Source organism: Hyperolius riggenbachi, chromosome 7, assembly GCF_040937935.1.
Source record: "Hyperolius riggenbachi isolate aHypRig1 chromosome 7, aHypRig1.pri, whole genome shotgun sequence".
NCBI classification, from domain to species: Eukaryota; Metazoa; Chordata; class Amphibia; order Anura; family Hyperoliidae; genus Hyperolius; species Hyperolius riggenbachi.
The window spans coordinates 287,524,425-287,812,782 of record NC_090652.1 but is presented as its reverse complement, the minus strand read 5'-3'; the positions used below and the strand labels follow the sequence as shown (position 1 = coordinate 287,812,782).

At 46.7% G+C, this 288,358-nt stretch overlaps 2 protein-coding genes across 4 annotated transcripts; both read left to right on the top strand.

Annotated features, from left to right (window-relative positions):
* Positions 1-59,897: 59,897 nt before the first annotated feature.
* On the top strand, positions 59,898-100,569 carry LOC137525088 (histamine N-methyltransferase-like). Its single transcript, XM_068245883.1, has 6 exons — positions 59,898-60,109; positions 73,660-73,712; positions 75,330-75,437; positions 80,848-80,978; positions 95,487-95,580; positions 100,036-100,569. The coding sequence occupies exons 1-6, from the start codon at positions 59,916-59,918 to the stop codon at positions 100,383-100,385; spliced, it is 930 nt and encodes a 309-aa protein (XP_068101984.1). The 5' UTR covers positions 59,898-59,915; the 3' UTR covers positions 100,386-100,569.
* A 14,711-nt stretch (positions 100,570-115,280) lies between these two features.
* Positions 115,281-204,359, top strand: LOC137525089 (histamine N-methyltransferase B-like). 3 transcript variants are annotated; one of them, XM_068245885.1, is made up of 7 exons: positions 115,281-115,299; positions 178,510-178,716; positions 188,594-188,646; positions 189,521-189,628; positions 189,766-189,896; positions 193,442-193,535; positions 195,856-204,359. In XM_068245885.1, exons 2-7 carry the CDS (start codon positions 178,580-178,582, stop codon positions 196,218-196,220), a joined length of 888 nt encoding a protein of 295 aa, XP_068101986.1. In that variant the 5' UTR covers positions 115,281-115,299; positions 178,510-178,579; the 3' UTR covers positions 196,221-204,359. The 3 variants fall into 3 exon arrangements, with proteins under 3 accessions (XP_068101986.1, XP_068101985.1, XP_068101987.1); XM_068245884.1 differs by lacking the exon at positions 115,281-115,299 and adding an exon at positions 166,775-166,847; XM_068245886.1 differs by lacking the exon at positions 115,281-115,299 and adding an exon at positions 178,414-178,432.
* The last annotated feature ends 83,999 nt before the right edge of the window (positions 204,360-288,358 follow it).

The window sequence follows — 288,358 nt, the reverse complement described above, 5'->3', positions numbered from 1 at the left end:
TGGCACGCCACGTCTGACTCCTTTATGGCCGGGGGAGCCGAGATTTGGAGTGATGGTGCTGAGGGATGGGGTGAAGTGAGGGGACCATGTAGCTTCAGGAGCCCCGCCGGGGCCTCCTTCTCCTCGAACCTGCAGTAGAAGCCGCTGAGGTTTTCCGCCAGCTCAGTGCTGGGAGTTGCGTTTTGGGGAGGGAGCTTGTAGTTGGTAGCAGCTTTGAGCCCACGCCAAACAGCTTGCGAGTCATTTGAGGAGAGGTCCTCCTTCAGCTTATCTGCGTATCCCTTTTTTGCTATCCTCAGTTCCCTGTCAAGCAAGTTTCTTGCCCTCCTGTACTCCTCCTGGTTCCCAGACTTGTGTGCGGCTTCCTTGCTTCTGCGCAGTTGTCGAAGTTTCTTGGAGAACCATGGTTTGTCATTTGGGTAGAGTTTGTGAGTTTTTGTTGGTATACAGGAGTCCTCGCAGAACCTGATGTACGAGCTCACGTTGCCTGCCCACTCATCCAGGTTTGGTGATTCCAGGGCCTGCCAGTCTGTGCAGTCAAAGCAGGCTTGAAGTTGTAGCTTGGCCTCGCTTGACCACACTTTGGTTGTTTTAAGGACTGGTTTTGCAGCTTCCAGGCGCCTCCTGTAGGTGGGAATTAGGTGGATGAGGCAGTGGTCGGATGCGCCTAGTGCTGCCCATGAGGTGGCTTTGTAGGCGTCCCTCAAGACCGTGTAGCAGTGGTCGAGAGTGTTCGCGTTCCTAGTGGGGCAGGTGATGTGCTGATAAAACCGTGGAAGCTCTTGGCGAAGGTTGGTCCTGTTAAAGTCCCCTAGAATGATGAACAGTGAGTCTGGCAGGGACGACTCCCATTGAGTGACAGTGTCGCTGAGGTCGCGCAGGACGGTTTTGACATCGGCATCGGGTGGAATGTACACACCGACAAGCGCATAGGAAGAGAACTCTCTGGGAGAGTAGAACGGCCGGCAGTTAACCAGAAGGAGTTCAAGGTCTGGTGAGCATTTTTTGGCAAGGACAGAGGTGTTGGAGCACCAAGCAGGGCTGATGTAGAAACAGGACACCGCCACCCTTCTTTTTCCCGGAGAGGGTGCTGTCGCGATCTGCTCGGATGAGGTTGTAGCCTGGAAGGTGAAGGGCATTGTCCGGGATGCTGTCGTGGAGCCACGTTTCTGTGAAACAGAAGACTGGTGTGTTGCTGCCAAGTCCCCTCTTTGCCTCCAGGAGCCGCAGCTCCTCTAGCTTGTTGGGGAGGGAGCGGACGTTTGCCAGGAGAATTGCTGGTATAGCTGGCCTCAAGCCTTTCCTCTGCAACCTCACACGGGCACCTGCCTGGCATCCCCTCCGGCGCTTGCGTGCGTGTGTCTTTGTCGGGGAGGCCATTGCATATACATAGGTTAGGATTTAGTTAGTGTTAGGCCCCTCCCATGGAGGATTCACTTCTTCGCAGTGGGAGGGATGAGTACTTAATAGGTTGCATGCAAGCTGTTAATGGAAACCAACATCCTCCTCTAGTGGTAGACAGGTCATGTGTATGCTCGGTGTGTATTCGACCCCACAAGTGGGGCTTACACTCTTTTGCAGGTAGGCACTAGTCTGTTTTTAAGTAGCGCTGCTCATTTCCTTGCTATGTACTAATGTAATTCGTTTCTGGTCAGCTGCTCCCACTTAACAGCCATGCTTTTGGTGTATATGCAGAGCTTCTGTTTGGGTTCAAGGTGCGTTTGCAGTTCCTGGGGGGGCTCAGCGCATCTCTGATGGAGGCCAATCGGAGGCGGCCTGGTGTTGCGCTGATCCACCTTTTGCGCAATTTTCAATTTTCGATTTTATTTGATTAGCCGCACCCAGGCTATGCATATACATAGGTTAGGATTTAGTTAGTGTTAGGCCCCTCCCATGGAGGATTGACTTCTTCGCAGTGGGAGGGACGAGTACTTAATAGGTTGCATGCAAGCTGTTAATGGAAACCAACATCCTCCTCTAGTGGTAGACAGGTCATGTGTATGCTCGGTGTGTATTCGACCCCACAAGTGGGGCTTACACTCTTTTGCAGGTAGGCACTAGTCTGTTTTTAAGTAGCGCTGCTCATTTCCTTGCTATGTACTAATGTAATTCGTTTCTGGTCAGCTGCTCCCACTTAACAGCCATGCTTTTGGTGTATATGCAGAGCTTCTGTTTGGGTTCAAGGTGCGTTTGCAGTTCCTGGGGGGGCTCAGCGCATCTCTGATGGAGGCCAATCGGAGGCGGCCTGGTGTTGCGCTGATCCACCTTTTGCGCAATTTTCAATTTTCGATTTTATTTGATTAGCCGCACCCAGGCTATGCATATACATAGGTTAGGATTTAGTTAGTGTTAGGCCCCTCCCATGGAGGATTGACTTCTTCGCAGTGGGAGGGACGAGTACTTAATAGGTTGCATGCAAGCTGTTAATGGAAACCAACATCCTCCTCTAGTGGTAGACAGGTCATGTGTATGCTCGGTGTGTATTCGACCCCACAAGTGGGGCTTACACTCTTTTGCAGGTAGGCACTAGTCTGTTTTTAAGTAGCGCTGCTCATTTCCTTGCTATGTACTAATGTAATTCGTTTCTGGTCAGCTGCTCCCACTTAACAGCCATGCTTTTGGTGTATATGCAGAGCTTCTGTTTGGGTTCAAGGTGCGTTTGTAGTTCCTGGGGGGGCTCAGCGCATCTCTGATGGAGGCCAATCGGAGGCGGCCTGGTGTTGCGCTGATCCACCTTTTGCGCAATTTTCAATTTTCGATTTTATTTGATTAGCCGCACCCAGGCTATGCATAAACATAGGTTAGGATTTAGTTAGTGTTAGGCCCCTCCCATGGAGGATTGACTTCTTCGCAGTGGGAGGGACGAGTACTTAATAGGTTGCATGCAAGCTGTTAATGGAAACCAACATCCTCCTCTAGTGGTAAACAGGTCATGTGTATGCTCGGTGTGTATTCGACCCCACAAGTGGGGCTTACACTCTTTTGCAGGTAGGCACTAGTCTGTTTTTAAGTAGCGCTGCTCATTTCCTTGCTATGTACTAATGTAATTCGTTTCTGGTCAGCTGCTCCCACTTAACAGCCATGCTTTTGGTGTATATGCAGAGCTTCTGTTTGGGTTCAAGGTGCGTTTGCAGTTCCTGGGGGGGCTCAGCGCATCTCTGATGGAGGCCAATCGGAGGCGGCCTGGTGTTGCGCTGATCCACCTTTTGCGCAATTTTCAATTTTCGATTTTATTTGATTAGCCGCACCCAGGCTATGCATATACATAGGTTAGGATTTAGTTAGTGTTAGGCCCCTCCCATGGAGGATTGACTTCTTCGCAGTGGGAGGGACGAGTACTTAATAGGTTGCATGCAAGCTGTTAATGGAAACCAACATCCTCCTCTAGTGGTAGACAGGTCATGTGTATGCTCGGTGTGTATTCGACCCCACAAGTGGGGCTTACACTCTTTTGCAGGTAGGCACTAGTCTGTTTTTAAGTAGCGCTGCTCATTTCCTTGCTATGTACTAATGTAATTCGTTTCTGGTCAGCTGCTCCCACTTAACAGCCATGCTTTTGGTGTATATGCAGAGCTTCTGTTTGGGTTCAAGGTGCGTTTGCAGTTCCTGGGGGGGCTCAGCGCATCTCTGATGGAGGCCAATCGGAGGCGGCCTGGTGTTGCGCTGATCCACCTTTTGCGCAATTTTCAATTTTCGATTTTATTTGATTAGCCGCACCCAGGCTATGCATATACATAGGTTAGGATTTAGTTAGTGTTAGGCCCCTCCCATGGAGGATTGACTTCTTCGCAGTGGGAGGGACGAGTACTTAATAGGTTGCATGCAAGCTGTTAATGGAAACCAACATCCTCCTCTAGTGGTAGACAGGTCATGTGTATGCTCGGTGTGTATTCGACCCCACAAGTGGGGCTTACACTCTTTTGCAGGTAGGCACTAGTCTGTTTTTAAGTAGCGCTGCTCATTTCCTTGCTATGTACTAATGTAATTCGTTTCTGGTCAGCTGCTCCCACTTAACAGCCATGCTTTTGGTGTATATGCAGAGCTTCTGTTTGGGTTCAAGGTGCGTTTGCAGTTCCTGGGGGGGCTCAGCGCATCTCTGATGGAGGCCAATCGGAGGCGGCCTGGTGTTGCGCTGATCCACCTTTTGCGCAATTTTTGAATTTTCGATTTTATTTGATTAGCCGCACCCAGGCTATGCATATACATAGGTTAGGATTTAGTTAGTGTTAGGCCCCTCCCATGGAGGATTGACTTCTTCGCAGTGGGAGGGACGAGTACTTAATAGGTTGCATGCAAGCTGTTAATGGAAACCAACATCCTCCTCTAGTGGTAGACAGGTCATGTGTATGCTCGGTGTGTATTCGACCCCACAAGTGGGGCTTACACTCTTTTGCAGGTAGGCACTAGTCTGTTTTTAAGTAGCGCTGCTCATTTCCTTGCTATGTACTAATGTAATTTGTTTCTGGTCAGCTGCTCCCACTTAACAGCCATGCTTTTGGTGTATATGCAGAGCTTCTGTTTGGGTTCAAGGTGCGTTTGTAGTTCCTGGGGGGGCTCAGCGCATCTCTGATGGAGGCCAATCGGAGGCGGCCTGGTGTTGCGCTGATCCACCTTTTGCGCAATTTTCAATTTTCGATTTTATTTGATTAGCCGCACCCAGGCTATGCATATACATAGGTTAGGATTTAGTTAGTGTTAGGCCCCTCCCATGGAGGATTGACTTCTTCGCAGTGGGAGGGACGAGTACTTAATAGGTTGCATGCAAGCTGTTAATGGAAACCAACATCCTCCTCTAGTGGTAGACAGGTCATGTGTATGCTCGGTGTGTATTCGACCCCACAAGTGGGGCTTACACTCTTTTGCAGGTAGGCACTAGTCTGTTTTTAAGTAGCGCTGCTCATTTCCTTGCTATGTACTAATGTAATTCGTTTCTGGTCAGCTGCTCCCACTTAACAGCCATGCTTTTGGTGTATATGCAGAGCTTCTGTTTGGGTTCAAGGTGCGTTTGTAGTTCCTGGGGGGGCTCAGCGCATCTCTGATGGAGGCCAATCGGAGGCGGCCTGGTGTTGCGCTGATCCACCTTTTGCGCAATTTTCAATTTTCGATTTTATTTGATTAGCCGCACCCAGGCTATGCATATACATAGGTTAGGATTTAGTTAGTGTTAGGCCCCTCCCATGGAGGATTGACTTCTTCGCAGTGGGAGGGATGAGTACTTAATAGGTTGCATGCAAGCTGTTAATGGAAACCAACATCCTCCTCTAGTGGTAGACAGATCATGTGTATGCTCGGTGTGTATTCGACCCCACAAGTGGGGCTTACACTCTTTTGCAGGTAGGCACTAGTCTGTTTTTAAGTGGCGCTGCTCATTTCCTTGCTATGTACTAATGTAATTCGTTTCTGGTCAGCTGCTCCCACTTAACAGCCATGCTTTTGGTGTATATGCAGAGCTTCTGTTTGGGTTCAAGGTGCGTTTGTAGTTCCTGGGGGGGCTCAGCGCATCTCTGATGGAGGCCAATCGGAGGCGGCCTGGTGTTGCGCTGATCCACCTTTTGCGCAATTTTCAATTTTCGATTTTATTTGATTAGCCGCACCCAGGCTATGCATATACATAGGTTAGGATTTAGTTAGTGTTAGGCCCCTCCCATGGAGGATTGACTTCTTCGCAGTGGGAGGGACGAGTACTTAATAGGTTGCATGCAAGCTGTTAATGGAAACCAACATCCTCCTCTAGTGGTAGACAGGTCATGTGTATCCTCGGTGTGTATTCGACCCCACAAGTGGGGCTTACACTCTTTTGCAGGTAGGCACTAGTCTGTTTTTAAGTAGCGCTGCTCATTTCCTTGCTATGTACTAATGTAATTCGTTTCTGGTCAGCTGCTCCCACTTAACAGCCATGCTTTTGGTGTATATGCAGAGCTTCTGTTTGGGTTCAAGGTGCGTTTGTAGTTCCTGGGGGGGCTCAGCGCATCTCTGATGGAGGCCAATCGGAGGCGGCCTGGTGTTGTGCTGATCCACCTTTTGCGCAATTTTCAATTTTCGATTTTATTTGATTAGCCGCACCCAGGCTATACATATACATAGGTTAGGATTTAGTTAGTGTTAGGCCCCTCCCATGGAGCATTGACTTCTTCGCAGTGGGAGGGACGAGTACTTAATAGGTTGCATGCAAGCTGTTAATGGAAACCAACATCCTCCTCTAGTGGTAAACAGGTCATGTGTATGCTCGGTGTGTATTCGACCCCACAAGTGGGGCTTACACTCTTTTGCAGGTAGGCACTAGTCTGTTTTTAAGTAGCGCTGCTCATTTCCTTGCTATGTACTAATGTAATTCGTTTCTGGTCAGCTGCTCCCACTTAACAGCCATGCTTTTGGTGTATATGCAGAGCTTCTGTTTGGGTTCAAGGTGCGTTTGCAGTTCCTGGGGGGGCTCAGCGCATCTCTGATGGAGGCCAATCGGAGGCGGCCTGGTGTTGCGCTGATCCACCTTTTGCGCAATTTTCAATTTTCGATTTTATTTGATTAGCCGCACCCAGGCTATGCATATACATAGGTTAGGATTTAGTTAGTGTTAGGCCCCTCCCATGGAGGATTGACTTCTTCGCAGTGGGAGGGACGAGTACTTAATAGGTTGCATGCAAGCTGTTAATGGAAACCAACATCCTCCTCTAGTGGTAGACAGGTCATGTGTATGCTCGGTGTGTATTCGACCCCACAAGTGGGGCTTACACTCTTTTGCAGGTAGGCACTAGTCTGTTTTTAAGTAGCGCTGCTCATTTCCTTGCTATGTACTAATGTAATTCGTTTCTGGTCAGCTGCTCCCACTTAACAGCCATGCTTTTGGTGTATATGCAGAGCTTCTGTTTGGGTTCAAGGTGCGTTTGCAGTTCCTGGGGGGGCTCAGCGCATCTCTGATGGAGGCCAATCGGAGGCGGCCTGGTGTTGCGCTGATCCACCTTTTGCGCAATTTTCAATTTTCGATTTTATTTGATTAGCCGCACCCAGGCTATGCATATACATAGGTTAGGATTTAGTTAGTGTTAGGCCCCTCCCATGGAGGATTGACTTCTTCGCAGTGGGAGGGACGAGTACTTAATAGGTTGCATGCAAGCTGTTAATGGAAACCAACATCCTCCTCTAGTGGTAGACAGGTCATGTGTATGCTCGGTGTGTATTCGACCCCACAAGTGGGGCTTACACTCTTTTGCAGGTAGGCACTAGTCTGTTTTTAAGTAGCGCTGCTCATTTCCTTGCTATGTACTAATGTAATTCGTTTCTGGTCAGCTGCTCCCACTTAACAGCCATGCTTTTGGTGTATATGCAGAGCTTCTGTTTGGGTTCAAGGTGCGTTTGCAGTTCCTGGGGGGGCTCAGCGCATCTCTGATGGAGGCCAATCGGAGGCGGCCTGGTGTTGCGCTGATCCACCTTTTGCGCAATTTTTGAATTTTCGATTTTATTTGATTAGCCGCACCCAGGCTATGCATATACATAGGTTAGGATTTAGTTAGTGTTAGGCCCCTCCCATGGAGGATTGACTTCTTCGCAGTGGGAGGGACGAGTACTTAATAGGTTGCATGCAAGCTGTTAATGGAAACCAACATCCTCCTCTAGTGGTAGACAGGTCATGTGTATGCTCGGTGTGTATTCGACCCCACAAGTGGGGCTTACACTCTTTTGCAGGTAGGCACTAGTCTGTTTTTAAGTAGCGCTGCTCATTTCCTTGCTATGTACTAATGTAATTTGTTTCTGGTCAGCTGCTCCCACTTAACAGCCATGCTTTTGGTGTATATGCAGAGCTTCTGTTTGGGTTCAAGGTGCGTTTGTAGTTCCTGGGGGGGCTCAGCGCATCTCTGATGGAGGCCAATCGGAGGCGGCCTGGTGTTGCGCTGATCCACCTTTTGCGCAATTTTCAATTTTCGATTTTATTTGATTAGCCGCACCCAGGCTATGCATATACATAGGTTAGGATTTAGTTAGTGTTAGGCCCCTCCCATGGAGGATTGACTTCTTCGCAGTGGGAGGGACGAGTACTTAATAGGTTGCATGCAAGCTGTTAATGGAAACCAACATCCTCCTCTAGTGGTAGACAGGTCATGTGTATGCTCGGTGTGTATTCGACCCCACAAGTGGGGCTTACACTCTTTTGCAGGTAGGCACTAGTCTGTTTTTAAGTAGCGCTGCTCATTTCCTTGCTATGTACTAATGTAATTCGTTTCTGGTCAGCTGCTCCCACTTAACAGCCATGCTTTTGGTGTATATGCAGAGCTTCTGTTTGGGTTCAAGGTGCGTTTGTAGTTCCTGGGGGGGCTCAGCGCATCTCTGATGGAGGCCAATCGGAGGCGGCCTGGTGTTGCGCTGATCCACCTTTTGCGCAATTTTCAATTTTCGATTTTATTTGATTAGCCGCACCCAGGCTATGCATATACATAGGTTAGGATTTAGTTAGTGTTAGGCCCCTCCCATGGAGGATTGACTTCTTCGCAGTGGGAGGGATGAGTACTTAATAGGTTGCATGCAAGCTGTTAATGGAAACCAACATCCTCCTCTAGTGGTAGACAGATCATGTGTATGCTCGGTGTGTATTCGACCCCACAAGTGGGGCTTACACTCTTTTGCAGGTAGGCACTAGTCTGTTTTTAAGTGGCGCTGCTCATTTCCTTGCTATGTACTAATGTAATTCGTTTCTGGTCAGCTGCTCCCACTTAACAGCCATGCTTTTGGTGTATATGCAGAGCTTCTGTTTGGGTTCAAGGTGCGTTTGTAGTTCCTGGGGGGGCTCAGCGCATCTCTGATGGAGGCCAATCGGAGGCGGCCTGGTGTTGCGCTGATCCACCTTTTGCGCAATTTTCAATTTTCGATTTTATTTGATTAGCCGCACCCAGGCTATGCATATACATAGGTTAGGATTTAGTTAGTGTTAGGCCCCTCCCATGGAGGATTGACTTCTTCGCAGTGGGAGGGACGAGTACTTAATAGGTTGCATGCAAGCTGTTAATGGAAACCAACATCCTCCTCTAGTGGTAGACAGGTCATGTGTATCCTCGGTGTGTATTCGACCCCACAAGTGGGGCTTACACTCTTTTGCAGGTAGGCACTAGTCTGTTTTTAAGTAGCGCTGCTCATTTCCTTGCTATGTACTAATGTAATTCGTTTCTGGTCAGCTGCTCCCACTTAACAGCCATGCTTTTGGTGTATATGCAGAGCTTCTGTTTGGGTTCAAGGTGCGTTTGTAGTTCCTGGGGGGGCTCAGCGCATCTCTGATGGAGGCCAATCGGAGGCGGCCTGGTGTTGTGCTGATCCACCTTTTGCGCAATTTTCAATTTTCGATTTTATTTGATTAGCCGCACCCAGGCTATACATATACATAGGTTAGGATTTAGTTAGTGTTAGGCCCCTCCCATGGAGCATTGACTTCTTCGCAGTGGGAGGGACGAGTACTTAATAGGTTGCATGCAAGCTGTTAATGGAAACCAACATCCTCCTCTAGTGGTAGACAGGTCATGTGTATGCTCGGTGTGTATTCGACCCCACAAGTGGGGCTTACACTCTTTTGCAGGTAGGCACTAGTCTGTTTTTAAGTAGCGCTGCTCATTTCCTTGCTATGTACTAATGTAATTCGTTTCTGGTCAGCTGCTCCCACTTAACAGCCATGCTTTTGGTGTATATGCAGAGCTTCTGTTTGGGTTCAAGGTGCGTTTGTAGTTCCTGGGGGGGCTCAGCGCATCTCTGATGGAGGCCAATCGGAGGCGGCCTGGTGTTGCGCTGATCCACCTTTTGCGCAATTTTCGATTTTATTTGATTAGCCGCACCCAGGCTATGCATATACATAGTTTAGGATTTAGTTAGTGTTAGGCCCCTCCCATGGAGGATTGACTTCTTCGCAGTGGGAGGGACGAGTACTTAATAGGTTGCATGCAAGCTGTTAATGGAAACCAACATCCTCCTCTAGTGGTAGACAGGTCATGTGTATGCTCGGTGTGTATTCGACCCCACAAGTGGGGCTTACACTCTTTTGCAGGTAGGCACTAGTCTGTTTTTAAGTAGCGCTGCTCATTTCCTTGCTATGTACTAATGTAATTCGTTTCTGGTCAGCTGCTCCCACTTAACAGCCATGCTTTTGGTGTATATGCAGAGCTTCTGTTTGGGTTCAAGGTGCGTTTGTAGTTCCTGGGGGGGCTCAGCGCATCTCTGATGGAGGCCAATCGGAGGCGGCCTGGTGTTGCGCTGATCCACCTTTTGCGCAATTTTCAATTTTCGATTTTATTTGATTAGCCGCACCCAGGCTATGCATATACATAGGTTAGGATTTAGTTAGTGTTAGGCCCCTCCCATGGAGGATTGACTTCTTCGCAGTGGGAGGGACGAGTACTTAATAGGTTGCATGCAAGCTGTTAATGGAAACCAACATCCTCCTCTAGTGGTAGACAGGTCATGTGTATGCTCGGTGTGTATTCGACCCCACAAGTGGGGCTTACACTCTTTTGCAGGTAGGCACTAGTCTGTTTTTAAGTAGCGCTGCTCATTTCCTTGCTATGTACTAATGTAATTCGTTTCTGGTCAGCTGCTCCCACTTAACAGCCATGCTTTTGGTGTATATGCAGAGCTTCTGTTTGGGTTCAAGGTGCGTTTGTAGTTCCTGGGGGGGCTCAGCGCATCTCTGATGGAGGCCAATCGGAGGCGGCCTGGTGTTGCGCTGATCCACCTTTTGCGCAATTTTCAATTTTCGATTTTATTTGATTAGCCGCACCCAGGCTATGCATATACATAGGTTAGGATTTAGTTAGTGTTAGGCCCCTCCCATGGAGGATTGACTTCTTCGCAGTGGGAGGGACGAGTACTTAATAGGTTGCATGCAAGCTGTTAATGGAAACCAACATCCTCCTCTAGTGGTAGACAGGTCATGTGTATGCTCGGTGTGTATTCGACCCCACAAGTGGGGCTTACACTCTTTTGCAGGTAGGCACTAGTCTGTTTTTAAGTAGCGCTGCTCATTTCCTTGCTATGTACTAATGTAATTCGTTTCTGGTCAGCTGCTCCCACTTAACAGCCATGCTTTTGGTGTATATGCAGAGCTTCTGTTTGGGTTCAAGGTGCGTTTGTAGTTCCTGGGGGGGCTCAGCGCATCTCTGATGGAGGCCAATCGGAGGCGGCCTGGTGTTGCGCTGATCCACCTTTTGCGCAATTTTCAATTTTCGATTTTATTTGATTAGCCGCACCCAGGCTATGCATATACATAGGTTAGGGTTTAGTTAGTGTTAGGCCCCTCCCATGGAGGATTGACTTATTCGCAGTGGGAGGGACGAGTACTTAATAGGTTGCATGCAAGCTGTTAATGGAAACCAACATCCTCCTCTAGTGGTAGACAGGTCATGTGTATGCTCGGTGTGTATTCGACCCCACAAGTGGGGCTTACACTCTTTTGCAGGTAGGCACTAGTCTGTTTTTAAGTAGCGCTGCTCATTTCCTTGCTATGTACTAATGTAATTCGTTTCTGGTCAGCTGCTCCCACTTAACAGCCATGCTTTTGGTGTATATGCAGAGCTTCTGTTTGGGTTCAAGGTGCGTTTGTAGTTCCTGGGGGGGCTCAGCGCATCTCTGATGGAGGCCAATCGGAGGCGGCCTGGTGTTGCGCTGATCCACCTTTTGGCAATTTTCAATTTTCGATTTTATTTGATTAGCCGCACCCAGGCTATGCATATACATAGGTTAGGATTTAGTTAGTGTTAGGCCCCTCCCATGGAGGATTGACTTCTTCGCAGTGGGAGGGACGAGTACTTAATAGGTTGCATGCAAGCTGTTAATGGAAACCAACATCCTCCTCTAGTGGTAGACAGGTCATGTGTATGCTCGGTGTGTATTCGACCCCACAAGTGGGGCTTACACTCTTTTGCAGGTAGGCACTAGTCTGTTTTTAAGTAGCGCTGCTCATTTCCTTGCTATGTACTAATGTAATTCGTTTCTGGTCAGCTGCTCCCACTTAACAGCCATGCTTTTGGTGTATATGCAGAGCTTCTGTTTGGGTTCAAGGTGCGTTTGTAGTTCCTGGGGGGGCTCAGCGCATCTCTGATGGAGGCCAATCGGAGGCGGCCTGGTGTTGCGCTGATCCACCTTTTGCGCAATTTTCAATTTTCGATTTTATTTGATTAGCCGCACCCAGGCTATACATATACATAGGTTAGGATTTAGTTAGTGTTAGGCCCCTCCCATGGAGGATTGACTTCTTCGCAGTGGGAGGGACGAGTACTTAATAGGTTGCATGCAAGCTGTTAATGGAAACCAACATCCTCCTCTAGTGGTAGACAGGTCATGTGTATGCTCGGTGTGTATTCGACCCCACAAGTGGGGCTTACACTCTTTTGCAGGTAGGCACTAGTCTGTTTTTAAGTAGCGCTGCTCATTTCCTTGCTATGTACTAATGTAATTCGTTTCTGGTCAGCTGCTCCCACTTAACAGCCATGCTTTTGGTGTATATGCAGAGCTTCTGTTTGGGTTCAAGGTGCGTTTGTAGTTCCTGGGGGGGCTCAGCGCATCTCTGATGGAGGCCAATCGGAGGCGGCCTGGTGTTGCGCTGATCCACCTTTTGCGCAATTTTCAATTTTCGATTTTATTTGATTAGCCGCACCCAGGCTATGCATATACATAGGTTAGGATTTAGTTAGTGTTAGGCCCCTCCCATGGAGGATTGACTTCTTCGCAGTGGGAGGGACGAGTACTTAATAGGTTGCATGCAAGCTGTTAATGGAAACCAACATCCTCCTCTAGTGGTAGACAGGTCATGTGTATGCTCGGTGTGTATTCGACCCCACAAGTGGGGCTTACACTCTTTTGCAGGTAGGCACTAGTCTGTTTTTAAGTAGCGCTGCTCATTTCCTTGCTATGTACTAATGTAATTCGTTTCTGGTCAGCTGCTCCCACTTAACAGCCATGCTTTTGGTGTATATGCAGAGCTTCTGTTTGGGTTCAAGGTGCGTTTGTAGTTCCTGGGGGGGCTCAGCGCATCTCTGATGGAGGCCAATCGGAGGCGGCCTGGTGTTGCGCTGATCCACCTTTTGCGCAATTTTCGATTTTATTTGATTAGCCGCACCCAGGCTATGCATATACATAGTTTAGGATTTAGTTAGTGTTAGGCCCCTCCCATGGAGGATTGACTTCTTCGCAGTGGGAGGGACGAGTACTTAATAGGTTGCATGCAAGCTGTTAATGGAAACCAACATCCTCCTCTAGTGGTAGACAGGTCATGTGTATGCTCGGTGTGTATTCGACCCCACAAGTGGGGCTTACACTCTTTTGCAGGTAGGCACTAGTCTGTTTTTAAGTAGCGCTGCTCATTTCCTTGCTATGTACTAATGTAATTCGTTTCTGGTCAGCTGCTCCCACTTAACAGCCATGCTTTTGGTGTATATGCAGAGCTTCTGTTTGGGTTCAAGGTGCGTTTGTAGTTCCTGGGGGGGCTCAGCGCATCTCTGATGGAGGCCAATCGGAGGCGGCCTGGTGTTGCGCTGATCCACCTTTTGCGCAATTTTCAATTTTCGATTTTATTTGATTAGCCGCACCCAGGCTATGCATATACATAGGTTAGGATTTAGTTAGTGTTAGGCCCCTCCCATGGAGGATTGACTTCTTCGCAGTGGGAGGGACGAGTACTTAATAGGTTGCATGCAAGCTGTTAATGGAAACCAACATCCTCCTCTAGTGGTAGACAGGTCATGTGTATGCTCGGTGTGTATTCGACCCCACAAGTGGGGCTTACACTCTTTTGCAGGTAGGCACTAGTCTGTTTTTAAGTAGCGCTGCTCATTTCCTTGCTATGTACTAATGTAATTCGTTTCTGGTCAGCTGCTCCCACTTAACAGCCATGCTTTTGGTGTATATACAGAGCTTCTGTTTGGGTTCAAGGTGCGTTTGTAGTTCCTGGGGGGGCTCAGCGCATCTCTGATGGAGGCCAATCGGAGGCGGCCTGGTGTTGCGCTGATCCACCTTTTGCGCAATTTTCAATTTTCGATTTTATTTGATTAGCCGCACCCAGGCTATGCATATACATAGGTTAGGATTTAGTTAGTGTTAGGCCCCTCCCATGGAGGATTGACTTCTTCGCAGTGGGAGGGACGAGTACTTAATAGGTTGCATGCAAGCTGTTAATGGAAACCAACATCCTCCTCTAGTGGTAGACAGGTCATGTGTATGCTCGGTGTGTATTCGACCCCACAAGTGGGGCTTACACTCTTTTGCAGGTAGGCACTAGTCTGTTTTTAAGTAGCGCTGCTCATTTCCTTGCTATGTACTAATGTAATTCGTTTCTGGTCAGCTGCTCCCACTTAACAGCCATGCTTTTGGTGTATATGCAGAGCTTCTGTTTGGGTTCAAGGTGCGTTTGTAGTTCCTGGGGGGGCTCAGCGCATCTCTGATGGAGGCCAATCGGAGGCGGCCTGGTGTTGCGCTGATCCACCTTTTGCGCAATTTTCAATTTTCGATTTTATTTGATTAGCCGCACCCAGGCTATGCATATACATAGGTTAGGGTTTAGTTAGTGTTAGGCCCCTCCCATGGAGGATTGACTTCTTCGCAGTGGGAGGGACGAGTACTTAATAGGTTGCATGCAAGCTGTTAATGGAAACCAACCTCCTCCTCTAGTGGTAGACAGGTCATGTGTATGCTCGGTGTGTATTCGACCCCACAAGTGGGGCTTACACTCTTTTGCAGGTAGGCACTAGTCTGTTTTTAAGTAGCGCTGCTCATTTCCTTGCTATGTACTAATGTAATTCGTTTCTGGTCAGCTGCTCCCACTTAACAGCCATGCTTTTGGTGTATATGCAGAGCTTCTGTTTGGGTTCAAGGTGCGTTTGTAGTTCCTGGGGGGGCTCAGCGCATCTCTGATGGAGGCCAATCGGAGGCGGCCTGGTGTTGCGCTGATCCACCTTTTGGCAATTTTCAATTTTCGATTTTATTTGATTAGCCGCACCCAGGCTATGCATATACATAGGTTAGGATTTAGTTAGTGTTAGGCCCCTCCCATGGAGGATTGACTTCTTCGCAGTGGGAGGGACGAGTACTTAATAGGTTGCATGCAAGCTGTTAATGGAAACCAACATCCTCCTCTAGTGGTAGACAGGTCATGTGTATGCTCGGTGTGTATTCGACCCCACAAGTGGGGCTTACACTCTTTTGCAGGTAGGCACTAGTCTGTTTTTAAGTAGCGCTGCTCATTTCCTTGCTATGTACTAATGTAATTCGTTTCTGGTCAGCTGCTCCCACTTAACAGCCATGCTTTTGGTGTATATGCAGAGCTTCTGTTTGGGTTCAAGGTGCGTTTGTAGTTCCTGGGGGGGCTCAGCGCATCTCTGATGGAGGCCAATCGGAGGCGGCCTGGTGTTGCGCTGATCCACCTTTTGCGCAATTTTCAATTTTCGATTTTATTTGATTAGCCGCACCCAGGCTATACATATACATAGGTTAGGATTTAGTTAGTGTTAGGCCCCTCCCATGGAGGATTGACTTCTTCGCAGTGGGAGGGACGAGTACTTAATAGGTTGCATGCAAGCTGTTAATGGAAACCAACATCCTCCTCTAGTGGTAGACAGGTCATGTGTATGCTCGGTGTGTATTCGACCCCACAAGTGGGGCTTACACTCTTTTGCAGGTAGGCACTAGTCTGTTTTTAAGTAGCGCTGCTCATTTCCTTGCTATGTACTAATGTAATTCGTTTCTGGTCAGCTGCTCCCACTTAACAGCCATGCTTTTGGTGTATATGCAGAGCTTCTGTTTGGGTTCAAGGTGCGTTTGTAGTTCCTGGGGGGGCTCAGCGCATCTCTGATGGAGGCCAATCGGAGGCGGCCTGGTGTTGCGCTGATCCACCTTTTGCGCAATTTTCAATTTTCGATTTTATTTGATTAGCCGCACCCAGGCTATGCATATACATAGGTTAGGATTTAGTTAGTGTTAGGCCCCTCCCATGGAGGATTGACTTCTTCGCAGTGGGAGGGACGAGTACTTAATAGGTTGCATGCAAGCTGTTAATGGAAACCAACATCCTCCTCTAGTGGTAGACAGGTCATGTGTATGCTCGGTGTGTATTCGACCCCACAAGTGGGGCTTACACTCTTTTGCAGGTAGGCACTAGTCTGTTTTTAAGTAGCGCTGCTCATTTCCTTGCTATGTACTAATGTAATTCGTTTCTGGTCAGCTGCTCCCACTTAACAGCCATGCTTTTGGTGTATATGCAGAGCTTCTGTTTGGGTTCAAGGTGCGTTTGTAGTTCCTGGGGGGGCTCAGCGCATCTCTGATGGAGGCCAATCGGAGGCGGCCTGGTGTTGCGCTGATCCACCTTTTGCGCAATTTTCGATTTTATTTGATTAGCCGCACCCAGGCTATGCATATACATAGTTTAGGATTTAGTTAGTGTTAGGCCCCTCCCATGGAGGATTGACTTCTTCGCAGTGGGAGGGACGAGTACTTAATAGGTTGCATGCAAGCTGTTAATGGAAACCAACATCCTCCTCTAGTGGTAGACAGGTCATGTGTATGCTCGGTGTGTATTCGACCCCACAAGTGGGGCTTACACTCTTTTGCAGGTAGGCACTAGTCTGTTTTTAAGTAGCGCTGCTCATTTCCTTGCTATGTACTAATGTAATTCGTTTCTGGTCAGCTGCTCCCACTTAACAGCCATGCTTTTGGTGTATATGCAGAGCTTCTGTTTGGGTTCAAGGTGCGTTTGTAGTTCCTGGGGGGGCTCAGCGCATCTCTGATGGAGGCCAATCGGAGGCGGCCTGGTGTTGCGCTGATCCACCTTTTGTGCAATTTTCAATTTTCGATTTTATTTGATTAGCCGCACCCAGGCTATGCATATACATAGGTTAGGATTTAGTTAGTGTTAGGCCCCTCCCATGGAGGATTGACTTCTTCGCAGTGGGAGGGACGAGTACTTAATAGGTTGCATGCAAGCTGTTAATGGAAACCAACATCCTCCTCTAGTGGTAGACAGGTCATGTGTATGCTCGGTGTGTATTCGACCCCACAAGTGGGGCTTACACTCTTTTGCAGGTAGGCACTAGTCTGTTTTTAAGTAGCGCTGCTCATTTCCTTGCTATGTACTAATGTAATTCGTTTCTGGTCAGCTGCTCCCACTTAACAGCCATGCTTTTGGTGTATATGCAGAGCTTCTGTTTGGGTTCAAGGTGCGTTTGTAGTTCCTGGGGGGGCTCAGCGCATCTCTGATGGAGGCCAATCGGAGGCGGCCTGGTGTTGCGCTGATCCACCTTTTGCGCAATTTTCAATTTTCGATTTTATTTGATTAGCCGCACCCAGGCTATACATATACATAGGTTAGGATTTAGTTAGTGTTAGGCCCCTCCCATGGAGGATTGACTTCTTCGCAGTGGGAGGGACGAGTACTTAATAGGTTGCATGCAAGCTGTTAATGGAAACCAACATCCTCCTCTAGTGGTAGACAGGTCATGTGTATGCTCGGTGTGTATTCGACCCCACAAGTGGGGCTTACACTCTTTTGCAGGTAGGCACTAGTCTGTTTTTAAGTAGCGCTGCTCATTTCCTTGCTATGTACTAATGTAATTCGTTTCTGGTCAGCTGCTCCCACTTAACAGCCATGCTTTTGGTGTATATGCAGAGCTTCTGTTTGGGTTCAAGGTGCGTTTGTAGTTCCTGGGGGGGCTCAGCGCATCTCTGATGGAGGCCAATCGGAGGCGGCCTGGTGTTGCGCTGATCCACCTTTTGCGCAATTTTCAATTTTCGATTTTATTTGATTAGCCGCACCCAGGCTATGCATATACATAGGTTAGGATTTAGTTAGTGTTAGGCCCCTCCCATGGAGGATTGACTTCTTCGCAGTGGGAGGGACGAGTACTTAATAGGTTGCATGCAAGCTGTTAATGGAAACCAACATCCTCCTCTAGTGGTAGACAGGTCATGTGTATGCTCGGTGTGTATTCGACCCCACAAGTGGGGCTTACACTCTTTTGCAGGTAGGCACTAGTCTGTTTTTAAGTAGCGCTGCTCATTTCCTTGCTATGTACTAATGTAATTCGTTTCTGGTCAGCTGCTCCCACTTAACAGCCATGCTTTTGGTGTATATGCAGAGCTTCTGTTTGGGTTCAAGGTGCGTTTGTAGTTCCTGGGGGGGCTCAGCGCATCTCTGATGGAGGCCAATCGGAGGCGGCCTGGTGTTGCGCTGATCCACCTTTTGCGCAATTTTCAATTTTCGATTTTATTTGATTAGCCGCACCCAGGCTATACATATACATAGGTTAGGATTTAGTTAGTGTTAGGCCCCTCCCATGGAGGATTGACTTCTTCGCAGTGGGAGGGACGAGTACTTAATAGGTTGCATGCAAGCTGTTAATGGAAACCAACATCCTCCTCTAGTGGTAGACAGGTCATGTGTATGCTCGGTGTGTATTCGACCCCACAAGTGGGGCTTACACTCTTTTGCAGGTAGGCACTAGTCTGTTTTTAAGTAGCGCTGCTCATTTCCTTGCTATGTACTAATGTAATTCGTTTCTGGTCAGCTGCTCCCACTTAACAGCCATGCTTTTGGTGTATATGCAGAGCTTCTGTTTGGGTTCAAGGTGCGTTTGTAGTTCCTGGGGGGGCTCAGCGCATCTCTGATGGAGGCCAATCGGAGGCGGCCTGGTGTTGCGCTGATCCACCTTTTGCGCAATTTTCGATTTTCGATTTTATTTGATTAGCCGCACCCAGGCTATGCATATACATAGGTTAGGATTTAGTTAGTGTTAGGCCCCTCCCATGGAGGATTGACTTCTTCGCAGTGGGAGGGACGAGTACTTAATAGGTTGCATGCAAGCTGTTAATGGAAACCAACATCCTCCTCTAGTGGTAGACAGGTCATGTGTATGCTCGGTGTGTATTCGACCCCACAAGTGGGGCTTACACTCTTTTGCAGGTAGGCACTAGTCTGTTTTTAAGTAGCGCTGCTCATTTCCTTGCTATGTACTAATGTAATTCGTTTCTGGTCAGCTGCTCCCACTTAACAGCCATGCTTTTGGTGTATATACAGAGCTTCTGTTTGGGTTCAAGGTGCGTTTGTAGTTCCTGGGGGGGCTCAGCGCATCTCTGATGGAGGCCAATCGGAGGCGGCCTGGTGTTGCGCTGATCCACCTTTTGCGCAATTTTCAATTTTCGATTTTATTTGATTAGCCGCACCCAGGCTATGCATATACATAGGTTAGGATTTAGTTAGTGTTAGGCCCCTCCCATGGAGGATTGACTTCTTCGCAGTGGGAGGGACGAGTACTTAATAGGTTGCATGCAAGCTGTTAATGGAAACCAACATCCTCCTCTAGTGGTAGACAGGTCATGTGTATGCTCGGTGTGTATTCGACCCCACAAGTGGGGCTTACACTCTTTTGCAGGTAGGCACTAGTCTGTTTTTAAGTAGCGCTGCTCATTTCCTTGCTATGTACTAATGTAATTCGTTTCTGGTCAGCTGCTCCCACTTAACAGCCATGCTTTTGGTGTATATGCAGAGCTTCTGTTTGGGTTCAAGGTGCGTTTGTAGTTCCTGGGGGGGCTCAGCGCATCTCTGATGGAGGCCAATCGGAGGCGGCCTGGTGTTGCGCTGATCCACCTTTTGCGCAATTTTCAATTTTCGATTTTATTTGATTAGCCGCACCCAGGCTATGCATATACATAGGTTAGGGTTTAGTTAGTGTTAGGCCCCTCCCATGGAGGATTGACTTCTTCGCAGTGGGAGGGACGAGTACTTAATAGGTTGCATGCAAGCTGTTAATGGAAACCAACATCCTCCTCTAGTGGTAGACAGGTCATGTGTATGCTCGGTGTGTATTCGACCCCACAAGTGGGGCTTACACTCTTTTGCAGGTAGGCACTAGTCTGTTTTTAAGTAGCGCTGCTCATTTCCTTGCTATGTACTAATGTAATTCGTTTCTGGTCAGCTGCTCCCACTTAACAGCCATGCTTTTGGTGTATATGCAGAGCTTCTGTTTGGGTTCAAGGTGCGTTTGTAGTTCCTGGGGGGGCTCAGCGCATCTCTGATGGAGGCCAATCGGAGGCGGCCTGGTGTTGCGCTGATCCACCTTTTGGCAATTTTCAATTTTCGATTTTATTTGATTAGCCGCACCCAGGCTATGCATATACATAGGTTAGGATTTAGTTAGTGTTAGGCCCCTCCCATGGAGGATTGACTTCTTCGCAGTGGGAGGGACGAGTACTTAATAGGTTGCATGCAAGCTGTTAATGGAAACCAACATCCTCCTCTAGTGGTAGACAGGTCATGTGTATGCTCGGTGTGTATTCGACCCCACAAGTGGGGCTTACACTCTTTTGCAGGTAGGCACTAGTCTGTTTTTAAGTAGCGCTGCTCATTTCCTTGCTATGTACTAATGTAATTCGTTTCTGGTCAGCTGCTCCCACTTAACAGCCATGCTTTTGGTGTATATGCAGAGCTTCTGTTTGGGTTCAAGGTGCGTTTGTAGTTCCTGGGGGGGCTCAGCGCATCTCTGATGGAGGCCAATCGGAGGCGGCCTGGTGTTGCGCTGATCCACCTTTTGCGCAATTTTCAATTTTCGATTTTATTTGATTAGCCGCACCCAGGCTATACATATACATAGGTTAGGATTTAGTTAGTGTTAGGCCCCTCCCATGGAGGATTGACTTCTTCGCAGTGGGAGGGACGAGTACTTAATAGGTTGCATGCAAGCTGTTAATGGAAACCAACATCCTCCTCTAGTGGTAGACAGGTCATGTGTATGCTCGGTGTGTATTCGACCCCACAAGTGGGGCTTACACTCTTTTGCAGGTAGGCACTAGTCTGTTTTTAAGTAGCGCTGCTCATTTCCTTGCTATGTACTAATGTAATTCGTTTCTGGTCAGCTGCTCCCACTTAACAGCCATGCTTTTGGTGTATATGCAGAGCTTCTGTTTGGGTTCAAGGTGCGTTTGTAGTTCCTGGGGGGGCTCAGCGCATCTCTGATGGAGGCCAATCGGAGGCGGCCTGGTGTTGCGCTGATCCACCTTTTGCGCAATTTTCAATTTTCGATTTTATTTGATTAGCCGCACCCAGGCTATGCATATACATAGGTTAGGATTTAGTTAGTGTTAGGCCCCTCCCATGGAGGATTGACTTCTTCGCAGTGGGAGGGACGAGTACTTAATAGGTTGCATGCAAGCTGTTAATGGAAACCAACATCCTCCTCTAGTGGTAGACAGGTCATGTGTATGCTCGGTGTGTATTCGACCCCACAAGTGGGGCTTACACTCTTTTGCAGGTAGGCACTAGTCTGTTTTTAAGTAGCGCTGCTCATTTCCTTGCTATGTACTAATGTAATTCGTTTCTGGTCAGCTGCTCCCACTTAACAGCCATGCTTTTGGTGTATATGCAGAGCTTCTGTTTGGGTTCAAGGTGCGTTTGTAGTTCCTGGGGGGGCTCAGCGCATCTCTGATGGAGGCCAATCGGAGGCGGCCTGGTGTTGCGCTGATCCACCTTTTGCGCAATTTTCAATTTTCGATTTTATTTGATTAGCCGCACCCAGGCTATGCATATACATAGGTTAGGATTTAGTTAGTGTTAGGCCCCTCCCATGGAGGATTGACTTCTTCGCAGTGGGAGGGACGAGTACTTAATAGGTTGCATGCAAGCAGTTAATGGAAACCAACATCCTCCTCTAGTGGTAGACAAGTCATGTGTATGCTCGGTGTGTATTCGACCCCACAAGTGGGGCTTACACTCTTTTGCAGGTAGGCACTAGTCTGTTTTTAAGTAGCGCTGCTCATTTCCTTGCTATGTACTAATGTAATTCGTTTCTGGTCAGCTGCTCCCACTTAACAGCCATGCTTTTGGTGTATAAGCAGAGCTTCTGTTTGGGTTCAAGGTGCGTTTGTAGTTCCTGGGGGGGCTCAGCGCATCTCTGATGGAGGCCAATCGGAGGCGGCCTGGTGTTGCGCTGATCCACCTTTTGCACAGAGGGGAACCCTGGCCAGCCCCTCCAATATATAAGGCGGGCGCCATGATGAGAATCTCGTCCTTGCTTGTCACTGTTTACTGAGAGACATATCCAGTGCTGTTGGCTAAGAAAATGCTGTATTACTGAGTTAAACCTAGCGTTTTTGCTCCTAAACACCTGTACTACACCAGTATTTTATTGTTTTTTAGTTAGCTAGCTTGTATTTTGATTTTAGTCAGTGTGACAGTCAGACTCAGGCTAGGCTAGGCCTGCTGCCAGCCTTAGCTACAGTATAGCTTGTAGGTTATTAGGGATTAGATTACTGTACTACTACTAGTCGTATATTGTGTTGTTAGTTGTTAGAGAGAGTACTACTACTGTGTTAGCTTCATTTACTACAGATAGTTACTGCAGTGCTGCTGTTAGAGTCAGTCAGTGTGTGACAGATAGACAGTTAGTGTGTGCTCCTGTCACTCCGTCAGTTGAAGTTCTACTATTACTACTACATCTAGTCTACTACTGCCAGTTATATATAGTTAAATTGGTATCGAGTTATCTTACTTTAATTGCAGTGCTGTTACAGTGTGACAGATAGACAGACAGTTAGTGTGTCAGGGTGTGCTACTCTGCTGTCACTCCATTAGTTGAAGTTCTACTACTGCTACTATCTACTAGTGTTGGGCGAACAGTGTTCGCCACTGTTCGGGTTCTGCAGAACATCACCCTGTTCGGGTGATGTTCGAGTTCGGCCGAACACCTGACGGTGCTCGGCCAAACCGTTCGGCCACATGGCCGAACTAAGAGCGCATGGCCGAACGTTCCCCGAACGTTCGGCTAGCGCTGTGATTGGCCTAACGGGTCACGTGGTTCGGGCCCGAACGCGCTCTGATTGGCCGAACGGTCACGTGGTTCGGGTAAATAAATACCCGAACCACGTCATATCTCCGCCATTTGTCTGTGGGTTTAGCTTTGGGTAGGCAGGCAGGGTAGTTCGCTCTCCAGCCACGCTAGCCAGGGTCCCCCCCAGTCATTGTGTGTCGCTGCTGGGAACAGTAGTACGCCGCTCGCTCAGCCACACTATATATAGCATTGTTTACTGCCACTGTGTACCTCGCTCAGCTACGCTATATATATAGCATTGTGTTTTCTGACACTCTGTGTACACGGCTTAGCCTGACTAGTATAGCATTGTGTGTACTGCCACTGTGCACCTCGCTCAGCCACGCTATATATAGCATTGTGTGTACTGCCACTGTGCACCTCGCTCAGCCACGCTATATATAGCATTGTGTGTACTGCCACTGTGCACCTCGCTCAGCCACGCTATATATATAGCATTGTGTTTTCTGACACTCTGTGTACACGGCTTAGCCTGACTAATATAGCATTGTGTGTACTGCCACTGTGCACCTCGCTCAGCCACGCTATATATAGCATTGTGTGTACTGCCACTGTGCACCTCGCTCAGCCACGCTATATATAGCATTGTGTGTACTGCCACTGTGCACCTCGCTCAGCCACGCTATATATAGCATTGTGTGTACTGCCACTGTGCACCTCGCTCAGCCACGCTATATATATAGCATTGTGTTTTCTGACACTCTGTGTACACAGCTTAGCCTGACTAATATAGCATTGTGTGTACTGCCACTGTGCACCTCGCTCAGCCACGCTATATATAGCATTGTGTGTACTGCCACTGTGCACCTCGCTCAGCCACGCTATATATAGCATTGTGTGTACTGCCACTGTGCACCTCGCTCAGCCACGCTATATATAGCATTGTGTGTACTGCCACTGTGCACCTCGCTCAGCCACGCTATATATAGCATTGTGTGTACTGCCACTGTGCACCTCGCTCAGCCACGCTATATATATAGCATTGTGTTTTCTGACACTCTGTGTACACGGCTAAGCCTGACTAATATAGCATTGTGTGTACTGCCACTGTGCACCTCGCTCAGCCACGCTATATATAGCATTGTGTGTACTGCCACTGTGCACCTCGCTCAGCCACGCTATATATAGCATTGTGTGTACTGCCACTGTGCACCTCGCTCAGCCACGCTATATATAGCATTGTGTGTACTGCCACTGTGCACCTCGCTCAGCCACGCTATATATAGCATTGTGTTTTCTGACACTCTGTGTACACGGCTTAGCCTGACTAATATAGCATTGTGTGTACTGCCACTGTGCACCTCGCTCAGCCACGCTATATATAGCATTGTGTTTTCTGACACTCTGTGTACACGGCTTAGCCTGGCTCTATAGCATTGTGTGTACTGCCACTGTGCACCTCGCTCAGCCACGCTATATATAGCATTGTGTTTACTGCCACTCTGTGTACACCGCTCAGCCAGACTATATACCGTTGTTTACTGACACTCTGTGTACACCGCTCAGCCAGACTATATACCATTGTTTACTGACACTCTGTGTACACGGCTCAGCCTGACTATAAAGCATTGTGTGTACTGCCACTGTGCACCTCGCTCAGCCACGCTATATATAGCATTGTGTTTTCTGACACTCTGTGTACACGGCTTAGCCTGAATATATAGCATTGTGTGTACTGCCACTGTGCACCTCGCTCAGCCACGCTATATATAGCATTGTGTTTTCTGACACTCTGTGTACACGGCTTAGCCTGACTATATAGCATTGTGTGTACTGCCACTGTGCACCTCGCTCAGCCACGCTATATATAGCATTGTGTTTACTGCCACTCTGTGTACACCGCTCAGCCAGACTATATACCGTTGTTTACTGACACTCTGTGTACACCGCTCAGCCAGACTATATACCATTGTTTACTGATACTCTGTGTACATGGCTTAGCCTGACTAATATAGCATTGTGTGTACTGCCACTGTGCACCTCGCTCAGCCACGCTATATATAGCACTGTGTTTTCTGACACTCTGTGTACACGGCTTAGCCATACTATATAGCATTGTGTGTACTGCCACTCTGTGTACACCGCTCAGCCAGACTATATAGCATTGTGTTTACTTCCACTCTGTGTCTGCTGGGCCTGGGAACAGTAGTACACCGCTCACCCGCCACTGTATAGCATTGTGCTCTGTGTCGCTGCTGGGAATAGTGGTACTGTATAGCATTTCTGTACTGCCACTGTACTGCTGCCAGTCAGCGTGTACTGTAAGGATAAGTGAAATGAGGAAGAAATCCGGTGAAAGAGGAAGGGGCAAGGGAAGAGGTGTTTCCCCTGACGGTTCACGTACAGGCCACAGGGGAGCACCCAAGAAAACCCACTCAATACCGCCCATGTTGTCCAGGACAACAACCCTCACAAATCCAAAAGAACAGGACCAGATAATTACTTGGATGACCTCTCAAGCGTCCAGCAGTGGGTTAAGCAGCACCAGCACATCACGCACGAGGTCCGAGTCCTCAGCCAGTTACAAGGAGCCAGTGGGCACAAAGCTGACACAACCGGCAGCGACACCACGCACACAACTGCCAGATAACCAGTCCTATGAATTACCTCAGGACACAATGGGGTATTCGCAGGAGCTATTCCCAGCCCAACAAACTTCCACCTATGAAAGGTCAATGGAGGAACAGCCAGAAATGTTGTGCCCGGATTCACAACCATTAACTGTGGGAAATGCACCGCGCACTGAAATACAAGGCGAGTCCGAGGAGGACTCGGAAACCCAAATCCCAGAGCAAGTTGGGCAGGAGGGGTTGCAATTGCAGGAGGTCGGCCGACAAGATCTGGAAGACGACGTTGGAGTGAGCTGCGCAGAGGTTGTTCTGGGGAGCTCTACTCCACGGCGGCGGCCCTCCACAATGACATATGACGAGTTTGAGGAGATGGAAGAGGAGGGTATGGACAATGTGGACAGAGACCCAGATTTTATTTGTGAACGAGAACATCGCCGTCGTAGCAGCAGCACAGATGAGTCTGTTGAAGAACCCACTGCTGCACGAGTTCGCCTTGTGCCACAAGGTAGGCGGCGCGCAATTTCAGGCACCACAAGCGTGGAAGTTAGAGTGAGAGGCAAAAGAGGAGGAAACAGAAATCGCCAGCAAGGAGGCAGGTGCTCCAAAGTCTGGGCTTTCTTTGAAGACTGCACTGAGGATGTTACCATGGCGATTTGCAAGGTGTGCAAGACTCGCCTGAGCAGGGGGAAAAGTATTAACAACCTCTCCACCACCAGCATGAGCCGCCACATGCTATCCAAACATCCCACTCTGTGGGCAAACGCGGCAGGACAGGGTACCAGCAACACTGCCTCCCTTGGGTTCACCAGACTCACCACCAGACCCGCCTCAGCAGCAGCAGTAGCCCAGCCATTGCGTGGTTCACAACATTCACAAACATCAGACGACGCTGACACTGTCACTTTCCGGAGTAGTGCTCTTGAGGTCTCCCAGTGTTCATCAAACACAACAACCAACAGCCCTTCCGTGTGCAGCGCTACGGTTCAGTTGTCTGTGTCGGAGATGTTTGAGCGCAAGAGGAAATTGCCAGCAAATGACCCCCGGGCCGTGGCAGTAACAGCCAGCATAGCCAAGCTTCTGGCCTGCGAAATGCTGCCATATCGAGTGGTGGAGACAAACAGCTTCAAGGGCATGATGTCAGTGGCCATCCCACGTCACGTGGTTCCCAGCCGCTACCACTTTGCGCGCTCTGCAGTGCCTGAGTTGCATGAGCACGTGGTCAGCAAAATAACCCGAAGCTTGAAGAATGCCGTTGCCTGCAAGGTTCACCTCACCACTGACACTTGGACGAGTGCGTTCGGCCAGGGTCGATACATCTCCCTTACCGCGCACTGGGTGAACCTTGTGGAGCCTGGCAGCGATTCCTCACCTGCTACGGCGCGGGTGTTGCCCACGCCGCAAACAGCTGCACCGCCGTCCCTCCCACTGGATAACAACAGCAGCACCTACCTCTCTGACTCCTTCTCCTCCAACGCATCTCAAAGCTGTACCTCATCCGGAAACGCTAACCCAGCAGCAGTAGGATCGTGGAAGCAGTGCAGCACAGCTGTTGGCATGCGTCAGCAAGCGTTGCTGAAGCTGATCTGCCTTGGGGATAAGCAGCACACAGGGGAGGAAATTTGGAAGGGAATAAAGGAACAGACGGATTTGTGGCTGGCACCGCTGGACTTGAAACCGGGCATGGTTGTGTGTGATAATGGGAGTAATCTCATTCGCGCTTTAAGGTTGGCTAAGCTGACACACATCCCTTGCCTGGCGCACGTGATGAACCTAGTAGTTCAGCGGTTCCTGAGGACATACCCAGGCGTGGCCGATCTTCTGTTGAAGGTGCGTCGAGTGGCCAAACATTGTAGAAATTCCAGTACTGCTTCGGGGGCACTCGCCAAGATGCAGGAGCGCTTCAATCTCCCCCACCATCGCTTGCTGTGTGATGTCCCTACGCGCTGGAATTCTACGCTGCACATGCTAGCACGCTTTTGTGAGCAGAAGAGTGCAGTGGTCCAGTACATGACGGCGCAGTACCGAGGCGCATCCGGACAGCTGCCAAGCTTCTGTGGATCCGATTGGGCCAACATGTTGGACCTCTGCAAAGTCCTCCAAAATTTTGAGCAATCCACGTTGCTTGTGAGCAGTGACAACTCTTCAGTCAGCATTACCATACCACTGCTGTGTTTACTGAAGAGGTCAATGTTGAAAATCAAGGAAACAGCTGTCATGATGCAACTGGGGGAATCTGAAGGAGAAAACGATCAGCGTGATGGTACCAACATCAGGCCATCCGCCTCAGGGAACGCTGGCCCCAGCAGCTATGACGAAGAAGAGGAGGAGGAACAGCTGGAGTTGGAGCAGGAATTTCATGCCACCACTGACGAGGGCCAGAGCGGTGCACGTTGGACTTCCACAATTCAACGCGAATGGTCAGCAGAAGCAGACCAGGAGGAAGGTGACGACTATGATGCATCACAACAACTATCACAACGCTCACAAGAGGATGATGAGGATTCTGGTAGGACTCTGGCACACATGGCTCAATTCATGCTAGACTGCATTGAACGTGACCCACGCATTGTGCGCATTCTGGACAACACCAATTACTGGGTTTATACCCTTCTGGATCCACGGTACAAACACAATGTTCCAAAACTGCTTGAAGAAAGAGTCAGACAGGTCAAAATGGAAGAATACCAGCAGGCCCTTGTGGAGACTTTAGAGAGGAGATTGACATCCTCCCCCTCCTCTAGCCAGTTGTACGCAGACAGACTGACTTCCGCAAACCCAGGACGACCAGGAGGGCAGCAAACAACGCAAGCCGCAGCTAGTGCCCAAAAGGGAACGGTATCGGCAGTGTCCTTGGAGTGGGAAAATTTTCTGACACCCATGCAGCAGCAGCCCACTGAACAGCAAGCGTGCAGATCCACCTCCAACACCGATCACCTGGAGAAGATGGTCAAGGACTACATGTCAGATGACGTAGCTGTGTCGAACAATCCATCTGCACCCTTCAACTATTGGGTATCGAAGCTAGACACCTGGCACGAACTGGCAATGTACGCAATAGAGGTGCTGGCTTGCCCGGCAGCCAGCGTTATGTCGGAACGTTGTTTCAGTGCTGCCGGAGGCATCATCACAGATCGGCGTATCCGCCTCTCCACAGAAAATGCAGACCGTCTGACTCAAATTAAAATGAATCAATCCTGGATTGGAAATGACTACGCAACACTCCAGGACCCCAACCAAGTAACATGACCAATGAACATCTGGGATGGTGTAGCATTTCCGGTCCCTGTTTATTGAACCTCTCATCTGTATTACATTTATGACTGCATGGCGGCAAAAAGCATTGCTGCTATATCCGCACGCTTTTTGTCCTCATGCAAGGCCTAGGTTGTTGTGTCTCAAAAACCGTGGCCTTCTCCTCCTGCGCCTGCTCCTGTTCCATCACGTCTGCTGCTGCTGGGTTAGCGTTGCCGCGTGGTCCCTGTTTATTGAACCACTTATCTTTATTACATTTATGACTGCATGGCGGTACAAAGCATGCTATCCGCACGCTTCTTGCCCTCATGCAAGGCCTGGGTTGTTGTGTCTCACAAAGCGTGGCCTTCTCCTCCTGTGCCTCCTCCTGTTCCATCACGTGTGCTGCTGCTGGGTTAGCGTTACCGGTCCCTTTTCCTGGAACCTCTTATATGTATTACATTTATGACTGCATGCCGACAAAAAACATGTTACCTGTGCAAAGAAAACAGACATTTCCCGCATTTAAAAGACAGTTTTCCCTTTGAAACTTTAAAATCGATTTTCTCAAAAACTATAAGCTCTTTTTGCTAATTTTTTTTTCCTCTTGTACCCACTCCCAAGGTGCACATACCCTGTAAATTTGGGGTATGTAGCATGTAAGGAGGCTTTATAAACCACAAAAGTTCGGGTCCCCATTGACTTCCATTATGTTCGGAGTTCGGGTCGAACACCCGAACATCGCGGCCATGTTCGGCCTGTTCGGCCCGAACCCGAACATCTAGATGTTCGCCCAACACTACTATCTACTAGTACTACTGATTTGAAAAAAGTACCCCACTTCATTTGGACACATATAAGTTGGACTATGTCTGCTGGCACTGGCAGCCGGGTGAGGGGCAGCATAAAAAGCAAGGGCAAGAGGAGAGGGTGCAGCATTGCCACCACCGTCGGCAGTTCTGCTGCGTCAGTGTCCATTCCGCCACTAGCCACTGGCGGTGGACGCACTGGACACCCAGCTGTTAGGGGGAGTCGCACTGCAGAGGTGCAGCAGCGTGTAGCGGCCATTTCCATCAGGGTCCTCGGGGCACATTGGAGGAGAAAGACGCCAAGCCTGTGATGGAGCTGATGGTGGAAGAGCAGGCCACCACCAGCTCTACAACAGAGCTCTCTACCCACCACACAGAACAAATCTTCTGCTGCCAGTCTGCTACTGTCACCAGGTATTACACCACTACAATAGCTGTATTTTGTTGAAAAAAAAAACACAATGTGGGTAGTGTTGAGCCGAAATTTTCGAAATTTCGCGTTACTATAATTACGCATGCAAAATTTGCTATTACGATGCAAAATTATGGTAGCGTAATTGCCATTGAAATCGCAATTGAAAATACCGTAAGCGTAATTTTCAACGCGTAATTTCGCGTTTCGTTCAAAACGTAATTTCGTGTTAAACCATAACGTAATTTCGCGTTAAACCATAACGTAATTTCGCATTTCTTCATAATTTCGCGGATTTCGTAATTACTTGTTAGCAGGGTTGCTCGCGAATTTTCGACAAAGGCATTTTCGTCTGCATGGCAAATTTTGATGCGAAATATCACTACATGGCGAATTTTATATGTGGAATAGCATTCCATAACGTGAAAACGCCGCGAAAATTAACGCTTACGCAGTAATATGAACTATCGCGAAATTACGTTATGTAACTACGCTTACAAACGGTTGCATGCAAGGCAAACGTAATTTCGCGATACCCACTGTAATGCGAAAATTACGCTTACGCGAAATTTCGCGAAATCCTTCTTCATTACGATTATGTACTTACGGCCATAATCGTAATTACACTAATTACGTGAAATTTCGCGAAATCGTAATTAAGTCTTTACGCTCATCTCTAAATGTGGGCTACACGACCACTGTCTGGAACCTCCTGATGTTAATTTACAGCCATTTTGGATTTATCCAGATTTTTTACTATGTGGATCCGGAACAACACAAATATCAAATAGAGGTATCCAGATACCTCTCTGTGCTTGTGAAAGAAGCCATCCTTAAGCTGCAAAAACAGAAAAAAGTTATCTTAGGAATTGCTACAATATTACGAGTGGCTAAATCTACAGTTAGGAACATCATGAGAAAGAAAGCAAGTACTGGTGAACTCAGCAATGCAAAAAGACCTGGATGTCCAGTCCACAGAAAACAACTGTGATGGATGATCACTGAATAAATTCCATGGTGAAGAGAAACCCCTTCACAACAGCCAACCAAGCAAATAACACTCTGCAGGGAGAAGGCGTATCGATATCCAAGTCAACCTTAAATAGAATAGTGCATGAAAGTAAATGTAGATGGTGCAAGAGCCTCAAGAATAGAAGACTAGATTGGAGTTTGCTGAAGAACATCTAAAAAAGCCGGCACAGTTCTGTAAAAACATTCTTTGGATAGAGTAAACCGAGATCAACCTCTACGAGAATGATGGCAAGAAAAAAAAGAATGGAAAAGGAGTGGACCATCTCATTATCTAAACTATACCACATCAACCGTAAAACACGGTGGAGGCAGTGTGATGGCTTGGCCATGCATGGCTGTCAGAGGCACTGGAACATTAGTGTTTATTGATGATGTGACACAGAACAGAAGCAGACAAATGAATTCTGAGGTGTTCAGAGACATACTGTCTGCTCAAAGCCAGCTAAATGCAGTCAAATTGATGGTCAGTGTTTCATGATACAGATGGACAATGACCCAAAACATACAGCCAAAGCCATCTAGGAGTTTATTAAAGCAAAGAAGTGAACAATTATTGAATGGCCAAGTCATTCACCTGATCTTAACCCAATTGAGCATGTAGTTCACCTGATGAAGACTAAAGTTCAGACAGAAAGGCCCACAAACAGAGAACAACTGCAGAAAAGGCCTGGCAGAGCATTAAAAAGGAGGAAACCCAGCATCTAGTGATGTCTATGAGTTCAAGACTTCAGGCTGTCGTTGCCAGCAAAGGGTTTTCAACCAAGTATAAGAAATCAGCATTTTATTTCCAGTAATTTAATTTGTCCTATTACTTTTCAGCCACTGAAATGGAAAAAAAAATGCTTTAGTTGCTTTACATTTTTCTGCAATCGTTTTTTTTCACCCCACTGAGTTGAAGTTAAAAGTCTGCACTTCAACAGCTTCTCAGATGTTTCATTTAAAATTTATTGTGGTCAAGTGCAGAATCAAAATTAGAAAAAAAAAAGTTGTCTCGGTGTAAATATTTATGGACCTAACTGTAAGTGTGAACTCCACTTTGTGTGTTAAAATGTGTGCTAAATGTAATACTTTTGTTATTGGGGTATATTCCCTAAACTGCAAGGATAAGAATAACGTGTATAAAGTCTTTCCATGTGTAGAGCCTAAATCAATACATTACATACAAAGCACTAAATTCAACTTATTGCAATTCCATATTAAGAACTGGTGTGTCGCCTCATCTGTAGTGATCGTCATGTTTAGGAGAACTCATGGAGAAATGTGATTAGTTTGATCAGCTGATTTGCAAAGCTCTGATTTGTCGTGATCACAACCTTCTTTAGCACATGATCGTGATTAGCAAATCAGAGACTTACATATCTATCACCTGACCAAACTGATCACATGTTTCTCCATGAGTTCTCCTAGCAGGGCCGGTTTAAGGGGCTCTAGTGCCCTGGGGCAAACCTAAGAGTGGGGGCCCCCTGCCTGAGATTCCACCCCTCCCCCGTGCGATCACCCCACTGCTCTGCAGGTCCCTGCGAGTGTGCTTCAATTAATTACCTATCTGATCGGCAGCGGCTGCACAGCCCGTGCACTCTGAGGCTGGGCACGCTGAGAGGCGCGCGGGGCCTCTGCAGAGGTCGGGGCCCCGGGGCAATTGCTCCCTTTTCCTCTATGGCAGCACCGGCCCTGTATCCTAGACATGACCATCACTGTACATGTATGTACAACTGAAGCTGTTGCTCTGAACCTAAACTGATGGTAAACTAACTACAGAGTTACCCATAGCTCACAACTGTCCCTTTTTTAGATGGACAGTCCCTTTTTTGGGAACCAAATACCTCCTCCTAATGTTTTCCCTCTATCTGTATTGAGTTATATATATTTTCCCTGTGACTGTATGGGTTTCCACCCACATCCCCAAAACACAGGTAAGTTAATTGGCTTACAACTAAATTGTCCATAGACTTCAATGCATACAGTATATGACTATGGTAGTGGGCTGTTAGTGGCATAACTATGTACTCTGTAAAGTGCTGCAGAAGATGTCAGTGCTATATAAATACATAATAATAATATGGTAGGACATTAGACTATGGCTATGGTAGGATTAGATTGTGAGCTCCTCTGATCAGGACCGGGCCGACACATAGGCAGGAGAGGCTCCGGCCTCTGAGCGCCAGGTCATCAGGTCAGGAGGCTGCGCTTTCAAAGGCATTTCATTCCACAGGCAGTTGTTAAGCTTGGAGGTGTATTCTCCACAGTCAGCATGCAACACCTAAGCTGACGTGGAGGAGGTACACACACTAGCACAAGGAATCAGGATATCCCTAGTGTAGTGGAGGGGAGGACTGACTCCAATAGGAGATTGTGGTGCACAGAGCCGGTGCAGATCCGACAGCCACAAACAATACTTTCACGATAACGTCTCAGCGCAAGGTAGCGCTGAGCGCATAAACCAGAACTGAGGAGATTAGGACAGGTAGACAGAATGAACGCTTGCTAGCTAGCCGCTACTTAGTGAAAGCAAGCGTTCACAACAAGACAGACTGGAATGAGGCAGCCAATGCGTTGCAGCGATGGCGTGCCTCACAAAGACAGGACAGGATAGTCAGGAAATAACAGGATCAAGATAGATGAACGTAACACAGACAAATATACAATAAGTATGTTTTCCTAGCGTATTACAATTACAGCTATCAATGAAACTATTTGTAACGTCTGACTAACATATGTATATATCGGCAATGAACCGATATATGACATAAGCAGGAATACTGACTAGGACTGGAGTAATACAGGGAACAGGACTCAGAAGGATTCGCTATCTCTTCGCAGAGATGAACGCAATCCACAAACGGTAACAGAACAGGATTCAGAAGGATTCGTTATCTCTTCGCAGAGATGAACGCAATCCACAAACAGTAACAGAACAGGATTCAGAAGGATTCGTTATCTCTTCGCAGAGATGAACGCAATCCACAAACAGAACCAGGAGCAGGATACTAACTCAGCACGGGTGATCACGATACGCGCAACCTACCAAAACGTGCTGGAAGGCTGACTAACTGAACACAGGATATAAACAGTTTGTGTACGTATATATCAGCGACACTGATGTATCAACGTAACACGAATACAAGAAAAATAACAAAATGTGCAAGTATGCGAATATATTGGCGATGCACCAATATATGACACAAGACAAGCAGAGTAAACAACTTCTAGAACAAGAGCAGAACTAGGAGGACTCGCTGACCCCTTCGCAGGAGTCAACGCAGTCCACACGGACTAGGAACGAGGTGGGGCACGAGCAGAGTAACAGACAGAATCTGAGACTATGGTAGCCCATGAAGCATTGCAGGAAGCAGTTCTTTATACTGAGGTCATCCAATGGGAGCAGACCTACAGATTCCCACACAAGTGAATGGTAATTAATCACAGGCTGACAGCAGGAAAAGGCAGACAATGATATGCAGCCTGCAGGAAAGGGATTGCCACCCCATTGCAGCAGACAATGTTTGTTTACACAAAAGCATATTAAACTGTCATTAACTTCAGAGCGACTGCAGATAGAGTCAGCAACTAGTTTGAGTGCAAACCAAACTATGCAAGCAAATGCATGTAATGACATTAAAAACTGCTTGTCTTCAGTCAAACTGCAGCCAACAATACATGCTGCAGACATGATCATAACATTACCCCCCCCCCCCCCTTAAAAACGGATACCAGACGCTTTTCAAAACTGAAATTCCCAACAAAACAATCTGACTGGTAATTCATGATGACCGGGACAGCCCGGCAAGACCAAATTCCAGAATCAGTCCCCACAAGACCGGACCCATCAGAACCAGAACCTACAGAACCATGCCCGTCAGCACTACAAGCCTCAGTGTGATACCCATCAGAACCACGACTTCCAGAAAAAAGCCCCCAGAAACTCTCTGAGCGATACCCACCGCCTTCCAGGGACTGTCCAAAAACGCCAAAGCCTTTGCAATGCCCACCGGAACTGTCCTTACCAACACAAAACCCACTGTTGAACCAGTCCAAGGCACCAGGACAAGTTTCCTCAGAGATCTCCCAGAACACCTGGAAGCTCCAAAGAGATCCCCACAGGTCAGAACGCCCCTTAGGCTCACATGGAGAACCATCAAGAACCCCCATGGAACCCAGGGCAACTCCAGAGTCAGGGTCACAAGGACAAACATCAAGATCAGGGCTTTTAGGGACCAGAATCATCTCCGGGCATGCAGGCCAACCAGCAACATCAGAACATATCTCCACTAGGGAAGCATGTGAGCACGCTAACACAGACACACCTGGGCACTCTGGCATACGAAGCACATCTGGGCACATGGGCACAAGAGAGACTTCTGGGCATGTCAAGGAACTGCGAACCTCAAAGTCAGTCAAGATAGGGCCGAGACCAGGACTGGGCAAAAAAAAATCATCATGACTAGACTTCACAGTTACTGGATTCTCACTAAAAAATGTAGGATCAGACTTAGATGTCTCTGATTCCAGCAAGGTTATTAACAAATCATGTTCAGGGGCATTTACAAGACAGGACAAATCTTCTGATGTATGCACCGAACTAGACAGGGTTCCCATAACTTCTTCTGGACTAGACAGAGACTCATCAAATACACTGGATTGGAGCTCATGAAGGGCTGCAAAACAAGTCAGTATTGCAGCAATCCCCACTGAACTAGGCAAAACTGAGGAACTCACTGGACAGGAAGGGGACTCTGGAACTTCTGCCACACCGGCCAGAGAACCAGAATTTTCCAGGATACAGGGCTGGGTTTTAGAAACACTCATTAACCCGGACTGAAATTCTGAGATTTCTATTACTTTTTCCAGCGAGTCAGAATTATCCATGTTACAGGGCAATACTTCTGAAACATTCAGAGGACAGGGCTGAAGTTCCCTGACTACTGTGATATCAGAGAGGGACTCAACATCTTTAACTAAATCAGACTGTGTACAGGGCAAGGTATCAAAAACGCTTGCTGACAAAGACAATGTTTCAATAGCTTCTGCTTCACTGGGCAGAGATTCATCAAGTTTTATTAGAGCAGACTGTAATTCCAAAACAGCTGCTAAACAAGTGAATACTACTGCAACACCCACTGAAGTAAGCAGTGTCTCAGACTAGACTCCTCTACTAGAGGATCTGAAATATCCAAAGTACTGGGTGAAGCATAAGACTCTGCGACCACAGCTTCACTGGACAGGATCACTGAACAGGCCATATCGCAGGGCAAAACCATGGAAGCACCTGCTGGACAGCATAATGATTCTGTGACCTGAGCTTCATTGGGAAGATCTACTGCACAATTCATGGTACAGGGCAAATTTACTGGAACATTTTCTGAACAAGGTAATAATTCTACGATTTCAGGTTCAAATAGCAGATGCTCTGAGCTATTCACGAAACTAGAGCGAGGTGTAGAGACAGGAAGATCAAGACACAATGTTTGTGCATCTGAATCACTATTCAATTGTAAAATTGGGAAATTCAGATGCTGGGGTTCTGAGGTTTCTAGACAGGATTGCTGGGACTCAGAAACTAATGTAGTGCATATATTGGCATCTGCTGGATCAGACAGGAGTTGAACTTTATTAACACAGGTAAATTCTACAGAAGTGTTTGCAGAGGCAGGCAAATATTTTCTAATGTCTGTTTCACTGAACAAAGACTCATGAGTACTGGCTAGGCTGGACTCAGAAGTCAGCAGGACCTCTGGGTCCTCTGCTGAGAAATTTGTGCAGGGCAAGGTTAAGGAAGTATTAGTAATTTCTGTCTTACTGGGAAGTAACACTGAGTTATCCATGGTACAGGGTGGAATTACAGGAACTTCAATTTCACACAACAGGAGCTCTAAATCACTCGCTGAATCAGCCAAAGGTGCTGAAGCAGGCGAGTCCTCAGGAACTGAGGAAGTGGAACAATCTCCAATTGACAGTGTGTCTTCCCTGGTATCAACTGATTGAATCGCATAAAAATCGTCCAAAATCATTCTCCACACATCGATCAATGGAGCCACAAAGTCATACCCACACACACCAGTCTTTATTAGGTTATACGCCGACTTAATGCATGCATTCAATACTAATTCACCTTTTGCACTGTAAAACTGACAAAATGAACTTGCATCTTTCTTCCATTCATAGACCAGGGCTTCCATCTCTCCTTTCTCAAATGGAGGATCCCATGCATATTTAACAGCTGAGCATTCAGACTGATCACAGTTTGCAAATGTGTTTGTGGCAGAAACATACATTGGGTTATTTAGCAGGCGATTGGCCGATTTCTTATTCCTAAGGATCTCCAATACCTGTAGCAAGTGTTGAACTGTAGTGTATGCAAATTTCCCTTGCTGCACGAATAAATTGATCTGTTCAATACTCTGTAATATATCTTCATAATCATATTCAGATAATTCATTTAAACAAGAACTTTTATTTTCCCTGGCTAGCAATGAAAGTTCATTAGTAGTTTCATAGGTCCATTTGACTCCCCTGAATGGTGACTGAATTTCATTATCTGCTAATGGCGGAGTCTCATTACAGATCTGATGCGCAGTCGCTAAGGGCAACGACTCCGCTGATCGTAACGCTTTTCTTTTGGAGCGCTTACGTTTGGCTTTAGACCCTGCTGCCTTAGGTGATTTATTCAAAGCAGAAGAAAAGTTATCAGAACAATTATCTGCTTGCTGATTATTTTTGTAAGCAGTAGAAGGAGCAGCTGATTGACAAGCTGCCAGGAGCTTATCAAAAGTGCTAGGCAAATCAGTTTTGCACAGCCAATTATGGATCACAAACGCTAGAAATTCCAGCGGTCTCTCTTTTAAATTGGTATGATCCAAGACATCGTAGGCCCACTGGAACAATCTTCCCTTAAACAAAACATAAACTAGCTGGGGGGCCCACGTTGAAACAGGAGTAGCCTGGAGCTCGGGATTGGCCAGGAACCTGGTACATTCAGAAAAACTCATTTTCTGTTTCAGAATTAAGCTTCTCAAATTTCTTAAAGGAACAGGAACCATAACAAACAGTGTCATTTTTGCTGGGAACCCCCCCCCCCCCCACAATGGGGATTGGTAAAGGGGCTACCATAATGTTAAGCTTGGAGGTGTATTCTCCACAGTCAGCATGCAACACCTAAGCTGACGTGGAGGAGGTACACACACTAGCACAAGGAATCAGGATATCCCTAGTGTAGTGGAGGGGAGGACTGACTCCAATAGGAGATTGTGGTGCACAGAGCCGGTAGAGATCCGACAGCCACAAACAATACTTTCACGATAACGTCTCAGCGCAAGGTAGCGCTGAGCGCATAAACCAGAACTGAGGAGATTAGGACAGGTAGACAGAATGAACGCTTGCTAGCTAGCCGCTACTTAGTGACAGCAAGCGTCCACAACAAGACAGACTGGAATGAGGCAGCCAATGCGTTGCAGCGATGGCGTGCCTCACAAACAGGGCCGGGCCGAGGCATAGGCTGGAGAGGTTTCAGCCTCAGGGTGCAGTGTAGGAGGGGGCGCACAATTCATTCAGCTGTCATTCCTAATTGTGTATGAAGCAGAAAGAAATAAGAAAAGGGGATACATAGCAGTGACTGCAAGCCAGATAACTAGATATTAAGGTGTTGGGGAGGTTGTGGGCCCTGTGGCACCTCTTAGTCTAATAGCAATCAGTGTGTGACGGCTGGGGTGGAAGGGATGGAGGGGCGCACTTTGGTGTCTCAGCCTTGGGTGCTGGAGGACCTTGTCCCTGCTCTGCTCACAAAGACAGGACAGGATAGTCAGGAAATAACAGGCTCAAGATAGATGAACGTAACACAGACAAATATACAATAAGTATGTTTTCCTAGCGTATTACAATTACAGCTATCAATGAAACTATTTGTAACGTCTGACTAACATATGTATATATCGGCAATGAACCGATATATGACATAAGCAGGAATACTGACTAGGACTGGAGTAATACAGGGAACAGGACTCCGAAGGATTCGCTATCTCTTCGCAGAGATGAACGCAATCCACAAACAGTAACAGAACAGGATTCAGAAGGATTCGTTATCCCTTCGCAGAGATGAACGCAATCCACAAACAGAACCAGGAGCAGGATACTAACTCAGCACGGGTGATCACGATACGCGCAACCTACCAAAACGTGCTGGAAGGCTGACTAACTGAACACAGGATATAAACAGTTTGTGTACGTATATATCAGCGACACTGATGTATCAACGTAACACGAATACAAGAAAAATAACAAAATGTGCAAGTATGCGTATATATTGGCGATGCACCAATATATGACACAAGACAAGCAGAGTAAACAACTTCTAGAACAAGAGCAGAACTAGGAGGACTCGCTGACCCCTTCGCAGGAGTCAGCGCAGTCCACACGGACTAGGAACGAGGTGGGGCACGAGCAGAGTAACAGACAGAATCTGAGACTATGGTAGCCCATGAAGCATTGCAGGAAGCAGTTCTTTATACTGAGGTCATCCAATGGGAGCAGACCTACAGATTCCCATACAAGTGAATGGTAATTAATCACAGGCTGACAGCAGGAAAAGGCAGACAATGATATGCAGCCTGCAGGAAAGGGATTGCCACCCCATTGCAGCAGACAATGTTTGTTTACACAAAAGCATATTAAACTGTCATTAACTTCAGAGCGACTGCAGATAGAGTCAGCAACTAGTTTGAGTGCAAACCAAACTATGCAAGCAAATGCATGTAATGACATTAAAAACTGCTTGTCTTCAGTCAAACTGCAGCCAACAATACATGCTGCAGACATGATCATAACATTACCCCCCCCCCCCCCCTTAAAAACGGATACCAGACGCTTTTCAAAACTGAAATTCCCAACAAAACAATCTGACTGGTAATTCATGATGACCGGGACAGCCCGGCAAGACCAAATTCCAGAATCAGTCCCCACAAGACCGGACCCATCAGAACCAGAACCTACAGAACCATGCCCGTCAGCACTACAAGCCTCAGTGTGATACCCATCAGAACCACGACTTCCAGAAAAAAGCCCCCAGAAACTCTCTGAGCGATACCCACCGCCTTCCAGGGACTGTCCAAAAACGCCAAAGCCTTTGCAATGCCCACCGGAACTGTCCTTACCAACACAAAACCCACTGTTGAACCAGTCCAAGGCACCAGGACAAGTTTCCTCAGAGATCTCCCAGAACACCTGGAAGCTCCAAAGAGATCCCCACAGGTCAGAATGCCCCTTAGGCTCACATGGAGAACCATCAAGAACCCCCATGGAACCCAGGGCAACTCCAGAGTCAGGGTCACAAGGACAAACATCAAGATCAGGGCTTTTAGGGACCAGAATCATCTCCGGGCATGCAGGCCAACCAGCAACATCAGAACATATCTCCACTAGGGAAGCATGTGAGCACGCTAACACAGACACACCTGGGCACTCTGGCATACGAAGCACATCTGGGCACATGGGCACAAGAGAGACTTCTGGGCATGTCAAGGAACTGCGAACCTCAAAGTCAGTCAAGATAGGGCCGAGACCAGGACTGGGCAAAAAAAAATCATCATGACTAGACTTCACAGTTACTGGATTCTCACTAAAAAATGTAGGATCAGACTTAGATGTCTCTGATTCCAGCAAGGTTATTAACAAATCATGTTCAGGGGCATTTACAAGACAGGACAAATCTTCTGATGTATGCACCGAACTAGACAGGGTTCCCATAACTTCTTCTGGACTAGACAGAGACTCATCAAATACACTGGATTGGAGCTCATGAAGGGCTGCAAAACAAGTCAGTATTGCAGCAATCCCCACTGAACTAGGCAAAACTGAGGAACTCACTGGACAGGAAGGGGACTCTGGAACTTCTGCCACACCGGCCAGAGAACCAGAATTTTCCAGGATACAGGGCTGGGTTTTAGAAACACTCATTAACCCGGACTGAAATTCTGAGATTTCTATTACTTTTTCCAGCGAGTCAGAATTATCCATGTTACAGGGCAATACTTCTGAAACATTCAGAGGACAGGGCTGAAGTTCCCTGACTACTGTGATATCAGAGAGGGACTCAACATCTTTAACTAAATCAGACTGTGTACAGGGCAAGGTATCAAAAACGCTTGCTGACAAAGACAATGTTTCAATAGCTTCTGCTTCACTGGGCAGAGATTCATCAAGTTTTATTAGAGCAGACTGTAATTCCAAAACAGCTGCTAAACAAGTGAATACTACTGCAACACCCACTGAAGTAAGCAGTGTCTCAGACTAGACTCCTCTACTAGAGGATCTGAAATATCCAAAGTACTGGGTGAAGCTAGTGTTGGGCGAACATCTAGATGTTCGGGTTCGGGCCGAACAGGCCGAACATGGCCGCGATGTTCGGGTGTTCGACCCGAACTCCGAACATAATGGAAGTCAATGGGGACCCGAACTTTTGTGCTTTGTAAAGCCTCCTTATATGCTACATACCCCAAATTTACAGGGTATGTGCACCTTGGGAGTGGGTACAAGAGGAAAAAAAAATTTAGCAAAAAGAGCTTATAGTTTTTGAGAAAATCGATTTTAAAGTTTCAAAGGGAAAACTGTCTTTTAAATGCGGGAAATGTCTGTTTTCTTTGCACAGGTAACATGCTTTTTGTCGGCATGCAGTCATAAATGTAATACATATAAGAGGTTCCAGGAAAAGGGACCGGTAATGCTAACCCAGCAGCAGCACACGTGATGGAACAGGAGGAGGGTGGCGCAGGAGGAGAAGGCCACGCTTTGAGACACAACAACCCAGGCCTTGCATGAGGACAAGAAGCGTGCGGATAGCATGCTTTGTACCACCATGCAGTCATAAATGTAATAAAGATAAGTGGTTCAATAAACAGGGACCACGCGGCAACGCTAACCCAGCAGCAGCACACGTGATGGAACAGGAGGAGGCGCAGGAGGAGAAGGCCACGCTTTGTGAGACACAACAACCCAGGCCTTGCATGAGGACAAAAAGCGTGCGGATAGCATGCTTTGTACCGCCATGTAGTCATAAATGTAATAAAGATAAGAGGTTCAATAAACAGGGACCACGCGGCAACGGTAACCCAGCAGCAGCAGCAGCACACGTGATGGAACAGGAGGAGGCGCAGGAGGAGAAGGCCACGCTTTGTGAGACACAACAACCCAGGCCTTGCATGAGGACAAAAAGCGTGCGGATATAGCAGCAATGCTTTTTGCCGCCATGCAGTCATAAATGTAATACAGATGAGAGGTTCAATAAACAGGGACCGGAAACGCTAAACCATCCCAGATGTTCATCGGTCATGTTACTTGGTTGGGGTCCAGGAGTGTTGCGTAGTCGTTTCCAATCCAGGATTGATTCATTTTAATTTGAGTCAGACGGTCTGCATTTTCTGTGGAGAGGCGGATACGCCGATCTGTGATGATGCCTCCGGCAGCACTGAAACAGCGTTCCGACATAACGCTGGCTGCCGGGCAAGCCAGCACCTCTATTGCGTACATTGCCAGTTCGTGCCAGGTGTCTAGCTTCATGCCCGGTTTCAGGTCCAGCGGTGCCAGCCACAAATCCGTCTGTTCCTTTATTCCCCTCCAAATTTCCTCCCCTGTGTGCTGCTTATCCCCAAGGCAGATCAGCTTCAGCAACGCTTGCTGACGCATGCCAACAGCTGTGCTGCACTGCTTCCACGATCCTACTGCTGCTGGTGCTGGGTTAGCATTTCCGGATGAGGTACAGCTTTGAGATGCGTTGGAGGAGAAGGAGTCAGAGAGGTAGGTGCTGCTGTTGTTATCCAGCTGTTTGCGGCGTGGGCAACACCCGCGCCGTAGCAGGTGAGGAATCGCTGCCAGGCTCCACAAGGTTCACCCAGTGCGCGGTAAGGGAGATGTATCGACCCTGGCCGAACGCACTCGTCCAGGTGTCAGTGGTGAGGTGAACCTTGCAGGCAACGGCATTCTTCAAGCTTCGGGTTATTTAGCTGACCACGTGCTCATGCAACTCAGGCACTGCAGAGCGCGCAAAGTGGTAGCGGCTGGGAACCACGTAACGTGGGATGGCCACTGACATCATGCCCTTGAAGCTGTTTGTCTCCACCACTCGATATGGCAGCATTTCGCAGGCCAGAAGCTTGGCTATGCTGGCTGGCTGTTACTGCCACGGCCCGGGGGTCATTTGCTGGCAATTTCCTCTTGTGCTCAAACATCTCAGAAACAGACAACTCAACCGTAGCGCTGCACACCGAAGGGCTGTTGGTTGTTGTGTTTGATGAACACTGGGAGACCTCAAGAGCACTAGTCCGGAAAGTGACAGTGTCAGCATCGTCTGATGTTTGTGAATGTTGTGAACCACGCAATGGCTGGGCTACTGCTGCTGCTGAGGCGGGTCTGGTGGTGAGTCTGGTGAACCCAAGGGAGGCAGTGTTGCTGGTGGTACCCTGTCCTGCCGCGTTTGCCCACAGAGTGGGATGTTTGGATAGAATGTGGCGGCTCATGCTGGTGGTGGAGAGGTTGTTAATACTTTTCCCCCTGCTCAGGCGGGTCTTGCACACCTTGCAAATCGCCATGGTAACATCCTCAGTGCAGTCTTCAAAGAAAGCCCAGACTTTAACTGGCTGAGGACTCGGACCTCGTGCGTGATGTGCTGGTGCTGCTTAACCCACTGCTGGACGCTTGAGAGGTCATCCAAGTAATTATCTGGTCCTGTTCTTTTGGATCTGTGAGGGTTGTTGTCCTGGACAACATGGGCAGTATTGAGTGGGTTTTCTTGGGTGCTCCCCTGTGGCCTGTACGTGAACCGTCAGGGGAAACACCTCTTCCCTTGCCCCTCCCTCTTTCACCGGATTTCTTCCTCATTTCACTTATCCTTAAAGTACACGCTGACTGGCAGCAGTACAGTGGCAGTACAGAAATGCTATACAGTGGTGGGTGAGCGGTGTACCACTATTGTCAGCAGTGACACAGAGCACAATGCTATACAGTGGCGGGTGAGCGGTGTACTACTGTTCCCAGCAGACACAGAGTGGAAGTAAACACAATGCTATATAGTGTGGCTGAGCCGTGTACACAGAGTGGCATTAAACACAATGCTATATAGTCTGCTATATAGTCACCCCGAACAGGGTGATGTTCTGCAGAACCCGAACAGTGGCAAACACTGTTCGCCCAACACTACTGGGAGGGAACGCAGATTTTAGTACCTAAACACACGATACAACATGTTTTCCGGGGTCGGACTCTGAGGCACATACAGATGGTCCCGATCATCATCCTCATCATACAACTCTTCTCCTGAGTCTGACCCACCCACCACCTCTGCCACCCCAACATCCCCAGACACAGACCCCTCATCGTCCTCAACATTAACTTGGGATGCTGGCCTGAGCCAGACCTCCTCCTCCACATCAGGCCCCATCATCTCCTCAATGGCAGCCCTCATTAATCGCTCTGGCGACGGACTGATGGACACAACGTTCTCCTCCGGGGAGGGCTGCTGCTGACCACTGGCTGCTGGGGTGGATGTTATAGCTTGCGTGGGGCGTTGGCTGTTGCTGTTGTTGGGAGTGCTGCTCACAGCGGAGGTCTCTGGGGAACTCATGTTGAGCTCATATAGTGGTTGACGGTGAGTGGAGTATTACTGATCCCAGCAATATACACACTGACTGGCAGAGTACGCAATGCTATATAGTGTGGCTGAGCGGTGTACACAGAGTGGCAGTAAACACAATGCTATATAGTCTGGCTGAGCGAGCGGTGTACTACTGTTCCCAGCAGAATCAGAGTGGCAGTAAACAATGGTATATAGTCTGGCTGAGCGGTGTACATAGAGTGTCAGTAAACAATGGTATATAGTCTGGCTGAGCGAGCGGTGTACTACTGTTCCCAGCAGAATCAGAGTGGCAGTAAACAATGGTATATAGTCTGGCTGAGCGGTGTACATAGAGTGTCAGTAAACAATGGTATATAGTCTGGCTGAGCGGTGTACACAGAGTGGCAGTAAACACAATGCTATATACTCTGGCTGAGCGAGCGGTGTACTACTGTTCCCAGCAGACACAGAACAGTAAACAGAATGCTATATAGTGTGGCTGAGCGAGCGGTGTACCACTATTCCCAGCAGACACAGAACAGTGAACAGAATGCTATATAGTGTGGCTGAGCGAGCGGTGTACCACTATTCCCAGCAGACACAGAACAGTAAACAGAATGCTATATAGTGTGGCTGAGCGAGCGGTGTACCACTATTCCAAGCAGACACAGAACAGTGAACAGAATGCTATATAGTGTGGCTGAGCGAGCGGTGTACCACTATTCCCAGCAGACACAGAGTGGCAGTAAACAGAATGCTATATAGTGTGGCTGAGCGAGGTACACAGAGTGGCAGTAAACAGAATGCTATATAGTGTGGCTGAGCGAGCGGTGTACCACTATTCCCAGCAGACACAGAACAGTGAACAGAATGCTATATAGTGTGGCTGAGCGAGCGGTGTACCACTATTCCCAGCAGACACAGAACAGTGAACAGAATGCTATATAGTGTGGATGAGCGAGCGGTGTACCACTATTCCCAGCAGACACAGAACAGTAAACAGAATGCTATATAGTGTGGCTGAGCGAGCGGTGTACCACTATTCCCAGCAGACACAGAACAGTGAACAGAATGCTATATAGTGTGGCTGAGCGAGCGGTGTACCACTATTCCCAGCAGACACAGAACAGTGAACAGAATGCTATATAGTGTGGCTGAGCGAGCGGTGTACTACTGTTCCCAGCAGACACAGAACAGTACACAGAATGCTATATAGTGTGGCTGAACGAGCGGTGTACTACTGTTCCCAGCAGACACAGAACAGTACACAGAATGCTATATAGTGTGGCTGAACGAGCGGTGTACCACTATTCCAAGCAGACACAGAACAGTGAACAGAATGCTATATAGTGTGGCTGAGCGAGCGGTGTACCACTATTCCCAGCAGACACAGAGTGGCAGTAAACAGAATGCTATATAGTGTGGCTGAGCGAGGTACACAGAGTGGCAGTAAACAGAATGCTATATAGTGTGGCTGTGCAAGCGGTGTACTACTATTCCCAGCAGACACAGAGTGGCAGTAAACAGAATGCTATATAGTGTGGCTGAGCGAGGTACACAGAGTGGCAGTAAACAGAATGCTGAGCGAGCGGTGTACTACTATTCCCAGCAGCGACACACAATGACTGGGGGGGACCCTGGCTAGCGTGGCTGGAGCGCGAACTACCCTGCCTGCCTACCCAAAGCTAAACCCACAGACAAATGGCGGAGATATGACGTGGTTCGGGTATTTATTTACCCGAACCACGTGACAGTTCGGCCAATCAGAGCGCGTTCGGGTCCGAACCACGTGACCCGTTCGGCCAATCACAGCGCTAGCCGAACGTTCGGGGAACGTTCGGCCATGCGCTCTTAGTTCGGCCATATGGCCGAACGGTTTGGCCGAGCACCGTCAGGTGTTCGGCCGAACTCGAACATCACCCGAACAGGGTGATGTTCTGCAGAACCCGAACAGTGGCGAACACTGTTCGCCCAACACTAGGTGAAGCATAAGACTCTGCGACCACAGCTTCACTGGACAGGATCACTGAACAGGCCATATCGCAGGGCAAAACCATGGAAGCACCTGCTGGACAGCATAATGATTCTGTGACCTGAGCTTCATTGGGAAGATCTACTGCACAATTCATGGTACAGGGCAAATTTACTGGAACATTTTCTGAACAAGGTAATAATTCTACGATTTCAGGTTCAAATAGCAGATGCTCTGAGCTATTCACGAAACTAGAGCGAGGTGTAGAGACAGGAAGATCAAGACACAATGTTTGTGCATCTGAATCACTATTCAATTGTAAAATTGGGAAATTCAGATGCTGGGGTTCTGAGGTTTCTAGACAGGATTGCTGGGACTCAGAAACTAATGTAGTGCATATATTGGCATCTGCTGGATCAGACAGGAGTTGAACTTTATTAACACAGGTAAATTCTACAGAAGTGTTTGCAGAGGCAGGCAAATATTTTCTAATGTCTGTTTCACTGAACAAAGACTCATGAGTACTGGCTAGGCTGGACTCAGAAGTCAGCAGGACCTCTGGGTCCTCTGCTGAGAAATTTGTGCAGGGCAAGGTTAAGGAAGTATTAGTAATTTCTGTCTTACTGGGAAGTAACACTGAGTTATCCATGGTACAGGGTGGAATTACAGGAACTTCAATTTCACACAACAGGAGCTCTAAATCACTCGCTGAATCAGCCAAAGGTGCTGAAGCAGGCGAGTCCTCAGGAACTGAGGAAGTGGAACAATCTCCAATTGACAGTGTGTCTTCCCTGGTATCAACTGATTGAATCGCATAAAAATCGTCCAAAATCATTCTCCACACATCGATCAATGGAGCCACAAAGTCATACCCACACACACCAGTCTTTATTAGGTTATACGCCGACTTAATGCATGCATTCAATACTAATTCACCTTTTGCACTGTAAAACTGACAAAATGAACTTGCATCTTTCTTCCATTCATAGACCAGGGCTTCCATCTCTCCTTTCTCAAATGGAGGATCCCATGCATATTTAACAGCTGAGCATTCAGACTGATCACAGTTTTCAAATGTGTTTGTGGCAGAAACATACATTGGGTTATTTAGCAGGCGATTGGCCGATTTCTTATTCCTAAGGATCTCCAATACCTGTAGCAAGTGTTGAACTGTAGTGTATGCAAATTTCCCTTGCTGCACGAATAAATTGATCTGTTCAATACTCTGTAATATATCTTCATAATCATATTCAGATAATTCATTTAAACAAGAACTTTTATTTTCCCTGGCTAGCAATGAAAGTTCATTATTAGTTTCATAGGTCCATTTGACTCCCCTGAATGGTGACTGAATTTCATTATCTGCTAATGGCGGAGTCTCATTACAGATCTGATGCGCAGTCGCTAAGGGCAACGACTCCGCTGATCGTAACGCTTTTCTTTTGGAGCGCTTACGTTTGGCTTTAGACCCTGCTGCCTTAGGTGATTTATTCAAAGCAGAAGAAAAGTTATCAGAACAATTATCTGCTTGCTGATTATTTTTGTAAGCAGTAGAAGGAGCAGCTGATTGACAAGCTGCCAGGAGCTTATCAAAAGTGCTAGGCAAATCGGTTTTGCACAGCCAATTATGGATCACAAACGCTAGAAATTCCAGCGGTCTCTCTTTTAAATTGGTATGATCCAAGACATCGTAGGCCCACTGGAACAATCTTCCCTTAAACAAAACATAAACTAGCTGGGGGGCCCACGTTGAAACAGGAGTAGCCTGGAGCTCGGGATTGGCCAGGAACCTGGTACATTCAGAAAAACTCATTTTCTGTTTCAGAATTAAGCTTCTCAAATTTCTTAAAGGAACAGGAACCATAACAAACAGTGTAATTTTTGCTGGGAACCCCCCCCCCCCCCCCACAATGGGGATTGGTAAAGGGGCTACCATAATGTTAAGCTTGGAGGTGTATTCTCCACAGTCAGCATGCAACACCTAAGCTGACGTGGAGGAGGTACACACACTAGCACAAGGAATCAGGATATCCCTAGTGTAGTGGAGGGGAGGACTGACTCCAATAGGAGATTGTGGTGCACAGAGCCGGTGCAGATCCGACAGCCACAAACAATACTTTCACGATAACGTCTCAGCGCAAGGTAGCGCTGAGCGCATAAACCAGAACTGAGGAGATTAGGACAGGTAGACAGAATGAACGCTTGCTAGCTAGCCGCTACTTAGTGACAGCAAGCGTCCACAACAAGACAGACTGGAATGAGGCAGCCAATGCGTTGCAGCGATGGCGTGCCTCACAAACAGGGCCGGGCCGAGGCATAGGCTGGAGAGGTTTCAGCCTCAGGGTGCAGTGTAGGAGGGGGCGCACAATTCATTCAGCTGTCATTCCTAATTGTGTATGAAGCAGAAAGAAATAAGAAAAGGGGATACATAGCAGTGACTGCAAGCCAGATAACTAGATATTAAGGTGTTGGGGAGGTTGTGGGCCCTGTGGCACCTCTTAGTCTAATAGCAATCAGTGTGTGACGGCTGGGGTGGAAGGGATGGAGGGGCGCACTTTGGTGTCTCAGCCTTGGGTGCTGGAGGACCTTGTCCCTGCTCTGCTCACAAAGACAGGACAGGATAGTCAGGAAATAACAGGCTCAAGATAGATGAACGTAACACAGACAAATATACAATAAGTATGTTTTCCTAGCGTATTACAATTACAGCTATCAATGAAACTATTTGTAACGTCTGACTAACATATGTATATATCGGCAATGAACCGATATATGACATAAGCAGGAATACTGACTAGGACTGGAGTAATACAGGGAACAGGACTCCGAAGGATTCGCTATCTCTTCGCAGAGATGAACGCAATCCACAAACAGTAACAGAACAGGATTCAGAAGGATTCGTTATCCCTTCGCAGAGATGAACGTAATCCACAAACAGAACCAGGAGCAGGATACTAACTCAGCACGGGTGATCACGATACGCGCAACCTACCAAAACGTGCTGGAAGGCTGACTAACTGAACACAGGATATAAACAGTTTGTGTACGTATATATCAGCGACACTGATGTATCAACGTAACACGAATACAAGAAAAATAACAAAATGTGCAAGTATGCGTATATATTGGCGATGCACCAATATATGACACAAGACAAGCAGAGTAAACAACTTCTAGAACAAGAGCAGAACTAGGAGGACTCGCTGACCCCTTCGCAGGAGTCAGCGCAGTCCACACGGACTAGGAACGAGGTGGGGCACGAGCAGAGTAACAGACAGAATCTGAGACTATGGTAGCCCATGAAGCATTGCAGGAAGCAGTTCTTTATACTGAGGTCATCCAATGGGAGCAGACCTACAGATTCCCATACAAGTGAATGGTAATTAATCACAGGCTGACAGCAGGAAAAGGCAGACAATGATATGCAGCCTGCAGGAAAGGGATTGCCACCCCATTGCAGCAGACAATGTTTGTTTACACAAAAGCATATTAAACTGTCATTAACTTCAGAGCGACTGCAGATAGAGTCAGCAACTAGTTTGAGTGCAAACCAAACTATGCAAGCAAATGCATGTAATGACATTAAAAACTGCTTGTCTTCAGTCAAACTGCAGCCAACAATACATGCTGCAGACATGATCATAACAGCAGTCCAGGAAAAAAGAGATTGTTTTCCCCTGTCTTGAGAGACACAACTAAGTGTGCGAAGAGAAAAAGCTCTCTGCACAGTTGTTCTAAAGACTGCATCTGATAAGGAGTCATACATAGTTTTTTAGAGTGAGATTTGTAGACAGTTCTTAGCACACCAGTAAGGGCGCTCAGCTGGTCTGCAAGTTTGTTTGTTTTTTTAACTCTTCTTCACTGCCTTCAGTCAGTGATGTCATCCAGCTGCACTCCCAGGATGTAGGAGTAATTCAGGAAGCCAGCCTAGTCAAGCATGGCTGGCTGATGGAGAATGGAATTCTAACTGGAAGGGGAAAGGTATGGGTGGTGTGTGTGTGAGAGAGCAGCAGCCCCCATTCTGCATCCTAAACTGTGCTTTGAAAGTCATGGAGACAGACTGTAAAGCCATTCAGCCTTCTGTACTTCTCCCTACCACCTTCCACTCCCAGTACTAATAAGGACCTGGACTTACAGGAATGACGTTTCTGTTCTAATGCTGCCATGCTAGAGTAAAGGTAGCCATACATCTAGTGATGAAGAGCAGATTCAACCAAGAGACAAATCTCTCTCTAATCGAATCTGATTAGACATTATAACTGTGGTAGGATTAGATTGTGAGCACCTCTGAGGACAGTCAAGGACTGTCCTATGTACTCTGTAACGTGCTGCAGGAGATGTCAGTGCTATGCCAGTACTAAAAATGTTGATAATAATTTGTGCACTGGGTGATTTTAACTTATAATAGGCACACTTCACATTCATAATACACTCATCACATCCCTGTATCATCCCGCGTTATCTTGTACACTAAACGTGCCCATTAATGACACAAGGGGGTTGATTCACTAACTGCCCGCTCTCCCATAACACTGACTGCCCGCTCCCCCATAACGCACGCTACGACGCCCATAGGGCTCATAGCGTGCAATGACAGCCCCTTTAGATACTTAATTTTGGTACCTGGGAGCAGGCATGGGCGCACATTCGGGTTCGGGTGAGTCCAGATAGTTCTATCCGGATCTCACCCAGTAATGCTGTGCGGTGTAGGCGGGGAGGGGAGGTGTCAAGCTTACCTGTCTGACGTCGTCCCTCGGCGCCTCCCACGACGCTCTCCAAGCGGTGGTCACGTGGGTACAAACACTTCCTCTTTCCGGGTTGAAGGAGGAAGTGTTTGTAATCAAGTGATGCGCGTGGACTGCATCATGGGAGGCGCAGAGGGACGACCGAAGAAGACGTCAGACAGGTAAGCTTGACCCCCCCCACCCACACCGCACAGCATTACTGGGTGAGATCCGGATAGAACTATCCGGACTCACCCGAACCCGAATTTGCGCCCATGCCTGCCTGGGAGGTACATGTCTTTTTTGATCTGCAAGCTTGTGGATACTTAATTTTGGTACTGGGTGGGTGGGGAGCACACAGTTAAACCTTGAACACACACGCATTTCGCAAATCGGGGATTGGCACCCAATCCATTGAGAGAAATGGCTGGGCAGAGGCGGGCAGATGCGTTCTATTCCTATGCGGAAGGGGGGTTGGGGGAGTGTGACATCATGCAGCGGGCAGGGTAAGTGGAAGAACAATGCTCCCAGCCGCCAGTCAGGCCTGGGTCATACTGCAAGAGCTTTTTAAGGAGCACTAGTGACTTGAAAAGCTCTTGCTAATGTTATGGTAGGGGTGATTTTTATAAAATCACATCGCTAAAATAATAACACACACATCTCTCACCCGTTCTCAGCAGATTAGTGGTGGGATCACCAGCCTCACGAATAGTCCTGCTTCCTCTCTGACTACAGCGGTGCCTCATGTGACCCGGCAGCACGTAACAGGTCACATGAAGCACCGCTGTAGACATGGATACAAGACGCTGGGTGGCTGGAGATCCCATTGCTGGAACGTTGAGATCAGGTTAGTGAAGCAGCACCGTGCATCTAGGGAGGGGGAGTAGGGAAGTGCAAGAAGGGGGACATTTGGGGAGGGGAGCTGCCCTCTTGCCGCCCTCTAATTGTTGCTGCAGTAGAGCACGTGTTTCCTGTTGCTGCATGGAAGAACCACCGCTGACAAGCTCTTGGAAAAAGCTTTAGCAATGTTGTCCAGCCCTAGGCAGATGATTAGCCCAGAGAGTTTGGGGGCTTTTGTTCCCTGGATTCTCCGAAGAGGCAGTCGATATCGCCCGCTTTCGTCGAGTTTTCTCTAGCATGTGTGCGGGGCTTTAATGTGCCCATGCATCAGACAATGTATGGGCAGATTGACCAAGATGCAGGTCTCTCTCTGATCCAAGAGACATCTGTTGCCCACCCATACACCACAGGACAATTCCTGATTGATTTCAGCATGATCTTGGGAATCAGCCTTGTGACCCCCTATCCGCTGCCTCGCCATCCCCTGTTCTGTCCCCTAATATATAAAATGTTCCTCCCGGTGCAGTATACTTTACTTGCCCATCGCTGGTTCCATGCTCCATCCACATACACGAGTCCGACATGGTTGCCGGTGTAAATGTGGGTGCATGTGTTATGTCACACACATGTCCCGCGTTATGCCGCCAACCACATGGGGCGTGTGTATGTGGAAGGAGCCCAGAGCCAGCGATGAACAGGTAAAGTATACTGCACCAGGCACCGGTAGGGGGACATTTTACATAAGGGGAGACTGGGGCTACCGTCGCGCTTGTGCCGATATCACATGCTGTTACCGCCGTGAAACCGATCAAGCAAGTTGGCCCTACATGTTGCAGCATAACCGATCGATACATGTGACCATTCGCTGCATCGTCGATCGGGCATGATCTTGGTAGCACTGATTTCATCCGATTATGATAATCGAATCGGATGGTCGATTGGCCGCCAAAGCCGCCTTATGTATGTCCACATGGCTGTGCAATGTATTGTAGTCACCCATTACCCACTCAGCTGAGAGCATTCAGGATGCCTGTTGACCCTTTCATGCACACACTGGTAGGGTGGGGGAGGGAAGGTTTACACCTTGGTCGGCCTGGGGCTTTGTCTGCTCTCATTCCAGTCAAAGCAGAAACATGTAATTATTTCTGAGAACGGGCATGGACTCTTCTACTGACACAATGGAAAGTATAGCTCTAGAAGTAGATATATATCCTAAGGGAGGTACAGACAGAACAGAGACCTCCTCGTCACAGAAGCTCATTTTACCTTTGGTGATCCAGCAACTCTGTCTGAACCAGGTAAGGGCTTGTTCACACTATGGTCTTGATTCACTAAACTGTGATAGCTCATATCATGGCCTTTTTCGTGTGTGTTTTCTCTTTTGTGCACGATCGCGATCTTTCACGGTCACTCTCGAATTTGCGCGCGAAAACGGTCACGTTTTCACATGAAAATTTGCGATTGTGCACGCAAATTCGCGATCGCGGCAAAACGCACACGAAAACGGACGTGATATGTATTATCATGGTTTAGTGAATCAAGCCCTATGAGCGTTTGCTGATTTTTGGCGATTTTAGAAATCACCCTAAAAGCGCTTGTGCAATGATTTTCTATGAGAGTGTTCACATCTGAGCATTTCGATTTTCAGCAAATTACAAACGCGCTACATGTACCATTTTCTGAGCGCTTTTGCTATAATGGAAGGGATAGGAAAAGCGCAAAACGCTTGAAAAAGCGATTTGTATAGAGACTTCCCGAGCGCTTTTAAGAATAAATACACTTTTCCAGGTCATTTTCTGACTGACGTCAGGAAGTGAAAATCTCAATCGCTCAGCAAAAGTGCTTAGAAAAGCGTAGAAGGTCAAAGTACAGGAAAAAGCGCTTTGAAAAAAGCTCAATAAATCGCTCAGCACTTGCGATTTATCATGTGAACCTGGCCTAAGACAACTGGCGTAACAATAGGGGATGCGACCCCTGCCGTCACGGGGGGGTCCGGGGCCCCTCTAGGGCCCGCTCAGGGACTTTTGTGGGGCAGGAGGGGTCGCAGCATAAGAGGAGAGTGTGGCAGATCGGTGGGGAGGGGGGACATTCCTCTCCCTCCCTCACATCGGGCTCTCCTCTCAGTGCTCCCCTTCCTGCAATCATTGGTGGCAGCAGGCAGCAGCAGCGGCAGGGGCAGGCTGAACACATTACCTCCTACTCGCTGGAGGTCTTCCGTTCTCTAACAGCTTCATGCAACTTCCTGTGTAAACAGGAAGTTGCTCATAGAGAACGGAAGACCTCCAGCGAGAAGGAGGTAATGTGTTCAGCCTGCCGCCGCTGCTGCTGCTGCCCGCTGCCACCAATGATTGCAGGAGGGGAGCGCTGAGAGGAGAGCCCGATGTGAGGGAAGGGGAGGAATGTCCCCCCTCCCCACCAATCTGCCACACTCTCCTCTTATGCTGCAACCCCTCCTGCCCCCGAAAAGTCCCTGAGCGGGCCCTGGGGGGGGGGGGATTTTTTTTGTTTTTGCAGGAGGGCCTGGGGATTTCTAGGTATGCCCCTGCCTAAGACCCAGCTCCTGTCTATAGAGAGGCAGTACGGTGGCAGGGGCGTACCTACAAATCCCCGGGCCCCCCTGCAAAAAAAAAATCCGCCCCCCCCTCAGGGGCAGGAGGGGTCGCAGCATAAGAGGAGAGGGGGGAGGGGGGAAATTTCCCCCCACCCTCATCTCAGGCTCTCCTCTCAGCGCTCCCCCTCCTGCAAACATTGGTGGCAGCGGGCAAGCAGCAGCAGTGGCGGTGCTGGCAGGATTAATACATTACCTCCTTCTCGCTGGAGGACTTCCGTTCTCAAAGAGCCTCTTGCAACTTCCTGTGTAAACAGGAAGTTGCTCTTTGAGAACGGAAGTCCTCCAGCGAGAAGGAGGTAATGTATTCATCCTGCCGCCACCGCCGCTGCTGCCTGCCCGCTGCCACCAATGTTTGCAGGAGGGGGAGCGCTAAGAGGAGAGCCCGAGGTGAGGGAGGGGGGATTTCCCCCCTCCCCACCGATCTGCCACACTTTCCTCTTATGCTGCGACCCCTCCTGCTCCCCAAAAGTCCCGGAGCGGGGCCCTAGGGGGGCCCTGGGCCCCCCCGCGATTGCAGGGGTCGCATCCCCTATTGGTACGCCAGTGCACGGTGGGCAGCATGGTGGCATAGTGGTTAGCACTCTCGCCTTGCAGCGCTGGGTCCCTGGTTCGAATACCAGCCAGGTCAACATCTGCAAGGAGTTTGTATGTTCTCCCTGTGTCTGCGTGGGTTTCCTCCGGGCACTCTGGTTTCCTCCCACATCCCAAAAACATACTGCTAAGTTAATTGGCTTCCCCCCTAACTTGGTCCTAGACTACATACATTACACAACATGGACATATAACTATGGTAGGGTCGGGATTAGAATGTGATGTGAGCTCCACCGATGGACAGTTAGTGACAAGACTATATATATATATACTCTGTAAAGCGCTGCGGAAGATGTTATAAATACTAAATAATAATAATATAGAGAGTTACAGCGCCACCCAGAGGACAGAGGGAAAATTGCAGCGCTGGAGCCCAGGGAGGTGACTAAGCGCAGGGGCTGCTGCTGGCTTTGTGGGGGCATGATTTTTTTTCCTGGTTTTAGGGTCTGAAATGTTCAGAAGAGACATTAAAATCCGGAAATAATCATACCGCCAGGGAGGTTAAACATTCAATGATTATTCAATAAACTTTAAGGCACACTTAGCAGAAACGCTAGCGTTGCGGAAAACACAGCATTTTTGCCGCTAATGGTAGTCAATGGGCCGCATCAAAAAATGCATATAAAAAAAAACGCATATGCATTGTGAAACATAAGTTTTTAAAAGTTCTGGTTTCGTTGCATAATTTTCAAAAACACATTGAAAACGCACATAATGAAAGTCAACGGTAACAATGTATTGCGTTTTTATTTGCTTTTTTTAAAATTTGTTTTCTGATGTATTTCCGCTTCCTGTTGTCTTCCTAGTGATTTGCATAAATCGCAATCGAAAAACTCATGGAAAACATATACAAAACTAATATGCGAAAACGCGTAAAAATGCACACAAAATGCTAGAAAAACGCATATGTGGGGAAAAACTGCAAACGCACTACAAATGCACACACAAAAAACCCGCACATGACAGAAAACTTGACCTTTCACACACAGCCATGTTTGCACCCAGCCTAATACATTTTATGGAATCACATGGAGATAGAGAGACAGTTGCGGAAGGAAAGCGGCTGTGGGGGAGATAACTAGAGAAGAAAGAAACAAAGAGGAGACGGTGGGGCTCATTTACTAAGGCCACCCACTAACCATAAAATGTGACCATCTTGTCCGGCCTTGTCACATATATGCAGCTTGGGGGACTCACTAAAGTATTTGTTCAAATTATATTCAGTCAGTTTCCTCTAATGCCTGGTACACACAATGCAATTTTCCCTTCAGACCAATGGGAAATATCGCATTGTTCGATCATGACCAACATGCCGAATCTGCTTTCGATCAAAAAATGGATTGATTTTGATATCAGTACTGCACAAAACCGATCTTTTCCTTGATCAGAAGCAGGTCGGCTTGTAGGAAATCATATCACTGGTATCGTAATTTCCTGTCGATCTCACAGGAAAATTGCATCGTGTGTACTCAGCCAAAGTGGTAGAACCCACTAGAGCGGGTTTTTTTTGAGCATTTAGGGATCGCGTTCAATCGGTAGCCCATTTCCCTAAGCGCTCTGAAAATGTAAATGGATGGGACAGATTCCACTAGAGCGATTGCGATTAGGCAAGTCGCAATCGCAGTACATGCAGCATTTTGGGAGCGTTTTCATACTAATCCCATTGTATAGGAGCACGGAAATCGCTCCTGAAATTGGTTGCAAAGCGCTACCACAAATCGCTAGCAATTGGGATAGTGGTTTGCAGTGGACTAAAGGTGGACGAGATTGTACAATCAAGATTTTAGAGGTTGTGTGGACACCTTAAAAGAGAGAAATTAAGTGAGTCTGGGCAGTTTGGCTTATATTCATATAGATATAGTCGCAGTTAATTTCTGTATGTTCGTTCATTTTTACATGTTCTATGATAAGATATTTTTAAGGTCGTAGTGTAACCTTTTTCTGCAGTTTATTTTTTGTTTCTTTGAGATACTTCTGGGGGCCCTCATCAGTTATGGGGCTTATAGTTTTATACTTGAAAATGGGAATAACTACAAGGGCCAAGTTAAATATCCTCACACGTGTAAGGCCTCTTTCACAGTGGGACGTTAAAGTCGCATGTTATAAAAAATATATAACGCAGACTAACGCACAGCAATACAAGGTCTGTGCGACATTCACAGTGCACACGTTGCGTTGTGTGTAACATGTAACAATATTTAGAAAGTGCTGCATGCTGTGCGTTTAGCAATACATTTGCTGCGTTATGTGTGTTGCACATGCTCAGTAATGTTTTTTTGTTTTTTTAAATGTAACGCATGCGCCGTTTTCGTTCCATCAGTATCCAACGAAAACGGCGCACCAAGAGACACATAACGCTATGCAAAATAACGTCCAATTTTATAACCTACATGCGCTGCGTTAGGGGCACGTTGTGCGACTTTAACGTCGCATCAAATGCAACGTCCCACTGTGAAAGAGGCCTTAATTAAACTAACGCAACTTACTGATAGTGGGGGCACGCTACCTGTGCTACTGGCAGCATAGCGAGTGCTCCTTAGCAATGGATGAAACTTATAAATGCCGCACAATGGTGACGTACTGGTACCGCAATACTTCACTACAGCCGCGCTAGTGAAGAATCACGGAAGCGATACACAGGGCAGTTTCTCGGCTAAAATGCACCCAGGACAAGGGTGTAAAAATGGCCCCTCCCTCCGCAGAGCCAGGTATAGGTGCCTGCAGTATAGGTTAGCCAGGTCTAGTTGCACTCAGTATAGGTAGCCAGCTATAGGTCCCCCCAGTATAGGTAGCCAGGCATGGGTACTCCAGTATAGGTAGCCAGCTATAGGTCCCCCCAGTATAGGTAGCCAGGCATAGGTGTCCCAGTATAGTTGCCCCCAGTATAGGTTAGCCAGGTAGGTGCCTCCAGTACAGGATAGCTAGGTGGGTGCCTCTAATATAGGTTGCCAGAATAGTTGCCCCCAGCATAGGTTAGATAGGTAGGTGCCCCAGTATAGATTAGTTAGGTAGGTGCCTCCAATATAGGTAGCCAGTATAGTTGCCACCAGTATAGGCTAACTAGGTAGGTGCCCCCAATACAGGTTAGATAAGTAGGTGCCCCCCTGTATAGGTTAGATAGCTAGGTGCCTCCAGTATAGGTTAGATAGGTAGCTGCCCCCCAGTATAGGTTAGATAGGTAGCTCCCCCCTAGTATAGGTTAGATAGGTAGCTGCCCCCCAGTATAGGTTAGATTGGTAGCTGCCCCCGAGTATAGGTTAGATAGGTAGCTGCCCCCCAATATAGGTTAGATTAAGTAGGTGCCCCCCACTATAGGTTAGATAGGTAGCTGCCCCCAGTATAGGTAAGATAGGTAGCTCCCCCCTAGTATAGGTTAGATAGGTAGCTGCCCCCCAGTATAGGTTTGGTAGCTGCCCCCCAGTATAGGTTAGATAGATAGTTGCCCCCCAGTATAGGTAGGTGCCCCCCTATAATGGAGGGGGAGTCAGCCGCGGGGAGGGCAGCCCGACCTCTCCCTCCCTTCCTCTCCCGGGCCGCCCTCTGTGCAGAGTTACCGCAGGGAAGCGCTGTAAATAGTCAGTAACTCACCTCCCAGGTTCCAATCGCCGCTCGCTAGCTGCTGGTCTCCTTCTCGGCATAGACGCTTATACACACGCTGCTTCCTATGCCGAGGAGGAGTCCAGCGGCTAGTGAGCTGCGATTGACTATTTACAGCGCCTCCCTGCGCTAACTCTGCAGTCGGAGGGGGGAGCAAGGAGGACGGCCAGGGAGGAAGGGAGGGAGAGGTCGGGCTCCCCCCCCCCGCGGCTGACTCCCCCCTCCATTGCAGTGCCCCCCCCCCTCAGCGCTGAGGGCTGCCGCACTGGCTGCACGGCCCTAGAAACGGGCCTGGCAAAACGTCACAGTCGCGTGTCTTTTACAAGTATCGGCTATTGCTAAGTTAGTTTCATTAACGCGCATAAGGATATTTAACACAGCGCGATAATTAATCTGGTCCATTGTTCCTGTTCTAGATTTCTTTGATTGATAAACTGCTTCCATTCTTACATTACTGATGCCAAAGACCCCAAAGCTCACAAACTTGGTCATTGACAGACTGTGTGTCAAAGTTAGAAAAATCAGGCGGAGCCAACAACAATCAAATTTTTCAATGGGAAAATGTAAACTGCAGCTATTCTTACATTCTTAATCACAGGGTTCTCAAACCTGGCATAGTTGGTCACCGGGTGACTGGGATTTATATTCAGGAAAGTGGGTGGAGCCTACAACAGCCAATCAAAAATCACCCATTGATTTTCAAGGTGAATATTTTAATTGCTGCCATTCTTACACTGTTAATGGTAGAGGCCAGTGGTCGTAGCTAAGGAGCTATGGCCCCCAGTTCAAGTTTTACATTGGGCCCCCTAAGCACATAACAATTGCTATGCTGCGCCTAAACCTGACAAGGACAACCACAGCGTCAGAGGTGCAAGAGGGGGATAGGAAACAGTTTGTTAATGATTAATACCATTCAAATCATCTATAGAAGTGACTATTACCAGCACAGGACCAATAGAGAGCTAATACTGTGGTTGAGGAATGGGCCCAAGAGCCCCACTGCGGTCGCAACCTCTGCATATCCTATTGCTGCACCACTGACTGTATCCTCAATTGTTTTGTTGTTACTTCTCCAGGCTTGCACACAGGTCTAAGGAATCATGTCACTGCCTACTAAAGATCATTGCGAAGAAAAAAACGCCCACGATGCAGAGACTTCGAACGGTGGACAAGAACACCCGTTCTACGTGGACACACACTACATAAAAGCACTGCTTTACTGGAATGAAACAGCAAATGAGCACGACAATACAAAAAAGTTTTTTGACGATGTGCTGCCGGAAATCCTCCCAGAGTAAGCAAAATGTATCAAACTTTGTATAGCAGAAGCCTAATTTTCTATGTGATTTTTATTTTTTACCCTACAGGGTGTTTTTGAACAAGGGCATAACTAGAAATCACCGGGTCCCCCCTGTGAAACTTTGGATGGGGCCCCCTCCCGACACCCCATCCCATACATACAAAACAGACAGTAGTGAAGTACTGCATGCATTTCCTCTATCACAGTGATGGCTAACCTTGGCACTCCAGCTGTGACAAAACTACAAATCCCATCTAGGGATGAGCAGAAACTACGCTAGTGCGAATTTACGCATCGTAGTTCGCATCTACGCATCGTAGTTCGTAGGCGAAGTTTCAAAACTACGCTTACAATTTTACGCGTAGCGAAGTACCGTTACGTGTACTTTACGCCCCCACGTGTAGTTCACAAGTGTATTGCGAGGTAAACTACGAATGCGTTATTCGCGGCTATATTTCCGCGTACGATTGTATGCTTACAAAATGACGCATTGGAAAGGGGAATGTACGCATAGAAGAGGTCCTGGCACAAGCTTTCATAGAGGAATTAATGCGTACATTTTTCCGCATGCACTACGTTTTCCACTACGCGTAATTGCGTATTTTAACGCGTAGTTAACGAAATGCATAAGAAGCGATTATTTGTTTTCAAAGCCGTAGTTTGGCTGACTATGACCATCCCTGCCCATCATGCCTCTGCCTCCCTGAGTTAAGAGCAGAGCTGTCAGAGTATTGCAATGCCTTATGGGACTTGTAGTTCCACCACAGCTGGAGTGCCAAGGTTAGCCATCACTGCTCTATCAACTACATTAGCTTCTGTGATAAAATGTGCATGTTTTCACACATACAGACACACATTGGGCTTGATTATAACGCGCGTAATGTTTTTTTGCAGGTAATGTTTTTTGCGCGCAATTGCCAATTGTCGCATGCAAACACAAATTTTTATGTGAAAACGACCGTGTTTTAAATGCGCGCAAAACGCTAGTGCGACCGTGATATCAGTTATCACAGTTTAGTACATAGCTAGTAACAAGACAATGCATACTCTGTACAGCGCTGCGTAATGTGTTGGCGCTACATAAATAAATAGTATAAGTACAGTTTAAGTAGCCAGGTCTATAGGTGTCCCCAGTATAGACATACTATAGGTGTCCCCAGCATAGATAGCCAGGTCTATAGGTATCCCTAGTTTAGTTAGTAGCCAGGGGCCAGGGGCGTAACTAGAAATCACTGGGCCCCCCTGCGAATATTTGGATGCCCCCCCCCCCCATAGGTGCCAAATAATCGTAATGGAGCAGCGTTTCACTGTAAATTAATTGTAAAGTGGGCAGCATTTTACCAGGCAATCGTAATGTGGGCCAGAAAATCGTAATGTGGGCAGAGTTCACCAGAAAATCGTAATGTGGGCCTTTAGAAAATCATAATGTGGGCAGAGTTCACCAGAAAATCGTAATGTGGGCACCAGTCACCAGAAAATTGTAACGTGGACAACATTCACCAGACAATCGTAATGTGGGCAGCGTTCACCAGAATATCGTAATGTGGGACAGAAAATCGTAATGTGGGCAGAGTTCACCAGAAAATCGCCATGTGGGCAGCAGTCACCAGAAAATCGCCATGTGGGCAGCAGTCACCAGAAAATCGCAATGTGGGCATCAGTCACCAGAAAATCCTAATGTGGGCAGCAGTCAGTCACCAGAATATCATAATGTGGGCAGCACACACCAGAAAATCCTAATGTGGGCAGCAGTCACCAGAAAATCCTTATGTGGGCAGCAGTCACCAGAAAATTGCAATGTGGGCAGCAGTCACCAGAAAATCGCAATGTGGGCAACAGTCACCAGAAAATCGCAATGTGGGCAGCAGTCACCAGAAAATCCTAATGTGGGCAGCAGACACCAGAAAATCGTAATGTGGGCAGCAGACACCTGAAAATCGTAATGTAGGCAGCAGACACCAGAAAATCATAATATGGGCAGCAGACACCTGAAAATCGTAATGTGGGCAGCAGACACCTGAAAATCGTAATGTGGGCAGCAGACACCTGAAAATCGTAATGTGGGCAGCAGGCACCTGAAAATCGTAATGTGGGCAGCAGACACCTGAAAATCGCAATGTGGGCATCAGACACCTGAAAATCGTAATGTGGGCAGCAGACACCTGAAAATCGTAATGTGGACAGCAGACACCAGAAAATCGCAATGTGGGCAGCAGTGACCAGAAAATCGTAATGTGGGCAGCAGACACCAGAAAATCCTAATGTGGGCAGCAGTCACCAGAAAATCGCAATGTGGGCAGCAGTGACCAGAAAATCGTAATGTGGGCAGCAGACACCAGAAAATCGCAATGTGGGCAGCAGACACCTAAAAATCGCAATGTGGGCAGCAGACACCTGAAAATCGTAATGTGGGCAGCAGACACCTGAAAATCACAATGTGGGCAGCAGACACCTGAAAATCGTAATGTGGGCAGCAGACACCTGAAAATCGTAATGTGGGCAGCAGACACCTGAAAATCGTAATGTGGGCAGCAGACACCTGAAAATCGCAATGTAGGCAGCAGTGACCAGAAAATCGTAATGTGGGCAGCAGACACCTGAAAATAGCAATGTGGGCAGCAGACACCAGAAAATCGTAATGTGGGCAGCAGACACCAGAAAATCGCAATGTGGGCAGCAGACACCAGAAAATCATAATGTGGGCAGCAGACACCTAAAAATCGTAATGTGGGCAGCAGACACCTGAAAATCCCCATGCAGAATTTCAGAGCGCCCCCCCCCCCCCCCCCCCCCCCGGGGCCCGCTCGTGGCCGGTTTTGGGGGGCTGGAGGGGTGGCAGCATGAGGGGAAAGCCTTGCCCACAGTCGGCGGGGAGAGGGGAAGTTCCCCCCTCTCCCTCACCTCGGGGCTCTCCCCTCTGCGCCCCCTCCAGCTAGTGAATGTGTGTGGGCAGCGGGCAGCAGCAGCGGCGGCGGGATACATACCTTCTTCCTTGCGTTCCATCGCCACCTTCTCGCTCTAGCGGCTGACGTCACTTCCGCTTCCGGAAGTGACGTCAGCCGCTAGAGCGAGAAGGCGGCGATGGAACGCAAGGAAGAAGGTATGTATCCCGCCGCCGCTGCTGCCGACACACATTCACTAGCTGGAGGGGGGCGCAGAGGGGAGAGCCCCGAGGTGAGGGAGAGGGGGGAACTTCCCCTCTCCCCGCCGACTGTGGGCAAGGCTTTCCCCTCATGCTGCCACCCCTCCAGCCCCCAAAAAACGGCCCCGAGCCGGCCCCAGGGGGGGGGGGGGCGCCCCCCCCCCCCCGCGGGCGCAGGCGCTGCAGGGCCTATTGTTACGCCCCTGCCAGGGGCGTAACTAGAAATCACTGGACCCCCCTGCGAAGATTTGGATGCCCCCCCCCCATAGGTGCCAAATAATCGTAATGGGGCAGCGTTTCACTATAAAATAATTGTAATGGGGCAGCGCTTCACCATAAAATAATTGTAATGCAGCAATGTTTCACCAGAAAATAATTGCAATGTGTGCAGCATTTCACCAGAAAATAATCTCAACGTGGGCAGCATTTCAGCAGAAAATAATCTTACAGTGGCCAGCATTTCAGCAGAAAATAAATCACACAGTGGGCAGCATAACACCAGAAAATAATCGCAACATGGGCAGCATTTCAGCACAAAATAATTGTACAGTGGGCAGCATTTCAGCAGAAAATAATCGCAATGTGTGCAGCATTTCAGCAGAAAATAATCGCACCCTGGGCAGCATTTCAGCAGAAAATAATCACAATGTGGGCATCATTTCAGCAGAAAATAATCGCAATGTGGGCATCATTTCACCATAAAATAAACGCAATGTGGGCATCATTTCACCATAAAATAATCGCAATGTGGGTATCATTTCACCATAAAATAATCGCAATGTGGGCATCATTTCACCATAAAATAATCGCAATGTGGGCAGCATTTCAGCACAAAATAATTGTACAGTGGGCAGCATTTCAGCAGAAAATAATTGCAATGTGAGCATCATTTCACCTGAAAATAATTGCAATGTGGGCATAATTTCACCTGAAAATAATTGCAACATGGACAGCATTTCAGCAGAAAAAAATCGCAATGTGGGCATCATTTCACCATAAAATAATCGCAACATGGGCAGCATTTCACCATTAAATAATCGCAACATGGGCAGCATTTCAGCAGAAAATAATCGCAATGTGGGCATCATTTCACTATAAAATAATCACAATGTGGGCATTATTTCACCATAAAATAATCGCAATGTGGGCATCATTTCACCATAAAATAATCGCAATGTGGGCATCATTTCACCATAAAATAATGGCAATGTGTGCAGCATTTCACCATAAAATAATCGCAACGTGGGAAGCATTTCAGCACAAAATAATTGTACAGTGGGCAGCATTTCAGCAGAAAATAATCGCAATATGGGCATCATTTCAGCAGAAAATAATCGCAATGTGAGCATCATTTCACCTGAAAATAATCGCAATGTGGGCATCATTTCACCTGAAAATAATCGCAACATGGACAGCATTTCAGCAGAAAATAATCGCAATGTGGGCATCATTTCACCATAAAATAATTGCAACATGGGCAGCATTTCACCATTAAATAATCGCAACATGGGCAGCATTTCAGCAGAAAATAATCGCAATGTGGGCAGCATTTCAGCAGAAAAAATAATCGCAATGTGGGCATCATTTCACTATAAAATTATTGCAATGTGGGCATCATTTCAGCAGAAAATAATCGCAATGTAAGCATCATTTCACCTGTAAATAATCGCAACATGGGCAGCATTTCAGCAGAAAATAATAGGCGTCCCCCAGTTTAGATAGTAGGTCTAGGTGTCCCCAGTTTAGGTAGCCTGGAAAGGGGAGCGCCGGAGTGGGCACACACAGCAGCCGGGGAAGGGGGCCGTCTCCCCCCCTCCTCCCTCATCTGGGGCTCCCGCTCTCCTTCCAAGCTTTCGCCTCAGTGCAGAGTCCAATGGCAGCGTCCGATATTACCTCTTCCAGGCGCCGGATGATGCTCTGCATGCTGCTGCCTGGTCTAGTGACTTCACTGACTAGACTACGCCAGCGGCATGCAGAGCTTAGGCTCACATCCCCGGCTGGACGCTGCCACTCTGCTGGAGGGGGGGAGCGAGTTCCCCTCCATGTGTGTGTGCGTTCTCCTTCGCTTCCCCCCCTCCCCCCCCAAAAAAAAAATACTAATAAAAAAAAATGATAATAATATATATAAATGGGCAAATGGTGGCCGCCCCCTCCCTCCCCAAGGGGCCGCCCATGGCACTGGCCCAAGGGTGCCTCTTAAGAGATACGACCCTGCATGGCAGCCAATCAGGCTGCACTACCTCCTGGAGCCCCCCCCCCCCCCTTCCTACCCCCCTGATATAAGGAAGCAGCGTCGGCCATTTTCTCACTCTGTGTGCTGCTGTATTAGTGAGAGAAGGGAGAGACATTGGAGAGATAGGGAAAGCGATAGTTAGGAGGTCTGTTAGTTTGCTCCTTGCTATTTGTTGATGAAAAGCACCCCAAAACAGCTCTTTTGAGAGCTAATGTTCTTGTGATGTGTTTTTTTTTTGTGTGGCCCACTGACACTGCATATACAGCCCTGTCTGTCGCAGCTGGCCCTTGCTAATTGCTATACTGTGTCAGGCCCAGCACATTCAGTGCCTAGTGTGACTGCTGCACATTGTATTATAATACAAGTCACTGCATACCTTTCACTGCACGTGTGTGACTGCACGCTGTTTCATATACCAGTCACTACATACCTTTCACTGCATCTGTGTGACCGCACGCTGTTTTATATACCAGTCACTGCATACCTTTCTTTGCATTCGTGTGACCTTACACTGTTTTATATATCAGCAGTCAGTGCATCCATGTTCACTGCAACCTTTTCACTGCACCTGTGTGACTGCACATTGTTATATCAGCAGTCACTGCAACCTTTTCACTGCACCTGTGTGACTGCACATTGTTATTCCAGCAGTCACTGCATACCTTTCACTGCACCTATGTGACTGCACATTGTTATACCAGCATTCCCTGCATACCTTTTACTGCACCTGTGTGATTTCACATTGTTATACCAGCAGTCACTGCAACCTTTTCACTGCACCTGTGTGACTGCTCATTGTTATACCAGCAGTCACCGCGTACCTTTCACTACACCTGTGTGACTGCAAATTGTTATACCAGCAGTCACTGCATACCTTTCACTGCATCTGTGTGAGTGCAAACTGTTTTATATACCATATAAAGGAGGAGAAACCGAGAGCCCAATATAGTGTAGTATGTATTGGATTTAGGGGGAAAATGTACGTAAGTAAAGTATATACTCACAAACCAGGGTTACCGCTCGGGCAACCACTGTAGATGCAGGTGAGGAGAATAGGCCTGTCCTCACTCAGGGCTAAGATGTTGCTCTCCGTAGTATAGGAAAAAGAGGGTATAACACCCCTCCACCCAGGGTGGACACTGGTATCGTAGAAAGAGAACAAAGGCGCCAGCAGGATAAAAATTGCTAAAATTGTTATTTGGTCGGGAGGTTGTGGTGGACTCACCTCCCCCCAAAAAACATAGAGCTGTCAATTATTATTAATACAAATGTATTCACATACTCCAAATAAATACAGCAACGCGTTTCGCAGGTATATTCCTGCCTCCTCAGGCAACAACAGAATGGAGTTTCACACTAAAGAAGAGAGACAGAGACAAGAGGAGCCATCAGACTATTGTATGTGTTGTTATATATGGTGTGTGTACAGTGCAAATGCATGGTAATTCGGTTAATAGAAACGATGTTGTGTGGGGACTCGCAATAGGTGGTGTCCCTATGTATTGGGTCTGTGGGGAAAGGTATCTAGGGTGGTAGGTGTATTGGGTTAGTAGGTGTAGGGGGGTATTGGTAGTGGTGACAATCCAAGATTGGGGATATTGTGCATTGAAGTGTAGTGATCATATGGGAAATAGTAACAAAATAAAAGGGAGTGGTGGAGTGAGTAATGGATTGCATATAAAGAAATTAGGCAGGAGAGGGACCAAGACCGTTAAGGTCCTGAGCAAATGTAACCATAAAACACAAAAAGAACTTACCAGCAAGAAGTCTGGTGTGCACCTGGCTCCTCTGTGACCTTGTTAGTGGCATTGGTGTGTTAAATACTGTGTGAAGGAGTGATAAGCCTATTGTGTACTCCGACACGGATTCAGTGTGGGCGGTGGCTTACAGCCTGTGTAGTGTGCAAGTCACCAATCGTGGTGTAGGGGGTGGGCATCAGGAAGGGTCATGTGACTGCCTTCCGTGTAACATTAAAGTCTATTTCTTGCATAAACAAGGCGGCATACTTATGGGTTAGGCCTCGCCCCCTGACCTCTATAGGACAGATTTCTCTGTAAGTTTGGAGAATCTAACAACCCCCAACCCCCCCCCCCCCCCCCCCCCCCGGGCATTCTTTTTTTTCTGTCCTCGATGGAGAGGTACTCTATGAGTCTTAGTTTTTTTTTTTTTTCCCTTTTATGGAAGGCTCTTACCTCCTTTTATTTTTATGAGGTTCTTTAAAGTTAGCAGTTTTTCAGCCTCTGCCGCTCACCGTTAAGGCCGCTTGCACCTTTTAAATAAGGGTTTAGGCCGGGATACTGCTGCCCCGTATGCGCATAGGTTACCGGCATTTGCATCTGCAGAGGATCTCGCGAGATTCTAACGTGAGACTCTACCGGCACTCCTATTGGCCAAAGTATGGACTCGGGATTTGCCATTACCTAAGATGGCGCAGGTGACTCGCTGTGGATCTCGCGAGGAGCAAGATTTTGGGTTATCTATGCGGATTGGTCGGCAGGTCGGTTTTAAACAGGAAGCAGGGTATGGATATTGCTGTGCAGTGCCAAGATGGAGAGATAGCGTGGGCGGCAGCGTCCTGCAGCTGGTACCACGCTTCTTAACTTTTAAAGGGAACCTTAACTGAGAGAGATATGGGTGTTTCCTTTTAAACAATACCAGTTGCCTGGCAGTCCTGCTGAGCTCTTTGGCTGCAGTGGTGGTTGAATCACACACCTGAAACAAGCATGCAACTAATCCAGTCTGACTTTAGTCAGAGCACCTGATCTGCATGCTTGTTGAGGGGTGGTGGCTAAAAATATTAGAGACACAGGATCAGTAGGAGAGTCAGGCAACTGGTATTATTTTAAAAGGAAAAACCAATATCCTTCTCAGTTTAGGTTCTCTTTAAAGGGATACTGTAGGGGGGTCGGGGGAAAAATGAGTTAAAGTTACCCGGGGCTTCTAATGGTCCCCCGCAGGCATCCTGTGCCCGTGCAGCCACTCACCGATGCCCCGGCCCCACCTCCGGGTCACTTCTGGAATTTCAGACTTTAAAGTCTTAAAACCACTGCACCTGCGTTGCCGTGTCCTCGCTTACCCTGATGTCACCAGGAGCATACTGTGCAGGCACAGACCATACTGTGCCTGCGCAGTACGCTCCTGGTGCCATCAGCGGGAGTGAGGGCACGACAGGCGCAGTGGTTTTCAGACTTTAAAGTCTGAAATTCCAGAAGTGAACTAGAGGTGGGGCCGGAGCATTGGGGAGCTGCTGCGCAGGTACAGGATGTCTGCGGGGGACCATTAGAAGCCCCGGGTAAGTTCAACTCATTTTCCCCCGACCCCCCTACAGTATCCCTTTAAGTTGACATGGATGATTCAATGCCGGAAACTTCTGCTTGGGTATCCAGGTATGTATCCTTGTCACTGGTGTAGGCACAGGGTGTTTTTCCTATTAATTCCTTTATTGCACCTGGTTGCTCGGGCAGTATCTTAAAAAGAGTGCTTTCTGTCTCTCTTCATATTTTTATGGATTTTTTTTTGTGAAAACACCATATTTTGTTTTTCTTTTGTGTTTTCACTGTCCGTATGAGAGAGGAGAAGGGCTTATAGTCGCTAAAAGCATCCAGTCCTTGCCTAAAAGAAATTTACCTTGTTCCCAATCTCAAGATAATTATGAAGACTATCTTAATCAAACAGATCAATTTCTCCTAGAAGAAATTCTCCTTATATGGACTATTATCAGAGGAGGAATTCTATTAGATATGATGGTCACAGGAGAAGCCCTACTAGGAGCCGTTCACCAGAACAATGTTCAGGGAGAAGCCGTTATAATTCATACAGAGAGAGATCTCCCAGGAGACATAATGAATATGATCATAATTATAGACTTTCTCCGAGACGTCCTTCATCATATGACAAATATGACTCTGGTCGTTTTTCTCCTATGAGATATTATTATGCAAAACATTCCCCTAGAAAACAAGAAAGGGCAAGGTCTCAATCCTCTGCCTCAGAGGACATGACTCGAAGCCGGAAACAAATTTATGCTGGTCCTGTGCTCAACCGGCTCTACCAAACAAGAGAGTATGCGAATCATGCTTTACAGAGCTAGCTGGAGACAAAGAAGCAGATAATGAACAAGTATTATCTTACATACAGCAAGCTGTGCAGGACACTTTCCAGAAAATGTCAGTTACACAATCTATTGCACCTACAACAGCCCCAGTCCAAACAGAGGAATCAGGTTCTCAGGGGGAACTTCCACCTGTTGGATTTGATTTCGCATTGGTGCCGGCATTTGTGTCAGCAATTGTGTGAGTGTCAGGAAGAAGGTGAATCACAGCAGGAACCGGATAAGTACTATCCACACTTGCAGACTCAACCAAAATCTTTTCCGTTTATGAAAGTAATAAGAGATACAGTATCAAACTAAAGGAATGGTCTAAAGAAGATCAGAAACCTTCATTATCAAATAGATTTTCTAAGCTGTATCCATTAAAAGATGACGAAGCAAAATTGATTGAGGCTGCTCCTGTTGTGGATGCATCTATAATGAGACTGGCAAAGCACGTAACTTTGCCAATGGGTAACGTGGTGTTATTCAAGGATCCATTGGATAGGAAGATTGACATGGACATGAGGAAGGTCTTTTTGGCTGCTGGGGCCGCCTGTAAACTAGCCATAGCCTTAACTTCCTTGGCAAAAGCCATAAAAGTATGGGTTGAAAATGTAGAAATCATGTTAAACTCGGACACGGATAAACATGTGATAATTAAAGCTCTAGATGAATTAAAGCTTGCAGGGGATTTAGTTGGTGAAGCTGCAATAGATACAATAAGATCTTCCGCAAGGTCAATGCTACATAATGTGACGGCGAAGCGAGCACTCTGGTTAAAACCATGGTCTGCAGACCAAGCATCAAGACATAACTGGTGTAAAATTCCAAATGATGGAAATTATCTCTTCGACCCAGTCATGGACAATTCTATTTCCATGGTGACGGGGAAAGACAGGTTTAATACCACAAGACAGGATACCAAAAGAGTATAGGCAACAAGGCTCAAAAAGATTCTTTTCAAATAGGTTTCAACAGGCAAAATCATACAGACCAGGGAAACAATTTAATAAGAACTGGAGAGGTACTCAATCATCGTTTCTCAAAAACAATAAAAATAGAGCAACTTCTTCTTCACAGCAAATTAAGAAATCCTTTTGAGGGTGTGTCCACTCAAGAAGCTCCGGTAGGGGCAAGACTTTGTCTCTACTGGAAATCTTGGGTGGAAACCATAGAAAATCCCTGGGTCTTGAAAACTCTGAAAAGAGGTCACATGTGGAAATTCGGAAAGATACCGCCTGAAAGTCGATTCATGTTAACGAAGTTTACAGAAAACAAACTGAAACATCAAGTCTTAATGGATTACGTTCATTCATTGGAGATGGTGAAAGTAATAATACAGGTTTCCGACAAGTTCTTAGTGCCAAAAGCAACGGGAAATTGGAGACCGGTTCTAGGTCTAAAGTTCCTGAATCATCATATAAAAGTTAGCCATTTCAAAATAGAGTCTTTACTAGGGATGGGACGAATCCACAATTTCTTCGAATCCGAATCCGGATCCGAATCTAAAAAGGTTCTCGAATATCTCGAACCTTTCGAATCCCGAATCTAACGAATCCTGCACATAAGAATTGTGTGATCCGTGGTATAGTTGCCCGCAGTATAGGTACCCAGGCATAGGTGCCCGCAGTATAGGTACCCAGGCATAGGTGCCCGCAGTATAGGTAGCTAGGTATGGGTGCCTTCAATATTGGTAGCTTTCAGTATAGGTAGCAAGGTATAGGGGCCTGCAGTATAGGTAGCAAGGTATATGGGCCTTCAGTATAGGTAGCAGGGTATATGGGCCTTCAGTATAGGTAGCAGGGTATATGGGCCTTCAGTATAGGTAGGTAGCTAGGTATAGGGGCCTTCAGTATAGGTAGTAAGGTACATGTGGCTTCAGTATAGGTAGGTAGGTAGGTAGGTAAAGGGACCTTCAGTATAGGTAGCAGGGTATAGGGCCTTAAGTATAGGTAGGTATGTAGGTAGGTATGTAGGTAGGTATAGGGGCCTTTAGGTAGGTATAGGGGCCTTTAGGTAGGTAGATAAAGGGACCTTCAGTATAGGTAGCAGGGTATAGGGCCTTAAGTATAGGTAGGTATGTAGGTAGGTATAGGGGCATTTAGGTAGGTAGGTAAAGGGACCTTCAGTATAGGTAGCAGGGTATAGGGCCTTAAGTATAGGTAGGTATGTAGGTAGGTAGGTATAGGGGCCTTTAGGTAGGTAGGTACGTATAGGGGGGCCTTTAGGTAGGTGGGTAGGTAGGTAGAGGGACCTTCAGTATAGGTAGCAGGGTATAGGGCCTTATGTATAGGTAGGTATGTAGGTAGGTAGAGGGGCCTTTAGGTAGGTAGTCTAGTGCCCCCCAGCATAGGTAGGTAGTCTAGTGCCCCCCAGCAGCATAGGTAGGTAGTCTAGTGCCCCCCAGCATAGGTAGGTAATCTAGTGCCCCCCAGCATAGGTAGGTAATCTAGTGCCCCCCAGCATAGGTAGGTAATCTAGTGCCCCCCAGCATAGGTAGGTAATCTAGTGCCCCCCAGCATAGGTAGGTAATGTAGTGCCCCCCAGCATAGGTAGGTAATGTAGTGCCCCCCAGCATAGGTAGGTAATCTAGTGCCCCCCAGGATAGTTAGTTTAGTGGCCCCCCCACCTGCATAGGTAGTTTAGTGCCCCCCAGCAGCATAGGTAGTTTAGTGCCCCCCAGCATAGGTAGTTTAGTGGCGCATAGGTAGTTCAGTGCCCGAGCCCCCCCCTGCCCCCATACTGTACCTGTCTGTTGTTCTCTCTCCCTCAGTCCGTCCGTCCGTCCGTCTTCAGTCTCAGCCAGGTCTTCTACGCGAGAGCGACGTCCACACCGTCCACACCTCGGGCCTTCACTGAACTATAGGCGGAGCGGCGTCAACGTCATCACGCGGCGACGGAACGCGAGGTCTTCAGTGGTCGCGATGACGTGGCGGCGCATCACACTGCGATGGAACGCGAGGTCGGCGGAGGTCGCGATGACGTCACAAGCGGCGCAGGTAATGTATACACAGCGATCCCGGCGGCGAAACGTTGCGGCGGATGCGGCGGATTCGTCGGATTCGTATGCCCTAAAATGGCATGGGGATTTGAATCCACGAATCTCGAATCTTTCTTAAGATTCGAGGGATTCGTGGATTCGCCAAATTCGAGGTCCCATCCCTAGTCTTTACAATCAATAACTCCCATGATTCAAGTAAACGACTGGATGACATCCATAGATCTAGCAGATGCATATCTTCATGTCCCCATAAATCAAAAGTATCAAAAATGTCTTCGATTCGCAATTCAGGAAAAGCATTATCAATTCCAGGCACTACTATTCGGAATTTCTACCGCTCCAAGAACCTTCACCAAAATTCTACTACCAGTCATAGCATTTCTCAGAACACAAGGAATGAGAATATTCCACTACTTAGACGACATACTCCTGCTCAGCCAAAACGTGGAAATTCTTCTAAGTCACCAACAGAGATTTCTATCAACACTAACAGACTTGGGCTGGTTAGTGAACCGAAAGAAAAGTGCTGCTGTGTCTCAAATGCAGATTTTTCCCCTGGACTTTTGGCGTGTATCCCACTCCGCCATGCCCCACTCCAGGTGTTAGACCCCTTGAAACATCTTTTCCATCACTTTTGTGGCCAGAAAGTGTTTGTAGTTTTGAAAGTTCACCTTCCCATTGAAGTCTATTGCGGTTTGCGAAGTTCGCCGGTTCGCAAACGTTTGCAGAAATTCGCGGTCGAGGTTCGCAAACCAAAAATCTGAGGTTTGACCCATCACCAACCCTTACACTTGTGACCATCACAGTCTGGGATCCCATCTTTTGAGGGTCATAAAACAAGTGTGGGCATCGTAATTTTCAAACCAAGTATGGCCACAAAAACACCTGATCTGAAGGCCGGACCCCTTTGTCAGCGAGGCAGAAGGTTAGTAGTTGGAGCCTTCCTACAGATCTGAGCCCCACTGCAGTCGCAGGGGCTGCTCCCCTGTAGTTACCCCTCAGCCTGGGTTGATACTTGACTTTTTGGAGAATTTTGACTGGTGCCCCACTGGTAACATGCTTTTCTCTTTTTTAGGCCTGTGACTGGAAAGTCATTTTTCAATGTGTTGGGCGTTGGAAGTGGTACAGGTGAGTCTTGGTTTGGGATACCATAGATAACAACATTATTTGAAATGTACCTAGTCCTAAAGGGGAAAAAAGGTCCAGAAATGGGTACTTACCGGGGATGAGAGAGAGATGTAGAGGACGGGATGCCTGGCTGTGGTGGATATACAGTAGCTCTTTGATAGGGGCTTGTCGACAGAGCTTGGCTGCACTGCGCAGGCGGCTCACACTTGCACAATAGCATGGAGCCAAACTCTGGCTCTGATTTTTCCACCAAGCCCGGGCATGGCTTTTTGCTGTTACACAAGTGTGAACCATCTTGCGCAATGCAGATGCGCTCGCTTATGCACGAGAGCCCAACCACAAATTTCTGAGGGTCCCATCACTGTATAAGTCTTGGTAGTCTGGAGGAGGACGTGAGAAGCTTCTAGAAGATCCAGAAGCTTCCCTCTACCAAGTAGGAAGAGGCATCTGGTGAGGCTCCGGGACTTTCCAGAAAAAAACACACAGGTGTAGTCATTTCAGTTGATGGGTGTGCATAATCTATAAGAAAATGACTCGCAAGTGTTGGTTGCAAGACCAGCAACCACAGTGTCTGGTCTGTGATTGGCCAATCGTAATTGAAACTGTGTATCAGGCTTTAAACATTGATCACACCTTTAACTTTGGCTGGCCAATCATTAACCAATTTTACCACCTCTAATGTAGTATGAGGGCAGATTGTGTAGATAAGCTCTCATACTGCATGGAGGAGGTAAAATTGGCTGATTCTCATACTGAGATGGGTTGGTTACAGAACTGGAAGGGGAGGGTTGCTGTCCACAGAGCTGTGAGGAGGGCTGACCACAGAGCTGTATTGGGAGGGAGCTGGCCACAGAGCTGTGAGGAGGGGCTGGCTGGACACAGAGCTGTGAGTAGGGCTGGCCACAGAGCTGGCAGGGGAGGGGGGGGGGGTGGCAACAGAGCTGTGAGGAGGCAACCAAAAGTCCTTGTAAGAGAGACGTGGGCACCAGAGTACTTCAGCAAACATTTATTGCACAATCCGTGTAAAACAGTGATAGCAGTGTAGCACATTGATAAAAACCAATTTGGTACTTCACCCATCCAGATGACACCACACACTTAGAGCCCGTCCTCCGACAATTGTTTTGCACCAGCCAGTGCTTGATCACGGATGGCTTGACTCTATGGCATTTAAGAAGTCCAACGAGCTGTTAGGAGGGGTTTGCTACAGAACTGCTTTGAGGAGGGGCTGGCCACAGAGCTGTGAGGGGGGCTAGCCTCAGAGCTGTGAGGAGGGGCTGGTCACAGAGCTAGTAGGGGAGTGGGGCTGGCCACAGAGCTGTGAGGGGGGCTGGCCACAGAGCTGTGAGGGGGACTAGCCACAGAGCTGGAAGGAGAGGGGGTCTGGCCATAGAGCTGTAGAGCTGTGAGTGGTTTCCAAGACACAAAAGGGGAGAGAGCCCTGCCCTTGCGAGCTTACAATATAAAGGGAAAAGGGGGAAACATTCCCCGCCCACCCACCCACTGTCCCAAAGTAATGCATTTCTGAAGATCACATGCAAATACCTTCTGTTTCTGGAAGACAGAAAACACAGCAGTGTAACGAACTATATTTATTGTAACAAAATTCTATTACAGGGAAAATAGATTTACACATTCTTTCAACGATACAAAAATTAAGACCCGACCTGAAGATCTATAGTGAGACCATTGAACCCACCAAGGAAGAGATTGACCTTTACAAAGGTAAGTGACACAAGTCATTTTGTACTCATTTTACATACAGTACTCGCCTCTGAAATTCTTTAACTTTGGGGTCACTGTTTGGCTTATAGACTACCCCAAAATCCCATTTCCCTGCTCAAGAACTACGCCAGGTAAATCTTGTTACTCTGTAAAACCATTTGGGGACCGCCGCATGTAAATCCTAAGTCTGGTGCGGTGTAGGATTTACACCGCCCACTGTTTCTGCTCCCGACACGATCATGCGCACACGAGAGGGGAGATTAAGCTGTCGTATGACAGCTGACATCTCCCCTCAGTGATCAGGAGCCATCGCGATTGGCTCCTGATCACTATGATCGCTGGCGGATGCTGCGGATCGTAGGAATCACTGTTAGAGCTGCGGCGGTAGGGTGGGAAGAAGAGGATCCACTCACCTTCCTGATGTTCCCCTGGCGATCAGCACTCCCCTCCGCTCTGGCTGGGCATCCCCGCTCGCTCTGTGTTTAGTGCAGGGTCCCGGTTTGATGACGTCATCAAGCCGCGACCCGGAACTGAGCGTCAGTACGAGCGGGGATGCCAGCGAGAGCGGAGGTGTCCACAGCTGCTCATCGCTGGAGCCTGGGAGGTGAGTAAAGGCTGTTGGCTACAGGAGAGACAAAAGAGGGGCACCATGCCCAGCTTGCCACACTGGGGATCCGGCCGCCTGCCCCTCCCCAATGCTTACCCCCCCCCCCCACATGTAAAATGGCCTGGTCCTTAAGGAGGGTTGGCAGCCGGTTCCCAAAAGGTTAAGATACCTGAAAATTGTTGCCAGTATCAATGCAATTAGCTAAACTGCAATATAGTAAATTAACCACAAGATGTCACTGTCCATACTAAGCTGCAATGATCTCTATGGTATTGTGATTTTCTGTATTCATTCTGTGTTCCCCACTGTGCTAAGTAAGCTGCATTTCCTGATGGCGGATGTATGATTTATCTCTGCATGTTTTTCTTCAGTAAAGAGTTCTAACTTGTTATACTGGGTAGCAGTGGTGTGTGGACAAGTGGAGTCGGATCGACCTTCCAGGGGAAACAAAAACGAGACAGGGACACCAGAACAGAAGCTCGTGATAGTGTAGTACATCAAGGCTTTGAGCCAAATAACAATATAAAATATACTCACAAGTATGGGTTGCAAGACTCGCAACCACAGTATTAAAGCCAGTGAGGAAAACCTGTCCTCACTCAGGCACTTATCTCTATGATGTCACAGGTCGCACTCCAGAAGAAGATAGGGTTTAGAGGTAAAATAGACCCGTAACACGAATCCACTCCCCAATATATGGAGGCAGGTGTAATTAACTCTTGTAGGGAGGAGGCAGCCCAAAAAATAAAAACAATTGGCATTTGAAAGAAATATATAAAAAAAAAAAGTTGGCTTACGTCTTTGAAGAAGGAGATTGCCATAAACAGTAACAAATTTATAAAACAGAAAATCAGACACTCAGTTGATTACGCGTTTCAAGGATCGCAGTCCGCTTCATCAGATCAGTAAGAAAAGTGTCTGGAATAAACATACTCCTCCTCATACTGAGGAGTGTCCGTGTTTATTCCAGACACTTTTCTTACTGATCTGATGAAGCGGACTGCGATCCGCGAAACGTATAATCAACTAAGTGTCTGATTTTCTATTTACCGGTAATAAATTTATGGCAATCTCCTTCTTCATAGAAGTAAGCCAACTTTTTTATATTTCTTTCATATGCCAATTGTTGTTATACTGAGCGCCTATCTCCATGTACTCTGCTCCATCAAAAATGATGATGTGGTTACAGTAGATGACCCTCCTCCATTTTCTCATTATAGCAATGTTTATTAAGGTAATGCTGACATTAGGAGAATAACTGATTTTTCTACAAGTGGGGAATTTTCTTTTGAATTAGCTTTTGTAGTAGAGCAATGTCTGGGTTCCTTTTGACCCCTTACAGAAGCCTTAGTGGTTCAGGTTTCCCATTGTGTAACTGGGTTCTCTCTAACACCTTGTCCTGGAAAGTTCTCCACTAGTTTGGGGGTTGGAAGTGGATTTTCGACTGATACTTCCTACCGCCACTGTTCAGCACCCTAACAAGCGGGTCAGGAGGAATTCACTGCCTTGTGTGGCACGTTATGCTACACGTGACTCCAATACTTCCTCTATCCAAACTGGGAGTCAGACAAAGCGCAATGTAACGTGCAAGGCAGTAAATGCCTCCTTCACCCTATCAGCTAGTTTGGGTGCTGAACAGTGGCGGTCGGGAGTATTCAGTTGTTCACATTCACTATGTTGAATTCCAACACCAACACTATCCATACCTAGCACTGATGAAGGCCAAACAGCATTAAACAGCTGTCTGTAGCTGGAGTGTGTGGCTCTGTAATCAGGCTATAGACATGCTATTAATAAGTGGCACTGTTAGTACACCAGGATTTTTAGAACATTGCATATCTCACTGACCGAAGCAGGTAGTTTCGGCACACGCGCTGGGCGCCAAAACCAGGCGCCCCATAGCAGCAATGTAATGCTGTGCAGGGCACGTAAGGGTAATTCGGGGGTTCCAGCGGTTGCCAGACCCCGAATTACATCTCCTCCGAGTTGTTGTGACAACTCGGAGGGGAAATAGTTTTTAACGCTGCCGGGGGAGTTTTGCGGCAGCAGGGAGAGCCATCATTCAGCTCTCCTGGCGCCCAACTCACCGGCGACGCATCCATATGTACGTCCACTGACTGTCCTACAGTGATGCATAATGTTGCTTGCTTACTCTTAAAGAAATTGCAAAGCCATCAAAAAACCCTTAGCTACTCGTCTATGGAGAGGGAAGGCTCTGGATGCCATAGCGCCTGTCTGATCCTCTCACCATTCCCTCATTCCATGCTGTCTCCTATTAAAATTCTGTGCCTTCGGAAGTCCTAGTGTAGCTTTGGAAACACATCCACTGGTGTAGGGATCACCATAGCAGCCATAGCAGCTGCTATGAGGCCTATAGCCAGGGGGGGCCTGTTGTTTGTGTTTGGTTGGCAGCAATATGGGAGTGGACCTCATGCAGACCCGCAGCAGGCTCCTAGAGGTGCAGAGTAGTGAATAGAGTCACGTGACAAGAGAGGGCACTCTAATCATAGGGAAAGGGATGCACAGAGAGGATAGATTGCTGGTGGAGCCTGGAGAGGTGAGTTCTCTTTTACATTCTGCACACCTGCACTGCATTGGGGGGCATACTGGTTACCTATACTCGGAGATTTCCTATACTTGGGGGGGGGGGCATACTTGCTACCTATGCTTGGAGACTGCTAATACTTGGGGAAGAGGGGGGGGGGGGATACTGGCTACCTATACTTGGAGAGTGGAGACTGCTTATACTTGGGGAAGAGGGGGGGCATACTGGCTACCTATACTTGGGTGCGACCTAAGCTTGGGGGAACACTATGTAAAAGAAAGGAAAAACACAATCGAGAGCCCCCAATAGTGTATTATTGATGATAAAGTATTGCCAAGGTAGCAGCAAATAGAAATATACTCACTAGTATGGGTTGCCAGGTTCAGGCAACCACTTAGAGGACTTATGGGGATGTTAGGCCTGTCCCCACTCAGGCTAAAAAGTCGCTCTCTGTAGAAGGAAAGAGGGGTGTTCACCCACCCACCAGGTGGATAACAATAATTGCAATGGAAACAGAGGCGCCAGCAGAGTGAAAATTGATCATAGGTAAAAACAGATAAAAGTTGGGGGGCAAGGGTGGACTTACCTCCCAAAACCAAACACAACCACTATGTATGGTTTAAACAAGATTTAAAGAGACTCTGAAGTGAGTCTAAAATTACTTTTTTAACATCCAGCCTGCTAAAACGCCACAGCAAAAGAAGGGGTTTATACCCCCCCTAAATCTCCTCTCCTACCTCCAGGGAGCACTTCCTGATGAGGCAGAGCTTAGAGCTGTAGCTCTGCCTCTTCGCACGTCAATCCCGGCTGATCGCCGCCTCTCCCCGCCCCTCTCAATCTTCCTTCACAGAGAGGGGCGGGCGCCGGCAGATTGACGCACATGGAGGCAGAGCTGCAGCTGAAAGCTCTGCCTCCCGGAGCAGCAAAATCCACGACCAAGAAAGTCATGTATTTTGCAGGGGGGATTTGGGGGGTATAAACCCCTCGTTTTGCTGCGGGATAGCGGCGTTTTAGCAGGGGTTATAGTTCTTTACATGACTGCATGTTAAAAAAGTAAATTTAGACTCGCTTCAGTGTCTCTTTTATTCGTACTCCAGAACAAATGCAACGCGTTTCGCAGGTCTCTAGCCCGCTACTTCAGGCAATACCACAGGTAGGAGTAACTCAGAAGTTGTGTAGCCAAGTACACTGCCTCTGCTTGGCTACACAACTTCTGAGTTACTCCTATCTTTATTATTGCCTGAGGAAGCGGGCTAGAGACCCGCGAAACGCGTTGCATTTGTTCTGGAGTACGAATTAAATCTTGTTTAAACCATACATAGTGGTTGTGTTTGGTTTTGGGGAGGTAAGTCCATCCTTGCCCCCCAACTTTTATCTGTTTTTAGCTAAGATTAATTTTTACTCTGCTGGCGCCTCTGTTTCCATTGCAATTGGGGGAACACTGGCTGCTTAATACATTTTTTTTTGGGTGGGGTCTACCAAAATATTGCTACGGGGCCCCATAATTTCCAGCTACGCCACTGTTCACATCCCTGAGTGCGTGCTTCCGAGGGCAGGCGCTCTTTGGACTCACGCATGCGCAGTTTGGGTCCGCTCATCTTCAGAAGTAATTGTGGACGTCAGTTTCATGAACTGAGGTTGTTTGAGGGCAAAAGGAAGAACTTACCTAATGCTCAAATACTGTTCTTAAAGGACCTCTGTCGTGAAAATACATGTAAACACATACAAATAAGAAGTACATTTCTTCCAGAGTAAAATGAGCCATAAATTGCTTTTCTCCTATGTTGCTGTCACTTACAGTAAGTAGTAGAAATCTGACATTACCGCCAGATTTTGGACTAGCCCATCTACTCATGGGGGTTCTAAGGGTTTTCTTTATTTTTAAAAGCACTTAGTGGATGGCAGTTGCTCCGTCCAACTCCCAAAGAAGTGTACAGTGAGCAGGGAGGCTGGCCAGCATCTTTGTATAAATCTTTTTCAGGGAATGTCTTTATAAAGAATAAAGGCCATGCTGAGAATCCCCAATGAAGAGATGGACTAGCCCAAAACCTGTCAGATTTCTACTACCTACTGTAAGTGACAGCAACATAGGAGAAAAGTAATTTATGGTTCAGATGTATGTGTTTTGAATGTTAAGATTTTCGCAACAGTTCCTCTTTAATAAAGTATTCATTGATGGTGTTGTTTTTATAACTCTATTTGCAATTAAGAAATGTTGTAATTCTTATTCATTTTATTTATTTTTTATTTTTTTGTAGCCAGTGTGTCCAATACTCCCGAATTGAGTAATGTAACCTTTACCTGGCACAATAAAAGTGTAGTAGAATATGAAGCAGATGTCAAGCAAAATAATACTGCTAAGAAGTTTGATCTCATTCATATGGTACAGGTGAGTCTACAGTATATACACTTTCCAGATCATGTTAGCCTACATGCACTGGGCTCTATGCATTGTAGTAACAATAGCCCCAGTGACCCCTTACACCTGAAGGAAGAGGATATGGAGGCCCGCTCCTCATCCTCCCTCCCACCTTGCAGCGTAACATTTATCTGCTTCAGTGCTGCATTGAGTCTCCTCTTCCTCCCAGCAGCCACTTGCTCTCTACTGTCATCTTCTGGCTCCCGATGCATGCCACATGATTGGGGCCGGTATACTGTATGCCAGTGTTGCTCTCCAGAGATCGCAAATTCTAATTTACCCGATCACGGGTAGATTTTCATGATTGCCAAACTCGAATTCGAATTTGAAGACCGATACTGCTCCCAAATTAGAAGTCGAATTGTGATGAAACGCGGAAAAGCCGCTGTCTCTCAAGGCGAGGCGGCTGTTTCCGCGTCCAGCATGGCGTCACAACGCGGAAAAAACGCCGCATGCCGCTTAGGCAGAGCGGCGGAATCCGCATTGGAGGCGGCTCCCGCACTCAGTTCACTGGATACATTGCAAGACAGTACTGGTGTGGCTGGGACTGATAGTCCACCAAGATTCAGACTTACACGCGCGCGAGCACAGAGGCAGAGTTTAAATAGCTGTTAGAAGGGAGTCGGCTGACCAGCTGGGTCAGCTGACAAATTCCACTGCTCCCATTGGACCAGCAATTAGGGAGGTCCTGGAAAGGTCCTAGAGTATATATACTGCTGGTTGTTCACTTGCTCTTTGTCTGGCGTGCGATCACACACGTGGGAGCACCCAGATCCGTAGTCAGATCCGCAAGTGTGCCGGGACCAGCTGGAGCTGTAATCCTACACTTAGCTAGATTCTGTTGATAGCTAAAGTACTAGTTTGATTGTGATTATCTGTTATGACTTTTGCCTGCCTTGACTACCCTTCTGAACTCTGATCTTGTACCTCGTTATTTCTGATACTCTGTTGCCGAACCCCGGCTCGCTCCTAGACTCTGTTTCTGCCTCCTGATTTTGTACCCCGATATATCTGATACCCCGTTGCCGAACCCTGCCTGTACTTTGACTCTGCCTTTGTCTGCTGATCTTGTACTTTATCTGTCTGTGTGTTTACGACCTGGCTTGTCCGACCTCGAGAACCGACCTTACCGTTAGAGGCGGTTCCTCGCTCTGTTAGCGATCCTTCCTCCTGAGGGTCACTTTCAGATATACCTTCCTACTGTCAGTCTGACTCCTCCCGTCTTGGAGAGCTCAGGTCTGCGGAAGGAATCTGTGCAGTACTCCTTGCTGCATTGAGGCCTTGTCCTCTAAGTGTTACAGTTACACCAAACACTACACTCTTCTCAGGTGAACAGAGGTTAGTTTGTATATCGGATTATCGGTGAGACTGCAGATCACTTATAATCTGGTATATATCTGTATTTCCGGTGATACTGCAGATCACCGGTAATCAGATACTCTCTGCGCCCACCGATCGTTACAGAACGCCAGACCAAATACAAAATGGACGCAAACACTGATTGTCTGGGTGTACTTGCCACTTCGGTGGACAACATCAATCAAGTACTGGGCACCCACATGACTCTTATTGATGCCCTATCAGGGTCTGTACAAATCCTCCAGACATCAGTGGATCATGTGCGATCCTCTCCTAGCTCTGACATACGTATGCCTGTACCTGAAAGCTTTTCCGGCCACAGATCTGACTTCCGGAATTTTAGGAGTAGAGTATTGTCCTATTTTGAGTTGAGACCCCAATCTTCGGGTACTGAGACCCAGAGGGTCACGTTTATAAAGACTTTGTTGTCCGGCGACTCCCAGTCTTGGGCATATAGCCTGCCCGCCGGAGACAAAGCTCTTACCTCTGTAGAGGAATTCTTTAACGCTATGGCAGTAATTTATGACGATTCGGACCTTGCTTCGACTTCTGAGCGGAAGCTCAAGCTTTTGCGTCAAGGCGAAGGTCCGGTCGAAGATTACGCGGCCGAGTTTAGGAGGTGGTCAGTTACGGCCAGGTGGGACACTTATGCCCTATTAGATCGTTTCTTGTCAGGGCTGTCCGATGAGGTCTCTGATTTGATGTTAAGCCAGCCCGAGCCTAGAACAGTCGATGAGGCCATCTCAGCGGCCATCCGAATCGACCGCAGGCTGCGCTACCAAAAACAGACCAGGGGTAGTTCCCGTGTCAGAGGGGTATCTTACACTACGGTCCCAGTGACTCCACCTCCTACTATTGCACCTTCTCCCGTCTTGCCTCCATCCGAGCCAATACAGATTGCTCGGTCAAAATTGACCCAGGTAGAGCGAAGACGGAGAATGACCGAACAGCTGTGTCTGTACTGTGCTGAAGGGGGGCATATAGTACAAAACTGCCCTAACAAGCCGGGAAGATGCTACCGTTTAGGAGTGGTAGGGGGTAGCACCCTAGGTGCCCGGCTCATACCCTTAAACGAAAAACGTTTGCTCCTTCCCTGTATGATTACATGGGGGGACAAATCTGAAGCCACAGAAGCCTTTGTTGATTCAGGCTCCGCGGCTAACTTTATGAGTTCAGAGTTTGCAGAAAAGTTGGGCATTCCGCTCACTTCAGTAAAACCACCTATCCAGGTTACTGCTGTGGACGACTCCCCGCTGCAAAGGGACCGTCCGCTGTCTCAGACACCAGAGGTGGAAGTCACTATTGGGGTTCTGCATAATGAAAGTCTAAGTTTCTTTGTATTACACATGACCACCTCCACAATTGTTTTAGGAATGCCCTGGCTGCAGCTCCATTCGCCACAGATTAATTGGGCTACAGGACAATTAACTAGTTGGTCAGACTTCTGTTCCCAACAGTGTCTAGGGAAGGTGACTTTAGGTCAGACCAAGTTGCATGTGGAGGGGGTTCCCGAGCAATACTCCGAGTTCTCGGATGTATTCTGTCCCAAGGCTGCTGACAAGTTACCTCCTCATCGCCCTTTCGATTGCCCCATCGATCTCCGTGCCGGTTGTATGCCCCCTAGGGGTCACTTGTATAATTTGTCTGGACCAGAGAAAATAGCGATGCAGGAGTACATTCGTGACAATTTAGCCAAAGGGTTCATTCGCCCCTCCCGGTCGCCTGCAGGGGCCGGTTTCTTTTTTGTTAAGAAAAAAGACGGAGGGCTGCGACCATGCATCGACTACCGTGGCCTGAATAAAATCACGGTGAAGAATCGTTATCCGTTACCATTGATAGACGATTTATTTACGCAAGTCACGAACGCTAAGATCTTTTCAAAATTAGATCTGAGGGGTGCATACAACCTGGTCCGCATTAGAAAGGGTGATGAATGGAAGACGGCCTTCAACACTCCCGACGGGCATTACGAGTACTTAGTGATGCCCTTCGGGTTGTGCAATGCGCCAGCCGTCTTAATCAACGAGGTATTCAGGGAGGTGTTGGGTAGATTTGTACTAGTATACCTTGACGATATACTAATCTATTCCAACAACCTCCCCGAGCACAGGGTCCACGTTAAATTGGTGTTGGACAAATTGAGGCAAAATATGCTGTATGCCAAGGTGGAGAAATGTATTTTCGAGGTGACCACTGTCACATTTTTAGGGTATGTGATCTCCACCTCAGGCCTGTCAATGGATCCTGCCAAGGTCACAGCTGTCCTGGAATGGCCACAGCCAGTGGGGTTGAAGCCCCTGCAAAGATTTTTAGGTTTTGCGAATTACTATAGGAGGTTCATAAAGGGATACTCCACGATAATTGCCCCTCTTACCAGTCTCACAAAAAAGGGGGCAGATACCAACCACTGGTCTCCTGAGGCTGTGGCAGCTTTTTCTCACTTGAAAAAATTGTTTTGCTCTGCACCCATATTGAGACACGTAGACACCTCTTACCCATTCATTGTGGAGGTTGATGCCTCAGAAGTTGGAGTAGGGGCTGTGCTGTCTCAACGCTCTGGGCTGCAGGGGAGGTTGCACCCGTGTGCCTATTTCTCTCGGAGGTTTTCACCGGCAGAGAAAAACTACGACATAGGCAACCGGGAACTTCTGGCCATTAAATTGGCATTTGAAGAATGGCGCCACTGGTTAGAAGGGGCAGAACACACGATCACGGTGTATACTGATCACAAGAATCTGGAATACATCGAGGGGGCTAAGAGACTAAGTCCCCGACAGGCCCGTTGGTCGTTATTTTTTACGAGGTTCAGATTTATTATCACATACACTCCAGGCAGCAAAAACATCAAGGCAGATGCCCTGTCCAGATGTTTCGAATTAGAGACAGCACAGCCCCCCGCTCCTGAGTCCATCATCCCGCAGAGGCTGGTGTTAGCAGCCACAGAGACCTGGGAGGATTGGACAAAGGTTTTGGGTCCCTTTCAGCAGGATGTCCCTGAGGGGAAACCGGAGGGGGTCTTGTTTATCCCACTGTTTTTTCGTCTACAGGTCTTACAAATGTTTCACGCCCATAAGAGTGCTGGTCACCCTGGTGCTGCCAGAACGCAGGATCTGATTGCCAGGTGTGCTTGGTGGCCTTCTATGGCAACAGACTGCAAGGAATATGTCAGGGAATGTGCGGTATGTGCCAAAAGTAAACCCTCCCGGCAGGCACCTGTCGGTACCTTACAGCCTTTGCCCGCCCCGAGTGAACCATGGACCCACTTGTCCATGGATTTTGTGGGTGAACTCCCCAGGTCTGAAGGCATGTCGGTCATTTGGGTGGTAGTCGATCGCTTCAGCAAAATGGCCCATTTCGTGCCTTTAAAAGGACTCCCCTCGGCCCAAGAATTGGCTGACCTATTCATCGTCCACATTTTCCGGCTGCACGGCATTCCGGAGAACATTGTGTCCGATCGGGGAGTCCAATTTATCTCTAAATTCTGGAGGGCATTCTGCCACCAAATGGGCATGAAGCTGTCTTTCTCGTCAGGCTACCACCCACAGACGAATGGGCAGACTGAACGAATTAATCAGTCTTTAGAACAGTTTTTAAGATGTTACGTTGCGGAGGCACAGAATGACTGGGTGAAGTTTCTGGCTTTTGCAGAATTTGCGCAGAATAATTTAAAGAGTTCTTCTTCTGGTTTTTCCCCGTTCCAGATTGTGACAGGGAGGTCGCCCAAGTTCTCCCCTTTGCCAGTTGCCTCTTCTCCATTCCCAGCGCTGGAGGATTGGCAGAGGTCACTCAGGGACAATTGGGGAATTGTTAGAGATAATTTGCAGAAAGCGTTCCAAAGTCAAAAGGGTCAAGCGGACAAGAGACGTTCCATGGAATGGAAGTTTCAGCCAGGGGATTTAGTCTGGGTGTCCACACGTCACTTGACCCTGAAGCAGCCTTCTGCCAAACTGGGCCCCAGGTTTGTGGGTCCGTTTTCTGTGACCAAAAAGATCAACAACGTCACTTATACCGTTGATCTCCCCGCCAGCATGCGTGGGGTGAGATCATTTCACGCATCCCTGCTCAAACCAGCAGTCCATGTGGGCCCTACTCCTCCTCCTCCTCCTGTCCTGGTGGATAGTCATCCTGAGTTCGAAGTAGAGAAAATTTTGGACTCTCGCATTGTCCAGAACTCGGTACAGTATCTGGTACACTGGAAGGGATATGGCATTGAGGAGAGACAGTGGGTACCGGGGACTCGCATGCATGCGGATGAGTTGAGGAAAGAGTTTCATGCCTTACACCCCGAGAAGCCTGGTAGGAGTTGTCCGGAGTCCACTCCTCGGGGGGGGGGGGGGGGGGGTACTGTGATGAAACGCGGAAAAGCCGCTGTCTCTCAAGGCGAGGCGGCTGTTTCCGCGTCCAGCATGGCGTCACAACGCGGAAAAAACGCCGCATGCCGCTTAGGCAGAGCGGCGGAATCCGCATTGGAGGCGGCTCCCGCACTCAGTTCACTGGATACATTGCAAGACAGTACTGGTGTGGCTGGGACTGATAGTCCACCAAGATTCAGACTTACACGCGCGCGAGCACAGAGGCAGAGTTTAAATAGCTGTTAGAAGGGAGTCGGCTGACCAGCTGGGTCAGCTGACAAATTCCACTGCTCCCATTGGACCAGCAATTAGGGAGGTCCTGGAAAGGTCCTAGAGTATATATACTGCTGGTTGTTCACTTGCTCTTTGTCTGGCGTGCGATCACACACGTGGGAGCACCCAGATCCGTAGTCAGATCCGCAAGTGTGCCGGGACCAGCTGGAGCTGTAATCCTACACTTAGCTAGATTCTGTTGATAGCTAAAGTACTAGTTTGATTGTGATTATCTGTTATGACTTTTGCCTGCCTTGACTACCCTTCTGAACTCTGATCTTGTACCTCGTTATTTCTGATACTCTGTTGCCGAACCCCGGCTCGCTCCTAGACTCTGTTTCTGCCTCCTGATTTTGTACCCCGATATATCTGATACCCCGTTGCCGAACCCTGCCTGTACTTTGACTCTGCCTTTGTCTGCTGATCTTGTACTTTATCTGTCTGTGTGTTTACGACCTGGCTTGTCCGACCTCGAGAACCGACCTTACCGTTAGAGGCGGTTCCTCGCTCTGTTAGCGATCCTTCCTCCTGAGGGTCACTTTCAGATATACCTTCCTACTGTCAGTCTGACTCCTCCCGTCTTGGAGAGCTCAGGTCTGCGGAAGGAATCTGTGCAGTACTCCTTGCTGCATTGAGGCCTTGTCCTCTAAGTGTTACAGTTACACCAAACACTACACTCTACTCAGGTGAACAGAGGTTAGTTTGTATATCGGATTATCGGTGAGACTGCAGATCACTTATAATCTGGTATATATCTGTATTTCCGGTGATACTGCAGATCACCGGTAATCAGATACTCTCTGCGCCCACCGATCGTTACACGAATGTACCCGAATAATCACTCTCGAATTCGGCCGTGATCACGGGTGTTAACGCGTGATCACGAATTCGGCTTCGGTATCCAGGGGATGACGTCATTGGGCCAATCAGAAGGCCCCCAGCCGAGGCACTAGTAACCAATCAGAGGAGGGGAGCCTGGCCCTCCCCTCCTCTATATAAGGCAGCGGCCATGTTGCGGATCCTGTCCTTGCTTGTGACTGTGCGGTACTGAGAGCATCTTTAGTGCTGCTGCGTGTCTGCAAGTGCTTTTCAACTGTGAAAACAGAGCGTTTTGCATCCTACACACATTCTACACACCTTTATTATATTGCTGTATAGATAGCTACTGATTTGAGTGTTATAGTTCAGTCAGCTAGTGTAGTGTATATACTGTATACTGTGCTAGGCTAGTGTTAGGTCTGTGTGCAGGCTAGGCCTGCTAGCCTAGCTAGCCTTAGCCTACTACTATCTTAGGTAGGTTAGGGATTATAGTTAGTTGTGTGCTAGTAGTTTACTTAATTTCTACTGTTAGTCTGTGAGTTTATTAGCTTCAGTACTGTGTTACCGTATTTGTCGCCGTATAAGACGCACTTTTTCTCCCCAAAAATGGGGAGAAAAAGTCCCTGCGTCTTATATGGCAAAGGCAGGGAATCCCCAACTTAATAACGCCCGCCGATACGAACCGCGACCCGCCGCCATGTTGGGGATTCCCTGCCTTTCTGTGCCTGCCTTTCTGTGCCCGCCTGCGTCTCCTGGCCCCCCGGATAGAGTGTTAATAGCGGCGGCAACTTACCTTTGGCAGGCTCCCGCGCTGATCCTAGATCATTGTGCTGCCCCCCGCTAGCCTCCTTTGCCTCCCCCCTGTGTATCTGGCCCCCCCGGGTGAAGGAATAAAGTATCGGCAGCTTACCTCCGCAGTGCACCCGCGATAACTGCAGACGTCCGTCTTCCAGGCACTTCTTGCTCTAGTGGCCGGCTTTGAACTGCGCGTCATCAGTTCAAGCCGGTCACTAGAGCGAGAAGTGCCTGGAAGACGGATGTCTGCAGTCCTCGCGGGCGCACTGCGGAGGTAAGCTGCCGATACTTTATTCCTTCACCCGGGGGGGCCAGATACAGAGGGGGGAGGCAGAGGAGGCTAGCGGGGGCAGCGCAATGATCTAGGATCAGCACAGGAGCCTGCCAAAGGTAAGTTGCTGCTGCTATTAACACTCCAATCCGGAGGGCAGGAGACTCGGGCAGGTGGGAGGGAGGAAGGCAGGGGGGCACATGAGGACACAGGAGGACACATGGGGGGCACAGAAGGACACATGACACACAGGAGGGCACATGGGGGGCACAGGAGGACACATGGGGGGCACAGGAGGACACATGGGAGGCACAGAAGGACACATGGGGGCACATGAGGACACACAGAAGGACATGTACAAGACGCTCCTGGAATATGGACGCACCAGGTTTAGTATATTTTTCTTTTTCCCTGGTTTTTGCCCTCTAAACCTGGGTGCGTCTTATATTCCGGAGCGTCTTATATGGCGCGAAATACGGTAGTTACTTTACAGAGGGCAGCATCTGTTGTTATCTGTGACTGTCTGTCATCTCTGCCTGACCCTATTGATTGCGTCCGTGTGTGACAGGCTTTGATTGTCACTGTCGGTCACACAAGTTAGTTATCAACTACTAGTCTACTACACTACTACTAGGAATTATAGTTAGTTGTTATTTACCTACGTCCTAGTTTACTTAATTTGTATTGTTGTTAGTCTGTGAGTTTATTAGCTTCAGAGCTGTTTTAGTTACTTTACAGAGGGCATCATCTGTTGTGATCTGTGACTGTCATCTGCCTGACCCTATTGATTGTGTCCGTGTGTAACAGACTTTTATTTGACACTGTCTGTCACATGAGTTAGTTATCGACTACTGTAGACTACACTGCTAGTACTACTAGTATTAAAAACTTTCTTTTTTTGTCACTCACCCACCAGCCCAGACTCTTAATTAAAGTTTACAGCCTTTCCCACCCTATATGTATATATATATATATATATATATATATATATATATATATATATATATATATATATATATATAGGTGGTGGTTTATTATTACAGCCGTAGTACCAACGCTAGGTACCATGGCCCGTTACACTGCCTGCTGCCACACGTCACTCCTCCTCCTCCTGCTGCTGTATTTAACCTCCTGCTGTATGTGTTCCCACCGCCAGGGTCCACAGAATTATACGCTGCTGCCATGCGCCACTAGCTATTAGGCCACTACAATAGCTACTTTTTTGTAAAGAAAAAAAAATTGTAAGGTGTCTGGGTTGAAAACTGCGCTGTCCCAGTTGTGTATTGGACACAATGTGGGCTTCATGACTGCTGTCTGGAACCTCCTGCTGTTTGTGTTTATTTACAGCCGTAGTACCAACGCTGGGTACCATGGCCGTTACACTGCCTGCTGCCACACGTCACTCCTCCTCCTCCTCCTCCTGCTGCTGTATTTAATCTCCTGCTCTCTGTGTTCCCACCGCCAGGGTCCACAGAATTAGGCGCTGCTGCCATGCGCCACTAGCTATTATGTCACTACAATAGCTACATTTTTTTGTAAAAAAAAAAAAAATTCTGAGGTGTCTGGGTTGAAAACTGTGCTGTCCCAGTTGTGTATTGGACACAATGTGGGCTTCATGACTGCTGTCTGGAACCTCCTGCTGTTGGTGTTTATTTACAGCCGTGGTACCAACGCTAGGTACCATGGCCGTTAAACTGCCTGCTGCTACACGTCACTCCTCCTCCTCCTCCTGCTGCTGCTGTATTTAACCTCCTGCTCTCTGTGGTCCCACCGCCAGGGTCCACAGAATTAGGCGCTGCTGCCATGCGCCACTAGCTATTATGTCACTACAATAGCTACATTTTTTTGTAAAAAAAAAAAATTCTGAGGTGTCTGCTTTGAAAACTGTGCTGTCCCAGTTGTGTATTGGACACAATGTGGGCTTCGCGACTGCTGTCTGGAACCTCCTGCTGTTGGTGTTTATTATTACAGCCGTGGTGCCAATGCTAGGTACCATGGCCCGCTACATTGCCTGCTGCCACACTTCACTCCTCCTCCTGCTGCTGCATTTAACCTCCTGCTGTCTGTGTTCCCACTGCCGCCAGGGTCCGCAGAATTATGTGCTGCTGCCATGCGCCACTAGCTATTATGCTACAAATTTAGCTATGCTGTTGAAGAACAAATTTTACAACAGTTGAGTTCTGTAAGGGACAAAACATTAAGTTGGGTACAAGAGGAAGAATATGAACACACACACAAAAAAAAAAAAAAAAAAAAGATGGTGGTGGAGAAGAAGAAGAAAAAGACCCAGATGATGATGAAGAAGAACCAGATGCCGAAGAAGAACCAGATGATGATGAAGAAGAAGAACCAGATGATGATGATGATGAAGAAGAAGAAGACGACGAAGAAGAACCAGGTGAAGAAGATGAAAAACCTAATGAGGATGAACCAGAAGAAGAAGAAGAAGAACCAGGTAAATAAGAAGAAGAATAAGAAGAACCAGGTGCCAGTGAAGAAGAAGATGATGAAGATGATGGTGATGAGAAAGAAGATGGTAAAACAGAAAAAGAAGACGGTGAAGAAAAAGATGAAGAGAAGAAAAAGAAGGTGAAGACGGTGAAGAAGAATAAACAAGAAATGTAGAAGAAAAAGTTTTCCATCAATTATTTTTTAATTACACCTATTTAATTGTGATTTCCCTTTAAAAAAAATAGCTTTAAGGTCATCTGAATTTGTGATCATGAATTTGTGGTAATACCCGAATTCAATTACCGATCATGGCTCGAATTCGAATCGAATTCTACTGGTCATGATCACGGCCGAACCTGAATTTGACCCGGACCCGAATTCGAAAATGTACTCAAATCGAATTTGGATACATTCGAGCATCACTGCTGTATGCTGTATAGATTGAGTGGCTGCTGGGAGTAAGCGGAGACTAGTGATGGCTGAACTGTCATGATCGCTGCTGCAGCAGGTATTGCTGGAAATAGTAGTGCTGCAGCTCAGGCAGTTCTGATCTCTTTCCATGCAAGCTGCATAGCTTTGTCTGTCTTTCCCTGCTGTCAGCTTGTGACTGATTATCATTCACCTGTGTGGGAATCTGCATGTCTGCTCCCATTGGATGACCTCAGTATAAAGATCTGCTTCCTGCAGGACTCCTCGGGTTTTCATAGCTTCAGTTTAAGCCTGTCTTGCTGTCGCTTCAGCCCCCGATCGTGTTTCTTGTTCTTAAGATACTTTGCTGGTCTTTGCATCATATATTGGTTCATTGCCAATATATATGCATACCAGCACGTTTATTATTTTCCTTGTATTCGTGGTACGTTGATACATCAGTGTCGCTGATGTATACGTACACGAACTGTTTATATCCTGTGTGCAGTTAGTCAGCTTTCCAGCACGTTTTGGTAGGTTGCGCGTACCGTGATCACCCGTGCTGAGGTAGTTACCCTGCTCCTGGTTCTGTTTGTGGATTGCGTTCATCTCTGCGAAGAGATAACGAATCCTTCTGAATCCTGTTCTGTTACCGTTTGTGGATTGCGTTCATCTCTGCGAAGAGATAACGAATCCTTCTGAATCCTGTTCTGTTACCATTTGTGGATTGCGTTCATCTCTGCGAAGAGATAGCGAATCCTTCTGAGTCCTGTTCCCTGTATTGCTCCAGTCTAAGTCAGTGTTCCTGCTTATGTCATATATCGGTTCATTGCCGATATATACATATGTTAGTCAGACGTTACAAATAGTTTCATTGATAGCTGTAATTGTAATACGCTAGGAAAACATACTTATTGTATTTTTGTCTGTGTTACGTTCATCTATCTTGATCCTGCTATTTCCTGACTATCCTGTCCTGTCTTTGTGAGGCACGCCATCGCTGCAAACGCATTGGCTGCCTCTTTCCAGTCTGTCTTGTTGTGGACGCTTGCTGTCACTAAGTAGCGGCTAGCTAGCAAGCGTTCATTCTGTCTACCTGTCCTGATCTCCTCAGTTCTGGTTTATGCGCTCAGCGCTACCTTGCGCTGAGACGTTATCGCAAAAGTATTGTTTGTGGCTGTCGGATCTGCACCGGCTCTGTGCGCCACAATCTCCTTTTGGAGTCAGTCCCTCCCCTCCACTATACTAGGGATAGCCTGTTTCCTTGTGCTAGTGTGTGTACCTCCTCCACGTCAGCTCATGCGTTGCATGCTGACTGTGGAGAATACACCACCAAGCCTTACATGAACTTTGCGATTTCATGTTCTCAAACCCGTTTGTGAATTTTACCGGAAAAAAATGCGAACCAGAAATTGGAAAACCGCCAAACTATTTACTGTAGTAAATAGCTTTTTTTTTTCTCCATGGAGAGAGAGAGGAGGCAGAGATTTTGATAATTAGTAGTAGTGATGGTCAAGTAGATACAAATAACTTGAGTTGATGTAAATTTATGCAAATGTTTATGCAAATGTATGCAGCTTTAAAATGAGTCAATCAAATCTCGCTGAGGTAAAATTTGATTGGTTCATTTTCAACCTGCATAAATTTGCATTAAAATTTGCATAAATTTGCATCTACTTGACCATCACTACTCAGTAGGTCCACTTCAAGGGCATCTCTGCAGCCAGAATTTCTCCTAAAAATGTGTGCAATAGTATATAAAAACCTGGACAGTAGCATGGCAGGGGGGATCAAGAACAAAATGTTTCTCCTAAAAGACATATTTTACGCAGAGGTTTTTTTTATGCGTAAATGCAAAAAATCACATATAGTTTCAAGATTTTTCAAATAAACTTCTTTAGATTGGCCACTGTGTGTACCTGCCTAAAAATTATGAGCAGCCAGTGTCTGAGATGCCTAAAAAATGTAGCATTTATCTGCCTAAACATATTTGGTTTTGCAGCCACAGCATGTGAGGCCTGAAAAACTGCCTGAGGCCTGGAACCCACTAGAGCAATTTTTTGAGCATTTAGGGAGCGGTTCAAACCACTAGCGATTTCCCTAAATGCTCTGTCAATGTAAATGGATGGTGCAAATTCCACAGAAGCGATTGCGATTACCAAATCGCAAACGCAGGACATGGAGCATTTTGTTAGCGTTTGCGCTTAAATGTAAAGTATATAATCACTGGCGTAATCGCTCATCAAAACTTGCATGGAGCGCTTTTGCTAGCGTTTTAAAGTTAATGTACACTGTAACAAAATTGAAAATAATTGAAAGCTAATCGCTAATCGCTACACAACTGCTGGCAAATTGATTACATTTTCTAAAATCACTCCCTAAAGCGCTCATGAAATCGCTTACAAACTGCTCATACAAAACGCTAGTGATTGCAATTAGCGATAGCATTTTGTAGTGGGTTCCAAGCCTGAGGCCTAGTTTACATTATAAATCGCCACTGCAATTGCTAATCCCTTTTGTAAGCGCTTTTGCTTTTCACTGCTCTTTCAGGGTGATTTGAGCTTTAAGCACTTTTCTAAGCGCTTTTGTCCGGCGATTTGAAATTTTCTTCCTGAAGCGCTTTGTGATTTCCCTATACCTTGTATTGAAGTGCAAACGCTCAGGAACACTCACATAGAGCCACATTGCACAATCGCTTTTAAAGCGATTTTAAAAATTGTCAGCGCTTATCCATGGCAAATTGTGACAGCTCTGGCCACAGGTCAAGCCTGCACACCCAAAAGTCCAAATACTTGTTGGTTGAGGCATTCTCTGATGGTGGATCCAGAAGCAACCTGTTAAGACATCGTATAGACAAAAGACCTCATATCGGACATGATTGGCTCATCACCCTCAGCAGTCATTTGCTCGGTTCTTGAATGCGGGAGAGTGTTATTGTTTCCACCTCTTTGGCAGTAAATGGCTTTTCCTGTACCACCACCCTGATAAGCAGAATACTGCATCTGTCTCAGTTTGGTATGAAAGTTCTGCATTTTGGCCAACCTCTGTGATTGTGGTAGCATCCCTGCCATTTTGTGTTTTTATAAGGTTTCCACCCAGTACAGGTCCATGTCCTTCATGGTTCTGATATGGGGCTCCTTGCTCAGATACTGTACGTTAGCATGAACTGCCACATTCTAATGAGGTTTGAGGGAGAGGACTTCAGCTCCTCTTCTTCATCTAGGATAACATCCGGTTTGTTCCCCCAGCCAGGGACAAGAGCAGGGTCCCCCGAACTTTCCCTGACCATGTGCAGAGGAAGTGGCCTGGGTAGTGATCATGTTTGATTGGCCGTCCTGTCCCACCTGACTTCAGGGTAAAGGATAAAAAAGGGCACTATGGGAAAGTATAGGGGAGGCGTGAATGGCCCGCATGTACGCGCTACTCACAAGTAGTGCACGTTCAGTCGTTCACCAGGAACCATTTGCCAGGCAGTGAACATGTTTGGTCATCCCTAGCAGAGACCCAGCACAGCACTGGAGCAGATAAATATTGGACCACTCCATACTTTTAGGTTTGTAATCCTGGTTGGAATTAATAGAAAGCTCCATGGAAATTTTGCTTGGAGGCCCGGAGGCATCTTGTTACGCCCCTGGCTCTGTGTTTAGCCACGTGCATGTAGTCCTTACCCCAAAGCCATGTTACCCCTCCCACATGACACAGAATACATGGGAAAAAATGTGCTGTGATTTCCTTGTGTCTGCATTCCAGATGTTATACTATGTGAAGCCTGTCAAAGAAACACTGGAGTTTTTGAAATCCCTCCTATCCCCAGAAGGAAGACTGGTCATCGTTGTATTATCAGGTAAGCCAATATGGGAAATGCCAAATACACATTTTTTTTCTTGTTGTTCTTGTTAAAAGTTAGACCCGTCTCTGTAGCTATGAGGCTGCGACATTGTGATTTGTTTGATAATATACTTCACTGTATAGCACTCCTTGCACTATTGCACTTTATATGCCTCCCTGACAAAGTCCTGATTTCTTACCAGCGAAACATGGAAAGTTGTGGGATGGTAATGTTTATGTAATTTATGTTACTAGTTATAGGGTAGAGAGGCTAGCATCCTTGAAGTATTAGAAGGGGTTAGTCCCCAACATGAAGGTCATAAATACTCACAGCCACAGAGCATTTATTTATACTCCATATTCCTTCCCCTAGACAGGGAAATTACTGATACATGAGACCTAAAGTAAACCTGTAAGTTTGAAAAAAGTAAAAAATAGATACTTACCTCAGTGTCAGAATCCGCTCTGCTGGTCTTGATTCTCTGGACTGTGTTGTTTCCTATGCAGTTTGCATAGTGCAGTCCAGGGAAAAGAGACCTTCCTGTCAGTTTGAAAGGCTGACTGATTTGCATCCACTTGTCATGCAAATCTGCTTATCTGCTTCCTTTGAAGGTTTCTAGTATAAATGTCATTTCCTCCCAGAATGCCTTGCTCGACATAGTTCCTCATTAGGGAATCTTACCTCAGAGCCTCAGCATCTTGTTACTATATTTTAGTGTAGTTAATTCTTGGGGAGTGCTCCTTGTATTCCTATTTAGTGCAGTCAGGTTTGTGTTATAATTTGTACTGCCTATTCTGTCTTGTCTTGTCTGTGCGATTGCACTATCACCAGCGGTGGCTGATAGTGAATCGTTCTGTCCTGTTCTTAGATCGCATTCGCCCTAGCGTTAGAGGCGGTGGATCACTCTTGTCTGAACCTTGGTGTATAACCTTAGCTGCGGTTGCTACTGGTTACTCCTTCTGGCTGTCTTGTCTGGAACGAACGCTTGCTGTTGTCTGGGTGCGAGGTAACCGATTAGCAAGTGTTCCTCTCTTGTCTGAATCTTGTAGTATAACCGTAGCTGCGGTTGCTACTGGTTACTCCTTCTGTCTGTCTTGTCTTGTCCGTGCGATGGTACTGTCGCCAGCGGTGGCTGACAGTGAATCATTCTGTCCTGTTTCTAGATCGCATTCGCCCTAGCGTTAGAGGCGGTGGATCTCTCTTGTCTGAACCTTGGAATATAACCTTAGCTGCGGTTGCTACTGGTTACTCCTTCTGTCTGTCTTGTCTGGAACGAACGCTTGCTGTTGTCTGGGTGAGGCAACCGATTAGCAAGTGTTCGCGTTATCTGTTTGTTTTCATTTTCCGTGTTTCATTCGTTAGTCAGGGTTAGTACGTTTTGTCACTGTTGCGCTTAACGTGCGGTGACCGTGCCTTGAACGCGCTTTGTCGCTATTGCGCTTAATGTGTGGTGACCGCGTTTAGCTAGTTCGTTTGTTATTTTCCTTGACGTTCAGATTGTGGTGATTTGCTGTATCTTCCTTATTCAGTTCACGCTCTGTCTTTACTCAGTCTAGTGTCGCTGATAGCTATCGCCTCTCTTGCGATTAGCTTTCTTGCTCTGGTCTGTTCTGATGTGACATGTCTACCGTCGCTGGGTGGCGACTAGATTGGTAGACATTCACATAGTCTATCTCTGTTCTTGCTTTCTTCTGAGTTGTTACTTTGTTTGCTCTGTTCTGTGTCAAGTCGTGCAATTCCAATCTGACATCTGTGGTTGTACAGAGAACCTGCTTCTCTGTACTCCACAACTCCACCTGTTGATTGGAATTTCCCTCTGCACATGTGTTTGCACATACTGGGTACAATTCTTCCGTGATTGTGGGGATTTCCATCTGCTTCAGCGCACCTGGAGTGCGCTGTCGGTGGAAATCGACCGCAGATCATTACACTCAGGAGGGGAAAGCCTCTGGATACTAATGAGGCTCCCCCGTCTCGTTTTGTCAGCCCTATCCAGTGCTGGGACCCCTGGACAAACCAAAACAATAGCAATACCAGTGGCCTGCCTGCGCAGGTGCGCTAGTGGCTTACTGCTCAGGCTCTGGCGGAAACAGCCGAGCAAGATCAGGACTGTTCTACTGCAGGGGCGCAGATGTCTCGTGACTGCACTGTAGAGCAGACCTGATCGGACTCGGTTATTTCCGCCAAGGCCCATGGGAAAGCTGCACGAGTTATGACAAGCGTAGCCAAGCACACTTTTGGGGGAGCCAGCATTAGATCCCCTCTACTAAGTAAGGTGGGGCTGCCACTGTAGGATCCAGAGGCTTTGCCCTCCCAAGGTAAGTACTCCTGAGGTAAGCACCCCTAGCCTAGGGGCACTTTTTTCCCTTTAGGTACACTTTAAGTTGCTTATGCTTACCAATTTAAATAGTTCAATAAATGTTAAGTTTTAAATTGTCCATCTTGCAATAGCAGCGAATGGAAGTGATGAATGATGAGCACAAATTTCGCATAGACGTACTTTTGCATCGAAATTCACAATTATGATGCGAAAACATAATGCACAATTTCGGGGGGAAAAAAATCGTAATTCATTTTGTCCGTAATTGCCATAATTTTTTTTCAAAAAGACCTTAAAAAAAACGGAAAAATGTTTTTTAAACTGTAATTTTTGTAATGTTTAAAAAACATTTTTCCTTTGCATTTTAAAATGACAAGGTTTTTAACTGGTACCCACTTTCCTATTTAGCTTAACCATTTATGCCGCCTGGACATGATTGTCACGTGCACGATCGGGTGTGCCGCCCCCGCCCTCCGGTAGCCCCCAGTTCCCATTCATTGATCTAAATCCCCGGTAGAAAGACCGACGGCTTCTATTCAGAAGACACAGTCTTTCTGAAGAAATAAAAAACCTTTCTCGTCCTTATACTTCCTGGAAGCTTCCAGGACTAAAAAAAAAAAAAAAATTACTGTGGCCATCTTGTGGCCAAATAGTAAAACTACTTCTACATACATTTTTTTTTTTAAATAAACACACATTATTACATTTAAAATTACCTGTTTACCTTCCACACCAAAAATTACCCAAATCAAGTTTTTAATGAAAAAAAAAATTACAATTAAAAAAAAAAAAAAAAAAAACATAAGTAGATACCTAAGGATCTGAACTTATTAGTGATGGATGCAAAACTGAAAAAAATCACTTTTATTTCCAAATAAAATATTAGCGCCATACATTGTGATAGGGACATAATTTAAATGGTGTAACAACCGGGACAAATATGCAAATAAAATACATAGGTTTTAAATATGGTAGATTAGATACATTATTTTAAAGCTATAATGGATGAAAACTGAGAAATGAATTTTTTCAATTTTTTCTTAATATTCCTGTTAAAATGCATTTTAAAAAAAAAATTCTTAGCAAAATTTACCACCCGAAGAAAGCCTAATTAGTGATGGAAAAAACAAGATATAGATCAATTATTTGTGATAAATAATAAATAAATAAATATACCCAGAGGCTGAAATGGTTAATGGCAACATTACTACACGATTAGCCCCACCACCTAACCCCTACAGGATTGGTCTCTATAAATTTTAGCTCTGCTCATTTCATCTTGCTTCTTTTCCCCGTCCTATCTGCAGGACTGTGTTTAAATGTAACTCTACTAAATCCTGATCCGCCCAGCCCTTCGGATCAGGTAGCCTAGTATTTTTTTTAATTATTTTTCCCCACAAGTGGTGGTCCGAAATTTCGCATATACGTAATTTTGCATCAAAATTCGCATTCACGCATCATAATCGTAATACGAAATTTCAGGGAAATTCATAATTGATTTCGTATGTAATAGTAGTATTTCATAATTTCTCTGTTTTCCTTCTGTCCTGTGCAAGAGTTCAGGTCCACTTTAAAGAGAATCTGTACTCTAAAATTCTTACAATAAAAAGCATACCATTCTATTCATTATGTTGTCCTGGGCCCCTCTGTGCTGTTTCTGCCACTCCCTGCTGCAATCCTGGCTTGTAATTGCCAGTTTTAGGCAGTGTTTACAAACAAAAGACATGGCTACTAAAAGCTTGTGATAGGCTCAGATAAGATCAGTGGGTGACTCATACAGAGCCTGCTGGGGGCCTGGAGAGGGTGTGTATAGCTTATATCCTATCACAAGCAGAAATTCACATTCCAGCCTGAGTGCCTGAGTCCCACAAAGCAGTCAGAGGAAAGAAGATTAGATTATATAACAGAGATAATACAGCCACTGTGCAACTAGGAAAGGCTGCAGTAATTCAGACCACATTAGAACAGGTATAGGAACTTATAGGATAGAAGAAATAAGGATGAACATTTTGTTACAGAGTCTTTTTAAAACCACACACACAATTTTGTAAAGTTACATTACCATAAAATTATCTTCACCTCTGAACTTCTTGTGGACTAATGGCTGTTTTTGCAACAAATCACATCTCTCATCTCTGATTGTCATGCAGGAGAGTGCGGATGGGTAAAGATGTTTAGGAATAACATTTATCCATCGAACCAGGATTTCAATCTGGATTTGGACTCGGATCAGACCACCGATATTCTGGATGCCATCGTTATGAGATATGAGATCCATGACATCGACTCCTTCATGGATGTCACTGGTTTGGTAGAAGGCAGAGAAGACAGCGAGTTGTTACTTGACGTGATCATGGATGAAGCAGAGTTTGCAAAAACTGCCTCACCGGATCTCAAAGCTCAGCTGATGGCCGATCTACAGGACCCTGAATTCACTTTCAGGAAGGACGGGAAGATCTGGTTGGACACGAGAGTGAAAGGCATTGTTGCCAGACATTAATGGATTTTTCTAGCCTACTCATACAAATAGTCCAAATAGTGAAAGAGTCACTTAAAGGACAACTGAAGTGAGAGCAATCGGGAGGCTGCAATTTTTGCCTAGCTGTTCTGCTGATCTATTTGGCTGCAGTAGTGTCTGAATCACACCAGAAACAAGCATGCAGCTAATCTTGTCAGATCTGACAATAATGTCAGAAACACCTGATCTGCTGCTTGCTTGTCCAAGGTCTGTGGCTAAAAGTATTAGAGGCAGAGGATCTGCAGGACTGCCAGGCAACTGGCATTGCTTAAAAGGAAATAAATATGTCAGCCTCCATATCCCTCTCACTACACTTGTCCTTTAAATACCTGCACCTACAAATGCTTGTGACGGATCTAATCCATCAAAGTTACATGTCAAGATAAATAAATAACATTGCTTTTAAACCAGATACCTTTTAATGTTCTAGAAATTAATTTGCCGGCAGCCAGTAGTAGAAGTGATGTCATCAGTTTAAAAAGGATAAGGGCAACATTCAGACACTTATAAATGCTTCTTACATGAAGGTGTGCAAGGCAATCATCTGCATCACTGATTTATGACAGGTGTGCTAGGGGGCTGTAAGTAGTGTTAGTGTTCAAATTAGTAACCCCAAAGTGTGGAACCCGAATGACCGCATTCAGCCCTGGACAGTGGCATGGGGTGTACATTTAAAGGAACACTATTAAACCAAGTGTTATAAAATGACAATGCACAAATAATGTCTAAGTCGCTGTGTAAACATTTTCCTACTTTTCATGTTAAATATCAGAGGCAAAAGCTTTAATTCATTGTTTGCAGGTGTTGGAATGTTTCATTTGCAAAGGTTAATCACTGCTTCAATATTACACTGTTTTTTGCATGGTCACAAAAGTCGGTCGGCACCGCCAGTAGTATTTGATAGCTCTTTAATTAAAGAATGGCAGCAATGGCAGACGCTGTTTCGGGCCTCAGAGCCCTTTTTCAAATTGCAAAAACGCCAAAACGTACAAAGAAACACAGTGCACCTTTAAATACAAACCCCACGGAGAGCGGGCCAATCCCAATACTCCGTGGGCAGAGTTACGCGGTGGACCTGATGGGGAACCTCACACTCTAACAGCAGGTTGTGCATAATTACCTGTTGATGACCAAACAAAGAGCTCAGCACGTCCCTCCAAGCTCACTGTCATCCTCGTGTATTGCCTATGTCATAGCTACGCGACCACATAGATGCATGGGACGTGTACACCCACGTCATTGCAGAACACCCCATATGGTCACGTCACGTGGAATAACAAACACGTCACCAGCGGGCATCATCGGGGTGGCTACGGAAGGCGTGTCTGCATGAGCCCAGTGGTCACCATGGTAACATAACATAGTACTGTAAAAGAAAAACAAAGCACCCTCCACTAATAAAAATAATGACACTTCCACATAGGGCACAGATGGGCAATCAATGCACCAGTCACAAAGCCCAGAGAGGACAAAAAATAGTCATTGGGTGCAACAGTACCTCATGCACAACAGAATGTGGGAAAATGATACTACCTCCATCAGACGACCACAGCACAGCTCCCAGTGATCTAAAAGCAAAGAATAAAGAGCAAATGTAAGTATAAAAAATACACAATGCAGAAAACATATAGCAGCAAGCACTAAATACAAAATTTCAAATCATATTCCCTGTTTAATCCACCAGTCCCCATCGCCCCTAATTTGCGAATCCAAAAAGCCTCCGTTTTCAAAAGTTCCCTCTCACGATCACCCCTCCAATCAGAAGGCACCCCATCAATAACCATGACAAAAAGTTGTGATACATTGTGTACCTGTGTGTGAAAATGTTCAGCTACAGTTTGATTAGTACTGGTACCCCTAATCGTAGATTTATGGGAACCAATTCTATCCTTCAAACGTTGCGCAGTCATGCCAACATAGGCAAGCCCACAAGGACATTTAAGCATGTATACCACAAATGTGGAGTCACAGGTAAAGAAACTCCTAATGTCAAAAGGGGTTCCTAAAGTGAGGTGATAAAATGTGTTGCCCTTAATGACACTATTGCACATATGGCATGACAGGCAGGGGTACATCCCACAAAGGGTCACTCCACCCCCCCCCCCCCCCCCCCCGGTTGTGTCACGCCGCAACTTGTCACGTATAGTGGAAACTCTCTTGAAAGACATAATTGGAGGATACCTAAATTCAGGGACCTATGGTAATCCATTGCTCAGGAGCCTCCAATGTCGTCTAACGATGCCAGCAGTGGCATCACTGCAGACATTGTAAATGGAGACGAAGGGCATCCGCTGTCCCCATCTCCTCTTGATCCTCCTCTCCTTATTTTGAAAGCAATGCTCAGGATAACCTCTGACTCTAAATTTATTAATCATATCCCTCCCTCCTCTTAAACCTCTCTTCCCCATCACTGACAATCTGATCAACACGCGCTAGCTGACTCAATGGAATGCTCTCTCTGGTGGATCGAGGATGAAAACTATCAAAGTGCAGAATGGAGTTCCTGCCAGTAGACTTCACATAGAGGTCAGTCTGGAATACTCCATCTGCAAACCTGACCTGAGTGTCCAAAAATGGAATCTGTGAAACATCACTATGAATTGTAAATCTAATATGGGGATAAGTGGAATGCAATTGGGACACACAATCCTCCAAGGATTCACGTGACCCCCTCCATACTTAAAAAACATCATCTATATAGCGCCACCAACAGGCCGCATATCTGCGAAAGAGTTTGTTGGTGTAGATGAAAGCCTCTTCAAATAGGCTCATAAATACATTTGCGTAGGAGGGGGCCACGTTTGAGCCCATCGCAGTCACACATTTTTGTAAGTAATAAACATCACCATATGCAAAATAATTACAATACAATACAATTTCCAAAAGCATGATTACAAATTTCCACTGTGCTGTATAGAGATCAATACACATCATCAAATACCAGTCAATGGTCTCTACACCTCCATCATGTGGGATGGAGGTGTAGAGACTCTCAACATCAAGTGTGACAAGCAAAACCAATTCAGGAGGAACATTTAAAGAGTGCAATTTTTCCAAAAACATCTTAGTGTCTCTCAAATAGGAGGGGACAGTCTTAACAATGGGTTGTAAGATATTATCAATGAATATGGCCAACGGAACAAAAATAGAATCAACACCTGCAACTATGGGTCTCCCTAGGGGATTAACTAAAGTCTTATGGATCTTGGATAGTGTGTATAAACTCAGAGTCCGTGGACAAGACACACTCAAATACCTATACAAGCCCTTATCAATGATATGAGTCTCCAAGGCATTGTCCAAGACTTTCTTGATCCTAGACCGTATAGTTGGTAAGGGATCCTGAGCTAAACGTTCATACACTAGTTTGTCGGCCAGCTGTCTCATAATATCAGCTTCATACATAGCAGTGTCCATCACTACAACTGCTCCCCCTTGTCCGCCGGACGGACAATGATCGTATCGTCCTCTTTAAGGCAAAGCAAGGCATCCCTGTGCTTTTGACTTAAATTGGAGTGCACAAAAAAGTCCCCCCTTCTAAATCTAGTTTCAAGTTATTTCAAATCATCTTGCACACGAGATGTAAATGAGTCAATAGCTGGATGACTGGCAGGCTGGATGACAAAAAAGTCCCCCCTTCTAAATCTGGTTTCAAGTCATTTCAAATAATCTTGCACACGAGATGTAAATGAGTCAATAACTGGATGACTGGCAGGAATAAATGAACTGGGGTTCCTCAGGCCACAACCCTTGAGAGTAAAACAACCATACACTGCCACATCTGAAGAAGGAAAGGGTGGAAGGTGAGCAAAGAATTGCTTCAACCTGAGTCCCCCCAAAAAATGATGCAATTCCTGATCAATTAGAAAGAAATCAGGGAAATTGGTTGGACAAAACGAGAGACCATATTCCAAAACATGAATCTGATCTAGTGTCAAAGGGCGTGAAGATATATTAATTACCAGAGACTGAGTAGTTATTTCCTCAGGTGCAGGACCCTCGGACTCCTGGGTTCCTTCCTCTGGGTCATCCTGTACCGCCTGCCGCCCCTGCGGCGCCTGCGCCCCGGGCCTTTGGGGAGTTCTCCCTGGAAGTAACACTTGAAGCTTCTGTTGCAGAATCAACCTCGGAAGCAGGATCCTGTGTGGGTGGTTTCCTACCCTTGGGTGGTCTCTGTCCTCTTGGAGTAACCCTACGGGGACCCATAGATCTCTGCCAAGAATACACATACCACGATAGGTAGTCCGTGGAGTCATGTAAGAACCCATTGCGTTCTCTTCCTGTATCGATTTCTCAACAGTAGCCATTTTGATTTTCAGAGTCTCCAAAAGCTTATCATAATCATCACTGGGGAGTAGTGCCTTGATCTGATTTCTTAAAGCAGTGGCTTTTTCTTCCAACAGTGGGATTTCTTGCTGAATGCGGACGATGGTGTGTAACATTGCGTCAAATGACGCTTTGTTTCAGATCTTAATCCACACTGCACAAAAGGCAGATCACCAGGGAATAAGTGCGGGGCTATATGTGACCTCACCGCCCTTGGAATACGCCTATTACGACAATATTCAGCCAAAGTTTTGGCATGTAAATCAAAGTTCACTTGCCGTTTTATGACGTTCTCAAGTTACCTTTGCATGGCCTTCAGATCTGGTGTTTGTAAAAAGGCTACACCACCATCTACCGTAGATAGGAATTCACTGGATTGCTGATTACTGTAGTAAATAGTGTTGATGCTGCCATCATCATCTGCACTCGCCATGGTGCTATCACGTCCTGAGGCACTCATCATCATGTAACACAAATCTTGTGGAGGAGCACCCACTGGATAAGTTGGCGTGCCAGTACCTCAGTCCCTGTGCCTCCAGGGACAACAGCTATGGTCACAATACAAAAGTCGGTCGGCAGCGCCAGTAGTATTTGATAGCTCTTTAAAGAGAACCAGAGATGAAGCAACCTCATGTATTTTACCTTATAAATCAGTGGGAACATGACAGTAAACACCTAATCTGCTCTTTGTTACATTGTTCTCTGTTTAATTTGCCTGTTATCACCTCTAAGATAAGAATCCCGACTAAGCAGTCGGTCTGGCTTTGCTACAGAATAATTATAGCTGAGACTGTGTTCTTTGCTGTCTTCAAGTCCAAGCCTGCCCCCTGCTGGCTTTGCTCAGGAATCATTATAGCTGAGTCATTATAGCAAAGCCAGAATCAATGCTCAGTCCGGGATTCTTATCTCAGCTAGATAACAGACACTTTTAGCAGTGAGGATGGAACAGAGAGCATGGTAAATGTTTTCTCTAATGTTCCCACTGATTTCTATGGTAAAATACACAAGGGTGCTTCGTCTCTGGTTCACTTTAATTAAAGAATGGCAACAATGACAGACGCTGTTTCGGGTCTCAGAGCCCTCTTTCAAATTGCAAAAACGCCAAAACCTACAAACAAACACAGTGCACCTTTAAATACAAACCCCACGAAGAGCGGGCCAATCCCAATACTCCGTGGGCGGAGTTACATGGCGGACCTGATGGGGAACCTCACACTCTATCAACAGGTTGTGCATAATTACCTGTTGATGACCAAACAAAGAGCTCAGCACGTCCCTCCAAGCTCACCGTCAGCCTCGTGTATTGCCGCCTACGTCATAGCTACGTGACCATGTCATTGCGGAACTGTTTTTTTGCATGTCAGTCTGCAGAGTTTACTGTATATGAAAAGCCTCTGGCGTCAGGTGTCACACACAAATACAAATGTTTATGTTGCACACAAGATACATTTCCTCTGCAGACAACTCAGTCTGAGACACAGGCAGCTGCCAGTGCATGCAGGGTTAACAGATGTAGTGTGAGGAAATCCCCCCTCCCCTCATGGTTCACTGGGCCGACTGTTTTGGCATCAGTAAAAGGAAAGGAATTTGATAACCGCAAACAGAGATAAGCATTCAAATGTATACACCGGTACTTAGCAGCACTTCCCAAACAATTCTTCTCACAATTTAAAAAAACATGTTAATTGATAGTGTTCCTTTAATTTAGCATGCCGGTAACATGCTGGCAAGTTACACGTGAGAGATGCCAGCTGGAGGTAGTGATACACAGCCGCCCCTGAAGAGGAATTTTTGGTGCTGGAGGCGATCAGGAAGGTGAGTGACAGGTGGCTGTTGTGACTAAAGGAGTAGTATCTGGCTACGTACAGTGAGGGAGGGGTTAGAAGCATTTAGCTACCTACAGAGAGTGAGGGGGGAGAAGCATCTGGCTACCTACAGGGAGAGAGAAGCATCTAGCTACCTACAGAGAGGGAGGGGGGAGAAGCATCTGGCTAGCTACAGGGAGGGAGTGATGATGTCAAATCCAGCACAGGAGATTTGGTCACAGCCGGCGCCACTATAGACCATAATAGGAATTACGGCTATAGCAGCACACAGTGAGTAACTTTGGCGTCGTCAGAAGACGGAGCTAAAGTTTCTTTTAAAACACTGCAATAGCTGGAAGCTGAATTACATCAATCCCCACCATCCACGGAGACCTGGAGGGCAAATAGTAATTAACGCTGCCGGGACTTGTGCAGGAGCAGGCTATGTCGTATATCGGCTGTATCCTGCGCCCAAGTCTTCCGGTGGCGATTTCACTCGTACACGGGATGGAGGGGTGAGAAGCATCCGGCTACCTACAGGGAGGGAGGGAGGAGAAGAATCTGGCTACCTACAGGGAGGGAGGGGGAGAAGCATCTGGCTACCGACAGGGAGGAAGGGGGAGACGCATCTGGCTACCTACAGGGAGGGAGGGAGGAGAAGAATCTGGCTACCTACAGGGAGGGAGGGGGAGAAGCATCTGGCTACCGACAGGGAGGAAGGGGGAGACGCATCTGGCTACCTACAGGGAGGGAGGGAGGAGAAGAATCTGGCTACCTACAGGGAGGGAGGGGGAGAAGCATCTGGCTACCGACAGGGAGGAAGGGGGAGACGCATCTGGCTACCTACAGGGAGGGGGGTAGAAGCATCTGGCTAGCTATAGGGAGGGAGGGGGGAGAAGCATATAGCTACCTACAGGGAGGGAGGGGGAGACGCATCTGGCTACCTACAGGGAGGAAGAAGAAGCATCTGGTACCTGCAGGGAGGGAGAGGGTAGAAGCATCTGGCTACCTACAGGGAGGGAGGGGGAGAAGCATCTGGCTACCTACAGGGAGGGAGGGGGGAGAAGAATCTGGCTACCTATAGGGAGGGAGGGTGAAGAAGCATCTGGCTACCTAAAGAGAGGGAGAAGAAGCTTCTGGCACCTACAGGGAGGGAGAGGGGAAGCATCTGGCTACCTATAGGGAGGGAGGGTGAAGAAGCATCTGGCTACCTAAAGGGAGGCAGAAGAAGCTTCTGGCACCTACAGGAAGTGAGAGGGGAAGCTTATGGCTACCTACAGGAGGGGGGGAAGCATCTGGCTACCTGCAGGGAGGGAGATGTCTGACACCTACAGGTAGAGAGGAGAAGAAGCATCTGGCCAGGGGTGCCCGGATACCAATTTTTAAAATCCGAATAGATTCGGATCCGGATACCCAGATATCCGGATCTGAATTGGATATCCGAATCCGAACTTTTGGGTATCCGAGTAGAATCGGATATCCAAACCCAATATCCGATCGGATTCGGATATCCGGATTGAAAACTGGAAATGGCCTTAAAATGCTTCCAAACTGTTTTTGAAGCTAAAAAACTAGATCTCTCACTCTCTTCCTCCTCCTCCTTCTCGGTTTTGTCTTGTTTTCCAGGGATTTGTAGGATGTCAAAAGCAAGCTCACATACATTGGCCAAGAACTGAACCCAGGTCAACTGCTTGGAAGGCAGCTATGCTCACAGCTATACTACCAACACCTGGAGGGGAAATAGTAATTAACGCTGCCGGGACTTGTGCAGGAGCAGGCTATGTCGTATATCGGCTGTATCTTGCGCCCAAGTCTTCCGGCGGCGATTTCACTCGTTCACGGGAAGGAGGGGTGAGAAGCAACCGGCTACCTACAGGGAGGGAGGGAGGAGAAGAATCTGGCTACCTACAGGGAGGGAGGGGGGAGAAGCATCTGGCTACTGACAGGGAGGAAAGGGGAGAAGCATCTGGCTACCTACAGGGGGGGGGGGGAGAAGCATCTGGCTACCTACAGAGAGGGAGGGGGAGAAGAATCTGGCTACCTATAGGGAGGGAGGATGAAGAAGCATCTGGCTACCTAAAGAGAGGGAGAAGAAGCTTTCTACAACAAAGCATCTGCTGTACGGCAGCAGAGTGGTGCAGCGGAAGCGTGCTGAGCCCATAACCCAGAGGTTGATGGATCAAAACCATCCTCTGCTAGGTGTACTTTGTTTTTTACACCTTGCTTTACCACATGGGCCAATCGGCGGCCATTGCCCCTTAAGAGAAAGTGTCATTAGGGCTTTCTGTAACATCGATTGTAGTGTAACTATTTCAACTAATGTACCCTTCTTAAACTTGAAGAGTGTATACAAACGTAAGCAGAGTGGTGCAGTGGAAGTGTGCTGGGCCCATAACCCAGAGGTTGATGGATTGAAACCATCCTCTGCTAGGCATGATTTCATTTTTGCACCTCGCTTTATCGCATGGGCAAAACGATTTCCATAGCCCTGTAAGAGAAAGTGTAATAAGGGCTCTGCCGTAACTTAGATATTACGGGGTAAAGGATCGCGGAGACACCGCCGCGCGGTTTGACAGCGGGGCGGCTGTCTCCGCGTTCAGACCGGCGGTTTCCGCACAGCAGCATGCGTCTGGTGTGTCTGAGCCTAGTAGTGTTGACACCATGGTTATCAAGGAAGATGGACACTTGGTGACCGATCTTTTTCGTAAAGAGACCGACAGGAATGCTATTTTACATTTCAGGAGTTTTCACCCGCAGCACATGATCCATAATATCCCTGGTGGACAGTTCCAACGGGTTGACAGAATTGTCAGCCAGGAGGGCAAACAAAACTTGAGGTTGTCCGAAATGGTGGTACGCTTTAAGCAAAGGGGATACCCTACCAAATTACTTCTTAACCAACTTGATAATAGACCAGGTGGGGGTAGGAGAAGGAGAGGCTCTGGTAGACAAGACAAACAAGATAGGGTTGCATTTGTTTCCACTTATAGTGTAGTCAGTAGTCAAGTGGAACGTTGTATTAAACGACATTGGAATATTCTTAGGGATTCATTACCTTATATTAAGGAATTTAATCGCCCCCCTATGTTCTGTTACAAAAGAGCACCCTCCCTTAGGAGTAAATTGGTTCATTCTGATATCAGTATTAATAAACAACCAAAGCAATGTGGCATTTTTCCCTGTTTACAATGTCATATTTGTAATAGCCTCATTAAGGGTGATACCTTTTTTCACCCTATGAGTGGTAAACGATATGCCATACGAGATAGGTACACTTGTGATTCTCGTTGGGTGGTTTATATGCTTAAATGCCCATGTGGTAAGTGCTATGTTGGCCAAACGACACAGAGATTGAAAGATCGTTTGGCCTCGCACAAATCTACCATTCGCAAAAAGAATATGGATCAGGCCGTTTCAGAGCATTTTACTACCTTTGGACACAATGTTAGTCAGCTTAGGGTTTGTGTCATCGATGGGGTTAAACAGGATAATAAAGGGGGTGATAGATTGTCTAGATTATTGAAGTTAGAATCTAAATGGATCAGAGAACTTGACACTGTGAATAGTGGGTTAAATAAAGAGTATGATTTGAGACTAGATTGGTGATACTGATAGACTCATAGATATTTATAGGCCTTATTAGCTTTCTTTTATTGGATATTTTTTATTATACTACCAATCATCTGATATACCAAAAAAGTAAGTGCTGAATTGGTTTTTTTTCATATATGGCATGATTTTTTCATATATGGCATTTTTATGTTTTTGGCATTTTTTGGCATTTTTTCAGCATTTACTTGGCATTTTTTTGGCATTTTTTTGGTATTTTTTTGACATTTTTTCGGCTTTTTTTGACATTTTTTCGGCATTTTTTTGGCATTTTTTGGTGTTTGGTTATTTTTACGCGTATTTTTAGTCGCAAAGATTGCGTATAGTTAGGACGCGTTCATGTGGCACTTTCTAGGCGATTGTTTTATTGATACGTAATTTTTATACGTTTATGCGTCATTTTTTGAGCGCTTGTCTCATGTGTATATACGTCCGGCATAGATGCGTATTTTTGATCGTCAGTAGTCTAGATAGAGGATATGCATTATTACGTCATCTATACGCGTATGCGGGTATGGCGTCGCGTCGTATTGATGCGTTTATGTGTCATTTCCATGCGGATTTTGATGTTTTGTTTTCTTTAATAAAATGTTACTTTTTGGATTTTTTCTTTTTTCTGCTATTCAGCATATTCCACCATGGCGTTTTGGCTGATATCTTGCCAATACATCTTGGAGGCATGCCTGATTTTGATATTTTTTTATTCAGCCATTATTGACAGTTATTTTTTGAATGTTTGGATCTTGCTCAGATCCACCAATGGGGGAGTTGGAGGTGTGACTAGATATGTAAATAGGCTGTTTCCCATCAGGTCCTCTAATTAGTATATACTCAATGATTGGTTGTTTCTCTGTATATATGTTGGTGTTTTTTGTATGTTACTTCAGAACTAGGCAGCATGAAGATGGGCAGGAGCCCGAAACAGTGGACTGTCCTGCCTTAAAGTTCTTTTTAAATTTGTATGTTTTTTTCCAATAAAACAGACTAAGCTTTTCTGAAGGTGGTGCGGATCTTTTTCTTCATCTGAGCCTAGTAGTGCACACAGATGGAGAGCTAGGAGGCAGGACCTTTATGCCAACAGGAGAGGGATCAGCTTATCAGGACTGTCAGCTGATCCCAGCGCAGGCAGTGATTGGCTGAGTGGGGCTGGGCGGCGCTGAGGAGCGCTGCACTATATATACTTCTTGCCTGTCAGTTGCTGGTTGTCTGCCGTTGCGAATACTTACGTGTGAGCACTCAGACCAGTCAGATCCCACAGTGTGTTAGAACCAGGAGGACCTGGGAATTCACACTGAGCCAGATTACTATTGTGTTATATGTTAGAACAGTTCCAGGGTGTTGAGACCACGGACCTCACACCCAAGCTTAGGGATACTGTGTCATTGCTGTGTTATACTTTAGACCAGTTCCAGGGTGTCAAGACCACGGACCTCACACCCAAGCTTAGGGATACTGTGTCATTGCTGTGTTATACTTTAGACCAGTTCCAGGGTGTCGAGACCACGGACCTCACACCCAAGCTTAGGGATACTGTGTCATTGCTGTGTTATACTTTAGACCAGTTCCAGGGTGTTGTGACCAAGGACCTCACACCCAAGCTTAGGGACTCTGTGTTAATACTGTGTTCTACTCCAGACTAGTTCCCGGGTGTCGAGATCAAGGAGCTCACATCCCAGTCTAGGACACTGTTATATTTATATGTTATGACTAATTGCTCTGTCGACCTTTCTGATTCGGTACCTCTGCATATCTGTCTATCTGTTGCCAGACCCTGCCTGTACCCGGTTACCGAATCAGTCTTCTGTCTCTGTACCTCATCTGCTCGTGTGTTGCCGACCTGGCCTGCCCGACCATCCAGGCTGTCACTCTCCCTGAGTGTTCAGTTTATCAGTATTAGCAGTGACACCATTCCACCAGGTGTCAGCTGCAACCAGGACTCCCGCACCTCAGAGAGCCCGGCCTGTTAGTAGCCAGTGCTCACCTCCTTTGGCTGCAGTACAGTTCACCATCTATACTGTTATCCCTGGTTACCAGGTCCTCACTATCTAAGAGATAGTTTCTGCACCGCCCAGGGCCACCTGCCCCTCAGGTGGCTCTTGGCCGAGTTACTTACATCTCCTGCTCCTCGGGAGATAACCTACAGTTCATCTATCACTTTACTTATAGGTGTCCAGAGGTTAGTCATACCTGTATTATTGGTGATTCTGCAGATCATCCATAATCAGGTATACATCTGTATTGTTGATGATTCTGCAGATCATCAAGAATCAGATTCTCTCTGTGTGCTGACACCGATCGTTACATACGGTAGCTAAGACTACTCCTGGGCCTTTCTTGTAGTTGAAGAGATGAGTGAACTGTGACACCACACTTAAAAACAAAACAAAACAAAAAAACAGCAAACAAAGAAGCTTCCCCATATTGAAGCATTGGATTTGGTAAAGTCTTAAGCCAATGTGTTGTAAGACACAAGTAAGCTTTAGGTTAACAGGAATGGTTGCATGGCCAGCTAGCTTTTCATCCTTCCCACCCTTGCCCTGGAATCTTCCAGACTTCAAATTCAGCATGTAGTGTTGGTGGTATAGTGGTGAGCATAGCTGCCTTCCAAGCAGTTGACTTGGGTTCAATTCCTGGCCAATGTATGTATGTGAGCTTGCTTTTGACATCCTAAAAATCCCTGGAAAACAGGACAAAACAAGGGAGGAGGAGAGAGATTTTGTGTTTCAATCGGATCCGGATATCGGCAATATGCGTCCAAATATTCGCAGATAGCTATCCGGATTTTAAAAAAATCCGGTATCCGAAGGCATAAAAAAATTCAGATATCTGGGTTTCCCGGGTATCCGGAATCCGGATGAGCATCCCTGCATCTGGCTACCTACAGGGAGGGAGGAGGGGAGAAGCATCTGGCTACCTACAGGGAGGGAGGGGGGAAAAGCATCTAGTTACCTACAGGGAGGGAGACGAAGCATCTGGCACCTACAGAGAGGAGAATCATCTGTCACTCACGGGAGGAAGGGGGGGGGGGGGAAGGTGGAGGGATCATCTGGCTACCTATATGGAAGTGGGAGGGGGGTTGTTGGCTGTGATGCTGTTAGTCAGGGGGGTGGTTGATTGCAGTAGGCACAGTATCAGAGCTAAATGGAACACACCCAGTCCTGCTGTCTGGTGCTGAAATGGTGCTGAATGCGGCTGTTCAGGTTCTAAAAATCACAATGCCACAAATTCCAACTCAAACACTCGCTGTAAGTATCAGTTTAAAGAGGAGCTGTCAGCCATGCTATCTAAAAAAAACTCACATATAAGTAGATAAATACTTGCTCTACTTACATAACATATGTATTGCACTGTCCACATTTTCATTTTGATGATTTTTATACAGTAAAAGAAGAGAAAATCCTTAGCATTTCCCATTTTAACTGAGGCTATTTTGAAGCCAATCATGATGTCATTTCCTCTCTTACTCTACTCTGCCTGATTGTGTATGCATTGCCCGTCCTTCACTTTAGAAAGTGCATTGTCTCAGCATGAGAAAAATTGGCCAATTAGAGAGACACAGAGGTGTGGGAGGGTAAAACAGGAGGGAAAGAGGCTTCAGCCAATCAGGCTGCATTAGTTAAAGAGAATCTGTATTGTTAAAATCGCACAAAAGTAAACATACCAGTGCGTTAGGGGACATCTCCTATTACCCTCTGTCACAATTTCACCGCTCCCCGCCGCATTAAAAGTAGTCAAAAACTGTTTTAAAAAGTTTGTTTATAAACAAACAAAATGGCCACCAAAACAGGAAGTAGGTTGATGTACAGCATGTCCACACATAGAAAATACATCCATACACAAGCAGGCTGTATACAGCCTTACTTCTGAATCTCAAGAGATCACTTGTGTGTGTTTACCTTCTGTCCCCAGCTTCTCTCATGCACTGAACATTACAGGCTTCCTGCAGACAGCTCTGCCTATGTCGTTAATTCCTTAGTATGTGACAGACCAGCTCCTTTCACAGCCTCCAGAGGAGGATTTTTATCCAGCTCTCTTCTATCACTGATAAGATAGCAGAGAAGCTGCTGGCTTATGTAAATAAAACACACACTGGAGTGTGCATAGAGGAACAGTTCAACACTGAAGAACTTGGCAGCAGGGGAGGACTGGGACCTTTCAGCCTGGGGGGAAAACACCAACTGAAGGCCCGTTTCCATGGCAGCCCCAGCCCAAATGACATCATACACGCACACCACGTGCTACATGCTGGTAGTCATGTGGGGCGCCCATGTGGAAATACAGCAAGGACACTTTCAGGGCAGTGTGACAGGTAAAGTATAACTGCACAGGCACCGGGGGTCACATAATACATTTGGAGGGATGACAGCAAAGGGTTTCCATTGTGTCCGGCGTTCGTGATTATCGCACGTCGTTACCGCTGCGCACCAAATCAACCACATCGGCCTGAGATTTCCCAGCATCTCAGACTCAACCAATTTCCGACCAAAATCAGTAAAAATGGTCAATTGGGCATGCTTGTTGCTGCACCGATTTTCACCCAATCCGATAGTAATTATCAAAACAGTTGGTTGATCGCTGAGACAACAGATGTATGGCCATATTAATTCCCCAAGATCCCCCCCACACACACACACAGAGACAGAGGTTTTTTTCTATGGACCCTGTAGGCAAGCCTCTGCTCTGCATCTTGCTGTGAACATTTACCAGCTTACCCGTCCTCTAATTGCTCCGTAATTGCACCTTTATTTTTCTCAGCCAGCCTAATGTTTCACATTGCCTTATACAAAAACCTGAATGCAACAGGCACTGTACCAGCCCTAAATCATTAAATGAGAGGCAGCCTGGGGGGAAATCTCCCCCTTTCCCCCCTGGCCAGTCCTCCCCTGCTTGGCAGCCTTCCAGACACAGGCCGACAAGTCTGACAGGGGAAAGATACATTGATTTATTACAGAGATGGTTATAGTAGAAAGAGCTGCAGCAAGCCAGATCACATTAGAATAGGTTTAGGAACTTGTAGGATGGTAGAAAAAACGTTGTAATTTTTGTTACAGAGTCACTTTAAGTCTGAGGGGAAGTAGAGAAGCAAAAAAAGGACAAACCAACATGCCCTGCAACTTCCTTTGTGTACCAAATTTTGTGTGTATCAAATAAGTCAGGTAAGCTGGGGAATGATCATTTATCAACAAGAAAAGTAATAGTGATTTTAACTTTTGGATTGCCTGGTTAGCAACCTTATTACTTGTTTACCAGATAAAAATAAAGAATTGATTTTTGATTTTATGCCCGACAGTTACACTTTAAGGGGAAAGGCCTAGTTTCCCGTAGATGCTGCACCACTTAGTTAAAGAATATTATACCAATTTTATGCAATGGCATGATATGGAAGCACACAATTCATAATAAAAACCATTAGAACACACATCCTCATTCACCCACACAATAATATAGGTATCAATATAGGTATCAATACATGATTGATTCATTGTTGCCACAACAAACCCCATTTGCACTAAATATGAATAGTGATGATCATAATCTGCTAATAAAAATCACGCAAGATTTTTCACACAACTTTGCAATTACTGACATGCGTAGTAACAATGTGTAAATTCAATTGATTTTGCGTAATCCATTTATATTCCGCGTAATGGCGTTTCCTGCCGACTTTAGCGGTTAATAGCAAAGCCCCCATAGATGCTATCGACACCAAATTTGCTATGGAATAGTGGGAACAATAAATAAATAAATTAAATCACCTTGCAGTTTTTTAGAAAATGAATTTTAAATATTCAAAGGAAAAAGGTTTTGAAACTCGGTAAAATGACATTGGCCTCAATTCACTAAGCTTATCTCCTGTCTTTAATAACTCTTCTGAGCTTTTTCTACAGTTCTCACTATGGTGACAACTGTAGAAACAGCTCAGAAGAGTTATTAAAGGGGCACTATTGCTAAAATCATCTTTTTTAAACCTTTTAGCATACATATTAGTTGATGGAGGACTGATTTTGCACATTATTCATTTTTATTTGAAAGTATTTGTTTGCAGGCAATAAACATTTAGATACATGTAGTCACGTCAGCAGTTGTACCTTTCTGACGCCAATGTAGTTCATACCATTCTGCAGTAGGGAGGCAGCTTGTAGTGGTGTGCGAGTTGTCAGTTATATTGTACCCCTCTGGCCATTTAAGTTCGGTTTTCCCACCTTGTAACTGCTCTATAGAGCAGTTACTGAGCACAGCAGCCGACGTAAAGTGATGGTCGCAGCCTCCTCCGTGCAGGGTGCAACGTTATTCAGAGCGGCAGCGTGTAGTTACGCTGCCCGGCCGCCAAGGACCCCCTTTCCCTATGTTGGCAATGAAACGGACACCTATTGTTGTCTGTTTCTATGGTAACCATGTCCGGCTTTCCTATCTGCGCAATCTAGCGGCGGCATCAAAGAGCACACACAAGCGTTACAGCTGTGTGTTGCTCTGCGTGGCGTATTGCTTCCTAAAACCTTTTTTGAATGCCTGCAAAACTGTTTTAAAGGTGTTTGTGTTGTGGAAGCAGGCAGGCATTCAAAAAAGGTTTTAGGAAGCAATACACCACGCAGAGCAACACACAGCTGTAACGCTTGTGTGTGCTCTTTGATGCCGCCGCTAGATTGCGCAGATAGGAAATCCGGACATGGTTACCATAGAAACGGACAACAATAGGTGTCCGTTTCATTGCCAGCATAGGGAAAGGGGGTCCTTGGCGGCCGGGCAGTGTAACTACACGCTGCCACTCCGAATAACGTTGCACCCTGCACGGAGGAGGCTGCGACCATCACTTTACGTCGGCTGCTGTGCTCAGTAACTGCTCTATAGAGCCGAACTGAAATGGCCAGAGGGGTACAATATAACTGACAACTCGCACACCACTACAAGCTGCCTCCCTATTGCAGAATGGTATGAACTACATTGGCGTCGGAAAGGTACAACTGCTGACGTGACTACATTTATCTAAATGTTTATTTCCTGCAAACAAATACTTTCAAATAAAAATGAATAATGTGCAAAATCAGTCCTCCATCAACTAATATGTATGCTAAAAGGTTTAAAAAAGATGATTTTAGCAATAGTGCCCCTTTAAAGACAGGAGATAAGCTTAGTGAATTGAGGCCAATATTGTGTACAATGTCCTTTACCGAAAAAACATTTTTCCTTTGAATTTTTAAAATTGACTTTAAAAAACTCAAAAAAAAGAGAACCAAACCAATATAGCTGCACTCAAAAGAGTTAAAACTTATTGCAAAAAAATGCTTCATCGTTTAATAATATGAACAAATCCCCTAAACAATAAGGGGAACAGTTGCATACCACTCAATGCACACAAAGGAATACCCTAACTAACCTAAGACTAAGATACACCTGCATAAATATCGATTCATAAAGAACAATTGCCTTCCCATAAATCTTTTCATCCTAAGGGCCTGATTCACAAAGCGGAGCTAACAGTTAGCACGCTGGTGAAAAGCCCTTTATCACACCTAAACTCAGTTTAGGCATGATAAGTTTAGGTGTGATAAGTTTAGGTGTGATAAGTTTAGGCATGATAAGTTTAGGTGTGATAAGTTTAGGCATGATAAGTTTAAGCACCAACTGCGTTAGCACCGCAGCGCACAGCTGATCAAAAGTTTTGCGCTAGCAAAGTCTGGTGCACTTCGCATAGAGTTTAATGGTGCTGCTTTGCGTGCGGGACTTTGCACGCTATCTACACTTATCTAAACTTAGCATGCCTAAACTTATCACACCTAAACTTATCACACCTAAACTTATCACGCCTAAACTGACTTTTCACCAGTGTGGTGCAAAGGTTATCATGCCTAAAGTCTTTTAGGCGTGATAACTGAGTTATCACCGCTTTGTGAATCAGGCCCCAAATGTCCACAAGATCAAATTACACTTGCAGATAGTGAGCAGCCAGCAAAAGCCAATGGCAAAAAGATTGTGCACAGTCAGTCCTCTTTTAAAAAGTTGGTAGAAAAAAAGAAAAAAAAACAACAGTATTCCAGCTGTAATCACATTTAGAAATAGACAGTTCTCTTCACAATGAATCTTAGAATCCTTAAATCAATTCTCCCGTGAGCACAGATAAGGCCCCTTATATGCAGTAAACAAATAGACATACGACCTGAGTAACATGAGTGTCCTTCTGGGTGGTCTCCAATCACGTGCATGACAGCGATGAGGCAAGGAGCGTTCCATCAGCCATTTACAGTGGGCAGCGAAAGTTTGGGCAACCTTGTTCATCGTCATGATTTTCCTGTATAAATGGTTGGCTGTTACAATAAAAAATGTCAGTTAAATATATCATACAGGAGACACACACAGTGATATTTGAGAAGTGAAATGAAGTTTCCTGTAGGTTCCAATGACAGTCTGGATTCTGGTTGAAGGTATTTTTGAGCATTCCTCTTTACAAAACATCTCTAGTTCATTCAGGTTTGATGGCTTCCGAGCATGGACTGCTCTCTTTAATTCGCACCACAGATTTTCAATTACATTCAGGTCTGGGAACTGAAATGGCCACTCCAGAACGCTGTACTTGTTCCTCTGCATGAATGCCTTAATGGATTTTGAGCAGTGTTTAGGGTCGTTGTCTTTCTGAAAGATCCAGCCCCGACACAGCTTTAGCTTTGTCATTGATTCCTGGACATTGGTCTCCAGAATCTACTGATACGCAGTGGAATCCATGCGTTCCTCAACTTTGACAAGATTCCCAGTCCCTGCACTGGCTACACAGCCCCACAGCATGATGGGACAACCACCATATTTTACTGCAGGTAGCAGGTGTTTTTCTTGGAATGCTGTGTTCTTTTTCCTCCATGCATAACACCCCTTGTTATGCCTGAATAACTCAATTTTACTTTCATCAGTCCACGGCACCTTATTCCAAAATGAAGCTGGCTTGTCCAAATGTGCTTTAGCATACCTCAAGACGCTCTGTTTGTTCTGTGGATGGAGAAATGCATCACTCTCGCATACAGCATCTCCTTGTGTAAAGTGTGCCGAATGGTTGAATGATGCACAGTGACCCCATCTGTGGATGATGATGTTGTAGATCTTTGGTGCTGGTCTGTGGGTTGACACTGACTATTCTCACCATTCGTCGCTTCCGTCTATGCGAGATTTTTCTTGGTCTGCCACTTCGAGACTTAACTTGAACTGAGCCTGTGGTCTTACATTTCCTTAATATGTTCCTAACTGTGGAAACATACAGCTGAAATCCCTGAGGCAGCTTTCTGTATCCTTCCCCTTAGCCATGATGGTGAACAATCTTTGTCTTCAGGTCATTTAAGAGTTGTTTTGAAACCCCCATGTTGCTACTCTTCAGAGAAAATTAAAAGAGGACAGAAACTTACAATTGACCCCCTTAAATACTCTTTCATTGGATTCACCTGTGTATATAGGTCAGTGGTCACTGAGCTTACCAAGCCAATTTGAGTTCCATTAGTTCTAAAGGTTTTGCAATTAATAAAATGACACAGTGCCCAAAGTTATGCACCTGCCTAATTTTATTTAAACAATAATTGCACACTTTCTGTAAATCCAATAAGCTTCATTTCACTTCTCAAATATCACTGTGTGTGTCTCTTATATGATATATTTAACTGACATTTTTTATCGTAACAACCAACGATTTATACAGGAAAATCATGACGATTACCAAAGGTGCCCAAAATTTTGCATCCCACTGTATCCCCTTAGAATATATCACCTTTTGCTAAGCCTGCTGTTTGCGGCTGTGACGTAAAGCAGTACTTTTTTCTGTGACCTGCCCGCGGTCTCACCATGTGTACTCCAACCGCTTACAGATTCACCAGTTTTTCGCTGTCAAACCAAAGCTTCCGTATTACAAACGGCAGTGTCCAGCAGTGTTGCTCAAATCCGAATTTGGGAGATACCCGGATAGTTCTATCCGGATATCTCCCAGTAAAGCTGTGCGGAGGGGGGGGGGGTGTCAATCTTACCTGTATGACGTCTTCTTCTGTCCGTCCCTGGCGCCTTCCACGATGCGGTGCACGCGCATCACGTGTCTCCAAACACTTCCCCCTTCAACCCGGAAGGAGGAAGTGTTTGGAGTCACGTGACCGGCGCGTGGACCGCATCGTGGGAGGCGCCAGGGAGGGACCGAAGAAGACGTCATATCGAAGAAGACGCGATCGGCGGCTCGCAGACTGTTCACAGAGACACCCTCCGTGAACTGGCATGGAAAGGCTGCTCAAACGAGCGCCTGTTTCCATGCTAAACCACTAACGACCTGCCGCCGCCTATCGGCGTTAGGTGGTCGTTAAGTGGTTAGGCCTCCATTAGCACAGTGTTTGTTCTCCCTACTGACATCTTGTGGACATTTTTTATAATGCACATATTTCCTTGTTACCAAGATAATGCATCTCACATGCCGATACTCTTTAGCGACATCGTGTGGACATTTTTCATACCACATCCTATATCTACCACAACACTACCGGTAGAAAGATATTACCATTTCTACCCTTTTTTATATATCATACAAAATTGTTGCATGTGCTTCAAACAGACCTCCTAAACTCCGTCTCATGGCAGATTTGCCCAGGACCAAGAAGCAACAACTCAGTCAGAACAACTGTATAATCACAAAAAAACCTTTAAATTCATATCTGAATTCAACTACGCAGGTGTCAATGTACCAAGGGCATATATCCAAAAACTCTCTTTTCTAGTTAACCGACTATCTAAATAAAAGTTCCTCAAATTTGGAATTAATCTATATATGCCCCTGCTCAAACCTGCAGAATCGGATCTATTGAATTTTTCAAAATGTTGTGAAACAGGGGTGGGTTTCTTTTTTCTCCCCTCCTTAGGTTTTTTTCATGTCCAGTATACCCCTCACATGTTCCTGTATGCGAACCTTCAAAGGTCTAGTGGTTTCTCCCACATACTGTTTCATACAGGGACATGTGAGCTGGTAAACCACATATTCACTATCACAGTCAATATGCGACCCTATTTCATATTCCTCGCTGTTATCTGCATTTCTGAACATCTTATCCTCACTGTCACTGGCATATTTACGGTACATATAGACAGAGGCGGGACAAGGTCCTCCAGCACCCAAGGCTGAGACACCAAAGTGCGCCCTCCATCCCTCCCACCCCAGCCGTCACACACTGATTGCTATTAGACTAAGAGGTGCCACAGGGCCCACAACCTCCCCAACACCTTACTATCTAGTTATCTGGCTGCAGTCACTGCTATGTATCCCCTTTTCTTATTTCTTTCTGCTTCAAACACAATTAGGAATGACAGCTGAGTGAATTGTGCGCCCCCTCCTACACTGCGCCCTGAGGCTGGAGCCTCTCCAGCCTATGCCTCGGCCCGGCCCTGCATATAGAACATTTTTTACACCTATACATACCCCACCTCTGTTTCAACCATGAAGAATTTTTCTTTGGTTTTAGTTCAGAACTCACCAAGGATCTGGATAAATTCTTATTACGCTTTGAAGTAATGATTGATTTTGGACCCACTATTGCAGCTATCTTTTCATCTCTTGTCAGCACATGCCAGTACTTATTCATTGTTTCTACAAGGCAAGGCCAATGTGTTCCTAACGGAGTAATCAGCCTAGGATGGCTCATTTCCACTTTCTCCTCCTGTATCTTTTTAACCATTAAACTTTCCCTGTCTGTATTGAGGGTCCAATGGTATGCTGATTTTAGCAAACCATTGGGATATCCCCTCTTTTTTAACTGTGTCTTTAGCTGTCCGGCCTCTCTTTTAAAGGCCTCCAATGTGGACCTTACAATTGACCCCCTTGAAGAGACTCTGAAGCGAATTTTTTTTTGCTATATTTACCTTTTACTTAGCTTCAGAAGTCTCATCAGCGGTACACTGCCACATCCCCGCCGAAAACCGAGTGCTGCAGACCCCCCATATCCCCGGGAAAATATCCACGACCAACTTGGTCGTGGATTGTGCTGCCATGAGAGGCAGAGCTATGAGCTGTAGCTCTGCCTCTCCTGCCGTCAATCGCCATGTGGATCGCCGCCTCTCCCCACCCCTCTCTGTGAAGAAAAAGTGAGAGGGGCGGGGAGAGGCGGCGATCTGCTGCAATTAACATCAGAAGAGGCAGAGCTACAGCAGAGAGCTCTGCCTCTTCAGGAAGCGCCGGCCAAATTCCCCCCCCTCCCCCCCCCCCCATTTGGTCTGCAGGATGACGCGGTTTACTGCTGATGAGAGTACTGAAGTGAAGTAAAAGGTAAATGTAACAAAAAAAGAATTGCTTCAGACTCTCTTTAAATACTCTTTCTCATAATTGGATTCCCCTGTGTATGTAGGTCAGGGGTAGTGTTGGGCGAACAGTGTTCGCCACTGTTCGGGTTCTGCAGAACATCACCCTGTTCGGGTGATGTTCGAGTTCGGCCGAACACCTGATGGTGTTCGGCCAAACCGTTCGGCCACATGGCCGAACTCGGCCACATGGGCGAACGTTCGGCTAGCGCTGTGATTGGACGAACGGGTCACGTGGTTCGGACCCGAACGCGCTCTGATTGGCCGAACTGTCACGTGGTTCGGGTAAATAAATACCCGAACCACGTCATATCTCCGCCATTTGTCTGTGGGTTTAGCTTTGGGTAGGCAGGCAGGGTAGTTCGCGCTCCAGCCACGCTAGCCAGGGTCCCCCCAGTCATTGTGTCGCTGCTGGGAATAGTAGTACACCGCTCGCTCAGCCACACTATATAGCATTCTGTTTACTGCCACTCTGTGTACCTCTCTCAGCCACACTATATAGCATTCTGTTTACTGTTCTGTGTCTGCTGGGAATAGTAGTAGACCGCTCGCTCAGCCACACTATATAGCATTCTGTTTACTGCCACTCTGTGTACCTCGCTCAGCCACACTATATAGCATTCTGTTTACTGCCACTCTGTGTCTGCTGGGAATAGTAGTACACCGCTCACCCGCCACTGTATAGCATTGTGCTCTGTGTCGCTGCTGGGAATAGTGGTACACCGCTCACCCGCCACTGTATAGCATTGTGCTCTGTGTCGCTGCTGGGAATAGTGGTACACCGCTCAGCCACACTATATAGAATTCTGTTTACTGTTCTGTGTCTGCTGGGAATAGTAGTACACCGCTCGCTCAGCCACACTATATAGCATTCTGTTTACTGCCACTCTGTGTACCTCGCTCAGCCACACTATATAGCATTCTGTTTACTGCCACTCTGTGTCTGCTGGGAATAGTAGTACACCGCTCACCCGCCACTGTATAGCATTGTGCTCTGTGTCGCTGCTGGGAATAGTGGTACACCGCTCAGCCACACTATATAGCATTCTGTTTACTGTTCTGTGTCTGCTGGGAATAGTAGTACACCGCTCGCTCAGCCACACTATATAGCATTCTGTTTACTGCCACTCTGTGTACCTCGCTCAGCCACACTATATAGCATTCTGTTTACTGCCACTCTGTGTCTGCTGGGAATAGTAGTACACCGCTCACCCGCCACTGTATAGCATTGTGCTCTGTGTCGCTGCTGGGAATAGTGGTACACCGCTCACGCGCCACTGTATAGCATTGTGCTCTGTGTCGCTGCTGGTAATAGTGGTACACCGCTCAGCCACACTATATAGCATTCTGTTTACTGTTCTGTGTCTGCTGGGAATAGTAGTACACCGCTCGCTCAGCCACACTATATAGCATTCTGTTTACTGCCACTCTGTGTACCTCGCTCAGCCACACTATATAGCATTCTGTTTACTGCCACTCTGTGTCTGCTGGGAATAGTAGTACACCGCTCACCCGCCACTGTATAGCATTGTGCTCTGTGTCGCTGCTGGGAATAGTGGTACACCGCTCACCCACCACTGTATAGCATTTCTGTACTGCCAAGGGATAAGTGAAATGAGGAAGAAATCCGGTGAAAGAGGGAGGGGCAAGGGAAGAGGTGTTTCCCCTGACGGTTCACGTACAGGCCACAGGGGAGCACCCAAGAAAACCCACTCAATACCGCCCATGTTGTCCAGGACAACAACCCTCACAAATCCAAAAGAACAGGACCAGATAATTACTTGGATGACCTCTCAAGCGTCCAGCAGTGGGTTAAGCAGCACCAGCACATCACGCACAAGGTCCGAGTCCTCAGCCAGTTACAAGGAGCCAGTGGGCACAAAGCTGACACAACCGGCAGCGACACCACGCACACAACTGCCAGATAACCAGTCCGATGAATTACCTCAGGACACAATGGGGTATTCGCAGGAGCTATTCCCAGCCCAACAAACTTCCACCTTTCAAAGGTCAATGGAGGAACAGCCAGAAATGTTGTGCCCGGATTCACAACCATTAACTGTGGAAAAGCCACCGCGCACTGAAATACAAGGCGAGTCCGAGGAGGACTCGGAAACCCAAATCCCAGAGCAAGTTGGGCAGGAGGGGTTGCAATTGCAGGAGGTCGGCCGACAAGATCTGGAAGACGACGTTGGAGTGAGCTGCGCAGAGGTTGTTCTGGGGAGCTCTACTCCACGGCGGCGGCGGCCCCCCACAATGACATATGACGAGTTTCAGGAGATGGAAGAGGAGGGTATGGACAATGTGGACAGAGACCCAGATTTTGTTTGTGAACGAGAACATCGCCGTCGTAGCAGCAGCACAGATGAGTCTGTTGAAGAACCCACTGCTGCACGAGTTCGCCTTGTGCCACAAGGTAGGCGGCGCGCAATTTCAGGCACCACAAGCGTGGAAGTTCAAGTGAGAGGCAAAAGAGGCGCAAACAGAAATCGCCAGCAAGGCAGGTGCTCCAAAGTCTGGGCTTTCTTTGAAGACTGCACTGAGGATGGTACTATGGCGATTTGCAAGGTGTGCAAGACCCGCCTGAGCAGGGGGAAAAGTATTAACAACCTCTCCACCACCAGCATGAGCCGCCACATGCTATCCAAACATCCCACTCTATGGGCAAACGCGGCAGGACAGGGTACCAGCAACACTGCCTCCCTTGGGGTCACCAGACTCACCACCAGACCCGCCTCAGCAGCAGCAGTAGCCCAGTCATTGCGTGGTTCACAACATTCACAAACATCAGATGCTGACACTGTCACTTTCCGGAGTAGTGCTCTTGAGGTCTCCCAGTGTTCATCAAACACAACAACCAACAGCCCTTCAGTGTGCAGCCCTACGATTCAGTTGTCTGTCTCGGAGATGTTTGATCGCAAGAGGAAATTGCCAGAAAATGACCCCCGGGCCGTGGCAGTAACAGCCAGCATAGCCAAGCTTCTGGCCTGCGAAATGCTGCCATATCGAGTGGTGGAGACAAACAGCTTCAAGGGCATGATGTCAGTGGCCATCCCACGTTACGTGGTTCCCAGCCGCTACCACTTTGCGCGCTCTGCAGTGCCTGAGTTGCATGAGCACGTGGTCAGCAAAATAACCCGAAGCTTGAAGAATGCCGTTGCCTGCAAGGTTCACCTCACCACTAAGACCTGGACGAGTGCGTTCGGCCAGGGTCGATACATCTCACTTACCGCGCACTGGGTGAACCTTGTGGAGCCTGGCAGCGATTCCTCACCTGCTACGGCGCGGGTGTTGCCCACGCCGCAAACAGCTGCACCGCCGTCCCTCCCACTGGATAACAACAGCAGCACCTACCTCTCTGACTCCTTCTCCTCCAACGCATCTCAAAGCTGTACCTCATCCGGAAACGCTAACCCAGCAGCAGTAGGATCGTGGAAGCAGTGCAGCACAGCTGTTGGCATGCGTCAGCAAGCGTTGCTGAAGCTGATCTGCCTTGGGGATAAGCAGCACACAGGGGAGGAAATTTGGAGGGGAATAAAGGAACAGACGGATCTGTGGCTGGCACCGCTGGACCTGAAACCGGGCATGGTTGTGTGTGATAATGGGAGTAATCTCATTCGCGCTTTAAGGTTGGCTAAGCTGACACACATCCCTTGCCTGGCGCACGTGATGAACCTAGTAGTTCAGCGGTTCCTGAGGACATACCCAGGCGTGGCCGATCTTCTGTTGAAGGTGCGACGAGTGGCCAAACATTGCAGAAATTCCAGTACTGCTTCGGGGGCACTCGCCAAGATGCAGGAGCGCTTCAATCTCCCCCCACCATCTCTTGCTGTGTGATGTCCCTACGCGCTGGAATTCTACGCTGCACATGCTAGCCCGCTTTTGCGAGCAGAAGAGTGCAGTGGTCCAGTACATGACGGCGCAGTACCGAGGCGCATCCGGACAGCTGCCAAGCTTCTGTGGATCCAATTGGGCCAACATGTTGGACCTCTGCCAAGTCCTCCAAAATTTTGAGCAATCCACGTTGCTTGTGAGCAGTGACAACTCTTCAGTCAGCATTACCATACCACTGCTGTGTTTACTGAAGAGGTCAATGTTGAAAATCAAGGAAACAGCTGTCATGATGCAACTGGGGGAATCTGAAGGAGAAAACGATCAGCGTGATGGTACCAACATCAGGCCATCCGCATCAGGAAACGCTGGCCCCAGCAGCTATGACGAAGAAGAGGAGGAGGAACAGCTGGAGTTGGAGCAGGAATTTCCTGCCACCACTGACGAGGGCCAGAGCGGTGCACGTTGGACTTCCACAATTCAGCGCGAATGGTCAGCAGAAGCAGACCAGGAAGAAGGTGACGACTATGATGCATCACAACAACTATCACAACGCTCACAAGAGGATGATGAGGATTCTGGCAGGACTCTGGCACACATGGCTCAATTCATGCTAGACTGCATTAAACGCGACCCACGCATAATGCGCATTCTGGACAACACCAATTACTGGGTTTATACCCTTCTGGATCCACGGTACAAACACAATGTTCCAAAACTGCTTGAAGAAAGAGTCAGACAGGTCAAAATGGAAGAATACCAGCAGGCCCTTGTGGAGACTTTAGAGAGGAGACTGACATCCTCCCCCTCCTCTAGCCAGTTGTACGCCGACAGACTGACTTCCGCAAACCAAGGACGACCAGGAGGGCAGCAAACAACACAAGCCGCAGCTAGTGCCCAAAAGGGAATGGTATCGGCAGTGTCCTTGGAGTGGGAAAATTTTATGACACTTATGCAGCAGCAGCCCACAGAACAGCAAGCGTGCAGATCCACCTCCAACACCGATCGCCTGGAGAAGATGGTCAAGGACTACATGTCAGATGGCGTAGCTGTGTTGAACAATCCATCTGCACCCTTCAACTATTGGGTATCGAAGCTAGACACCTGGCACGAACTGGCAATGTACGCAATAGAGGTGCTGGCTTGCCCGGCAGCTAGCGTTATGTCGGAACGCTGTTTCAGTGCTGCCGGAGGCATCGTCACAGATCGGCGTATCCGCCTCTCCACAGAAAATGCAGACCGTCTGACTCAAATTAAAATGAATCAATCCTGGATTGGAAACGACTACGCAACACTCCTGGACCCCAACCAAGTAACATGAACAATGACCATCTGTGATGGGTTAGCGTTTCCGGTCCCTGTTTATTGAACCTCTCATCTTTATTACATTTATGACTGCATGGCGGCAAAAAGCATTGCTATATCCGCACGCTATTTGTCCTCATGCAAGGCCTGGGATGCTGTGTCTCAAAAAGCGTGGCATTCTCCTCCTGCGCCTCCTCCTGTTCCATCACGTGTGCTGCTGCTGCTGCTGGCCTGGGTTAGCGTTTCCGGTCCCTGTTTATTGAACCTCTCATCTTTATTACATTTATGACTGCATGGCGGCAAAAAGCATTGCTATATCCGCACGCTATTTGTCCTCATGCAAGGCCTGGGATGCTGTGTCTCAAAAAGCGTGGCATTCTCCTCCTGCGCCTCCTCCTGTTCCATCACGTGTGCTGCTGCTGCTGGGTTAGCGTTTCCGGTCCCTGTTTATTGAACCTCTCATCTTTATTACATTTATGACTGCATGGCGGCAAAAAGCATTGCTATCCGCACGCTTCTTGTCCTGATGCAAGGCCTGGGTTGTTGTGTCTCAAAGCGTGGCCTTCTCCTGCGCCGCCCTCCTCCTGTTCCATCACGTGTGCTGCTGCTGGGTTAGCGTTACGGTTACCGGTCCCTTTTCCTGGAACCTCTTCTCTGTATTACATTTATGACTGCATGGCGACAAAAAACATGTTACCTGTGCAAAGAAACATGACATTTTCCGCATTTAAAAGACAGTTTTTCCTTTGAAACTTTACAATCAATTTTCTCAAAAACTATAAGCTCTTTTTCAAATATTTTTTTCCCTCTTGTGCCCACTCCCAAGGTGCACATACCCTGCAAATTTGGGGTATGTAGCATGTAAGGAAGCTTTACAAAGCACGAAAGTTCGGGTCCCCATTGACTTCCATTATGTTCGGAGTTCGGCGCGAACACCCGAACATCGCGGCGATGTTCGGCGAACGTTCGCGAACCCGAACATCTAGGTGTTCGCCCAACACTAGTCAGGGGTCACTGAGCTTACCGAGCCAATTTAAGTTCCAATAATTAGTTCTAAAGGTTTTGGAATCAAAAAAATGACACAGTGCCCAAATTTATGCACCTGCCTAATTTTATTTAAACAGTTATTGCACACTTTCTGTAAATCCAATAAACTTAATTTCACTTCTCACATATCACTGTGTGTGTCTCCTATATGATATATTTAACTGACATTTTGTATCGTAACAACCAACGTTTTATACATGAAAATCATGACGCTTAATAAGGTTGCGCAAAATTTCGCATCCCATTGTATCTTTCCAAATACTTTCCAATATCCTTTAAACCCACCCGATTAGGAATCGTAGTGTACAGGGATTCTACATCCAAGCTTACTAAAATGGCATTTTTTGGCAATTTTGCACAATTGATTTTATTTAGAAAATCCATAGTATCCAATACAGAAGAATTTTTTATTAATTGGTTTTAAATTTTGATCTATACAATGACCAACTTTTTCCATTGGGCTTCCCATAGCGAAATAATCGGCCTCCCTGGTGGATTATTTTTGTTCTTATGCACTTTCGGGAGTATGTATATAGTAGGAACCACATATTCAACTACTTTTGATGCTTTTAATTTGTTTTCTGTCAATACCTGATCAAGGTATCCACACTGTAGTTTGTAATTCAACCTGTCTATCAAATCGGGGAAAGGATTGACTCTGACTTTCTCATAACGCTCACTATTATTCAATTGCCTATTCACCTCTTCCACATACATTTTTCAAGGCGTGATGTTGCCCCCCTTATCACTCTTTTTTTTATAATTGTATCCTCATTGTTATTCAGTTTTTTCAAGGATTGTTTTTCAGCCTGTGTTAAATTGTTTGGTGTTTGTATTTTATCCTTCCAATGTTTGATCTCATCCTTGACCAATTTATTGAACAATACAGACCTATTTTGTTGTATTGGGGGTAGAGATGGACCGAAAGGTTCTCCGGTGAACGGTTCCCGGCGAACTTCCGTCGTTCGCGGAGAACCGGGAACTTTTCCGGAAGTTCGATTCGCCCCCATAGTGCATCATTAGGGTCAACATTGACCATGTACATCACAGTCAGCAGGCACATTGTAGCCAATCAGGCTACACTCCCTCCTGGAGCCACTCCCCCCCTTATAAAAGGCAGGCAGCGTCAGGCTTTTCACTCACTCGTGTGCCTGCAGTAATTAGAGAAGGGAGAGCTGCTGTGCAGAGACCTATAGGGAAAGCTTAGTTAGGCTCTTGTAGGCTTGTTAGCTTGCTCCTTGCTGATTCATATTGCTAAAAAAGCACCCCTCAACAGCTCTTTTGAGAGCTAATCTTGTTCTTGAGATCTATTTTTTTTGTGTGTGGCCCACTTGCATTATATACAGCCCTGTAAGTCGCAGCTGGGCTTTGGTGTAATTCTTACTGTGCCACTGCCAGGCCCAGCACATTCGGTGACTACCTGTGTGTGTGTGACAGGCAGCTGCAGATTTGTAATCCCATCCCAATCACTGCACCTGTTCACTGTTCAGTGCACCTACCTACCTACCTACCTACCTACCTACGTGAGCACATGTATTGTTAATACCACCAGTCATTGCACCTGTTTATGGGGGTACCTGTGTGTGTGTGTGTGTGTGTGTGACAGGTGCACATTTGTAATACCCATCACTGCATATACCTACCTATTGTTCCCTTCAGTGCACCCACCTACCTACGTGAGTGCACGCAGTGTCACTGTGCCTGTCCGGTACCTGTCTGTGTTTGACAGGTGCACATTGTAATACCCATCACTGCATATACCTACCTATTGTTCCCTTCAGTGCACCCACCTACCTACGTGAGTGCACGCAGTGTCACTGTGCCTGTCCGGTACCTGTCTGTGTTTGACAGGTGCACATTGTAATACCCATCACTGCATATACCTACCTATTGTTCCCTTCAGTGCACCCACCTACCTACGTGAGCACAAGTAGTGTCAATGTGCCTGTCCGGTACCTGTCTGTGTGTGACAAATGCACATTGTAATACCCATCACTGCATATACCTACTTGTTGTTCCCTTTAGTGCACCCACCTACCTACGTAAGCGCACGCAGTGTCACTTTGCCTGTCCGGTACCTGTCTGTGTGTGAAAGGTGCACATTGTAATACCCATCACTGCATATACCTACCTGTTGTTCCCTTCAGTGCACCCACCTACCCACATGAGCGCACGCAGTGTCACTGTGCCTATCCAGTAACTGTCTGTGTGTGACAGTTGCACATTGTAATACCCATCACTGCATATACCTACCGGTTATGTTCAGTGCACCCACCTACCTACGTGAGTGCACGCAGTGTGATATACCACTCCGTGCACACCTGTTAACTGCACCTGTGTGACTGCACATTGTATTGCTCAAGTCAGTGCATACCTTTCACTTCATCTCCCCCTGATATGGAAAAAACAGGTAGAGGCAGAGGAAGAAGCAGACCCAGAGGAAGGCCACCCGGTAAGTTTGTGCGAGGTCGTGCTGATGTGATTTCGTGCGGCCCTGGCCCAAAGTACAGTGCTCAGAAGAAGGCACGTCCCATTGCCTCCTAAGATTGTCAGGACGTGGTTGACTATTTAACACAGAACACCTCATCTTCCGCAGCCACCAGCGCTACTACTAGCACCACATCCACTGCATTTGACACTTCGCAGGAGTTATTTAGTGGGGAAATCACTGATGCACAGCCAGATGAAGGCGCTAAGCAAGTTACACCACCTCATATGTCTGAGTTAGGCGACACTATGGACGTAACGTGAGGAGGAGGATGATGAAGTACCTGCTGTTGGTGCAGTTTTGGAGGTGTCTGAGGCAAGCAAAGCTGGGGAGGATGATTATGATGATGAGGATGATACGGATGCCACGTGGGTTCCTAAGAGACGAGATGACCAAGGGGACAGTTCAGAGGGGGGGGGGGGGGGGGGGTCAGAAAGGAGTAGGAGGAGATGAGTTGCTGAAAGAGGCAGGGGGAGCTCGTCATCAGAAACAGCTGGTGGCAGTGTCCGGTGCCATGCATCGCCACCTATGGACAGCCAGCCAACATGCCCTTCAACGTCAGCTGTTGATGCCACCATAGTGCCATCACCCCAGGGGGCTCAGCGGTTTGGACATTTTTTTTATGTGTCTGCCTCAGATTAGAGCAATGCTATCTGTTCTCTCTGCCTCCAAAAATTGAGCCGTGGAAAGGCCAACACCCATGTAGGGACAAGTGCCTTATGAAGGCACATGCAGAAAAGGCACAAACTGCAATGGGAAGAGCACCAGAGGAAAAGCAGCACACAAAAGAAAAGCCACCCTCCTTCTCCTCTTCCTCCTTCAAGTGCATCATCTTCAGCCGCTTTCTCCCTTGCACCTTCACAGCCACCCTCCTCCACTCCGCTGCCCACAGCAGCAGTCAGGTGTCCGTGAGGGAAATCTTTGAGCAGGAGAAGCCAATGTCTGCCAGTCACCCCCTTGCCCGGCGTCTGACAGATGGCTTGGCGAAACTGTTAGCTCGCCAGCTGTTACCATACCAGCTGGTGGACTGAGGCCTTCCGTAAATTTGTGGCCATTGGGACACCGCAGTGGAAGATGCCAGGCCGCAATAATTTCTCTAAAAAGGTGATACCCAAACTGTACCGTGAAGTTCAGAGGGAAGTAGTTTCATCTCTGGCACACAGTGTTGGGTCAAGGGTCCACCTGACCACAGATGCCTGGTCTGCCAAGCATGGTAAGGGCAGGTACATTACTTACACAGCCCATTGAGTCAACCTGGTGACCGCTGACAAGCAGGGAATATGTGGCTGTGCAGCGGACCAACTTGTGACACCTCCACGGCTTCCTGCCACCTCCTCTCCTCCTGCTACATACTCTTCGCTGTCGTCATCCTCCACCTCCTTGGCAGTTCAACTCTACTGGTGCTGCAATCTCCTCTCCAGCTACACAGCTCCAGCTCCCCAGGGCCTATGCTTCATGCCAGGTACGACGCTGTCACGCCATCTTAGACATGTCTTGCCTCAAAGCAGAGAGTCACACTGGAGAAGCTCTCTTGGTTGCTCTTAACAAACAGGTGGATCAGTGGCTGACCCCGCACCAGCTGGAGATCGGCAACGTGGCGTCTGTCAATGGCAGCAAACTCATTTCCGCTTTGAATTTGGGAAAGTTGACACATGTACCCTGCATGGCACATGTGCTCAATCTCGTAATTCAGAGATTTGTGTCAAAGTACCCAGGCTTGCAGGACGTCCTAAAGCAGTCCAGGAAGGTGTGTGGGCATTTCAGGCGGTCTTACACGGCCATGGCATGCTTTGCCATTATTCAGCAGAGAAACAACTTGCCGGTGAGATGTCTGATTTGCAATAGCCCGACTCGCTGGAATTCGACCCTCCTGATGTTCGACTGCCTGCTACAACAGGAGAAAGCCATCAAACAGTATCTCTACAACTACAGTCAAAGGACACAGTCTGGGGAGATCGGAATGTTACCCCCTTTATGAAAGTTGGTGTTCACTGAGTAGCCCCTGTTGTGGATTACTTCTTCTCTAGTGATTTGATTGCAATTCTTAAATTGAACAGAAATTTAAAAAATTGTATGGTGTGGCCACCTTAATACTGATAGCTATCTTGAAGATCAGTGCGCTTGCTTACACCCTGTAAAAAAATAATCAGAGAATGCACATAGTGCCCAGTACTGCCTATGATAGGCTACAATGAACTCCCCGTGCCGCACACCAGGAGGTAGTGCCACCACTTTGGTAAGGGACAATCTCACAGCTCCCCCTTTCTGGGTGCACTCACCGGAAGCGTATCTTGAGTTATTGCATATCACATCCAATCTTTCTCTAGCCAACCAAGGAGTAGATCCAGCATGTGACAATAAATCCGTTTATTTAAAATGCTCTTGTATATGCAGGCTTACAGATTGATGTGGCAACTCCAACCGCGGGTACCATAGAGCAGCACGATCCACCCGTTCCTCCTGCTTCCTACTCTGATGTCAGCGCGCCTCCGACTCCGCCCTACGCGTTTCATGACACCACGTGAGTTTGTTTGGTTTTACTTGCATTTTCAATGAATGATCACTGCTGCTTGCTGGATCAGTGATCATTTATTCATCCGGCACTTTGATTGGCTTTGGGAACACATGCTCCCATTCACCAATCAATGCACTAATGAGTGGCGATGAAGCTGCACGCGTACAATCATTCGTAAACATGAAGATGCATATATATATATATAGGAGTATCTATACAATGCAGTGGTCAGGAAGTAGTTAAAATGACTGGGCAAATATGGTGAAACAATGTTGTAGGTTGTGGATAAAGGCCCTCTCTGCTGTTTAGAGATAGTTGTTCCATTTTTATGTCGATAGAGTCCTTCACCCCCACCCCCCACCCCCCCCCCATTTTTTTTAAGTACAGTTATCCTCTCTGTCCTTGCCTGATCTGTGCTGCGTGGACTCTCCAGCCCGCAGCACAGATCAGGATAGAGCCAGGGCGATCAGACTTACCCCCTTTTTTCCCCACTAGGGGGATGTCCTCCTGGGGGAGTCTGATCGCCGCTGGCTTGCTGCGCTTTGCAGGGGGGGGGGGAGGGCTATTCAAAGCCCCCCTCCGCAGCATTTTCGGCGCTCCATCCCTCTCCCTCCCTCTCCCTCCCCCTGTGAGCGGCGCTGGACGGATATCCATCCTGCGCATTGTAGGATAGGCTTCAGCCTATCATATGCCGGCGATCCCCGGCCAATCAGCAGCGCCGTATGATGTAAACAGCGGGGATTTCTTCCCCGCGTGTTTACATTTTGCCGGCGAGCCGCTATCGGCGGCTCTCCGGCTGTTCACGGAGACACCCTCCGTGAACTGACATGGAAAGGATCGAGCGGCCGTTTCCATGGTAACCCACTTAAGACCTGCTGACGCCTATGAGCGTTAGCTGGTCCTTAAGTGGTTTTTAAATTGCATCCTCTAGAATATCCTTCTCATTGTGGGGGACAGACCGCAGAGTCCTGGTGTGCAGAGTTACCCCTTTATGCCTGGCCTCGTGCTTGCTCCAGGCTAGCTTGGTCTCCCCAATGTCCAAATCTTTGCTGGGGTCCCTCGACACATCATAGTTACGTTCCTGAACTTCCTGGTAGTAAAATTAATAAAATATGGGGATGACTTTAAAATAGTCTCTCACCCTTCTTCTGTGTCTTGGAATGTGTTATGCATTTCATAGCCCCCACTCATCCATACATTTTATTCACCATGTTACATCTGTCCCTGTAATCACCAGTTCTGTATTTTGTACCAGTGTCCATATTTGATGTACATTATTGTCTGTATCATTATGTACCCTTTGTTTGTTTTCCTACTTTGCACATATGTTGGCGCTTTATAAATCAGTAATAATAATAAAAATAGTTAAAGAGTTCAAAAAATATGAATTTACTATAAACACCACACCACCACTAGATGGTGCAAGTATTTTATGTTTTGCTAACGTTGTATCTCATGAAGTTCTTCAGACCATATGGTTGCAATCAAAACATATTTGTCATAGCTTTTCTCATCATTATACACATAAAACACACAACACAAACAGCACATACATAACACACACACACGTAAGCTCTTATACTACACTAGTGACCTAAGCCCGTTTAAAAATGGGCTCTAGGTCTGTCACCGCCGCCACAGCGCCCACTTGCCCACCGCGCGCACACACGCCCACCCACTCACTCGGTCCACCTCCTAGCCCGATCTGCGCCCTGTCCCAACGGTTGTGTCAGTGCAGGATATGCGCAGTAGCGCAAAAGCACTGACACAGGGACATGGGAAGCATGGACACTTGTATTTTATTAGGTAGGATGGAGGTGGTAAAATTGGCAAATTAAAATTGGATGTAAGTAAAAGGATTTAGGAACACTTCATATGCTTTCTAATTTTATTCCGTTTGAAGAAGCAAAAAACATTTTCAAAAACTCCCTTGGTAGCAGGAAAAAAGGACACTGGCTGAGGGTGGACGAAAAGGGTGCACCTGCCGCCATAGACTCCAATGCAATTATCGTTAACCACTTGAGGACCCACCCTTTACCCCCCCTTAAGGACCAGCGCTGTCTTAGCTGATCTGTGCTGGGTGGGCTCTGCAGCCCCCAGCACAGATCAGCGTGCAGGCAGAGCGACCAGATCGCCCCCCTTTTTTCCCCACTAGGGGGATGATGTGCTGGGGGGGTCTGATCGCTCCTGCCTGCCGGGTGTTGCGGGGGGGGGCACCTCAAAGCCCCCCTCCGCGGCGAAATCCTCCCCCTCCCTCTCCTACCTGGCCCCCCCTGGAGATCCGGGCTGCACAGGACGCTATCCGTCCTGTGCAGCCAGTGACAGGCTGTCCCCTGTCACATGGCGGCGATCCCTGGCCGCTGATTGGCCGGGGATCGCCGATCTGCCTTACGGCGCTGCTGCGCAGCAGCGCCGTACAATGTAAACAAAGCGGATTATTTCCGCTTGTGTTTACATTTAGCCTGCGAGCCGCCATCGGCGGCCCGCAGGCTATTCACGGAGCCCCCCGCCGTGAATTGACAGGAAGCAGCCGCTCGCACGAGCGGCTGCTTCCTGATTAATCAGCCTGCAGCTGGCGACGCAATACTGCGTCGCTGGTCCTGCAGCTGCCACTTTGCCGACGCACGGTATAAGCGTGCGGTCAGCAAGTGGTTAATACGGCAAAAAAAGCAGGGAAAAGGCGCCGTGATAAATATCGCTAACAACATTAGAACATTACAGTTTTTGAAGTATGATTTCATTTTAGAAGTTTGCAATGTTACAGTTTTTATCATATTATTTCGTTTGTATGTACAGATTTTACGTTATCAAAGATATCATCATTTCTATGTGTAAAAGGGTGTTTCTGCAGAGGGAATGGTTGGGGTTCGGAACCACCAGGAGGAGTGGTTAGGGTCAGGCACCACCCAGGCGCTGGTTAGTTTTAGGCAACACCATTGGGGTGGTTAGGGTTAGGTATCACCAGAGGAGTGGTTAGTTTTAGGTACCACCAGGGCAGGATTCTGAGAGTAGAGTTAGGTTAAAGGAATACTGTAGGGGGGTCGGGGGAAAATGAGTTGAAGTTACCCGGGGCTTCTAATGGTCCCCCACAGACATCTTGTGCCCGCGCAGCCGCTCACCGATGCTCCGGCCCCGCCTCCCGTTCACTTCTGGAATTTCAGACTTTAAAGTCTGAAAACCACTGCGCCTGCATTGCCGCGTCCTCGCTCCCGCTGATGTCACCATGAGCGTACTGCGCAGGCACAGTATGGTCTGTACCTGCGCAATACGCTCCTGGTGACATCAGCAGGAGCGAGGACACAGCAACGCAGGCACAGAGGTTTTCAGACTTCAAAGTCTGAAATTCCAGAAGTGAACCGGAGGCGGGGCCGGAGCATCTGTGAGTGGCTGCGCGGACACAGGATGTCTGCGGGGGACCATGAGAAGCCCCAGGTAAGTTCAACTCATTTTCCCCCGACCCCCTACAGTATTCCTTTAAGCTGTATTGTTGAATTACATACGATTTTTAACGTTAATGGCCTCAATACATAAAGCATTACCGCATGCGTATTTAATTTTTGCGCAGGTAATTTTTACTTTCCTGGTGTTTTCCTTTTTATTTCTCTTCTGGCTTATCTCTCCAGTAATGCTGCTCTTTATTGGCCTGTAGTTGTGAGTGGACGCTCTCCTCTCCTGTAATGTCTGCACTGCAGCTCGCTTTCTCTTCCTTGCTTTAGTTGTAAGTTGTGCTTAGGGCTGATCGGAACAGCTGAATTCCGATTTCGTCGAAATTTCGTGTACCGCATGCGAAAACCGAATTTGGTGTTTTGAATTTTCGTGTTCCGAGTGCATTTCTATTGAAGTCAATAGTGCCAACTTCTGCGGGTTAATTGTAAAGCCCCTGTACATGCTATCATCACCAAATTTGGCATGTATATTAAGCAGATGAATAGGAACATGGTAAAAAAAAGATTTGTGAAAACACCTTATAGTTTTTGAGCAAATAGATTTCAAAGTTTCATAGGAAAAATGGTTTTTAAACTGTGTAAAATGACACTGCTGCAGTACAGGTTACTGCATTCCGAGTTCTGTATACATATTGTATACATTTCATGAAAACAGACAGAGTGGGGTCCCCCCTCCCAAGCCTCCTTAACCCCTTGTCCCCCATGCAGGCTGGGATAGCCAGAATGCGGACTCCCGGCCACGTGGGGCTTCGCACCCTGAGCTATACCAGCCCACATGGTCCATGGTATGGGGGAGGGGGGCTCTGGAGGAGAGGGGCGGCCAACCTCCCCCTCTCCTTCAGAGCCCTTGTCCAATCCATGGACAAGGGGCTCTTCCCCACCTCCGGTGCCCCAGGAGGAGGTGGGGGCCGCCGAAGTCCTGGGGGGTTCATGGTGCCATCCGTGGTTCCCCTTTAACAAGCCACACCCTCCCCAGGAGAAATGAGTATAGGGGTACGCGGTACCCCTTACCCATTTCAGCAGAGTTAAAAAAAGAAATAAAAGCACGACAACGAAAAAAGTCCTTTATTGTTCTAAATTAACCAGGGATACTTACCTTGCGAAAATCCCACGCCAGTATCCTTAGAAGTGGTCCCACGCCAGTATCCTCTTAGGACATCTCACCACCCTCCCACACCAACGAACTCCCGCCACTGAATGGTCACAGTCAGCATCTGCATCTGTATAGCAGAGGCTATGAACACGAAAATGTTGCCTTTGAAACAAGAAATTTTGGCAAACAGTGATGCGATCAAAATGGCCACTGGGAAATCCCGGAACGCTGGAGGCCACACTAGAGTGGCGAAACCAGCCATTTTTCACATAGATGGTGGGTCCAGATGACAAGAGCAGGAGGTGCACTGGTCCCCTGGACCCACCTATTTATGTGAAATAACGCTTAATCTGACACTCTGAGGTGGCCTCCGGGGAACAGGAATTCCCCAGCACCCATTTTGTTTATGACACTGTTTGCCGAAAATTCTTGTTTTAGCAAACAATTTTCATGTTTCTAGCTTATGCAATACAGATTACAGAGGTTGTCTATAGCCATTCAGCCCCGGGAGTTGGGCGGGTGCCTGGGACCACTCCTGAGGATACTGGCGTGGGACCCCTCCTGAGGATACTGGCGTGCGATTATTGCAAGGTAAGTATCCCTGGTTAATCCAGAGCAATAAAGGACTTTTTTCGTTGTCGTGTTTTTATTTCTTTTTTTAACTCCGTGTACCCCTATACTCATTTCTCCTGGGGAGGGGGCAGCTTCCGGAGTCTGCTTGTTAAAGGGGACCCCCGGATGGCACCATGAACCCCCCAGGATGTCGGTGGCGCCCACCTCCTCCTGGGGCACCGGAGGTGGGAAAGAACCCCTTATCCATGGATTGGACAAGGGCTCTTGGGGAGAGGGGGAGGTTGGTTGTACGCAGCGCAGAGCATGGCTGCAAAGAGGAAGAGGGTCCTGTCCAGCAGCAGTAATATCAAAAAGGTCTTGGGAAGCCTATCTAGAGGCTCCTTTTTACTGAGTTATGTATTTTTTTTCCTTTTTTCTTACACTTTTGCTTCAAGTACAACAGTCACTGAAACAAAATACGTAATACTGTACATGTGCATTGTCACGTTATTTTGTGTGATGAGAAAATACATAGCAATTCCAATATGAACAGCAGGTGGCAGCAGATGATTACAGTCTGTGTTGCAGTGATGCAGATACTGGATTGTGTTTTTTATTGGTGTTGTTTCTTTATATTGTATAGCTCTGTGTAGAGAACAAAGCAGACAATAATGGGAACCAAAGATGTATAAAGAGTTTATATACAGTGCAATCAAACATCTGGCAACTACAGTACAAAACAAAAAAGCAAGGCCGTTTCTTGGGCAGGGCAACCACCCTGGGCGCAGACCAGCAAGTAGAAGAAGGGGGGGGGGGGGGGCGCAGGCAGAAGGACATAACCGCTAGGGAGCTGGTGACGCGCAGTGCAGCCAAATGGAAGGAGAAAGAAGATTATCAGTGGGATCACCTTCCTTGACTCCTCCTAGGCTGCCAGCATCAGACATCAAGTCATTACCACGTCACCACTGCGTGATGACACCTGATGTCCTGTAGCGGTACTGCAGGCTGTCAGTGCGCGGCGCCCATGGAGGAGTCAGCTTTCCCGGCTCTTTACACCTGTGTGTTTTCCTGATCCCTGCTTCCTCCTGGATGAGCAGCTGATCACTAGTAAGTAGGCAGATCTACTTGTGACTAGAGATGGGCCGAACGGTTCACCGGCGAACGGTCCCAGGCGAAAAATCGGGTGGTTCGCCTTTGCCGGCGAAGGTGAACTTTCCCGGAAGTTCGATTCGCCCCATAATGCTCTATGAGGGTCAACTTTGACCCTCTGCATCACAGTCAGCAGGCGCATTGTAGACAATCCGGCTATACTAAGCCCTGGAGCCCCACCCCCCCTTATATAAGGCAGGCTCCGGTGGCCATTAGCCTCACTCGTGTGCCTGCTAGAGACAGACTAGGGACAGCTGCTGCAGACTTGTTCTCCTAGGGACAGATTAGTCAGGCTCTTGTCTTCTTAGCTTGCTCCTAGCTGAATCTTATTGCTATAATAGCGCCCCAGAAAAGCTCTTTTCAGAGCTCATCCTGCTCGTGTGATCAATTTTTTTTTTCTGTGTTTGAAACTGACACTTGTTTTTTTTAGACAGCATTGCTAATTCATACTGTGTGTCCCACTGCCAGCAGCAGCAGCACATTCAGTGACTACCTATGTGTGTGAGACACTTGTGTTGCTTAGACAGCATTGCTAATTCATACTATGTGTGTCCCACTGCCAGCAGCCCACCAGCATCAGCAGCACATTCAGTGACTACCTGTGTGTGTGACAGGGAGCTGCACATTGTACTACCCACCCAGTACTGCATTTACCTACTACTAGTACCTGTTGTGTTTAGTTAACCCACCTCATCACTGCATACACCTACGTTCGTGTTGAGTGAACCCACCTCGCTGCACATAACTACCTTTTGTGTTGAGTGAACTTGCCTCACTGCATATAACTACCTTTTAAGTTGAGTGAACTCACCTCACTGCATATCTACCTTTTCTGTTGAGTGAACTCACCTCACTGCATATAACTACCTTTGTGTTGAGAGAACTCAGCTGACTGCATCTAACTACCTGTTGTGTTCAGTGAACTCACCTCACTGCATATATAACTACCTTTTGTGTTCAGTGAACTCACCTCACTGCATATATAACTACCTTTGGGTTGAGTGAACTCACCTCACTGCATATATAACTACATTTGGGTTGAGTGAACTCACCTCACTGCATATAACTACCTTTGTGTTGAGTGAACTCAGCTGACTGCATCTAACTACCTGTTGTGTTCAGTGAACTCACCTCACTGCATATATAACTACCTTTGTGTTGAGTGAACTCAGCTGACTGCATCTAACTACCTTTTGTGTTCACTGAAATCACCTCACTGCATATATAACTACCTTTGGGTTGAGTGAACTCACCTCACTGCATATAACTACCTTTTGTGTTCCGTGAACTCACCTCACTGCATATATAACTACCTTTGGGTTGAGTGAACTCACCTCACTGCATATAACTACCTTTTGTGTTCCGTGAACTCACCTCACTGCATATATAACTACCTTTGGGTTGAGTGAACTCACCTCACTGCATATATAACTACCTTTTGTGTTGAGTGAACTCACCTCACTGCATATACCTAGCTTCCCCCCGAGATGGACAAAATGGACAAACCAGGTAGAGGAAGAGGTAGAGGCAGACCCAGAGAAAGGCCACCTGGCACTGGCAGGTCTGTGCGAGGTGGTGTTGCTGTGATTTCGTGTGGACCTGGCCCAAAGTACAGTGCTCAGAAGAAGGCACGTGCCATCACTTCCCAAAATTGTGAGGACGTGCTTGAGTATTTAACACAAAACACCTCATCTCCCGCAGCCACCAGCGCTACAACAAGCACCACATCCGCTGCATTTGACACTTCGCAGGAGTTATTTGGTGGTGGTGGTGAAATCACTGATTCACAGCCACTACTGCGACAAGAAGAAGAAGGCGCAGGTATACCACCTCATACATCTGAGTTAGGTGGCGATAGTATGGACGTAACGTGTGAGGAGGGGCATGATGAACCACCTGAAGTTGGTGCAGTTGTGGAGTTGTCTGAGGAAAGCGAAACTGGGCAGGAGGATTATGATGACGATTATACGGATGCCACGTATGTTCCCAATAGAGAAGATGACCAGGAGGACAGTTCAGAGGGGGAGCCAGAGAGGAGTAGGAGGAGACGACTCCATGATAGAAGCAGAGGGAGCTCGTCCTCAGAAACAGCTGGGGGCAGTGTCCAGCGCCATGTATCGCCAGCTATGGCCAGCCAGCCAACATGCCCTTCAAGGTCAGCTGCTGGTGCCACCGTAGTGTTATCACCCCAGGGGGGCTCAGCGGTTTGGAAATATTTTAACGTGTGTGCCTCAGATAGGAGCAAAGTCATCTGTTCTCTCTGCCTCCAAAAATTGAGCCGTGAAAAGGCCAACACTCACGTAGGGACAAGTGCCTTACGAAGGCACCTGGAGAAAAGGCGCAAACAGCTATGGCAAGAACACCTGAGGAAAAGCAGCACCCCTCAAAAGACAAGCCACCCTCCTTCTCCTCTTCCTCCTTCAGGTGCATCATCTTCATCCGCTTTCTCCCTTGAACCTTCACAGCCACCCTCCTCCACACCGCCTCTGCCCTTGAGCGGTTCCTGCTCCTCTGCCCACAGCAGTAGCCAGGTGTCCGTGAAGGAAGTCTTTGAGCGGAAGAAGCCAATTTCGGCCAGTCACCCTCTTGCCCGGCGTCTGACAGCTGGTGTGGCGGAACTATTAGCTCGCCAGCTATTACCATACAAGCTGGTGGAGTCAGAGGCTTTCCGTAAATTTGTGGCCATTGGGACACTGCAGTGGAAGATACCAGGCCGCACTTATTTTTCACGAAAGGCCATAACCAAACTGTACTGTACCGTTCAGAGGCAAGTTGTGTCATCTATTGTGAAGAGCGTTGGGTCAAGGGTCCACCTGACCACGGATGCCTGGTCTGCCAAGCACGGGCAGGGCCGCTACATTACGTACACAGCCCATTGGGTCAACCTGGTGACCGATGGCAGCAACCAGGGAGTATGTGGCTGCGCATCGGACCGACTTGTGACACCTCCACGGCTTGCAGGCAGGCCTCCTGCCACCTCCTCTCCTTCTCCTCCAGCTACATCCTCTTCGCTGTCAACCTCCTCCTCCTCCTTGGCTGAGTGTCAGTTGAACTCTAGCGGTGCTGCCATCTCCTCTTCCTCTCCAGCTACACAGCCCCATCTCCCCAGAGCCTACGCTGCATGCCAGGTACGACGGTGTCACGCAATTTTAGACATGTCTTGCCTCAAAGCGGAGAGTCACACTGGAGCAGCTCTCCTGGCTGCTCTTAACAAACAGGTGGAGCAATGGCTGACCCCGCACCAGCTGGAGATTGGCAACGTGGTGTGTGACAACGGCAGCAATCACCTTTCCTCTTTGAATTTGGGAAAGCTGACACATGTACCCTGCATGGCACATGTGCTGAATCTGGTCGTGCAAAGATTTGTCTCAAAGTACCCAGGCTTAGAGGCAGTGCAGTTTCTAGGCTAAAATGCACCCAGGGCGAGGGTGTAAAAATTGCGCCCCCCCCCCCCCCGGAGCAAGGTATGGGTGCCCGCAGTATAGGTTAGCCAGGTCTGGTTTCACTTAGTATAGGTCCCCCCAGTATAGGAAGCCAAGAATAGGTACCCCAGTATAGGTAGCCAGGCATAGGTGAGCCAGTATAGTTGCCCCCGCTATAAGTTAGCCAGGTAGGTGCCTCCAGTATAGGTAGCAAGTATAGTTGCCCCCAGTATAGGTTAGATAGGCAGGCGCCCCCGGTATAAGTTAGATAGGTAGGTGCCCCAGTACAGGTTAGCTAGGTGGGTGCCTCTAATATAGGTAGCCAGAATAGTTGCCCCCAGCATAGGTTAGATAGGTAGGTGCCCCCAGTATAAGTCATTTAGGTAGGTGTCTCCAATATAGGTAGCCAGTATAGTTGTCACCTGTATAGGCTAGCTAGGTAGGTAGGTGCCCCCAATACAGGTTAGATAAGTGCCCCCAGTATAGGTTAGATAAGTAGCTGCCCCCCCAGTATAGGTTAGATAGGTAGCTGCCCCCCAGTATAGGTTAGATAGGTAGGTTCCCCTCAGTATACGTTAGATAGGTAGGTGCCCCCCAGTATAGGTTAGATAGGTAGCTGCCCCCCAGTGTAGGTTAGATAGGTAGCTGCCCCCCAGTGTAGGTTAGATTAGGTAGGTGCCCCCCAGTATAGGTTAGATAGGTAGTTGCCCCCCAGTGTAGGTTAGATTAGGTAAGTGCCCCCCAGTATAGGTTAGATTAGGTAGCTGCCCCCCAGCGTAGGTTAGATTAGGTAGGTGCCCCCCAGGATAGGTAGCTGCGACCCAGTGTTGGTTAGATAGGTAGCTGCCCCCCAGTGAAGGTTAGATTAGGTAGGTGCCCCCCAGTATAGGTTAGATAGGTAGCTACACCCCAGTGTAGGTTAGATTATGTAGCTGCCCCCCAGCGTAGGTTAGATTAGGTAGGTGCCCCCCAGGATAGGTTAGATAGGTAGCTGCCCCCAGCATAGGTTAGATTAGGTAGGTGCCCCCCAGGATAGGTTAGATAGGTAGCTGCCCCCCAGGATACTTTAGATAGGTAGCTGCCCCCCAGCGTAGGTTAGATTAGGTAGGTGCCCCCCAGGATAGGTTAGATAGGTAGCTGCCCCCCAGCGTAGGTTAGATTAGGTAGGTGCCCCCCAGGATAGGTTAGATAGGTAGCTGCCCCCCAGCGTAGGTTAGATTAGGTAGGTGCCCCCCAGGATAGGTTAGATAGGTAGCTGCCCCCCAGGATAGGTTAGATAGGTAGCTGCCCCCCAGCGTAGGTTAGATTAGGTAGGTGCCCCCCAGGATAGGTTAGATAGGTAGCTGCCCCCCAGCGTAGGTTAGATTAGGTAGGTGCCCCCCAGGATAGGTTAGATAGGTAGCTGCCCCCCAGCGTAGGTTAGATTAGGTAGGTGCCCCCCAGGATAGGTTAGATAGGTAGCTGCCCCCCAGGATAGGTTAGATAGGTAGCTGTCCTCCATAATGGAGGGGGGAAGCACCGTAGCTGCGGGGAGGGCAGCCCGACCTCTCCCTCCCTCTCCCGGGCCGCCCTCCGTGCTCCCCCCTCAGATGTATAGTGAGCAGCAGCAGCAGCCAGGGAGGGAGCGCTGTATACAACATACCTCCCTGGCTCCAAGCGCTGTTCTCTCGTCGCCGGTCTTCTCCCATCTGCCTACACGCGTATACATACGCTGCTTCCGGCTAAACAGGAAGCAGTGTGTGTATAAGCGTGTATGCATTGCAGAGAGAAGAAGACCGGCGGCGAGAGAGCAGCGCTTGGAGCCAGGGAGGTATGTTGTATACAGCGCTCCCTCCCTGGCTGCTGCTGCTGCTCAATATACATCTGAGGGGGGAGCACGGAGGGCGGTCCGGGAGAGGAAGGGAGAGGTCGGGCTGCCCTCCCCGCGGCTACGGTGCTTCCCCCCTCCATTACAGCGCCCCCCTCCCAACAGCGCCATCAGCGACTTGATCCCCTACGCTTACTTCCTGGAGCGTGCCGTGCGTAGAGTGGTGGATGAAGCTGTGGAGGAGCGGGAACAGGAACAGCTATAGCAGGAGGATTTGTGGGAGCGATTTACATCCGAACCACATGTTTCCTCGACACCTGCGGCACCACAGAGGGGGGAGGAGGAGGAAGAAGAGGAGTCGTGTGGGGAAGGAGAGGAGTCAGACTCGGATGACGATTATGAGGAAGGTGTTTCTGTGGAGGAGGAAGAGGCGGCGGCGGCAGAAGAACAACCGCAGCAGCCATCACAGGGGGCTTCTGCTGCTCCACGTTCCCGTGGTATTTCTCGTGGCTGGGGGGAGGAAGAGGAGTTGCGTGACGTCACTGTGGAAGAGCAAGAGGAGATGGAGAGTACGTCTGGATCCGACTTTGTGCAGATGGCCTCTTTCATGTTGTCCAGCCTGTTGAGGGACCCCCGTATCAAAAACTCAAGGCGAATGACCTGTACTGGGTGGCCACGCTACTAGACCCTCGGTACAGGCACAAAGTGGCAGACCTGTTACCAACTCAACACAAGGGGGAAAGGATGCAGCACTTGCAGAACAAGCTGTCAATGATGCTTTACAATGCATTTAAGGGTGATGTGACAGTACAACGCAATAAAGGTACCACTGGCAGTAATCCTCCTCCTCCTCCCCAGTCCACGCAGGCAAGGACAGGACGCTCCAGCGATCTCGGGGTGATGTTGGACATGCGGACATTCTTTAGTCCAACGCCTCGCAGTAGCCCTTCGGGATCCACCCTCCACCAACGCCTGGACCGGCAGGTAGCCGACTACCTGGCCTTAAGTGTGGATGTACACACTGCAACTGCGAGCAGCGACGATGAACCCTTGCTCTACTGGTTGCGCATGCTTGACCTGTGGCCAGAGCTGTCCCAATTTGCCATACAACTTCTCTCTTGCCATGCCGCAAGCGTCCTGTCAGAAAGGACCTTCAGTGCAGCTGGAGGCATTGTCACTGACAAGAGAAGTTGCCTAAGTCATGACAGTGTTCAGTACCTGACCTTTATCAAAATGAATGAGGCATGGATCCCTGAGGGCTATTGCACGACCGAAGACTAAGTCAGTCCCCACACACAGCATCTCTGCCTGCAGGCCGCTTGACTGCCTTCTCCACAACCACCACCAGGGTCCAGGACTCTAGGCGGATTCCAGAATTTTTAAGGCCGCTGCTAGCAGCGGCCGCTATACTAATTTTTCTGGGGCGTGCACATGCCTGCCTAATTTTTCTGGCTGAACTGCAGGCGGCTGCAACAAAAAAACAAAAGGCATGTACATGTGCCCATCCCCCTTCGTGATCATTACCTTGCCGCGGTGAAGGGGCTTGCGTATCACAATGAAGCAATGACCGCCGGCTATATGAGTGTCTCGGGTGGGGGTGGCACACCAAAGATAATAAGGTTGTTGTTTCATTGTGGTCAGACCAAATTTGATCAGCTGGATAGTCACTGTTCTGTCATTCAGCTACATCAGCCGGGCGACCATATGGGCTGAAAAGCCACCATCACCTGCACTCTCGTCATCGTGCGCACCAGTCCAGCACAGCCATCACTACACAAACGGCTGTTTGCAGTCACTGCATACCTTTCACTGCATCTGTGACTGCACATTGTATTATACCTGGCAGTCAGTGCAGAACTTGCACTTGAATGGATGGCAGACTTGCAGTCCATAACGGATTCCCGTTAAAGGATTTAAAGTTGATTCATTACAATTAGGGCCTCAAAAGTCCTCCTGAGTCCTGTATTGTTATTTTTGGTCACTACCTCGGGGCGGGCGTGCATGCCTGCCTGCTGCCCTCCTTGCCTGAATGTGTGGTGGTAGCCGCTTCTTAGGCTCCAACTCCGGAACGCAATACAACCATCTACAGTTTCAAACAATTGAAAAATACAACCATCTACAGTTTCAAACAATTGAAAAATACAACCATCTACAGTTTCAAACAATTGAAAAGCACAACCATCTACAGTTTCAAACAATTGAAAAAAATGGCAAAAAACTTGCCCTCCGTAAAACATTCTTGGCAAATGCTTTCGACTTGGTTTGTCTTCCGCTGGGTTAAGGGTTCATCTGACCACAGATGCCTGGTCTGCAAAGCACAGTCAGGGCAGCTACAGCATGGGTCTCAGCAGGCTCCCACTTCGGGCCGGAATCCAACCTTCATTCCCCGCCCATTACCCGTGGTGACAATGGAAGACTTGCCCTCCATAACGGATTCCCGTTAAAGGATTTAAAGTTGATTCATTACAATTAGGGCCTCAAAAGTCCTCCTGAGTCCTGTATTGTTATTTTTGGTCACTACCTCGGTGCGGGCGTGCATGCCTGCCTGCTGCCCTCCTTGCCTGGATGTGTGGTGGTAGCCGTTTTTTAGGCTCCAACTCCGGAACGCAATACAACCATCTACAGTTTCAAACAATTGAAAAATACAACCATCTACAGTTTCAAACAATTGAAAAATACAACCATCTACAGTTTCAAACAATTGAAAAATACAACCATCTACAGTTTCAAACAATTGAAAAAAATGGCAAAAAACTTGCCCTCCGTAAAACATTCTTGGCAAATGCTTTCGACTTGGTATGTCTTCCGCTTGGTCAAGGGTCCATCTGACCACAGATGCCTGGTCTGCAAAGCACGGTCAGGGCAGCTACAGCATGGGTCTCAGCAGGCTCCCACTTCGGGCCGGAATCCAACCTTCATTCCCCGCCCATTACCCGTGGTACAATGGCAGACTTGCCCTCCATAACAGATTCCCGTTAAAGGATTTAAAGTTGATTCATTACAATTAGGGCCTCAAAAGTCCCCTGAGTCCTGTATTGTTATTTTTGGTCACTACCTCGGGGCGGGCGTGCATGCCTGCTTGCTGCCCTCCTTGCCTGTGTAGTGGTAGCCGTTGCTCAGGCTCCACACCGGATTCCATCCCTCATTCCCCGGCCATTACCCGGGGTCACAAATGGCAGACTTGCCCGCCTCCATATGATTCTCGTGAAAGGAATGTGGGGTCATCTTTGCCCGCCATAACTGGTCCTCGTTAAAGGATTTAAAGTACATTCATTCAAATACACAGCAGGGCCTCGAAAGTCCTCCTCCTGTATTGTTATTTTTGGTCACTACCTCGGGGCGGGCGTCCATGCCTGCCTGCTGCCCTCCTTGGGTGTGTAGTGGTAGCCGTTGCTCAGGCTCCACACCGGATTCAAACCCTCATTACCCGGGGTCACAAATGGCAGACTTGCCCGCCTCCATATGATTCTCATGAAAGGAGATCTTTTGGACTGCCAACCATCTAATAATTGCCCGCCATAACTGGTTCTCGTTAAAGGATTTAAAGTACATTCATTTCAAATACAGCAAGCCCTCGATAGTCCTCCTGTATTGTTATTTTTGGTCACTACCTCGGGACGGCCATGCCTGCCTGCTGCCCTCCTTGGATGTGTAGTGGTAGCCGTTGCTCAGGCTCCACACCGGATTCAAACCCTCATTCCCCGGCCATTACCCGGGGCCACAATGCCAGACTTGCCCGCCTCCATAGAATTCTCATTGTAGCGGTACTGAACAAGTACACAGCAAGTAGAAAATGTAATTTAAAAACAAAACGTAAGCTTTTTAACAATGCCATGGAAAGTTGATAAGGCAGTCACACATTACTTGACATCACTGAGTGAGGAAGAGCAATCTCGACATGTTGCGCAGTAGTCCAGCATGGCCGTCACTACACAAACAGCTGGTAACTTGCGGTGCGTTACACAGTTAGTTTGGTGCGTCAGTGTGAAGCAGTACTCTAATTACACTACCTGATTGATGTATACACATGCAAGATGTTTTAAAGCACGTTAGGCCTGCAATTTAGCATTCAATGTGATTTCTGCCCTTAAAACGCTGTTTTGCGTCACATCCAGATTTTTCCCCGGGACTTTTGGCGTGTATCCCACTCCGCCATGCCCCCCTCCAGGTGTTAGACCCCTTGGAACATCTTTTCCATCACTTTTGTGGCCAGCATAATTTTCTCTATTTTTCAAAGTTCGCCTCCCCATTGAAGTCTATTGCGGTTCGCGAACTTTTTCGCAAACCGAACCTTCCGCGGAAGTTCGCGAACCCGGTTCGCGAACCTAAAATCGGAGGTTCGGCCCATCACTTGTGACCTGTGGCTGTGTGACTGTCCCTAAAGAGTAAGGGTTCGCGAGTCCATGGGGGTGGGGAGGAAGGGGGCGCAATTTTTACACCCTCGTCCTTGGTGCAATTTAGCCTAGAAACTGTCCTGCAAAAAAGTTCCGGTGTGGCAAAAAACACCCAGCAATACTGGTAATAGAGTCAGTACAGCAGAAAAGAGAAACACTAGGTGGAGGACTCTGCCCTTGTGAGCTTACAATCTAGGGTAGTGTCGTTGGGTGTAGATACTAGGCAAGTACAAGAAAAGCCTAGCAAATGAGACAGTGATGCTGATGAGAAAATCTTTGAAGGGGAACCTATAAGCTATTATAAGGTGTAAGGTTATAAGCTTGTCTGAAGTGGTGAGTTTTAATGTGCACCTGAGATGGCCATTATAGCTGTATTTATACTCACCTGGGGCTTCCTCCAGCCCATTAGGTGTGGGGTCTCTCGCCTTACTCTCCTTCCTCTCTGTTCACTTGTCGCGCTCCTGCAGCCAGGAGCGCTCTGCGCCTGTGCAGTAGCTGTGAAGTCTCGCATGATAGGGCAGCCGCAATAGATTAATTAACGTAGTATATAGTGGCTGTCACTATTGCAAGGGACTTCACAATGAGCCGCGGATGCTAAGGAGCGCACGCTATGCTGCCTGTAGCGTGCGTAGCGTACCCGCTCTGTCATTACCTCGCGCTAATGTCATTAGGGAGCATGGGCGTAGCAATCACCCCTGTGACCCCCGCCATCGCAGGGGGGGCCTGAGGCTTTGGGAATCCCTCTTCATCACTCTCCCCAACAACAAGTGCAGCCAGTTAAAAAAGAAATCTCCCTGTTCACTCAGAAAAACAGTGTGCAGGAGTGTGTGTAATTTTTTTCCTGGTTCCAGATGCTGCTTCAAAGCAAAACACTCTCTACTGCCATTTGCCAGCTCCTGATCACATGACCTGCATGGGGTTTGGGGACCAAGGGGGCACCATGCGCGTACCTATTAAAAAGCCGTTGGGAGACCTGGGCGCAGGATACAGCCGGTATATGGCTTATCCTGCTGCTGCACAACTCCCTGCGGCGTTAATTACTATTCCCCCTCTAAGTCCACGTGGATAGCGGGGAATGATGTAATTCAGCGGCCAGCGATTGCTGGTGGCCAAATTACAGTGTTTTAAAAGTAATTTCAGCTCCATCTTCTGACGCCGCCGAAGCTACTCACTGAACACCGCTATAGCCGTAATTCTTATTCATTTAATTCATTCATTTAACTCGCACTGGTTCACAACACTTAAAGGGGCACTATGGCAAAAAAATTGTAAAATTTAAAATAGGTGCAAACATATACAAATAAGAAGTACATTTTCTCCAGAGTAAAATAAGTCATCAGTTACTTTTCTCCTATGTTGCTGTCACTTACAGTAGGTAGTAGAAATCTGACAGATGTTTCAGGTTTTGGACTAGTCCATCTCTTCATAGGGGATTTTCAGGGATTTATTTATTTTCAAAAGCACTTAGTGAATGGCAGTTGCTCTGTCCAATTGCCAAAAAAACGGTGCAGCGAGCAGGGAAGCTGGCCAGCATCATTGTTTAAATCCTTTTTAGGGAATCTCTCTATAAAGAATAAAAGCAATGCTGAGAATCCCCTATGAAGAGATGGAATAGTCAGAAATCTACTACCTACTGTAAGTGACCCCTCCCCCCCCTTTCCCGTCCTTTCGGGACATTTTTTTAAATCAGGGTGATTTATATGTGTGACCCCATTAATATGTGGTCCTTGCTTCCTGTGGCCCTAGGGCTTTTTTATTGTGCACTGCACTATGTCAGTATAGCCGATTGTGCAGTTGACGAGCTTTCTTGCTGCCGATTTGTGTGCCTGCATGGAATGTATTGTATGCACATAGGAGACTGTCTGAGCCATATGTAATACAATACTTCCAATTGGAGGTTAGCGCACTCTGCTGGAGGTTTTCCTCCATGCATTCTGCCACCCGGGCAGCACTACCGGATTGAAATAAGTTGCGCCTTTAGGGTCACATGATATATGCGTCATGCATTCCATTACTGTGGTACGCAATATGCGACCTACAGGTCACTTACATTGGACTCTCCCGGCCTCCGTCCGGCGGCGTGGGGCGCAGCTTCCGCACAACTGAGCTCCTATCACAATAGGCGGTGTGACGCGGGGGAAGAGGCGGAGTCTTCCGTCCTTATTCCGCGGCTGTCACTTCAGTGGAACGCAGCGTGACTAAGCGTCCGTGTGGATGGTCTTTGCTAGGCCCACCATTGTCCCCACTCCCACCTCCAGCACCAGCAACCGGCACAACTATGTATGAGGTACCCCTCTTCACTTGTTGTTTTTTGTAATCTCCGATATCCACACTTTTATGCTGCAAACTTGGATCAATAAATAAACCATAGTTTTTGACGGAAGGTACACGCTTTTCTTTTTTCTTTGCATATATATGTGCTGTGGACTTTCTTCTGTATTGTTACACCAGCGGAGCACACGTCTGGCAGCAAGTAAGGGGATTACAGGTTGTAGTGTGCGTTATTGGTTGTGCCACTACCAGCAACGTTTCTCACCAGCAACATTATGTGTTAAAGGGGAAGTGCCACACTACTTTTTCTACATTTGCAACATAGGAGAAAAGTAATTTATGGCTCATTGTACTCTGGAAAAAAATGTACTTTGTTTATGTTTGCACATATTTAAAATTTAACAATTTTTCACCATTGTGCCCCTTTAAGTTAATGAATCAAGTCCTGTACAGCTTGAATGAGAAGAACTCAGAGTAAATATTACCAACCACCAGACAGCGAGCTTTAGGAGCTGAGGTTGCTGATATGTTTTCTACATTGGTGGTAACTATAGACGGGAGCAGAAAGCCGAGATGGAGGAAGTATTACAATTTCCTTTTTGCTCATATAAAAACAAACTCGCGAGGTTTCTTCATTAAAAAGTTAAATGCTTTTCTTGAGAGAGGGAAGCGCCATGGGGGCCCCCACCAGGCCATTTCAGCACTGTGATCCACAAAGCTTGCGGCCACTCTACCGTACGAGAACGAGCACGGCCACGGGCTGCATGGCTACGGGCTCCAGTGGAAAAAGCCGAGCCTGATCTTCTACTGTGCACAGGGCCGGTTGTAGACTTTTTGTTGCAAGGCAAACTTGTAAGGATGCGCCCCATTCCCTTCCCTGCCCCTGATTTGGAATGATCACACAGGACCCAACAATTTGCACCGCACGTTATAGCTACGGTGCAACCAAAAAAAGGAGAAAAGTGTTGGTAGGTAGGTAGCCAGGTATAGGTGCCCCCTGTATAGGTCAGCCAGGTATAGTTGCCCCAGTAAAAGTAGCCAGTGTAGTTGAGCCCAGTATAGATTAGCCAGGTAGGTGCCCCCAGTAGGTAGTCAGTATAGTTGCCCCCCAGTATAGGTAGGGTAGCCAGTTTAGTTGCCCCATTGCCCAGTATAGGTAACCAGTTTAGTTGCCCCAAGGCCCAGTATAGGTAGCCATTATAGTTGCCCCAAGACCCAGTATAGGTAGCCAGTTTAGTTGCCCCCAAGCCCAGTATAGGTAGCCAGTATAGTTGCCCCTATGCTCAGTATAGGTAGCCAGTTTAGTTACCCCAGTACAGGTAGCCAGACAGGTAATCCCCCCTCCACCCCTGAGGGCGCCGATCATCTTACTGTCTTGGTTCCTCTCTAACAGTCCCCGGGCCCTGGCCCCTTTCAATGTGATGATGCCGCAACACAGACCTCAGATCAGAGAGACCTGCTGAGCCGCTGTGACAGGAGAGCGACTCGTCTCCTATCAGCGCGTATACAGGAAGTAAGTTACATCCTATATACGCGCTGATAGGAGGTGGGCCCTGTCCTGTCACAGTGGCTCAGTGGGTCTCTCTGATCTGAGGTCTGTGTTGCGGCGGGTAGCGGCATGACATTTAAGGGGCCGGGGACCACTATACAGGAAGCTTCAGCTGAGAAGGTAAGATGATCGGCGGCCGCAGGGTAGGTGGGAGGCAGGGGAGATGCCGCTCCAGTACCCATGCCGCCTGATGCAAAAGAGTCATGTCGCATCATGGGCGGGATGGTGGTAACTGTGCAGGTACGAGCTGGCAACAAGGGCTTGTAGGCAGTTTTTGGGAGGACACAGCGCTGGAACGGCCCAGTAGAGGAGGATGGTGGCAGCTTACCTCTGTTGAGATGAGTACCCATTTGGCACACTTTTTTTCACTATAGGTACACTTTAAGTTTGAGGAAACGGGGTAACATGAATGCAGGACTCAAGATGATAGTGTGGAGAGGTCAGGACTAGTGTTGGGCGAACATCCGGATGTTCGGGTTCGGGGTGGTTCGGCCGAACATGCCCCTGATGTTCGGCATGTTCGAGCCGAACCCCGAACCCAACCCGAACATGTCCCTTTGGAGCCCCTATAGGGTCCCAGCATAAAGGGGGAGCATGCCCCGAGCGCGCGGGGGGGGGGGGGGGGTGTCGGAAATGCCCCCCACCCCTCCCCGCTAAGCTCTCCCTTTTGCCGGTTCCCTATAATGTTAAATTTAAGCCCCCCAAAAGTACCTGAGGAGGAGGGCAGGAAGCGGGCAGCCGGAGATGCTAGGCGCTAGTACCATCTGGTACTTCCGCCCTCTCTTGACGCACTTCCTGTTTACATTTGAAGTCGCATCAAGAGAGCGCAGAAGTACCGCGATGACGCGAACTAGGGTACGCGTCATCTACATGATGACACATACCCTCGTACGCGTCATCGCGGTACTTCTGCGCTCTCTTGACGCGACTTCAAATGTAAACATTAAGTGCGTCAAGAGAGGGCGGAAGTACCAGATGGTACTAGCGCCTAGCATCTCCGGCTGCCCGCTTCCTGCCCTTCTCCTCAGGTACTTTTGGGGGGCTTAAATTTAACATTATAGGGAACCGGCAAAAGGGAGAGCTTAGCGGGGAGGGGTGGGGGGCATTTCCGCCCCCCCCCCCCCCCCCCCCCCCGCGCTCAGGGCATGCTCTCTCTTTATGCTGGGACCCTATAGGGGGCTATGTTCGGCCAGACACGGCTGTGTTCGGCCGAACAAAGTAGGCCTGTTCGGGTTCGGGCAGCGTGCCCGAACACCCTCCCGAACACCATGAGGTGTTCGGGGGGGGGCGAACCGAACCCGAACAGGCCAAAACCCAGGCGAACCCGAACAGTGGCGAACACTGTTCGCCCATCACTAGTCAGGACCTGAGATGTAGATTTGGGTGTCCTTGGAATGAGGTGACACTGGAAATCGATGAAATTTATTAATAGTGCTAGGCCATGAGCAGGGGCGTTTTTAGCCTTTTTGTCAGGCAAGAAAGTTCTGTGTAAACCCCCCCCCCCCTCCCCACTGGCCCTGAAAAAGACCCACCACACACCAGGGGTTATAAACCATGTGCTGTATAGAGTAGATGCACAATACAGGGAGTCCCTAAGATGCAAACAACTCGCCGATCCTGTCACATTTTGTTTCACACCCCCTTCCTGCACTCCCCCGGCTTAGTGTGGAAATGCAGAGTATAGTGCAGCAGAAGCTGTGCTCTCACCTCCCCTCTGGAGTCCAGTGCTGTCCACTCACCACATGCCCTAGTGCCCAGCATTTCCTATAGCATGTAGCTTGATTACATGCTATATGAGGAAAGCCAGCACTGGAGGGAGCAAAAAAACAGACAGGATGGTCACACAGGCACACCACTGGACTCCAGATGGGAGGTTAGAGCAAAGCTTCTGCTGTGCTTTACTCTGCCTTTACACACAGGACTGGGGAAGTGCAGGAGGGGGACAGGAACAAATAGGGAGACAAGGGGACAGAGGGAGGCACAAAGGGAGAAAGAAGGAAGCACAGTGGGACAGAGGGAGGCACAGAGGGACACTCACAGAGCCAGATCATCCACAAGGCAACTTAGGCAGGTGCCTAGGGCCTGGACAGAGTATTGGGGCCTGGTTTATGCTAACCCCCAACAAATCTTACCAAAAAAGTTAGGTGGCCATCAAGTGTGGGTCCAAAGTCGTTGCTTGCCTAGGGCATCATTGCACTTTAATCCATCTCTGGACGCACAGGGGGCAGAGCAGGCACAGGGGGACTAAAGGTGGCACAAGGAGACAGAAGGTGGCATAAGGAGACAGAAGGAGGCATAAAGGGAGACAGAAGGAAACACAGGGTGACACAGGGAAACACAGGGGAACGAAGAATGGCACAAGGAGACAGAAGGAGGCACAAGGGGACAGAAGGAGGTACAAACACCCGTGGGGGAAAGGCTTTGTTTAGGACACCGTTTTTCAACCAGTGTTCCGCGGCACACTAGTGTGCCGCGGAACGTTGCCTGGTGTGCCGTCCTCTTATCCCCCCTCCCGAACGTCCCCGCGGCCGCCGCTGCTATTACCTTAGCAGCGGCCGCTCTCCCCTCTCCAGCGCATGTGTTTATTGTAGCAGCGTATCTCCGGCTGCTCTGTGTGATGCGCAGGAGGCAGGGCTTGGTTTCCATAGTAACGGCGATATATATCGCCGTTACAGGAAGTCGCTGCCCTGCTTCCTTCCGCATTCACACAGAGCAGCCGGAGATACGCTGCTTGAACATACACGCGCCGGAGAGGGGAGGAGCGGCAGCTGTTAAGGTAATAACAGCGGCGGGGACGGGCGGGGGCCACTATACTGGGGCACTATTCTGGCTATACTGGGGCACTATACTAGCTATACTGGGGGGCTATACTGGGGCACTATACTGGCTATACTGGGGCACTATTCTGGGGCACTATACTAGCTATACTGGGGCACTATTCTGGCTATACTGGGGCACTATACTGGCTATACTGGGGCACTATTCTGGGGCACTATACTGGGGCACTATTCTGGCTATACTGGGGCACTATACTGGCTATACTGGGACACTATACTAGCTATACTGGGGGCTATACTGGGGCACTATACTGGCTATACTGGGGCACTATACTGGCTATACTGGGGCACTATACTGGGGCACTATACTAGGGCACTATACTAGCTACACTGAGGCAACTAAACTCCCTACACTGGGGCAACTATGCTAGCTACGCAGCCGCGCCCCAGGCCCCTCCCCCCCCTTCCCATAGCCTGCTGCGCACGGCACTGTCGACTAGGTCGCGCAAACAACCGGGGGCCGCATCCCCCCCCCCCCCCCCCCCCCGCGCGCCGTTCCCCGGAGAAAAATTTGGTCAGACAGTGTTCCCCGGGCCGGAAAAGGTTGGGAACCACTGGTTTAGGAGGCATGGCTTAGATCAGGGGTGGGCTTAGTTCAGAGGCATGGCTTAATCTAGGGCATGGCGCCCCCAAGGATCAATGGTACTCCAGGCAGTGGCCTGTAATGCCTATGCCTAAAAACGCCTCTGGTCATGAGTGTATATGGAGAAGAGATCCAAAAACAGAATTAGGCTAGGAGATACATTCTGTAATGCATGATGACATCACACCATTTCCGTACTTTTGTCGGTTTCACATTCATGATACGAATCTCCCATTCTACCATGTCCCAAACCACTTCCAGCCTGGCCTACTGCCACAAGGCAGGGTGGCTCCATGGATTCATGCTGGTGATACCACATTCTGACCCCACCATCTGTGTACCTTTGCAGAAATCATGAATCCATCAGTCCAGGCTCTGGTCAACAAGTCTTCTGGACATCCAGTTTTGGTGTTTAAATTAAAAATTAACCAAAACATCTGGCCCGTACTTGCATGGTCCTACATACTGCACTGGGTGGTGGAGAGAGAAGGAGAGGTAAGTGATAAGGAGCAGAGCAGGGACAAGGTCCTCCAGCACCCAAGGCTGAGACACTAAAGTGCGCCCCTCCATCCCTCCCACCCCAGCCGTCACACACTGATTGCTCTTAGACTAAGAGGGCCACAGGGCCCACAACCTCCCCAACACCTTAATCTCTAGTTATCTGGCTTGCAGTCACTGCCATGTATCCCCTTTTCTTATTTCTTTGTGCTTCAAACAGAATTGAGAATGACAGCTGAATGAATTGTGCGCCCCCTCCTACACTGCGCCCTGAGGCTGGAGCCTCTCCAGCCTATGCCTCGGCCCGGCTCTGATAAGGAGGAAGAGGGAAGGGTAAATAGTAGAACAGAAAAGGGGGAAGGGGATGGTGGGGTTGAAGAGAAAAGGGAAAACATATAGAAGAAAACAAGGAAGAGAAGAAAAACAGAAGGGTGTTATGGGTAATCTGTGCCTGGACACTGATGCCACATTTTGGCTTTGCAATCGAAGGTTGGATCGTGTTTTTGGATAGCGAAGCTGTTTTTGTTGTGGGTTCAGCGTTCGTCCTACTATAATACATGATGGAACCTAATGTTAAGCTTACCTATACCTGAAACCTCCCTCAAATATCTAATCTTTTGTACCATAGCTAATAAATAGGAGATCTCTGTACCCCATTCCCTAACTGTTCTACCAGATGTGTATCCAGAACTTCTCTGGTGCTTGCCTATTTCTAAATGTTATCTTCTTCTTTCCTCAGAATCCTCTCATTTGGTCATCTCCATCTACGACTTTATTTACAGATCACCAGTTCATTGCTGCTCTGCCGTAATCCTTCTGGGCTCCCTACCACACAACCAAAAATATGTCAGCATTGGTGCAAGATGCCAAAATGTCCCAGAGATATGGAGGCTGCCATATTGATTTCAATTTAAATAATAATAATATAATAATAAAAATCCAAACATTTGTATAGTGCTTTTCTCCTGTCGGCCTCAAAGCACTCAAGAGCTGCAGCCACTGGGACGCACTCAGGAGGCCACCCTGCAGTGTTAGGGAGTCTTGCCTTGAACTCCTTACTGAATAGGTACTTGACCTAGCCAGGATTCAAACCCTGGTCTCCCATGTCAAAGGCAGAGCCCTTAACCAGTACACTATCCAGCCACTGTATATAATACCAATTGCCTGGCTGTCCTGCTGATCTCTTTGGCTGCAGTAGTGTCTGAATCCCACCACAAACAAGCATGTGGCTAATGCAATCAAACTGAAGTCAAACATCTGATCTGCATGCTTGTTCAGGGTCCATGACTTAAAGTATTAGAGGCAGAGGATCAGCAGGATCCTCATTTTACTTTTTTAAAAGAAAATAAATATGACAGCGTCCATATCCCTCTCAGATCAGTTGAACTTTAAAGAGGACATGTAGCGAAAATAACATAATAAATAGATTATTTTTTTTTACAATACTCATTTATAGATAATTTAGTCAGTGTCAGCCCATTGTAAAATTTTTCTTCTTCAGCATTTACAGTCTGAAATTTATCTCTGGTGGTTACATCTTAAATTCTGCCAGGTAATCTGCACGGAATGTTCATTTCTGAGAGTTCTATGCACAGAGGGAGATACTGGTTGCTTGGCAATTGGAAAAAGCTGTTATTATCCACAATGCAACAAGGTTCACAGACAGCAAACTGTCTGGACCATGGTCATGACATCACACTGTGGGAGGGGTTTCACCACAATATCAGCCATACAGGGCCCCCTAATGATCCGTTTGAGAAAAAGTAAAGATTTCTTGTGGGAAAGGGGGTATCGGCTACCGATTGGGATGAAGTTCAAACCTTGGAAAAAGTTCCACTTTAAAGTCTCCGTCCAAAGAATATCTTCCTGAATTTACCTTTGTATTTTTTTATTTAAAATTCTGTATATGTTTTTATTAAATTATCCATTGTTTACAATATATCACTGTTTTATTTCTCCTTCTCCCACTCATCACGTTCCCGAGAGAGCTTCTCCAACAACAACAAGCTCATACAAGCACATGGGAGCGTTTACTCCCTTTGAAAGGGTTTATTTTGATTACTTCCCCGAAGAAGTGGAACGTACAAGCCTATCCTTCCGCTGCCACCACGCAAGTCCTTCATCAGGATGAATATAAGTGTGATTTTATTGTAAATTAAAATATATTCTTTATTCCGGAGACCCAGAAATATCCGAATGCATTATCTGAAAGACGCAGCCTCCTTTCTTGTTTTTTTTTTTTCTTCCGAGGATAGAAACAAAATTGCATTTGGACGAGTTCCTGCAGCATGAAAAGAATCGTCGATGGCTGAGAAGCGGTTCAGCTTGTAAGAAGTGTTTATTCAAAGGAAGCGAGTGATTAAACAAGGTTCTCGCAGAGGCGAATCTGGGAGGCCGGGTCATTGATATTCCGCATCGTTATCCTCCAACCTAAATAAAGTCTTGCCAGTTCACTTGGAAAGGTTATCGAGCTTCGCTCCAGCGTCGGTTGTGGTATTCACGGGCGGCGTATCGAGCATCCGCTCTGATCATTTTTCAGGGCCCTTGAAGTCTGCGCAAAACTTCTTTTGAAAATTCCTGGCATAGAGGAATCAACACAAGATAAAGTATAAAAGAGAGAGAAGTAGAATTCAATAAACATGGTGGAACACAACCGCCACAAAAGCCTGAGAATTCATGGTTGTGACATTGAAGGTGAAAGAACGTAATCGATTAGATTCGAGTGACTGATTTGTAAGTGCTATGTGTACTATGCATATACCATACTGTGCTTACTTTATTATGTACTTATTACTATACTATCCGTTCAAAGCAATTTTTTTTATCCTTGAGCCCTTGTTTTACGTATATTTGAAAAAAGTTGCAGGTTGAAAAGGGCACGGGAGACAGACCCTATTAGTATATTGGTAAAATTACCGATATTCTGCTGGTTGTTTCCAATTTTAAAATATTGGTAAACTTTATCGATATTTTTTTTTTTCTATGACCTAACCTAATCTCACTCTAACACTAGCTCTCGATGCTCAACCCTACCCAATCCCCCCTGGCTATGCCTAATCCTAAGACCCTGTTGGTGGTGCCTAACCTTAAAGCTAATGTAACCCCATTTTTGTTTTTTTTTAAAAAGGCTTATGCTCACCTAAGGAGAGGGAAGGCTCGGTCCTAATGAGCCTTCCCTCTCCTCTCCCAGTGCTGCGCTGGCTCCTCCGTTCGTATCCCCCGCCGAGGGGACTTCGGAAGTCTTCGAGAGCCAAGTCCTCCCGAAGACAGGTGGCGCGCACTTGCGAGTGCGTCATAGAGGGCGCGCGCGCGCGTGCGCAGTGTAGAGCGGCCCGTCTTCGGTAGCACTCGGGCTCCCGAAGCATTTCCGAAGCCTCCCTTCAGCCGGAAGACAGCGGTATTTGACCGAAACGGTCGAATACCGCTACAGGGGAGCCAGGACAGCAGCGGGCACCGGGAGAGGACCCAGAGCCTTCCTCTCCTTAGGTGAGTATCTGACTTTTTTTTTAAAAAAACGGTTCCCATTAGCTTTAAACCCCCCATGTGACTTCAGCAAACCCTGATTTGGTGGTCCCTATGTAGCTTGAGGCCCTGGGTAATTGCCCCGTTTACCACTACACAATCCCATGCACTGGATGTATCTGGATATCAAATCATCATAAGGTGGACCTGAGCTAGTTTTATCACCTGCCCTAGAAAAAAAGTCCAGACCGGTAGACAAAAAGAGAAGACCTCAAGGTTAGGTAAGACCGTCCAAGACAGGCCTGGATAAACTACGGCCAGCGGCTGTTGTAAAGCTGGCCCTCCGCTAGACAGCCATATTCTCTCCCCATCCTCTCCCACCTGCAGTCCTTTCAAAGTTGCATGTCCACTAGGGCCGGTTCTAGACTTTTTGCTGCCTGAGGCAAACTTGTGAGGATGCGCCCCCCCCCCCCCCCCCCCCCATTCCGGATTTGGAATGATTGCATATCAACCGACAATTTACTCTGCTTCATTTAATGTTCTCACATGACATGCTGCAGCTCAGCACAATAGCACACTGGCTGGCTGTGAGTCTGTGACAAACACGCTGCTCACCCTCAGCCACTCTATTCCTCCTCAGTCAGGACAGCAGTGTCACCTTCTCCCTTCTGCTGTGCCAGTCAAATGAAGCACTGCTGCTCTCCTGCCTCCCCCCTCCTCACTCACTGTCAGATTCCTCACACAGCACAACAAGCTGCTTTTCCCCAATGACGGACCCTTCTCCTCGCTCTCTCTCCTCTTGCTTCTCCTCCTACTCTAACTGCAGGCTGTTAGTGTAAACACAGTACACAAATGCTGCCTCTGTAATCTCTGCCACCTGATGCAAATGTTTCACCTTGCCTGATGAGAGAACTGGCCCTGTGTGCCACACGCAACAAAAGGAACTCAGTCCAGTGGCGACCTCAATGGCAACAGTGGCGTCATGTGACATGCCATCATAACGACCCAACAAGTCACGTAATGCCACTGTTGCCATGGAGACTGTCGCTGGAACAAGCGATTGGGTGAGTTAAACCCAATCAACTTTGCCTGCACAAACTCTGGAGGGAGGAAGGGTAGGGAGACAGAGTAGCAGAGGGACGCATTTGAGAGGAATATGGCCCAATCCTGCACGAGCTTGCCCACCCCTGATCTTAGACAATCTTGGTTACCCGACCCAAAGGAGTTTTGGAAACAGACACACAGGCCATACAATCATCATATTGGGTCTGCAAAAATAGAGGCTACTTCAGGTAGCTTGACTTTTTAAAAACAGGACATCAAAAATGTAACATGTGGCCAATCTGCTAGTTAAGCCGCCATATGGTATATTTCGATCAGTGGAGCTGAATTTTAAAAAGAGGGTCTCGGAAATGCACATATTCACTCTGAAGTGCCGGCTTATGTTTGTCACACAAAAGATTAAAAAGAAAAAAAATCATAGCGTAAAGCGGCAGCAATTATACCCACCTTAAACCCACGACTGATACAAAAGCAGGTAATGAAGAGATGAAATGACACTCCAGGAATGACTGACAAGCGCCCATTACCAGAAATATCAGCTAAAAGCTCTTCAATGATTTAATCAATGTTAATGAAGTCCTCGTGTAGTAATTAATTCACGTCCTGCACAAAGGTTTATTACACCACGTCTATCTCACTCCATCAAGCCCAGCTCCCAATCTATAGTTGTAATTACAAAATCACAGCGAACACGTTTAGCCGAAGAATACTCTGCGGCAGAGGCGGAATACTGATTGTCCTGCACGGATTTGTGTAGGTGATACATTTCTGCCAATGTCAGGGCAAACAGGACATCGAAAGTGACATACATAAAAGGAGACTAATGTTTGGAGGGGGGAAATTTATTTTTTCTTAAAGGGAACCCAAAACGATAGTAGTAGCTTCAGTAGAATGAAAAGGTCCGGGCACCGGAGGTGTTGCAAATTTCACTCGTTTATTTCATCCCCACCCGACCAAACACACAGCAGGGCTAAGTCTGACAGCCGTTTCGCAAGCTTAACTACCCTTACGCGCCCTGCGCAGTTTAGCATTGCAGCTATGGTGGCGCCTAGTTTTGGTGCTCGGCAGAGTAGGATCATCCACCAGACAACCTAGGCAGGTGCCTGGGGCCTAGTGGGTGTCAAGGAGCCCACCAGCCACCTTCTCTGACCTCTCTCCACTTTTAAAAAATAGCACAAAGAGGCCAGAAATCTACTGCATTGCCTAAGGCCCCATTACATGTTAATCCATCTCTGGCGCTCGGCTAGCGTCTTGTGCCGAAACCACCTGCTTCAGCCCAGGCCAGGGACCTTCTTTCTGAATGACCCGGGGAAAAGTATTGAATGAAGCTCATGATGGGCTAGTTTACCACTTTCTTAGTAGTGTTGGTGTTCAATTTAAGCTTAGCCGAATCGGAACACCCAAAGACTCCCAACTGCTGCTGTTCAGCACCGACAAACGGACAAGGTCAGGTGGAGTCCACTGCCTTGCAAGTCATGCTACGTTTCACATGGCGGAAGCCTCAGAGTCACGTGAAATACAACGTGACTTGGATGGCAGTGAACTCCCACTGACCCTGTCCGCTAATTCCGTGCAGGACAGCGGCAGTCGGGAGTCTTTGGGTGTTCCCAATTGACTATGTTGAATTTGAAAATCAACACAATTCCTTAGTGTCCTGACACTGCTTGTTGTTCTCGGGGTTCTCCTTTTGCGCCTTCTGCACAAAGCTACTCTGAATTGTGCAGGCGCTGGTTGCAGTTGTGCATGTGCAGTGAAAGAAAGCACTCGTGGATAAGCATTTGCTTTAGCTGCGGACTCGTGGTTTGGAACTGTGCCTGGTATTTAACTGGAGGATCCCGAGGCAAAAAGGAAGGGGGACAACAACTAGACTGGGCACTAAAGGAGAGGTAATCTAGCCCACCACATAACGCACATGTTTTCCTGTGGTGCCTCAAAAACACATGCATGTTTATACAAATAGGCAGGGCCGGATTTTCCATAAGGCACTGTAGACATCTTCCTTATGTGGAAGAGGCGGCCCCTCCTCCTCATATCACTGACCTCAGGCACTTACACCCTAATCCTTATCTCATGTCACTAAGGATGATATGAGACAGTGATTAGAGTGTAAGACTCTAAGGACAGTAATGGTGGTCATACACTGTACAATAAAAATGTTTGATTTTCCTGTTTATCCGTTTAAAATAATCAAGTCAAATGAAAGTTGAAAATATTTTTTTTTTCGATCAAGAAATTCGAACGATTATCCCGTTTTTTTCGAGAAAAGTCTGATCGGACATGCTGGAAAAATCTTTATATTCGATCTAACTAAATAATCGAACTAAATTATCTAATCGAAAAAAAATGAAAAATTGTACCATGTATGGCCACCTTTAGTGACATAAGGCAAGGATAAGAATTCAGAATATTTTTACTTGTGGGTGTGGCCTGCTTTCAGGGGTGGAGTTTAGGGGGCGCCAAGATGCCTGGGCCTATTGACCTCTGATTTGCAAATCCGGCCCTTTAAATAGGTAGGAACTGTTTTTTTCTTCTGACTTTTGCGCGCGAATCCCGTGCTAAACAGTTTGCACCGCTTTGTGAATCAAGCCCTATGGATGTACCACGTGTGTCAACCTAACAATGCGCATGTTAACTAGTAAACACTCGGTTCACATTGGCACAAAAAACGGTCACATTGGCACAAAAACACGATCCTAACAGAGGTGATTATAAAAAGGTCAATAGTTCATGTATTTAAACTCTGGGACACTTAATAGGCTGCCACTGATTAGAGACAGTACAACATTCAACCTACTTTGTAAACGTTTAATATAAAAGAAAACCCTGGGATACTTGGTCATTTTTAGGAGTGAGGTCTTGTTCGCATTGCGTTCCGTTCGCGTGTCCGTCCGCGTTTGGCGATTTTTATTTACGATTCCTGGCGATAACCTGCGTGCTGTTTTTTTTTGTGAACCGCTTTTCCAAGAGGTTTTGCTGAGCGATTGCGTTTTTACACTACCTGACGTCAGTCAGGAAGTGAACGCTTTGATCTGGAAAAGAATAAATACAATGTATTTATTCTTAAAAACCCGAACGCAATCGCTGCACAAAGCAATTTTATGAGCATTTGCGTTTTCCTATACCTTCCATTGAGGCAAAATCGCCTAAAAAATGGCTCACACGCCGATTTCAGGGCAATTTTGAAAAATCACCAGCGCTTAAAAAAGCAAAAAATACCTTTAGTGTGAACAAGCCCTCAGGGATAAGTATTTGTTTGTCTCATCCGTTTATTTTCACCTCAGGTTCACTTGAATTACTATGCCCCCTACGCTAGTATGCCGAAAGGTTTAAATCCGGGGGCATGAAAGTCTATTATTGGTCAGGACATTATGAAACCTAAAGCTAGGTACCCACACATAAAGATACATCGGAGAATCTGTGCCGACTGGCAATAGTTCCCCAATCCATCTTTCACAATTGCACAAACGACAGGAGGCGAAGAATCGCGTAAACGATCAGGGTAAATTTGCGCTGAAGTCCGTTGACTTTAGTGGACATCTTCACGATCATCGCAGATGTGTTCATGACAGTCGTTCAAAATGAATGATTGTCGTGGGTAGTCTGCCGCTATTAAACATCATTTAATTAATTTTTATTAAATGATGTTACACGATATCGCAAAAATGATCATCCATCACTAACAAATTGTTGCGAAAATAATTTTTTGTGTACAAACCTTAAACTCTTACGCCGATTGGTATGAATGCGGCGGCAGCCCCAGGACCGCCTAACGCCAACTGGCGTCAAGTCCTGGGGCGGGGTTTTGCAGGAGATTGCATGCAACAATGCACGCGCATCTCCGCTTGAATGACGGAGCTCCACCCCATCATCAGTCTCCCAGCAGCGATCGCCGCTAGGAGACTGTTAGATGGCGAAACCGCCGTTTATTTACACTGTACAGCACTGCGATCTACGACAGCGCTGTACTGGGGACAGCTGTGTGACATGGCTATCCCCTGGGGAGGCACAGGAGTGTTCTGCTCTCATAGGCCTATGACAGCCGATCGTAGTGATTGGCTGGCGGGGGGAGGGAGGGAGAGAAAAAAATAAAAATACAAAAATGGTCAAATTTAATCAAAAAAACAAAACAAATAATTATATAAATAAATAAAGAAACATCATCCCTGCAGCGATCAGAGCCCACCAACATAAATCTCTGTTGGTGGGCAGAAAGGAGGGGGGGGGGATAATTTGTGTGCTGACTTGTACGTCTCTGCAGCGAGCACTTAAAGTTGCAGAGCCCTAATTAGTGAAAAAATAGCCTGGTCACTAGGGGGGTGTATGCCTATGGTCCTGAAGTGGTTAAAGGACCACTATCGAAAAAAATTGTATAATTGCAAATTCATGTTAACACATACAAATAAGAAGCATGTTTCTTACAGAGTAAAATGATCCATAAATTACTTTTCTCCTTTGCTGCTGTCACTTACAGTAGTTAGTAGAAATCTGTCAGAACTGACAAGGTATTGACTAGTCCATCTCCATCTGTCTTTACAAAAACACTCCCTGGAGAGGATTTATACAAAGATGCAAATCCGCCCCAGCCCCCCCCTACTAGTTTTCACACTATTCTGGTAGTTGGACTGAACAACTGCCATTCACTAAGTGCTTTCAAAAATAAAGAAAACCCAGAAAATCCCCCATGAGGAGATGGACTAGTCAAAAACCTGTCGGTTCCATCAGGTTTCTACTAAATACTGTATGTGACAGCAACATAGGAGAAAAGTCATGTACTGTATACCACATTTTTTATTTATATGTTTTTATGTATTTTTACAATTTTTCACAATAGTGGTCCTTTAAGACAGGCTCTGGTACCCTAGTCTAAAAAAGTCTACCTCTCCAGCTGTTTGAGTAACCATCCAGCCTCCAGGCAATGCTGTGACTGCTGTTGTCACTGCAGACCACATAGGGTATTCAACAAGTCAAAAGAATTTCAGAACTTTCCTTTTCATGCCAGGCCACATGGCTGCAAAGGAATGTGGGAGGGGCCACAGAGGCTGCCTCTCTATGTCATGTCAGACCTTCTCTGACTGTGCTGCCTGCTTGTGACTTGGGTGAGTAACGGGAGGAATGCTGTTTTCTGTCTGATTGTGATTGTGTCAGCGAGTGGATCAGCATCTCTAGATTCACATATTAATGACTGCTGTTTCCTGCAGCGCTACATTCCTATTCGCGTACGTGACATTGTGGCATAGTTGTATTGTTTTTTGGATTTAAGCCCGACGAAGGCTGCAAGGCCGAAAGCTTGCTTATTCTTATTCTTTTTAGTTAGCCAATAAATAGTATCATCCTGATTTAAAACTTCTTGTTTTTCGGATGGGGATAGGATAGGGAAAAGTTTGGAGATTCTGCAGCACACGAAGTCGAACAGACCCAACACAACGCTCAGCGCACAGAGACTGGAGTATTACAGAGTGTTCCGCATATTAACTAGCACAAAGTTCAGTGAGTGCTGATGACCCTGAAGCCAGCCCTCCACTCTCTTCCTGTTTTTATGTAGATCCTCTATGATTAACTCTTCCACACACTGCAGCGTTTCTTCATTTACACAAATCTTGGCTCTAAAGCAAACTACGTACTCGTGCTAGGTTGCCATCAACCAAAGTCAGAGCTCCCAACCAGGGCCGGGCCGAGGCATAGGCTGGAGAGGCTCCAGCCTCAGGGCGCAGTGTAGGAGGGGGCGCAGAATTCATTCAGCTGTCATTCCTAATTGTGTTTGAAGCAGAAAGAAATAAGAAAAGGGGATACATGGCAGTGACTGCAAGCCAGATAACTAGATATTAAGATGTTGGGGAGGTTGTGGGCCCTGTGGCGCCTCTAAGTCTAATAGCAATCAGTGTGTGACGGCTGGGGTGGGAGGGATGGGGGGGCACACTTTGGTGTCTCAGCCTTGGGTGCTGGAGGACCTTGTCCCGGCTCTGCTCCCAACTGGGCCTGTTTTGGAGGGACCTAGTCCCCTCTGTCCCTCTTTCGTCCTCATTTGTTCCCCTTTCAGGACTGATGTACAGATCTGTGTAAATATGTGTATTTTTTCTACTGAAAAAAAAAGTGTTTTATGGACTATAAAATGTATTGACTATTAACTTCATCCCATCCTTAGCAATACGTTTTGAATCAGGATGATACCATTTATTGGCTAACTTAGAGGTAAACAAAAAGTAAGCTTTAAGCTAATAAGTTTTGAATCAGGATGATGCCATGTATTGGCTAACTTAGAGGTAAACAAAAAAGTAAGCTATAAGCTAATAAGCCTTCTTCAGACTTTGTCCTTGTGTGTACTGACAAGATGTAAGAACAGGGGCATAAACAGAAATCACTGGGCCTCCCTGCGAAATTTTGGAATGGGCCCCCACCCAAACTAAAAATCCCTCTCCCCCCAGCCCAGGTAACCAGTTAGGTGACCAGGGGCACAGCGCAAGAGGGGGAAACAATCCCCACACGCAGTGGCAGGGACGGGCCCACTCCCCCCTCCCTCACCTCGGGCTCCCCCGTCAGTGCTGCCTCCTCCAGCAATGGGCAGCAGCAGTGGGCATAGAAAAGGGAACGCGGACTTACTTCTGCGTTCCACGCACCAGAGCTTCTGCCTATATCAGCGCAGGACGCTACTTCCAGTTTATCAGGAAGTAGCCATCGGGCGCTGATACAGGAAGTACCACCAGCGCGTGGAACGCAGAAGTAAGTCCGCATTCCCTTTTCTATGCCCACTGCTGCAGCCCATAGCTGCAGGGGGAAGCGCTGACGGGGGAGCCCGAGGTCAGGGAGGGGGGGGAGTGGGCCCCTGTCCCCGCCACTGTGTGTGGGCATTGCTCCCCCCTTATGTGCTGCGTCTCCTCCTTCCCACAAAAACAGCCCTGGGCAGGCCCTAGAGTAGCCCCAGGCACCCCCCCCAGCTGCATCCCTTGCAACCCCTATTGTTACGCCCCTGTGTAAGAACACACAGCTTTTTATACACTGGACTTTCGAAGGAGAAACATTCTTTTGCAAGCATAAATAAATGTCGTTGGTTGCCTTAAAGAGACACTGAAGCGAAAAAAAAATGATGCTATTATGATTTGTATGTGTACTACAGCTAAGAAATAAAACATTAAGATCAGATATGTAATTGTTTCCAGTTCAGGAAGAGTTAAGAAACTCCAGTTATCTCTATGCAAAAAAGCCATTAAGCTCTACGACTTTCAAAGTCGTGGAGAGGGCTGTTTTCTGACTTTTATTATCTTAACTGTTATTGAACTATTTACTTTTTCTCTGCCAGAGGAGAGGTCATTAGTTCACAGACTGCTCTGAAAGAATCATTTTGAATGCTGAGTGTTGTGTAATCTGAACATATTATAGAATGATGCAATGTTAGAAATAACACTATATACCTGCAAAAAAAATATGGGAATATTTTCTTTGCTGCTAATCTTCTAGTAATTATTCATAGTACACAACCAATTCATTATATCATATATTTTTTTTCACTTCAGTGTCTCTTTAATTACAACTTCAGGGGGATCTCACAGGGATGACAAATTGATAAGACCACTAGTTTGCTTTCTAGTTGTTTTTCTTATTTTCAAATGTTAATATGAAGATCAAAATGGACCAGCATAGAAAGCCAGTGGCAGAGGCACCTGATAAAATAGCAGGAACCCAAACTTCTGTGGTTCCCGATATTTTTGTTCTTGTGCATCAGGGCGGATGTGGTTAAGGTTAGGCATCAGTGTGGGGTTTTTTAAGATTAGGCATCCCTGGGGTGGGGGGGTGTTTGGGGTTCAGATAGGGTTAGGCCCCGGAGGGAGGTTAGGGTAATGTATCGGCGTGAGGGTGGTTTGGGTTAGGTATGGGTGGGGGGTATTGGTTAGGATTAGGCATTGGTGGGGGTGGTTTAGGTTAGGTATGGGTGGGGGGTAGTGGTTAGGCATCAGTGGCGGTGTGGTTTAGGGTTAGGCATTGACAGGGGGCAGTGTTCCTCCCCAGGCTCTTTTAGCCGGGTGCTTGGTTAGCACTCACCTGTCTTGGGGGGGGGGGGGGGGCGGGGTCAGCGTTCTGGGGGGGAGTTTAGGGTTAGGAACTGGCAAAGGGGGGTCACCAGTGTTAGGTAAAAGCAGGGGGTTGCGGTCGTACAAAAAAAAAAATAATTGCTGCTTGAAATAATCTCTTCAGTGTAGCGTGTGTCCAGGAGGCCAACAGTACACCCAGAGCCACATCATCCCCAAGACAAACCTAGGCACTTGCCTAGGGCCTGGAGAGATTCTAGGGGCCTGGTGGATGGTAGACCCCTCCTAATCTAACTAAAATAGCCAGGTGACCATCAGCGGTGAACAAAAATGCTATCTTGCCTAGGGCCCCATTTCATCTTAATCCTTTTCTGAGTAGACCAATTCGTTTTGCAGAGGACCTTTGTTTAACTGCTTGCCGACCGCGTTACGCCGATGGGCGTGGCCGTGACGGCAGCCCCAGGACCGCCTAACGCCAATCGGCGTAAGGTCCTTGGGGCTAGCAGTGCTGGAGATCGAGCAAGCAGCACGCGCATCTCCTGTTGGTGGGCGGAGCTCCGGCTTCAGTCTCCGAGTGGCTCGGGAGTCTGTTAGACGGCGTAACCATTTACATCACTGCGATCTACAGCAGCACTGTACAGGGGACAGTCATGTGACACGGCTGCCCCCCTGGGGGACTCAGAAGCGATCCGCTGTGATAGGCTGAAGCCTATCACAGCCGATCGCTGTGATAGGCAGACGGGGGAAGGAGGGAGGGAGGGTAATTTAAATAATAAAAAAAAACAGAAATTTAATATAAAAGAAATACAATAAATATTTAGTTAAAAAAAAAAAACTCGGGCGATCAGACCCCACAAACAGAGAGTTCTGTTGGTGGGGAGAAAAAGGAAGGGGGGGAATCACTTGTGTGCTGTGTCGTGCGGCCCTGCAGCTTGGCCTTAAAGCTGCAGTGGCCTATTTAACACAAAATGGCCTGGTCTTTAGGGGGGAGGGGGTAAAGCCTGTGGTCCTGCAGAGGTTAAAGAGAGTCTGAAGCCTCTTAAAATGTCTCTTTTTATTTAACAATCCCCTTCTACACTATCACCCCATCTAAAACGCTGCTATCCCGTGGCAGAATGCTGTGAAACCCCCCAAATCCCGGGGGCAATGTTGGGGGAGAGCTTCCTAGTAGAGGCAGAGCTTTGGGCTGTAGCTCTGCCTCTACTCCCGTCAATCGGCATGGATCGCCATCTCTTTCCACCCCTCTCAGTCTTCTCTCACTGAGAGGGACGGGGAGAGGCGGTGTTTAGTGCTGATTCATGCGAATGGAGGCAGAGCTACAGCTCAAAGCTCTGCCTCCCCTGGCAGCAAAATTCACAACCAGGAAAGTCGTGGATTTTTGCCCCGGTGTTTGGGGGGGGGGGGGGTTAAACACAGCGTTCTGCCCTGCCGTAGGATAGTGGCGTTTTAGATGGGGTGATAGTGTAGAAGGGGATTGTTAAATAAAAAGATTAATTTTAAGATGCTTCAGAGTCTCTTTAAGGGCCATACAAAAGGGTGTCTGGCTAGTGCACTAGTTCATGATACCACCTTTGACAAAGGGGCACCAGGGTTTGAATCCTGGCCGAAACCAGTAAGTATTCAGCCGGTACATCGCCTCTGCAGGGATTCCCAGCACTCCTCCAGGACACGTCGGCTGTCACACCAGTGGGATGGGAGTGTTACAAAGTTGCGAGGGCGACACACAAAAAGTGTTAATTTGAAAACGTTACACATCTGTCATGAATCGTGATCTGAGAATAAAAAGTCAGTAAGAAGTTGTATTTAAAAGTTTCTAAACTTCTTGTATTTCTACATAAGTCGGTAAAGTGTAAATTCTTTGCTAAACATCTGTCATGAATATTGATCTGAGCAGAAAAAGTTAGCACAAAAAGTTCCAGTCAAAAGTTTCTAAAGTTCTTGTATTTCTACACAAGTCGTTAAAGTGTCAGTTCTCTGCTTGGCTCAGCGTGGCTGGATGGTGTAATGGTTAAGGGCTCTGCCTCTGACGCAGGAGACCAGGGTTCGAACCCCGGCTCTGCCTGTTCAGTAAGCCAGCACCTATTCAGTAGGAGACCTTTGGCAAGTCTCCCTAACACTGCTACTGCCTATAGAGCGCGCCCTAGTGGCTGCTGCTCTGGCGCTTTGAGTCCGCCAGGAGAAAAGCGCGATATAGATGTTATTTGTCTTGTCTTGCTTGTCCGTGAGCCCGAGAGCAATTTTCACATATCAGCATGCTCGGATTCATTTGCCAATACATTTATTACTACTTACCTCACATAAATTACCTATATATTGTTTTTTTTAGTTCACATTAGGCTTTTAGTGGGTTATATTTTTGTATAGTAGATACTTTTTTTTCTATGCATTTTAAAGGGAAAATAAGGAAAAAATAGAAAAAAACCAAAACACTATTTTGCCATCTACATCCATTATACATTATAGCTTTAAAATAAACAGTGCTAACTATAAGTTAAAGCAATACATTTTATTTGCTTATCCATCCTTTTTATTACATTTACATTATGTTTATGTTCCTAGTACAATGTATGGTGTTTTTTGCTCTCTTATTGTATACTATTGATGATTATATGACCTTATTTGCAAAAATAATAGTTATATACCCTCATGGCATACATATTTAAAAAGCTAAGTTCCTAAGGTAACAATATATTTATTTTCTTTTATAGTCTGTTATTTTGTTTTCATTTTACAAGTCTTTTATTTTGGTACAGAATATGCAAAAATGTTATTGCTTTTGATTCAGTTTGTGACAAAAAAAAATATACGAGACATAGGCCTCAACCCTAAAACACTCTGAAATCTATTCTGCTACTTATCACGGTTAAAATGTTATCACATATGTCTCATGTAGTTTTGCTAAATTTTTCCCACATTTGATCATAATTTTGAAAATGACTTTTTATGTTGTATTGAGTTTGTCCCTACCTATCTTTTTATGTGACGTGGGTCCAAGCTTTAAAACACACTAAAATATATTCTAGACCAGGGGGGTCCCCAACTATCGGTCCGCGGCCCACTGCTGGTCCTTGGGACATTTGCAGTTGGGCCGTGGGACTGTCCTCTTGCCCCCCCCCCCCCCCCGCTCCCCAGCGGCCACCGCTGCTGTTACCTTAGCCGGCGGCCGCTTCCTTTACATTCCCTTCTCCTGCCCGTAACTGATTCACAGCAGGAGAGCGGTTCCTATAGTAACGGCAATACACATCGCCACTACAGGAAGCCACGCTCTCTCCTGCTTCTGCCTCATCACAGCAGCCGTGGGGCACTCTGCTGTGAATCAGTTAAGGGCAGGAGAAGGGAATATACAGGAAGCGGCCACTGGCTAAGGTAACAGCAGCAGCGGCCACTGGGGGGGGGGACGGGGACGGCTATACTGGGGCACTACCTACCCATAGTGGGGCGCTATACTGGGGCACTATACTAGCTATACTGGGGCACTATGCTACCTATACTGGGGCAGTATACTAGCTATACTGGGGCACTATACTGGGGCACTATACTAGCTATACTGGGGCACTATACTAGCTATACTGGGGCACCACCTACCCATACTGGGCACTATACTAGCTATTCTGGGCACTATACTAGCTATTCTGGGCACTATACTAGCTATACTGAGTACTATACTAGCCATACTGGGCACTATACTAGCTATACTGGGCACTATGTTAGCTATACTGGACACTATACTAGCTATACTGGGACACTATACTAGCTATACTGGGCACTATACTAGCCATACTGGGCACTATACTAGCTATACAGGGCACTATATTAGCTATACTGGGCACTATACTAGCTATTCTGGGCACTATACTAGCCATACTGAGCACTATACTAGCTATACTGGGCACTATATTAGCTATACTGGGCACTATACTAGCCATACTGGGCACTATACTAGCTATACAGGGCACTATATTAGCTATACTGGGCACTATACTAGCTATTCTGGGCACTATACTAGCCGTGCTGGGCACTATACTAGCCATACTGAGCACTATACTAGCTATACAGGGCACTATATTAGCTATACTGGGCACTATACTAGCTATTCTGGGCACTATACTAGCCATACTGAGCACTATACTAGCTATACTGGGCACTATATTAGCTATACTTGGCACTATACTAGCTATACTGGGGCACAGCACTAGCTATACTGGGCACTATACTAGCCATACTGGCCACTATACTAGCTATACTGGGCACTATATTAGCTATACTGGGCACTATGCTAGCTATACTGGGGCACTATACTAGCTATACTGGGGTAACTAAACTCCCTATAGTGGGGCAACTATGCTAGCCATGCCACCACACCCCAGCCCCCCCTCCCCCCTGTAACCCACTGCGCACAACACTGTCCACTAGGACAAGTGTCTGGAGAAACATTTGGTCAGAAAGTGGTCCCAGGGCCGGAAAAGGTTGGGGACCCCTGTGCTAGATTACAACTCGTCATAGTTAAAATGATACCACATGTGCCCGTTTAGTGAAAAACTGCTGGTGCACTCTCCACAACTACACTGAATGTATATATACGTCAAATTTGCATTAAATTAAATAAGGCTGAACTATGAAAAAAATATGCTATCTGAGTCTCTCCATACTCAGCTGTGTAAGTTGCACATAGTGCAGCAATGACAGAAGTTGCTGGAGTGCAAAGGCATAACAATAGCCCCTGTGGTCCAGAGAGAAAGGGGGCAAGGGAGAAGGTGTGTGTGTGTGTGTGTGTGGGGGGGGGGGGGGGGGCAGTCTTGCAGAGTGGCAGTGGAGCAGAGCGTTATACAATACCTGTTTCTGGCGGTGATACAGGTCCTCTTCACCTCCAGTATAGTTTACAAGTGCCTGCTGTCACATGATGTGGGACTGAAGCCACATGGTGATTGGCTAGTTTCACAGCACTTGCAGACTGAACAGGAAGTAAAGAGGGTCCTGTAACAGTAATGTATAAACCGCAATAGACTTCAATGGGGAGGCGAACTTGGAAAACTAGAAACACTTATGCTGGCCACAAAAGTGATGGAAAAGATGTTTCAAGGGGTCTAACACCTGGAGGGGGGCATGGCGGAGTGGGATACATGCGAAAAGTCCCGGGGAAAAATCTGGATTTGACGCAAAGCAGCGTTTTAAGGGCAGAAATCACATTGAATGCCAAATTGCAGGCCTAAAGTGCTTTAACCACCCTGGCGTTCTGTTTAAATTGCCAGGGTGGCGGCAGAAGGGTTTTTTATTCGTCATTTTTTTTTTCCATGCTGATAACTGAAAGTTGGCAGCATGAAAGGCCACTAGAGGGAGCACATGGTGCGCCCTTCTGATCGCTGTCGGCGACCACAAGTAACAAGAAATCCCGCGAAGAGCGGGATTACTTGTTAGGCTTACCCCGTCGCCATGGCGACGATCGGGATGACGTCATGGACGTCAGCCGACGTCCTGACGTCAAATGCCTCCGATCCAGCGCTTTGCGCTGCCTGAAAGTGATTGGTCCAGGCAGCGCAGGGCTCTGGCGGGGGGGGGGCCTATTCCGCTGCTGCAGGCGGCGGATCGCAGGTGAGCGGCGGCGATCGAAGACCACACGCATCTAGCAAAGTGTTAGCTGCGTGTGGCGCACTTTATTTGGAGGAAATCGGCCCAGCAGGGCCAGAGATATCAGCCTCGGCGGCTATGGACGAGCTGAGCTCGTCCATACCGCCAAGAAGGTTAAAACATCTTGCATGTGTATACATTAATCAGGTAGTGTAATTAGTGTACTGCTTCACACTGACAGACCAAACTCACTGTGTAACATACCGCAAACAGCTGTTTGTGTAGTGACGGCCGTGCTGGACTGGTGCGCACCATGGTGAGAGTGCAGGCCGTGGCGGTTTTCAAGCCCATATGGTCGCCGGGTTGTGGTAGCTCACTGGTAGAACAACAGTGACTGTCCAGCTGATCAAATTTGGTCTGTCCACAATTAAGCAACGACCTTATTATCTTTTTGTATGTAGGTAGGCATAGGTAGGTGCCCCAGTATAGGTAGGTAGGCATAGGTAGGTGCCTCAGTATAGGTAGGTAGGCATAGGTAGGTGCCCCAGTATAGGTAGGTAGGCATAGGTAGGTGTCCCAGTATAGGTAGGTAGGCATAGGTAGGTGCCCCAGTAGTTAGCTAGGCATAGGTAGGAGTCCCAGTATAGGTAGGTAGGCATAGGTAGGTGCCCTAGTATAGGTAGGTAGGTAGACATAGGTAGGTGCCCCCGTATAGGTAAGTAGGTGCCCCAGTAGTTAGGTAGGCATAGGTAGGAGTCCCAGTATAGGTAGAAAGGCATAGGTAGGTGTCCCAGTATAGGTAGATAGGCATAGGTAGGTGCCCCAGTAGTTAGCTAGGCATAGGTAGGAGTCCCAGTATAGGTAGGTAGGCAGGGCCTGGCTGGCACATTAATAGCAATTACAAAGGTCCAGCTGCAACAGATAGGGCTGTATAATGCAGTGTCAGTGGGCAACACAAAAAAAAACACATCAGGAGAACATTAGCTCTCAAAAGAGCTGTTGTGGGGTGCTATTATAGCAATAAGAATCAGCCAGGAACAAGCTAACAAGCCAAGAGCCTAACTAATCTTTCCCTAGGAGAAACAGTCTGCAGCAGCTCGCCCTACTCTCATTATAGCAGGCACATGAGTGAGTGTAATGGCCGGCGTTCCCTGTCTTATATACAGGGGGGAGTGGCTCCAGGACTGAGTGTAGCCTGATTGGCTACAATGTGTCTGCTGACTGTGATGTAGAGGGTCAAAGTTGACCCTAATGGAGCATTATGGGGGCGGACCGAACTTCCGGGAAAGTTCGCCTTCGCAAGTTCGCCTGGAACCGTTCGCGTGCGAACTGTTCGGCCCATCTCTACTGGAAACCTCCTCTGACTTCTGATCACATATTATTACATGTGATCAGGGCTCGGAAGATAGTGTCAGCTGTGCAGCACCACCCGGTGGTGGAAGGAATGGTGAATTCTTAAAAAAAAATTTTTTTTCAAAAACGTTTTGACTTGTTCCCACTTGTTTCTGGTGTGCCCAAAGGAGTTTTTGCAATTTACTTGAAAAATTATTTATGACGGCATAAACTTCGTACATTCACAAAAACAAACAAATTTTACAAATGGATTAAGTGAAATCAACTCGATTTCAAAATCATAATTACGTATAATCGTAAATTGTGAAATTTTACTCAATATTTCGCATAAGTGAAATCAGCACATTACGATCCTCACTACTGAGCAGCATAACGCTTCTCCTTACGATAACTCCCTCGCTGAGCCCACTTTTTCCAAGCAAGGTTGCCGATGATATCGTTATCGCTAGTTAAGGTGGCCATACATCTGTAGACTTGAAGGCCGGTCCACCATCTGATTTAATAATTATAATCGAATCTGATGAAAATTGATGCCACCAAGAGCATGCGCGATCGACAACTCAACCAATTTCAGGTGAGAATTGCTCACATATATCGATCGGACATGCTTTAAAATCTTGCGTCAACATACTAGATCAGGTGTGCGGTATTAATGCCGTGCCACAATCACAAACAACGATCGTGACGGAAACCCCCGGCCGCTGTCCCCACTCAGGGGCAAACTCAGGATTTTCAAGTATAATAATATGGTAGGACTTCATGCTGGGTACACATAATGCAATTTCCCTTCTGACCGACAAAGGGATCGATCAGGATCAGTTTGGATACAGATAATAATGAGGACAGCTGATATTGGTAATGAAGGGGAAAGTCAAGCATTCACACAGCAGGGCACAGGGCTGTGCTCATACCTGACTCTGTTAAGTTCCTCAGAGCTGCTCCATGCTGTGTACACACACTGCTGCTCCATCCAAAGTCAACTGTAGCAGGGAAAGAAAAGGGGCGGTGCTGTGAGCTGAAGGATACCTGCAGATATTCTGGTGTCTCAACTTGTGACTGTCCCCAGACACTGCACCGGCCCTGGTCTGTGGGGGGATTCTGGGCAGCTGTAATCCCCCCCTGCGTTTGCCAATGCCACTAATGTTTTATATGTTGCTACCACCCCCCCCCCCCCCCTTACACACACACACACCTGATGCCCATGCATTAGTACTTTACTTGTCCGGTGTACACTTCTGTCTCTGCACACTCCTCTACGTGTGATCTCATACAGTCACGGAGACTCTTAAGAGTGCAGAGACAATGGCGTACATCGGGCAGCTAGAGTATTAATGCACGGGCACCGGGGTGGGGGGTTCATCTACATTTGAGAATAGGCAACAAGGTGGCGTCACTAGGTCGATTCCGGAAAAATGTAATACTGAAAACAATCAGGAATGAGCCTGTGGTTTATGGCAGCCAACAGATCTCTCTCTGATCAGATTTGATCAGAGAGAGATCTGTCTCTTGGTCGATTGGCTGCCAAAATCGCTACTTGTATGGGCGCCTTCAGAGTCCCCCCATATCACTGCAGCAGTCTAACCAATCAGTGCTGTCCAAAGACAAAACAGAAAATGATCCTAAATCCGTGTAGCTGTCATTTCCCTAATCACTAGGTGATATCTATGAGCACAGTACGCTCTGTTCTGTCTGCAGGAAATGAAAGGCAGAGGATCTCTGGGTTAGATATCAGCACTTCAGCTGTAAGTACTGTTGGCGTAGCTGTGCGCAGGTAGAATCTCCCCAGCAGAGCGAGCTAATGCTGCTGTTTCTCATGCAGGGACTTGAGCCGAGGCCAAGACAAACACAAGAAGCAGCGATTCCTTCTCCCGGCTGCAGAGGAAGAAAACATGGAGTCTGGGATGAGGAGCCTTCTCTCTGACAACAGCCGATACGTAGAGTCCTTCCGCCTCTTCCTGCGGAACTCCACAGAACACCAGTGCATGCAGAACTTCATAGAGAACAAACTGGCTGACATTGTGTGCAGGTACCGTTACAGGGCTCTCCCCTCCTGCGCTGCCAGTCAGCTGACATCTCTAGAGAGAGGACAGACAGAGAGCTGCACATAGCTGCACACTCTCCCAAAGCGTTACATAAGGGATTGTGTAAGAACGCGATTGTGCTTTGCATCTTACATGCCAGCATCTTGCAAGGATCCTGAATGCAGAGAGCATGTGTCTGCCTCTGTGTCTGTGTCCGCAGGTGTATTATTATTATGCATTGAGGGCTGGAACCCACTAGAGTGATTTTTTGAGCGTTTAGGGAGCGTGAGAAATCGCTAGCTATTTCCCTAAATGGATGTAAATGGATGGTGCAAATTCCACAGAAGCCATTGCGATTAGCAAAATCGCAACTGCAGGACATGCAGTATTTTGTTAGCGTTTACGCTTCAATGCAAAGTATATCATCACTGGTGTAATCGCTCATCAAAACTTGCAGGGAGCGATTTTGCTAGCGTTTTAAATTTAATACACTGTAACAAAATTAAAAATAATTGAAAGGACCAATCAGACTTTAAAACGCTAATCGCTACACAACCGCTGGCAAATTGATTACACTTTCTAAAATCGCTCCCTAAAGCGCTCATGAAATCGCTTACAAACTGCTCCTACAAAACGCTAGCGATTGAGATTAGCAAGAGCGTTTTGTAGTAGGTTCCAGGCCTTACAGTGGGATGCGAAAGTTTGGGCAACCTTATTAATCGTCATGATTTTTCCTGTATAAATTGTCAGTTGTTACGGTAAAAAAATGTCAATTATATATATCATATAGGAGACACACACAGTGATATTTGAGAAGTGAAATTACGTTTATTGGATTTACAGAAAGTGCGCAATAATTGTTTAAACAAAATTAGGCTGACCAGTGATACAAATTACCACTGATATATATTCTCCACAGGGCTGTACACGGTACATTGCATTCAACCCTAGTCCCTATCCGTTCATCAGAGGAGCTTGCAATCTAATCTCTTATCTAAAGCCGGCTTCCATGCAGTAAGGCTTCGTTCACATCATTTAGCGTAGATGGCCGTGTGATCGGAATGCAATGTGTACGATTGCACGCCATCCGTGCCACTATGCGCTGCGCTGCTGATCACATTCACCACAGTGAATGAGTCATTACTGTGATTCCTGAAAAATGCATGCAGCAGTGCGATAGCCAGGGCCAGCCTTAGGTTTCACTGCAACCTGAGCGACACCAGATTTTGGTGCCCCCCCATCCTCTTTGCGCGCGATCACACATACGCACGCGCACACACAGGCCCATATATAGCACCAGCAATTTGCAACGCTCATTATAGCTGTGGTGGGTCCCTCCCCAAAAAATGCCCCAGACTCAGTAAAGGTAGGTAGGTAGCCAGGTATAGGTGCCCTCAGTATAGGATCTCATGTGTAGGTGCCCTCACTGTAGGTAGCCAAGCATAGGTAGTATAGTTGCCCCAGTAAAGGTAGCTAGTATAGTAGCCCTCAGTATAGGTAGTATAGTTGCCCCAGTATAGGTAGCTAGTATAGTTGCCTCCAGTGTAAGTATTATAGTTGTCCCCATATAGGTAGCATAGTTGCCCCCAGTGTAGGTAGTATAGTTGCCCCATATAGGTAGCATAGCTGCCCCCAGTGTAGGTAGTATAAGTTGCGACCAGTGTACTAGCGTAGTTGCCCCCAGTGTAAGTAGTATGCCCCCAGTGTAGGTAGTTTGCCCGCAGTGTAGTAGCATAGCTGCCCCCAGTGTAGGTAGTATGCCCCCAGTGTAGGTGGTGTGCCCCCAATGTAGGTAGTATGCCCCCAGTGTAGGTAGTATGCCCCCAGTGTAGGTAGTTTGCCCCAGTATGCCCCCAGTCAATCCCCCCCCCCTTCTGCGGCAGCGGGCCGGGCAGAGACTGACTCACTTGACTTCCACTCTCCAGCGCCAACGTCACTCTTCTCTCCCCGCCTCCGCTCCATCGGTAGTTAGAGCAGGGCTACAAGAAAATGGCAGCCGATTGTCTGCATTTGTGGACATCGGCGACCATGTTCTTGTAGTCCTGCTCTATTTACAGACGGAGAGGACGCAGGGAGAGACAGCGGGGCGGCAAGGGGCGACAGGGCGCATGCGCCCTTGAGAGCTGGTGCCCTGAGCGACCGCTCCGGTCGCTCACATCAAAGGCTGGCCCTGGCAATAGCGCATTATACTGCTGCGCAGCACATATGATGGGAAGGCAGAAGTGCTGTCTATGCCCTTCTGTCATTATTGCGTATTGCACACTATGCGCACTGCCGAAATGCACATGGCAGTGCATATAGTGGGAACGAGGCCTAAAAGAACTTAATTGAACAATCATTTGAAAGTGTTCTTCAGGCTGGTTTTACACATGAAATGTGCGTTTGCAGTGCATAAAGTCAATCATATGACCCTGCGGCAAAGTGCGCCCTCACCACGCAACGTACTTCCTGCTGGAAAGAAAGTATGTCTCTTGGATTCCTGGGTCTCCCCATCATATCGCACATTGGCTTGCATTACTTCCTCCACTGCACTGCCGTGGCGGTGCGACGGTAATGACGGTTTGGGCACTTCCGGTGCAAATCCTCACGGTAAGTGTACTAAGCCCCATTGCCTTGCATTGCCGTTGCGTTACCCTGCAGTAAAACAGGGCAACGCAGTGCAGGTTTCTAATGCAAGTGTAAAAGGGGCCTCAAGGATACCTGTATTGAAAGGAATATGGAGGCTGCAGTATTTATTTCCAATTAATGGAAACCAGGACTGACTTAAACTAAATTTTGTATACATACCTGGGGCTTCCTCCAGCCCCATCCACTCGGATCGCTCCCATGCCGCCGTGCTCCGCCTTCTCCTGCGCCGGTAGTGGGTCCCGTAACTTCAGCCAGTCTGACACAAGTGAAGTGCGCTATTTACGTATCTCTCCAGTAGCCGCTGGAGAGATACATAGAGGGCGCATTTCTCTTGCGCAGACTGGCCACGACTGGCTGACGTTACGAGACCCGCTACCGGCGCAGGAGAAGGCGGAGGACGGCGGCGTGGGAGCGATCCGAGCGGATGGGGCTGGAGGAAGCCCCAGGTATGTATAAAACATTTAGAGTAGGTCAGCTCTGGTACACTTTAAACAATACCAGTTTCCTGGCTGCCTTGCAGATCTCTTTGGCTGCAGTAGTGTCTGAATCACACACCTGAAACAAGCAGCATGGTGGCGTAGTGGTTAGCTCTCTCGCCTTGCAGCGCTGGGTCCCTGGTTCGAATCCCAGCCAGGTCAACATCTGCAAGGCGTTTGTATGTTCTAAACGCGTCTGTGTGGGTTTCCTCTGGGCACTCTGGTTTCCTCCCACATCCCAAAAACATACAGAAAAGTTAATTGGCTTCCCCTAAAATTGTCCCTAGACTACAATCCATACATTACACTACACAATACACACATAGATATATGACTATGGTAGTGACTAGATTGTGAGCCCTTCTGAGGGACAGTTAGTGACAAGACTATATGTTGTATACTCTGTACAGCGCTGCGTAATATGTCTGTGCTATATAAATACTTAAATAAATAAGTATACAGCAAATCCAGGCAGTCAGACAGCTGATCTGCATAGTTATAGTATGGTTGAAGAAAAGGCATTCGTCCCTGAAGTCCAAGCAGAAAATATATTGCTACCTCTGGCTGATGAAGAACCTTGTCACAGTAATGTTTAGAATAGAAGGTTTATACGCTGTCACATTAGCATCGTTATTTGTATATTTGTACAGCTGTTTACTTACTTATCGAGGATCTCATTGTTTGCTGCTTGGCAGTTTGTTGAACACTTAAAAGATCCCAGAGATGTTGCGCTCCACCCACAAACAATAGTCCTCTACCCTAATTCAGTACCGGTTCGCCACACCGAAAAAGTCAGATAGTTAAGTCAAAGAGGTGCAGGCGCTACTGCGGTTTCCCGGGGCGTTGTTATCACACAGTTCTTTCTCCTCCCTTTCTCCGTGAGATGTCCAGAAAGTGCAAGCAGCCCTCAGATCGATTTTACATAAAGGGGAGAAAAAGATAACACATCACATAGGGTAATAACGTCTGGCAATGAGTTTCAAAACCTCCACCTGCCCCACATCACACCAGTGTAGCACACTCCAATGGCAATGTATATAGATTGCGCTCACCAGATAATGTGGCTGCCTAGTCACAAACAGCACAGAACGCTTTTTAGAAACTAGCCAATGGATCATGGAACTCCTTAGTCTTGCTTCCTGCTCACTCTGCATCTGTGGGGGAGCACGGAGGGCGGACCGGGAGAGGAAGGGAGGGAGAGGTCGGGCTGCCCTCCCCGCGGCTCCAGCTCCCCCCTCCATTACAGCACCCCCCTCCGAACAGCGCTCAGGGCGGCGGCACGGCCCGCGCGGCCCTAGAAACGGGCATGGCTCTCTACATTAAGGCTAGGTGCACACATAACATAACGTGAAAGGCTGCGTTTTATGTCATGTTTTAATTTTATGTTCTGTGCATTTTTTGTGTGCGTTTTTTGTGCGTTTGCGATGCGTTTTAATGCGTTTGCGTGCGTTTTCCATGCATTTTTATATTTCCATTCATGCAAATCAGTACAAAGACAACAGGAAGCAGAAATACAGCAAAAACAAAAAAATATTTTTGGGGAAAAAACGCATATAAAAACGCATATCATTGCGTTCCCATTTACTTTCATTATTTGCTTTTTTGAGGCGTTTATGAATATTATGCAACAAAACCTGCGTTTTTAAAAACGCAGGTTTGAAAACACATAGAAAACACATATGCGTTTTTTTATATGCGTTTTTTCTTGCGGCCCATAGACTTCGATTAGTGGCAATAACGCAGTGTTTTCCGCAACGCTAGCGTTTCTGCTATGTGTGCACCTAGCCTAAAGGACATAAGGTGGCTGCCATATTTATTTCTTTTTTTAACAAGGCAAATTGCCTGGTTCATCTGCTGATTATCTGCCTCTAATACTTTTAGCCATAGACCCCGAACAAGTATGCTGATCAGATGCTCTGAATAAAGTCTGTCTGGCTTAGCCCACGTATGTTTCAGGTGTGTGATTCAGACACTACTGCAGGTGACTGGTTTAAAGGACAACTGAAGTGAGAAAAATATGGAGTCACATTTATTCCCTTTTAAACAATACCAGTTGCGTAGGAGTCCTGCCGATCTATTTGGCTGCAGTAGTGTCTGAATCGCACACCCAAAACAAGCATGCAGCTAATCATGTCAGATCTGACAATAATGTTAGAAACATCTTATCTGCTGCATGCTTGTTCGGGGTCTATGGCTAAAAGTATTAGAGGCAGAGGATCAGCAGACTAGCCAGGCAATTGGTATGGTTTAAAGGAAATAAATATGGCAGCCTCCATATATGTCTTACTTCAGGTGTCCTTTAAGCAGTACTTTTTCCGCATCTCCAGCAAGCATAAACAGGAACCATGAAGTATGAACACCACATTAGTGTTGATCGAACACCCAGTTATTCGGGCTCGGGTTGGCTCGGCCGAACATGGGCCAGATGTTCGGGATATTCGGCCGAACACCGAGCCTAATTGGGGACCCGAGCATGCCTGCTTTGCAGGCCTGAACAAAAAAAAATGGGCACAGTGGCTGCTGGCAGTGCCTGCTGGCAGTGGGCTGGCAGTGCCTGCTGGCAGTGGTGAGGCTGGAGCACTGTGGCTGCTGCTAATGCCTGGCAGTGGTGAGGCAGGGGCTCTGTGGCTGCTGCTGGCAGTGGTGAGGCAGGGGTACTGTGGCTGCTGCTAATGCCTGGCAGTGGTGAGGTGACAGGGGCGTAGCAATAGGGGGTGCAGCGGTAGCGACCGCATCGGGGCCCTTGGGCCAGAGGGGCCCCGAAGGGCCCTCCCTCAACTACAGTATTAGCTCTCTATTGGTCCTGTGCTCATAATAATCACTTCTATAGATAGCTTTGAATAGTGGTAATCATTAACAAGCTGTTCCCCATCCCCTTCTTGCTCCTCTGACATTGTAGTTACCATTGGCAGGTTTTGGTGCGCCGTATCAATTGTTATGTATAGAGTGCTTGGGGGGCCCCATTGTAAGACTTGCATCGGGGCCCACAGCTCCTTAGCTACGCCACTGTGAGGTGAGGTGCCTGAAGAAAGAGCATTTGTGCCAAGAAACGCATAAATGCTTCTATCACAATGCACTGCGCTACAGCACAGAGATCTTAACTAGCTCATTAAAAGATACTAGAATTTTTTTAAAGAGGAACTGTAACCAAGGATTGAACTTCATCCCAATCAGTAGCTAATATCCACTTTCCGATGAGTAATATTTCCCTTTTCTCAACTAGATCATCAGGGGGGTCTGTATGGCTGATATTCCAGTGAAACCCCTCCCAGTGTGATGTCAGGACCTAGTTTCTGACAGTTTCCTGTCTGTGAGCCTTGTTGCATTATGGGAAATAACGTCTGTTTCCAACTGCTGAGTAAGCAGTATCTCCCTCTGTGCTAATCAGTGGCGACGCTACACTGGGGCTTGCCCAGGCTTCAGCCCCAGCTGGCAACTTGTTAGCCCCTCTTAAAGCCCCCCCGCTGGCCGTGGCCACCGCAAGTCTGTACTTGCGAATTTTCAGAAGAGAAGGAGGATTGGAGAGGGGCTGGCCTGCTGGCTGTCAGATGACAAAAAATGATCGAGGCGCCAGCCGCGCTAATAAGGGATGCGGGAGCCTGCTTTATTCCTCCCTCCCTCCTCCCTTCCTATGAATGCGCCCCCACCTGCTGTGAATGACTGTCCCCCCCATAGGCAGTGTGTGCGGAGCAGAGCGGAGCGGTAGGTCCTCTTACCACAATCCATGCTCACCGGCAACTAGTCTCTTGCTTCCTGTTTACCATGACGTCACAGGAAGCAGGAGACTAGTTGCCGGTGAGCATGGATTGCGGTAAGAGGACCTACCGCTCCGCTCTGCTCCGCACACACTGCCTACAGAGGGGACATTCACAGCAGGTGGGGGCATTCAGAGGAAGTGAGGAGGGAGGGAGGAATAAAGCAGGCTCCCGCATCCCTTATTAGCGCGGCTGGCGCCTCGATCATTTTCTTCCTGTCTTCTCTCCCCAGGGCAATCTCCTCACACGCAGGGGCACCTTCCTCCCCACCCACGGGCATTCTCCAGCATCCACTGATGACCCCCCTACCCACTGGCACCCTCTTCCCCACCCACTTGCACCCTCCTCCTACCCACTGAGACTATCCTCCTACCCACTGGCACCTTTCTCCCCCACCCAGTGTCACCCTCCTTTTCACCCACAGGTACCCTCCTCCCCACCCACTGGCACCCTCCTCCTACCCACTGACACCCTCCTCCTGCCCACTGGCACCCTCCTCCCCACCCAGTGGCACCCTCCTTTCCACCCACAGGTACCCTCCTCTCCACCCACTGGCACCCTCCTCCTACCCACTGAGCTGCCCTGGGGCCCCCATCCCACCACCACCAGCCAGGCCTGAGCTGCCCTGGGGCCCCCAGCCCACCACCACCAGCCAGGCCTGAGCTGCCATGGGGCCCCCAGCCCACCACCACTAGCCAGGCCTGAGCTTCCCTGGGACCCCAGCCCACCAGCCACGCAGGCATGAGGCCTCCAGCCCACCACCAGTCAGGCTTGAGGTGCCCTGGGGCCCCCAGCCCACCACCACCAGCCTGACTACATATACTGGGGACAGCTATACGCCTGGCTACATATACTGGGGACATCTATACACCTGGCTATCTATGCTGGGGACACTGTCTGTCTGTCATTATGTGCATTTACTGGTGAAAAGTTGTATCTTATGTGCATTTACTGAGGAAATGCTGTCTGTCATTATGTGCATGAACTGGTGAAAAGTTGTCCCTTATGTGCATTTACTGCGGAAACGCAGTCTGTCATTATGTGCATTAACTGGTGAAAAGCTGTCCCTTATGTGCATTTACTGCGGAAACGCAGTCTGTCATTATGTGAATTAACTGGTGAAAAGCTGTCTCTTATGTGCATTTAATGGGGAAACTGTCTGTCATTACATGCATTAACTGGTGAAAAGCAGGCTCTTATGTGCATTTAATGGGGAAACTGTCTGTCATTACGTGCATTAACTGGTGAAAAGCAGGCTCTTATGTGCATTTACTGCGGAAACGCAGTCTGTCATTACGTGCATTAACTGCTGAAAAGCTGATTCTTATGTGCATTTACTGGTGAAAGGCTACCTGTCATTATGTGCGTTTACTTCATTTTTTTTTTTCATGTAACTACGTTAGCTGGTACAACTACATTAAAGTTAGCCCCGCCCACATGACATCATGACCACGCCCAAATTTTCGCCAAACCCCCTCCCCACCCCCCACCCCCCCCCCAAGCCCGGCCTGCCAGCCCTCGTGCCCACTTTGAGCCCCCCCAAAAATCTGAAGCTGGAGCCGCCACTGGTGCTAATGTATATCTATTAAGCTCCTTAGCGGTATACCCGACACTGTGTCGGGCATACTGCTCTGTGGCCCCAGGAGTCCCCCATAATTAAATAATTGTCCCAAAGAACTGTAAAGCCTTTAGCTAGCACTTGGCTAGCCAGTAATAGTGTCGGGCACCCGCCGCTCCCCTGCGATCCCCCTGATCCCTCCCATTTAGACATTACCCCCTGGAACCAGTGATTGTGCAGCCTGCCTGCACAGCTCCGGTCTCTATGGGGAGGATCAGGTTTGCGCATGACGTCATGTGCTATCCTCCCCATAGAGAAGACCAGAGCTGTCCGGGGAGGCTGCGCCGATCGCTGGATCCAAGCTGGGTAATGTATAAACGGGGGAGCGGTGGGGATCGGAGGGTGCCGGACACTTCTACTAGCTAGCCTAGTGCTATAAGCTTTACAGTCATTTGGGACAAATATTTAATGATCACCGATCGGGCAAAAAGTAAGAAAACGCCGCTCAGGGCCTGTACACACTGAAAAACGCAAGCAAAATAGCAAGCGCATGCGTTTTTAATGCGTTTTTCATGCGCTGCGTTTAAAAAAGCGCAGCAGGCACTGCGATTGCGTTTTTCTAAAAACGCATCGCACCAGTGTGTACAAGTCATCACGATTTTCATTCTTTTTCAAAAGACCTTGCGTTTTTAAAAACGCATGCGTTTTTAAAAACGCAACGCAAGCGCAGCAGTGTGTACAGGCCCTCAGGAGGTTAAAAAAAACAACAACAACCCTTTAGCCTGTCGCAATGTTATGTGGGTGTGGCTATAAATAATGGCAGTTAGTGTTGTTTAGTTTTTTTCATGTCTGCAAGTAGTAGAGATGAGCGTAATGACTTAATTACGATTTCGCGAAATTTCGTGTTAGTAGTGTAAGTACGATTATGGCCGTAAGTACATAATCGTAATGAAGAAGGATTTTGCGAAATCCCGCGTAAGCGTAATTTTCGTGTAGCTTTCGCATTACAGTGGGTATCGCGAAATTACGTTTGCCTTGCATGCAACCGTTTGTAAGCGTAGTTACATAACGTAATTTGGCGATAGCTCATATTACTGTAAGCGTTAATTTTCGCGTAGTTTTCGCATTACGGTGGGTATCACGAAATTACGTTTGCCTTGCATGCAACCGTTTGTAAGCGTAGTTACATAACGTAATTTCGCGATAGTTAATATTTTTTTGTTCAGAGAACATCTTTAGAATATTGTTATTGACTGTGAGATACACCAAAAGATTTTCTGTACCTGGTTGTTAGCATACAGCTTGGCGTCACCATTGGCTTTATTCCCTAGTCCATACTCACAGTAACGTTACATTGATGCCTTGTGAAGATCAGTGAGTAATGATGAGTAAGGGTGGCTGGATGGTGTAATGGTTAAGGGCTCTGACTTGTGAGTAACATTCACTATTCTCATGTCTCTCTCAGCATCGGCAATGGGAAGACCGCCATCAACGTCCTCGGGGTGGGAAGTGGATCAGGTAATGGCATCCCTGTTTTCCTGTAATCATTACTTTAAAATGAACTGAAAATAAATGTATGAGATCATTAATTGTGTGTAGTAGCTGTAGTACAGAGGTCATCCAGAAAGTAACAGCCATTTTCATTTAACCAATTAAGCAAAGGTTTTATTAGGGTTATTGTAGATACTATACCTTTTATTTTTTTCTCCACATAATCATCTTCTATATTTAAGCATTAGCCAATTCTAGGTTTTCAATCCTTTTGTTGTAGTAGCATCACACTCCTCACTCCTAACCTGGGTTGAATGGATTAGGGCGGGGGCTTCATGTTAATGCTGCTGAACAAACAGTTACCGGTGTTCTGCAGTCATGTGACAAGCAGTGCAGGGAGAGAAGAGGTTAAAGTTTACTGGCCCTAATGGATGAGAAAGGGGAATAGGATTTGGTTCCAAAATGAGACCATCCTACTGAAAAAAGGGATACCCAGAGAGCACATAGTGACCCAGGACTACTGGGAAAGTATAAAGGGCTAAAAGAGACCAAAAAGCATCCTCTAGTACTGGTCCAAGCCCTATAGTTATACCAATCCATGCTATGCACTGATGGACCAGAAAGTTAGAACTAGGCTGTATGTATGTTGGATTGGTATGGTTCTTCAGGAGTGATGCATCATAGGAAACCACCGTCGCTCACTTAAAGCTGAATTATTGCGAATACCTTCTGCTTTAATAAGGCAAAATTACGGTACGTTGATACTGAAAGAGAAGGACAGTTGGGAGCGGTGATTTAATTTCTATAATTTCCTCTAAAATAAGGGAAACAAACTGAAAGGAAACAATATGTTTACACCTTTGGATGCTCTGATGTTTAAAGTATATTTTGTTTTATTTAGGAGAAATTGACTTGCAAATGCTGTCTAAGATCCATGACAGATACCCCGGAGTCTCCATTCATAACAACATCATAGAGCCCAGCCCAGAGCAGATCCTCAGCTATAAAGGTGAGCTGGTGTGACATCTGCACTTTGCACTTATATTATTCAGTGTTTTATAACTTTTTATGGACTTTGGAAGGGTGAAGCAATCTGTTGCTGTTGTGTGCCAGCCGGCTGATTCTGGCCTTTTGTCTTTCTTTCAGAGCGCGTATTCAAGACGCCAGGCTTAGATCATATAACCTTCCACTGGAACAAGAAAACCTCCGCAGAGTTTGAGGCTCAAGTGAAGGCAGAGAAACAAGAGACCAAATATGACTTCATCCATATGATTCAGGTAGCTGAAGTCCACAATGACATATTGAAAGCAAATCTGAAAACAAACGTATGAGATAAATACTTTGTAGTGCTAAATCTACATTATTTTTTGGACTGTAAGACGCACCTAAGTTTAGAGGGCAAAAAGCCCGGGGAAAATATATACTAAACCTGGTGTGTCCATGGTCCAGGAGCGTCTTGTAGATGTTATCCCCCCAATCATTGTGTTCTCCTCCTGTCCCCCTTGGTGTCCTCCTCCTGTCCCCCTTGTGTCCTTCTTCTGTCCCCCTTGTGTCCTCCTCCTGTCCCCCTCTGTGTCTTCCTGTCCTCCCGTGTCCTCCTCCTGCCCCTCTTGTGTCCTCCTCTGACCCGTTGGTGTCCTCAGTGTCCCTCTTTGTGTCCTCCTCCATGCCCCCCTTTGTGTCCTATGTGTTCCCTTTTGCGTCCTTCTCTGTGCCCTCCTTTGTGTCCTCCTCAGTGTCCCCCTTTGTGTCCACCTGTCCCAGGTGTGTGGCTCTGCTCCCCAGGTGTGTTGTAAGTAGCAGCAGCAGCGTGTATCATTCTCCTAACCTAAGGGTGCCCTTGGCTTCTGCTGTCTCACTCACTCCTTCCCCATAGTGCCAATCGAGTGTGTAATGATGCGACCAGGACGTGCTTGCACTAGGGGGAAGGAGTGAGCAAGAGAGAAGCCCCTGATCGCTACAGGCACCCTCGGGTCAGGTGAGTGATACACGCGGCTGCTGCTGCAATTTACAACACACATGTGTGCGGAGCAGTACACTGGGGAGTGCAGGGAGTACCCGACATTGCGATGTGTCAGTGGTTCGTATCAGTGGGCAATCACAAGTTGGAGAAGTCCCTGTATTTGGACTATAAGATGCAGGGACATTTTCTCTTGACTTTTGAGGGAGAAAAAGTGCATCCTATAGTTAGAAAACGACAGTAAACAGAACACTACTAGAGACCCATGTTCCTAATTTTGGTTTTAAGGGGTGAAAACCTTGCTTTGAAGCTTCAGCAAAATATATTACGCTTAAAGCAAATCTGAAGCAAAAATAAACTTATGATATAATGAATTGTATGTGTAAAACTGATAATGAATAGAACATTAGTGACAAAGAAAATAGTCTCATATTTTTATGTTCACCTACAGTACAGTATAGAGCTTTATTTATAACGTTACATCAGACTGTTACAGTTGCAGTTTAGAATACAATCTACACTCTGGCCCATATTGCAATTCACTTTTTCTCCACCAGCAAGCAAGAAAATATGAAAAATTATTTTGATATTTTTTCACCTACTTTATGGAACTTTTTCAATTGCAAGATAAAAAAAAATGATCTCTTAGGTGAAAGCTCAGGAGAAAATGTTAATTACATATGGGCCTCTGTCTTTATTGCCTGGTACACACCATGCAATTTCCCGTCAGATCTATGGGTAGAATCGATACATTTCTGTCAGGTCCGATCAGGCTTCGGATAGTTTTTTCCAATCAATTTTCAAATCAATTCTATACAAAATCAATCGGACCTGTTGGAAAGTATCAATTCAAACCACCAATCTGTCTATAAATTGCATGGTGTGTACCGGGCATTAAGCTGTTAAGCAAAGTATACGTTTTTGTTTTTCTGCAGTAAAACCTTATCTCAAGCTGTCTCTCACTGTGTCTTGGCTGTTTAAGCTCTTTAGAATACTGAGTTTCGCCACGTTGGTTGACCAGCTCATAGAAGCTCTTTTGCATAGATAACAACTCAAGTTTTTTTCAATTCCTACTATACTGGAAAGCATAAAGGGACTTCACATAATTTCTTATTACGGCTAGTATCTCATCATGTCACTTCATATTCACTTTAAGCCTGGTACACACCTTCAGTTTTGATTGGCCAATCACTGACTTAATTTGCAACCTCTGTGTAGTATTAGAGTTTGCCTACAAAATCTGTTTGTGGAATTAAACTTCTGTTGGCCCTCATACTACATGGAGATAGTAAAATTGGCCAATCATTGGCCAAATCAAAATTGAAGGTGCAAATCAAGCTTTAGCCTTGATATACATGCCAAATAAATTTTGATATCATCAATTGGGACTTTTCAATCAAACGTGAAATTCAGCCCTGTAGACTTCAATCTAAGCACTTCAGCCTTCAGTGTCGTTTCACCTTATGCATCCCAGCAACTTTCACCTCCCATTCATTCACCAATAACTTTATCACTACTTATCACACTGAAATGATCTATATCTTGTTTTTTTTCCGCCACCATTCAGGCTTTCTTTGGGTGGTACATTTTGCTAAGAATTATTTTATTATAAATCCATTTGAACAGGAAGATTAAGGAAAAAAATTGAAAAAATTCATTATTTCTCAGTTTTCGGCCATTATAGTTTTAAAATAATATGTGCTACCATAATTAAAACACATGTATTTTATTTTCCCATTTGTCCCGGTTATTATACCATTTAAATTATGTCCCTATCACAATGTATGGCACCAATATTTTATTTGGAAATAAAGGTGCATTTTATCAGTTTTGCGTCCATCACTTATTACAAGCCCATAATTTAAAAAATAACAGTAATATACTTTACTACATACGTATTAAAAAAGTTCAGTCCCTGAGGTAACTATTTATGTAATTTTTTTATTGTATATTTTTTATTTTTTCTTCACAAAATAAACCATGTGTACCTATCAGGGTGTGTGGGAGGTAAGGGGCTAATTTTAAAAGTAAAAAATGTCATTATCTGGAAATGTTTATTTCCAGATGTAATTTTACTATTTGGCCACAAGATGCGCTTGCAGCTTACTTCTGCATGCAGAAAGTTCCTCCGCAAAGTTCCTCCGTAGGAAGTAATGAGTGGATGGGACAGAAGGGGATTTGTGAAAGACGGAGCCATCTCGTTGACTGTGTCGGTCTTTCATACGGGGACTTAGATCAATGGATGGGAACTTTGTTCCCATTCATTGATCTCCGGGCTAACGAAAGGCGGCAGGAGCACGCGCGCCGCATGCAACAGGCAGCAGCAGCAGTGTAGCCTATCTGGATGGATATATCCGTCCAGATAGGATTAGATGGTTAATTCGCAATACGGCATGGGCAAATTCACTCATTGTAAATTGGTGCTGAAAATATTAGAGCTCCATAAAAATGGAGGCAGTATTGCTAACAGTTGCTCTTGTTATAGCCTGTTATAGCCTGATGAAGCGGGCATAGACCCCTGAAACACGTTGCAATTTTGGCGTTACGAATAAAGAGATTTTTCTGCTGATAGTTGACTGTTCTGAGTTTTTGAGGAGGTCCACCACTACCTCCCTTCCTAAACTGTTTTACATTTTTTTTTACTCTTTGTTGGCGCCTCTGTTCAGATACAAAACCAATACATTTGCATGGGATTCCACAGATTGATTGATCTTTTTGGTAGGAGTTTTTGATTGGCTGTTCTAGACACCTGTTCGATTTTTGCCTCTGTGTTCTTTGCTCTTAACTCAATAAATCAGCCCCACTTATCGATCCCACTAATGCCTTTCATGACTAATTAAGTAACGTTCCGTATCACTGCAGATGCTGTACTATGTAAAGGATGTTCCGGCTACACTGACATTCTTCAGGAGCTTGTTGGCTGCACATGGGAAGCTACTAATAATCCTGGTATCAGGTATCAGTATGCATCTTGCCTTTTATTCACTGTACTATTTATCACTGTTCATGATCAGTCATGCAGGAACTATTCAACTGACAAAAGCCTCGGCCTCTCGGCCAGAGCATTCTTTAAGGCCCCCTTTACGCTACGCCGGTTTCATTGCATTGCGTTACCTTTTCTGCATGCATGGAAACGCAACAGCAATGAAAATCTATAGGGCCTAGCACACTTACCCTGTCGTGTCACGCCGGAAGTTCCTGATTGGTCAACATCGTGTTACCGTCGGACTTTCATGGTGATGCAGCAGTGGCAGAATCTATTTAAGTCAATGTGTGGCGGGCCTACAAAGAACGATGTGAAACCGAGGAATCCCAATGACCTACTTCCTGCCCAGCAGGAAGTACGTCACTGGGTGAGGCATGGCGATGGGCGGTGAAAGGCATACAGGTGGCAGTGTTATGTATGGCAGATGATCAGCTAGGCAACCACATGGGGCACGTGTGTATACAGAACAGAGGAATACTGGAGGCAGCGGAGGGCAAGTGGAGGCCGCAGACAGGTAATGTATAACTTGCATTGGGCACCAGGGGGGAGGTTTAACATTAGGGGCGACAGCGCCGGGGGTTTCCTTGCATTCACGTTTTGTTGCGAAATCACATGCCGCTACCACCGTGCATCCGATCAAGCAAGTCGGCCCAACATCTTGCAGCATGTGTGATTGATTAATGCAACCGATTTTGCCCCGAAATTGGTCACATTGTCGGTCGGGCATGCACTTGGCAGGACCGATTTTCATCTGATTCGATTTTAATAATCGGATGGTCAATCAGCCGCCAAGTCGCCTGATGTATGGCCACCTTAACTTGCTGCCATTAACTCCTCCAATCTACTATTTATATCGCCTACACTACCCCTAAGCACTTACCTTTCCATCTGCTATGCGGGGGAAGAGAGGAGATGCGGTCTGCAGTGACGGATTTACCATAAGGCAATGTAGGCACCTGATGATGGAAAGGTGTCTCACTCCCCTCTCCTAGTGCCTCCCTCCTTCCCTATGCAGAGTCCTGATGAGAGTGTAAATGAGTGGTTACTCACCCAGCTCTCAGCATTCTACTGACAAGATCTCCCTTCATTCAGGGGCTCCTCTAGCTACCTAATACATGGGGGCACCTCTAGCTACTCAATATTGAGGGTACTTCTGGCTACCCAATACTTGTAGCTACCTATGACAGGCAAGGGAAGTAAAGGAGGAGGCATGACAACCGGGACACTTACGGTGCAGTTCGGTGGGGGTTTTTAGGTTCATGGAGGGCAAAGTCTAGGGTGACATGACATCTGTGCCTATAGGCTCCTGTGAGGTAAATCTGGGCCTGGCGGTCTGTATTGGGGAAAGACGGTGGGACGACCCATCAGGCAGAGCTTATGCAACTTGCACGCTGTAGCTCCACCCAGTGATTCACACACACTGATGTAATATGTTGTTATTCGGCGCAGTGTGGTGCTGGAGGGAATCAAAGTGCCAGTTTCATATGAGGGCCAAATGCTATGTCGGACTAGGTCCATACCTCACGAATTTTTGAGATAACGAAGAGGGACACTTTAAGATATACCCCTGCCACCCCCACCACACCCCTAGTCACTGATACCAGAAATAATTCAGAAATAATAAAATTCAGACCACACTGTTCCTCTCTATCATTAGTTCTAACCTTTAAAAATAAGAAATATATCAATTTAAATGATAGACAAAACATTTAGGTAGTTTAGTTGGACACATAACCATAGCAACCTTCAGCATCATCAGCCACACCTCCTTTCTGTACACCAAGAGTTGACTTTTGCCATGGTTACAAGGCAGCATCATTTGAATAATGAGGAAGCTCTAAAAAATCATGGTTGTCTGCAGACTGAAATAGAAAGACTGTTTTTCATAATTTTCACCAGAAAATGAATCTGTCTATAGTGTATATATACACAAAGTATGTTAGTGGCTGGACAGTGTAATGGTTAAGTGCTCTGTCGCTGACACAGGTGACCAGGGTTCAAACTTTGGCTCTTCCTATTTAGTAAGCCAGCATCTATTCAGTAAGGAGTCCTTGGTCAAGGCTCCTTAACCTTGCTACTGCCTTTAGAGCTGCGGCCTAGTGGCTGCAGCTCAAGCGCTTTGAGTCCTCCAGAAGAAAAGCACAATATAAATGTTATTTGTCTTGTTATATCCATTTTTCCTTGAAAATTTACAACCAGTTTACACATCTTCTATTTTATTTTTCTGTATTTATATGTCTGTAAAATGTGTGCACAAGAAACCATAACTCAGATTGAATTTCATTGGCAGGAAAAAGCGGGTGGTCTACCTTATGGAAGAAATACGGTTCCCTCTTACCTCTGAATGACCTTTGCCTCTACATCACTGCTGGTGACATTGCAGACATGTTGCAATCCCTGGGGGCAAAACACCAGGTTTATGACCTGCAGTCTGACATGGACATCACCGAGTGCTTTGTGGACGGGGACCGGAACGGGGAACTCCTACTGGACTTCTTAACGGAAACCTGCGACTTTAAGAAAACCGCCCCCACTGACCTCAGAGATGACATCATACAGGAGCTGAGGAAATCCGGGTGCAGCTCGATGAGGGACGGGAAAATTATCTTCAATAATAACCTCAGTGTGATTGTGGTTGAGAGTGAACAGGCGTAATCTCTCCAGCCATGACATCACAGAGTACACTCACCTAAAGGATTATTAGGAAAACCTGTTCAATTTCTCATTAATGCAGTTATCTAATCAACCAATCACATGACAGTTGCTTCAATGCATTTAGGGGTGTGGTCCTGGTCAAGACAATCTCCTGAACTCCAAAATGAATGTCAGAATGGGAAAGAAAGGTGATTTAAGCAATTTTGAGAGTGGCATGGTTGTTGGTGCCAGACGGGCTGGTCTGAGTATTTCACAATCTGCTCAGTTACTGGGATTTTCACGCACAACCATTTCTAGGGTTTACAAAGAATGGTGTGAAAAGGGAAAAACATCCAGTATGCGTCAGTCCTGTGGGCGAGAATGCCTTATTGATGCTAGAGGTCAGAGGAGAATGGGCCGATTGATTCAAGCTGATAGAAGAGCAATGTTGACTGAAATAACCACTCGTTACAACCGAGGTATGCAGCAAAGCATTTGTGAAGCTGCAAAATGCACAACCTTGAGGTAGATGGGCTACAACAGCAGAAGACCCCACCGGGTACCACTCATCTCCACTACAAATAGGAAAAAGAGGCTCCAATTAGCACGAGCTCACCAAAATTGGATAGTTGAGGACTGGTAAAAAGTTTCCTGGTCTGATGAGTCTCAATAGAGTCAGAATTTGGCGTAAACAGAATGAGAACATGGCTCCATCATGCCTTGTTACCACTGTGCAGGCTGGTGGTGGTGTAATGGTGTGGGGGATGTTTTCTTGGCACACTTTAGGCCCCTTAGTGCCACTTGGGCATTGTTTAAATGCCACGGGCTACCTGAGCCTTGTTTCTGATCATGTCCATCCCTTCATGACCACCATGTACCCATCCTCTGATGGCTACTTCCAGCAGGATAATGCACCATGTCACAAAGCTCGAATCATTTCAAATTGGTTTCTTGAACATGACAATGAGTTCACTGTACTAAAATGGCCCCTACAGTCACCAGATCTCAACCCAATAGAGCATCTTTGGGATGTGATGGAACGGGAGCTTCATGCCCTGGATGTGCATCCTACAAATCATCAACTGCAAGATGCTATCCTATCAATATGGGCCAACATTTCTAAAGAATACTTTCAGCACCTTGTTGAATCAATGACATGCAGAATTAAGGCAGTTCTGAAGGCGAAAGGGGGTCAAACACCGTATTAGTATGGTGTTCCTAATAATCCTTTAGGTGAGTGTGTATTGTACATTATAGTGTATACATTATGGCCATATCCCGAAGTTAGTCATTTTGGGATGTGACCAGCCAATGTGCCAAGTGGGTGGCTGATGTGGCCAATTTGTGAAGAAGTCTGTGCTTAGCTGACATTTTTGGCAGGACCTGACCAGACAAGTCCCAAAGAATCCTGGAGAGGATGCGCATAGCGCCGCTGTACAAGCTTTGACGTCGCTGTTGGGAGGAAGAAGTCACTTCACAGCGGCAATAAAGTGGAGCTGTAGCAGCAAGCAGAGCAGTCAGAGGAAGTCCATATCAGCTGACCTGGCAGGGGTCTGTGGTGAGTCACACAGAGTCAGGAAAAAAAGTCCTGCCTGATATCCTGGGGGAGGGGGGAGACCCGATCACCAGAGATCGCCTCCTCCACACACCAACTGTCTGGGTGTCCCCCGCCAACATCCTCCGGTCCTGCAGCCACCACTACAGGAAAGGCTTCTTCTGCACTTGGCTAGCCTGGTCCTGCTAGTTCCCATACTGGCCAGTCAAAGTCCTACAATGGGCTCTATACACAAAACTTCCCATAAATTACTTATTTATCCCCTAATTGATAAAAATAACCTTTTGGCACATTTACAAGCAAAATAATCACTCAGTAAGTAAGTTGTTTCTGATTGACTTAATTTCAAAATTATTTTTCTTGCCGAGTAAATATAATAGATTTATACATACCTGGGGCTTCCTCAGTGGCATACCGAGGGCCTTTGACACCCGGTGCTGGTTATTATAAGACAGGAGCGAGTGTGGCATACTAAGCGCACCACGGTGGGTAATGCCAGGTATAGGTGCTTCCTGTATAGTAAAGTGGGCAGCATTTCACCAGAAATTGTAAAGTTGGCAGCATTTCACCATAAAATAATCGTAAAGAGAGCAGCATTTCACCATAAAATAATCGTAAAGTGGGCAGCATTTCACCATAAAATAATCATAAAGAGAGCAGCATCTTGCTTAAAATAATCGTAAAGAGAGCAGCATTTCACCAGAAATTGTAAAGTGGGCAGCATTTCACCATAAAATAATCTTAAAGTGGGCAGCATTTCACCATAAAATAATCGTAAAGTGGGCAGCATTTCACCATAAAATAATCGTAAAGAGAGCAGCATTTCACCATAACATAATCGTAAAGTGGGCAGCATTTCACCATAAAATAATTGTAAAGTGGGCAGCATTTCACCAGAAAATAATCGTAAAGAGAGCAGCATTTCACCATAAAATAATCGTAAAGAGAGCAATATTTCACCATAAAATAATCGTAAAGTGGGCAGCATTTCACCATAAAATAATCGTAAAGAGAGCAGCATTTCACCATAAAATAATCGTAAAGTGGGCAGCATTTCACCATAAAATAATCGTAAAGAGAGCAGCATTTCACCATAAAATAATCGTAAAGTGGGCAGCATTTCACCATAAAATAATCGTAAAGAGAGCAGCATCTTGCTTAAAATAATCGTAAAGAGAGCAGCATTTCACCAGAAATTGTAAAGTGGGCAGCATTTCACCATAAAATAATCGTAAAGAGAGCAGCATTTCACCATAACATAATCGTAAAGTGGGCAGCATTTCACCTTAAAATAATCGTAAAGTGGGCAGCATTTCACCAGAAAATATTCGTAAAGAGAGCAGCATTTCACCAGAAATTGTAAAGTGGGCAACATTTCACCATAAAATAATCGTAAAGTGGGCAGCATTTCACCATAAAATAATCGTAAAGAGAGCAGCATTTCACCAGCAAATAATCGTAAAGTGGGCAGCATTTCACCATAAAATAATCGTAAAGAGAGCAGCATTTCACCATAAAATAATTGTAAAGAGAGCAGCATTTCACCATAAAATAATCATAAAGTGTGCAGCATTTCACCATAAAATATCACCATAAAATAATCATAAAGTGGGCAGCATTTCACCATAAAATAATCGTAAAGTGGGCAGCATTTCACCATAAAATAATCGTAAAGAGAGCAGCATTTCGCCATAAAATAATCGTAAAGAGAGCAGCATTTCACCATAAAATAATCGTGAAGTGGGAAGCATTTCACCATAAAATAATCGTAAAGTGGGCAGCATTTCACCATTAAATAATCGTAAAGAGAGCAGCATTTCACCATAAAATAATCTTAAGAAGAGCAGCATTTCACCATAAAAGAATCATAAAGTGGGCAGCATTTCACCATAAAATAATCGTAAAGAGAGCAGCATTTCACCATAACATAATCGTAAAGTGGGCAGCATTTCACCATAAAATAATCGTAAAGTGGGCAGCTTTTCACCATAAAATAATCGTAAAGAGAGCAGCACTTCACCAGAAAATAATCGTAAAGAGAGCAGCATTTCACCAGAAAATAATCATAAAGTGGGCAGCATTTCACCATAAAATAATCGTAAAGTGGGCAGCATTTCACCATAAAATAATCGTAAAGAGAGCAGCATTTCGCCATAAAATAATCGTAAAGAGAGCAGCATTTCACCATAAAAGAATCGTAAATAGAGCAGCATTTCACCATAAAATAATCGTAAAGTGGGCAGCATTTCACCATAAAATAATCGTAAAGTGGGCAGCATTTCACCATAAAATAATCGTAAAGTGGGCAGCATTTCACCATAAAATAATCATAAAGAGAGCAGCATTTCACCATAAAATAATCGTAAAGTGGGCATCATTTCACCATAAAATAATCGTAAAGAGAGCAGCATTTCACCATAAAATAATCGTAAAGTGGGCAGCATTTCACCATAAAATAATCGTAAAGAGAGCAGCATTTCACCATAAAATAATCGTAAAGTGGGCAGCATTTCACCATAAAATAATCGTAAAGTGGGCAGCATTTCACCAGAAAATAATTGTAAAGTGGGCAGCATTTCACCATAAAATAATCGTAAAGTGGGCAGCATTTCACCATAAAATAATCGTAAAGAGCAGCATTTCACCAGAAAATAATCGTAAAGTGAGCAGTATTTCACCATAAAATAATCGTAAAGAAAGCAGCATTTTACCATAAAATAATCGTAAAGAGAGCAACATTTCATCAGAAAATAATCGTAAAGTGGGCAGCATTTCACCATAAAATAATCGTAAAGAGAGCAGCATTTTGCCATAAAATAATCTTAAAGAGAGCAGCATTTCACCAGAAATCGTAAAGTGGGCAGCATTTCACCAGAAAATAATCATAAAGTGGGCAGCATTTCACCATAAAATAATCGTAAAGAGAGCAGCATTTCACCATAAAATAATCGTAAAGTGGGCAGCATTTCACCAGAAAATAATTGTAAAGTGGGCAGCATTTCACCAGAAAATAATCGTAAAGAGAGCAGCATTTCACCATAAAATAATCGTAAAGTGAGCAGCATTTCACAATAAAATAATCCTTAAGAGAGCAGCATTTCACCATAAAATAATCGTAAAGTGGGCAGCATTTCACCAGAAAATAATCGTAAAGTGGGCAGCATTTCACCATAAAATAATCGTAAAGAGAGCAGCATTTCACCATAAAATAATCGTAAAGTGGGCAGCATTTCACCATAAAATAATCGTAAAGTGGGCAGCATTTCACCATAAAATAATCGTAAAGAGAGCAGCATTTCACCATAAAATAATCGTAAAGAGAGCAGCATTTCACCATAAAATAATCGTAAAGAGAGCAGCATTTCACCATAAAATAATCGTAAAGAGAGCAGCATTTTACCAGAAATCGTAAAGTGGGCAGCATTTCACCAGCAAATAATCGATACGTGGGCAGCATTCACCAGAAAATAATCGCTATGTGGTGAGCATTCACCAGAAAATAATCGTTATGTGCGCAGCATTCACCAGAAAATAATCGTTATGTGCGCAGCATTCCCCAGAAAATAATCGCTTTGTGTGCAGCATTCACCAGAAAATAATCGCTATGTGTGCAGCATTCACCAGAAAATAATCGTTATGTGCGCAGCATTCACCAGAAAATAATCGTTATGTGCGCAGCATTCACCAGAAAATAATCGCTGTGTGCCCAGCATTCACTAGAAAATAATCGTTATGTGCGCATCATTCAACAGAAAATAATCGCTCTGCCTCCGAGAGGCAGTCCCCGCAGTGGGCTGCGGGGAGATGAACCGGGCGTGGGCGGGCAGCATGGGAGAGAGGCAGAAGGAGGGGTCCCCCCTCCCCGCCGCTGTCTCCACCCCTCCTTCTAGCGCTGCTCTTCCCCTTCCATGGGTGTCAGTCAACCGGGGTGCAACGCCCCCCTGCGCCCAATGGTAGGGATGCCACTGGCTTCCTCCAGCCCCAACCGCATGGATCGCTCCAAACCCCCCCCTCCCCCCGAGTCAGGAGTGGTTTGTTTTAGGAACCACCAAGGGAGGGTTCTGTGTGAGAGTAGGGTTGGGTTAAGCTGTATTATTGAATTACCTAACAATTTTTAATGTTAATATCTTTTTGTTATTATCTCCCGTCTGTATTTAAAAACTGTATTTATTGTTAACCAAGTTTGATAACAATGTTTATCATTATTAAGATTTCATAATCCACCGGCGCCATTTCGTTATCCAGCCAGGCCCTTTTTTCCTGGCGCCCTTTTTTCATGCTCACGCAGGGAGGAATAGAAAGGAAATGGTACGCTCCTACACAGATGTTTTTAGAAATTTACTGAGATCGTGGAATTATAATTTTGATATCTGTTTTTTTACTTTCATTTAACCTCCCTGGGGGTATGATTACTTCAGGATCATATCGCTGGATAGATCTGCGGCAGCCCCTGCACTTACTCACCTCCCCTGGATCCAGCGTTGCAATTCTCCCTCCATCCACTGGGTGGCACTCTACCCCTATGGTAAGATTGCTGTTTGTCATCATGACAACAGTCGGCGATCTCACCAAGAGCCTCCGAGGATCGGAAGAAGAATGGCTGTCAGCGGCTTTATCCTGGGGGAGGTGAGTTGCAAATTCCTGCTGAGCACAGACTGTGCATGTGCCTCCCGGAGGCTACCACGAGTCAGGCTCGGGGTTATTGATTTAAACTGCGGATTTCTGGCCCGAGCCTGACGGCTTACCACTAAGGAGATTAACTGATCCCCTATTTCCCTTTTGTGGTGGGAGAGAGAAACAGAGGTAGCTAAACTGTAGCATGCGTACAAATCTATTATTAAGAAAAAGTGTTCCCTGTTCCAATGTTTGGGGCGGAGTGTAGTGAACACTGCTGGAGGTTGTCAAAGAGCTCCCCTTATTAGAAAAACTGGGTATGTAAACGCACTGGTATACAGACTTTTACTACTAGTAACTCAAGCACTGAAAGGCAGTAATATTCTGTAAATTAAAAAAATTAGGCTGTGGTTTAAAAAAAAAAGGTCTTGTGTCTGATGTTTCGTGAACTAAATCCTAACTTTCTCAGAGACTTACAAAAGGCTGGTATGATGGAAAGAGTACATTACAGATCGCAAAGTGATGATAGAACTGAGGCCCATATGCAATTCACTTTTTCACCTGAGTTTTCTCCGAGGTGATCATTTTTCATCTTGAATTTAAAATAACTTTCTAGTACTTTTCAACTAAAAAAAGTACAAAAAGGTAGGTGAAAAAGTACTATCAAAATTATTTTGAGTATTTTCTTGCTTTCTGTTGGCTTAAAAAAGCATTTTATTGACAAGTTTAGAAATATCACCTAGGATAAAACTCAGGAGAAAAAGTTAATTGCATATGGGCCTGAGTGTCTATACTGATCACATTCAAATAAATAGATAAAAACACAATGTTGAGAAGAATAATGGGGTATAAAGTGGGCCCATCTAAAGCTAGGCACCCACACACAATTGTTGCCTGAAGCGATCAGGACTCTTGGGCTGAGATGCAAATAGTTTGGGGTTGATGCAGGGGTATGCAAATTTTGCATGCAAACGTATGCAGCTTGAAAAGTTGACCAATCAAATCCTAGAGGTGGGATTAGATTAATCCATTTTTAAAATGCATCAATCTGCATACAGAATTTGAATAATCTTGCATTAACCTGCTGAGCGGTCTGGACGAGCTCAGCTCGTCCAACACCGCCAGAGGCTGCCGCTCAGGCCCTGCTGGGCCGATTTCAACCAAATAAAAAGCAGCACACGCAGCCGGCACTTTGCCAGCCGCGTGTGCTGCCTGATCGCCGCTGCAGCGCGGCGATCCGCCGCGTGCAGCGGCGAAAGAGGGTCCCCCCAGCCGCCCGAGCCCAGCGTAGCCGGAACAAACAGTTCCGGCCAGCGCTAAGGGCTGGATCGGAGGCGGCTGACGTCAGGACGTCGGCTGACGTCCATGACGTCACTCCGCTCGTCGCCATGGCGACGAGGGAAGCGAAACACGGAGGGCCGCTCATTGCGGCCTTCCGTGTTATCTCTTGCCGCCGGAGGCGATCGGAAGATCGCCTCCGGAGCGCCCTCTAGTGGGCTTTCATGCAGCCAACTTTCAGTTGGCTGCATGAAATAGTTTTTTTTTTATTTAAAAAAAACCCTCCCGCAGCCACCCTGGCGATTTAATCAGAACGCCAGGGTGGTTAACTCAGAATTACTTGCATCTGATTGACCATTCCTAGTGAGGAGCAGTGAAGACCACTAGGAGTGAGGAGCAGTGTGGAGGAGCAGTGTTTGGTCCACCGCGAGAGAAGCCATGTTGTGTCCACTTGGAGGGGAGGGGGGGAACATCCCTACATTTTAGGACCTCCACATTTGAATATGAGGGTTTATTCTGAGAGGTGGGGGGCCTTTTATAGTGCTAGATGGGATTGGGGTATGTTAGGGAAAGAGTGGTTTCATGGACATGAACTTTAGTCTTAAATCAACTTTTATTATCCTTAATTACCATGCCAAAAAGTGATGAAAATTAGTGTTTGGTCAACTTGACCTCTGTGAAGACCATTTGTGTAATAAAAACAAACTGGCTAAGCTTCTTTTCAGTTATTTCAACATGTGTGTGAACTGTAATTACTTTTCTTGTTACTTTTCCAATGCAAAATGGTCTGTTAACAAATTATAACCACCAGTATGTTCCAGCTTGGCTAATGAATGTAAAGTATGAAAGCATTAAATGGAACTGAAAGGTCATGCCGGTATGTCAAGAGTCTCAGCAAAGGCTACTTCAGCTTGTTTGTTCATTGTGCTATTTTCTGAGTGCCTCTTCTCTGCTCCTCTGATTGGACTGTGGATACTCAATACAAATGTGCTGGTGGTGGAACTGCAGCTGGGATGAATTGAATCCTGCTAATGCTTCTGATAAACACACACTATAGTTTATGTACAGTATAATTACAGTGGGGTGCGAAAGTTTGGGCAACCTTGTTGATCGTGTTGATTTTCCTGTATAAATCGTTGGTTGTTACAATAAAAAATGTCAGTCAAATATATCATATAGGAGAGACACACAGTGATATTTGAGAAGTAAAATGAAGTTTATTGGATTTACAGAAAGTATGCAATAATTATGTAAACAAAATTAGGCAGGTGCATAAATTTGGGCACCACAAAAAAGAAATGAAATCAATATTTAGTAGATCCTCCTTTTGCAGAAAACGCTTCCTGTAGGTTCCAATGAGAGTCTGGATTCTGGTTGAAGGTGTTTTGGATCATTCCTCTTTACAAAACATCTGTAGTTCATTCAGGCTTGATGGCTTCTGAGCATGGACAGTTCTCTTTAACTCACACCACAGATTTTCAATTATATTCAGGTCTGGGGACTAAGATGGCCATTACAGAACGTTGAACTTATTCCTCTGCATGAATGCCTTAGTGGATTTTGAACAGTGTTTAGGGTCGTTATCTTGTTGAAAGATCCACCTCTGGCAGAGCTTCAACTTTGTCCTGGACATTGGTCTCCAGAATCTGCTGATACTGAGTGGACTCCATGCATCCCTCAACTTTGACAAGATTCCCAGTCCCTGCACTGGCCATGCAGCCCCACAGCATTATGGAACCACCACTATAGTTTACTGTAGGTAGCACGTTTTTTTACTTGGAACGCTGTGTTGTTTTTCCTCCATGCATAACACCCCTTGTTATGCCCAAATAACTCAATTTTAGTTTCTTCAGTCCACAGCACCTTATTCCAAAATGAAGTTGGCTTGTCCAAATGTGCTTTAGCATACCTCAAGTGGCTCTGTTAGTGGTGTGGGTGGAGAAAAGGCTTCCTCTGCATCACTCTCGCAAACAGCATCTCTGTGTGTAAAGTGCGCCAAATGGTTGAACAATGCACAGTGACTCCATCTGCAGCAAGATGATACTGTAGGTCTTTGGTGCTGGTCTGTGGGTTGACTCTGACTGTTCTCACCATGCATTGCTTCTGTTTTTTTGAGATTTTTCTTGCTCTGACACTTCGAGCCTTAACTTGAACTGAGCCCATGGTCTTCCATTGCCTCAATATGTTCCTAACTGTGAAACAGACAGCTGAAATCTCTGAGACAGCTTTCTGTATCCTTCCCCTAAACCATGATGGTGAACAATCTTTGTCTTCAGGTCATTTGAGTGTTGTTTTGAGACCCTGCCTAATTTTATTTAAACAATAATTGCACACTTTCTGTAAATCCAACAAACTTCATTTCACTTCTCAAATAACACTGTGTGTGTCTACTGACATTCTTTATTGTAACAACCAATGATTTATACAGAAAAATCATGATGATTAACAAGCTGTATTGTTGAATTACCTAACAATTTTTAATGTTAATATCTTTTTCTTATTATCTCCCATCTATATTTAAAAACTGTATTTATCGTTAACCAAGTAACGATGGTTATCTTTATTGAGATTTCATAATCCACCGGCGCCATTTCGTTATCCAGCCAGGCCCTTTTTTCCTGGCGCCCTTTTTTCATGCACACGCAGGGAGGAATAGAAAGGAAATGGTACGCTCCCACACAGATGTTTTTAGAAATGCACTGAGATCGTGCAATTATAATTTTGATATCTGTTTTTTTACTCTCATTTAACCTCCCAGGGGGTATGATTACTTCAGGATTTTAGGGTCTGAAAGTGGTGCTTTCATACCGCTGGATAGATCTGCGGCAGCCCCTGCAATTACTCACCTCCCCTGGATCCAGCAATTCTCTCTCCATCCACCGGGTGGCACTCTCCCCCTATGGTAAGATTGCTGTCTGTCATCATGACAACAGAAGGCGATCTCACCAAGAGCCTCAGAGGATCGGAAGAAGAATGGCTGTCAGCGGCTTTAACCTGGGGGAGGTGAGTTGCAAATCCCTGTTGCCCAAACTTTCGCATCTCACTGTAATTAACCTATTGTTTGGTGTGCATAGAGAAAATCCTGAAACCCTTCTTTATTGCTTTGAAATTTGATCCAATTTGAGCATATAAATATCTGGCACCCCAGTGTAATTACTGATAGGCAGCATTTCTGAAATGTTACAATCAGTCAGAGAAACTGATTGCAATTCTTGAATTTAACAGATATTTAAAAAATTGTATGGCGTGTGGCCACCTTAAGAAGTTGGCCTTCACCACAGTGAGTGCTGTTGGCAATTTGTGCTGGTTGGCTGAGGCTGCTGTTTTTGTTTTGTTTTTTTTTATTGATTTTCAATTCAAAAGAAAAGTGGCAAGCAATGCCACAACAGATAAACATTACAATACAATACAAATTCAAATAACTTTGCCTGAACACAACTAATCGATCCATGACCTCGGAAGGTCTGGTCTGGCCACACTTTCCTCCTTAAAATCCCCAAGTCCTGTGAATAGCGGAGTCATTATATAGAATCAACCTCCTGAATCCAAGTCATAAAAGAGCCATTTACCCCAAATTTTCCTAAATTTTTTAAAGAGAACCCGAGGTGGGGTTCTAACAACGAAATCCCCATACAGAGGCTAGGTCTGCCTATAGAGCCCAGCCTCTGTTGCTATTCAGATTCCCCCTAAGCTGCTCTGCGAGACCCCATAAATTACAGCCGCGCTGCCAACACAGAGCGTGTCACAGCGAGCTGTGTTTACCTCCGTAATGCCAGTCTTGCCGCTCCCCCGCCTCCTGCATCGCTCCGGTCCCTGCCCACATTCCTTCCTACCCGCTGATTGGAGGGAAGGGACGCGGGTGGATACCGGATTGATGCAGGAGGCGGGGGGAGCGCCGAGACTGACAGGAGGAGGTAAACACAGCCCGCACAGCACGCTGTGATTTATGGGGTCTCGCTGAGCGCAGGGGGGCTTAGGGGGAATCTGAATAGCAACAGAGGCTGGGCTCTATAGGCAGACCCAGCCTCTGTATGGGGATTTCGTTGTTAGAACCCCGCCTCGGGTTCTCTTTAATACAGTTTTGTTTGATGTACACTCCCTTTATAAGAGCTAGATCTTTATCAGGGGCGTAACTAGAAATCCCTGGACCACCCTGTGAAACTTTCGATGGGGCCCCCCTCCTACCTCGCTTTCTGCACAAGTAAACTGAGAACCAATTTTATTCAATTGGTTAGTGCACACTTGAATGTGTTTTCCCCATGCAGATAAAAACAGACAGCAGTGAAGCACTGCACACATTTTCTCTATCAAGTGCATTAGCTTCTGTGATAAAACGTGCATGTTTTCACACATACAGTCACACATGATGTGTAGAAACCGCATACAGAAAACCGACAGAGGAGTGTACTCCCAGCCTCAGCTTATTACACTCACTCTATCCTCCTCTGATGAAGCAGAACTGGCACTGCAGACTCCTCCAGTAGCCCTACAGTACACAGTGCTTGGGGAGGGGTAGAGAGGCGGGGGCAGGACACTGTGCACTCTGCTGAACACTGAATAGGGACTACGAATCTTTGTAGGATTCCTTATCAGTGGCTGAGCAGACACAGTCATTAGATCAACTGTGCAGAGAGCAGAAAGTTTTTTTCTCTCTGTGCCCTTAGTTGTCAGCCTCTCAGAACAGGGAAAAAAAACTTCTCCTACCATGGGGCCCCCTGTGGCTTCTTGGCCCCCCTGCAGCTGCATCCCTTGCAGGGTCCATTGTTACTCCCCTGATCTTTATGTACATAAACCGTCCAATGCTTTATGCGAGGGAGTTCCATCTCAATACTATTATTTTACACAGGAAGACAGCTGGTTAGTTGAATCCCGGATAACCAGGACTCTTATTTAGTTAAAAAAATGTGTGAGGTTACATAATTACTTAGTTACATACTTATTTGGGTTTAAAAAAAAAAAAGACATACATCCATTGAGTTCAACAACAAAAAAATACAACACTAGCCTGCTCCCTCACCTATCCGTGTTGATCCAGAGTAAGGCAAAAAAAAATAAAAATAAACCTTACAAGGCAATTAGCCCCAAAAGGGAAAAAAACCCTTCCCGACTCAAGATGACAATCAGATTAAACAATCTCAACAACACTGGGAATTACCTAGTAATTATAGCCATGGATGTCTTTCAATTCAAGGAAAGCATCTAAACCCCCTTAAATGCAGACATACTGTAGAATTTTCCATAACTACTTACTGTAGCAATATATTCCACATTTTAATCACTCTTACTGTAAATAACCCTTTCATAAATATATGGCAAACACTTGTTTCTTCCATGCGCAGATCATGGCCCCTAATCCTTTGCAAAAGCCTAGGGACAAAAAGCTCACCTGCCAAGCTTTTATATTGCCCTCTGATGTATATATACATGTTAATTAGATCTCCTATAAGGCTTCTCTAAATAAGACCAGTTTATCTAACCTTTACTGTAAGTGAGACCTTCTATCCCTCGTATCAGTTTTGTTGCTTATCTCTGTACCTGCTCTAAAACTGCAGGTGCTTCCGTGAGATACTGTATAACAAATGTAAAATATTGTGCTGTTAAAGCGAATCCGAGATGAAAAACTAAGTGTAACTAGTAACTTGTCTATATATCTTATCTAAAGTTTAGATTAGTTTTAGTTTACACAGCATATCTAGCTGCAAACAGCTTCAACTCTATATGATTATTTCTTCCTGTGATACAATGAGGGCAGCCATGTTCTGTTTGTCACATTATCACCGGCTGAGGGCTGGAGATGCAATCAGCTTGCCTGTGTGTAAATTCAGTCCCCTCTCCTCCTCCCTCCCCCCCTCTGCCTCTGAAATCATTGGCTAGTAACCTCCTCTTCCTCCTGCCCAGACTGAGCTCCCATAAGCCCTTGCTACAGTGCCAAGGCACAAAAGGAGCTGTGGGAAGGCTTGTTTGGTTTATAGGGAATTAGAGTATTAAAACAAAAATAAAATAAGTATTTGGCTTGAGGAATGCCCTATAAACTATATGAAAGGAACACAATTATGCAATGAGTAAACGTTTATCTCGGATCCACTTTAACTGCCTATGACTAAAAGTGGCCACATACCATACAATTTTTTAAAATATCTTTTCAATTCAAAAGCTGCAATCAATTTTTCAGACTGATTGTAACATTTCAAAAATGTGACCAATGTACCACCCACCTATGTTCAACTTTTACTTAATTATGATAAAAATGATTGAAAAAAATTGCTTGGGCCTGTACATAAAGAAGTTGTCAATCTACCCTACATTATTCATTTTCATATAAATTGATCAGAAAAATCCAACACTCACGATCTTTTATTGAGTAAAAATGGTAAATCCAATCAGATTTCTTGAGTGAATGAAAAAAAAAAACCTTTTGATTTTTCTGTGCAACCGATCATATTTATCGAAATGGTGTAAAATTGGAACTTTTTAATTGTATGGTGTTTGGCCACCTTAAGTGAGAGTCAACTGCAGCTTTAAAGATAATCTGTACTCTAAATTTTTTACAGCAAAAAGCATACCATTCTTTTCATTATGTTTTCCTGGGCCCCTCTGTGCTGTTTCTACCACTCTCTGCTGCAATCCTGTCTTGTAATTAACAGTTTTAGGCAGTGTTTACAAACAAACTAACCAGCTTGTGATAGGCTCACATAAGCAGAGTGTGTGAGTCATACAGAGCCTGCAGGGGGCCTGGAGAGGGTGTGTATCGCTTCTATCCAATCACAAGCAGCCCTGCACATTCCACACATTCCAGCCTTAGCTGACAGAGCTGACAGAAGAAAACAGATTAGATCATATAACAGAGATAACACAGCCACTGTGCAATTAGGAAAGGCTGCAGTAAGCCAGAGCACATTAGAACAGCTATAGGAACAGGGGCGTAACTAGAAATCACTGGGCGCCCCTGTGAATATTTGGATGGGGCCCCCCCCATAGGTGCCAAATAATCGTAATGGGGCAGCGTTTCACTGTAAATTAATTGTAAAGTGGGCAGCATTTTACCAGACAATCGTAATGTGGGCCAGAAAATCGTAATGTGGGCAGAGTTCACCAGAAAATCGTAATGTGGGCCTTTAGAAAATCATAATGTGGGCAGAGTTCACCAGAAAATCGTAATGTGGGCAGAGTTCACCAGAAAATCGTAATGTGGGCACCAGTCACCAGAAAATCGTAACGTGAGCAGCAGTCACCAGAAGATTGTAACGTGGACAGCATTCACCAGACAATCGTAATGTGGGCAGCGTTCACCAGAATATCGTAATGTGGGCCAGAAAATCGTAATGTGGGCAGCGTTCACCAGAAAACCGTAACGTGGACAGCATTCACCAGACAATCGTAACGTGGGCAGTGTTCACCAGACTATCGTAATGTGGGCCAGAAAATCGTAATGTGGGCAGCGTTCACCAGAAAATCGTAATGTGGGCAGCGTTCACCAGAAAATCGTAACGTGGACAGCATTCACCAGACAATCGTAACGTGGGTAGTGTTCACCAGAATATCGTAATGTGGGCCAGAAAATCGTAATGTGGGCAGCAGACACCAGAAAATCGCAATGTGGGCAGCAGTCACCAGAAAATCGCAATGTGGGCAGCAGACACCAGAAAATCGCAATGTGGGCAGCAGACACCAGAAAATCACAATGTGGGCAGCAGTCACCAGAAAATCGTAATGTGGGCAGCAGTCACCAGAAAATCACAATGTGGGCAGCAGACACCAGAAAATCGCAATGTGGGCAGCAGTTACCAGAATATCGCAATGTGGGCAGCAGACACCAGAAAATCGCAATGTGGACAGCAGTCACCAGAAAATCGCAATGTGGGCAGCAGACACCAGAAAATCGCAATGTGGGCAGCAGACACCAGAAAATCGCAATGTGGGCAGCAGTCACCAGAAAATCGTAATGTGGGCAGCAGTCACCAGAAAATCACAATGTGGGCAGCAGACACCAGAAAATCGCAATGTGGGCAGCAGTTACCAGAATATCACAATGTGGGCAGCAGACACCAGAAAATCGTAATGTGGGCAGCAGACACCAGAAAATCACAATGTGGGCAGCAGACACCTGAAAATCGCAATGTGGGCAGCAGTTACCAGAATATCGCAATGTGGGCAGCAGACACCAGAAAATCGTAATGTGGGCAGCAGACACCAGAAAATCACAATGTGGGCAGCAGACACCAGAAAATCGCAATGTGGGCAGCAGTTACCAGAATATCGCAATAAGAGCAGCAGACACCAGAAAATTGCAATGTGGGCAGCAATCACCCAAAAAATCGAAATGTGTGCAGCAGTCACCAGAAAAAAAAAATGCCCCTGTAAAAAAAAAATAAAAAAAAATTCACTTACCTGTCAGGAGTCTCTCCTGGCCTCTGGTGCGTAGCTCCTCCAGCGACGATCCTCCTGTGCACTGCAGCACATCTCCCACGCTGAGTCTGACAGGCAGAGTGCAGGGCTACGGCAAGATGGCGCCCGAAGCCCTGTACTAGAGACACAAATAGTCTCCAGTGCAGGGCTTCGGCGGCCATCTTGCCGTAGCCCTGCTCTGCCTGCCGGAGACTATGCAGGCTGCTGGAGCGGGGCTGCGGGGAATGAACTGGCGCAGCGTCTATTAGATGCTGCGGCCAGTTGAGCACCTTGCTGGGGGATCCAGAATCGGGCGGGCGGCAGCGCTCCCCCCGCGCACAGTGAGCGGGCCCCTGAGCAGCCCTGGGCCCCCCTGCGGCTGATGGGGTCGCATCCCCGGTAGGTACGCCGGTGTATAGGAACATATAGGATAGAAGAACTAAGGCTGAAAATGTTGTTACAGAGTCTCTTTAAGGAATACACAGAGGTAAAGCTTACAGGAAATGCTTCTATCCTCCCCCCCCCTTCCCCCGCTACTACATCAAAATGAATTAACTCAGCAGTTGGATTTCTGAGGCAGATAAAGACCCGCGTGAGGAATGGGTGTCTTCAAGGTGAATTTGATTTACAGGCCCTGTCAAAATATCGGGCAGAGAGCCTGGGAGCCCTTCTATACTGCGGATGGCCCTGGAGTAAAACAAATAATTCAGCGAAAAAGAGATTTTTACCAAAAGTGTGATAACCAGGACTAGACTCCGCAGCAGAAGGAGTGATGGGTCTTGTTAAGCTGAAAATAATAGGAAAAGCACCACTGGTGATTTCCTGTTAAAAATGCTATATGTCTGGCTAATCCCCTGCCTCTTATAGTGCCCATCAGTCAGCAGAGAGGCGTGGCTTTAGCTCACAGGCCAATCGCTCTTCTCCCTGCATACCATGTGACTAAATGTTTCAGATTGGCTGGGAAGAGGGACGCCGAGACAGATTTGAGTAAAGAATCCAAAGTAGGGATCCGTGCACAGGCTTGCTGGAATTCAAATAACTTTTATTGTCCCATCACACACACACAAAACATCTGACCGTATATCCAACGATCGTTTTGGGGGCCATCAAGGTCCCCTTTGTCGAGGCATGGGGCAGACAAATTATGCCTTGACAACGGGACCTTGACGGCCCCGAGATGATCGTTGGATATATAGTCAGATTTTTTTTTGTGTGTATGATGGGACAGTAAAAGTTAGTTGAGTTCCAGCAAGCCTTTGTGCGGATCCCTCCTTTGGATTCTGAATCTATTACTGCCAAAAAATCCTGCACCAGCATCCAACACCTATAGATGGGCGGTTCTTTTCAAAAAGATTTGAGTAAAGGCACACAAGCATAGGCCTAGGTTGACTGCTGGACATGGAAAATTAAATGGAAAAGGAAAGTTACAAATTAGGGGCAACACATGGAAGCAGTACAAGAAAGGGGCTGCCTACTGTACATGGATGTTGCACACAGAAGAAAGGAATGCACACCGAATGTGAGCAAGGCTGTTGCATATGATGTGAAAATTGCTGTGGTTTTTAAGGGGAAATAATCTGTGGTAGGGAAGTGGTTAAAGTACCCCTATAGCGAAAAAAAATATTTCAAATACACATTCAAATAAGATACAACACACAAAGGTAAAATGCAACATTTATTTTTTTTCTACATCTCTCACTTAAAGGGGAACTGAAGAGAGAGGTATATGGAGGCTGTCATGTTTATTTCCTTTTAGACAATACCAGTTGCCTGGCAGCCCTGCTGATCCTCTGCCTCTAATACTATTATCCATAGCCCCTGAACAAGCATGCAGCAGATCAGGTGTTTCAGTGGTTCAGATTTATAAGTCAGATCTGACAAGACTAGCTGCATGCTTGTTTCTGGTTTTAATCAGATACTACTGCAGAGAAATAGACCAGCAGGGCTGCCAGGCAACTAGTATTGATTAAAAGGAAATAAACATGACAGCCTCCATATACCTCTCTCTTCAGTTCCCCTTTAAGCTGGCCACTAACTGTCCAATTTCTAGCGAAAAATCGTTTGAGCGATCAGAAATTCTGATCGGATTGGTTGTAAATAATCTCCATTGGTGGACACAATCGATTATGAACGAGTGAATAAAATGTCGCCCGAATGAATTTTCATCGAATGAAAATTTGGATTTTCTTGGTGGTCGTGATAGATAGGAAGCAACGATTGGTTAGTTGATGGTGTAGTGAACGATTTTTCGTCCGATCAGAATTTCTGATCGCTTGAACGATTTTTCGCTAGAAATTAGTCCGTTAGTGGCCAGCTTTATACTGGGTATTATTATTCCAGTCAGGTAGAGTGAAGAGATAGGCTGGCACTGCTGCAGATATGAATGTTACTGTTGCAAATAGTAAAAAGGTTCAATGCACAAAATAGCAATATTGGATGCAAAAAGATGCACATACCAGAGTGATAGGAGGCACGAAGGTGATGGTGGGTGTTGGGTACAAGGTACAGGATTTTAGGCATCTTGTACCCAGCACCCACCATCACCTTCGTGCCTCCTCTCACTCTGGTATGTGCATCTTTTTGCATCCAATATTGCTATTTTGTGCATTGCACTTTTTTACTATTTGCAACAATAAAATGCACATCTGCAGCAGTGCCAGCCTTTCTCTTCACTCTACCTGATTGCAATTCATAACTGATGGCTAGAGCACGCTAAAGGAGGATGTTGTTCAGGAAGAGGCATATTGAAACCCACTCAATGCATGTTCATCATATGTATGTACTTTTTCTGTAGTGCCAACCTCCTGTTACCCTATTGGCCTACTTGGTATTATTATTCCCATGGCCCTGACAGGCTTTATACTAGTACATCAATTAACCCTTTGCACTCATATGTCCCGCATAGCGGGACATCACAAATTTTCTGATGCGCTCATTTTCCGTGCGGCGGTTTGCGGCGCATCAGGACCCCCGCATTGCCCGATCCTCTCCTGGCCATTAGTGGGCATGTAAAACAACATGCCCACACACTCAGTACCCCCCTGCCTGAAAAACGGAAGTGCGCGATCGCCGCAATCAGGAAGTGGCAAATGCAATGAAATTTCATTGCATCTGTCTTTCAGAATTTCTGCTGATTTTTTTTTTTTTTAACATACTGATTCTTTGCAGATTCCTTTCTGCAAATTCCATGCAAAATCCTTGCAGATTACATTGCATGTCCTGAAGATTGCTTGCAAAGTTGCATAGAGAATCAATGGCATCCTATGCAATGGACTGGGGGAGAGTGTAAATAGTAGCCAGTATTTTATTGCTAATATGCCCAATCGCAAATACCAAAGATTGCATTGTGTGTAGGGACAGTAAGACCCCGGGTGGCAGGCATAAATTATTATTATGGCATTAATAATTATTTCCATGGTCAGCGCACAGGATGCGCGCTGACACTGCGGAAATCCTCCACAAGCGTATAATCTGAGAGAACCCAGCAATGGTGCTATGCACCTGTAGAGGGGAATTCCTGCCGGCAGATGGAGCTGTGGAGAACAGAGGAACAACCCCTCTGTACTGCCACAGATGCCAGATAGGAATTGTACAAGGGGAAGCAATGCAGGGCAAGATAGCCCTTAAAGAGAGAGAGCACAGAGACAGGATGTTTGTGTGTCCACCAATCTAGTCGCCACCCAGCGACGATGAACACACAACAGTGAAGACCAAGTGGGAAAGCAATCGCAAGAGATGGCGATTGCTAACAGCGACACAAGACTGAATAAGCACAGAGAAGGAATGTATGTGTGTCCACTAATCCAGTCGCCACCCAGCGACGGTGAACACACAACAACAGAAACGAAGTGGGAATGCAATCACAAGAGTGGCGATTGCCAATAGAGACACAAGACCAGATCAGACAGAGCACAAGTGTAGCAGGAAAGACATAACAATAACAATGATCAAAACATCAAGGAAAATAACAAACATTAGCTAAATTCAAACACCGCAATTATTCGCAACAGCGAACACGTTTAAGCACGATCACCATGCGTTAGACGCCCAGTGATAAGCGTGCCACCCTAACTAACCAATGAAACACAAACACAAAATAAAGAACGCGAACGCTTGCTAAATGGTTACCTCACCGAGCCTACAGCAAGCGTTCGTACCAGACAAGGCAGAGAGAAGGAGCAGCCAGCAGCAACCGCAGCTCTGGCCTACACTCCCAGACAGAGCACAGAAGGAACCACCGCCACTACCGCTAGGGCGAATGCGATCCAGACAGACAAACAGATGGGGCTACCAGTAGCAACCGCTGCTCTGGTTAGCACCCCTAAGGCAGAATACAGAAGGAACCACTGCCACTACCGTTAGGGCAAGTGCGATCCAAACAGACAGAACAATTTCCTGTCGACCGCCGCTGGCGACAAGACAATCGCAAGACAGAACGATTCACAATCACCAACCGCTGGCGAGCATGCAATCGCACAGACAAAACAGATAATACAACCTGACTGCACTAGAAGGAATGCCTAGTGCAGTCCCAAGGAATTACTCTAAGATAATCTTAGCAAACAATAGCAAAGGCTAACACTCCAGGTGTCAGCAGGAACAAACCATTATGACCAGCAAAGGACTCTGGGAGAACAAGGTATTTATACTGCAAGCCTTCAAAGGAGGCAGGTAGGTAATTTGCATGACAAGTGTATGCAAATTCCTCAGCAGAGCAACTCTGAAACTTGCAAAGCGAAGACAGGTCTCCTTTCCAGAGACCTGCAGCCCACAGATTCAAAGAATGGTCAAACAGCTGTCTGCCTGTGCAGACAGCTGAGCGGATCCTTACAAAAAGGTAAAGATTTCTAATGGCAAAGGGGGTATACAGTTCAATCCTTAGTTACGGTTCATCTACAAGTATTTTTTTAACACATTCTAATACTCAAAACATATATATACTTCCAGAACTTTACAAAGTAAGTTAAAACCGTGTATAGCACAGAATGAGCCGGATCCAAGCATGAAATGAGTTTATTGGCATGCAGCTATTTGTAGAAAGCGTTCTCTGTTTTCCCCGGGAAGATTGGATCCAACTATCAGAGGGGAGAGGAAAGCCAAATGCAACCTATTCATTGAAACAATTATTGTGATTGAAGCACTCACCGGACATTGAATAGGGAACGCAGAAAACGCTGATTACTTATAGCAATAGGATCTTTTTCCATATGCAGGAAAGTGAAGTTTGATGGACGGATGCCACACACCCCTCATTTCCCACGCTCTATCTTGGGTTAAGTAATAATATCAATTATGAAACTGTCGGATGTCATATTTTAATGACAAATAATATTTGTTTCTTTGTAGGAAATGACACATCAGTGATATAGTAGATGAAAATTGCGAGATCAAAATAGCGGTCACAGCAATAGATAGTGAGGTGTCCACGTGCGAGCGTCGCTGCGGTACGGCCATGGCTTAAACATAGACCAACTGGGCTCCGTCCATTGGAACGTTATTACAATCATTCCCGCAATGCAGACACACAGTGGACTTAAAGAGGAGCTGTTAGGTATAAGGTCTCAGAGAAAATAAACTCATATATCAGTAGCTAAAGATTGGCTGTACTTACATTACATATGCATTTCACTGTCCACGTTTGTACTTCACATAATTTTTATATAGTATTTGCAGAGAATGATGCTCCTGGCAGCTCATGGCAGGTTCCATGTTTGTCTGTCTCCTATGAAGCCAAATGTGTCGTCATGTCCTGCCTGCTTCCTGATGATTCCACTCTCACAAACGCTGGTAATGAATAACACTACTGTGCAGTGCATAGTAATTAGCCATGTGGCTAGGAACAATAGCGGACTCCTGCAGTGTACTCTGCCCGAGATTTATTAGTGCTGTGAGCTAGACTGTTACATGCTGTTGAAACTTGAGCCTCACTAGCAGCCAGGGGAGGGCCCCAGAATGCTTTGCAGTATCTGTTATTCGGCTTGCGTCCTCCTTAGGAGCCTGGGAATACGGAGCCTTGCTGTCAGCAAACATCTAAAGTAAGAGAGATTTTTAACTGCAGTATTGCCTTTTTGGCTTCCTTCTAAACTGTTTAACACAGGAGAATAGAGGTTTAAATTAGCTTTTGCAGCCTGACAGTTACTCTTTAAAATGACGACTACTGCGAAAATCAACATTTTAAATACATGTAAACACATACAAATATGAAGTACATTTCTTCCAGAGTAAAATGAGACATAAATTACTTTTCCCCTATGTTGCTGTCACTTACAGTAGGTAATATAAAATCTGACAGAACCAACACGTTTTGGACTAACCCATCTTCTCATGGTGGATTCTCAGGCTTTTGATTGTTTTTAAAAGCACTTAGTGAATGGCAGTTGCTCTGTCCAACTGCCAAAAAAGTGTGCAGCGAGCAGAAAGGCTGGCCAGCTATCCTTTTCAGGGAGGTGCTGGCTCTTCTACTGACCGCATATGCACCCCACTTAACCTGAGGAAGCGGTTTGAGCCGCGAATCGCGTTGTCTACAGTGCTTGTTACCAATAAAGTAAATTTATCTCTTACTAAAAGTGGACATCTCCTTTAATAAGGTAGGCAAACTACGTTATTTCTAAATATATATATAGTCAACTGGAAAACAGCTCTAAACACAAAGGGCGCCTCCTACTGTTTCACAATCTCCTCAGGGAATGTCTTTATAAAGCATAAAGGCCATGCTGAGAATCCCCCATGAAGAGATGGACTAGCCCAAAACCTGTCGGTTCTGTCAGATTTCTACTACCTACTGTAAGTGACAGCAACATAGGAGAAAAGTAATTTATGGCTCCTTTTACTCTGGAAAAACGTACTTATTATTTGTATTTGTTTACATGCATTTTAAATTTTAAAATTTTTTGCGATAGTTGCCCTTTAAAGTGAGCCTGGTCTGTGCACGCAGAAAGGCACTCAGTATAATAAGTTAGAGCTCTTATCTGATGAAAAACATGCAGAGATAAATCACCGTCACCATCAAGTAATGCAGCTTACTTATAACAGAGAGGAACACAGAGTAAATACAGGAAAATCACAATACCATAGAGATCATTGCATCATTTTACATTTTACAGTGACATCTTGTGGTTGCTTTACTGTACTACAGTTTAGGTAATATTGTTGATACTGCCAACAAGCCTGAAGTGATTCTTAAATAAAAAAAGATACTTACCTAAGGAGGGGAAGACAAAGACAGAAATAAGATTCTGCACAACTGTGTCAGCAAATGTGTGCTAGGTCACAAAGTGACATATAAACTAAAGAAAGGCTATGACCAAAAAATAGCACCACATGCAATAATATGCAAAAGGTATTTGCCCTACCGTATATTTATGCTTCCTTGCGCTCCAGCGTGGCTTCTTGCTTCCTGCAGACTCGCGCACTCCGCATTGGACGGCCCACTCCAGTGGTATCACGTGACGTGCGTCTTGCGCTCACGTGACTGCTCTGCTCACACTATATAGTATAACAGCAAAACATCAAAATGAACTTCCGCACACTCATGCAAATCCTCATGCGAATCCAATCACTAAAATTATGCAGCAATCAATGCTGTCCCTACAGCTAAGTTAAAAGCTGGGATCTTCGTTACAAGAATAAAGTCTCTTTCTTAGTCACATACACCGCGTAGAGGTAGCCCAGTGTCGTATGTTTCCTAACTCTGGCCCTGTAACATGCATAGCACAAACATGCACGCATTCAGCGCATCAAAACCTATCTAGGGAATAGGAGCACATATCCTTACCGTCCTCCCTGGGACAGATGGTGCATCTAACTAATCCTGCAAGGGAGCTGCTAGTACCTACATATGTACCATGCGAACACACCAGCAAGCTGTGTGTCAAGATCACTAATAGGGGAAGAGGGAGAGCACTAGATAAAATCCTAGTCACAAAGGATCAAATACAATAAAAAAAAAAACACAAAATCCAAGCTCCTCACCTCGAGCTAGGACATTTAAACACTTGTAGATTTAATGGGGAGGTGCTGGAAGGGGTGTGGCAAGCAAAACAGCAAAACATCAAAATGAACTTCCGCACTATATAGTATGGCGTCTTGCGCCTATCTAACGCTGGATCCCCCTCTCTTGATAAAGCGGCGTGACTGCCGCGACACCGGTAGAGTAGTCTGCTGGGGGCTTCCTTCCTTGTCGGACACCTCGTGGTACTCCTCCTTCCCGGGTCACGTAAGCGCTCTTCTCCATTACTCCACGTTGCCTTGCGCTGCGGTCCCAGCATCATAACACGTATATAGCATCCCCTTTGCTCACTTTTTACAGACTTTTCATGTATTTTTGCTTGTGTTTATATCTTATGGCACAATTTTTGTTTCACGTATGCGATTAATTGCATTTATTGTTGATCACTTTTCTACTGGCTGCTTATACTATATGCACTTTCACCTTAAACTTAAAGGACTTACGAGGCCAAGTCCATAAAAAAAAATGAAAAAAGTTAGCTACCTTGCTCAGCTTGTTAGGCACGGAGGACGCCGTCCGCGCCCTCCGTGCCGTTCCGCCTGGTCCCCGCCGCTGCACAGCCCCCCGAACGGTCCCCGACCGCGCGCCCCGGGTCGGGCTCCCCAGCCTGTACCAAGATGGCCGGCGGAGCTGGCCGCGGCTGCGCAGTCCGCATAGCCGCGAGTGCGGCTGCGCAGCTCTAAGGCCTGATCCACGCTACTGTTGCGTGGATCGGGGGGTTGGCCTTAGAGCTGCGCAGCCGCACTCGCGGCTATGCGGACTGCGCAGCCGCGGCCAGCTCCGCCGGCCATCTTGGTACAGGCTGGGGAGCCCGACCCGGGCCGCGCGGTCGGGGACCGTTCGGGGGGCTGTGCAGCGGCGGGGACCAGGCGGAACGGCACGGAGGGCGCGGACGGCGTCCTCCGTGCCTTACAAGCTGAGCAAGGTAGCTAACTTTTTTTATTTTTTTTTTATGGACTTGGCCTTGTAAGTCCTTTAAACTTACTGGGCTTGATTCACTAACTGACGCTAAGTAATAGCACCCGAGTGAACAGCCACTTAGTGCCCCATAAGTAGCTTTGTGGGCACTAATAGTCCCGCAAAGCTACATCGCGCACAGCCCAGGGCAGTGCACGCGCAGCTGGTAATAGTGCGTGGTGCGACGGCTGCCCTTTAAACGTAGCACTCGAAGCGCTGTTTTCGTCGCACTAGATGCGACATTTACAGGGCAGTGGGTGTGACGTTATCGTCGCCCCACGCACTATTACCAGCTGCGCGCGCACTGCCCTGGGCTGTGCACGATGTGTGGGCGCAAACCACTTAACTCTGTGGTTTGCGCCCACTATCTCTTTAGGCTCACTAACCGGCTTAGCGCCGGTTAGTGAATCAACCTGTTTGAGTACTACAGAACCAGGGTTCTATTACTGTGGTAGCTCTTATCTTGAGCACCCCAGATGATGACTAGTGTTTCTATCTCCTATTTGAGGTGGTATTGAATACCAATTTATTACCCTATTGAATGATATGAGGTGTATTGACTTGTGTTTTTAAATGCTTTTATTCATATATAGTGTTCATTGTTGTATAATACATTTTGTATACCTTTTGCATATTATTGCATGTGGTGCTGTTTTTTGGTCATTGCCTTCTTTAGTTTAAGGAGGGGAAGACTCTGGGTCCTATAAAGCCTTCCTGGTTCCTTCATTCCAGCACTGTAACACCCGTTAGCAGCCTTTGACCGGTGTGTCGATGGCTGGTCTTTTCCGCTGTGGGAGGCTTTGGAAGTCTTCGGGAGGCTGAGTGCTCCTCAAGATGCGCTCTGTAGTGCGTATGCTCGAGCGCGCTCTCTTTTGCACTAGTGGATGGGCAGTAAGGAGTTGACCATCTTGGAGAACGCTCGGCCTCCCGAAGACTTTGGAAGCCTCCCACAACAGGAGATTTGAACAGAGGCAGAGGCGTAACTAGAAATCACTGGGCCCACCTGCGAAACTTTGGCCTGGATTCCTTATCAGTGGCTGAGCAGATGCAGTCATTAGAACAATTATGCAGAGAGCAGATATTTTTTTCTCTGTGCCCTTAGTTGTCAGTCTCTTAGGAAGGGAAAAGAAACTTCTCCCCCCACGAGGCTCCCTGCGGCTTCTGTACCCCCTGCGGCTGCATCCCTTGCAGGGTCTATTGTTATGCCCCTGAACAGAGGTGACAGAGCTGGAATGAGGGACCATGAGAGGAACAGGAAAGCTCAATATGACCCAGAGCCTTGCCCCTAGTATACAGGTATATATTTTTTTATTTTAAATTTAACAATATTCTACCTGCAGCTATCTCTGACCTCCTTATTATTGGGGGGCCTTTTAACATGTATATGATTGGATAGCCCGATACCAAGCTGCACACAATTAGCATTACATTTGCATGTAAGCCAAAATTTAAAGGACACCCGAGGCGAAAATTTAACTAATGAAATAAACGATTGTATCTATCTTTCTTCTCCTAAAAATGACTTTTTAAGATATTCCACAGTTTTATGTAATGTTTAAATCTACTTTTTAAGTTTTAACTGTTTTATAGTTTTTGCTCAATGACACATTCATTGAAGTACTGTATGCCAGAGCTAAAATCTATGAACTATTGACCCCTTTTATCTCTTTCCTGCTCTCAGAAGCCATTTTCTGCCAGGAAAGTGTCTTACAGTTGGAATTTCATATCAGTGAGGGTCACACTGTAGTCACTTCCTGTCAGGACTGAGTCAGCCACTTACATACCTGATATTTAACTCTTTCAGTCAGAGAAAGAAAAAAGGAGCACAGCATAGTTGTTTGTGTGCTTGGCACTGTACATCCACCTGTCTATCTCATCATGTCACATGTCACCTCGGGTATCCTTTAATATACACTGACCAGATGTCCCATTTTACCTGGGACACGTCCCAGGTTCAGGGTCCCCTGTCCCAGGCTGCAATGTGCCCCAGGTTATGTCCCACTTTTGGCCGCTGGGTGTCCCAGGCGTGGGACTCTGCGGCCGCATGAGGTAATGTTTGCCTCATTTACCGTTTGCGGAGTCGAAGTAATCGTTTTCTGCTGCATTTCATGTGTCAGAGGTAACGGTAGGTGCATTTCATTTGTCAGCGGTAATGGTTATTGCAGTTCCTGTGTCAGAGGTAAAGGTTGCTGCAGTTATAATTTGATGGTCATAGAGACTGCATTTGCTACTTTGGGGTTAGTGTTGCAGCAGTTGGCATTTTGCGGGCTCATGATTATTAAATGGTATGCTAATACTGTAGCATCAGCAGCTTCTGCAGATTACATGCACAATCTAATCCCACCATAGTCATAGTCTAATGTCCTACGATATTATTATGTATTTATATAGCACTGACGTCTACTGCAGCACTTGACAGAGAATGTAGTCATGTCCTTGATGGAGCTTACAATCCAATCCCAGCCATAGTCAAAGTCTAATATCCCGCCATATCATTATTATGTATTTATGTAGCACTTGCATCTTCTGCAGCACTTTACAGAGTACACAGTCATGTCCTGGACTGACATCCATGATGCAAATCTCCCATTTCACCACATCATTGTGGGAACACTGCTTTTTCTTATGTGTCTGGGGAACATTGCCTAATTACCTTTACCCCCACTCCCGCACACACACGCACACCACCTCCGTCCCAGGTTGAGCCAAGAAAAATCTGGTCACTGTATTTAATAGCATCTCACTGACCTTTTCTGTTAAAGTACAAGAGGATTTTTACTAACCCGGGCTGCTTCCACCACCTGTAGTCAGTCAGCTCCCTCATGTCCTCCCAGCTAGATCTGTTGTGCTGCTGTCATCACCGTTTAAGACTGTGACCCGGCTGAGTAGCAGGCTACCGCTCATGTGCTGTCCCGGGCGGCAGTGCACTTCCTCGATTGTGCTCCTGAGGCTGAGAGCATTCTGCACATGCTCAACTTGTACAGACTTGTAGCTGAGCACAGGGGTGAGCCTGGGGTGCCTAGCACCTGGGTGCAAGATTTTCTCTGGCGCCTATGGCAGTGGTTAAATTAACCGGTCCGCGCCCAACCACATAACCACACCCATGTCCTGCCTAATCACACCCACATCCTTCCACCTCTTTACGCATGCATGTGATACCCCATTCCTACCCCTCTTTCATGGGCTTGCTCCTGGCTGGCTTTGGCTGCCTGCCAGTCTGCTAGTCTCTGGACTGACTCAGGTTGAGAGGCTCTGCGAGTGCGACGCAGTCACACACTGCATATTTATGGCTGCCTGCGACCACCCTACTCTCGCTCGCTGTCGTCGGCTCCTCCCCCCGCCAAGCCCAAGTGTGAGGTGGGCTGCCTGTATCTTTCCCATTGCGCCGCGCAGCCTGCCAGTGTTGTCAACCTTTCACGTTATTTTTTACTGACAAATACCTAAAAATTTACTGACAAAAGATTTTTACTGACAAAATTTCCCCACTAAATGCACATAAGAGACAGCGTTTCACCAGTAAATGCACGTAATGACAGACAACCTTTCATCAGTAAATGCACATAATGACAGACAGCCTTTCATCAGTAAATGCACATTATTATTATTATTATTATTATTTATTGTATTTATAAAGCGCCAACATATTACGCAGCGCTGGACAATAAATATATACAATGATACAAGGATGACATACATAGGGTTATACACATAGAACAAAGTTATACATACAAATTGTACAAAATACATGATCATGCAATATGGGCTGGTTAGGTAGGCCCAGTAATACAAGTACAGGCTGTCATAGGACAGGAGCACATGATCCTGTAGATTACACTAGGGAGTGGAGGACCCTGCCAGAGGCTTACAATCTAAAGGGAGGGGTGGAAACACTAGGGGGGGCTGTTAAATATTCCTTAGAGAGTTACTGTGTGGTAGGAGGTGGGTAGGCCATCATAAAGAGGTGGGTTTTGAGGGCTTGCTTGAATGTGTTGAAAGAGGGAGCAAGTCTGATGGGTGGTGGAAGGGCATTCCAGAGGGTGGGGGCAGCTCTTGAGAAATCCTGCAGGCGGGCATGGGAGTGTGAAATGCGCGGGGTGGTGAGGCGAAGGTCGTTGGAGGAACGGAGGGGGCGACCTGGTGTATACTTGTGAACAAGCTGCGAGATGTAGGTAGGGCATGTTTTGTGCACAGATTTATACGCCAGGCATAGAATCTTGAAACTTATCCTGAGACGGATAGGGAGCCAGTGCAGGGATTCACAAAGGGGAGATGTGGATGCAGAGCGGTGCGAAGAATGGATGAGTCTTGCAGCCGCGTTCATCACTGATTGAAGGGGGGCAGTGCGTTTCAGGGGGAGGCCAGAAAGGAGTGAGTTACAGTAATCAAGGCGGGAGATGATGAGGGCATGGATGAGCAGTTTGGTCGTGTCCGGGGTTAAGAATGGGCGGATCTTGGAGATATTACGGAGGTGGAAATTGCAGGCTCTTGTGATGTTTTGGATGTGTGGGATGAAGGAGAGGTCAGAGTCCAAGGTGACACCCAGGCAGCGGGCCTGGGAGGTAGGGAGAATGGTTGTGTTGTCGATTGTGAGGTGGAAACCTGGGATGGGTGCAGCAGCATGGGGTGGAAGGATCAGGAGCTCAGTTTTGTCTAGGTTAAGCTTTAGGAACCTAGCTGACATCCAGGAGGAAATTGCTGAGAGACACGAGGAGACCTTGTTTATGGTGGTGGCTGAGAGATCGGGGGTATGGAGGTAAATCTGAGTGTCATCTGCATAAAGGTGGTAATTGAAGCCCAGGGAGGAGATAAGCTTGCCAATTGAGGAAGTGTATATGGAGAAAAGAAGGGGGCCTAGAACAGAGCCCTGGGGGACCCCAACTGAAAGGGGGGCAGAAGTTGAGGAGGAGCCATTGAAGGAAGTGGTGAAGGAGCGATTGGATAGGTAGGAGGAGATCCAGGCCAAGGCAAGCCCATGGATGCCCATGGACTGTAGTGATTGGAGGAGGAGGGAGTGGTCAACAGTGTCAAATGCTGCAGAGAGGTCAAGGAGGAGCAGGATGGAATAACTGCCTTTGGCCTTGGCAAGGGTAAGGTCGTTGACCACCTTGGCGAGGGCTGTTTCAGTTGAGTGCGCAGGTCGGAATCCAGACTGTAGGGGGTCAAGTAGGGCATTGGTGTTGATGTATTGGGTAATGCGCTGGTGGACTAGGCGTTCGAGGAGTTTAGAAGCATAGGGAAGGAGGGAGATTGGGCGGTAGTTTGAGGGTAGGGATGGGTCGAGTGAGGGTTTTTTCAGCAGGGGAAGCACAGTGGCCTGTTTGAATGCTTTGGGGAAGATGCCTGTGGAAAGGGAGAGATTGAACAAGGAGGTGAGGACTGGGGCCAGGTCAGAGAAGTGGGGACGAAGAGTATTCGCGGGTACCGGATCACAGGGAGAGGATGTGGGGGGGGAAGCCACTAGCAGCAGGCTGACTTCATCAATGGTGGCAGGAGCAAAAGAGGCGAGGGGTGGATGAGACAAGGGAGCCGCTGGGAGGGAAGGCAAGGGGACAACCTGAGACGCATTGGTAAGGGAGGGATGGAGGAGGGAAATTTCATTGCGTATTGTTGCAATTTTAGTGGTGAAGTGGTTGGCAAGGTCATTGGCTGAGAGGGAGGAGCTGGGAGGGGGAGGAGTGGGGTTGAGGAGGGAATTGAAGGTAGCAAAAAGCTGTCGAGGGTTGGAAGCTTGGGTTACAATCAGTGCTGCAAAGTACCTTTGTTTAGCCTCGGAGAGGGCAGTGTGGAAGAGTAACAGTTTGGCCTTGTAATCTAGGAAGTCAGCATTGAGATGTGATTTCCTCCATTTCCGTTCGGCTGCACATAATGAGAGACCGCTTTTCACCAGTAAATGCACATAATAAGAGACTGCTTTTCACCAGTAAATGCACATAGTAAGAGACCGCTTTTAACCAGTAAATGCACATAATAAGAGACCACTTTTCACCAGTAAATGCACATAATAAGAGACCGCTTTTCACCAGTAAATGCACATAATAAAAGACCACTTTTCACCAGTAAATGCACATAATAAGAGACAGCTTTTCACCAGTAAATGCACATAATAAGAGACAACCTTTTACCAGTAAATGCACATAATAAGAGACAGCTTTTCACCAGTAAATGCACATAAGAGACAGCTTTTCACCAGTAAATGCACATAATAAGAGACAGCATTTCACCAGTAAATGCACATAATAAGAGACAGCTTTTCACCAGTAAATGCGCATAATAAGAGACAGCTTTTCACCAGTAAATGCACATAATGACAAACAGCTAGTGTCCCCAGTATATGTAGCCAGCCTGGACCCCCTTTAGGCAGTGAGTGACAGGGAGCCCCTTTAGGCAGTGAGTGACAGAGATCCCCTTTATGCAGTGAGTGACAGGGAGCCCCTTTAGGCAGTGAGTGACAGGGAGCCCCTTTAGGCAGTGAGTGACAGGGACCCCTTTAGGTAGTGAGTGACAGGGACCCCTTTAGGTAGTGAGTGACAGGGACCCCTTTAGGCAGTGAGTGACAGGGACCCCCTTTAGGCAGTGAGTGACAGGGACCCCCTTTAGGCAGTGAGTGACAGGGACCCCCTTTAGGCATTGAGTGACAGGGAGCCCCTTTAGGCAGTGAGTGACAGGGACCCCCTGTAGGCAGTGAGTGACAGGGAGCCCCTGTAGGCAGCGCGTGACAGGGAGCCCCTTTAGGCAGTGAGTGACAGGGAGCCCCTGTAGGCAGTGAGTGACAGTGAGCTCCTTTAGGCAGTGAGTGACAGGGAGCCCCTTTAGGCAGTGAGTGACAGGGAGCCCCTTTAGACAGTGAGTGACAGGGAGTCCTTTTAGGCAGCGAGTGACAGGGAGCCCCTTTAGGCAGTGAGTGACAGGGAGCCCCTTTAGGCAGTGAGTGACAGGGAGCCCTTTAGGTAGTGAGTGACAGGGACCCCTTTAGGTAGTGAGTGACAGGGAGCCCCTTTAGGCAGTGAGTGACAGGGAGCCCCTTTAGGCAGTGAGTGACAGGGAGCCCCTTTAGGCAGTGAGTGACAGGGAGCCCCTTTAGGCAGTGAGTGACAGGGAGCCCCTTTAGGCAGTGAGTGACAGGGAGCCCGTTTGAGTAGTAAGTGACAGGGAGCCCGTTTGAGTAGTGAGTGACAGGGAGCCCCTTTAGGCAGTGAGTGACAGGGAGCCTGTTTGAGTAGTGAGTGACAGGGAGCCCCTTTAGGCAGTGAGTGACAGGGAGCCTCTGTAGGCAGTGAGTGACAGGGAGCCCCTTTAGGCAGTGAGTGACAGGGAGCCCCTTTAGGCAGTGAGTGACAGGGAGCCCCTTTAGGCAGTAAGTGACAGGGAGCCCCTTTAGGCAGTGAGTGACAGGGAGCCCCTTTAGGCAGTGAGTGAAAAAGAACCCGTTTGAGTAGTAAGTGACAGGGAGCCCGTTTGAGTAGTGAGTGACAGGGAGCCCCTTTAGGCAGTGAGTGACAGGGAGCCTGTTTGAGTAGTGAGTGACAGGGAGCCCCTTTAGGCAGTGAGTGACAGGGAGCTCCCCCCTCTAGCCACCGCCGCTCCCCCCTCACCTTGCAGACCTCAGGATCAGTGGCGACCCGACCAGTATGAGCGGGCGCCGGATGCACCCGCTCTATATGCGGAAGTGATGTCACTTCCGCATATCAGTGCGGTGTGCTAGGTTCTAGCGCCCGCACGATTGGTCGCCGCCTGATCGAGGTCTGAGTGACGCGCCAGGAGGGAGGGGGGGGGGAGCGGCGGCGGCCACAGGGAGGGAGGGAGCGGCAGCCACAGGGGGTGAGCGGCGGCCGGGCGGCGCCTGTCAATGCACCCGCAGCACCCGCCCAGGCTCGGCCCTGGCTGAGCATGCCCAGAATGTTCCTGGCCATGGGAGTGTGATCGTGGAGGTGCGGCCCGAAACAGCGCATGCCCATTTGTCGTGGACTTTAGTTTGGCTGCAGCAGCACAACAAATCGGACTGGGAGGTAGCTGAACAAAGCCCCAAATACAAGGCAAAAATCCTTGTATTCGTCCTGTCTTTTACCCTTGGCGTAGCGATAGGGGATGCAGAGCCAGAGTGTGCAAACGCACTGGAGCCCTTGGACCAGAGGTATCAACTAGGGGCCCTCCCTCAATTACAGTATTAGCACCACAATGGTGCTTTGCTGCCTGGTAATGGTCACTCCTATATATGCTTTGAACAGTGGTAGTCATTAACAGACTGCCCCCCTTCTCTGCTTACACCTCCCATCCGGGCCGGATTTACCATAAGGCGCCTGATGATGGAAAGGCAGCTCACTACCCCACCTGAGCGCCTCCCTCCCTCCTTTTTTATGCAGAGCCCTGATGAGAGTGTAAATGAGAGGTTACTCACCCAGCTCTGGGCATTGCACTAATGAGATCTCCCTTCTGTTAGGGCCACCTCTAGCTACTTAACACTGAGGTTCCTCTAGCTACCTAATACTTGGGGGAACCTCTAGCTACTTAACACTGAGGTTCATCTAGCTACCTAATACTTGGGGGAACCTCTAGCTACTTAATGTTGAGGGTACTTCTGGCTACCTAATACTAAGGGGCACCTGTAGCTATCTATGACAGGCAAGGGAAGTAAGGGAGAAGTGACAGCTGGGACAGCCAGCACTGCACACTTGGATATCCTTAGCAGATTCTGTTGTGCCATATGAATTGTTATGTATAGAATGTTTGGGGGGGGGGGGGGGGGCAATGTAAAACTTGCACTGAAGCCTGAAGCTCCTTAGCTAGGCCACTGCTTAATACATTCCTTTTATTCATAAGGAAACAACCACATGAGAAAATCAGCATTTAGGACCCTTCTTGTGCCCCCTTTCAATACATTATTGTTTATATTAAACCCACGTAAGATTAATATTGGGCTCAACCTGCCGCTGCCGCCTTGTCTGCTGCTCACGGTCACACGTTTTAGAATTGATCAGGCAATTTCTCCCTTATCAGATCAGATGTCAAGGCGGAGGGAAAAGAAGAATTCTGACCTAGTTGAAGCGGAGAATTTCAATGTGTAAGTGATTCAAGGGCTTAGTTTAAAGATAAGTGCGTAGCCTGACAAGTATGGATGGCTTTCACGGATAGATGGTTTCGGGAAACCCATCCAGAATTTTAATAAATCTTTAAGGGTCAGTCTGCGCCAAACAAACATTTCATTTGTTACTGGAGATGTGGGGCGTTTAAGTGTGACCCCGCTTACCGAAAAACAAAAAAATAAAATTTTCTCCAGAGAATTGGAAAGACTTCAACAAATATTTCTAAAGAAGCTCTCTTTGTTTTACCCTTTGCTTTGTCTATCTCAACTCATAACTCGGGTGATACTTCAAAAGGGGAAATAAATTGGGTGGATGCACCTGGGCTGTGAAAACACATTTGAGATCCTAATATATGTTTAGCTGTGAACAGACCTACCTGCATGAATGAAACACAAACTGCAGAAGGAAATGGGAATAGAGAAATGAGAAAGCTGTGCTGTTCCATCTACCATGGGCTGAAGGACAATGTAGGTGTACATAGAAAAATGGCAGGGCTGAAAATTTGGAAGAAGCTGCTAGCAGAATATCGGTGATATTACCAATTAGGCCTAAGGGCCGTTTAAAAATGTGCGCTAGGCTCTGTCCGCGACCCCCTCGCACTGCCTCTCTCCAAAAGCCGTGCACTGAGGGCAGTCAGTGACATGATGTACTCTGTAAAGTGCTGCAGAAGATGTCACTGCTATATAAATACATAATTATAATATTGGAGGACATTAGACTATGACTATGGTAGGAATAGAGTGTGAGGTTCACTGAGGACAGTCAGTGACATGGCTATGTTCTCTGTAAAGTGCTGCAGAAGATGTCAGCGCTATATAAATACATAATAATAATATGGGAGGACATTAGACTATGACTATGGTAGGATTAGATTGTGAGGTTCACTGAGGACAGTCAGTGACATGACTATGTTCTCTGTAACGTGCTGAAGAAGATGTCAGTGCTATATAAATACATAATAATAATAATATGGGAGGACATTAGACTATGACTATAATAGGATTATAGGATTAGATTGTGAGCTTCTCTGAGGACAGTCAGTGGCATGGCTATGTGCTCTGTAATGTGCTGAAGAAGATGTCAGAGCTACTGTATAGAAATACACAGTAATAATAATTTTCCACAAAACAGCATAGGGTTGCCATGGCTACAAAAAAGCAGAGTTAAGCATGTATGACAAAACATTAACTGGCCGCCAGCTAAAAAAAGATAATTTAATAACATTAGATTATTAAAAAAAAAAAAAAAGTTTGAGCATCAATGACATATGCAGTATAATTTTTTTCTAAAGCTCTAGTTCCGCCTCCCATTTCTATTGCTCGGGGAAGTAAATTTGCATTAATTGCTACCGCGTAAAAAAAAAAAAAAGCATTAAAATGTCTAATTTAGTAACAACATGATTAATACTTCTACCTGAACCAAAGCTTTCAACAGTCTAATCTGAATAAAGCCCTCCTCTAAGCCTGCGTCTATAACATGTAAAGGGAGCTTTGAAGCCTTCGTAAGCCGCCGCACTCATATGGGCGTCTTTCCGTTAACCGATAAGGTCAGCAGGGGGCACTCTGTCATGTATTAAGTTTCACACCATGAAGCTGATCCCCGGACCAGATCAATGCACATTGCAGCGCCAGCTGACAACTTCATCGTGTCACTATTAATATTAATAGTGAAGAATTAGATCAAAGATCCTAGTAAGGCTTGTCTACTTTTCATTTGAAGAAAATTCATCAGGACTTCCTTTAAAATGAACAAATTAGGAGGAATCAAAGCGCTGTTAAACCGCAGTCTGAGGAGGAGCGGGGAGGGGGGAGCTGTGCGGGTTTGGCAGCAGCTGCTGGTCTCGATTCAGGACTTGTTACTTCACAAAGAGCAACCTGCAGCAGCTTCGGAGAGCTGCGTCGCGTAGATAAGCCTATGAAGCTGGCTATCTGCATGCGGAGAGAAGCACGCGCACATGAAAGGCGGAATGATGATACAAATACGCTTAGCCTGTCTCCGAGTAGACAGCTCGTTTTTCATACTCGAGTAATTTATGGAAAAATAGTCAATTTTGTAAAGAGGCTGGTGGAGGCCATTGTTTGGTAAAATATTTTTGTGTACCAGGTAGGAGGGAGAATGTAGGCACTCAATAGGAGATTTGGGGGTCGTGTGTGCGAATAGTATACTGTATATATATATATAATTGCAGACCAGCTTTTTGCATGTCTCCACGGGTATTTTTGCCCATTCATCTTTAGCAATGAGCTCCAAATCTTTCAGGTTGGAGGGTCTTCTTGCCATCACCCTGATCTTTAGCTCCCTTCACAGAGTCTCAATTGGAATAAAGTCAGAACTCTGACTGGGCCACTGCAAAACGTTAATGTTGTTGTCTGCTAACCATTTCTTCACCACTTTAGCTGTGTGTTTTGGATCATTGTCATGCTGAAATGTCCACTACTAGTGGCCAAGGCCAAGTTTCTCTGCACACTGCCTGATGTTGTCGTTGAGAATCCTCATGTATTACTCTTTTTTCATTGTGCCATTTACTGTGATTATTAGGTTCCCTGGTCCAATGGCTGAAAAACACCCCCAAAGCATTAGGTTCCCACCACCATGTTTGACAGTGCGGATGGTGTTCTTTGGGTTGAAGGCTTCTCCTTTTTTACGTCAAATGAAGGAAACATCATTGTGACCAAACAATTCAATTTTTGTTTCACAGAAGACTAGAAGTCTTCTTCGCTGAACTCTATAAGCTCTGCCCTTTCTCTCCCCCCGTGGGCTGCCACCCACCCCCACCCCCATGACTTTCTGCATATAAACCACCACATGGCTGATGAGCTTGGAAAGGTATTACGTATATGTTTGGAACCAGATGTGGTGTAAAGTATTGTTTGTAAAGTATTGTTCTTTAAGATGTTCCATGCTCTGTTGTCTCATATGTTTCTATGTACATGCCCTGTATTCTTGTGCCAAGCCCAATTCCAGGCACGACCCAGTCGTGCTTGGCGAAATAAATGCGATTCTGATTCTTTGTCCAGATGAGCATTTGCAAAGGCCAAGCGAGCTTTTGTGTGCCTTATCTGGAGAAGTGGTGTCCTCCTTGTTCTGCATCAGTGGAACCCAGCAGTGTGCAGTGTCCGTTGGATTGTCTGCCTTGAGACATTGCCACCAGCAGAGCCCAGATTCACCAGGATGGCCTTGGTGGTGATCCTTGGATTCTTTATCACCTCTCTCACTATCCTCCTGGACAGCACAGGTGTCACTTTTGGCTTCCGACCACATCATCTAAGATTTTTCACAGTGCAGAACATCTTGTATTTTTTTAATAATACTTTGCACTGTAGCCACTGGAACTGGAAAACATTTAGAAATGGCCTTGTGGCCCTTTCAGAAATGGCCTTATGGCCCTTTCCTGACTTGTGAGCAGCCACAATGCGCAGCCGCAGTTCCTCACTGAGCTCCTTTGTCTTCACATATGTTTGTATTTAAATGTGGACATTGCTGTATTTATGTACCTGTACCCTATATTGTATTTTACACACGATTTTGATTGTATAGTCCATCTGACTGATTGCGTAGTCCGTGTTATATCTTTTGTACAATATACTCCCTTTTTGCAACCAAAGTTGCATGGTGTGCGTATCTCATTGTATATATATGGTTCATTGTTATTTATGTTGCAGCACTCAGAATCATTTTAATTGATTACTATTGAACTCATAACTTTTAAATTTGAGGTATGCATAATCACTTGTCTTTTTCTTCCTTTGTTTTAGCTATGACTGTCCACAAACCAACTGCAGAGAGCTGCTGTTTTTCACCTGTTGAATTGATTAAAATTGGACACGCACGCACCCGCCGTGCACACACCCGCCCACCTCGCTCCCTGGTCCCGTACAGCTGTCCGTACTGCGCACATGCGCAGTAGCAAATAACAGGGACACAGGGACAGCTGGACGCAGCAACACAGGGAGATTATTATAGAGGATGGTTGATGACTCAAACATTATGCTGACTGCCACTTGCATCCAGGCCCGGATTTACCTCACAGAAACCTATAGGCACAAACGTCCTGGCACCTTAGACTTTCTCCATGAACCCACAAACCCCGCCAAACTGCACCGCAAGTGTGCAGTGCTGGCGGTCCCAGCTGTCACTTCTCCCTTACTTCCCTTGCCCTTCATAGGTAGCTACAGGTGCCCATTAGTATTAGGTAGCCAGAAGTAACTTCAACATTAAGTAGCCAGAGGTGCCCCCAAGTATTAGGTAGCTAGAGGAACCTGAGTAGCTAGAGGTGGCCCTAACAGAAGGGAGATCTCATCAGTGCAATGCCCAGAGCTGGGTGAGTAACCTCTCATTTACACTCTCATCAGGACTCTGCATAGGGAAGGAGGGAGGGAGGCACTCAGGTAGGGGAAGTGAGCAGCCTTTCCATCATCAGGCGCCTGTAGGCACGTGCCTACAGTGCCTTATGGTAAATCCGGCCCTGCTTGCATCCACTATTTAGGAAAATCGGAGAAAATATAATATGCATAATCATTTGGAACACGGTGTACAAGCGGTGTACTCTGTATTAAATGTTAAAATACAGTAATTGAAAGCACATTAACCTTGGGGGAGCCGTGGAACCCAGTCTTTAAAGGGGATGTCTGAGCTCTTTAAAAATAAAACATCTAGTTACTCAGGGCTTCCTCCAGGCCCTGGCAGCCGCTTTATCCCTTGCTTCAGCTCCACTCTCAGCCGCTGGCTCCCGGTCCCCTCCGAGGCAAAGGCTGACCTCACCAGGTCATGCTCTACTGTGCCTGCGCGAGCGCTGCTGTCAATCACTCACACGTGGCCCGGAGTGTTCTGCGCGGGATCGGGAGCCAGCGGCTGAGAGCGGAGCAGAAGCACGGGATAAAGCAGCTGCCAGGGGCTGGAGGAAGCACCGAGTAAGTAGATGTTTTATTTTTAAAGAGCTCAGATATCCCCTTTAAGCACAAGAGTAGTGACGAGTTGAGCACACATTTTGCATGTCATAATTTGGCATCGAAATTCACAATAACGATGCAAAGTCGTAATGCAAAATTTCAGGAAAATTGTAATATAGGTAGAAAAAAAACAACGTTTTGTAAGAAATAATACCTTTTAATGGCTAACTAATAGAGTTAAATGATGCAAGCTTTCTGTGATCTGGTCCCCTTCTTCAGGCATATTTCCAGATGTAAGCTGAAGTAAAACACTGATGCAGATAAATGGTAAACACGAAGATGACAGTTGTGTTGGTTACTGTTTATCCGTTAGGTGTCAGGTGATCAGCAGGCTGGAGCCAGTGAGTTAGTGCAACCATACATGAAATCCAGCATACGTTGTTTTTTTTCTACCTATATAATTTGTTTGGCTAACACGGTACAGAAACTTTTTTGCTACTAGGAAAATTGTAATTAATTTCATCTGTAATTCTAATCAGAACCGTAATTTCACATTTCATGTAATTTTCGTGTCATTTTGTGCTGACTTTATCAGTTAATTGCACAGCTGTTGTCACCAAAATGCTGTTGTCACCAAAATTACTCCGTGTGTTAAGGAGAATAGTAGGTACAAGTAAAAAAAAAATTTAAAAAAAAGGCTTACAGAGGCTTACACTGATGACGGGGTCAGAAGCCAATGAAATTGGCTCCTGACTGGCTCACAGAGCTCTGCCATTATACGGACGGCAGGACGAGTGGGATGCGTCAGGGACAGAGCGGCGTGATCGGCGGGACCACGCTGTGGTAATTGTTGAAATCTACATCCTGTCAGAGCTGCGCAGCCCCAAGCAGGACGTAGATTTCAACCAACGCGGTACGGAAGCGATTAATGACTGTCCAGATGATCCCTGTTCAATATTGTCAATTTATGAAATTCAGATATACTTTGTATGTATAAGGCCTGAAGAAGAGTCATCGCGACTCAAAACTAGTTGACGTTGTCACCTGCCTTAAACGTGTGTATCTAGTATTAGCCTGTAAAGGGCTAATGCCTGATACACACCATGCAATTCTCATCAGTTAGATTGGTCAAATAGATTATTTCTGACAGGTCCAATCTGATTTCTGATTGTTTTTCTGATCGATTTTGTATAGAAGTGATCAGAAAATTGATCAGAAAAACGATCAGAAATCAGATCAGACCTGTGGGAAATAATCAATTTGACCCACCTATCTGATGGGAAATTGCATGGTGCGTACCAGGCATAAGACTTAGGCCTCTTTCACAGTGCGATGTTAAAGTCGCACGTTAGAACATTTTATAACGCAGACTAACGCACAGCAATACAAAGTCTGTGCGACATTCACAGTGCTCACATTGTGTTGTGTGTAACGTGTAGCAATATTTAGAAAGTGCTGCATCCTGTGCGTTTAGCAATACATCTGCTGCGTTATGTGTGTTGCACATGCTCAGTAAGGTGTCTTTTTTTTTTTTAAATGTAACGCATGCGCCTTTTTCGTTCCATCAGTATGCAACGAAAACGGCGCACCAAGAGTCACATAACGCAGTGCTAAATAACATCCAATTTTATAACCTACATGCGCTGCGTTAGGGGTACGTTGTGCGACTTTAACGTCACATCAAACACAATGTCCCACTGTGAAAGAGGCCTAATTGAAAGATTAATCTGAAATGTTAGGCTTTACGCTGCATACACACCATGCAACTTTCCCCTCATCAGTCGATAATTTTTGGCATGTCCAATCTGCTTCAAATCAAAAAGGGATTAATTTTGATCAGACATGCCGGAAATTATCCATCGATCCGTCAATCCGACAGGAAAACTGCATGGTGTCTATGCAGCATGAAGGCAGTCATGGTGGTTAGGAGTTTTTTTTTCTATTAGTGGTCCCAAATCATCATCATCAACTCTTTGACCCGGAAAAGAATAAATACAATGTATTTATTCTTAAAAACGCAAATGCAGTTGCTGCACAAAGTGATTTTGTGAGCGTTTTGTGTTTTTCCTATACCTTCCTTTGAGGCAGAATTGCTTAAAAAAAGGTGCAGGCTTTGCTGAGCGGATCGGAAACAAACCGCTGAGATGTGAACTCTCTCGTAGGGAATCATAGCACAAGCGTTTTTTGGGGCGATTTTGAAAATCGCCAGCACTTGAAAAAGGGTAAAAAGCGCCCTTAGTGTGAATGAGCCCTAAGGGCGCTTTTTCATTTTTTTCAAGCGCTGGCGATTTTTTTATTTGCTACAAAGTTTTGAGTTTTGTTGATGGTTTTCCAAATCGTGCATTTGAGAGACAGAACACTGACTGCATTTAGTGTTGTGTTCAGTAGCACAATAACTGGTATAGGCTCACTTCAGCAGCACTCTCAACATGAAGCAGGGGCTTTTCTCAGTATTTCCAGCCAGGTGGAAAAAAGGAAGCAATTATCCCCAACAGTCTTGAATCTATTATCTAGACCAAGGGTGCCAAACTCAATCACATAAGGGGCCAAAATATAAAACCTAGACCAAATTGTTTATTAAGATTGAACATCTATTCAATTGATTATTAACCTCCTTAGCAGTGTCGGGCATACCGCTTCCTGGCCCCAGGAGTCCCCCACGCAGAATAAATGAGATCCAACCACTGAAAACACTTTAGCTAGCATTAGGCTAGCTAGTACAAGTGCCAGGAACCCCCTATCCCCTCCGATCCCCCTGTTAATACATTAACCAACCTGGATCCAGCGATCGCGCAGCCTCCCTGCACAGCTTCGGTCTCTCTAGGGAGGATCGGGTTTGCGCATGACGTCGACGACGTCATGATGTCATGTGCGATCCTCCCCATAGTGAAGACTGGAGCTGTAAGGGGAGGCTGCGCCGATCGCTGAATCCATGCTGGTTAATGTATAAACGGGGGAGCGGCGGGGATCGGGGGATGCCGGCAGGGACGGATCAAGACCAAGTTGCGCCTGGGGCAAGGTCAGGTTTTGGCGTCTAAAGGTCAGGTTTTGGTGCCTAAACTGCCATTCATTTTGCCGCCTTTATAAGAATTCAACAAACTGCACCTGGGGCAAGATGCCCGCTTGCCCCCCCCTAGATCCGTCCCTGGATGCCGGACATTTGTACTAGCTAGCTTAGTGCTAGCTATAGGGTTTTCAGTCACGGGATCTCTGGGGGGGGGGGGGGAATGGCGGGCACAAAATGGCAAGACCTCCTGAGTGGCGTAACGCTCAGGAGGTTAGGAGGCGTAACTATAGTGACCATGGAAGGGCCTGGGAACACACTTCTTCCCTTCTGTAGGGGAGGAGTTTAATATCTACCTGCTCCAGTACCGCTTCGGGTCTCCCCTGATGGCCACATGTCCTATGCTGCATACCTCTGGCTTTGAATGCATGCCATGTGACAGGAAGATCAGCTACCGGAAAGAACAGAAGAGACATGACATAGCCCTGAAGAAGGTACATATTGCACTGCTCAACTACCCTGCTATGTGAGGAAAGAGGATGCTGGGTGGAAAAGTGTCTGTGTGTGTTTTACCAGCCATATGGGTACGGGAAATTGTATCCAAGGAGGAGTCCTGTGGCCTGTTGCTCCACCCACTCTGAAACTCTCCATGTTTCAACTAGTAACACGGTCATCCTCTGGACGGGAAGGCAGTGTGCTCTTGTTCTATTACTGCTTATACATTTATAATATTAATAATCCTAAGATATGTATAGCGCTTTTCTCCTGTTGGACTGAAAGCGCTCAAGAGCTGCAGCCACTGGGACGCGCTCAGGAGGCCACCTTGCAGTGTTAGGGAGTCTTGCCTTGAACTCCTTACTGAAAAGGTGCTGACCCTGTCACCCTAGCCAGGCTTTGAACCCAGATCTCCCAGTCCAAAGGTAGAGCCCTTAACTAGTACACTATCCAGTCAGGAATTTTAATCTCAGAAGTGCTCTGTTTACATGATGCGGCTAATGGAATGGAAACATTATTATACGAAGATTAATGATATTGTTGCTGGACGGGGATCAGTAACGCGGCTGTGTACAGGTCCAGAAGAGACAGGAAGTGGACAACCTACGACACACCCAGGAAGAACTGAACGAGCAGTTTTGGTGTGCTGGCCCTTTAATGCAGAATATATATGCTATAACGCCTGCGGCTTTCCCTCTGCGCTCCTGTGCTGGCTTCAGACGTTCCAATTAATTAAAATTATTTATCACCATCCACGACTGGTGCTTTATATGTTAAACATGTAAATCGAGTCATTTCCAGTAAAAGATACTTAAAAGCAATAAGATAATTTTTTAAACGAATTGAACCAACTGCTGGGCTGAGTGACATTACCTATATTAGCCAAACGGGAGGTAAAGCGTTTTCATAAATATGCAAATATCCCCTGCCAAGGTGTTCTGACGTCTCCAGCTACCCCACAATATGCCGCCTCGGAAACGGGGCTGTCATCATTAACTACGCAGGGTAGATAGTTACTGCAAGGTTTTTTTTGTTTTTTTTTAACCTTTTCAATGGCTGACGTCAATTTACAAGCCTGCACAATTTTATTGTTTTGTAATGATAAGTCTTTATGTATTTGGATTGCTTTAAAGGGAATCTGAACTGAAAATAAACTGATGAGATAATGATTTGTATGTGTAGTACTGCTAAGAGATAAAACATACAAGGCTGGATTTGTACTTTTTACCACCCAAGGCCACTATCACCAGCTGCCCCCCTTCAGTATAGGTAGCCAGATGACCCCTCCCCCTCAAGTATAGGTAGCTAGGTGACCCCCTTAATCCCTCCCTTTCCCACTCCCACCTTGCAGCATCTCCACTCGACTCCATTGCAGAAGCTTCCTCTTCCCCTTTGCTCCATCAGCTGCTACTGTACATCTGTCCCTCCAACTAGCACCTCTCACTTGTGACTTGCCTGCATGTTACCAGCGAGTCAGACGGGAAGAGGAAGCTTCTACATTGGAGACAAGCGGAGATGTGAGCGACTAGCGGCTGCTATTCCACATCTTCCGCTTGTAACTCTGCTATAATGCCCAAGTCCATAGCTGCTGGCTACAACACCAAAGTGCAGAGAGAGCAGGGCGGCCGCTGCACAGGTGGCTGGCAGCAGAGTACAGCAGTCAGACGCTCGCCTGATCTCCCTGCACTGCGGCATTTGCAAGCTTGCAAAAGCTGCACCAGTTTAGCCTGCTGCTTTGGTGCCCTTGCTCCTGTGGTGCTCTAGGCCATGGCCTAGGTGGCCTTGGCCTAAACCCGGCCCTGAAAACATAACAGGATTCCAGTACAGAAAGAGTTAGGGTTGGTTCACACAGATGGCGTATCCCAGCGGCATTAAGACGTGACGTTTTTCGGGATCTACCGTCGTCCCATTCAAGTGAATAGGAACACTCGGGATAAGCTTTTTCAGGCTTTCATGAAAGATTGGCAGTAGATTCTGGCTTCACATCTCATCTCAAAAGCAACATGTTGCTTTCAAAGGCGGTAAACGCCCGGAAACAAGTGTTTACACACCAGCGGTTGAATGTGCCGCTGAGCAAAAGCTCAGCAGACGGCTGTGTAAAAGCAGCTCTAACACAAGAAAGTTCCCCTGGGGGGTACTTACCTCGGTAGGGGGAAGCCTCAGGATCCCAATGAGGCTTCCCCCTCCGCTGTAGCTGCAGGCAGTCCAGCTCTGGCTCCCCCGAAGTCTCCGGCAATCCTGGCTCGACAAGCCTGAGAAGCTACATTTATTTACCTTCCCTAGCTCCAGCGGGGGCACTGTTGAGGCACTCAGCACACAGATAGGTGGAAATAGCCGCTCTCCATCGGGTCCTCTCTACTGCACAGGTGCAGGAGACTTGCGCCTGCACAGTAGAGAGGCCCGACAGCGATCGGCTATTTCCGCCTATCTCGTAGCAGAGAGCCGATACCGCGCCTGCGCTGGAGGCAGGAAGGTAAATATTTACATCCCCGCCGTTTTGGGAGCTTTGGGACATAGGAGGATGGGGGAAGCCTCGATAGGATCCGGAGGCTTCCCCCACCCAAGGTGACTACCCCCCAGGGGAACTTATTCTTGTTACAGGTTTTCTTTAAGAAACTACAGTTGTTATCTGTGCAAAAGAGCTTTTCTGAGCTCTGCGACCAAACTTTGGTTGTGGACAGCAGGGATGCTCAAATTCGGCTTCGGGAGATATCCGGATAGTTGCTATCCGGATATCTCCCAGTAATGCTGTGCGGGCTGGGCGGGGGGGTCAAGCTTACCTCTCTGACGTCTTCTTCGGTCGTCCCTCGGCGCCTCCCACGATGCGCTCCAAGCGGCGGTCACCTGATTACAAACACTTCCTCCTTTAACCCGGAAGGAGGAAGTGTTTGTAATCAGGTGACCGCCGCTTGGAGCGCATCGTGGGAGGCGCCGAGGGACGACCGAAAAAGACGTCAGAGAGGTAAGATTGACCCCCCCGCCCAGCCCGCACAGCATTACTGGGAGATATCCGGATAGCAAAAATCCGGATATCTCCCGAAGCCGAATTTGAGCATCCCTGGTGGACAGCACTGTCTTCTGAAGCACTTATCTCAACTGTCTCTCAATGTTTCTTGTTTGTTTATGGTTTTTCTGCAGAGGAAAGTTCAAAGGGTCATTAGCTTTGCTCTGTTTCATCATTTAAATTGCTGAGTGTGGTGTATATACTGCAATTATTAAAAATGATGCAATGTTATTAAAAAAAAAAAAAGCTATATACAGTACCTGAAAATAAAAATGAGACTCTTTTCTTTGCTACTAATGTTTTTATTATTTATTTGTACTACACAACCAATTCATTATATCATAAGTTGTTTTTTTTCACTTCATTGTCACTTTAAAAAGATATAAATATTTATGTAAAAAAAAAAATGACCTGGCACTGTGATTGGTGCTCATCTATTCTTTGATGATATCCGTACAATAGTTTACTCCGCCCCCACCCATGGATGGACCCATCCTGCAATGATGTGTAGGGATAGTCGTAATTGCCCATTTCCGATTCCGCTGAAATTCAGATTTTCGCCAATGCCAATTTCCGCTTTTCTGATTTCCGAGGAGTATTTTATTAGCCATTATTTTGCATCAGAGAATGCAAAAAAAATGAAAAGAAAAAAATCGTAAACACGGAAATCGGAAAAACTGAAAATCATTCTTGTGATTGGCCTAAATTACTGGGGTGATCCAATTTTTGCTGAAAAAAAAACTGCATTCTAATTGGTGCAATGCTTCCAGGTTCTGTGATTGGGGCTAAAATTACTGAGTCGCGGTAAACCGGATTTCCGCACAATTCCGATTTCCATTTTCTGAATTCCGATCGGAAATACTGATAATATACTGATGCCAAGTAAAACATACAAATACTGATGCCAAGTAAAAATTGGGTGTGGTTACAGGTTAAACATGCATGACAATCATGATTACGTCTCCTACACTTAAAGGGCAGGTAACTCAAAATAACATATAGGCAACATTGCCCTCAAAACATATGGACAGCACACATTACCCCTAGAATATTCAATATACAATATTCTACACAGCAGATGGCAGAGATAGATTAAGATGCAATGGGGCCCTAGGCAAAGGATTTGGGGCCCCCTTGTGGTCTTTTTGGTAAGATGAAATGGAGAGAGGTCAGCGAAGGCGGCTGGTGGGCCTCTTGACACCCAGTAGGCCCCAGGCACCTGCCTAGTGGATGATCCTGCTCTGGCAGAGGGTCATAAATTAATTTGCATTGGCTGTCTAGTGATCAGGGCCAGGCAGAGGCAAGAGAGGCTGCAGCCTCAGGGCGCAGTGTAGGAGGGGGCGCACAACTCACTCAGCTATCATTCCCCTATTGTGTTTGAAGCAGAGAGAAATAAGAAAAGGGGATAAAAGGCAGTGACTGCAACCCAGACAACTAGAGATTAAGCTGTTGGGGGCCCTGAGGCGCCTCTTAGTCTAACAGCAATCAGTGTGTGACGGCTGGGGTGGGAGGGATGGAGGGGCGCACTTTGGTGTCTCATCCTTGGGTGTTGGAGGACCTTCTCCCGGCTCTGCTAGTGATGACCATTAATGCTTCCAAATTTTCTTCAAATGACATGCAGCTTGTAATCGAGCCAATCAAATATACGTCCCGTTTCTTTCAATTGGCCCAATTCCCAGCCTCAAACAATTTACATTATTTTTCATGCCTCTCTAGCTGTCACTTTAGAAGGCTTCATTTCAATGCCCTCTGGTGGCTGTGTGTAAAAATGACAGCATGAAAAAGATATAGGTTTGTACATAAAATAAGCAATCCATGGCAAAGCGCCATATCAATGCTTCATTAACAGCACAGACTGCACACTTACGGAACCCACACAACTGCTTTCTTTCCAACGCTCGTTTGTCTTGGCTCAGATGAAATGGTTAAACCTCATGTGACAGTCTATCTGGGGCTATACCCAGAAGATGTCAGTGATTATGCCATCTACAAGTCATATTAATTGTGCTGACTTTTCCCCAGCCCTTGCTCCTTGTGGGCCAGTGTTAAACTGTGCATATGAAATGAGCTCAGTGTAATGTGGTGTTACAAAAGGCTTGGGTCTCCAGGGTCTGACATCCCTTTACAATATGCAATCATACTCCGTCTAGCTGGGGGTTTTATGGCCTTGCTTCCTGTGCAGTCACTCAGTCCAATTTAACTGAGGGAATTCTGCAGGGAAGAGACGAAATTTTGAGATAAAGCTCCTGAGGAAAGATATTAATTCACTGTTCAAAATGTGGATATCATCAACTCTGCTGTGTATTAACAGGAAGAACCTTAAAGAGAATCTGTACTGTTCGATTTGTACAATAAAAAACATACCAATCGAGTCACTGTGATCTCCTGGATCCCTCTAAGGCCCGGTTCACATTAGCGTTCCCTTTCCGGATTCGCCGGGCCGGATCCGGACCGTATACTGTACAAACGGAACGTACGTTCCACATAGCAATGCAAAGGCTATGCGGACGTTCACACGCGTCCGTTCCGTACAGTACGGAGCCGGACCGGAGCCGGACTCCGGACGCTTTTCCAACATGCGCTATTTTTCAGTCCGGATCATCCGGCCCACGCACCCGGACCGGAGCCTGACTGCACCATCCGGAAATATGAAAGCAATGGGAAATGGAAGCTCAGAACACACTGGAGACAAACACCGAACGTTCTACCCCACTTCCTATGCGTATCATAGCGGCCATTTCTGATGGGGACACATGGGCCCAGCTTATCTGGAGTGGAGCAGCAGTGACAGAAGTGCTGGAGCTGTTTTGGCAGTATGTCGGAGGTGGAAGTGAGGCCTACAGCGGAGGACCTGATTGCACAGGTGCACCAGGTGCACCTTCTGCAGACCCCAACAAATTTTAAGGTATTTTGTTATTAATTTATTTTTTTTCCCCCACCGATCCAGCCTGAAGCAGTCCTGATGCAAACGGACCGGATCCGGATCTGAACTGTACGGTTCCAATCCGGATCAGGTCCTGATACGATCCGGTCCGGATCCGGTCCGTTTGCATGCCAAAACGCAAGCGTGAACGGGGCCTTAGCCGTTTCTGCCGCTCCCCTCCGCAATCCTGGCTTTTAATTGCCAGTTTTAGGCAGTGTTTACAAACAAAAAACAAACATGGCCGCTAACCAGGAACCAGATCGGGGACACTTTGGTGCAGTTGGTGAGCTTAAACGCGTTAAAGTGCAACCAAGAGCCCCTGTCACTGTTTTACTGTTGTGTGCTGCAGCCCCTCTGAATTTAAATATTTGTTATGGAGATTGGGGTTCTCCAGTGCTGCGTGCATGTTTTGCATAGTATTGCATAAAATTTGGTTTGTGCTGCTCATCCCTTGGATTATGTTATTTTCCCCTGTGAGCGTGCATAACCACACCCATCTCTAGCACAGTTAAGCATATAAATGAGCGAAGCTCATAGTTCAGTTAGTAGCTAGCAGAAGGTGAGGTATTTTTAAATTTCATTTCTCCCATTTAGTTGACCCTTGGGCTTTTGGCATGGTTCCCACTAGAACGCTCAATAAAACTAGCATTTTTGCCTGGTTAGAGTAGGACTCACCAGATCGGGGACACTGTGGCGCAGTTGGTGAGCTTAAACGCATTAAAGCGTAACCAAGAGCCCCTGTCACTGTTTTCCTGTTGTGTGCTGCAGCTAGTGTTGGGCGAACATCTAGATGTTCGGGTTCGGGCCGAACAGGCCGAACATGGCCGCGATGTTCGGGTGTTCGACCCGAACTCCGAACATAATGGAAGTCAATGGGGACCCGAACTTTTGTGGTTTGTAAAGCCTCCTTACATGCTACATACCCCAAATTTACAGGGTATGTGCACCTTGGGAGTGGGTACAAGAGGAAAAAAAAATTTAGCAAAAAGAGCTTATAGTTTTTGAGAAAATCGATTTTAAAGTTTCAAAGGGAAAACTGTCTTTTAAATGCGGGAAATGTCTGTTTTCTTTGCACAGGTAACATGCTTTTTGTCGGCATGCAGTCATAAATGTAATACATATAAGAGGTTCCAGGAAAAGGGACCGGTAATGCTAATCCAGCAGCAGCACACGTGATGGAACAGGAGGAGGGTGGCGCAGGAGGAGAAGGCCACGCTTTGAGACACAACAACCCAGGCCTTGCATGAGGACAAGAAGCGTGCGGATAGCATGCTTTGTACCACCATGCAGTCATAAATGTAATAAAGATAAGTGGTTTAATAAACAGGGACCACGCGGCAACGCTAACCCAGCAGCAGCACACGTGATGGAACAGGAGGAGGCGCAGGAGGAGAAGGCCACGCTTTGTGAGACACAACAACCCAGGCCTTGCATGAGGACAAAAAGCGTGCGGATAGCATGCTTTGTACCGCCATGTAGTCATAAATGTAATAAAGATAAGAGGTTCAATAAACAGGGACCACGCGGCAACGCTAACCCAGCAGCAGCAGCAGCAGCAGCACACGTGATGGAACAGGAGGAGGCGCAGGAGGAGAAGGCCACGCTTTGTGAGACACAACAACCCAGGCCTTGCATGAGGACAAAAAGCGTGCGGATAGCATGCTTTGTACCGCCATGTAGTCATAAATGTAATAAAGATAAGAGGTTCAATAAACAGGGACCACGCGGCAACGTTAACCCAGCAGCAGCAGCAGCAGCAGCACACGTGATGGAACAGGAGGAGGCGCAGGAGGAGAAGGCCACGCTTTGTGAGACACAACAACCCAGGCCTTGCATGAGGACAAAAAGCGTGCGGATAGCATGCTTTGTACCGCCATGTAGTCATAAATGTAATAAAGATAAGAGGTTCCATAAACAGGGACCGGCAACGGTAACCCAGCAGCAGCAGCAGCAGCAGCAGCACACGTGATGGAACAGGAGGAGGCGCAGGAGGAGAAGGCCACGCTTTGTGAGACACAACAACCCAGGCCTTGCATGAGGACAAAAAGCGTGCGGATATAGCAGCAATGCTTTTTGCCGCCATGCAGTCATAAATGTAATACAGATGAGAGGTTCAATAAACAGGGACCGGAAACGCTAAACCATCCCAGATGTTCATCGGTCATGTTACTTGGTTGGGGTCCAGGAGTGTTGCGTAGTCGTTTCCAATCCAGGATTGATTCATTTTAATTTGAGTCAGACGGTCTGCATTTTCTGTGGAGAGGCGGATACGCCGATCTGTGATGATGCCTCCGGCAGCACTGAAACAGCGTTCCGACATAACGCTGGCTGCCGGGCAAGCCAGCACCTCTATTGCGTACATTGCCAGTTCGTGCCAGGTGTCTAGCTTCATGCCCGGTTTCAGGTCCAGCGGTGCCAGCCACAAATCCGTCTGTTCCTTTATTCCCCTCCAAATTTCCTCCCCTGTGTGCTGCTTATCCCCAAGGCAGATCAGCTTCAGCAACGCTTGCTGACGCATGCCAACAGCTGTGCTGCACTGCTTCCACGATCCTACTGCTGCTGGTGCTGGGTTAGCATTTCCGGATGAGGTACAGCTTTGAGATGCGTTGGAGGAGAAGGAGTCAGAGAGGTAGGTGCTGCTGTTGTTATCCAGCTGTTTGCGGCGTGGGCAACACCCGCGCCGTAGCAGGTGAGGAATCGCTGCCAGGCTCCACAAGGTTCACCCAGTGCGCGGTAAGGGAGATGTATCGACCCTGGCCGAACGCACTCGTCCAGGTGTCAGTGGTGAGGTGAACCTTGCAGGCAACGGCATTCTTCAAGCTTCGGGTTATTTAGCTGACCACGTGCTCATGCAACTCAGGCACTGCAGAGCGCGCAAAGTGGTAGCGGCTGGGAACCACGTAACGTGGGATGGCCACTGACATCATGCCCTTGAAGCTGTTTGTCTCCACCACTCGATATGGCAGCATTTCGCAGGCCAGAAGCTTGGCTATGCTGGCTGGCTGTTACTGCCACGGCCCGGGGGTCATTTGCTGGCAATTTCCTCTTGTGCTCAAACATCTCAGAGACAGACAACTCAACCGTAGCGCTGCACACCGAAGGGCTGTTGGTTGTTGTGTTTGATGAACACTGGGAGACCTCAAGAGCACTAGTCCGGAAAGTGACAGTGTCAGCATCGTCTGATGTTTGTGAATGTTGTGAACCACGCAATGGCTGGGCTACTGCTGCTGCTGAGGCGGGTCTGGTGGTGAGTCTGGTGAACCCAAGGGAGGCAGTGTTGCTGGTGGTACCCTGTCCTGCCGCGTTTGCCCACAGAGTGGGATGTTTGGATAGAATGTGGCGGCTCATGCTGGTGGTGGAGAGGTTGTTAATACTTTTCCCCCTGCTCAGGCGGGTCTTGCACACCTTGCAAATCGCCATGGTAACATCCTCAGTGCAGTCTTCAAAGAAAGCCCAGACTTTAACTGGCTGAGGACTCGGACCTCGTGCGTGATGTGCTGGTGCTGCTTAACCCACTGCTGGACGCTTGAGAGGTCATCCAAGTAATTATCTGGTCCTGTTCTTTTGGATCTGTGAGGGTTGTTGTCCTGGACAACATGGGCAGTATTGAGTGGGTTTTCTTGGGTGCTCCCCTGTGGCCTGTACGTGAACCGTCAGGGGAAACACCTCTTCCCTTGCCCCTCCCTCTTTCACCGGATTTCTTCCTCATTTCACTTATCCTTAAAGTACACGCTGACTGGCAGCAGTACAGTGGCAGTACAGAAATGCTATACAGTGGTGGGTGAGCGGTGTACCACTATTGTCAGCAGTGACACAGAGCACAATGCTATACAGTGGCGGGTGAGCGGTGTACTACTGTTCCCAGCAGACACAGAGTGGAAGTAAAGACAATGCTATATAGTGTGGCTGAGCCGTGTACACAGAGTGGCATTAAACACAATGCTATATAGTCTGCTATATAGTCACCCCGAACAGGGTGATGTTCTGCAGAACCCGAACAGTGGCAAACACTGTTCGCCCAACACTACTGGGAGGGAACGCAGATTTTAGTACCTAAACACACGATACAACATGTTTTCCGGGGTCGGACTCTGAGGCACATACAGATGGTCCCGATCATCATCCTCATCATACAACTCTTCTCCTGAGTCTGACCCACCCACCACCTCTGCCACCCCAACATCCCCAGACACAGACCCCTCATCGTCCTCAACATTAACTTGGGATGCTGGCCTGAGCCAGACCTCCTCCTCCACATCAGGCCCCATCATCTCCTCAATGGCAGCCCTCATTAATCGCTCTGGCGACGGACTGATGGACACAACGTTCTCCTCCGGGGAGGGCTGCTGCTGACCACTGGCTGCTGGGGTGGATGTTATAGCTTGCGTGGGGCGTTGGCTGTTGCTGTTGTTGGGAGTGCTGCTCACAGCGGAGGTCTCTGGGGAACTCATGTTGAGCTCATATAGTGGTTGACGGTGAGTGGAGTATTACTGATCCCAGCAATATACACACTGACTGGCAGAGTACGCAATGCTATATAGTGTGGCTGAGCGGTGTACACAGAGTGGCAGTAAACACAATGCTATATAGTCTGGCTGAGCGAGCGGTGTACTACTGTTCCCAGCAGAATCAGAGTGGCAGTAAACAATGGTATATAGTCTGGCTGAGCGGTGTACACAGAGTGTCAGTAAACAATGGTATATAGTCTGGCTGAGCGAGCGGTGTACTACTGTTCCCAGCAGAATCAGAGTGGCAGTAAACAATGGTATATAGTCTGGCTGAGCGGTGTACACAGAGTGTCAGTAAACAATGGTATATAGTCTGGCTGAGCGGTGTACACACAATGCTATATAGTCTGCTATATAGTGTCAGTAAACAATGGTATATAGTCTGGCTGAGCGAGCGGTGTACTACTGTTCCCAGCAGAATCAGAGTGGCAGTAAACAATGGTATATAGTCTGGCTGAGCGGTGTACACAGAGTGTCAGTAAACAATGGTATATAGTCTGGCTGAGCGGTGTACACAGAGTGTCAGTAAACAATGGTATATAGTCTGGCTGAGCGGTGTACACAGAGTGTCAGTAAACAATGGTATATAGTCTGGCTGAGCGGTGTACACAGAGTGGCAGTAAACACAATGCTATATACTCTGGCTGAGCGAGCGGTGTACTACTGTTCCCAGCAGACACAGAACAGTAAACAGAATGCTATATAGTGTGGCTGAGCGAGCGGTGTACCACTATTCCCAGCAGACACAGAACAGTAAACAGAATGCTATATAGTGTGGCTGAGCGAGCGGTGTACCACTATTCCCAGCAGACACAGAACAGTAAACAGAATGCTATATAGTGTGGCTGAGCGAGCGGTGTACCACTATTCCCAGCAGACACAGAACAGTGAACAGAATGCTATATAGTGTGGCTGAGCGAGCGGTGTACCACTATTCCCAGCAGACACAGAACAGTGAACAGAATGCTATATAGTGTGGCTGAGCGAGCGGTGTACCACTATTCCCAGCAGACACAGAACAGTGAACAGAATGCTATATAGTGTGGATGAGCGAGCGGTGTACCACTATTCCCAGCAGACACAGAACAGTAAACAGAATGCTATATAGTGTGGCTGAGCGAGCGGTGTACCACTATTCCCAGCAGACACAGAACAGTGAACAGAATGCTATATAGTGTGGCTGAGCGAGCGGTGTACCACTATTCCCAGCAGACACAGAGTGGCAGTAAACAGAATGCTATATAGTGTGGCTGAGCGAGGTACACAGAGTGGCAGTAAACAGAATGCTATATAGTGTGGCTGAGCAAGCGGTGTACTACTATTCCCAGCAGACACAGAGTGGCAGTAAACAGAATGCTATATAGTGTGGCTGAGCGAGGTACACAGAGTGGCAGTAAACAGAATGCTATATAGTGTGGCTGAGCAAGCGGTGTACTACTGTTCCCAGCAGTGACACAATGACAGGGGGGACCCTGGCTAGCGTGGCTGGAGCGCGAACTACCCTGCCTGCCTACCCAAAGCTAAACCCACAGACAAATGGCGGAGATATGACGTGGTTCGGGTATTTATTTACCCGAACCACGTGACAGTTCGGCCAATCAGAGCGCGTTCGGGTCCGAACCACGTGACCCGTTCGGCCAATCACAGCGCTAGCCGAACGTTCGGGGAACGTTCGGCCATGCGCTCTTAGTTCGGCCATATGGCCGAACGGTTTGGCCGAGCACCGTCAGGTGTTCGGCCGAACTCGAACATCACCCGAACAGGGTGATGTTCTGCAGAACCCGAACAGTGGCGAACACTGTTCGCCCAACACTAGCTGCAGCCCCTCTGTATATATATATATATATATATATATATATATATATATATATATATATATATATATTCATGTTGCAGTTTAATACATGTTTTTATTACATGCTGATTTATCTGCACTCCAGTCTGAGATTCTCACAGTTTCTCAGTATGTGACAGGCAGCTCCCTCTCCCCCCTCAGCCTCACAAAACTGCATCACTGACTGTGAGGAGTAAACAAAGCACACAGAGCCTGCAGGGGGCGTGCATAACTTGTATTCATTGCAACAGAGGCAGCCCATTCCACAAAGCTTGACAAAGAAAAGAAGATTAGATATATTACAGAGACAGTGCAACTGGGAAAAGCATGCAGTAATCCAGACCACATTAGAACAGTTACAGGAACTTATAGGATAGTAGAAATAAGGCTGAACATTTTGTTACAGAGTCTCTTTAAAGGGAACTGTATTGGTGGTGGTGGGGACTAGACCAGCACGGACCTGTACAGGAGAGGGAAGGGGGACTTATAGATGCCAGGAAACTGTACAGGGGCGGGAGGACCACTATAAATACGGAACTGTATACAGGATCTTCTCAAAAAATTAGCATATTGTGATAAAGTTCATTATTTTCTGTAATGTACTGATAAACATTAGACTTTCATATATTTTAGATTTAAATACACACAACTGAAGTAGTTCAAGCCTTTTATTGTTTTAATATTGATGATTTTGGCATACAGCTCATGAAAACCCAAATTTCCTATCTCAAAAAATTAGCATATTTCATCCGACCAATAAAAGAAAAGTGTTTTTAAAACAAAAAAAGTCAACCTTCAAATAATTATGTTCAGTTATGCATTCAATAGTTGGTCGGGAATCCTTTTGCAGAAATGACTGCTTCAATGCGGCGTGGCATGGAGGCAATCAACCTGTGGCACTGCTCAGGTGTTATGGAGGCCCAGGATGCTTCGATAGCGGCCTTAAGCTCATCCAGAGTGTTGGGTCTTGCGTCTCTCAACTTTCTCTTCACAATATCCCACAGATTATCTATGGGGTTCAGGTCAGGAGAGTTGGCTGGTCAATTGAGCACAGTAATACCATCGTCAGTAAACCATTTACCAGTGGTTTTGGCACTGTGAGCAGATGCCAGGTCGTGCTGAAAAATGAAATCTTCATCTCCATAAAGCTTTTCAGCAGATGGAAGCATGAACCCACTTTTGAACCAGAAACAGCGGCAGAAGCGCCTGACCTGGGCTACAGAGAAGCAGCACTGGACTGTTGCTCAGTGGTCCAAAGTGCTTTTTTCGGATGAAAGCAACTTGTGCATGTCATTCGGAAATCAAGGTGCCAGAGTCTGGGGGAAGACTGGGGAGAGGGAAATGCCAAAATGCCTGAAGTCCAGTGTCAAGTACCTACAGTCAGTGACGGTCTGGGGTGCCATGTCAGCTGCTGGTGTTGGTTCACTGTGTTTTATCAAGGGCAGGGTCAATGCAGCTAGCTAGCAGGAGAATTTGGAGCACTTCATGCTTCCATCTGCTGAAAAGCTTTGTGAAGTTGAAGATTTCATTTTTCAGCACGAGCTGGCACCTGCTCACAGTGCCAAAACCACTGGTAAATGGTTTACTGACCAAGGTATCACTGTGCTCAATTGGCCTGCCAACTCTCCTGAACTGAACCCCATAGAGAATCTGTAGGATATTGTGAAGAGAAAGTTGAGAGACGCAAGACCCAACACTCTGGATGAGCTTAAGGCTGCTATCAAAGCATCCTGGGCCTCCGTAACACCTGAGCAGTGCCACAGGCTGATTGCCTCCATGCCACGCCGCATTGAAGCAGTTATTTCTGCAAAAAGATTCCCGACCAAGTATTGAGTGCATAACTGAACATAATTATTTGAAGGTTGACTTTTTTTTTGTTTTAAAAACACTTTTCTTTTATTGGTCGGATGAAATATGCTAATTTTTTGAGATAGGAAATTTGGGTTTTCATGAGCTGTATGCCAAAATCATCAATATTAAAACACTAAAAGGCTTGAACTACTTCAGTTGTGTGTATTTGAATCTAAAATATATGAAAGTCTAATGTTTATCAGTACATTACAGAAAATAATGAACTTTATTACAATATGCTAATTTTTTGAGAAGATCCTGTACAGGCAGGAGGAAGGGGCATATGTATGATTGGGGCGTGGCTACAAGTGTGAATGGAAACTAAAGTTGAAGAGAAATCGAGAGCCCAATATGGTGTAGTATGTCAAAATTGATTGGATAAATGAAACAGTGAGATGGTAATACTCACAAACACGGGTTACCACCTAGGTAACCACTCATTAGGCAGGTGAGGAGATTAGACCTGTCCTCACTCAGGATTAAGAAGTCGCTCTCTGTAGATAGGAAGAAAGGGGGTAGATCACCCCTCCACCTGGGGTGGACTCAAATATATTGGTAGGTGAACAGAGGCGCCAGAAGGATAAAAGTACATAAAATTTTTTAAAAATTGCTGGGAGGAAGTGGTGGACTCGCCTCCGTTAAAGCAGACACCAAGGACTGTAAATGTATAGATATACACATTTATTGAAAATACCCCAAAGATGCAATGCGTTTCGCGGGCACAGCCCACTTCTTCAGGCAATAAGCAGGGGATAAACAACAGCAATTCAGTTATAGCAAGCAGAGCACCTCTGGGATATCTTTGGGGTATTTTCAATAAATGTGTATATCTATACATTTACAGTCCTTGGTGTCTGCTTTAACGGAGGCGAGTCCACCACTTCCTCCCAGCAATTTTTTAAAAATTTTATGTACTTTTATCCTTCTGGCTCCTCTGTTCACCTACCAATACAAGTGTGAATGGGTATGTCTTAATGTCCTGGCTTCAAAAGGTGGAAGGTATGCTGTTTGTAATGTTTCTTACATGTAGCAAAACTCATAGAAAAGCTTATGGTCAGTTTAATCAGCTAATCCTTTGTACATCTCCGATTTGCTACTAGTGGTGTAAAGACACAGTCTGCCAGTGGGGGGGCACATACAAACAACAGGCATTTAGGGGGTTATTATATGACTTTGGGAAGGGGGGGACACATTTGCATTATTGATCGGAGCAAACTGAGGTTAATCTTGGATATTTATGTTAAAAGTTCACTTATCATCTAAATAGATGCATACTAGAAACACATTGCGTCTAACATTAGATCTATTGCCTGAGCGCTCGACGTGGAAAATGCCTCTAATATTGATAAAATCCCATTATATTTCACATTACATTTGCTCAGCAAAACACTAATGACTAAGGCCTAATGTTCCAAATTGAAGCCCGAATCCAAATATATTTCCACCGACGCTAAACTATATTGTCGCGTGTGGAAATTTACATATCGCAGTGCGCTTGACATATTTTATTGCCTGGGGAAAGCCGCAGCCCTGATTGGCTGACAAGTCTATAAGCCCTGGTGGGTAATTTCACGCAGTTGGCGCTAATCACATTTGCATATGCAGGCGATAGCAGAACAGCTCGGAAAGGCTTAATGATACCAGAACCAGCTGTGCGACGTTCAGACAATGGAACATACAGTGAGGAGATCTGGAGAGAGGTTTAACTGTATGTAAACATTCTGGGACGCAGCACAAATATGCTCTTCGGCGTCCAGGCGTTGGAAGGACGAATGGTACATATTGCGCTTTTTCCCATTGTCAGAGAGGCTCACTAAACTAAACTTTGTAACGCACAACTCTAACCGGAAGTTTTATTTCGTATTTGATTATTGCAAGGAAGGGTTAAACTTCTCCCAGATTTTTTTTTTCTTATTGATCTCTGCGTCCATATTGAGGAAAATACTGCTCAGTTCCTATTGCTCTCATAAGTGTCACAACTGACATATCCATAGCAGCAACATACAGCTATAAAATGTGTTTTATTTCTAGAGTGGGGAGAAGTTAGAACTTCTTCTCATGCCTCCCAAGAATAAGTGAAATCTCTAAGACACACCCCCTGACACACCTGTAATCACTCCCCCAACACACGTCTAGTCACGCATACCTCAAAGGAGACATGATCCTGACACACCGCCAATATAAGACATGCTCTTGACACACCTCTAACCACTCCCACATGGCACCTCTAGTCACACATACCACAAAGAAGACACGCCCCTGGCACATCTAACTTTAAAACCCTCCTTCCTGATGCCTAACACTAAAATTCTCCTTCCTGATGTCTAGTCCTCCTTCCTGATACCTAGCTCTAAAAACCTTCCTTCCTGGCACCTAACCCTAAAATTCTCTTCCTGATGCCTAGCCCTAAAAACCTCCCTTCCTGACGTGTAACCCTAAGACCTCCCCTTCCTGATGCCTAGCCCTAAAATCCCCCTTCCTGACACCTAGCCCTAAAAACCTCTCTTCCTGACACCTAACCCTAAAATTTCCCTTCCTGACGACTAACCCTAAGACCCACCCCTTCCTAATGTTCCTAATGTACTAATGCCTAACCCTAAAATCCCCCTTCCTGATGCCGAGCTCTAAAAACCTCCCTTCCTAACCTTATAATTTTCAAAATGATACAATTGAAAACAATAATGCTCAAAAACAAAAAATATTTCAAACACTATAACTTTCTAATTTCCAAAACAATATTTATGGGGCGCTCAAATTTCTGCTTTCAGCACCCAATAGCTGATATTTGCATTAGTGCCTATGGCCTCCATTAGTAGTGGGCGCCCAAATTTTCTTCTTCCATAAGGTCCACACATGCCACAGCGCTCATGCACAGAGGAATTTTCCTTCATGCACAAGCGCTCCTATCTACTGGGCATGTGCAGGCTGTACTTGCACATGCCTGGAGTGGTCGTGCTCTGTCTCAGCCACGATCCTGAACAGAAGAAACCTAATTGGCTCACTGGATTAAATAAGTATAGAGGAACCCATTGATGGGTCCCACTACCAAGGTAAGTATCACACTGTTGATTTAAAATTCACTTCAGGGTTGCTTTAAATAAACCTGTAAGGGAAAAAAGTGTTGGGGTGGGGGGTACTTACCTTGGGAGGGGGAAGCCTCTGGATCTCTGGAAGCTCCTGGAGCTGGTCTGGCATCAATTAGCAAAAGCAGTAGCCGGCGGCTGTGATTGGCGGTTCTGGTGCCATCACCACCGGCTGATAGGTTGTGAGCCAAAGCTTCCCCTCTGACTGGCCATAGTGATCTCTCACCAGTAATGGGGTTTATGTGGGGGGTATATATGATATGAGGTATATATGGTGTGGGAGGTATAAATCTCATATGGGGGGGGGGCTGGCACATCCTCCAAAGCTCCAGGCAGCAGGACCGGCCCTTAGGGCTGGATTTACCATAAGGCACTGTAGGCACGTGCCTACAGGCGCCTGATGATAGAAAAGCGGCTCACTCCTTCCCCTAAGTACCTCCCTCCTTCTCTATGCAGTGTTCTGAGCAGAGTGTAAATGAGGTGTTACTCCCCCGGCTCCCTGCATTCCAGTGATGAGCTCTCCCTTCAGCCAGGGCAACTTAATAGTGAGAGTACCTCTGGCTTCCTGATGCCAAGGGGCACCTGTAGCGACTTACGACTGTGCGCAAGACATCTGCTCCTGTGCAGTAAAGCGGACCCGAAAGGACCCTGTAACGATCGGTGTAACACAGAGAGGATCTGATTATCGGTGATCTGCAGTATCACCAAAAATACAGATATATACCTGATTATTGATGATCTGCAGTATCACTGATAATCAGATATATCTCTAACCTCTGGACACCTGAGTAATATGAGTGTTTACTTTGAGGAGAGCACCCGTATAGAGGGTGCACGGCAGTAGAGATACTGCCCAAAGAACAGGCTCCTTCCAAAAGCCTGAGGCTCCCCAAGGGGAGGAGTCAGGCTGAGAATGGGAAGGACCAGAGTGTGAGTGACACCAATGGTGGAGTGTCACTGACAGATCTGTGAACTATCTCTAAACAGAGGAGATAGTTCTCGAGGTCGGACAAGCCAGGTCGGCAACAGACAGACAGATTAGGTACAGAGGAAGGAGACAGACTCGGAATCCTAAGGCAAGCAAGGTTTGGCAACGGAGTATCAGATATAGCGAAGTACCAAATCAGAAATCAGAAGATAGGTCAGGAAAGCAGAAGGTCATAACAAATAATCAACAATGTCTAGTCTATAGGTGTGAGCTCCTTGATCATCAACACCCTGGAACTAGTCTGAAGTATAACATTGTGCAGAATCATTAACTCTCAGGAAGATAGTGTCATATTGCAACAGGATCTGGATAGGATGGCTATATGGGCACATACATGGCAGATGAAATTCAATGTTGACAAATGTAAGGTCATGCATTTTGGACGTACTAATGGTCTAGCACCATACAAAATAAATGGGATACAGTTGGGGACATCAAACTTGGAGAAGGACTTAGGAGTACTCATTGACAACAAGTTAAATAATCGTACTCAATGCCAAGCAGCTGCAGCTAAAGCTAACAAAATTTTGGGATGCATTAAAAGGGAAATAAAAACTCGAGATGCTAGCATAATATTGCCCCTGTTTAACTCTCTAGTAAGGCCACATCTGGAATATGGAATTCAGTTCTGGGCACCACATTACAAAAAAGATATTGCAGTTTTAGAGCAGGTGCAGAGACGAGCAACAAAATTGATGCGTGGGATGGAAGGTCTCACTTATCAAGAAAGGTTAGATAAACTGGGTTTATTTAGTCTAGAGAAAAGACGCCTTAGAGGGGATCTAATTAACATGTATAAATACATCAGAGGGCAATATAATACCTTGGCGGATGAGCTTTTTGTCCCTAGGCCTTCTCAAAGGACTAGAGGACATGATCTGCGCATGGAGGAAAAACGTTTTAGCCATTTATTTAGGAAAGGGTTCTTTACAGTAAGAGTGATTAAGATGTGGAATGCATTGCCACAGGAAGTCGTTATGGCAAACTCTATACCTGCATTTAAAGGGGGCTTAGATGCTTTCCTTGCGTTGAAAGACATCCATGGCTACAATTACTAGGTAATGCCTAATGATGTTGATCCAGGGATTTTATCTGATTGCCATCTGGAGTCGGGAAGGAATTTTTCCCTTTAGGGGCTAATTGGACCATGCCTTGTAAGGGTTTTTTCGCCTTCCTCTGGATCAACAGGGATATGTGAGGGAGCAGGCTGGTGTTGTACTTTATACTGGTTGAACTCGATGGACGTATGTCTTTTTTCAACCAAAATAACTATGTAACTATGTAAGCTAATTCCTAGTCTTGGGTGTGAGCTCCGTAGTCATGAACACCCTGGAACTAGTCTGAATAATAACACAGATAATACACAGAATTCCTAGTCTTGGATGTGAGCTCCGTAGTCATCAACACCCTGGAACTAGTCTAGAGAATAACACAGATACTGACAAACAGGTCTGAGTGCTACCACGTAGTGATCGCAATGGCAGACAACCAGAGAATGACCAGCACCCAGTATATATAGCAAGGTGCTCTCCAGCGCCTCCCCTAAGTGCTGAACCAATGAGAAGTGGTGGAATTGTCAGCTGACCGGCTTGGTCAGCTGACTCCCTTCTGGCTGTCATAAAAGTTCTGCCTCTCAGCGCGCGCGCGTCCTTCTGAACCTGTGTGGACTATCAGTCCCAGCCTCATCAGACACGTGTTGCAAAGCACTCGCCGCGCTGGACGCGGAATCCGCCGCACCGCTATCAAGGCATGCGGCGGTTTCTCCGCGTTCGGCCATACTACTGGATGTAGGCCTACGCGTGCAAACCGCCGCGTAGGACGCGGAATCAGCCGCCTTCTTCTGAGTACACGCGGCGGCTTTTCCGCGTTTTCTCACAGACCCCCTCCCCCAGAGCACAAGCTACTATGCCTGCATTGACAGGCAGAAGTAAATATTGTGGTCAGCTAGCTTCTATTCTGGGCTGCCAGCGATGGATCAGGCTGGCAGAGGGAAAGGGGGGAAACCAAGATAAGCACCCCCCAGGGGCAAGTTTTTCTATTACAGGTTTACTTTAAATAATATTTCATATGGCCTTTTTTAAGCATATTTTTTAACGGCTGAATTGATACACAAGGATGCAGTGCTTCAGGAAATGAAGAGCTGTAATTAAACCTTTTAATTGAACTGAGCAGAGATCATTATGCAGGCGGTCACTAGAGGCCAGCAGTGACCTGCAGAAACACAGGCCGGCCTCTCGGGACACCCACTGGCTGAACGCAGATATGACAGGTTGTAACCTGGTAAATGGACTGAATAAAACTGAAACCTTCAAAGAGAAAGAAAGATTACAGGATGTAGAAGAGAAGCCTAATGTACTAACATTATTGTTACTGTTTATATTATAATTCAAATCACAGAAAAGGGGCATGAGGGTGTCCAGTAATTTTCAGTAGTTAAAGAGCCACTGAAGCTGAAAAAAAAATTATGATATAATGATTGGTATGTGTAGTACAGCTAAGAAATAAAATATTAGGAGCAGTAGTCTAATATTGTTTCCAGTACAGGAAGAGTTAAGAAACTCCAGTTGTTATCTATGCAAAAGAGTAATTGAGCTCCATGACTTTCAAAGTTGCAGAGAGCTCTGTCTTCTGAAGCTGGTTATCTCAAGTGTCTGGCACTGTGTTGTTTTTTTTTCCTGCAGAGGACAGTTCAAAAGTTCGCTAGCCTGCTCTGTAAAATCATGACATGCGCGGGAGCATGTGTTTGTTTAATTGACTCTAAACTTTATTCTACTCCTTTAAATTGATATAATTCGTATTTTTAAATGTTAATATGAAGGACAATGAATCAGGATAGGAAGGACTAGTGTGGTTTGAATTATAAAACAACATATTTTTCGTATGAAATCTTTATGGTATGCGTGATATGGGGCGTGTCGGGGGCGTGGCTTAAGTGACCCTCTTTCTCATCTAAAAAAGTTGGGAGGTAATGCTCTTCAGCATTACATTCTAAGCTAAATCGCCGAATTCCCACGGCAGAACGAGTGATTTACTGCTCATAAATAGCCCAGCAAAGTTCCTGGGCTCACAGGGCTTTTCCTCCTGGAAGAGGCAGAGCCTTACGCAGTAGCTCTGCCTCCTCCGCAGTCAATCTCCGCTGATCTCCGCCTCTCCCCGCCCTTCTCAGTCTTCTTTCACTGAGAGGGGCGGGGAGAGGCAGAGATTAAATCACTCGTTCTGCTGCAGGAATGCAGCGATTTAGCTTAGAATGTAATGCTGAAGCAGCGGCAGCAGCAGCTATAATTACCTCCATTCACCACCGGAGGTCGCCGATCTGCAAGGGCTTCACATTACTTCCTGTTAAAACAGGAAGTAATGTGAAAGTAATGTGAAGCCCTTGCAGATCGGCGACCTCCGGTGGTGAATGGAGGTAATTATAGCTGCTGCTGCCGCCGCTGCTGCTGGCACTTACATAGATGCAGGAGGGGAGCGCAGAGGGGAGAGCCTGAGGTGAGGGAGGGGGGGACCGTCCCCCCTCCCCACCGACATGCTACCAAGCTCTCCTCTCATGCTGTGACCCCTCCTGCCCCCCCATGAGTGGGCCCCAGGGTGTGGGGGGGCCCCGCTCAAATTCTTGCAGGGGGGCCCGGGGACTTCTAGTTACGCCCCTGTGTGGAGGCTAATATGTATTTCATGTTAAATCAGGGGTCAGGAACCTTTTTGTCTGAGAGAACCATAAACGCCACATATTTTAAAATGTAATTCCATGAGAGCCGTACAATATGTTTCAAACTGGGACAGTAAGGCTCAGGTCCCTGTTGCTATGGTGATGTGTATACAGTTGGTCCGCCGGGCAGCGGATGTTTCAAACACGTCTTCAGCTTCTTTTGGGCTTCAGCAACATCATCAAGTGAAAGGCAGCCTATTGGGCCAATCAAAGTGCGGGGATCTCGTTCTACAAAGTCACTGGACCTGACAGGGCCCAGAGTGGGGCAATTGGAGCAGCTGTTAGTTTTGGGGTAGTGTAAGTAAGTTAGTAGTGCATGCTACAGCAGTAGCGTGCCTACTTTGAAAATTGTATTTGCGCTGCCACACTAAGCTGTGCTGCTTGAGCAGTGTAGCTTAGTGAATGAACCCCTAATGATTTGTCTGTGAGCCAGATGTAGCCATCAAAAGAGCCACATCTGGCTCCCGAGCCATAGGTTCCCTACCCCTGGGTTAAATGATGCAAATTGCCAGATTATCCTGCTGATCCTCTGCCTCTAATACTTTTAGCTACAGCACTTCAACAAGCATGCGGATCAGATGTCTATGACTGAAGTCTGACTGGGTTATCTGCATGCTTGTTTCAGGTGTGTGATTCAGAAACTACTGCAACCAAAGAGATCAGCAGGACAGCCAGGCAACTGGTATTGTTTAAGGCTACTTACACACCAAGACGTTGCGTTTTAGGGGACGTTATGGTCGCATAACATGCCCCTAACGCAACGCATGGTGGTGCGGGAGAGGACGGTAGAGTGAGCCGCGTTAGGCGGCTCTATCCGCATAAGGTCTCCCAGGGTGGCGCTGATTGGCCGGCGGGACCACGTGATGCGGAGCGAGACATCACGTGATCCCGCCGGCCAATCAGCGACCGCCAGTGCAGTGCATATTAAGTAGCCATGTGCGCGGCTACTGTAGCGGCATCTCCCCGCCTCCTCTCCGCCCCCCACTGAGCATATGCAAACAGTCTAACGTGGCTAAAGCCGCTAGAACGCACAGCATGCTGCACTTTCACTACAACGTGCAGCGTTACATGTAACACAACGTGGGCAGTGTAACCAGCCCACTTGTGTTACATTGCTGTGCGTTGGGGGAGTGTTACAGGCTGCTCTAACATGCGCCTGTAACGTCCCTGTGTGGAAGCAGCCTAAAAGGAAATAAATATGGCAGCCTCCATGTCCCTCTCGCTTCAGGTGTCCTTTCAGGTTCCCTTTAACTTTTATGCTGATTTAATCCTTTCACGGTTTATCTCTATTTTTTGTGAAATGAAACGGCCGCACGTTTAAAGCACCCTGAAAGGTTTTATTATGAGGCACTGCAGTCCCCAGCACGGTGCAACGTAAAGCACATTACTACCAATATTGATTTTGTAGTTTGCAATTTTATTACAAATTATAAGCACCTTGTTTTTTTTTTTATACCTCAGTCAATATAAGCTAATCTAGACACCCAGTCCACATTATAGCTGCATACTAAATACATTCAGACATTTTACTGACGGACTTTGATTAAAATGTCAAGACACAAATAACAAACCCGAGGAAAATGAAGAAAAATATACTCTACATGGGGACAGCTTTTAAAAAATGCGCAAAAAAACCCAGATTTTAAAGGGGGGGAAAAAAATAATCCTAGGATGATGGTGGGCAGAATCTTCTGCTGGCCACACTGGAAGATTGCGTCTCCCCTGTAAGTAAGAAAACAACGGACTGATATACTGTATATGGAATGTCAATCATTTTAAAGGGAACCTAAAAAAAGAGTTTAACTCATCTGGGGCTTCTACCAGCCCCCCTGCAGCCACCCTGCAACCACCCCAAGTGGTTTTCCACTTAGCATTATGTTTGGCCCACTCTAGACCACCAGGGAAGCTATATTGGAGGTATAGCCCTAGAACACCAGGGAAGCCATATGGGGGAGGTAGGGAGGAAAGCACTATACACTAGGGAACTGTATAGGGGTGGGTGGGGGCCACTAAACACAAGGGAACTGTATAGGGAAGGAATGGAGGACCAATAAACACCAGGGAACTGTATAGGGTAAGGAAGGGAGGACCATTAAACACCAGGGAACTGTATAGGGGAGGGAGGAGGACCACAAGACACCGTGGAACTGTATAGGGGTTGAAGGGTGGCCATTAGACACTAGGGAACTGTATAGGGGTTGAAAGGTGGCCATTAGACACCAGGGAACTTTATAAGGGAGGAAGGAGGCCAGTAGACATTGAGGCTGGCCTGTGACTAGGTCCCAGTGTTCAATTTCGGCCCACTTTGTATTTGAGTTTGACCCCCTGCTCTATGGTGTCCTCAGTACACTATAGGGCACCCTTCACTAGTGTGCTCCCTCTTCCCTGTGCAGAGCTGGCAGCAGAGTGGCTACCCCCATTTGGGGTATTTCCCTCCCCCTGGAGTCTCCATCATCTGTTCTGCTCTCTGTTCCCACCTGCGACCTCTACACATATCCTTCATCTATCATTCCTATTTGTTTCCCCTGAGCTTGGAATATCACTTATTTAATAGTATTGTTCTCTGAATACATAAACATTGTACTTTGCCAAGGAATTGCCCTTGACTTGGGGCATCAAACAAAAAAAAAAAGAAAAGCTGACTTTGACTTTATCATCGTGTTGCCAACAGACAAGTGCCCCGAAGCAGCTTTTTTTATGTCCAGAAATTAAATGACAACTGTTTTACATCTGGCAAGATTTGCGAGCAAAGCCTCCATTTGGTTAGCCAGATGGCCAGCAATTTCCAACATTGCTAATCTCATCCGCAGAAAAGCAGTTTGGTCAAAGCGAACGATGAAAAACACAGAGCATCATGGGAAGGGGTTGGTGGGACATTTCTGGAGTTACGCACGGTGAGAGCTCCTCAGTCCTGAGTGTAGGGTGGTGGGGGTTGGGGCCCTGCCTGTCCAAGCCGTTCAATCAGCTGAGTTTTCCAGGCGTCTCAGGAGACAGGAGTCCTCGCAATCTGCTTTTCCAGGGAACAGATTAGACAGCGGATTCTCTGCAGCAAACAGTGACAAGCAGAGAAAGAGAGACATCAGCACATCTTGCTGTTTCGTTAATTCCTGGTCCCTGTTGGAGACCTTCTTGGCCCGGATCTCTGATGCGGGGTCTAGAATTCTCTGCGCTAGGTAATAAAATCGTTCTGTGAGCAGACAAAGCAGAACTGTACAGCCTCTGTGTAGGACTGGCAACAGACAGGAGGTAACTTTACATCTCAAGTTCCTGCAGACATGAACAAATTTGTGGGTACCCTAACAGCTGATTGAAAATGCGCTTAAAGGAAACGCGAGGTGAAAATAAACTGAAGAGATAAACATTTGTATCTATCCTCCTAAAAATGACCTTTTTTATATATATCCCGCAGTTTTATTTTATTTGTAAATCACCTTTTAAGTGTTTACCGTTTCATTGTCTCTGCTCAATGGCACAGTCATTGAAGTATGCCAGAGCTAAAATTTATAAACTATTGACCCTTTTTATCTCTTTCCTGCTCTCAGAAGCTATTTTCTGCCAGGAAATTTTTTATAACAACCATAAAAAATATTTTATGGTTGTAATCCCTTATCCGTAAAGGGTCATGGTACAGTCCGACCCTACCCTGACCCAGACAGGAACTGGCACTTGCATACCTGATTTTTAACTCTTTCAGGCAATGAAAGAAAAGAAGGAACACAACATAGTTATTTGTGTGCTAGGCACCGTACATACACATGTCTATCTCATCATGTCACATGTCATTTTCTGAATCTATTAATAAACAATTGTCCCGGTTATATTTGCATGGCATTGACATATCAATCATTAAAGCAAAGCAGATGTGCAAAAAGATAAGTGTTGCTCAGTGGCGTATCTAGGGAAAACAACGCCTATGGAAAACAACAAAACTGCACCCGGGGAAAGGAAGGGTAGAGGGGACGCTCCATCCAAAAATGTTAAGGTGTCGTCTGACAGTGGAACTTACATGTAAAAATAAATTCCATACTGTCAGCACAGTCCACAGAAGTTATAATAGAGTAGCATGAATTAATATTTAAAACTTCACCTTTTGCAGCAGAAAATACAGGTTTTGTTGTTTAGCCACACCCCCTCCTGAAAAACTGCCATGGCAGTGTTCTGCCCTTGCAAAAGCTTCTAAGGGATAATGCTATAGGGCAGGAGGTAGCTCTTAGAGAAGCTCGGGTGTGTTGTGTGCCGCTGAGCCAGTCAATTAAAGCAGAAGGGGTGACAGATGCACAGTGCTTCCCTCCTGCTCAATACAGAAATCACCTGTTGCTGCAATGAGTATAAAAAGGGGTTCCTGTCATTCTGGCTGATTTCCACTTTGAAATTTAAACTTTAGCTCCACTTTAACTTGAACTGGTTGTGTCCATGTTGAAATTAACCACTTATGGGCCATGGGCTTATACCCCCCTCCCCCCACTCCCTAGTGACCAGACCATTTTTTACAAATTAGGCCACTGCAGCTTTAAGGGCTCTCTGCAGGACCGTACAACTCAGCACACAAGTGATTCCCCCCCTCCCCCTTTTCTGCCCACCAACAGAGATTTCTGTTGGTGGGCTGTGATCGCTCCCCCAATGTTTATTTATTTTTTTTACAAATATTTATTTGTTTATTTTTACAATAAACTTCGCTTACCCACCCTCTCTCCCTCAGCACGATTGGCTGGCAAAGGCTTCAGCCTACGACAGCTGATCGGTTCTCTCTCTCTCTCTCTCTCTCTCTCTCTCTCTATATATATATATATATATATATATACACACACACACATACACACACACACACAGAAACCCACACATATACACACCACACACACATACATACACACAGATATACACACACACACACACACACACATACACACACACACACAGAAACCCACACATATACACACCACACACACACACACACACGTACATACACACACAGAAACCCACACATATACACACCACACACACATACATACACACACGTATATACACACACACACACACACACACGCGTATATACACACACACACGTATATATACACACACACACACATACACACACACACACACACACACACACGCGTATATACACACACACACACACACACACACACGCGTATATACACACACACACGTATATATACACACACACACACACACACACACACATACACACACACACACACATATATATACACACACATACACACACACAGTAAGGCCATGCTGTTTTCATGCTCTATTAATGTTTTTGATAGAATACAGAATGGAAGGATAGTAAATGAAATCAATACTGATATAATTATTTCCCATGTAAAATAATCTACCAATAACAATAATACAGTAATAACAGTCTATAACAGAGTGTGGACAGCAGGTAGCAGCCTGGCAGATCTCGCTCTGGCAGCTCTGTGATGCCTCTCGAGGGGGTTTTATCAAGTGACTATGATGGATGAAGGGAATATTTCACACTGGCACAGATTAGTGTTGGTAATGGAAGGCGATATGCAGCTCAGATTCTCCTTACTGATCAGATAACTCTTCTAATTAACCCTGGAAAATAACAGCAACAGCATCCCTAAGTAACGGGATAGGCATTATGCACGGGGTACCCTCCTACTGTACATTCCACAAATAATTCCACTCATCTCCACAAGTCTGTGATCTTCTATAGGCCTCACGCCTTACCGAGACGCAAAGGGTCAATGAGAACCCTTAAAGGGAAACTAAACTTATGATATAATGATTTGTATGCATAGTACAGCTAAGAAACAGAGCATTAGTAGCACAGATATGAGTATCACATTGTTTCCAGTCAGTACCTAGAGATCATGGAGCCCTCAGGTGTAGGCAGTCTTTAATTTCTTACCGACCACTCCACGCCAATTGGCCCCAGGACTGCTGCACACCAATTGGCGTGAACAGCCTTCTATGGGGCTAGCCGTCTAATATAAACGTACAGCGCTGCGATCTAAGGCACGGCTGTACTGGGGACAGTTGTGTGACACGGCTATCCCTCTGGGGGACACAGGAGCGATCACAGTGATATGCTGACTGGGGGAAGGAGGGAGGGAGGGAAAATGATTAAAGAAATATGCATTTTTACTAAAAAAATAAATAAGAAAAATATTTGTAAAAAAACAAACATTGGAGGAGCGATCAGACCCCACCAACAGTGATGCTCACCGACAGGTCGTGATCACGAGTTGCTGTGATTCCACTACCATTTTTCTGCTATCCGCCACGGACTTTCGTTGCCATGGACCAATTTTCATTCACTAAAAGCTGCTTCGGCAGACCGTGAATGCGTACATCCGAATGCATTCACGCTCGTGAAAACCGCGCAGAAGTCGTGGTTAGGTCGTGAATAGCGGAAGTAGGCGGAAGTGACTTCCCTGGCGCCAATCAGAGGCTCCCAGCCAGGCCCTAGCAACCAATCATAGGAGGGGAGGCTATGCCCTCCCCTCCTGTATATAAAGCGGCGCCCATGATGGAAAAGCTAAAGCATTGCTAGACTCTGGTACTGAGAGGATCATCTCCAGGCCATTGTAGCTTCAGCAAGTGCATTTTTTGTGTGAAAAACCTAGCGTTTTTACTGCTAACAGTGCTCTTATACTACACTTGTATTCAGTTAGCTAGCCAGTGAGTCATTGCTGTAGTTAGTTGTAGTCAGTGTAGTCAGAGTGTACTGGTGATTAGTGTGTTTAGTGCAGGCAGGCAGGTTCAGAGTGTACTGCTCACTTGTATTCAGCTATCCAGTCATACACTTCAGCTACTACTTATAGACAGTCACACTGCCACTGCCAGGGCTGGTCATTCAGCAAGTTTTGTGAGTGACATTGTGTACTGTGCTCACTACTCACTGATATTAATCATCTCATTACCCATTGATACCCTTTACTTAGGTTGTACTGTGCTCACCGCTCACTGGTGTTAATCATCACCCAGTGATACCCTTCACTTACGTTGTACTACTGTGCTCACTACTCTGCATTCACTCTGCCCGGGTCACCGGGCGCATCTAATGTTTGGGGTAGCACTACTACACTGTGGTACTACTACCAGTGAGTTGCCATGGTCCTTCTGTGCTGCTGAACTGACCGGCTGCTTTGTCCTCCTGACTCAGTCGTTACTAGTACTAATCTGTCGCTACTACACTCTGCGTTCACACTGCCCAGGTCCACTGACAACTCTGCTGTTATGTCATTGCTAATCGCTGCAAAAAAAACCCCAACAAATTACAAAAACCTCTCTGGGCCTTTTGGGCGTCACTCACCCTCCTCCAGTGGTACCATCACCGCCAAGTGCTATTGGGACTCACCTTCACCTGTGATTGCTTAACGTGTTTTTCCCTGTTTAAAACCACTTATTACCAATTAATAGCCCCATTTCAAGTGTTGATTTCACTTTAAAATCCATTTTCTCAACAATAAAAAAAATATTTTTGGAATTTTTTATGTTGAAGTTGTAGCCCCTAATCACCTTGATAATCCATGCAATTTGGGGGATTGTTGCATGTATGGGGGCTTTGCTATTAACGTTAAAAGAAAATCCGGATCCGGACGTGAATCCGGCCTTGATTGCGTCATTCACGGCCGAAAATCCGCGTCGTGCCATGGACGTGTATCAAAATCCAGATCCAATCACGTCGGAGGCGAATTTTTTTTGGCTAACAGCCGTGGTCGCCAAATTTGTGGATCGAGACATCCGAGCATCACTGCAACAGAGAGCTCTGTTGATGGGGAGAAAAGCTAAACGCATAGCTCGACCGTGCTAGCACGGTATATTATATCAAGCCCATTGTCAGGAGAAGTTCACAAATTCTGTGCTACTTGGGACCACAAAAAAACTTTTTTTTTGGGGTAAAAAAACCCTGGAACCACCCCTGCATAGTCATGTCACTGACTGTCCTCAGAGGAGCTCACAATCTAATCCTACCATAGTCATAGTCTAATGTCCTACCATATTACTATTATGTATTTATATAGCACTGACATCTCCTGCAGCACTTTACAGAGTACAGTCATGTCATTGACTGTCCTCAGAGGAGCTCGCAATCTAATACTACCATAGTCATAGTCTAATGTTCTACCATATTACTATTATGTATGTCTATAGCACTGACATCTCCTGCAGCACTTTACAGAGTACAGTCATGTCATTGACTGTCCTCAGAGGAGCTCACAATCTAATACTACCATAGTCATAGTCTAACGTCCTGCTATATTATTATGTATTTATAGTAGCACTTTACACAGTACATAGGAGGTATGTGAGCTCCAAATAATGGGGCGGGTGAGCCCCGGGGTGACATTTCTCTGGGGGGCCCTCAGTGTCCCAGTCCGATCCTGTCTGGATTTTTCCCTCTACTGATTTGGATTTTTTGCTCCTTTTAAACTTACAGGCTTGCTTTAAAGAGGAACTGTAGTGAAAATAATATAATTATAACAATTGTTATATTTTACAATACGCATTTGTACATTTAGTCAGTGTTTGACCATTGAAAGATCTCTCTTCACCCTGATTTATATTCTGAAATTTATCACGGGGTAACATTTTTAGTCTTGTCAGGTGCAGCCAGGGGTGTAGCAATAGGGGTTGCAGAGGTTGCAACCGCATCAGGGCCCTTAGGCCAGAGGGGCCCCGAAGGGCCATTCCTCAACTACAGTATTAGCTCTCTATTGGTCCTGTGCTCATAATAATCACTTCTATAGATACTTTGAATAGTGGTAATCATTAACAAACTGATTCCCTATCCCCTTCTTGCACCTCTGACACTGTAGTTGCCATTGGCAGGTTTTGGTGCACCGTATCAATTATTATGTATAGAGTGCTTGGGGGGCCCCATTGTAAAACTTGCATCGGGGCCCATGGCTCCTTAGCTATGCCACTGGGTGCAGCTCAGGGAAAGGTTAATTTCTGAGAGGTCTGAAGCCAGTGAAAAGAATGTCTGGTCTTCCAGAATGTTCTGAGAGGAGAACTCCGCATAGCTAAACAGCCTAAGCTAAGCATCACTGGGAGGTAATCTATAGATATAGGAAGTGTTTCTGATATTGAAACCAGTAAAATTACCGTAAAGGGTATCCTACCTAATAAAACTCCTGTGTCTCTGCGTCCCATGTTAGTGTGTGTGTGTCTGCGTGCTACTGCGCATGTGCCGCATGGACAGCCGTTGGATGGGAGCTGGACAGGTAGGGGGCCGGGCGGCGAGCGGGCACGTGTGGCGGGGCGCGTTCATGCGTGCTGATAGGTGGCGGCGGTGACAGCCCTAGCCCGTTATTAAACGAGCTAAGGTGCCTAGTCCTAAATAATTGACTAGGGATGGTCAGAAATGCCCATTTCCAATTCTGAGCAAATTCTGGTTTTCGCTAATGCCAATTTATGGTTTTCTGTTTTCCGATTTTCCGTTTTTTCAATTTGTGTTTTTCCGATTTCTGACTTTCCATTTTTCCGATTTCGAGGAGGGTTAGGTTATTTATTAATTTATTAATCATTTTTTTGCATCAGAGAATTCAAAAATTAAAAAAAGATCAGATAAAATGGAAATCGGGAAAAAAGGAAAATCTATCTGAGATTGATCTAAAATGATCGCAGTGATCTGATTTTTGCAGAAAAATTCCCTGATTGATCCAATGCTTCCAAGTTCTGTGATTGAGCTAAAATTACCGAATTGCTTCTAAATCAGATTTCCGCACAATTCCAATTTCCGCTATCCGAATTCTGCTCGGAAATGCCAATTTCCATTTGGAAATACAGAAATTTCAATTCCGAATGAGCAACACCATAATTGACTGCATTCTACTATATGTCACTACAGGGCCTATTTAAAGGGGCACTATGGTGAAAAATTGTAAAATGTAAAATATGTGCAAACATATACAAATAAGAAGTACATTTCTTCCAGAGTAAAATGAGCTATACATTACTTTTATCCTATGTTGCTGTCACTTACAGTAGGTCGTAGAAATCTGACAGAAGCGACAGGTTTTGGACTAGTCCATCTCTTCATGGGGGATTCTCAGGGATTTATTTATTTTCGAAAGCACTTAGTGAATGTCAGTTGCTCTGTCCAATTGCCAAAACACTGTGTAGCAAGCAGGGAAGCTGGCCAGCATCATTGTTTAAATCCTTTTTAGGGAATATCTTTATAAAGAATAAAAGCCGTGTTGAGAATCCCCTATGAAGAGATGGACTAGTCAAAAACCTGTCACTTCTGTGAGATTTCTACTACCTACTGTAAGTGATAGCAACATAGGAGAAAAGTAATTCATGGCTAATTTTAGGGCTGGTGCACACCGAGCGGGCTTTCTGGCGTTTTTACAGCCGCTTGCGGCGGTGGATACGCTAGGGTAATGTATTTCAATGGGGTGGCTCACACCAGAGCGGTAAGTGTTTTGCTGAAAGACATACTCCCGGGGTGAGGCATTTTTTGGATTGCGGAGGCGTTTCTGGCTCCAATGTTAAGTATAGGAAAGACGCAAACTGCTTTGAAAAACGCCAGTTCAGAGCGGTTTTCCAGGCGTTTTCGTTACAGAAGCTGTTCAGTAACAGCTTTACTGTAACAATATATGAAATGTACTACACCAAAAACGCTACCCAAAACGCTCGCTGAAACGCTTCATAAAAATAAGAAAAAGCGTTTCAAAAACCACTAGCGTTTTGCAGATCTGCTAGCGGTTTTTGGTGTGCCCCAGGCCTTTTTCTGGGAAAAACGTACTTCTTATTTGTCTATGCACATATTTTACATTTTACAATTTTTCGCCATAGTGCCCCTTTAAGGGACATACGTGATATACTCCCTAATATGGCAAATTATGTAATTTAGAAAGCTAAATAATTGATCTGAACTTAGCTCAACTGAGGTCAGGCAGAAAACGACATGGAAAATATTTTAATCTGGGAAGAATGGTGGCTGATTTGGGCTGTATTAAAAGGTGTGCATTAAGAACTTGCATGAATATTCCGAAATACGGTATGACCTAAATTCCCGCTGATGTCGCTCTGGTTGTGAAACGCCGGGACGGTTCTGGAAGCCGAGTCACCTGATTGAATTGTTTTATTTCCGCCTCCAGAAGACCCGCTTCGATTAGACTTTTTAATCTGCCATCATAGTTTGAGCATAATGGAAAAAGGATAACATTTTTATCAGTCTTTCCTTCTCTGACTGCTTTCTAAAGAAGTTTAACATTAATTGAATGTAGTTGCTGGAATTAACGTGGAATAAGCCTCTTTGCCTGGCTAAGCTGTTGCAATCCGTGGGTAATCTTGAATCTTATCTGAATGCTCATCCTCTAGCGATGTGCTTTTAAATGCAGCACCCTCCCTCCAGTTTCTGCAACCTGCGGTTCATGTCACTCCTGAGCAAGGCATTGTTTATATAGCAGAATTGGCAGGGCCGGATTTACCATAAGGCATTGGAGGCACGTGCCTACAGGTGCCCGATGATGAAAAGGTAGCTCACTCTCCTCCCCCAGTGCCTCCCTTCTTCCCTATGCAGAGTCCCGAGCAGAGTGGAAATGAGAGGCTACTCACTCAGGTCTGTGCATTCCACTGACCAGATCTCCCTTCAGTCCGGGGCACCTCTAGTTACCTAATACTTGGGGAGACCTCTAGCTACTGAGTGTACCTCTGGCTACCTAATACTAAGGGGCACCTGTAGCTACCTATGATGGGCAAGGGAAGGGAGAAGTGACAACTGGGCCAGCCAGCACACTTGCAGTGCAGTTCAGTGTAGGTTTGTAGGTTCATAGAGAGCGAAGTCTAGGGTGCCAGGACATCTGTGTCTATAGGCTTCTGTGATGTAAATCTGGGCTTGGGAAAATGGGACCTGTCTTCTCTCTGCTGAACTGTGCCGGTTCTAGCTACAATGGGGTCCTGGGGCAAAAGTAACTTTGGAGGCCCCCCTGATGCCTCCCCTCCCAACCAAATCACCCCCAGGACCACTGAGCCAGCTGTACAATTTCATTAGGTGTCCATCTGTCCCCTAAAAACTTTTTTGGGGTTCCCATTATTCACCTCCACAGCATCCCGCTTTCATGGGTCACCATAGCTGGAGGGGAGGAGGGGCACCTTGGGGGGCCTCCACAGGCTCTAAGGCCCTGGGGCGATTGCCCCCTTTGCCTCTATGGAAGCGTCAGCCCTGCTGCTGAACAATAACTACTAAAAAAAGGCGCCCCTCCCCAAAGGTGTGAAATAAAAAATAAACTTAAAGGACAACTATCGTGAAAATTTAAAAATATAAAAAAACTGCATATAAAATGTAGGTCTCTACCAGAGTAAAGGGCACTATAAATTACTTTTTTCCTATGTTGCTGTCGTTTGACTTGCTTACAGTACCCATACCTCCCAACCTTTTGAGATGAGAAAGAGGGACACTTAAACCATGCCCCTGCCACACCCCTAATCACGCCCCCATCACACCCTTAGTCATATAGAGGAGTAAATAAAACACATTTTTTAAAAAAAAAAATACATATATTTGTATAAATCCGTACATCAGTCCTGAAAGAGGGACAAATGAAGGAGAAAGAGGGACAGAGGGATTTTATTTTCAAAGAGGGACTGTCCCTCCAAAAGAAGGACACTTGGGAGCTATGCAGTACCTAGTGAAAATCGGACAGATCTTACAGGTTTTGGGCTAGTCCATCCCCAGATAGGGGATTCTCAGGTAGTTCTTTATTTACAAAAGCACTGAAGGGCAGTTCATCTGTCCAACTGTAAAAATAGCATGCAAATGAGTAGGGTAGTTGATCCGCCACTCCTTTCCACTCTTGAAAAGAATCAAGGTAATATTGAGAATACCCCACTGGGGGATGGACTAGTCCAAAATCTGTCAGTTTTTGTTTACTTATTGTGACAGCAACGTATGAAAAAAGTAGTTTATAGTGCATTTCCCCCGGGGGGGGGGGGGGGGGAATGAACATTTTATATGTATATAGTTAAAATTGTACAATGTTTCACAATAGCAGTTCTTTAACCCTTTAGCAGACAATTCCTTTAGAGGCTTACAAGTGCTCCAAGCCAATTTAAGTTAGCACATTTTTAATTTCTTATAGGTTACATTTCCTTGCATCTAATTAGTACTGCTATAATGTGTATTTATGACCACTTGTCACTAGGGGGCAGTGTGGGACAATAACAAAGGACTTCTGCTTTAAAGAGAATCTGTAACAACATTTTGAGCCTTATTTCTCTATCCTATAAGTTCCTATACCTGTTCTAATGTGCTCTGGCTTACTGCAGCCTTTCCTACTTGCACAGTGGCTGTGTTATCTCTGTGATATGATCTAATCTTCTCTCCTCTGTCGGGCTGAGGCAGTCAGGCTGGAATGTGCTGTGCTGCTTGTGATTGGATAGAAGTTATACACACCGTCTCCAGGCCCCCTGCACACTCTGTATGACTCACACACTGAGCTACTCTCAGCCTATCACTTGCTATGTCTTTTGTTTGTAAACACTGCCTAAAACTGGTAATTACAAGCCAGGATTGCAGCAGGGAGTGGCAGAAACAGCACAGAGGGGCCCAGGAGAACATAATGAATAGAATGGTATGCTTTTTATAGTAAGAATTTTACAGTACAGATTCTCTTTAAGTTTCTGTATTTTCTGCTAACAGAGAGACATCAGAGCATTCCTAGAATTTTGAGCACGAGTTCTGCCAACTGAGGTCAAAAGCAGTGCAGTTATCCCAAACAAGAGATAACTCTGTTGGAGCTGCTAATTGGTTAAATGACTTCTATTGCAAATATATATACAGTATACAGTATATATATTATATTACATATCTATTAGTGCATATAAAATGTTCATTTTTTTCTTAGGAAAAAAAAATAATTCACAGTGTATTATACTCTATTTTGCTTTCACTCACAGTAGATTGTAAAAATCACAGATTTGACAGGTTTGGGACTATTCCATCTCCTCACCAGGAATTCTCAGTGTCAGAACACAGTGCAGTGAGTTGGGAGGATGGCTGGCATCCTATTATAGATCCAGGGAGCGCTTTTGTAAAGAATAAAGGAAATACTGAGAATCCCCCGACCCTCATGTGGAGATGGACTAGTCCAAGATGTTAACTACCTACTGTAAGTGACAGCAACATAGCAGAAAAGTAATTAATAGTGCATTTTAATCTGAAAGAAGGGTATTTCTTTTACATATGTGTGCACATTTGTAGCAAGCAGGGGGCAAGTAGGATCTCAGTAAGGCCTCTTTTCCATGGACAGTTGATAGGCAGTGAAATGCCTCTCAAACTCACAACTGCTCACTGCTGCCTGGTAACTGCTCACTGCTGTATGGCAACTGCTTGCTGAGCTCAAAGTTCAACTGCCTATGAAAAAGAGGCCTTGCTGTCACTTGAAGTTATCACTAGTGATAATTTTTGGTAATCGTTAAGACAAAATTGCTAGAAAGACACACTGCTCAGCTTCCTGCCAAGATGATCACAAACACTCTGGATGTGTATGTAGATTTATTCTGTGAGATGTCCTCTTCCAAGACTCCCCAAGTGTCCTGAATCTTGCGGGACTGTCCCGATTTGGGGGGCGCTCTCGCTACCCCGCACCACCCCCCTTGTGTCCCGGCCGGCTGGGCAGAGAAGAGTGCTGGAGAAATGATCGATGCGCCAGCCACACAATGCGGGATGCAGTTCCGGCATCACATACATTCCTCCCTCCCTTCGTTTGGAATGTGCCCCCCTGTGTCCCCCCTGCTTGCAGAGTAAAGTGTGTGCAGCGGAGCGGGCTTTCATCTTACCATTGATCCTCGCATACTGGCATCTGGCTTCACTCAACTTCCTGTGACGTCACAGGAAGCAGAGAAGAGCCAGATGCCGGTACGCAAGGATCAATGGTAAGATGACAGCCCGCTCCGCTGCACACACTTTACTCTGCAAAAAGGGGGGACACAAGGGGGGGCACATTAGGAGGAAGAGAAGAAGGAATGTAATGCCGGACCCGCATCCCACATCGGCGTGGCTGGCGCCTCAATCATTTTGTTTTCACCTCCTCCCCACCCTTGGGCACCCTCACCCTCCTCCCCACATTGGTTATTTAGTTTGAGGGAGTAATATTAATTTAAAAAAATGTTTCTTACATTTTTTGGGGGGTGGGCGTGACTAGGGTGTGTTGGGGGTGTGGTTAGGGGTGCGGCCTAAGTGTCCCACTTTCTGAGGTGAAAATGTTGGGAAGTATGCTCTTCAGCTACTGCTCAGTGACAGCCAGGCAGGGGAAGAGGAGATGATGAGGGCAGACAGGTCTTCAGCTGCCTTTCTTGCTCAGTAAGGCCCCATTTCCGGAGAGCTGTAAAAACAGGGCAGGAGATTTGGCCGCAGCCAGCGCCACCATAGTCCGTAATAGCAATCATGGTTATAGCGGCACTCACTAAGTGATTTGGGCGGAGTGCAAATCATTGCAAAAACACTGTAATTCAGCTTCCAGCAATAGCTGGAAGCTAAATTATGTCTTTCACCCACTATTCATGGCGACTTGGAGGGGGAATAGTAATTAACGCCGCCGGTACTTGTGCAGGAGCAGGGTGAGCCGTTTATCGGATTTCCCCTGCACAGAAACCTCCTGGCCGTTATGTAATAGGTATGCCCCATTTCCACTGGGTACCGTTCCTGTTACAGAGCTGGAAAACCGAGAGGGGACGGTTAACTTCCCGCCTGCTCTGACTATCTGTTAGGACCATGGCCATTCGCAAGGGGTCCCCCTTAATTTATTCTGCACAGGGCCCCACTGTTAGCTTTGTCCGCCACTAATATACGGTACTTCCTCTTTAACCTCCTTAGCGGTAACCCCGTGCTACACACGGGGTAGCCGCTGCGGAGGATCACATGGCCCCAGGACAATTTTTTTTTAATAGTGCTATACGCTTTAGCTAGCGGTTCGCTAGCTAAGCGTATGCTCAAAGTTGTTCTGGTCCCCCGCAATCGCCCGCAATACCTTCCGGTATACGTACCCCCCAGCGTTCCCACGCCGGCGCAGCTGCCCAATCGCCTCCAGGCTTCGCGATGACGGCGATCGGGATTGCGGATGACGTCGATGACGTCATCTCTGATCGTCGCCATGGCAATGCGGGAAGCTGATCGGGAAACTGCGCTTTTCGTGGGATCGTGGCGAGGTAGGTATAGCCGGCAACGATCGGCGGGCATGGGGGGGACCGGAGCAACTTTGGGCATACGCTTAGCTAGCGAAATGCTAGCTAGAGCGATAAAAAAAATTTGGGGGGACAAAAAAACCTCCCGGCGGATGCAGCCTCAGAAACTGTGTACCGCCAAGGGGGTTAAATTGAATTTACCATAAATGGCGTAGTCCCTGTAATTCTACATCAAGAGATTTTAAACATACATTTGGCCAAGCTGAGCACGTTGGCTATCGGTTTCTACATTTGCGTTCTCTCCAGGGGAACAAATTCCCTTGGTGATAATTTCCATTTTCAAGCTTACCTTCCTGCGTGATTCATGCATAATTATAATGGTGGTCTGAAGAGCCGGAAACAGATTCCCCCCAGTAAGTGAGCATTACCTGCGCATTGTAACTGCGGCCCAATCATATGATCTGCCTGGCTCCGGTATGCGGCGTGTAATCGCTGCCCGTATTGATTTTACACCCCTTGTTCCAGTGGCCGGACTGACAGTTACTATAACAGAATGGGAATCCATAATCCTTTTTTTCTGCAGCAATTACAAGACAAAATATAGATTTGTTACTGTTTCCCCCTCTGATTATAGGAGCAGGTTTGGCTCATTGCGAGATGATTACAGCTGCTCGTCGAGGGAATGGCGCTGGTGACATTCTACGGAGGACGCCGGACCGCTCTGCAGCTAACATTGTCCTGCTGCTAAATAAAACTTTTATTCCTTTCTCGGAAAACAAGGGGGGAGGGGGGGGGGGATCAGGTTCTGGTGAAAATGCAGTGTAATTCTCAATACAAAAGTACACTAAGCAGAGTTTTAACTAATGTAAAATACACAGTTGGAGGCACCCTATATTTGCATCCATCTGAAAATGGCGCCTGTGAATAATGACGCACAGTGTTGCCGCTAATCCGTTTGCCGCTTATCGCTATTTAACGTTAAAGCCTTATTGTTATTTAGCGTTAAAGCCTTATCGTTATTTAGCGTTAACACACAGAACCCTCTCTGTACCTATCCCTAACCCATAACCCCTCCCTGGTGGTGCCTAACCCTAACCACCCCCCTGGTGGTGCCTAACCCTAACTACCCCCCTGGTGGTGTATATTGTACTGTAACTATACGTAATCTAACCCTACTCTCACACAGAACCCTCCCTGTACCTATCCCTAACCCTAAGACCCCCCTGGTGGTGTCCAACCCTAACCACCCCCCTGGTGGTGCCTAACCCTAACCACCCTCTTGGTGGTGCCTAGCCCTAAGACCCCCCCCCCCAGTGGTGCCTAACCCTAACCTTGACAGTGTTACATTAAATCCATTTACGGTTTTGCAGTTAAATAACGTCTGCAGTTTGACTTATGTAGGGCGCTATTGATAAATAACGTTCGTGTGTGCCACTATTGATAAATAACGTTAGTGTGTGCCACTATTCATAAATAACGTTCGTGTGTGCCGTTTTTCTTCTTTTTTCCCTGTGCGCCATTATTATGCAGTACTAACGACAAATAGCGATAAGCGTATCTTTTTAATGCAGCGCCATTTTTATGCGTAGGCGCTGTGCGCCATTATTCACTGATCCCCTATATTTTACTATCAGGTGTATATATTAGGAGTAAAAAGGATCTAGGTTTGGTATATGTTTTTTATTAATTCATGCACTAAAAGACAACGCGTTTTACGGGTGCTGGCCACTCTCGCATACAGCATCTCCTTGTGTAAAGTGTGCCAAATGGTTGAACAATGCACAGTGACTCCATCTGCAGCAAGATGATGTTGTAGGTCTTTGGTGCTGGTCTGTGGGTTGACTCTGACTGTTCTCACCATTCGTCGCTTTTGTCTATCCGAGATTTTTCTTGGTCTGCCACTTTGAGCCTTAACTTGAACTGAACCTGTGGTCTTCCATTTCCTCAATATGTTCCTAACTGTGGAGACAGACAGCGGAAATCTCTGAGACAGCTTTCTGTATGCTTCCCCTAAACCATGATGGTGAACAATCTTTGTCTTCAGGTCATTTGAGAGTTGTTTTGAGAGCCCCGTGTTGCTACTCTTCAGAGAAAATTAAAAGAGGAGGGAAACTTACAATCGACCCCCTTAAATACTCTTTCTCATAATTGGATTCACCTGTGTATGTAGGTTAGGGGTCAGTGAGCTTACCATGCCAATTTGAGTTCCAATAATTAGTTCTAAAGGTTTTGGAATCAATAAAATAAAAACAGTGCCCACATTTATGCACCTGCCTAATTTTATTTAAACAATAATTGCACACTTTCTGTAAATCCAATAAGCTTCATTTCACTTCTCAAATATCACTGAGTGTGTCTCCTATATGATATATTTAACTGACATTTTTTATCTCAACAACCAACGATTTATACAGGAAAATCATGACAATTAACAAGGCCGCCCAAACTTTCGCATCCCAATGTAGTCTGACATAGAATTGGTAAGGCTTTAGGCCTCTTTCACAGTGGGACGTTAAAGTCGCACGTTATAAAAAATTATAACGCAGACTAACGCACAGCAATGTAAAGTCTGTGCGACATTCACAGTGCACACGTTGTGTTGTGTGTAATGTGTAGCAATATTTAGAAAGTGCTGCATGCTGTGCGTTTAGCAATAAATTTGCTGCGTTGTGTGTTGCACATGCTCAGTAATGTTTCTTCTTTTAAATGTAACGCATGCGCCGTTTTCGTTCCATCAGTATGCAACGAAAACGGCGCACCAAGAGACACATAGCGCAGTGCAAAATAACGTCCTATTTCATAACCTACATGCGCTGCGTTAGGGGCACGTTGTGTGACTTTAATGTCGCATCAAATGCAAACTGTGAAAGAGGCCTAAATGTACGTTTGAAAATAGAAATTTTAGGTGTGAATCCATCCCGGTCTCTGTACATGGAGAGGTCACAGGGGCTGTGCATCTTGGCTGCATATTTCCCTGCCATCTGAGATACATGGCGGTAGGATATGGGTGTAAAACTAAAGCCACTCTGAACTCAAGCCACTGGTTTAATAGTTTTAATTATTTTCTAATGATAGAATAGAATTGTTTTCTTACATGAAAGTGGCCAGCGCTGCCCGGGGCTGCAGAGCAGAGTGCGGGTGTCAGGCGGGGTGGGGGACGCAGTGAGGATCAGTCATGTGCATGTGATGTAACACGCACCCCCGCAGTGCCATATGCTGCCACAGAGTCACACTCCGCTGGGTCTAACTCTGGTGTTCCGCAGTCCATATAATCCACACTGCGAGTGATGCACAACGCTGGCGCACTTCCCACCATGCACTGATGTGCTCTGACATATGTCACTATCGCTATTGTCACAGGAAATAAGATGAATGTTGTGAGCCAGACAGTTGCTAATTGTAATATACCGAATAGCTAAAGAACACTTTAACCACTTCGGTACCAGCAGCCTCTGCCCCCTGAAAACCTGAACTGAAAATTAAAAGTCAAAATAAGCATACACAAGTCATACTTACCTTCCATGTAGTCTACTCCTCAGTGTCTTTCTCCTCTCCCGCGTCCTGTTTGTTCACTGTGATCAAGGGAATTTTCCGTCCTCCATTTTGAAAATGGCTATTACCCATAACAGCTTTCTGGTCAGCACACAGTTAAACTGTAACATCGCCCACCTGAGCCATAGGGAAACATGGACATTACCTGGTACATCAGTTGTCCTCTCAGCTATAACTGACAGCAACTGATATTTTACTGACAGCAACTGATATATTTCAGATCTGACAAAATGTTGTCAGAACTGGAAGGGATCATTGTCAGAAGAAAATAGTGAGCTTCTGAGAGGAACTGATGGCAAGGTAACTATGTAATGTTCATTTGAAGTTACCTCATGTGTTTATTTTAAATATTTTTACTCAGTACAGGTTCTCTTTAAGGACCAGAGGCTGCTGGTACGCTAAAACGACGCATTCTGACGAATCACCGCAATAATTCGTCGCTCCTGCCGGTCACGCGTTCTGTCCCCGCCGCAGGCTGCTCTCTCTGCCGTCTCTAAGACGGCAGAGCACTGTGCGCCGGTCAGGAGCCGCTTTCATTGGCTCCTGACCCTGTCACTCCATGTAAGCCAATGGGAACGGCTTACAGTGATTACAGGGCCAGGTGCCAATGAAAGCGGCTCCTGCCCGGCTCACAGTGCTCTGCCGTCTTAGAGACGGCAAGGCAGCTGATTGCGTCAGGTAGAAAGTGGCGAGAGCGGCGGTAACGGGCGGGGACGTGCGGTGAATGGGACGTAGAGCTTACGTCCAGTCAGAACCACAGCGCCCCCTGCCCGCCGTAGATTTAAACTGCGTCGGTCCACAAAAAGTTAAAGAGGCACTGTAGTGAAAATACGCATAGTGAATAAAATTGCTTATTTTTTTAATATCCTTTACTTATAATATACATATTGATTTCTGAGGTTTCTCTGAGGCCTTGTTCACATTATAGGCGTTTTTGTAACATTTTAAGAGCGGACGTTTTTCAAAATCGCCCTGAAAGCGCTTGTGCAATGATTCTTTATGAGAGCGTTTGTTTGTGATCCGCTTTGAAAAGCGGTGCTTGGGCAATTTTTGAAGCGATTTGCCTCAATGGAAGGTACAGGGCAAAACGCTCACAAAATAGCTTTGGCAAGCGATTCCGTGAGCGTTTTAAAAAAAAATACATTGTATTTATTGTTTCCGGATCTTTTTCCGGATCAAAAGACGGAAGCTCTCTGCAAAAACGCTTACAAAAACAAGCGAGCGCGCTGAAAATCGCCGGAAAACGCTTAAAAAACGCAGAAAAAAAAGCCCACCGTGGACGGACACGCAGGCCGAACGCAATGTGAACAAGGCCTGAAGGTTTCTTAACAATTAGGTTTTTACAGGTTGTTAAAGGCCATACATCAGGTGATGTATAGGCAGATCGACCAAGAGACAGATCTCTCTCTGAACTGATCTGTTGCCTGTCCATACACCGTAGGCCGATTCCCGATCAATTTCATGCTGAAATCGATCCGGAATCGGCATTGTGACGCTGCCTCGACGGCCCGACGTTGCCCCCCTAATATTCAATGTGCCTCCCTCCACCCTGGGGGGCCCGGTACACAATACATGAACTGTCCGCTTCCGGTGCTGGTTTCTGGGCACCGTACTCTGTCCATACATGCATCAAACGTGGTTGCCTGATTAACGTGGGCAGGTATGTGAGACCACACACATGCCCACGCATTCGCCCCATGTGGTTGCTGGAGTAACGTGAGTGCATGTGTGTTGTCGCACATGCGCACACGTGTATGCCACGTGTATGCCGCCAACCATATCGGGAAGATGTATGGACAGAGTACGGTGCCCGGAGCCAGCGGCAGACCCGGACAGGTCATGTATAGGGCACATTGAACATTAGGGGGAACAGCATCAGGAGTTTCAGTGCGTTCATCACACGTCCCAATATCTCCATTACCGCCGCGCACCCGACCAACCATGACGGATTGACATCTTGCAGCATGTCCGTTCGACATGCTTGCTCCAAAATTGGTAACATCGTCAATCGGGCATGTACTTGGCGGGAATCAATTTTCATCTGATTCAATAACAATTATCGAATCGGATGGTCGATCGGCAGCAAGGTTGCTAGATGCATGAGTACCTTTAGTCTATCGCCTAACCCCAGACTTGGAGGACCGGGGCATCTTGTTTAGTCTGGAACATCACCTTTGATCTCTCCAGCTAGGGAGGCCAGGGCCGCCCATAGCCCATGAGAAACATGACAGCCAGGGGGGAGAGGCCCCGTTAATCCTGGGGCCCGGTGAACACAGAGCAACACACTCACCGGGCCCCAGCAGCTGCAGCCTGATACCTGCAACCTGATGTGCCATATACCTTAACCGCTCTGCCTCCCCCTCTGCTCGCATCGCATGTACTCTAGTCCCATAGAAATTGCTATGGGGCTACAAGAAAATGGCCGCCGGAGTCCACATTTGTAGATATGTCTTCTTATGGCGGCCATTTTCTTGTAGTCCCATAGCAATTTATATGGGACTACAGCACATGTGAGTGGAGGGGTTGGCAGAGCGGTGGTATATAACACATCAGGTTGGAAGAGGGCTCTGCTCTCAAACCCTCCCTCCCCTCCAACAACTCAATCCAGTACAATTCTCCTCCCCCTCAGACTTCCTCACAGCCAGCATGGGACGGTGGAGAGAGAGTGTGGAGAGAGGTGAGGAGAGACAGATTGGTGTAATACTATCTCTTGCATTGTCTATTTCCTCTCTCTCTCTCTCTTGGCAGCCGATTGACCATGCAATTCGATTATTTTAGTTGGAATCGGAGGATTGAATCGGTCGGACATGCTGCAAGATGTAGGGCCGACTTGTTCGATCGGGTGCGCGGTGGTAACAACGAATGCGACAAAACCTCCAGCGCTTTTCTCCCAGTGTATTACTGTACATGTGTGCTGTGTGCGTTCAGGGCCGGCCCTAGACGTTTTGCCGCCTGAGGCAAACTTAGAAACACCGCCCACTGTATTGTAAGTGGGCGGCGTTGCAGGAAGTGACGTCAGTGGAGCGCACGCTGGAACCAGAAGATGCAAGTGATCCCCGCCCGTCCCTCTTACTATCGGCAGCTACGTAACTATTTAAAGCTGGAGGGGAAGCGCAGATCAGGGGACCCAGGTGAGGGAGGGGGGGTCCGACCCCCCTCCCCACCGCAAGGCCCAATACCCCCTTCCTGCCCGCTACCGCTCCAGCTCGGCGGCCAGCCCCCCACACCCACGGATGGGCGGTTGCTGCCCCCCAAGAAGTGCCGCCTGAGGCAAAAGTTTCACCCCGCCTCATGAGCGGGCCAGCCCTGTGTGCGTTTATACACTACCTGCCCTGTGTCAGTCCGTCGTCTGTATCCACCTCTCTTCCATCAGCCTCTGCTTGTCAGCTCAGTACAGTTCAGTTTCATCAGCACATGGCTGGCTGTAACTAATTGTAGCAACTGATAAATGTAAACAAAAGATAATGTTATCACCTCTTTGGAGGTGACACAGTGCTGTGTTTAACTGAATGCTGTTCTGCCACATTATTTTGTTATAGTGGGCTTTATGCTGGGTACACACGTTGCGATTTCCGCGGCATCGATCGGGATCGATTCGATTATTTCTGACATGTTCGATCGGGTTTCGATCGATACAGCCGTCGATTTTGCATACTTAACATGCAAAATCGACGGCTGCATCGATCGAAACCCGATCGAACATGTCGGAAATAATCGATCGATCCCACTCGATCCCGCAGATCGAGCGGGAAATCGCAACGTGTGTACCCAGCAAAAGGCTGTAAATGATCTTTTAGAGCAAAGATATTGGTAGGTAAACAGAGGCGCCAGAAGAATAAAAGTACATAAAATTGAAAAAAAATTGCTGGGAGGAAGTGGTGGACTCGCCTCCGTTAAAGCAGACACCAAGGACTGTAAATATATAGATATATATTTATTGAAAATACCCCAAAGATGCAACGCGTTTCGCGGGCACAGCCCACTTCTTCAGGCAATAAGCAGGGGATAAACAACAGCAATTCAGTTATAGCAAGCAGAGGCGCTCTGCTAGGGAAAGATCAAATTACAACTTGTGATTAGACACAAATGAGGGGGAATTAAAAAGACTAAACTCTCTAAATACATACAGGGTGCATTTCTCTTGGTTTTCCTCCTGTCTTGGGCAAGAGTTCAGGTCCACTTTAACTCTAGCTGGACAGCCCCTTTAAAACTGATTTAAATAACAAACAAACAAGCCCTCCACAGCCCTAGAAAAACATTAATGCCCAGAGCTGGGCTCAGTAATAATAAACAGGAAAGACGACTAATGTATACAATGTACATGTAGCACAAGTTGATGAGTCAGGGGAAAATAAAAGGATGCTTGCGTTGTGTATTGTTACAATGCATCAAAAGGCCGGGGCTGGCGGTGAAGACAGATGGGAGGAGCGCGCCTTTTCCTCCAGACCTATCCGCACCTAAATCTGCAGTTTATGATAGACATTAGGGAGGCTCATAATAGATGACATCTCCTTTTTATATGTTACACCTTGAAGTACACAACAGGGCTTTCAATCAACGGGTAACCTTGAAACTAGCAAGATACCAAATTGCTATCATGAATATTGTACAGGCGCAGATATAACTCAGCAAACTCCCATTGTGCATGCTAATAGGGACAAATAAAACATCCCGGTTAGGGTAGCAGCAGCTGTGCGCCGCCGCTCATTGCAAAACGCTGAATCATCGCTAAAGTACTGCTGCACCCGTGAAGGATGGCCAGTCAAGCCCTGGTAGATTTAAAGGGAATATATATATATATATATATATATATATATATATATATATCATGAGATATATATATATATATATATATATATATATATATATATGTACTGTATATATATATGTATATATATATACATACAGAGGGGCTACAGCACACAACAGGAAAGCAGTGACAGGGGCTCTTGGTTACGCTTTATCGTGTTTAAGCTCACCAACTGCACCAAAGTGTCCCCAATCTGGTGAGTCCTACTCTAACCAGGCAAAAATGCTAGTTTTTATTAGCGTTCTAGTGGGAACTATGCCAAAAGCCCAAGGGTCAACTGAATGGGTAAAAGGAAATTAAAAACACCTCACCTTCTACTAGCTACTGACTTAACTCTGAGCTCCGCTCATTTATATGCTCTACTGTGCTAGTGGTGGGCGTGGTTATGCACGCTCACAGGGAAAAATAAGCCAATGGATGAGCAGCACAAACCAAATTATATGCAATACTATGCAAAGCATGCACGCAGCACTGGAGATCCCCAGTCTCCAAGCTCACCAACTGCACCAAAGTGTCCCCAATCTGGTGAGTCCTACTCTAACTAGGCAATAATGCTAGTTTTTATTAGCGTTCTAGTGGGTGCATCCCATGAATGTCAGCAGAGATGTCATGGCTCAATGTCACTCAATTTACTTTGTTGTCTGTGTTGACACATAGAAATTATTTGTAGACACCAGGTTGATTACAGTCATCTGGTTTTCACAGTGTATTTTGCATGTGTTTCTGTAGTACCATGTGTAAGGTATTTAATGTTCTCTCAAAGGCAATTGCACCTCATAATTGTAGTTTTAGTCAAATGTCACCATATTTTACACCAATGTCCTTACCAACAGCTATAGGCTATCACTTTGCGCCCACTATACCCAAACTTCTACAAATGCCAAAGGTACATTCATCAACCTTTTCTTCAATGCATCAACCTGCAATAGTTGAATATAAGAACAAAGAGAGGACAATATTTTTTTGTAGTTTTACTTTTGATGAAGGGTCACTGATATCTACATTTTCATTTGAAGGTCCCGGGGTCTCTTCATCAGGAAAACTGTCTTCAGTACTGTTAAAAAAAGAGAACAGTTATAAACCTCACCTTATTCACTGTAAGCATCATGGCTTACCCCTGCATCAGTGCCCATACTCACATTCCAGTAGTAATATGTGGCTTGAGGAACTCCAAGAACTTAGGAAATGTGTATGGTGTGCGTTTGCTAGCAGCAGCACCACTTCTTTCTTGCCTCTTTTGTTTCTCCACATCTTTCTTATAAATATTACAAACAGACTTCCATCGGATCCTCAATTGTTCAACTTAAAAAAAAAATACATTTTTTTTCATTGACCAAAAGTTTTATTGAAGTATAAAACAAAAGTAGTACAAAAAGTGCAATATAAACATCATTGCATATTTAACAGATTAGTAGACATTGTGCATATCAAAAGAGGTCATACAGTAGTACCTTTATATACCATGTATTTATAAGAAGAACAGAAGAGGGAGAAAGGGAGTGAAAAGGGGAGGGGGATTTTGGCGCCCAGGGATTGGGGATGTTATGGAGAGAGAGGAGGGGAGAGTAGAGAAAGGTATGAGTGAGAGGGTATCCCAAGGAGGAGGAATACGGTGAAAAAGGAAGGACAAACCATGACATATATGGAATCAACAGCCAGGATTATCAATCCAGCGGTCCCATATCTTATTAAATTTAGAGGGGCAGCCTCTATGGGGGTAGACACATTTTTTGAGAGGAAAAGAGTTTTTGACCCTGACTCTGTCTCCAGTGTATGTAGGGGGGTAGGGGAAAGCCATCTGAATGCTATACATTGTTTGAGCATAAAAGTGGATTCTATCAAAAAGGTCTTATCAAATTTGTTAATATCTTCATCATAAATATTTAATATACAGCTTTTAATATCAAGAGTGATGAGGGATACCATTATGTCGTGAAGGAAGTCAACTACTTGTTTCCAAAGGTCAGCGATTGGGGGCATTATTTGGGGCATTGGTCAGGGGTATTAGAGTTAAATTTAGAGATACGACTTGGGGTGAGGTAACTTTGATGTGTAGTGTATAATTCTGTGAGGCGGTGTAATGAATAGCGGAGATGCCGCCGCACGGGCAAGCGGCCAGCCGGCGGCTTCTGCCGTGCAGCAACATGCTGCTGGTTCGCCTGGTCCTTCTAGTGCACACAGGTTGAGAGCTACGCGTGCGCGCGCCAGGCGACAGGACCTTTATGCTGGCAGAAGGGGAGTCAGCTGATCATGCCGATCAGCTGACTCCAGCTATGCTCCGGATTGGCTGAGTGACTGGGGCGGCGCTGTGGAGCGCTCTGGGTATATATAGGACTTGCTTGGCAGTTGCAAGTTGTCTGCTGTTGCGAAAGCTTACGTGTGAGCACTCAGACCCTAGTCAGATCTTACAGTGTGTTAGAACCAGCCGGAGCTGGGAATTCACACTTAGTCAGATTCCGGTGATAGCCTTTAAAGTATTATTGTATTGTTAGACTAGTTCCCAGGTGTTGAGACCAAGGACTTCACACCTAAGACTAGGAGATTGTTACATTGCTACTGTTTATCTGTTAGACTAGTTTCCAGGTGTTGAGACCAGGGACCTCACACCTAAGACTAGGAGTTTGTTATATTGCTATTGTTTATCTGTTAGACTAGTTCCCAGGTGTTGAGACCAAGGACCTCACACCTAAGACTAGGACTGATACCTGTTATGACCCCTGGCTTTCCTGACTACTCTCCTGCTTACGGATTCGGTACCTCCGTCTATCTGATTACCTGTTGCCGACATTGCCTGTACCCGGATACCGAATCAGTCTTCCGTCTCTGTACCTTGTCAGTCCGTGTGTAGCCGACTTTGCTTGTCTGACCTTTCTGGCTGTCACCCAACCCTTGGGTGCTCAGCTTTACTGTACTATCCGTGACACTTGCTCTTCAGGTGTCATCAGCTGCAAGCACCAGCTTATAGTCACCTGCTCCTCAGGAGATCATCTTGCAGCTCAGCCAGTGGTCTCTATCTCTTAGGAGTCCACTGGCTGCAGTACAATCTGATTCCCTGCTCCTCAGGGAATCCTTGGCTGCAGTACAGTCTGGTTCCTGCTCCTCAGGGAGTCACTGGCTGCAGTCCGATCATATCTCTCATTACACCAGTTTGTGGTCGCGAAACGCGTTGTCTAGTCCATAGTGCTATAAATAAACCCAATTTATATGATTTACGTGTGTACGAGCATTCATAACAGGTAAGACACACTACGCTTACCTATGATTTGTTTGTATATGTTATAACGAGACTAAGGGCGCCTCCTACAGTGTTTTAATACTTATTAACAACACCCCACTACGTGGGGGTATACTTACTGTAAGCTCATTATAGTAGTACTTTTTTCGGGAGCAGCGACCTGACAAGGCCGAGTGGAGACGGTACTTCTCCACATGTTCTGATGGTGGTTGCCTAAACAGCAACCCAGAATTGTGAGTATATTTTATCTTTAATAGATCATCTCACAC

Bases quoted from the DNA above. Each gene is read 5' to 3' on its own strand.
- LOC137525089 (XM_068245885.1), top strand. From the start codon at position 178,580: ATGGAGTCTGGGATGAGGAGCCTTCTCTCTGACAACAGCCGATACGTA. The intron at 189,629-189,765 runs GTGAGCTGGTGT...TCTTTCTTTCAG, and splicing joins GCAGATCCTCAGCTATAAAG to AGCGCGTATTCAAGACGCCA. The intron at 189,897-193,441 runs GTAGCTGAAGTC...GTATCACTGCAG, and splicing joins ACTTCATCCATATGATTCAG to ATGCTGTACTATGTAAAGGA.
- LOC137525088 (XM_068245883.1), top strand. From the start codon at position 59,916: ATGTCACTGCCTACTAAAGATCATTGCGAAGAAAAAAACGCCCACGAT. The intron at 75,438-80,847 runs GTAAGTGACACA...ATTTTTTTGTAG, and splicing joins AGAGATTGACCTTTACAAAG to CCAGTGTGTCCAATACTCCC. The intron at 95,581-100,035 runs GTAAGCCAATAT...ATTGTCATGCAG, and splicing joins GGTCATCGTTGTATTATCAG to GAGAGTGCGGATGGGTAAAG.